At 35.9% G+C, this 288,358-nt stretch overlaps 5 protein-coding genes across 5 annotated transcripts in view; 3 read left to right on the plus strand and 2 right to left on the minus strand.

Moving 5' to 3' along the window:
- Positions 1-28,309: 28,309 nt before the first annotated feature.
- Positions 28,310-190,578, plus strand: LOC117337226. Its single transcript, XM_033898095.1, has 6 exons — positions 28,310-28,486; positions 28,627-28,659; positions 133,734-134,225; positions 153,493-153,633; positions 180,691-180,863; positions 187,127-190,578. Exons 1-6 carry the CDS (start codon positions 28,462-28,464, stop codon positions 187,766-187,768), a joined length of 1,506 nt encoding a protein of 501 aa, XP_033753986.1. The 5' UTR covers positions 28,310-28,461; the 3' UTR covers positions 187,769-190,578.
- A 1,343-nt stretch (positions 190,579-191,921) lies between these two features.
- Positions 191,922-222,175, minus strand: LOC117338343 (U3 small nucleolar RNA-associated protein 4 homolog). The gene is made up of 19 exons (XM_033899653.1): positions 222,070-222,175; positions 220,196-220,340; positions 218,308-218,362; positions 217,727-217,846; positions 217,377-217,445; positions 215,832-215,916; positions 215,315-215,483; positions 214,950-215,025; positions 214,043-214,090; positions 212,959-213,130; positions 211,238-211,317; positions 210,289-210,388; positions 209,069-209,229; positions 208,194-208,404; positions 207,707-207,813; positions 205,727-205,822; positions 204,304-204,486; positions 202,319-202,447; positions 191,922-198,142 (listed from the first exon to the last, which is right to left on the minus strand). The coding sequence occupies exons 2-19, from the start codon at positions 220,300-220,302 to the stop codon at positions 198,026-198,028; spliced, it is 2,085 nt and encodes a 694-aa protein (XP_033755544.1). The 5' UTR covers positions 220,303-220,340; positions 222,070-222,175; the 3' UTR covers positions 191,922-198,025.
- A 7,592-nt stretch (positions 222,176-229,767) lies between these two features.
- Positions 229,768-241,559, minus strand: LOC117337705 (b(0,+)-type amino acid transporter 1-like). Its single transcript, XM_033898803.1, has 13 exons — positions 241,547-241,559; positions 240,926-241,027; positions 236,984-237,226; positions 236,486-236,611; positions 235,958-236,057; positions 235,806-235,850; positions 235,232-235,355; positions 234,824-234,927; positions 234,584-234,680; positions 233,987-234,136; positions 233,355-233,541; positions 232,598-232,646; positions 229,768-231,851 (listed from the first exon to the last, which is right to left on the minus strand). The coding sequence occupies exons 1-13, from the start codon at positions 241,557-241,559 to the stop codon at positions 231,533-231,535; spliced, it is 1,659 nt and encodes a 552-aa protein (XP_033754694.1). The 3' UTR covers positions 229,768-231,532.
- A 28,880-nt stretch (positions 241,560-270,439) lies between these two features.
- On the plus strand, positions 270,440-281,248 carry LOC117338142 (probable 4-coumarate--CoA ligase 1). The gene is made up of 11 exons (XM_033899361.1): positions 270,440-270,764; positions 271,375-271,582; positions 272,606-272,712; positions 273,092-273,288; positions 273,731-273,908; positions 274,188-274,359; positions 276,496-276,596; positions 278,580-278,724; positions 279,136-279,218; positions 279,873-280,032; positions 280,897-281,248. Exons 1-11 carry the CDS (start codon positions 270,579-270,581, stop codon positions 281,040-281,042), a joined length of 1,683 nt encoding a protein of 560 aa, XP_033755252.1. The 5' UTR covers positions 270,440-270,578; the 3' UTR covers positions 281,043-281,248.
- A 6,653-nt stretch (positions 281,249-287,901) lies between these two features.
- The window catches only part of LOC117338143 (b(0,+)-type amino acid transporter 1-like), a gene marked incomplete at its 3' end in the record, with an annotated part of 16,061 nt that continues 15,604 nt past the window's right edge, over positions 287,902-288,358 (plus strand). The window contains 1 exon segment of the mRNA XM_033899362.1: positions 287,902-288,325. Within this exon segment, the coding sequence (XP_033755253.1) occupies positions 288,304-288,325 (22 nt within the window).

The following is a 288,358-nucleotide window of genomic DNA, read 5'->3' on the forward strand; positions in this document are numbered from 1 at the left end:
CTCGTTTGAACGAGAAGTTAAATAAAACATCCTAGCTTTATTATTCCGAAAGGTATACCATATTTTATCACTTTTTGGACAGAATCGAATAAACTTGTTTGAAAATAGTAATAAAAATAATCATGTCCACCATGTAGATGCCCTCCTAACTAGTAGGCCTATCGAGATTGCTTTAAATAATGTAATGTTAGGTATTCTTACGAAGCCTACACTACTACCTACATGTATCTGAAGAAGAGTAAATCGTTACCTTTTAAACAGTGTAGTCAACAAAAAATATCATGCATTCATTCGGGTTCTCAGGCAATGTAATATATAGCAGTCGTATCTCAAGCAACAACAACAAACAAACAAAAAAACAAAAAAAACAAAAAAAAAACAGGACGCTGGCATCTTTTTTCCATGGTGACCGCATTACTCAGTTTTCAACTTCCGCGGACATGCCTCAGCAGTATGACGTTATAAACAAATAGTGCCATTTATAACAACGACAATTATTTCTGGTATGTTTACAGCCCTTTGAGACAAAATCAGCATAAACAAAAACCTTGTTTCAATTCTTTGTACGCTAACTAGCCGCTTTCCACAGGCTTTATTTTAAAGTTTCCGTCCCAGGAGAAAGCGCATGGAAAGATTCCATCGCGGAAAGGGAGCACGCATATATCAACGCGTATAATTTTTCCTCGTGTCGTTTTTAACAAACCCTACAATAGCATAACGAAGGAAGCATCGCAATTCCGCCATCTTGGATCCAAGTGGTACGTTTCAGGAAACAAATCACGTGAACCGGTTCGGTTCTGCTGGTACAATGCGATCCATTTCGAGTACAGCAGATTCGTACCGGTACAACTGGTACGAACCCGATAAAGGAACGCACGTTATAATTTGACTGCAAAATCTTATAAATATAACCTTTATCAGTCTGATAAATACCCATATTTCTCTGGCAAAAATGCAATAAATACAGATATTTAACTGCTCGGTTCATGCTATTTTCCTGTAATGGGCGTTCATATCCAAATTTTCCTAATAGTATTGCTTTAATGTCATAGAAGAACTCCTTTCACGTCCGGCCACAAGAGATAAAAAAAAATGGTAATGGACGCTGAGAGTAAGGTGTGCCGAATTAAAGTCGACTGCCTGCTTTATGTCGACTTAATTCGATGAAGTTGACCCAAGAGGGTAAATACCGACGAAAAATCAGAAAAAGACCACGAGGCAATGATCGGTGGTTGTGTAGAGATTTAGAAACCCTTAAGATGAACCGTGATTAAATTAAACGTACTGTACTTGATCTCGAGCGAAGATCCAGGAAATCATTTGTTTACTGGTTTTGTGAGACAATACCGAAGTAAGGATACCACGGCTGTCATCAAAGACTTCCTTTATATAGAGCTCTGTGTCGAAGGCAGAATTGAATTCGGCAATTTGCATAGGTTCGGCAGGAAGGTACATGGGAGACATCGACCAACAGTCGCTAGATTTGTCTATCGTCAAGACCTCCCGGCTCTGAGTTACCACGTATGGTAAACACGAATAGTATCAGTTGAAGTAGAAGGACGACGGGAAAAGCTGTACCCCGTCCTCAGACGCAGAACGCAAGCTGAAAATGATGCAAAGCTGATTGGTTGGTTGGTTACTGGTTTAACGTCTCCTTCCAAGGCGTGAGCTATGTTCAGGCGACGTGAGGGGACCGGTGGTCGAGTGCCTCCGATGCCTGTGTCCCCCTCAGGTGAGTCTTGTCCTATCCATCCGGTACGTCCACACGGCCGGACATCTCCCTGGGACGGACATGGGCGCGGCTAGATGGTCCTTCTCGGTCTGGTGTCGAACTCCATATGTGCAAAGCTTGATGTTGATGTTGCTGGTTTAAAGTCTCGATTTAGGTTACAACCTCTACTCGCGACTCTAGGTTAGTAACATTAGTCCGGGTCGACTGTTAGATCTTGTCAGTTGGTGATCCCCTCCTCCTTTCTCAACGCGGGCGTGGGACCGGCTAAGGCGGAGTTATGTGCAAAGCTGACGGTAGGTTGTATGAGAAGCAGCAGGTCGCCGCTAAGAAGGATGCTGACCGATAAACAGACAAGAGCGAACGTCAGCACAGATCGGTCGAACAAATGTCTGGACCTGCGATCAACCAGCTCTCCCCGACCCCTATTGGAGGACGTCGGCAGCCGCCCGGAACTCCACGTACTCCAGCAACTCAGTTCCGTGTTTGGAACTGACGAAACCCTCGCGCAAGCTCGTCACCACCACAGACAAGAACAACAAACCACAGCAGTATCCAGAGACCGTGAGCGACCCACCACCAAGCGACATTCATGACACAGCATCTGTCAATCCTATCATAGAATATAGGTAAAGGACTAGTTCAAAAACTCAAAAATACTGACTTTCTGGAATTGTTTTACAAATATGACATTGTTTGTCTGAGTGATTGATATCGAACACTTACGAGACTAATTTACTCGGGCCTTGTTCTCATGTTTTCCCTAGATTTAATGGTAAAGAAGGTGAAATGGTAATATTTTATAAAAGTAAATTCATCATGAATATTTAACTTGCTGAAATTATTCACGACAGTATATTCTGGCTTATGCTTGATGCTACATTAGAGCCTTAGTTCCTATGCTTCGCCTAATTGCCTAAAAAAAGTACATTTCATCCTAATCGTGATTTCCACCTTTTTAAAAATCTATTCTATCAGCCGTAATAAAACAAACGGAAACATCTACGTTAGTGGCGATCTTTATGCTCGTACAGCTACAAGGTCAGACTTCATTGTAAATGATTGTCTAGACAGATCAGAAAATGGAAATATTTTACTACAATATTGATAGTTACCATAAAGCATTGGAACCATGGCAACAACGTAAACAAAGGAAGGAAACTGAACGTTGAGTAAATCTACCAGTATGCGTATTATTGATGAATGCCATTCTGGTGACAAAGGAAGACATTTTACATTTTATAGCATTAACGGTGTAAGTCTTATTGATTATTTATTTGTACATTGTGAATACATTGTATATGGACTGTCGGCCTGTAGCTGTTGGGGAATAAGCTCAATTTGTCCAAATAGGCATATCTATGCATTTCACAACAAATCAATCATCTTTTAAGAAGTTACTTTCTTCTTATCATGTAAAAATCAGAACAAACTAAGAAGACATCTCCCTTCCTATTGTATAATCCATATTGGTTCTATATAAATATGTTTAAGTTTGTTTACCTGTTTTATGTAAGGAGAGGACTTATATAGGCTCTACCTGATGTCCAATCCTATATTGATATTACATCAGTCAAATAAATATGTTGAAATTGAAAATACATTATATATATCATGTTAACGCACGTTTTCTTCTGGCGAGTTTGATACTTTATCTGATACTTCAACATTGTCTTGTACTCTTAGTTGTAGTTGCTTGAGGTATAATCGTATTGATAAACTACGTTAACCGTTCACAAATGTCGGGTGGAATAGGGAGAATACTGACATAATATCAAATAGTCTCAATACTGTAGTAGATGATTGTAACGCAATCGTGTCCTTTAAGTGAAATGCAAATGACGATTGTGAATAATATCACATAAATATGGCATATAAGGAGGTATTTCAAACATCAAAGATGTTCTTATATGACACTATAAAGAACGCTAGATATGGCAAGAACGCTGTTTTTAGTTGTGGATAAAAGATTCATATTTCTGAAAAAGGCCCCCAACTCACCAGTTTAATAATTTGTCTTAAATGTCTTAAAAGTATTATATAGGCGCAGATTTATTGATTGAAATGCATCTCTTCATGTCATATTTCTGTAATATTATTCAAAACCGTAATTTGCATTTCAAGGTCAAAGCGATAAGTGTTTGTACGTACATAAGGTAAAACTCAGTCAAACAAATGCACCTGTCGTGTGCTATAGACACTTGTGATCATAACAGCTTGGTTATTTTTCAGGTTTGATTATTTGTGTGACTTAGAATTATTCCATGCTACATCTTACCACAAAGTAGCTCTTAAGAAGAAACTGTTAGCAAATTATTGGTGATTGAAAGAAACTACATATCCAAACAAACACATTGGTATATTACATGACATTTGTTTTTGCTTTGTTTTGTTTTTGTTGCAAATTTGTATATATTTATTCGTGTTTGTAAATTCAACATTATTCTCCTGTATAGATGACCCTTCACACTAAAGAAGATGTAGACAATTACATCGCTAGTTTTTGTGACATCATGGAGTTGTTTTATCAAAAAAAGTGATTAAAATTGCGAAAGATTATTTGCCTTATAATAATTTTAAATATAAGAATAAAGCAGACAAAACAAGTCTCCCTTTAAACATATTGATTATAGAGAGGTTTTTCTGGAATACAGAAAATATAAGACTGTTGAGAAACCTACTATCCTAATAAGAAAACAATGTATAAACAAGAATTCCACAGAAGTGGATGTGTCATCTGCGCAGCAAGTTGGGTGATTATGAAGAAATAATTACATTTTTCACTTCAAGAAATAATGTTAAAAGTAAGCAAGATCAGCATCTCTCAAGTATGCTAAAAATTCAGCAATAGAGAGAAGGTACTTTCTGTAAATGAGCACCACAAGAATTTTGAGCTTGATCGGCCCAAGAGAACTAGAGATATTGCATGGAAGCAGAAGTTCTTTTTATAGTATTTTTTATAGATTGTGTCGATTTAATCGCTATTTATATGGTGGATTAAAGTTTAATCCGCATGAAATGAATTAAAATCTAAGTATGTTTTGTAACATTTGAACCATAATTACAATTTTTCAATACCGTAATTACTTGAATAGCAATATTTTAGACCTTGTGACATGCTTGAAATTTTACTAATTGTTTGTATGTAATGACAGTTACATATACATGGATATAGTTTTAAATTGCATAGATAGGAATACGAAAGAAGTTATGACAAAAAATAAGTTAAAGCTGTATACAAGATTTATTGATCATCATCGTAACTGACATAGTACACCTACCTTCGGTACATTCACAAATAATAAAACTGTATTTTAGTACAGCTTTCATCGTTACGTCAACAGCTTATGTAACCGACAAAGTACATGTTACTTTGTTTCATCTACACCTAAAACAATTGGCATTGTTATAATTTTTCATATCAACATCAACAGATGATTTAACGGACATAGTACATGTTACTTTGTTTTTGTTACATCTACAACTAATACAAATGCCATTATGATACTGGTTTTAGTAGAGCCTTCCGGAAATGACCGAGGGATGAACTATGTTGTTTCCAACAATTTCCGTCATTTATCATAAAGGATTTATGATAATAGTGCTATTTTCGAACATTTGTTTAATATCTTATTTCATAAATTGGACATTCCAACGAAGTTATTATTATGTATTTCCACTTACAAACTTTCGTAATTTTATTACACAATGTGACAATTTGTACTTTAAAAGCAAGCTATTAATTATATCTCTACCAGAGGCTACAAGTTTCTATCTTTTGACATGAATACATCTAATTCCTTTTACTCATTGTTACCGGATTAACTAACTGATCTGCCAGTATGACACCTTAGCCTCGGACAAAGGACAATTAACGTGAATATCTCACCTGTCCGACATATGACCAGCTGAGCAATTATATATAATTAACTGATACCTGTCAAGGCTGTCAATCACTTTTATAACTTTACGTTAAATACCATGTACTATATGCTGTAAAAATCAATTAGAACCTAGAGTTCGGACTGTACGGGTCGATTTTCGGATATTCCGTAAATCGCCTGCCGACTCCTAGAAAGTTTAGTGTAATAAATACTATATCTTGGACAGTATTTTAACATCTTTGGATTATATATATATAGAAAAATCGTTGTGATACATTGATCGGAATATGTAAATCAATCGGAAAATCACCGGAAATGCCAGAGTGTTTTTCCGATTATATGTAAACAATGTACGTATGTACAGGCTTGCGAGGTTTAATAACAGATGAAACAGCGCCCAGACAGACTGAATCATATATGTATTAACTTAAGATATTGAAATATACGTACAATGTATTTAAAAAGCGCGTTTGGTGCTAATCTCTCGGTACGCGGTAAAAATAGCTTGCTAAAACCATACTTGCTAAAACCTATTGTTTTAGCGATGGTTTTAGCGCTAAAATGAAGCTTCAGTTATTTGCATAGACCTTTACAGATACTTGTTTAATCACATGTACATATTTATAAAACGTTCGTGTGAACAGGTACATCTATATGTTTTTTTGTTTTTGTTTTTTACTTTCATACTTATGTCATGGATAAATAATCCTCTAATACATGACATATGGATAAATAATCCTCTAATACATGACATGGATAAATAATCCTCTAATACATGACATATGGATAAATAATCCTCTAATACATGACATATGGATAAATAATCCTCTAATACATGACATATGGATAAATAATCCTCTAATACATGACATATGGATAAATAATCATCTAATGTATGGCTTATGGATAAATAATCATCTAATGTATGGCTTATGGATAAATAATCATCTAATGTATGGCTTATGGTTAAATAATCATCTAATGTATGGCTTATGGTTAAATAATCATCTAATGTATGGCACATGGAAAAATAATTCTCCAAAGCATGTCATATGGATAAATAATCCTCTAATACATGACATATGGATAAATAATCTTATGGATAAGAAACCTATAACGTTCAGGATTGTCCCGATGAAGGGTTTAAGGAATTTGTTTTTGTGGACAATGGATAAGTGACGTGTATTGGATTTGTTGCTAAAACGTGCCATGCATTGTTTTAGCTAGATTTAATTACGTGTAGTTAAACATATATATTGCATGTGCATCGATTATGAACCTGAATTTGTAGTACTGTATATCCTAATGTTGCAACATTCATCTTACTCTTAGATCTCTTGATCTGTCTTCCTTCCTTCCATTCTTCTTTGCTTTTCTTTCTTTATAAGTTATTATAAGTATACCGTGTCGCTATCTCAATCTTTGTAATATGTATTTGTGGAGAAGGATTTTATACGTTGTTCTTGTGCCCAATCCAATTGTGTTTAAACAATAAAATACATTCAAATGAAAATGTATGAATCTGCATTTTCATAGCGTCTATATTCAACGTCGATGGGTCTAATATATTGTTCTGTTTATTATTATTTCTTTATTTCCTCCAAATTGAAGAGTTACAAAAAGAAATAAACATTGTTGTCAAAATACAAATAAAGTATCATCAATTGGTAATTGAATGAACATAAACACATTAGTTGTTTACAGAGATGAAAGGATAAGTTAATACATTATGAAATAGTTAAATAACTCCAGAAAGAAAGGTAACGTAAATAGCAAATAATACAAAATGATTATATTGAAAGGGAAGCCTGAGGTTTCCAGGGGTTGGGGAGGGTCCTACCAGCAAAGGCCTCTCAGGCTTTGACACGTATAAACCCACAAATAAAAATAAATAAACAAATAAAATAAACAGTAATTAATTAGGCACTGCTCTTGTAAGAACATTTTATGTCACACATGTATTTCAATATTAATGCTGATACAACAGCAACATTTTGACAGCAAAAATAGCGCTATGCAGTACAACGCCTACCGCGGGTTACGGAATGATTATTATCATTTACTTACTAACACAACTTTGCATGAATTATAATATTTTCTTCGTGTGTTTATTACGTTGGTATTGTTACCACTTGAAACATTTATATTAAAGGGAATATTCAGTATGACTTCTCTATGATATCCGACAGACATCGCACAAATTATTTCCCTCATAGAATTGGCCTCTTTCAAGGGGAAATTATATCGTTATTTTGTCACATTTTGTACATGATTGCGAATTAAATTCATAAATGAAAATTGTCCATGTTGGTATGACAACTTTATTTTACCTTGTGTACGCTGATGATCCAGTTCAATCGGAACCCTTCGTCATTTTCTCCGAAACCTACGTTCGCAGACGGAGGCGAGATGTTCCGATTGGATCCAGTTCTCATAGTAGAATCACCAAATGCGTTATAATTAATGCTTATTGAATTGCTTATGTTAATTGATAAATGGAACTTACACCGTACAAAACCCAAAAAAATCAGTTGTTTTGTTCTGAATGGTGGACGTATGAAATAGGATGAAGATAGTTTTATAACAAAAATAAATTTAATGCTGTGAACAAATTTAATAATCTGTGTATGCTTTTCAGCTTGAATTACAGAATTAACAAAACTCACCAACATGCTGCAGAAAAGGGAAAAATATTAAGACCGATTAATAAAATACCATAACTTGAATACAGAAACTTTATGCTCATTTTTGATACTTATATCAGAAGTGTATGCGGATTAAATTACACTCACATTTTTTAAAAGTATTTAGGTATTGGTGCCATTATTTACTATACCTTGAGTTAGGTAGATTACCATATAGAAAATTGAGAACATTGAAATATTGGACTACAATCAAAGATACAGATAATTGTATATTGAAAGCATGCTATCAACAAAGGTGGTTAGCTTGCGATGAGTGAATTGTAAATATCAAGTTAGAACTAGATAAATTAGAGTTAGGGTACATATGGAATAATGGTCTTGACAGATTGAATTGATTGAGAATAAATTCCATTGATGTGCAATATTCCCTAAAACGTTATAAATATTAATAACATCTACCAGTGTTAGCACATTATGATTTGTTTGCTTGAAAAGCTCTGGCATTCAAATAGATCATAAATACCATACAACAAACAGTTCAACGCTTATATTTACATTCCTTTTACATTTTTTATTTTTAAATGCTATAATTCATATTTAAAATTAATAATGATTTTTTGTCAGTCGTTGGAACAGCCGGAACATGGTCGCGTGCTTTTTGGCAAACAAAATAATACATGGAAAATTAAAAGAAAAAATGAATTTTGTTAATCATTTCATTATCAACGTAATGCGCAAATGGCATATTTTAATAACAAATAATGTAGACAAAATAATTAGTCGTTAAACTTAATTATGTTAACCTTTTTTCACAATAACAACAGACATGACACAGTATGATAAGTTGATATGTTGATCAGCCAATAAAGAATCGGAATCATCAAAACAAATACCCTCCAGGAAAATCAATAACGTTGGCGTGAAGAGAAACGACCTTCAAAACAAACCAATATGTTTAGGTAATTATCTAACATTATGTGCATTTAGCAACTGAATCATTTCAAACATGCTTGGGTGTCTTAAGTAAATTTGTCAAAAATGCTTATCCCTTAAATCTTTATAAATTTTGCATTTGATTTAGAAATGGAATTCATCCTCAATGTCATTCTCATTACAAAATGTACATTTCCTCTGATTTCTGTGTAAATTCATGTATCTTCCTCTTTCGATATGCAAGCCATGGGCAGATAATCCTATTTCTGTAATGTTTCTCTGATATCAAGTGTCTAGCGGTTTACTCAAATATGATTGGCAATAAGGGGATGCGATAAGATATTTGTATATATTACTCTAAGACGTTCTTTACCATAGCCAAACATTCGTGCCGAAAATATAATTCAACTTAAGCTTAGATAATTCTAGATCAGCCAAGTGACCCGTTTCCTAATTATATATATAACCAATTCCGCAATTATTTAGTGCCTGTTTTAAATTAACAATCCAGCTATGATTGTTCTCGCCTTAAGGGTCAGAAAAATCATGTTGAAATTCAAACACGAATAAATGTCTAAATATTTGCACAAGAATATTCATGTAAGATACCAAACTGTTTGTTTGGACATGTAGATTCTTACAGTCAGCAATAATTTGCTGTAGATGATATCAGTTTCTCAGATGTAACATGGAATAATTCAAGTCACACAAAAAACCAAACCTGAAAAATAGCCAAGCTGTTATGCTTACAAGTGTCTATAGCACAGGGTAGAAGCATTTGTTTGACCGGATTTGTTCCAGCGCAGCGCTCAAAACAAGGTTTATATTTGTTATAAGAGTGCACGTATGTGCCTCCCGAAAACTCTAAATGCTCCTCTTCTGAGGCGTTTACTGAAATTGAGAATGAACTAATTAACCTTCAAAATAGTAGTTATAATGTAATGTTAATTGGTAATTTCAACGCCAAACAGCACAGTGTGTAGATTACAATGTACCCGATAATAACCTAACAAATATAGTTGATTTTAGTTATAATGATGCGTTATATAATTATTTGTATGACTTTGAAATGTTGCCGGTATTTAATGTCCCATTACTAAGATGTAGCCAATGCAAATCTCGACCTAATAATTACGGGTTTAAGCTTCTCGACGTTTGTAAACATAACAATTTATATATAGCCAATGGCAGAATTGGTAAGGACAAACTTTTGGGCAAGACAACATGTGGCGGAATTAGTGTGGTTGACTATTTAATTGCTGTTAATAGGACGTTAAACAAAAACAAACAAACAAACAATATTTAATTATATCATCAGGGATATTTCCTTGTTTACATGACTTTGCAATTATTGATTTTGATGGAACCTTCTGACTAAGGTCAGGGTCAATATTTCAGGTGGGAGAACGGGAAGAAAACTGACTTTATTCATAAAGTCTCCTGCTCAACTAAATTCTATAAATGATAAACTCAATGTTTTGTCGGAAAAGGCTTCTGTAAGTAAATCTGAAGTGAATGAGGTAGTTAACAAATATCTAATCTATTTAAAACGGCAGCTACAGACATTTTTGGATAAAAAAAATCACATTGGTAAACAAAATATAAATAATGTTTCTAAAATAACTAACCGCGGTTTACAGATGAGTGTCTCACTAAAAAGCGGGCCTTCCAGGATGCGAAAAGTATATACGTACACAAGTCACAAAACTGATATCAAAAGACGAAATATGAATCAAACGGTCTGGAAGATTTTTGTATGCATAATAATGTTGATCAACTTCATTATATCGATACTCTCTTTCAAGAACGCATGGGTACATTTGTTAAACTATTTATTCTGCTTTATGCAGATGACAAACTTGTTATTTCAGAAACGGCAGAAGGTCTTCAGAAAGCTTTTCATGAATTGTGACATTTGGAAGCTTAAGGTCAATGTTAATAAAACAAAAGTTGTAATCTTTGAAAAAGGGAAAAGTAATGTACAAAATGTTCGTTTTACTCTCTTTAGTGAAGTATTAGATACCAAGGACAGTTATTCTTGTCTATGACTGCTGTTAAATTATAAAGGCAGTTTCTTTAAAGCGAGGAAAAAACTTGTGGAGCAGGCTCAAAAAGCCACATATGCATTATACAGAAAAATTAGAAATATTATATTACCAATAGACCTCCAGTTGAAATTGTTTGATGTTTTAATCTCTCCCGTACTTTTACACTCGTCAGAGATTTGGGGATGTGAAAATGTTAATTTAAATGGGAATTTGCGTGTAAAATTCTGTAAAAAAAATTAAATGCTCGTAGTTCCACAGAAAGCATAAAGGTATATGGTGAAACGGGTAGATATCCCCTAAATGTTGAAATTAAGTCTAGAATGATAATGTTCTGCTATAAATTAATTATAAGTGAAAATAAATTATCGAGTTTAATTTGATTTAAACATATTTCATATTTTATTTGTACCAATATATACAAGAGGATTGGGCACAAGTTTTCAAATTTATATGAAGCCCTTTCCCAATTATCATGATTTTTTCGGCATAGCCGTATAATATTCTTTTGGCCCCGGATATGACGCGACAGGTGGCGTTACTGATCAAGAGGAAGTATATGATTGGTCATTGTAGTGGTGAATGTAAAATGCAGGTATGCCGTTAAAAACGAAACAAAGTTAAGACTGAATGCAAGCTGAATAAGTGGATGTATCTTTTCAAATGACATATGAATAAAATTCTTCCTGATTCAAATGCAGCCTTATTGTCACCAAAAATGATTCAAACTGATATAATTTTGTTATCCGTGCAGAAACGCATTAGTTCGTTAATTTATTTCACTAGCAGATTTACATTATAACCACCAGCATTAAAACTATGCCGTTTATCTTATTTCTTGTTATGACATGACATGAGAGAGAGAGAGAGGTATTATGCCGATAGCAGAAGAATAAACTGTTCGCTGCACAAACACACTGCTGTTTCTAATGTTCGTTATAAGCTTTCTCCGTTCGTTTCTCTTGCGCTATCGGAATCGGAAGAGACTTTATAAACACATTTTTTAACTGTCAATAAATATATATGTATATTATTACACAATACTGATGAAGAAAAGAGAAAACGGGGAATTAAATCTTCTCGAGTCAAGAATGTATTTCTGAGTGATTTGGCTTATCATAAGAATTACCTCAAATTACGTTTAAAAACCATTCTGCAAGATCAATATATACAACAGTGGTGTGCTGATATTGATAAATCTTCCCATGGTAAAACATATGCAGTACTTAAACATCAGTTCCAGATTGAAAAATATTTTACTATGCTTAAGAAAAATGATAAAATAAATATTCAGAACCAGTAATATATTTCTTCCAGTAGAGACAGGGCGATGGACCGGAACCTCTCGTGAAAATATAATTGTTTCCGCTATGTTTTATTGCTTGGGGTTGGAAGCGAGTATCATTATTTATCTTTATGCCCAGATATATATGTAAGTCAAATTCGTAAAAAAATATATATATATAACGTACCTAGTTATTATACATGTAACCCATCTATTCATAAATTGAAAGGATTATTATCATTATGCAATATTAAAGTGTTATCAAATCTGTCTATGATCATCCAATTACTAGAAAGACATCTGAAAAATAATATGTGAATTTCAAACATCAATTTGTAAAATATATATAATGTATATTGTAAAAATATTTAAATGATATTTTTTAAAACATACATGTTATAATAAGTACTATTGTATGGTTAAATATACCATCCTGTATTGAACGAACTTTTATGCAGTGTATACTACAAATCTTTGTCTCAATGTATAATTATGTTTCACTATTCTGTACAAAATGTATTATGCCGTTGTAATTTGTGTTGACCTCTTGTCCCACATAACAGTGGGCCTGAGTGCTAACAAAAAATCTTGAAATCTTGAAGATTGAAATGTATCTTTCTGTCTTTCTAAATGAAGCACGGAGATCTGTTTTGCATGGAATAGATAATATACGTCTCCTTTGAAAAAAATATAAAGAAAGGTAACTTTCAGACTTTGATCTGAACACTGAGTTGGAACATTTTATCCTGTTATACGCGGATGATATTTCTCTTTTTCTTATTTATTCAAATGATAACCATGTATTCGGAATTATCTGTCAAATTATAAAAAAAGGGAAAACTTAAACTACTTGAGTGTGAGAATATTAGCCTTTAAGGTAGCCCTTTCAAATGTGAATAGAAACAATTGGAACAAAACAGAAAAAACAAAAAAAACAATAACAACAACAACAACAACAACAACAACAACTGCAAATTGAATTATTTGGGACTTTATATATACATATACTGTTATGTGAATCCACAGACTTGGTGGATCTGATTTATCGCCTTAAGAAAATGTGAAAAACAAAAACAAATAAAAAACGAGAGAAAAAACAACAAAACTTTCTGACCTTCAACTTCAATTTTGTCAAATACGACACGTTTGGGTGATGTTATTTAAAGATAACTTTTAAGCCCAATATAATGAATGCTTATAACTGACTCATGAATACATCTGTAAAACCATATTCGGTAGTAAGTAGATGTACAGATTTTGTGTTCAAACTTCACATAAATAATTTTGGGTTAGTTCATGTAAATAGGAAACAAACATACCTTAACATTTTACTATGATTTCAAACAAAATTCCTTTTTACTTGATCAGGACCCTGTTAATAGATCAATGTATAACACTTCTAAAATTAAATATTGGTCATTTTTGTTCACATGGTAACGTCATAGAAAGTGTTTTTCAAAGCGAAATTTAAATTACTGTAATCATATGTGATAATATATTGTATCCATAATTTTAAATAGTCCAAAATTGCATGTACAGGAATACGAAAAAAAGTAATGACAAAGAATAAGTTAAAGCTGTTAAAGATTTATTGATCATCACCGTAACTGACATAGTACACGGTACACGTTACTTTGGTACACCCACAACTAATAAAACTGGCATTTTAGTACAGCTTTCATCTTTAGGTCAAGAGCTAATTTAACCGACAAAACATGCATGTTACTGTCTTTCATCAACAACTAATACAGGCCCGGGTGGTGTTCGGAGTGTAAGTGAACAATGTACATGTATGTGCGTACAAGCTTGCATGGTTTTACTTACATGTAATAATTTAACAGGGCATCCAGTAGGATTAAAATCTCAAGAGTCGGTGACTCTCAGCTGTAAAAATCCTGAGAGTTAAATAAAAAAAACCTGAGAGTCAAATAAAAAACCTGAGAGTCAAATAAAAACCCTGAGAGTCAAATAAAAAACCTGAGAGTCAAATAAAAAACCTGAGAGTCAAATAAAAAACCTGAGAGTCAAATAAAAAACCTGAGAGTCAAATAAAAAACCTGAGAGTCAAATAAAAAACCTGAGAGTCAAATAAAAACCCTGAGAGTCAAATAAAAAACCTGAGAGTCAAATAAAAAATCCACAAAAACTTGACGGTCACCGATTACTCGTTAACTGATATCAAATATAAAATATGCATTTAAAAAAAAACATGAGTTCAATTGAATTTACCTTCCAATGTTTCAATATATCTAATTGATAATAACAATTAGAAACTTTAGTTATAATTCTATATTTTATTTATCCTTTATTTATTTATTCTGAAAGAGTATAATGATAATCAAAAATTTAAACTTTAGCATTTTTTGTATCCAACTTAAAAAAAAGAAATTCCTAATTTTGAACAAATACCACTTGTATTTTTCTAAAATTCTGTCTTTATGTGTTAAATTAATTAATCATGAATTTAAAATCTACTGGCCTGGCAATATATATTTATCTATTTTAATAATTTAAATACAATAATTGCATCTTCAATAAAGACCCTTGTTTTTATCAGAGACGTATATGTAGTCTCTGTTTTTATATAAAATCCATATTTATAAGTTTCGTTTAAGAAAAGAAAAAAGAAAAGAAAAAAGAAAGTTAAACATCTTGCTTTTCATTATGAAAACAAATGTTTAAAATCAAGATAGAGAGAGATAAAGATATCAATTTTTAGAATACTCATCACAATAACCATGGCCGCCGCCAACAGCATAGTGCCGATTTTTGAGAGAGATTATTTGTAGTTCTCTCCTAATACTTTTAAAATCAATTGAAATATACTGATTTGTTAGCAACTATTGCTAGTTTGAGGTTTGGATAACTTCTTTTGAAAAACCTACGTTGCAAATAACATATTTCACTTCAGGTAAAGTTGGTAGTTGGAGACTTCACCTGTAACCCAATTTGGCGACAGTCGGACTTTGTCACGGTTGACTGACTCTTGTAATTAACCCCTAGGGGTCAATTGGTGTCACTGACCATATAGCTAACATACACTTTGGTGAGTCTGTATATTGGACATATATTGGTATATTTGCTCTAAATAATTTTAGTGAATATTGTAAATTATGGAAACTTGAGTTAAAGTGTTCCCTGAACGAAAAAAGATAATAAAATATGTTATTCTTTGTAACCACCAAAGAAGAATGTCGCAAACCGCATCAAAATCGGTTGGCCGAGTGCCGAGATATCGCACATCGAAGTACGCGATTTGGAACTCTTCAGTCTATGACGTCACAGGTTGAACGGAGTGACTGTTATGGTGGCCAGTAGCATAGAGGACAGTGTGAACAGTAGCAGCACAAACATGTCTGAATACGACCTGGACATGAGATTTGAGGTTGTTGAATTTGGGGAATATTGCCGACAAGAAGTCGGAATCCAACAATATAAGTTTGAGTTTAAAAAAATAAATAAATAAATAGTGAAATTGACTCTGAAATCTGGTTAACACAGACTGGTGTAATAATCGGTCAATCACCAATAAATGTATATTAGTTATGTGTTTACCATTTCTTACTCATTACCAAAGAAAGGAACACAGCATCAACATTTTTAAATAAAATTATGTGCCATTTCATTCGCAAATTAATATTCAAATAAACCAGAGACCTATATACAATACAACAGTTCTGGATACTCTGGTTTGTGAGAAAAGACGAACACACGTACAGTAAATCCATGCGTTATATTCTATACAAGACCCGCTTCTAGCCATGAAGGACACTTAATTTAGAAAGTAATATATTATAATCATCATGATCTACAATAGACTAAATCTCTCTCCCGTATGAATACCAGTGTTGAAGTCTACAACAAACTTCTACATATACAAATTGTATCCCTTATTTTACATGCCATGGTCTCGGGGATTAAGGACGATTAAATGCTTGAGAAAGATATAATTTATATACGATCGTTGTCAGTGAAATTATATAAAAGTGATTCGCAATAATTATAATATAATTGATACTTTCTGTACAGGTATAAAGCATAGGTACTTATTAAAACCATCATTTTAGCTCCATTTTTTATGATAAAAAACATACAATTTATTTCATTGTGACTAATCATAATTAATACTAAAACTCCTAAACTCGCAATGATTTTCGTGAATGATTTTTTTTTTTCAAATTTTAGGTATTTTTTGCTATTATTTTTTTTAATTGTGTCATTATTATGAAGTGATCCAGATCCTTGTGGTTTTGCTTTCCATTCGTGTCGCAAGTCATATCTTCAATTAAAAAGGGACTTTTAACAGATGTTAAACATGTTCGGAGAATTACGAATTCTCAAGTTTGAATGGGTTAGTATACCTCTAAACAATTACCAGGTGTGAAATTACGGTCCACAAGCTCGTCACACCTGTCACTGCACCACAGGTGTCTGTGATTTCTGGTGTTCTAATCGGCACACGCCGATAATTGCTTTTGAGTTCACGCGTTTGGTTTCTGTGCATTCAAAAAAGTTCCGAAGACATGCTTTTACAGGTTGTACATAAATTGAGCTTGAATTTTATTAAGAATTGCGTTTATACTATAGGGAATACATTTTCAAGTTGTTGAAATCAAACTCCTTACAAACGAAAACAAATTCGTATCTCAAAGGTTTGTCTATAGAATAATTAACCAAAGTTACCTCATTTATATATATATATACCCCTTGATGTTGAAAATTTACTTTATGAATCTTGTCTGAGAGTTACTGATCTTTCATGGACACGTTTTATCAATTGCGGACAATTACCCAAAAATCACAAATAACGGTATCATTGCTGTTTTGGCTAATAAAAAATTCAAAATGATTAGCATTTTTTCACATCTTGTATGAATTGCATTTTAAACTTGTATTACTAGAAGTATTATAACCGAAATCAATACTGGTACATTTGTATGTAACAAACCGGCCATGCCCTCATAATAAAGGCTATATAATGTAAGTCGTTATAAACAGTCCGTTATTCAAATATCTTACATGTTACAACGACCCGTTAAATTAAAAAATAAATAAATATGCATGTTATATACGACATGTTATAATAGAAAATTAGTAAGATGTTACATGTTGTATATGGCTCGTTATGAGAGAAAATTAGTGAGATGCTACATGTTATATATGGCCCGTTTAAAAAGAAAATTATATGTCCCTGGTTTCGGTAGCACTTGTTATTAACTAATTCACAAATATAACTCAGAGAGTTTATTCTGCACTTTCATTTTTGTTGTCTTATTCGCATTAATTATAGGCACGTGTTCACGTTAGTTTCTATTTAATTCCTATATGGCGGTTTCGATCGTGTTCAACCTGTGACGTCACAGGTCAGAGGTCACCAAAACGAGGTATTCGGCTTTGGGCTTCAGGTGTGTTTTCGAGAAAAGTCGCAATTACTCGGTAATGGGTCGGCCGATTTTGATGCGGTTTTCTGCATTCTTGTTTATTAATCAATACCAATAACATATTTAAATATAATTTTTCGTTCAGGATACACTTTAATATAAAGAAAACTAAGGTGACGATCTTTAGTAAAAGAACAACTAAACGGCGACATAGCTTCACGCTTAACGATCAAATACTAGAAATTGTAGACTGCTTCACATATTTAGGTGTTACTTTTAAATCGAACGGAAACTAGACGTAAGCTTATCGAACAAGCACAAAAGTCCATATTCTCAATTTTTAGAAAAATACGAAATCAGGCAATTCCTGTTGATTTGCAACTCAAACTTTTCGATTCGCTAGTTGAACCGATTCTTTTATATGGAGCAGAAATCTGGGGATTCGAAGATCTCAAGTGTCTAGAAATAATACATCTTAAGTTTTGTAAAAGAATATTAAATGTTAGATCTAATACACCAAACTATATGATTTATGGAGAGCTGGGAAGATACCCATTAGAACTGAAAGTCAAGACAGAGACGTATATACCAGATATACAAGTCTCTGGTCAAGATAAGAAGGTTAAAATTTTGGAATCAACTTTTGACAAATGAAAATAAATTCAGCAATATATTATATAGGCTAATGTCGAGTTTGAATCGCAGCGGTCAAATGAGATTCAAGTGGTTAGATAATGTGAAACAGATTTTTAATTATACTGGATATACATATATATTTGACAATGAACTACACATGAATACAAGTTGTTATAAGTATGAAGTCAAACAACGTTTACGTGATATATTTATACAAAAATGGTTTTCAAATCTAGAAACTTATTCAAAAGGTCAGTTTTATTCACAACTAAAAAAAAAAAAAATTAACATTTGAGAGTTATTTAACAAAGCTGTCAGTTCAGAATAGAATCACTATCACAAAATTGCGTACTTCAAATATCAAATTCCCCATTGAAACTGGACGATGGCATGATATTCCAAGGGAAAATAGGATGTGTAATTTATGTTTTAGTAGTATCGGGGACGAATTCCACTATCTGTTTAAATGTCAAAATGAAGAAATCACTTGTATTAGGGAAAAACATGTACCTCACTACTTTCTCAAAAATCCAACTATGTCGAAATTAGAACGTCTGCTGAAAAATTGCAATATCCAAATTATGAACAAATTAGCACTGTTTCTAAGAAAGGTGATGCTTTTGATTTGAATGTACATAAATGTATATCTATATTTACATATGTAGTTACGTGTATTATGCACTGTATGCATGTATCCATCTTGTCATGCTTATTTCTATTGTTTGTCACACATGTCCTCATGTTACACATATTCATGTGTCTGAGTGTATCAATAAAAATCTTGAAAATCTTGAAACTTGATATCCAAATTATACGTTTGGGGGAAGTTTTCGCGATCGCAAGGAAAATGTCCCGTAACAATGGATATTGTAATAATTGTGTCTAAAATCATATTGATGATGAATTTATCTTTCTATTTACATGTCCAAGACGCTCATGCAGAGTTAAGGGAGAAGTTTATCAGCAAACATTGTTACACCGAATACCAATAATCTACGAGAATTGAATAGATTAGCGGTGTAATAATGAATTGTTAGAAGAAGAAGAAGAACGAACGAATGAAGTATATACGCTATGTTGTATTTTTTATCATGTTTGTATTTTTAAACTGATTGACCGTTAAGCCAGAGATAATAAAAAAATGTAATTAAAACAGTATACAATTAACTACCTATAGACTAGTACAACAACCCCTACCCTTTGTTGGCAAATATAGTGGCGCTCAGAGAAAATTCCCGTAATTGAATTCAATTATTCCGAAAATTTCACTTACATTACAACAGCATGTATACGCATAACAAAATGACAAATATATCCACTCTTTCTTTTGAAGTAAGAATTCCTGATTAAAAATATAGTCCTGCTATTTTTGTAATATGATAGCTATATAATTCACATAAAGAGCGTCAGATCTTTGCTAAAAACACAGTAGATTCCGGGAGATTTACCTCTAACAGGAAATATATATTTTAGATTTGAATAAAATGTCCAAATTAAAGAAACTATAATGTACACCCCGACAGTAAATATACACAGGTAAACGTGAGGCTTTTGTTCATTTTAGATTCTCTGATAATATGTACTTTTAGGTAAATTGTATCATTTGTCGTATTTATTTCGAATGTGGATGTTAAAAAATTGTATACAACATTTCAATGAAATATCTACATGGATATATTGTATACAAATGAACATATGGTCTAGTGCATAGATGTGAACTCATTGCACTACGATGATCATGTTAACTCAATACAGTGTTAACTCAATACGATGTTAGCTCACTACAGTGTTAACTCACTACAATGTTAACTCACTACAATGTTAACTCACTACAATGTTAACTCACTACAATGTTAACTCACTACAATGTTAACTCGCTATAATGTTAACTCACTATACAATGCTCACTACAGTGTTAACTCACTACGATGTTAACTCACTACAATGTTAACTCACTACAATGTTAACTCGCTATAATGTTAACTCACTACAATGCTCACTACAATGTTAACTCAATACGATGTTAACTCACTACGATGTTAACTCACTACAGTGTTAACTCACTACAATGTTAACTCACTACAATGTTAACTCACTACGATGTTAACTCACTACGATGTTAACTCACTACGATGTTAACTCACTACGATGTTAACTCACTACGATGTTAACTCACTACAATGTTAACTCACTACAGTGTTAACTCACTACAATGTTAACTCACTACAGTGTTAACTCACTACAGTGTTAACTCACTACGATGTTAACTCACTACGATGTTAACTCACTACAATGTTAACTCACTACGATGTTAGCTCACTACAGTGTTAACTCACTACAGTGTTAACTCATTACAATGCTCACTACAATGTTAAATCATTCCAGTATTAACTCACTACAGTGTTAACTCACTACAATGTTAACTCACTACAATGTTAACTCAATACAATGTTAACTCAATACAATGTTAACTCACTATGATTTTAACTCACTACTATGTTAACTCACTACGATGTTAACTCACTACGATGTTAACTCACTACGATGTTAACTCACTACGATGTTAACTCACTACGATGTTAACTCATTACAGTATTAACTTACTTACCCTGTTAACTAGCTACAATGTTAACTCACTACAGTGTTAACTCACAACAATGTTAACTCACTACGATGTTAGCTCACCACAATGTTAACTCACTACAGTGTTAACTCACTGCAATGTTAACTCGCTACAATGTTAACTCACTACGATGTTAACTCACTACAATGTTAACTCATTACAGTGTTAACTCACTACAACGTTAACTCACTACAATGCTCACTACAGTGTTAACTCACTACAATGTTAACTCACTACAGTGTTAACTCACTACAGTGTTAGCTCACTACAATGTTAACTCACTACAGTGTTAGCTCACTACAATGTTAACTCAATACAGTGTTAACTCACTACAGTGTTAGCTCACTACAATGTTAACTCACTACAATGTTAACTCACTACAGTGTTAACTCACTACAATGTTAACTCACTACAATGTTAACTCACTACAGTGTTAACTCACTACAGTGTTAACTCTCTACAATGTTAACTCACTACAATGTTAACTTACTACAATGTTAACTCACTACAATGCTCACTACAGTGTTAACTCACTACAGTGTTAGCTCACTACAATGTTAACTCACTACAATGTTAACTCACTACAGTGTTAACTCACTACAGTGTTAACTCACTACAATGTTAACTCACTACAATGTTAACTTACTACAATGTTAACTCACTACAATGCTCACTACAGTGTTAACTCACTACAGTGTTAGCTCACTACAATGTTAACTCACTACAATGTTAACTCACTACAATGTTAACTCACTACAATGTTAACTCACTACAATGTTAACTCCAGTGCACTAGACTACCAAGTAAAGTTTGCTCCCAACTTTAGCTCTGTTATTAAATCCACACAAATGTGACCGAGAGCCTAGCCATATACTTACAGTGAGACTAGAGGAAACTCATATACAATGTATATGTAATACGTGAAATAAATTCAATAAAACAATACAATGAAGATTTTTAAACAAGTTATTGTATAACTGATACAAAGATATTATTATCAAATCTAAGACCGTTTATATCATATCATGATTATATCCGTAATGATCTTGACAAAGTTTACCGCATCATGGTTGTCGTGTTTCCGGATAATGTAATGTGGCACTTAAAAGCACAAAAGAAAAAGTCATTTACCGGGAAGAATTATGATAGATCACAGCCTTTCAAATAAACATTCGGACAAATCAATGGTTAAAACTGTTGTACAAACTACCAATGGTTTCTCGTTGCCATGTAAAAGTAAAGTCATGCGCAAAAGTAAAAAAGTCATGCGTTCATGAGATGATGATCATTATAAGATATTAGTTATTTGAATCAAATATCTCCAAACGGTGTCAGGCACAATTCATGCAATTGAAAAATATCTATTTTATGTGAAAAGCAAAGCTGTGTCATGACGTAAAGCCGAGTGGTACCGAAATACGCAAAATGAATACTGCTCCACTGAAGAAAAAATGCACTTTGCTAATATATCGGGTTTGTCATAAAGGTATGTTAATAATGATATGGTATATAAGATGATTTACTGAACTGGGTATGAAAATAGTTATCGGTAGACAAAGCATTGCGTTCTTGTTAAAAAATAATATCCCCATACAGGACACACTAATGCTGGCATATCTCCATACAGGACACACTAATGCTGGCATACCCCCACACAGGACACACTAATGCTGGCATACCCCCATACAGGACACACTAATGCTGGCATACCCCCACACAGGACACACTAATGCTGGCGTACCCCCATACAGGACACACTAATGCTGGCGTACCCCCATACAGGACACACTAATGCTGGCGTACCCCCACACAGGACACACTAATGCTGGCATACCCCCACACAGGACACACTAATGCTGGCATACCCCCACACAGGACACACTAATGCTGGCGTACCCCCATACAGGACACACTAATGCTGGCATACCCCCACACAGGACACACTAATGCTGGCGTACCCCCATACAGGACACACTAATGCTGGCGTACCCCCACACAGGACACACTAATGCTGGCATACCCCCACACAGGACACACTAATGCTGGCATACCCCCACACAGGACACACTAATGCTGGCGTACCCCCATACAGGACACACTAATGCTGGCGTACCCCCATACAGGACACACTAATGCTGGCATACCCCCACACAGGACACACTAATGCTGGCGTACCCCCATACAGGACACACTAATGCTGGCAAACAAGACATTGATCAAACAGCTACGTGCATTCGGGATCATTGAATAGGTCAGTCAACACGCCCCCCGGCCCCTTAGTATCTGACAAGACAGATACAGTGTTCCGGGATGGAAGGTTTTTGTTACAAAACAGGATATCAACAAAGAATGTGAGGTCTGTTGTGTCGAATACTAATGCTGGCGTACCCCGATACAGGACACACTAATGCTGGCGTACCCCCATACAGGACACACTAATGCTGGCGTACCCCCACACAGGACACACTAATGCTGGCGTACCCCCACACAGGACACACTAATGCTGGCATACCCCCACACAGGACACACTAATGCTGGCGTACCCCCACACAGGACACACTAATGCTGGCATACCCCCACACAGGACACACTAATGCTGGCGTACCCCCACACAGGACACACTAATGCTGGCGTACCCCCACACAGGACACACTAATGCTGGCGTACCCCCACACAGGACACACTAATGCTGGCGTACCCCCACACAGGACACACTAATGCTGGCGTACCCCCACACAGGACACACTAATGCTGGCGTACCCCCACACAGGACACACTAATGCTGGCGTACCCCCATACAGGACACACTAATGCTGGCATACCCCCACACAGGACACACTAATGCTGGCATACCCCCATACAGGACACACTAATGCTGGCGTACCCCCACACATGACACACTAATGCTGGCATACCCCCACACAGGACACACTAATGCTGGCGTACCCCCACACAGGACACACTAATGCTGGCGTACCCCCACACAGGACACACTAATGCTGGCGTACCCCCACACAGGACACACTAATGCTGGCATACCCCCATACAGGACACACTAATGCTGGCGTACCCCCATACAGGACACACATACAGGACACACTAATGCTGGCGTACCCCCATACAGGACACACTAATGCTGGCGTACCCCCATACAGGACACACTAATGCTGGCATACCCCCATACAGGACACACTAATGCTGGCGTTATACAAGGAAGTGTGTTACGGCCATTTTACTTTTCAATTTATATAAATGTATCGTTCTCCGCTGACACCAAATTTTTGGCATATTTTGGTCCTCGTTTGGGAATCTAGAAACGAACCGATATATAAATATATACAGATGCTAAAAGTAAATTATATTCATTTACTTTTAGCATCTGTACACCACCTAAGATGTTTCCTAATTAATCATAATAGGCCCTCGGCGAATTACGTATCGGCCGAGGGGGATCAATTTCACAACATTACGATTTTTGTTTTGTTTATACCTACTATATTTGTGTAACTGTTCCGTGTTCTATGTCTATATGTGATCGTATGTAATTTACCCGTGTCTTGATAAAGGGGCAGATTGCCTCGAAAATTCGACAATTTACTTGTCTGTACTGTCGTTATTACTACTTGACATATATCTATTTCTAGTAATACGCATCCAACATTTGTTTGTTAGGATCCAGTACCTATATTGCTTTATACCGTCATTATTACTTACTAGACCCTATATATATACACTGTATATAATAGATAATAAATTGTTTTTATCCTTACGGACGAATTATAAAAGTAAAATAAAAAAAAAAACCTCTCCGTTAGCGCTTTCGTCGCGTCATGGCGACTCTTCAGAATGATTTTATATATATATGGGTCCCCGTGTATTTTCACTCAATTTTTGTTACCGGGAAAATATTAAATAATTTTTATATTTCGCTGATTGCCTAAGTTATGAAATTTTAGATACCCGGTATACTAATCTGACTTGATAGCTACCCACCTATCACCCAGGGACTGGAGAATTTGTTACAGTCTACTACCCACCTATCACCCAGGGACTGGAGAATTTGTTACAGTCTACATGTATTTGGACCTTCCCTAGTGTTTACCACAGGGACTTGAGAATTTAAAATTCGGTAAAAATGACACCCCCGGTATTCATATCCGTATTTTTACCGAATTTTAATCTAGACCCCCAAAACGTTTCAAAATGTGCTATACACACTAGGGAAGGTCCAAATACATGTAGACTGTAACAAATTCTCATGTCCCTGTGATACACACTAGGGGAGGTCCAAATACATGTAGACTGTAACTAATTCTCAAGTCCCTGTGGTACACACTGAAGGAGGGCCAAATACATATGGACTGTAACTAATTCTCAAGTCCCTGTGGTACATACTAGGGGAGGTCCAAATACATGTAGACTGTAACAAATTCTCAAGTCCCTGTGTTATACACACTAGTGAAGGTCCAAATACATGTAGACTGTAACAAATTCTCAAGTCCCTGTGTTATACACACTAGTGAAGGTCCAAATACATGTAGACTGTAACAAATTCTCAAGTCCCTGTGTTATACACACTAGTGAAGGTCCAAATACATGTAGACTGTAACAATTCTCAAGTCCCTGTTTCCTAACATACGCTTACTCGGGTGTCAGGTGAAGGAAACGCAAATTCTATATTTGGAAGTAAACAGACAATCACGTGACAAAATGATACTCCATAATACAATTAAAAGACAAATATCCTGATACTAACAGTCGCACAAATGAAGTATTATATCCACAGTGTACAAAATTGAGCGGGAAATTATCTGCTATTTTTGATTTGCATGTTGGCTCTTGGAAGGGGAATCTTTATCCTCGATACTATATTCTCTTTTTCTAAATGATATGGAAAGTTCACTAATTAATTCTAATTGTCATAGTTATCAATTGATACTTTTAAATTGGTTCATTCTCGTGTATGCTGATGATACTGTTTTATTCACCGAAGATGCTAATGATCTCCAAAATATGTTTGATTGTTTGCAAACTTTTCTAATAAATGGAGTTTAACTGTTTTAAAATACAGAAAAAAAGTTGTTTTTAGAAAGAGCAAGCGTTTGCTTCCCAATGAGTATTGGACATTTCAAGGTAGTTGATAATTTTTGTTATTTGGGCCTAGTCTTTAATTATAACGGAAGATTTACCATGGCACAAAAAAACAACAACAAAAAAACAAACAAACAAACATATGTAGCATGTATACTCATCACCAAGCACCAAAAATAGAATCTGTGCATCTTTTATTCCGTAAAGGATTACTAAATGTAAAGAAAACAGTCAATAGCTCCATGGTGTATTTTGAAACTTGTAGATATACACGAACACCGTAAAATAATGATCATGAAATATTGGTTAAAGTTGATTAGAACAGATAATTGTATATTAAAGTCGTGCTATGATGCTCTATTTGAGCTCAATACCAGAAAACCTAATAGTAAATTAAACTGGATCTATGAGATAAAGAATGAGTTATGTAGACATGGGTTTAACTATGTTTGGATTTCTCAAAAGGTACATAATGAAAAACAGTTTTTGAAAACATATATATGCAACGCCTGCATGATATATTTATTCAGGGATCACATAGTGTATTCGATAATTCTTCAAAATGCCAAATTTATAAATACCTTGCTGATAGCTTTGAAATTCAATATTATTTGGAAAAAAACTCCTAACTCTAAAACCAAACAAATATTAAGTAAATTTCGTATGCATGCACACTCTCTATATATTGAGTCCGGACGCTATAATGCTGTTCCGAGAAGCAAAAGAATTTGTACAGTCTGTAACAAAAATGATGTAGAAGATGAAATGCATTTTATTCTGCTATGTCCAGCTTATGCAGAGTTAAGAGTTAGGTTTATAAAACAATATTATTATAGACATCCGAGTGTTTATAAGCTTATAGAACTACTTTCATGCAAAAATGTTAAAACTTAAAGTAAATTTGGTAAATTTTTGATGCAAGCACCACAAAAGAAAATGTCTTATGAATCTGCAGTTAGTGATTATATAAAGTTCGTTCATTTAATTTAATTGTATTCAGTAATGTAAGGAATTATCCTCCGCCATCTTGAGTAGTATATTCTACGTTCAGTATGATTCTTGTATTATGTATTTGTATAACTGATATGCTGTATTGTATTTGGTGAATAAAAAACTTGAGCTTGAAACTAGAAAATTTCTGATGGTGACTGACTAGATTAGTGCAACGTCGCTGCACAGTTGTTGATTCGTTCACATTCATGTAATGTGTACAACTTTGCTGTTTACAAAATAAAATACTGTTTAAACCAACACTTAAAAAAATATGACCCCAATGGACATCATAAAAACTGGTAAACTTAATCAGAATGACATTTCCTTCTAAGACTTTCCAAATAACTGTTCGAAGATATTAGGAACAGCAATACTATCATTGAAGATTAAGTTTTCTTTGTAATTTCGGGCACGTGCAGGACATGCATATTGGTAGCGAACTCTTTGATTTTCACCCTTTTAGGTATGCATCCGTATGCTAACATGGGCTCGTCTAACGTTGTGAATTGGCCGGCTTGTATAATTAAAATGAACTGTATCTTATGCATATTCATGTCCACACAAAAAAACTTTTACCGCAACTTTTTCTTTTTCAATATCCATGAAACATACACTACCTCTAATGTAAATTGAAATGTCGGTCAGTTAACTAATACTGCCCTTCTTAATTATTTCCTGAATACGGGAAAAGTATTTGCATATATTTCGTCATTGCAGAAACATGCTTTCTGGAGAATGTGGCACGCATGACTTGTGAAGCACAACGGATACATACATAAATATGTAGACTGTGATAATGGCCGATTTACTTAATTACCAATTATAAAGACTGCACCAGGTGCACGTTTGGTTTTCGCGTACTAGTTCGTTCACTAACTGCTTTTTCTAGTGCTGTAACGCAGCAGTCACTCTATAAAGTAAGCAGATTAATAAACATGGCGAAGAAAAAACAAAACAAAAGGAACATTTATTCTTCAGATATCATACTGTAAGCTTGGGCATGCAACAGACAGATTTTTTTTGACACACAGTCGGGGAATAGTGTGCAGCTGCGCAGACGGTTTACTGCGCAATTGGCCACAAAATGATGGCGGGTGCGAGATGCCCGTGTCTGGTCCACTGCGGTACCCCCAAAACGGATTTATGATCACAAAAACAGGATCAGGAGCTCCATGCATTATCTCTGGGGTGAAGGAGCACCTCAGAATTCCTCGAAATGCTGTTTTGTTTTGGACTTTTTGGTAAGACACTATTTCTGTGCTCGACACGGAGATCTTTATTGGTTCTATTTTGCAAACTTCCGGTCTGGGTTGTGTACTTCCTGTAAATGAGAGGTCTGCTAACTAGGTAATAAACTCGTAATTTTCTTATTGTATTGCAGCTCTACTGTTATACAACACAGTCGTGGCAAATGGTGAGTACAAACATTCATTTATTTTATCTCTACCGTTCATTTCATGTCTATTGCGTATGTGTGTCATGTGTGTGTGTAAAAACATCGTCTGCTTCAAGAGGTCAAACGAGTAAGACTGACTTGCACAGTACACAGCCGTCTACCGATACTGTACTCATCCACTAGTTTACGTAATATAATGGAAGGACATGTTCATTACTTGGCACCCATTCTGTTGTCGGCCTAGACGGAATTGTCTATACTGAAATAGTAAAATTTGTAAAAAGCTAGAGGGCCTAGGTCCTATATATACGTCAGCAGTGTTAACTGCTAATGTGTAGCTTTTGGTGCAGACGACTACGTTGTAGACAGCTTGCACGTTAGACCAATGTGTGTAGTCGCAAAATTTGCAAAATTTCTAGTTAGCTAAACAAATGTTAAATATGTCAGATATTACCGAAACACTCATCACCCATTAGTCATTTTTGATCACATTTTCATAATTTGTCAAAGACTTAAAAATGACAGTTTAATTTCATAAAATGAGACAGACAGTCGACCTGTTGTGTATTGCGACTGAGACTATTGAATAGATCTGTCTGGGTAAATACCGGTAACAAATATATTAAATGTGGAGCAGGGTCATGGTAAGGCTGAGTGTACTAGGCTTGAACAATTATGACCAGGTTACTCATCTGAAAACTAATTGGTGAAGTGTAGTCTTTCATGCATGAACAGTGTATGTGTGTGTAGCATATATGCTAATGCCCTTGGCCAGCTGTCTGGTGGTCAGACAGTCTGTCATAGCCTGTCTGAGGCCTACTATACCTATACTTGATGAACAAGTGCATTACCTGCAGTCCCTGTTTTAAATTCTAAATTAATCCATGCCAAGTTTGACTAATTAAAATTAATATTTGGTTTTGTCTACATAGTCATATTGATGTAACTATATGCCACTCATGATGGCTTTTAAATGAATTTTAATCCAAAGGATATTGATTTTCAATGTTTAGTTTTTATGCTGCATCATTATTTAAATCCATATTATATTTAGTTTTATACAAAAAATATAGGTCAGACAGATTCTTTACGTCACGTCTTAGACCAATTAGACAGATAGATTCATTTTAATTCTAATCTGTTCATCCAACATTAGTTATGAACCTGCTGGTAATTTGAATTTCCTTGTTTAGTTATATTAAGTCCTTTAAAGATTTACATTGGTTGGTCGTAGTGGATATCTCCTTTAAGTGGGAGTGGTTTTTATCCCCCTGTGGTGATCTGAGTGTAGGCCCTGCCCTCCTGAGACATTAACAGAGCCAAACTTGCTCCCTGCAATGGACTGGGTATGCTCGGGAGTCCTATGGGCTACTGGGCGGTCCTCTTCATCTGGTGTCACTATGTCAGTGAGAAGTCTTGTATAGTTTAACCCATAACAGCTGTAGAGGTTATAAATATGATTTGACTTTATTCTATGTATTTAAAATAATAAAAAAAGTGTATAAGACTGACACAAAAGTCTGATGATATTTGGTAAACCTCTGGTCAGTTTGAACAAAATTAGATAAATATTGATGAACCTGTTTGAATTATACAAAATTATTCCTCAGAATATAAGACTGAGTTTGAAGTATCAGAGTCGATATCGGAAAACAATCTTGACAAAGTATAAATTTAAGGCACAAATATAGAGGTCTGTATTGATACCGGGCTTATCCAATGTAATTAAGGCCCATACGTAATAGTGACGAACAACTTAACTAGTACTTTATTAATTGATCAGATTAAACTTTCTTTATTTTGTGATATTAAAGTTATGATCGTTCTAGTGCAAAGCAGAGGCCATTGGGTAGGCCCTGAAATCAGTAGACATTTCATTTGTGACACATGAAGAGTTTTTTTTTTTTTAGACTGCCTAAGACCTAAATATATATGCATGGTTATATATTTTATTTGAATCAGAAATATTGTATATAGGCCTTTTATTTTTTGCAGTGAATGGTCCGTTTAATAAATTTAAAACAGTCTATATAACCTGTTGTATTTATGAAAGTCCTATTGTAAATATAGGACTATATGTTAGTAAAATTACGTCAGAACATCAACATATTTGCGATTAAATTTTAGTAATTTTGAAAATAAGTCCTTAATCTACCAAACTCATATGTATGTCTTAGCTTGCTCATGCCCGATGTTATAACCAATATTCATGCGGACACTGTTGATTGTGCTTGATAATTTCTATCTGTGATTCTGTGATGATAGATAAAGTAAAATATACAGTCTTGTTGAGTCACTGGCTGTATTCATTGGTAGAGCCAAACAAAATAAAATTTGTTTACTAGGCAATAATGCCATAAAGTTAAAGGTTTCAGGGAATTCACATAAGATAGGGTTGTTAAGATAACAGGAAATAAACTTGTTTTTATCCCCCCTTTTGTTAGTATATGTGCATGATCATCAAAGTATGACAACATAGTTCTTTTGCAGAGTATTGGATTTTATCTTCCTTGACACAATTTGTGTACCCTAGCTGCTTCAACTGACTGAACTACCTGATCAACAGATATATATGATATATATATATGATATTTGCACATCGAATATTTTCATGTACAAATGTTGAATTCTCGGATATTCAAGTATGAATAAACTACTATTTACTTTTTCACTTTGCTCCACCTCATTGAAACTAGTAAACTCAGATCACTGTATTTTCAGATGAAGATTTCAGATTGCTTCTGTTCTGAGAGGCGAATCACTTTTTGCTGGCAATGACAATATTTTATTCTCATAAACATATAAAGTGTAGAGAATTATATACATACAAAATTGTACAGGACATATGATATAATACATGGATACATTTGTTAAGCAAGAGATGATCTTAAATATTGTTGAGTCGTATACTTATTTGTTTAAGAATTTTCACAAGTGATTTCAATTCATCATGTGAATACATTCAATGTTTGCATTGGCGATTTAGTTTTGTACTGCCTCATGATCAGACTTAAATGCACTTACATTTTGTGAATTATGTAACATTGTTATACATGTATATAAACACAAGTGGAACAGGCATTTTTCATGCTTATAAAAAAGCCAGTATAATGCTGACAGTTTAGAAAACACTTGATCTGACAGAACAATGACACTTCCGATAGCAATTAATGATCATCAGCTTATGACCTTAATATCGCTGTTGCTGTATCTAGAATGTGACTGGATATCATTTTAGTGGTAACAGAAAACAAACCCTGAAGTTAGCAAGCACTGTTAGACAACACAAAACAGACTGGCAATATACTATATTGAGCACATGGACACATTACTATCGTAGGGGTAATCTATGACAAAGGATACAAGTTTTGAGTTGTTGGTTACTGCCAATTTTCAAATCATTGTTTCTCTACTTACTTTTATCAGAATTTACATCCGGATATGCCAGTGTAACAATAAAATCCTATATTTCACATAATTCCTCTACTAATCTGCATTTAAAATTCACATTGTTGTATTTTTTTTTGAAGCTTTGTACATCCCTGGCTATTAGACTACATTGGGAAACAGTCACAGGGGTTCAGGTTTAGATATTGAGTGTCATATGACATCTGTGAATAACCCAAAGACATACTTAAAGTCCAGCATTCATTCACGTGATAAAACCTTATTAAATTGAGATTTAAAATATTTTAGAGTGTATATAAATACTGGAGTTTTAGTTTTTTATCACTGTTGTTGTCTGGTAGGCCTCGAGTATTCAATCTTGAAAATGTTGTATTTTATATGTCAACATGATCATCATAATAATAAAAAATTGGAACTATATTTTGTGTTGCCATGGTGATAAGATTAGCTGTCTGACTGCTGTTCCACTACTGTGCACACATGTACGATCAGTAGAACAATGCTACAAACTGATGCACTTATGTCATACTGTTGCAACTGAATTTCACAATCAGACGGCAGGAATTTTGAATTGGTAAATGTTTATATAAGGATTGAATTGTCAATTATGTTGCTTGTATGGACTGATGAATTTGAAAGGAAATGAACCTAAATTGAATCACAGCATAAAGGTTCGAATCTACTAACAAGGTAATGTGATTTAGAGGATACAAGCGAACAAAGTTTTAAGATTTTGTTAATGTCCTTGTCAAAAGTTTGAAACATGAAATATGTATAAACTATATAGGGAAAAAGTAAGAAAGGAGTCCTATACTTTCATTCAAAATTCTTATTGACCGAAGTCTCTGGGCAGGTGTGTGAGCTGTAAATTGTTAATAATCTACCACAAATATAATGATTTAAGATTTGGTAGGGTATGTGAATTAAGTGGTGTCATCTTCCTTGGCCTATTTAGTAGGACACAAAATCATATTTGCTAAAATTGAAACAATTCGTCATTCAGTCTGACTAATAGTGTCTCTGGTTTGTGACCTTGAGACTGACTGTAATAGTGTCTCTGGTCTGTGACCTTGAGGTTGACTGTAATAGTGTCTGTGGTCTGTGACCTTGAGACTAACTGTAATAGTGTCTGTGGTCTGTGACCTTGAGACTAACTGTAATAGTGTCTGTCGTCTGTGACCTTGAGACTAACTGTAATAGTGTCTGTGGTCTGTGACCTTGAGACTGACTGTAATAGTGTCTCTGGTCTGTGACCTTGAGACTGACTGTAAAAGTGTCTCTGGTTTGTGACCTTGAGACTAACTGTAATAGTGTCTCTGGTCTGTGACCTTGACACTGACTATAATAGTGTCTCTGGTCTGTGACCTTGACACTGACTATAATAGTGTCTCTGGTCTGTGACCTTGACACTGACTATAATAGTGTCTCTGGTCTGTGACCTTGACACTGACTATAATAGTGTCTCTGGTCTGTGACCTTGAGACTGACTATAATAGTATCTCTGGTCTGTGACCTTGACACTGACTATATTAGTGTCTCTGGTCTGTGACCTTGAGGCTAGCATTCTGTACACAGGTCCTATTTTACCTCTGAATTCAATTTAGGATTCACAAATAATGGAGATTAAAGATCGAATTGTCTCTGTTAATGAGAGGAACATCCTAGGGAACTGCTAAGTAAGTTCTAAGGAATTCTTGATTTTGTTTGATGTAGTGAGGACCTAGTATAAATCCCAGAAGACATTGCTCCAGTGTTGGAGAGAAAGGATCAAGATGTCCTTGACGTTAATCAGTTTAGCGGAGCCATTCCTGATGGACACTCTTTAACAATATGCCACACCGGCTTTGTAGCACCACTCTCAGACTAACTTACTATCTTACATTCTTTACTTCTGGATTGTTTTCCTTATTTTATAATGTTTTTATAGCTTGTACAGTACTTTTCTTCCTTTGAGTACCAGGTAACTATATTGGTCACAAAAGCCACGACCGATAGCAGCTATGACCTTAAAATCAAGGGTGTGAAGAGACAAAATTTTATAAGGAATAGTCATTATATTGGTTTTATTTAGTTCTAAGAGACACGATTTTAACAGTAGATATTGATTATGGTTCTGAGAGACAAGATTTTAACAGTAGACATTTAGAACTGAGAGACAAGATTTAACAGTAGACATTTAGCTCTGAGAGACGAGATTTTAAACAGTAGACATTTAGCTCTGAGAGACAAGATTTTAACTGTAGACATTTAGTTCTGAGAGACAAGATTTTAACTGTAGACATTTAGTTCTGAGAGACAAGATTTTAACAGTAGACATTTAGCTCTGAGAGACAAGATTTTAACAGTAGACATTTAGTTCTGAGAGACAAGATTTTAACTGTAGACATTTAGTTCTGAGAGACAAGATTTTAACAGTAGACATTTAGCTCTGAGAGACAAGATTTTAACTGTAGACATTTAGTTCTGAAAGATAAGATTTTAAACAGTAGACATTTAGTTCTGAGAGACAAGATTTTAACAGTAGACATTTAGTTCTGAGAGACAAGATTTTAACTGTAGACATTTAGTTCTGAGAGACAAGATTTTAACAGTAGACATTTAGTTCTGAGAGATTAGATTTCAACAGTAGACATTTAGCTCTGAGAGACAAGATTTTTACAGTAGATATTATTTCCTCTGAGAGGAAGGATGATTTATAATTATTATGTCTGAAAGGCAGAACTGTTTAATAGACATCAGTTGTGTGTCTGAAAGGCTAAAGATTGTCTGTATTTGTGGAAAGTCTATCTGCTGTGAGAGCAGAGACACAAACCAGGCCTACATGCTATATCACATTGAGTGAAATATTGATTTGTTTGTAAAAGTATGAAAAATTAAGAAAGAAACATTATAAATATTAAATTTGTTTAATTTCTTTGATGAAGATATTTTTGATAGAGGATTTTTTGGCAAGGATAGATGATAATGTATTGAATTGACCTTTGTGACCAACTATAAACATGGCTGAATTTATAGTTAATCAATATGCAATGTCTGGAGTCTCTGTGTCTATTTTTAGAATCTTATTTAACCAAGTGCATTGCTGCTTCTCACTGTTAGAAATTGGTTGGTAAACTGTTTGGAATACATACATCTATAGATGTTGTTTTCTTCTATTGCAAGTTTTATAAAGTGAATTCAAGACCAAATTATTGTTCAATTCATTGTGCAAGAATGACGTGCACATGCTTTCTAAAGATTATGATACATTGTAAAACACTGTATGATACATTGTGTGATACATTGTGGTACATTGTGTGATACATTGTATGATACATTGTACGATGTATTAATTGTGATAATGAAGTACATTACATTGTGTGATACATTGTATGATACATTGTGGTACATTATAATACATTGTATGATACATTGTGTGATACATTGTATGATACATTGTGTGATACATTATAATACATTGTATGATACATTGTGTGATACATTGTGTGATACATTATAATACATTGTGTGATACATTGTGTGATACATTGTGATACATTGTGGTACATTATACTACATTGTGTGATACATTGTATGATACATTGTGATACATTGTGTGATACATTATAATACATTGTGTGATACATTATAATACATTGTATGATACATTGTGTGATACATTGTGTGATACATTGTGATACATTGTATGATACATTGTGATACATTGTGTGATACATTGTGATACATTGTATGATACATTGTGATACATTGTGTGATACATTGTGTGATACATTGTGATACATTGTGTGATACATTGTGATACATTGTGTGATACATTGTGATACATTGTATGATACATTGCATGATACATTGCATGATACATTGTGTGATACATTGTGGTACATTATAATACATTGTATGATACATTGTGATACATTGTGTGATACATAGTGTGATACATTATAATACATTGTGTGATACATTGTGTGATACATTGTGATACATTATAATACATTGTGTGATACATTGTGATACATTGTATGATACATTATTATACATTGTGTGATACATTGTGATACATATTATGATACATTATAAGACATTGTGTGATACATTGTATGATACATTGTGATACATTGTGTGATACATTGTATGATACATTGTGTGATACATTGTGTGATACATTATGATACATTGTGTGATACATTGTGATACATCGTGTGAGCCATTCTGTGATACATTGTGTGATACATTGTGTGATACATTGTATGATACATTGTGTGATACATTGTGGTACATTATAATACATTGTATGATACATTGTGATACATTGTATGACACATTGTGGTACATTATAATACATTGTATGATACATTGTGATACATTGTATGATACATTGTGATACATTGTGTGATACATTGTGATACATTGTATGACACATTGTGGTACATTATAATACATCGTATGATACATTGTGATACATTGTGGTACATTATACTACATTGTGTGATACATTGTATGATACATTGTGATACATTGTGTGATACATTATAATACATTGTGTGATACATTATAATACATTGTATGATACATTGTGTGATACTGTGTTTGATACATTGTATGATACATTGTGATACATTGTGTGATACATTGTGATACATTGTGTGATACATTATAATACATTGTATGATACATTGTGATACATTGTGGTACATTATACTACATTGTATGATACATTGTGTGATACATTGTGTGATACATTGTATGATACATTGTGATACATTGTGATACATTGTGATACATTGTATGATACATTATGATACATTGTGTGATACATTGTGATACATTGTGTGATACATTGTGATACATTGTGTGATACATTGTGATACATTGTGTGATACATTGTATGATGTATTAATTGTGATAATGAAGTACATTACATTGTATGATACATTATCTTTTACCATTTTATTTTTGCATTTATTTATAGAAGTGAGATTTCTCTCTGATAACTAGTAACCTTTATAACATGTTTTATTAGGTCACCTGAGACAAAGTCTCAAGTGACCTATTCTAATCCCCTTTTGTCCGTCGTCGTGCGTCGTGCGTCGTCCGTCGTCCGTCGTGCGTCGTCCGTCGTCCGTCGTGCGTCCGTAAACAATTTACATTTTCGACTTCTTCTCCAAAACCCCTAAACCAAATTCCATGAAGTTTGGCAGGAAGCTTCTATGGCTAAAGTTCAACCAAAATTGTAAATTATATGGTCCCCACCCCCCAGGGGCCTGAGGGGCGGGGCTAAAAAGGGTCAAATTGACTTAAACTTCAAAAATCTTCTTCTCTACTCTCAGATATGGTGGAATCAAACACTCTTCGTAGATGGAAGGGTCCTAAGGTGCTTTACCAAAATTGTAAATTTCATGACCCTGGGGTCTCACGTTTGCCCCTGGGGAGGGGGTAAACTTTACAATAGTTTATATAGGGAAATCACATTTTTGACTTTTATTTGTTTTATTTCTATTGGAATTCATTCTAATTTGGTAAACATTGTCAGCATGAGATGACAGTTTGATGGCATGCACATGTTGGCCCTGACTGACCCCCAGGGGCTGATGGGCGGGGCTAAAAAGGGCCAAATTGACTGAAATTTAAAAAATCTTCTTCTCAAGACTGAAATAAGGTGGAATCAAATACTCTTTATAGTTAGAAGGGTCTTAAGGTGCTTTACTAAAATTGTGAATTTCATGACCCTGGGGTCTCAAGTTTGCCCCTTGGGAGGGGGTAAACTTTACTATAGTTTATATAGGGAAATCACATTTTTTCCTATAATTTGTTTGAATTCTATTGGAATTCATTCTAACTTAGTTAACATTATCACCTTGTGAAGGCAGTTTGATTGTATACACATGTTTGCCCTGACTGACCCCCAGTGGCTAATGGGCGGGGTTAAAAAGGGCCAAATTGACTGAAATTTAAAAAATCTTCTTCTCAAGACGGAAATAAGGTGGAATCAAATACTCTTTATAGTTGGAAGCATCTTTAAGTGCTTTACTAAAATTTTGAATTTCATGACCCTGGGGTCTCAAGTTTGCCCCTGGGGAGGGGGTATACTTTACTATAGTTTATATAGGGAAATAACATTTTTCACTATAATATGTTTGATTTCTATTGGAATTCATTCTAGTTTGGTTAACATTATCAGCTTGGGATGACAGTTTGAGGGTATGCACATGTTGGCCCTGACTGACCCCTAGGGGCTTATGGGCGGGGCTAAAAAGGGTCAAATTGACTGGAATTTCAAAAATCTTCTTTTCAGACTGAAATAAGATAGAATCAAATACTGTTTATAGATGGAGGGATCTTAAGGTGCTTTACTAAAATTGTGAATTTCATGACCCTGGGGTCTCAAGTTTGCCCCTGGGGAGGGGTAAATTTTACTATAGTTTATATAGGGAAATCACATTTTTGACTGATTTGTTTGATTTCTATTGGAATTCATTCTAACTTGGTTAACATTTTCAGCATGGGATGAAAGTTTGATAATATGCACATGTTGGCCCTGACTGACCCCTTGGGGCTTATGAGCAGGGCCAAAAATGGTCAATTAAATTAACTGAAATATTTCAAATCTCAGGTGACCGTTAAGGCCCATGGGCCTCTTGTTAATTATCTAATATATTTCATTTGTGTGACATTTAATTCCCAAACAATATAACAGCAAACAAGGCTAAATTGAAAAACACTTACCTCAACACAGCCAATATTATATTTGCCAACGATCACCTCAACACAGCCAATATTATATTGGCCAACTGTCTTCTTGTGTTTTCTGAATTTTAAAGTTGGCTTTATATGGAAAGCGTGCTAAATTGACTGCAACTTGACAAGACATTTCCCAAAAAGGACTGTAACTCTGTTTTTGGTTGAAATTGTAAGGATTCATCTTGCAATGTATCATCATATAAAGGAATATTGACAAAAAATATGGCCATCAACAAACCATGACATTTCCCTGGTAGTCTTAGGTGCAAAGAGTCTATCTAGATCTAATATCAGGTTCTTAGTTCCAACAACATCTTAATTAAACAGTCGGTACCAACTGGACTAACAAGTCTGGTGTGTTAACTATCACCTGAGACATGACCTGAGTACATATACAGGTCAGGTTGCTTGACCTCTATTGTTTTCTGTCGGATAATTAAGGACAATAGTGATTTGTCCAGGTCAAACATGACCATTTATACCTGTGGTTTACAGCTAACAAAAATAGTTCAGGACACATAAAAAAAAATAAAATTAATTAATTAATTATTAATTAAATAAACAGGATTCTTGTTGAGTGATTTTCTTACCATTATTTCATCAGAGCCTGAACCTTTTCCATTGGGAAAACACAGTATTTTCAGCTAATGAGGAAATATTATCATCTGATCTTTGTTATGTTTGTTTTAGCTTTCAATAATAAATGGAAACCAGTTGCATTATTACATCTACTTGTGTAAACGTTACATGAAAAATATTCTGATCAACATTTGTTCATACGAACAGGCACACTTAAAATTAAACAATTTCTGATTTGTAAAATATGAACAAAATTTACTAAGGGGAATTGGTCTTTATTGGGCCCAAATGCACTGGAAAATGGTCACTGGAACCAATATCATTAATAATAAATAGGATTTTTTTACTGGATCTATAGAGATTTGGTATATAGGAACAAATATAATAATAATCGGGATATTATGATATCCATTATAGAGGGGATCTACTGTAGTGTAGAATGACCTATTTCTTTTCCTTCTTGTGTGATGTAAACTGTTAATACCACGCCTCATTATGTTGGTGTGTGAAGGATTGTCATGATAGGGTATAAATGTTTATTACTGAATTTACAACAAAAGCAATTTCTGTACCATTTTCAGGAAATTTCATTTGTTGACTGATAATTTTTCTGGCATTCCTGATGTTGAGATACTGTATGATTGCTGTTTTAAGAGCCGCCTAAAAAAAGGCATACCACTGTGTATTCCAACGTCTTATTGAGGAAAAGTTTAAAGGGTTACAACAAAATGAAAATATGGACAGTAATGTAAGGCCTTCTGGTGGTTTTATCAAAGGATAAAGTTCAGTGTGGTATTGATGTGTGTTACTCCAGTCCATGAAACAAATATCAATACCATACTGAACTTTATCCTTTGATAAACCACAAGAAAGACACTTTAATCCTTAAATGGTGTGTTTTATGGCGAAGTCTTTTACAGAAATCTGATGATGACTTTACACTGAAATTGTTCTGAAGTAAAAATCCAGGTATTGTACATTTCTAATATATATCAAATGAGATTTTTCTTATCTAATTAGTTTGGTTAAAAGCAAATTACAGACGTCTGAGAGTTGTGCACTCTTCATCAGAAATATGGAATTATTTGTCCTCTCTGATCAGCTGCTTGTCAAAATCATGCCACTGTGAAACGAAGCGAGCTGTCCACATTACTTGTGTGTAATTTTGGACAAAGCTGAGAGATTTGCTATCCTCATAATGGCAGTAATATTGAACAAAGCTGAGAGATTTGCTATCCTCATAATGGCAGTAATATTGAACAAAGCTGAGAGATATTGCTATCCTTATAATGACAGTAATATTGAACAAAGCTGAGAGATATTGCTATCCTTATAATGGACGTAATATTGAACAAAGCTGAGAGATATTGCTATCCTTATAATGGACGTAATATTGAACAAAGCTGAGAGATATTGCTATCCTTATAATGACAGTAATATTGAACAAAGCTGAGAGATATTGCTATCCTTATAATGGACGTAATATTGAACAAAGCTGAGAGATATTGCTATCCTTATAATGGACGTAATATTGAACAAAGCTGAGAGATATTGCTATCCTTATAATGGACGTAATATTGGACAAAGCTGAGAGATATTGCTATCCTCATAATGGCAGTAATATTGGACAAAGCTGAGAGATATTGTTATCCTTATAATGGCAGTAATATTGGACAAAGCTGAGAGATATTGCTGTCCTATATATGGCAGTAATATTGAACAAAGCTGAGAGATATTGCTATCCCGTGGCAGTAATATTGGACAAAGCTGAGAGATATTGCTATCCCGTGGCAGTAATATTGGACAAATCTAGAGCTGAGAGATATTACTATCCTTATAATGGACGTAATATTGGACGAAGCTGAGAGATATTGCTATTCAATGGCAGTAATATTGGACAAAGCTGAGAGATATTGCTATCCTTATAATGGACGTAATATTGGACAAAGCTGAGAGATATTGCTATCCTTATAATGGACGTAATATTGGACAAAGCTGAGAGATATTGCTATCCTTATAATGGACGTAATATTGGACAAAGCTGAGAGATGTTGCTATCCTTATAATGGCAGTAATATTGGACAAAGCTGAGAGATATTGCTATCCTTATAATGGCAGTAATATTGGATAAAGCTGAGAGATGTTGCTATCGCTATGGCAGTAATATTGGACAAGCTGAGAGATGTTGCTATCCTTATAATGGCAGTAATATTGGACAAGCTGAGAGATATGTTGTCCTGTGGCAGTAACCATTTCTGCTGAATGTGCATAGTGTATTGGAATTTTTGATAAAATAAGATTGTGATGCATGAATTTGTTGAAAAGTTATGGTAAAAGAATTGATTCTTCGGGCTATCATATCATGAAATACGACCATCTCTGCTGACATGTGGCATTTTCCTAGTTCAACAGTAACTTGAGGAGATGAAAATGTGCAATTTTTCTTGTTACACAAATGCACACTTTGACACTCTGCAGTTCTCGCTCTCCAAGTCTGGCATTCCGAATGATGGCATGACAACATGCAAGTTTTTATAATGCAGACGTTTTGCTTTAGACATAGTGAATATAAATACATATATGTAAGTAATACAATACTTTTGGCATATATTTCCTCCATGATTTGATGTATTTTGGTTTAGTCTCTGCGTAGTGAAAATGTGCATGTACAGCTATAATTATGATAGACTGTGAACATTTGAACTAAATATAAAGTAAACTTATATTTCAGACTTGAAGGATTTTTATATTTTTGAAAGTGCTTTCATTACTTTTCATTCTTATAGAATTCCCTTCTGTTGAAATTGGAAACGGCTTGTTCTTGGCCATTGTATATTTATGAGTATGTTGGTTCTACTGTGATTTTCAAAAAAATATATGAATTCGAGCATAAAGTCTCTTTGATTCAGTTATCAAAATTACAAGCCGAGCTATAAAGTCAAGGGTAAAGGTCATTAGGCCACTGGGTCATAGTTCAAGGTACGTAATTTGGGTCCAATGGGAAGCTTGGTTTGTTTGGTTTGTTTTTGTTTAACGTCCTATTAACAACCAGGGTCATTTAAGGACGTGCCAGGTTTTGGAGGTGGAGGAAAGCCGGGGTACCCGGAGAAAAACCACCGGCCTACGGTCAGTACCTAGCAACTGCCCCACGTAGGTTTCGAACTCGCAACCCAGTGGTGGAGGGCTAGTGTTAAAGTGTCGGTACACCTTAACCACTCGGCCACCGCGGCCCCATGGGAAGCATTCTGCCATAATTACCCGTACTGAAATGTCCAGGAGAATGATACAGATCCTGTGGGCCTCTTCTCTTAAAAAAAACCAAAACTAAGCATGAAAGGATCATGGAGTGGATACATCTAGATAGATTTATCCTTGGAAGATTTTTCATATTTGATTTCCACATGTTTGCTTTTCCATAAGAGAGTTTGACAAATCAATCATATATAACATTAATGCTTTTTTCTACATGTACATTTTTATATAATAGACTGTTTTCTGTCAACAGTTGTGTATATTTACATAATCTTTAGTACTATTATTATACTGTTGTATGCAAAGGTCATCTTTGTACATAATGTAGTTTTCGCCCCTCTTCCACATTTGATCAGACCAGAGAAAGGATAATAACGTGTGTACCTTGTGCTCTTTATATACCCTCATCTATTATTACTGATGTGTCTGCCAGATTGAGATCCATGGGGCTGCTGTGTTTGTTAAGGGCTCCAGTCAGAACCCTGTCTTTGTTGTTTAAGGGCGAACTAGTACACTTTCTCTTTCATTTCCACATAATATGTTGCACAGCATTCGATTTGAGCATCAGAGAGAAACTTGAAAACAGAGCAAAAATTGTGCAAAGCAGAGAGAATTAATTGATAACTCATAAAGACACGCTATAAGGTCGACACTTAAATAAGGTTTTCTGATCAGTTTTTACACTCAGCAACCGATGTACTGGTGAAACCAGTCACTTAAGTAAGGTTTTCTGATCAGGTTGCCGACTCCGCAACCGATCTACTGGTGAAACCAGTCACTTAAGTAAGGTTTTCTGATCAGGTTACCAACTCCACAACCGATCTACTGGTGAAACCAATTTCTGTTTACCATGATTGAGATGGACTGTCAACTTTCACAGCATAATGAAACATAATTTAAATCATGCCAACATTTGCATCAATTAAAAAAACATTTTCAGATCTATAGTATTGAGCAAGTCATCTGCAATTGCTTGGAAAATCTAACTTCAGTGGTTAAAAAAGGTAATTTGAAAAATGTCACTGAGGCAGTCTGTCAACATATTTTCAGCTTCTTTTAAATGAGCTTGATATTTACTAAAGGTCATTGTTTTAAGCAGTTTTCCTATATGAATGTCTACTTACATGTTCAAACTTCAAGTTTCATGACCAAGAATAGTTTAAAGTCTTCCTACAAAGCTCAATCAGTTATAGAGAAGTGATATTTTGTCTGGAGCAGGCTAGCTGTCAAAGATGGTTTAAAAGAAGTTTTTATCTTCACTCACTTTGAAGGTTAAAGTTAATATGTATAAAAAAATCAAGGATTTATATAACGAAAGAATAGGTTTAATTGTGTATGTTAACTGCTCTGATATGACACAGCCATGTTTACTGGTGTCTGATATGACACAGCCATGTTTACTGGTTTCTGATATGACACAGCCATGTTTACTGGTGTCTGATATGACACAGCCATGTTTACTGGTGTCAGATATGACACAGCCATATTTACTGGTGTCTGATATGACACAGCCATATTTACTGGTGTCTGATATGACACAGCCATGTTTACTGGTGTCAGATATGACACAGCCATGTTTACTGGTTTCTGATATGACACAGCCATATTTACTGGTGTCTGATATGACACAGCCATGTTTACTGGTGTCTGATATGACACAGCCATATTTACTGGTGTCAGATATGACACAGCCATATTTACTGGTGTCAGATATGACACAGCCATGTTTACTGGTGTCTGATATGACACAGCCATATTTACTGGTGTCTGATATGACACAGCCATATTTACTAGTGTCTGATATGACACAGCCATATTTACTGATGTCTGATATGACACAGCCATATTTACTGGTGTCTAATATGACACAGCCATATTTACTGGTGTCTGATATGACACAGCCATGTTTACTAGTTTCTGATATGACACAGCCATATTTACTAGTTTCTGATATGACACAGCCATGTTAACCGGTGTCTGATATGACACAGCCATGTTTACTGGTGTCTGATATGACACAGCCATGTTTACTGGTGTCTGATATGACACAGCCATGTTTACTGGTGTCTGATATGACACAGCCATATTTACTGGTGTCTGATATGACACAGCCATGTTTACTAGTGTCTGATATGACACAGCCATATTTACTGGTATCTGATATGACACAGCCATGTTTACTGGTGTCTGATATGACACAGCCATATTTACTGGTGTCTGATATGACACAGCCATGTTTACTGGTGTCTGATATGACCATATTTACTGGTGTCAGATATGACACAGCCATATTTACTGGTGTCTGATATGACACAGCCATATTTACTGATGTCTGATATGACACAGCCATGTTTACTGGTGTCTGATATGACACAGCCATATTTACTGGTGTTTGATATGACACAGCCATATTTACTGGTGTCTGATATGACACAGCCATGTTTACTAGTGTCTGATATGACACAGCCATATTTACTGGTGTCTGATATGACACAGCCATATTTACTGGTGTCTGATATGACACAGCCATATTTACTGGTGTCTGATATGACACAGCCATGTTTAATTGTGTCTGATATGACACAGCCATATTTACTGGTGTCTGATATGACACAGCCATATTTACTGGTGTTTGATATGACACAGCCATATTTACTGGTGTCTGATATGACACAGCCATATTTACTAGTGTCTGATATGACACAGCCATGTTTACTGGTGTCTGATATGACACAGCCATATTTACTGGTGTCTGATATGACACAGCCATGTTTAATTGTGTCTGATATGACACAGCCATGTTTACTGGTGTCTGATATGACACAGCGATATTTACTGGTGTCTGATATGACACAGCCATGTTTACTGGTGTCTGATATGACACAGCCATATTTACTGGTGTCTGATATGACACAGCCATATTTACTGGTGTCTGATATGACACAGCCATGTTTACTGGTGTCTGATATGACACAGCCATGTTTACTGGTGTCTGATATGACACAGCCATGTTTACTGGTGTCTGATATGACACAGCCATATTTACTGGTGTCTGATATGACACAGCCATATTTAATTGTGTCTGATATGACACAGCCATGTTTACTGGTGTCTGATATGACACAGCCATATTTACTGGTGTCTGATATGACAGCCATATTTACTAGTTTCTTATATGACACAGCCATATTTACTGGTGTCTGATATGACACAGCCATGTTTAATTGTGTCTGATATGACACAGCCATATTTACTGATGTCTGATATGACACAGCCATGTTTAATTGTGTCTGATATGACACAGCCATATTTACTGGTGTCTGATATGACACAGCCATGTTTACTGGTGTCTGATATGACACAGCCATGTTTACTGGTGTCTGATATGACACAGCCATATTTACTGGTGTCTGATATGACACAGCCATGTTTACTGGTGTCTGATATGACACAGCCATGTTTACTGGTGTCTGATATGACACAGCCATATTTACTGGTGTCTGATATGACACAGCCATATTTACTGGTGTCAGATATGACACAGCCATATTTACTAGTGTCAGATATGACACAGCCATATTTACTAGTGTCTGATATGACACAGCCATGTTTACTGGTGTCTGATATGACACAGCCATGTTTACTGGTGTCTGATATGACCATATTTACTGGTGTCTGATATGACAGCCATATTTACTGGTGTCTGATATGACACAGCCATATTTACTGGTGTCAGATATGACACAGCCATATTTACTAGTGTCTGATATGACACAGCCATATTTACTGGTGTCAGATATGACACAGCCATATTTACTGGTGTCTGATATGACACAGCCATATTTACTAGTTTCTTATATGACACAGCCATATTTACTGGTGTCTGATATGACACAGCCATGTTTAATTGTGTCTGATATGACACAGCCATATTTACTGATGTCTGATATGACACAGCCATGTTTAATTGTGTCTGATATGACACAGCCATATTTACTGGTGTCTGATATGACACAGCCATGTTTACTGGTGTCTGATATGACACAGCCATGTTTACTGGTGTCTGATATGACACAGCCATATTTACTGGTGTCTGATATGACACAGCCATATTTACTGGTGTCAGATATGACACAGCCATATTTACTAGTGTCAGATATGACACAGCCATATTTACTAGTGTCTGATATGATACAGCCATGTTTACTGGTGTCTGATATGACACAGCCATGTTTACTGGTGTCTGATATGACCATATTTACTGGTGTCTGATATGACAGCCATATTTACTGGTGTCTGATATGACACAGCCATATTTACTGGTGTCAGATATGACACAGCCATATTTACTAGTGTCTGATATGACACAGCCATATTTACTGGTGTCAGATATGACACAGCCATATTTACTGGTGTCTGATATGACACAGCCATGTTTAATTGTGTCTGATATGACACAGCCATATTTACTGGTGTCAGATATGACACAGCCATATTTACTAGTGTCTGATATGACAGCCATATTTACTGGTGTCTGATATGACACAGCCATGTTTACTGGTGTCTGATATGACACAGCCATATTTACTGATGTCTGATATGACACAGCCATATTTACTAGTGTCTGATATGACACAGCCATATTTACTGATGTCTGATATGACACAGCCATGTTTACTGGTGTCTGATATGACACAGCCATGTTTACTGGTGTCTGATATGACACAGCCATATTTACTGGTGTCTGATATGACACAGCCATGTTTACTGGTGTCTGATATGACACAGCCATATTTACTAGTGTCTGATATGACACAGCCATATTTACTAGTGTCTGATATGACACAGCCATATTTACTGGTGTCTGATATGACACAGCCATATTTACTGGTGTCAGATATGACACAGCCATATTTACTGGTGTCTGATATGACACAGCCATATTTACTGATGTCTGATATGACACAGCCATGTTTACTGGTGTCTGATATGACACAGCCATATTTACTGGTGTCAGATATGACACAGCCATATTTAATTATGTCTGATATGACACAGCCATGTTTACTGGTGTCTGATATGACACAGCCATATTTACTAGTATCTGATATGACACAGCCATATTTACTGGTGTCTGATATGACACAGCCATATTTACTGGTGTCTGATATGACACAGCCATATTTACTAGTATCTGATATGACACAGCCATATTTACTGGTGTCTGATATAACACAGCCATATTTACTGGTATCTGATATGACACAGCCATATTTACTGGTGTCTGATATGACACAGCCATATTTACTGGTGTCTGATATGACAGCCATATTTACTAGTGTCTGATATGACACAGCCATATTTACTGGTGTCTGATATAACACAGCCATATTTACTGGTATCTGATCTGAAACAGTTAATTGGCCTATGTAATAAGTTAGTTTCAACAATCTATTAATGCCATATAGATTGATATAGACTTAGTATATATAAAGTGTAATTATCATAATTTAGCCGAATTCTTCTGGTGCTATATATTAATATTACCACTTAGATATATATGTGTACTTACAGTATTATTTACTTAAAAGGCCTGACCGGGTTTCATAATTAATTTTAATTATGTTCTAATTCACACGTTCAAACGTACATAAATCATTTATCAATTATAATTCAACACTGTTATATAGATGATAGCTGACTGCAGCTAGCGCTTTATTGTGGTGGAATACAACAAAATAGACTGATGACCTTGCACGCTTTTGGCCGAAACGTCCTTCTTCGTCTAGCCTCGTCAAGGATTGCTAAGCACTGTCGATCATTCCAATCCAAAATACCACAAGCGCACTGTCCGGCTGCAACAGCTCCAATGACGTTATCACCTATACACCATGTATACGTCCACCCCTACCCCTAGGTAATTCACATGCTATCCGTATTTCACCATATACATCACTATGCACGCCGGCCGCCTAGCATACACAAGCACCTAAGTAACCCCAGTGAACCCGTACCATTGATAAATATAAGTATAGAGACATGTGAGAATGTTCTTCAAACTGTGATGGTGGTTATGAAAAGTGGTCTTAGCAGGTTTTAGTAGTGACATAACTTCTGATCAAAGTGTTATATGGTTTAAATGTTCATCAAACTTACCTGACAGCTAACGAGCTGCATCATTGACTCAGTGTCATCAGAGTGTTTGACACTCAGCCTCATCAGCATGTCTATATCAATATATAGCTATTAAGTGCTACTCGCTGCTTGTTCGGTCAGGATGACCTATAGCCATAGTGTTTTGTCTGTCATTTCGTAAGCTTTTAATTAACTTTCAAATCAATAATCCTCCTTAACTCCAAAGCGGATTTCAACCAAATTTGGTCTGAAACATCATGTTGAGGAGGACATCATTATATGTATAAATGAGGCTGGTTCGACACCTCTGGACAGAGGGTTTGGTCCCCAAAAGGAAAAATTGGCTGAAATTTTCCTTTAAAATGCTACTCCTCCTTAATGCCTTAATGGATTCCAAACCACACTGGTCAGATCGGTTAAATTCTGAATTCAAAAATAAAAACATCAACCATTAGTATGTATTTCAGGACTCAGATGACTCCGAAGGCCCATGAGCCTCTTGTTCCATTAAAACAACATTAATGTGTCAATAGAATTTGTTGGCTAACAATTTCATGGTCTTTTCACCTTCATTACACCAAAGCCCTAAAGGCTTAATATAAATGTTTTCAATAATAAAAACAAGTAAAACTAGTTTATACATATAGCCATCCATCGTAATACTCAATGTGGTTTTAAGTCTGAAATAATGCTACCATCAGAGATATTAAGAGTCAAAACACAATGTTCGACACATGAGGGCAATCAGATTTGACAATGGGAAATAACTCTTAAGTTAGAGTTGAGCAAGAGTTGCTTCCCATTGTCCTCCAAGTCATTACATAATTATTGGACACAAACCAGGCAGAGCAAGGGTACTTTGTATTATGTGCAGAAAATAGTTCAGAATGCTCAGAGATAAACAATGCTTTTTAAACAATGACCTGTTTTACAGGTCATTGGTTTTTTTTTTGTATATATTATTGTTTGTTTTAATGATTTTTCTGTAATCCATCTTTATTTAAAGATGTCTTTAACCATGAAATAAGAATCTAAAGATTTTAATGTCTACATAATCTTAATAAGATTTTAATGTCTACATAATCTTAATAAGATTTTAATCGATTTGACACCTGTGACCTTGAACAGGGGCCAAGGTAATTCATTTTATTATACTTCATAGTCCATTACTTAAGGATGACCTTGAATCACCTTGATCTCTACTGAAGACAAGAAGTTGACCTTTGGTGGCCATTCTTGTGCATTTTGTAAAAATGGTGAGTCTGGCCCCAAAGGAGCCTGATCATGAGGCATGGGTTCAATATGGAAATTATAGCAACTTATTCAAAATCCTTATTCTGAATGAATGAGAGGCTTTTGTCCATGTTTGGTCTGAAGCATCCTTTGGTGAAGAGGAATAAATTTTGTATAAATCTTGCGTTGGAATTAAACAACAACTCAACTGACCAGAATTCAAGGTCAAAGGCCATGTTCAAATTATGTTTTTTTTTTTGTGTGGAATTTTTTGTTAGGACATTCTGAGGCAAAGCTTGTCAGAATTTAAAAAAGTCAACTGACCAAAGGTCAAGGTCAATGGGTCAAAGGGCAAGGGCTAATTTTGTATCCTTTCGAAGTAAAAATTCAATGATGGCATTACAAAAAATTTTTTTGAACTATAATCAATGAGTCAACTGACTAAATGCCCAGGCTAAGGTTACTGAATCCATTGTTCAAAGGTCAAGGTCTAATTTTATGATTTTTCACTGATGAACATTTTGTTATGAACTTAAGAAAAGTTGGTTGGGATTAAACAAAATGTCAACTGATTTAAGATCAAAGTCACTGGGTCAAAGTTCAAGACAATTTGGGTACTAAGGTCAAGGACATATTTGATCTCTGACGATGGCCCTGGACTTGATAAAACAAATCAAACTCTTCAAATTAATGTTATACCAGAAGTGGTGGTAGAAGAAAACAAAGAGTCACATCAATGTATATTTTGCTTCCTACTTTCAGTTAATTTTGAAGTTCAAATATCAAATGTCAAACAGAACCTCACAGTGAAAAGGGCAGATGGCTTCTTGATTATTGTGTTGGATATATAGCCACACAATTGAACCCTTGCTGGCCTGTCAGTTTTCTAGTTTGCTTTCAATTTGCTGTGGAACTAGAAAGAGTGTTCAGGTATTTTTCTCAATATTGTCCATAGTCAATCGACATTACAGTTTAAAAGCCTGCCAGTTTTATAGTTTGCTTTCAATTTGTGGAATTAGAAAGAGTGTCCAGGTGTTTTTCTCAATATCATCCTTAGTCGCAATGACAGTATGAAAGAGTCTAATCTGAATCCTGGTTGCTATGATATTTTTCTGTCCAGAATTATTAGTGCCAGTGAAGTTATGGTATGGTGCATGAGAGGATTTCGGTCGTCCATTGCCCATTGCCAATCATCCCTTCATATGTCAACTTTGACCTTCTTCTGGAAAACGACAAGCAGCTGAGAACTGATATTTTACTAGCAGGTACCTAGAGCAGAGTGGCATAAATTTTCCTCAGGGGCCAAATAATTAAAAATTCATTTGCGATTCTTCTCAAGTTCTATAAGACACAGGGCTCTCATCTTTGGCCACTAGGCTGACCTACTATTGAGTGTTTTGAAATTTCCTCACATGGAGTGATATACATTTTCCTCATATAAATGACCTTGACCTATTTTCAAGATAACTGTTGTCAAATATGTTAAAAACATAAAGAATCTTCCCTAGTTACAGAAGACCCAAAATCTGTCTGCAGGTACCTACTACAGAGTGCTATGAGGTTTCCTCACATAAAAGAAAAATGGTATAAATAGGTAGTTTTAAATTTGCAGCAAAGTAATGTGGAAATATTTTGTATTTTTAATTTCCAATTCTACCATGTTTTTCAAAGACTTCCAAGCACATACATATGCATCCCATGTCCTTCTCATTTGGTGTTTATGATTATTACAGGTGTAGATTTGTTAAAATGTAATTAAATGTTTGACATATTTGTAATTTTTATTTTCAATTTTCACATATTTTGGGCTTTACTGTTCATCAAATGTGAGCTTGTTGAGTTTCCTTTTAGAACAGGTTCACAAAAATATCTTTTGTTTATGTATCACATGTATTAATTTGGCATTGAGAATGAATAGTATATATATAAGATACTGAAATTGTTGTGTAAACATTTTGTGTTAGTGAGCTTCACAGTCAGTGATTGCATTTGTTTATAGATTATTCTTGTTTATGGATACAAAATAATTAAAATGAAGATGGTTTATATTTTAAATTTTGTCTATATAAGGACATCGTACAGATGCATTATGGCCATAGGGTTTCTGTGCATGCATTCATTAGTGAACTGTTATGTATCATCAAGTGTTTTGCTTCCCTCTTGCTAGATGTGTCCATTGAAGGCTAAGTTACTAGGTCACTGTCAATCCTGTAATTTGTAAACTGCATCTGCAGAAGCTCTAGATTAAAAGTTCATGTTTTATGGGCAATGGAGAGTTCTCTCCAGCAGTACTCATTGCTATGTAGGTCAAACCTCGCTCAACTAGGTTTTCCTTTGGCTATTGACATCTCTCAAAGATATGGCAGCTAGCTAGTCTGCATGGAGTGCAGTCTATTTTAAAATTAAGGTTTAACTTGAATCCAGGACAGAGCGCCAGAGTATTTTTTTTTATCTAATTTCAGTTCCTCTTTAGTTGTGATTCTACCTCTATAGGTGTATATAGTTTGTTCCTAGCCCTGCTGTAATTGGATGTGAAACTCTTGTGACTAACAATTTATAGCAGTTCAACGCTTGCTGGTGTTATAGGAAAAAGCTTGATATATATTATATTTCAACGTGCAAATGCAGCTGTAAAGGACTTGGTTTTAAATGTTATCACAAAAAGCCATTTTACTTGTCTTCAAGGCCCTTGTGATTACCAGCAAATGTAATTTATTTCAGTTTTGTAGCAAAAAAAACAACAAAATAAATAAGATTTGTATTTCCTTTTTGTTTTTTGTGTATGTTGAATTCCAATTGTTTTAAGATCCAGTGGCTGGCTTCAGAATATATTGTGTTTCGGGGACTTTGGTACATAGTATGATGTCTAGTTTTGCATTTGACTTTTCATTTTAGGACGAACATCCAAGATGGCTGCCACAGCCTCTGATTGGCTAAAAATTAAGTGACTATTGTGGGCATTTGGCAGATTTTGTTTTGGCCCTCGGTGACAGTCATTTCTAATTATTATTATAATTTCTTATTTTTTTTTTTTAATTTTCTTCTGCTAACGGGGTTTCCAACATAATACTCCAAACCTGATAGATATTATTCTATATATTAGAATTAAATGCGCTTCTGTTGCTTTATGCCCATTACCCGATAATGAAGATGTAGTCAGATTGGCACTAAGGTGTTATAATTTTCAGACTTGGTGATCGGCAGTTAGTGAAAGCTTGAATGCCTAAATAGCTAGTTTATTCATCCATTAATTAGTGGCAGAGATGAATAGATCCATCAGTGAACAGTGAAGGTGATAGGTCAATTAATACCCAATATTCAGGAACGTTGGTTGATACACATTGTGCACACTGTTCAAACAATCACCAGCCCTTTACACCTTGAGTGCTCTTAGAGGACAAGCCATAGCTATGTCGTTCATATGTCACAGAAATCTAAATTCTAAAAAATCATCATGCCTTCTCTATGATGAAAACACACTGTCTATAGGTTGGTTTATGTGATTCCAAAATTTCAGAATACGAAGCTGAATGGTACGAACACTATTTTTCATCATGTGATCAATATGTGTTACTTCCCTTCCACTGTGGACTGTACAGCATCAATGTATGACTGAAAGGAACTCTGTAATATATTGCACTCGTCCAATCAAACAGAAAGTTTGCTCGTCGTTTCTGACATATTTTACGCATGTTTATGTTACAGGAAGAAAATAGAAAAAGTATTTGAACGACTACTGTATGCAGGGCATGCAAAACCCTCACAGCTATATGCGTTGTGTACATCACTGGTACATGCTTTTCCGTAATATGCACATGTCTCATGATCAAAGCGGAATGGTAAAAAATATCACTAAATTTACCAGTAATTATACAACTGGGGATTCCAATAATACAAACAGAATTAAGAGCCAAACACGCATTTTAAAAGCTCAGCATACATATATATATAGATTGCCATTTGTCAAAACATTCAGCAATAGCCTCTTCCCGTCGTCCGAAAACCTATGTTGAGCTGAAACTTGTTTTGAAACCAGGCTTGCATGCGGTAATAAGCTCTTGCTCCCTACCTTCGAAATCCCTTTATTTCTTTTGAAGCTTAACATTGTCAGTCAAGTACGTATATAGAAATAGTTTTCATTGGAATTAACACAATCATAATTAGCACATTAATGCTTCCAGAAAGTGAGGTCTCTGCTAAAATAATGTCTTTGAATTATGGGAAAATGTTTTAAAGTAAAACAGTTGAACAAATACAATTTATGTTACTCAGTCACAGTTTTAAGATTAATCATCAAGTTGTAACCTATTGAAAATGGCACCAATTGCTTTAGTGCAACTTAAGCATTTTCGAAAAGGAAGAAAATTTTATCAGAAGTTCCTTCCATGTAGATCTTAGAAACCTCTGTGGAAGGCTTCCAGTGTCTGTACCAGACAGGGAAATATCATTAATGGAGAAAGCTAATTATAGCTCTGCTGTATGATGAAGTTAATGTGTGTATCGAGTATCTCAGACATAATACGATAGACAAGGTTAGTGCAGACTTCTATTAATATGCCCATAATGTTCTCAGCCAGCTTACACCAACAAACACAAGCAATTTCTGTGAATATTTTGACAAATTAATTCCACCTCTCTGCAGTTACTCATTTTGTTACTCAGGATTGGAGACGTAAGAGTCTGTTCTATGTTTGGGCCAATCATTAAGGGAGCGTCTGCCGTATACCTAAACTTCTTTGTTGTCTGTTAAAATTCTACCATCTCTCGTTCATTATTCATCTGTTGGAAACAGGTCTGTGGTTGTTTCTCCAAGTTTCTTTATTTTAAATGAGTACTCATCAATTGGTATCATGGTAATTATTCTGAGACAAAGTAAAATGGGTCAACTCATCCTCAGAATTGCCTTTCTATTGTGCTATAAACAGGTCACACAAACTTGTAGATGTTGTATATGCAGATATCTAAAATTTGCAAAAACACACTTGATCTATAGTTTGTCTTTTGCAACTTTTGAAAAAAAAACTAACTCGGGTGAAACAATTAGCATTGTATCAATATCAAAATCACGATATAGAAACACAGAATATAGTCCACTTTAGTAATGCATATCTTGCAATGGGAATGTCCTTGACAACAAAATTGCGTTGAAAACGTAAACAGTCGCAACTGTTCAAACACGTTTTTACACTTATAAGTCAAGGTTTGGATGTGGTATGTGGAATGATTGATTTGATTTATATCGTGAATAAAAAAACGCTATACTGATCATGAGGAGTGACCGATCTTAAATTGACTCATACTGCTTTAGCTGATAGCTCTAGGGGTTAAATTATCTCGTTGAGGCAATAATTGACCATTGGTCAGCTAAATCACATGATTGGGAGGGGGTCACTATGGATACATAAAATACATACATAAATGTAGTATATATATATAACACAACAGTATAGGGAATTGAGTGTTGTGTACAAAAATATTTAGGAAAACCAAAATATACATTTGTGTGTATGCAGCTTTGGAAGCAACTTAATTGGCGAATGTAAAAGTTGCACAGCAAGTTAAGGTTATTCTCAGTCCCTTAAGTAGAATTCAAAGAAGAAAAAAAAGGAAAATGTCTGCAGTGTTACCAGGATTGATGAACAGGCATTGTCTGGTATTTTCGTATTTTTTTCCTCGCTTTGTCTTGCTGATTTGATTTCTACTGGTATCCTAAAAAAAGATAGCTGGCTGTATGTAAATTAATGTATGCTTCTTATTTAGAGAATTTAAATTTAGTTAGATCGTAAGGTCTGCATGTTACAATTACTGTGAAACAGTGTAGATAGGAAACAGTGCTTGTTGCTGCCGGAGCTCAATGTGTAAAGGTTTCAGACATAATAAAGAAATAATGAGAACACAAACTTGTCCATCTATCGATGTATTTGAAAATTTAATAATGCATAATAGCATTCTGCAGTCTTACTATAATTTGATTTGATACATTATGTTTCAAAACTACAAAAATATGAAACTTAATGTAATAGCAAAATCTTCTGTTTTGATATCTGATGGTTTCTTATTCTGGAAAATCAGCCTAAAAGATATGCACCTGTTTATTGTTTTGATTGCTAACAATTGCCTTAATAAGGAACGGGTAAGGCCTCCTATTAATAAACAACAAAATATATAAACAAGCTAGTTAGGTCATCTATACATACTCTAAAATGAGGAAAAACAGTACAAAATTTTCTTCAGAGTTATATTAAAAACATTTATTTTTGAAATTTGAAGAAAAAGTTGAAGTGTGATGTTTCAAGTTCAGGTATATACTTATATAGGTGTGCTGAAGTAAAATAATTGAGTAATTAAAGCTGGAGTATGTTATTTGCCGAATTGCTGTTATTTGAAACCCTTGGAGCATTAAGTTAGATATACTCTATGTCTGCATTCTTCAATCTAATACAACACAATCAGGGGAAGAGGCAATGGTGAAAGCTCTTACAACTTATATATATAATTACATAGAGTGGATCCCACTTATTATCATATTCTACTTTCATGAGAAAAATATTACGATAACCGGGATATTATATTAACAGACATATTATAATAACTGGGATATTATGATAACCAATATATTAAAAAAACGGGGATGTTATAATGCAATATATAAGTTAGAGCCCTAGTATTGGAACAAATATTCCTCCTTATACCAAATAAGTTAGAACCCCATTGGAACAAATATTCCTCCTTATACCAAATAAGTTAGAACCTTCCTTATACCAAATAAGCTAGAACCTTCTTTATACCAAATAAGTTGATGTTGGTGTTTGAAGTACTTTGACTTTCGGCAGATACAATGTATGATAAGTAATAAGCTCATGCCCGTAAAGAATTTCACTGAAACATAAACTACAAGTATAATGTCTGGAGTTTGATTAATTAAAGAACAAAGTAATATACAAATATATTGACATATTTTTATCATACTGAAAAAACATATGAAACTTAATATGGGAAAGATTTTTTAAAACCCCTTTGAGGAAATGACAGTGATTCCTGAGAAGGAAGATGAGTCTATGTGTAGCTTTATATGGTACCCTTTAGGCTTCACCACTGAGGAGTTTTATTTCATTAACAGGTCATCAATATGACATAGACTATCTACTTACTTTTCTGAAAAAATAAAATCATTTCCTAATTAGAAAGTAAGTGGACAGGCTTCGGACATCCAAGATTAATCCTAAGGGTTCCATATAAGTGTAGCGATGTGAGGACATCCACACCTGGCTATGTCCCATATGTTGGCGCGGTAATTGGTGTGGGCTTCAGCCAATGATACTGATGTGGGGTTACTGAGGTTTTTATGTGTCAGTAATTCATGAAAATGACACCGTTGGGGTTTCTCTTGTGCTGCCACCCTAATTTCAATTTGACCTTGCTCTCTTTTGTCTCTTAGTTTGTCTGTATTGTTCACCCTAAAGTTTAAAATGTAGTTAATGTTATTTTTACCCTGATTTCTTATCTGGCAGAGTTCAGTAACTTAAAATGGAGTGAAGATTTTTTTTTCACATTTTTGTCAGTGCATCCATGAAATCATTTCTCAAGGGAATTTCCTGAGAAATGATACATGTGTTTACTATGGCAACATCTTGGATGAGCTCAAGCTTCAAAACCAGCGCTCCCTTATTTACAGAGTTATTGCCCTTTATTTCACTGAAAAATAACTTTTCAGCACTCTATAAAGTTTATTTCTCAGTGGAATTTCATGAAACTTGATATACAATTTTATTATGGAAATATCTCATATGAGGTTTCATATTCTACTCTCCCTTATTTTCAGAGTTATTGCTCTTGATTAAATTCTCACAAATTTATCTTTGTCAGCACTCTCACTACACAATGTCTTTGATTATTAGTCCCCTGCCGTTTGAAAAACGGGGGGACTATAGGTTTACCCTCCGTCCGTCCGTCCGTCCGTCCGTCTGTCCATCTGTCTGTCCGTCTGTCTGTCTGTCTGTCTGTCTGTCTGTCACGCAATAGTTGTCCGGACAACTCCTCCTAAAGTACTACTTTGATCTTAACGAAACTTGGTATACATGATCAGTATAACATGTAGTTGTGCATCCCACATTTGTTTTTTTTCGAAAAACCATTTTTCAAAAAAAAATGGGAAATGAATAGGTGCACTTTTAGCTCAGGCAGGGGACTTCGTATTGCTGTTGCAATACTATCCATCCTTGTTATACTTACTGCAGCTGATACAAACCTGCATCTTGTAGTTATTGCAGGAGTAGTTAGGTGAACATTTGCAACAATCTTTGATAAAGCTATCTTTTAAATTCTGATATGATTTTAAACAAGCTGACAAACAATTTGGCCTAGATTTTAATTGATTACTTTTTTCTTTGTTATTTTGATTTGTTTTCGATTATATAATGCATGAGTTGATATTGAGACTGTGGTAAGGATGACCTAAAGGTCTGACAATACATCACTTGGCAGTGTCTAACAAGTCGACCTGCCACAAGACTTCCACCATGTGATGTAAGTGTTCTCCGAGCCTGTTGGTATTGAGCTCCCAGACACATTGCACCAGTATTGACTCGGTAGATCTGGAGAAAATGCGCCAGGAAATTAAATGAGAAAAGGAGAATACATGTTGTCCATGCAAGTGGTGAAGTTGTGTCGTTTTGAGATGTCTAGACGTTGCGTGCGTTTACTGGTCGTCTGGTCAGGCAGCAGTGCTAGCAGGGACACCGTGCAATCAATGCGACGCGCCGGCCGATCCATCAATAATTCCATGTATATATCTGCTCCTATCTAGATGTATTGGTCTGCTAGTCTGGTACTGGCATCTCACGCGCGCTGGCTAGTTCATCATCAACTCGGAGGTGTAACATACTGCCCAACAGTGTGCATGTAGGCTCAGGTTAATTTGAATATTCATTTTGATGTAAATGAGAATTGCTGATGAATAATTAGAATGTTTTGTAGATGTTTGTGATTATATTACAATACCGATATCAATCTGGTACCAGTCTGATTGATGATAGGGACTTTGACTGTCGCCACACAAGTTGATACAGTCGCATCGATCGGTCTTGCCCAAATTTGATGTGTGCAGATCGAGAACTCTGCAGGGCACTATTTTTCTTATGTTTAAGTTTTAGGTGTTCCTTCAATACATGCTTACTTAATGGCACCTGGTGCAGGGGGAAAAGTAGACATGATTCTTCATATTACTGTGTAACAGAGCTGCTATGTTTTGTTTGGCATGTATAACAATTTTCAACTCTTGATATGAGAAATAACCACTGTAGAATTGCTTAATTTGACACACTCAAATTTCAGCGCAAAACCAAATTAAAACAGATTAGCGGTATGATGGATTAGCACACCAAGCGGAATGCTTCCAGTGCAAAAAGGCGAAAATAAGATTTGATATACAGAGCAACCCGCTTATTTGCATAGCCCATTTTCCATGACAAAATATGCAAATAACCGGAGTATTCATATAGGCGGAGTTGGGTTTTGGCCCCTCTTATACACGATGTAGATCGTCAGGTAGGTACTCAAAATGGGCGCTATATGATTGTTTACGTTATTTGCATTAAAAATATATTAAAAAAAAAAAAAAACATTATTTAAAATATAAGAGTAAATGCGAAATACATGGGTTGTTATTCTTTGTAAATGTACAAATATTTGCATACACTTCATCGTTTACAACTTGTCACTCTGAGTCTGGGTCCGATATCGGTCATACACGCGTGGGTTGGCACTACGATGTACAATGTCATCGTTTCAATTAACATTCATTATCGTCTCGAGATGAGTTGTGTTCCTGCTATGAGTATATTAGTTGTTTGATCATAGATGATGAACTGCTGAAGCAATAGACTGTCTTAAATGACTGTACATGTGACATGTGTATTGTCGTTTGGGTTTGTTTTGGAAAATGGCGCACATACACAAAGAGTTGTCGTTCATTACACATATGCCCCCACAATGCTACGTGCCTAGTAAACAATCATGGCGATCGCAACCTGCCTCAGCGAGTGTTCAAGTGCACACAACACAGGTTTGGATTGATGCTATAATAAATAAACAAATCTCATCAAAAGATGAGGCATATAAATATTTTATTCAGTAATTCTTCTGCACATTGCTACTGATATGGTCTGGATAATAACTTAATGTCGATATCGATGCATCGAACGTAACCTGTAATGACGAAGTGTGAACCAATGATAAGATAACGTTGTGCATCGTGTCGAATCAATATGTAAGTTAAAACACATTTCATAAAACTTTTATTACGGGAAAATCACAAAAATCAATTAAAATTTTTCGATTTTTTGCAATTTTTATATGCATATAAGCGGGAGTCGGTGTTTTAGTCGATGCAAATACACGGGATTAAAATACAAAGATAAAGAAGAAAAAAATTGGGACCTGAGAATTTTATGCAAATAAGCGGGATATTCAAATAACCGATATGCAAATAAGTGGGCTCCTCTGTACTACACTAGGAGATTTATGTTTACACTAATAGGTATAATAACCATTTACAACAATGTCCAACAGAAAATTACCATGCATGCATTCATAACAAATCCATCAATTATTTGTTATTTAAAAAAAGGTTTAAAAATCAAAATAAAATTTTGCATTTTTGGTTTTTATCATCTTTTAGACCCTCAATTTTTTAGTGCACTAAACTAGATACACTACAGTATTATTGTGTTATGCCACATCTATAACTAAAGTATTATTTTTTATGCCACATCTATAATAAAAATGGTGGGCTATATTCAAATCACCCTATGTCCATGGTCCGTTATCATTAAAAAACGAAAGACAATGTCATTTTTAGCTCGTCTCTTCGAAGAAGAGTGAGAGCTTATGTCCTCACTCCGGCGTCGGCGTCGGCGTCGGCGTCGGTTTTCCAAATGTTACATTTTTGTTGCAAGTGTTGAAAGGCATAGTAATTTATGGTAATATGGTCCCTGTGGGGGTCAAACTATCCCCTGCCGGAGTTAAACTAAAAGATTTTTTGAAAAAAAAACAGATTTTTGAAAGTTTTTGGTGCAAGTGTTGAAAGGTATTAATACATCACTTTATAATTGTACTAGGGTGCTGATAATTGGTAATAGACTCCCTCTTGGGTTAAACTATCCCCTGCCGGAGTTAAACTAAAATATTGTTTTGGGAAAAAACCAGAATTTTCAAATTTTTGGACTTGGAATATTTCTGCGTTAAGTTTTTGGTGCAAGTGTTGAAAGGTATTAATACATCACTTTATAATTGTACTAGGGTGCTGATAATTGGCAATAGAGTCCCTCTGGGGTTAGACTATCCCCTGCCGGAGTTAAACTAAAATATTTTTTTGGGAAAAAAACAGAATTTTCAAATTTTTGGACTTAGAATATTTCTGCGTTAATTTTTTGGTGCAAGTGTTAAGAGGTTTTAATACATCACTTTATAATTGTACTAGGGTGTTGATATTTGGCAATAGAGTCCCTATGGAGTAAGACAATCCCTTCCTGGAGTAAAACTTTAAAAAAATTGGATTTTTTCTTTTTAAATCTGTGTTTTTTTATTTTTGTTTTTAAATCTTTGGACTTTGTGTTAAGTTGATATTGTGAGTGTTGAAAGGCATAGTAATACATGGTATTAGGTTCCCTGTGGGGGTTAAACTATCCCTTGCCGGAGTTAAACTGAAACATTTTTTTGGGGAAAAAACATTTTTTTTAAAAATGTTTGTGCAAATGTTGAAAGCTACTTAACACATCACTTTATGATTGTACTAGGGTGCTGATATTTGGTAAAAGAGTCCCTATGGAGTTACACTATCCCTTCTTGGGGTGAAACTGAAAATAAAACAATGTGAAAATGCTCTGAAAATGCTCACAATAGACAATTTATACCTGTCCACATTTTTCAAGGGAGACAACTCTCATTAGGATAATATTTTGTCTAAAAATTGAAGAAATATGTCCAAAAGCAATTACATTTGTATTTAATATATTCATTTAATCTACAACAGCATAGCTTGTCTCCCGAATGTTTGTCAATAAATAATTTATATATATATAAATCGGTATGGTTTTGAAAATTGCATGAATTCACAAAGCATAATCTGATCGAGTAAACAATATAAATATTATTAATGCAATTTGCAAAACCATTCCAATTAATATATTTTAATTATTTATTGACAAACATTTGCGAGACGAGCTATGCTGTTCTCCAACAGCTCTTGTTTTCTTGATACTACTTACGAGTGTGTCTAGATGTGCATTTAGAAATCCCAAGACATCATAAAGGAATAGGGAGCCCTTTTCTGTGACATCCCTAGACATCGCGAAGGATACAGGGAGCCCTTTTCTGTGATATCCCATGACAACTTAAAGGATATATATATTATAGGGAGCCCTTTTCTGTGACATCTCAAGATGTAAAGGATATAGGGAGCCCTTTTCTGTGACATCTCAAGACATCATGAAGTAAATAGGGAGCCCTTTTCTGTGACATCCCTAGACATCGCGAAGGATACAGGGAGCCCTTTTCTGTGATATCCCATGACAACATAAAGGATATATATATTATAGGGAGCCCTTTTCTGTGACATCTCAAGATTTAAAGGATATAGGGAGCCCTTTTCTGTGACATCTCAAGACATCATGAAGTAAATAGGGAGCCCTTTTCTGTGACATCTCAAGATGTAAAGGAATAGGAAGCCCTTTTCTGTGACATCTCAAGATGTAAAGGAATAGGGAGCCCCTTTCTGTGACATCTCAAGATGTAAAGGAAATAGGGAGCCCTTTTCTGTGACATCTCAAGATGTAAAGGAATAGGAAGCCCCTTTCTGTGACATCTCAAGATGTAAAGGAATAGGGAGCCCCTTTCTGTGACATCTCAAGATGTAAAGGAATAGGGAGCCCCTTTCTGTGACATCTCAAGATGTAAAGGAAATAGGGAGCCCTTTTCTGTGACATCTCAAGATGTAAAGGAATAGGGAGCCCTTTTCTGTGACATCTCAAGATGTAAAGGAATAGGAAGCCCCTTTCTGTGACATCTCAAGATGTAAAGGAAATAGGGAGCCCTTTTCTGTGACATCTCAAGATGTAAAGGAATAGGGAGCCCCTTTCTGTGACATCTCAAGATGTAAAGGAAATAGGGAGCCCTTTTCTGTGACATCTCAAGATGTAAAGGATATCGATACAGGGAGCCCTTTTCTGTGACATCTCAAGACATCATGAGTACAGGAACTAAACAAGGTTTTCCAAGCCTTTAAACATTGGAAAACCTTTAAAACTTGTACTATATGGCTTAAAAACGGAAACATCTCTAAATTTAATGACTGGATCCTGTGACAGGAATGTATTTTTGTAGAATTTACGTGAATAAATCAGCGGAATATATATATGCCGCCTTGAGATGTTTAACTTTTCCCTGAAATATATATGTCATCAAATTATTTCTCGTTGTCATTTGGTAATTAAGTAAAATTTGAAGTTACAGATGCATAGCAGCAATTGTTATAAAATTGTTTTGATAACTCTGGATTAGGGGAAGGTTTATTTTATTAGGAATTGAATGAAGACATAGAAATAGGGAGGTGGAGAAAACAGTTGAAGGGCAAGAAATGAAGACCGTTAGAAAAAAATAATCACATATTGAAGATACAGAAATGATCTTTCATCTTGACTGGAAACACCAGTATATATAGTAAAGTCATTTTTATATAATTCTTTGTGAATTGAGAATTTAAATGAAAATGCCTTTCTGAACATGGGCATTTTCAAAGAAATTGGATCTGCAGGTGTATAAAAAAGCATGTTTAAAGTGTAATGTAATTATGTTGAGATGAGTCCAGCTAGCGTCTTGGAATATATGTCTTAAGATATATAAATGTTGGTGTCTGGTGTTCTTTTTACTGCTTGTTCGTCTCAAACAGACCAGGTAGCAGTTTTTGTTGATTTGTTTTTGCAGCTGGTGAGGGAATTTTATAAAGAAACAATTGCTCTCTCTCCAGATATTGAATATTGTAAGAACATGCGAGATCTTTCAGTTCCAGGTATTTGAAACTTTTAAAAATCAAATTAAATTTTGAATGATACACCATTGTTCCCGATAGATTTGAATGTTGGAAATCAAGTCGGGGAAAGAAATATGAAACAATTAAAACACCTACATTTTTTCTTACAGGAATAAGGTATAGTCCAGACAATATTACAATGGACATACACTAATTACTGTATTTAGTGTGGGGGTTTAGTGTAGGGCAATAAGGTATAGTCCAGACAATATTACAATGGACATACACTAATTACTGTATTTAGTGTGGGGGTTTAGTGTAGGGCAATAAGGTATAGTCCAGACAATATTACAACGGACATACACTAATTACTGTATTTAGTGTGGGGGTTTAGTGTAGGGCAATACAATATTACAATGGACATACACTAATTACTGTATTTAGTGTGGGGGTTTAGTGTAGGGCAATAAGGTATATTACAATGGACATACACTAATTACTGTATTTAGTGTGGGGGTTTAGTGTAGGGCAATAAGGTATAGTCCAGACAATATTACAATGGACATACACTAATTACTGTATTTAGTGTGGGGGTTTAGTGTAGGGCAATAAGGTATAGTCCAGACAATATTACAATGGACATACACTAATTACTGTATTTAGTGTGGGGGTTTAGTGTAGGGCAATAAGGTATAGTCCAGACAATATTACAATGGACATACACTAATTACTGTATTTAGTGTGGGGGTTTAGTGTAGGGCAATAAGGTATAGTCCAGACAATATTACAATGGACATACACTAATTACTGTATTTAGTGTGGGGGTTTAGTGTAGGGCAATAAGGTATAGTCCAGACAATATTACAATGGACATACACTAATTACTGTATTTAGTGTGGGGGTTTAGTGTAGGGCAATAAGAAAGCATATAGAACATGGGGCCCAACACACTGTCTTTATATTTAAAGTGGGTTTTTTGTTGGGCATACATTGGCTAATGCTGTTGGATGAATATGATATATAGTACCATCACCTATACCTTTATACGATTGCTGACATTTCTGAGACTAGAGATTTTGTGTGACCACATTTTAACCCAGCGTATGTATAGTGCTTAAATGTATCAAAATAAAAATGAACTCAAATTTTCTGTACTATACAATGAAATATGATAATTACATGAATGTAATTTTTATTTTCACTGTTAATCCATCAAAATAAAGTACCATATATTGTAACCAACACTGTTAATGTCATATATCACTGCACTCTCACAGTTTATCAAATCATATTTACATTGCACTCAAACCTGCCTTAATGACCACCTGTCTATAATGACCCCTGACTATAGCGATTGTTTTATAAAGGTCCCAATCAGGTATTTTGAAATTGACCGATGGAGTCACTTCCCTTTGACCATGAGTTCTTTTTGATTTTCAGAACTAGCTCGGGGTTTTCCCATTGTTGTTGAAAACCATTTATGGCAGCCATTAAGAAGCCAAGCCAAGTGTTGTTTTTACAAGATGAGCTACTTAATAGCCTACCTTTTGAGGAACAGATTTATGTTATCGACCATTTAATGATAGTTCAGTTATTTCTTTACTTATGCAAGGTTGAATTAATTTATGATCACAATCGCATTGCCAAGATAAGGAAGCACTCGCTCTCACACCTGGTGAATAATGAAGGACATACAGTAGCCTAGACTGAATAGATGTGCTGAATGGTTGATTGTTGTGGTAGACAAAATAATATTTATTGAAAAATATTGTTTCAATGCAAGTTAAATACATATACAAAATTTGATTATAAACCTTATCTAAGCCTCATGCAAACTGAAAGTTTAAACCGTAATAAAATAGAAAAAAGAGAATGTGTTATTGTTCATCTTTGAAATTCATCCTTCAAATGCTATTACTCGAATCATTGCTGTTTATCTTTAAAAAGTTTACCATTCTGTTCGAAAAAAAACAAAAAAAAAACAACAAACCTTATTTAAGAATTGAAGGCCTCAGGTAACCTCAAAATTTCAACCTAAATGAAAACAAATATATAGATAGAGTTTGAAAAAATACATGTACATGTATTGATATCATTGCATTATAACTAACACATATACTGATCATGTTGTCATAAAAAATCTCAACCTGACTATGAAGTATAAAGACCATTTGGTGTCTCCCTTGAGTGGTCTTTATGGACAGGTTTCTCTCACAGGAAGCTGAAAAATACAGTTCTCTTAATGGAGATGGTCTCTTACAATATCTATTCTCTATAGAAAATGCCAATTATCAGTGTTATGAATAATATGAAAGAAATTCCAAACTCCATGTGTACAGAAAATTGTGAGAAAAAGTTATTTTGGTTTTTGTGTAGCTTGCAAAAAGGAAGGTGACATATTGGTATCACTATGTCGGTGTAGGTGTCTAAAAATAGAAAACTTGTTGATTTGTTATAACTCAAGTTCCTTTGGGCCTATCAAACTCAATTTTCATACAGTTTTTTCCTTACCACAAGTGCTTGCTTGATTGTAATTTCATTGGTCCAAAGGCCAAAGGTCAAGACACTTTCACTTTTTATAGAAAATTTGTTTCTGTGCAGTACCTCAAATTCGCTTGGGCTGATCAAACTCAAAATAAATGCAATGCTCATTTACTGAAAGTACGTACCTGCTCTGTATTGCATACTTGAGTGCTTACTTTAAACATAATATCTTTGAAGTGAAAAATGTATTTATTTCTTCATTATCACCCAACTTGCTGCGCAGGTTAGCACATCCACTTACGTGGAATTCTTGTTAGGTGTGCTTATGAAATATCAAGTGACCTTTTCTAAATGCCTTTTGTCCGTCATCGTGCATCCTCGTATTGAATAAAGTTGAAGTTGGTTACAATCATCCTGGCTCTGACTGACCCCCAGGGCTGATGGGAAGGGCCAAAAATGGTCAATTTGACAGACCAGACCAAGGTTCGATCCCGGGATCCTTCAAACTCTAGACAGAGACTACTTAATGAGCTAAATAGTCGTCGATGATCGATCCAGGCCAGTTCCGCTACACAAGGAAATAAGGTCAAACACATTAATACAAGTATTTTTGATGAGACTGACACAAAATTTTAATGAAATTTTAACACCTTGGTGTTTGTACAGTTTTAAGTGCAGAAACACATCCGTTTTAACTTGGAAAATTTATTTGAAATGGCATAACATTATTATTGGTTGTTTAGCTTTTGTGTATAGGTCATTGTCCTTATAACATGAAATCCTTTGTCGTTATGGCTGTCTGAGAAGGATCAAATGAATACAACAGGAAGGTGATTAGTATTGCCATGCCAAGCAGCAGATTAATTTCAGTTTCATCCAAGTTCTCTAAACTTTGTGACAGTTTCCAGAGGAGTAGCCTTTTATGAGAATGTGAAATGAAATAAAACAGGATTCTGATGGCTTTTCCATACCATTGCAATGAGTTTGAATATTCCATAAATGAAATTTCAAGTTTATATTTTGTTCTTGAAAGGTATGGTCTTATATGTTTTCTTGTGACAGCTGGAAGTATGCTCATGTTGGTAGTATATATATATTGGCAGTGTAGGGAAGGGTCATGATCATGTTGGTAGTATATATATTGGCAGTGTAGGGAAGGGTCATGATCATGTTGGTAATATATATATTGGCAGTGTAGGGAAGGGTCATGATCATGTTGGTAGTATATATATATTGGCAGTGTAGGGAAGGGTCATGATCATGTTGGTAATATATATATATTGGCAGTGTAGGGAAGGGTCATGATCATGTTGGTAGTATATATATATTGGCAGTGTAGGGAAGGGTCATGATCATGTTGGTAATATATATATATTGGCAGTGTAGGGAAGGGTCATGTTCATGTTGGTAATATATATATTGGCAGTGTAGGGAAGGGTCATGATCATGTTGGTAGTATATATATATTGGCAGTGTAGGGAAGGGTCATGATCATGTTGGTAATATATATATATTGGCAGTGTAGGGAAGGGTCATGATCATGTTGGTAGTATATATATATTGGCAGTGTAGGGAAGGGTCATGATCATGTCAAATTAGTAGTATTAGGGTAAAAATCCAAGCAGAGGAATTCACTAGAAGCAATCATGTTTACATCTTCATTTTGCAATGAGGAATGTAAAAAATCTGGAAAGCATTCAAATATTTGAGTTGTGGGTTGGCTGATGGGGAGGGCACGTAACAATGCTTGTACTGGTAAAGTTTACTTGATGTGTTCCTACAGTGGGCAACAAGTTTTTGCTGGTTTGTCTTGCTATATTTGATATTGTATCTAGAATTTTATACAACCACATGCAATGATGCTCCCAATGTTAACTGTTCCTGTGTGAAACATGGGTCGTGATACACCTGTAGGATATACACAAGTACCTGTAGGCATGTTTTGATTGACCTCTGTATAACAGGCACTGTTTTTGCCACTGTATCCAGTAGTAACAGGCACTATTTTTGCCACTGTATCCGGTAGTAACAAGCACTATTTTTGCCACTGTATCCAGTAGTAACAAGCACTATTTTTGCCACTGTGTCCAGTAGTAACAAGCACTATTTTTGCCACTGTATCCAGTAGTTACAGGCACCACTGTATCCATTAGTAACAAGCACTATTTTTGCCACTGTATCCAGTAGTAACAAGCACTATTTTTGCCATTGTATCCAGTAGTAACAAGCACTATTTTTGCCACTGTATCCATTAGTAACAGGCACTATTTTTGCCACTGTATCCAGTAGTAACAAGCACTATTTTTGCCACTGTATCCAGTAGTAACAAGCACTATTTTTGCCACTGTATCCAGTAGTAACAGGCACCACTGTATCCAGTAGTAACAGGCACCACTGTATCCAGTAGTAACAGGCACCACTGTATCCAGTAGTAACAAACACCACTTTATCCAGTAGTTACAGGCACCACTGTATCCAGTAGTAACAGGCACCACTGTATCTAGTAGTTACAGGCACCACTGTATCCAGTAGTAACAGGCACCACTGTATCCAGTAGTAACAGGCACCACTGTATCCAGTAGTTACAGGCACCACTGTATCCAGTAGTAACAGGCACCACTGTATCCAGTAGTAACAGGCACTATTTTTGCCACTGTATCCAGTAGTAACAGGCACTATTTTTGCCACTGTATCCAGTAGTAACAGGCACTATTTTTGCCACTGTATCCAGTAGTAACAGGCACTATTTTTGCCACTGTATCCAGTAGTAACAGGCACTATTTTTGCCACTGTATCCAGTAGTAATAAGCATGAGATGACTTAACCAAGCGGCATCACTACTTTTCAGCTTGATTTTAGGTCATCAGTCAGGCCTCAGTTTCAAAAATTCCTTAACATAAATTTAGGTAAAAATCCTAGCTGAGTAACTTTAGTTCAGTTCTGAAATGTTTTCCTATGGAACATTTAAAGTTAAGGAATTTTTGTAAGGTAATGACCTTGAATTTAACACTTGCTGTATATAGTAAAATATGGTAGTGCTCTGAGCTGAATATATTTATAGTAAGAAACACATGCATGCACATCTTAGGTTAATTGACCTAATTTCATTGATCAAGGTATGAATTTTAATATATCATGCCAGTTCTGAAATTCAAGTTAATGACTATGACCTTGTTACACAAAATGATACCCTGTATTTATGTTATTAACAGGTTTATACAGATAAAGGTAATATTACCTTTTATGAGATATGTTGTCATTTACAAATCACTGATCAACTATTACGAGACTACTATACGTGTTTATACACGTGAATATTTTAGAGCTAGCTACTACAGGAAAATGTCCAGGTAAAACACGAAATGTCCGTGTCACCAGAAATCAGACTATGATATCTACATTTAAAATAAATTTATTTAATCCCAAAATGAAAGAAACTAATTTGTAACAATCTCACAAGAATATGATGACACACCTGTAAGTCCAGGTAAGTTCGTAAGCACAGGTAAATTTGTTAGCACAGGTGAGTTAATTTTCATACTCCTATCAAATTTGATGGGAGCATTATGGCATGGTGTGCGTCCATTCATCCTGCTGGTGAGAACTTTTGTTTGTACATCAATCTCCTACAATTTTTTACCAATCTCTTTGAAACCATAAAATGTAATCGTGATATGAAGTTGTTTCTCTAAAAATAATTTTAATTAAACTAGTTTTGCAAAATTGATTCACCTTTGCTTATCTAGATTTTTTTTACCAATCTCTTTAAAACTTGGTTGTCTTTATATAATAATGATATGTTGTTGTGTTTCTCGTAATTATTTTTTTTCAAGAATTTTTGCAATAGTTTTGCCCTTTGTTAATTTCAGTATTTGATTTTCGTCAGGCGAACTCCTTTATTTTTTTAACAATCTCTTTGACACATAGTTTACATTATAATCATGATATAAAGTTGTGTGTCCCGGCCTGCCAAGAATTTTTATTCAAGTATTTTTGGAAAAGTTATTGCCCTTTGTTCATTTCTTTATTTGATTTCAGTCGTCCGGTGTCCCTCTGGTGTCAAATTCTCTATCTAAATGACTTCTCACCAAGACTCCCAAAGTCATAATATTTGGCCGATAGGTTCCCTGGATGAGGACAGACAAAGTTTGCAAAAAGAAATGACCTTGATCCATATTCAAGGTCACAGGGGTCAAATTCCTAAAAACCTTGAAATAGCTTTTTCTCACAAACCAAGACCCCCAGAGTGATGATATTGGGTTGATATTATTAGTTCCCTGGATGAAGCTGGTTAACAAAGGTTGCAAAAAAAACAAACAAAAACTTTGAATTTGAGGACATAATCCGAATGTATAGACATTGATATCATTTGATTATCAATTAGTTTGATAATTTATAGGTATTAGTTATTAGATAATTATAATTTATAGATATTAGTTATTAGATAATTTTGTTTTTTCCATGTTTTGCACATTCACTTCTACTAGTCATCACAGATCTTGGCCAGGACCAAACCATTCAAAACACACAAGGCAATCAACTATCGCTTATTTCTATGATAAATCCGGAGGAATTGAGGACAGAACACAATAATTTATTAAAGAAATGAAAAAAATAACAACAAAAAGACAATAAAGACACACCTTCGGTGAAGTATTTGTTTGTTATTATCATCTGTAACAAACAATAAATTTCCAAGGCAAGTTACTTCTTACGAATGTTATCAAAGATCAAATATCAAACCTGGAAGACAGATGAATTAATTTATGGAGAAGAAATACAGTAAATTGAATGAACAACATTGAAATGTAGCAAAAATACGTAGAACAGTAATTTACGGGAATCTAGCTGAGAATCACGATGTAGGTTATCAGGAAATGTGACGGACATTTTAACCCTCAAGAACCATTAATCTAAGAATTTAACTTAATCATAGTATGCCAATTTAGTAACCTTAGAAAATTTATTCTGCATCCTTCAGCCGAGCATCATTTTCAAAATCAATCAAATTCCTGAAAATGATAGGTTGATCATCAGTAACACATCCAGGAATGGAAAACAAACAAGAAAAGAAAAATTAATAAAAAAAACAACAACACAGCATTAATAGAAAATTAAGAAAAACAACTTAATCTTATCTGATCTTCTATTTCCTGCCATCTTATATTGATATATACTACTTGGGTTTCTCCTCTATTTCAATCTTTCATCCACAGTACCTAAGAGAGGCCTTGACACTTTGATATATCTCTTTCTACACTTATTCGTAGGTATCACGATCGTAATGGGTCCGACCTACGGTTCAAGGGGCGTATAATTGCTGGCTCAGTTATTGTTATATTTTCTCTGGAAAGTAGAACATTATGATAAACAGGATCTACTGTGTTGTGTGCAACGTTCTAAGCTCTCCATTGGTAGAGATACTGAAAAAACATTTTTTCAAGGACAAATTTCGTGTGCTTATATATATTTGCTGAAGGCTGAGTTATATGAATAAATTATACAATTTATGATTTAAGAATATAAATGTTTAAGTTACTAGGTATAATTAGCTAGAAGGTTGAGAGGTTCTTTTAGTTGTTCAACCACCAGTTTATCTTATCAAAATGGCTGTTAGGTGGCCATCTTGAATTGCGAGATTATCAAAATTTGTAATCATTGTGTCACCAGAATGTACTTTGCATTCTCACATTTTATACATCAAATTCATTGGGTCTTTTATCTTAATTTTTAAAATAAAATTTCATTACAAAGCAAATTCAACTGGAATTGTGGAGATGATATGACACGTATGATCTGCTTCATATGGTTTATGTTTAGTTGATACGGTCTATATTCTATAGAATATTATCATATTTATTGTAGAATTTTCAGAATTATATTTAAGAATTTTTTTTTTTGCAAAAATCTATTATATGGAATGACCTGACTTCCAATCAGTACAAGATGAGGAACATACATGTATAATTCTGAGCTGCTGCATGACCGATTAACAATTGAAGTAATTTTGGGCCGCATTTAATGTGAATTATCAAGCATATTTAATTCTATACAGGTAGTAAGCTGGTTAAAGATGTGAGTGAGAAAGCTGTACTAAATGTGACCTAGACCAGGCAGTCAAGCTGATTGTGCCTCTCAAGTCGGTCAATGTATGCAGGCTGTACATAGTGTATGTGTGCACTGTTGATGTGATATTTACCTCAGTTCTGCCAAAAGGTGTATAAAAATAATTCTACGCATTAGTAAAATGCACTGTCGTTTGATTCAGTTGGTCATCTGCACACTCTTGCATATATATCTAATTTTAAAACTATTTTGACATATTACTGCTAAATACCCAGGGTCATACGTACTTTATAAATATATTGATTTAAATCAGAGTACAAAACGAACAAACAATGTATGACATGTTTGTATGTTAAATAACCTATGAAATCTTACATAAGTGTAGACAATTTTTATGATCAGGAGGATTTCAAACACGTTAGGTCTGTTTGTAATGATTTATCCTAGAGTTTGATTTTAATTTTTTTTGCTTTAAACTTTAACTTAACTTATAGAATGATTTTTATTAACCTGTGATGGGAGAATGTAAGTAAATAAGAAAATATTAACAAGAAATTATTGGAAATATTTATTTTAAGGGGGAACTATTTGAAGCTTTGATACATTACTTTCTTTTCTGATTTATGCGATTGGCTGAAAATTTACATAAAAATTTGCTCAAAAATAATTTCCGTTTCCTTGTCAATGCTATCTATTTCGTTTTGTGCAGATTCTAAATATGAAAACAGTAAAAAAAACATTATCATGTTCAATGTCTGTTCCTGTCATCCAAATTATAAGATACAAGATACAACCATATAAAAGTACATTTTATGTATGATTACTCTAGACAGCGTTTGACCTATTGACAGATATAGACAGTACATATCGTGTCATCTTCTAAATATCGTACAAATTCTAACAATATGAATGATAGAATCTTATCATATACGGATACTCCCTATCAGTCAGTCACCTCTATCGGTTCCTTTTGACCCCTATATATCAGACCTATTTGGCTTGTGGCCCCTGGGCTGATAAAGTGTGTAATATAAACGTTTGATATGATAACTAGCACGTGTCAAATATCATGAAATTCAGCATGTCGGTAATAATCTACAAGAAAATCTGACATTTCATCAACCCATTCCTACAAAAAACTGAATTATATTTATTTACAACCATTGAAAAACAAGTTATACGAGCTTATTAATCAGTCTATTTGGTTGCCAACTTCTTTTATTTATATATATAAAAATCTAGGTCTTCTATTCATAAAGAAATCTTAAAATTATACATAAATATGTTACTCTCTAAGTCTGGAGTGATTTGATTTTACTCTCTAAGTCTGGAGTGATTTGATTTTAAAGTTATGAGAATTAAAGATGATAATTTGTCTAAATTTTTGAGTGAAAATTTAGAAGGGTTGGCAAGTATGCTTGTATGTGTCTAGCCTGATAGGTAGATCACATTGGTATCCCCAGGGTCTCCGATTTTCTGTAAGGAATAGGTCATGGATACCTGTCACTCATTCTGCAGTGAAATACATTTAGCTAGGTCATGCAGTGATGCATATTATACCCAGACGTGTGTTATTGACAAATATTCCCAGCATGACGCAGACAAAATATATTGCTGTACTAAGAATACTTGTTAAATAGTCCTGATTTATAACCAGACATAAATTATGTAATTTTAAGCTGTTATAAAAAAAATCAATTTCAATATCTGCAGTGTCACGCTTGCAAGTTGGTATGTGTCCCTGTATTGCTTGATTAGGCCCTGGCTGTCTGTGCGCGTGCTTCAAGTCTGCAGACACGTTGCCAAATTTAACCACAGCAAACAAACTGTTGCATGAGGGAGGGGTATATAATCACAGCTAAAACATACATGGTTTATATGTTGTATAATATCAGCGTGTAGTTTGTAGGCTATAACTATGATATGATCAACACTCAGACAGCTGGGGTGCATAGAGGTCAACTATTTAAAAATCTGAAGGGAATTATTACAGTTCTACTGGTGTTAAATACGCACTGTGACATGGTATAAGATTTTTATATGACAAAGGTGAGCTGGAGGACTGTTATAAATACTTAACCCATTGTTATATATCCTTGTCAGTACTTTAGGTCATACCAGGTAGTTTAGTACAGTTTCAAATTTATTTCTGACGCATTTAATTTTTTTTCCAGCTGGTTTATTCACCCTTTTGGATTATTATATTATTTTATTATATTTTGGCAATTTAGTTATCAGACTCGTGATTCCTTCTTAAATATACATTTTGTTCTATTTATGTGAGATGAGATCATCAGTACATGTATACTGTAACATTCTGAAGTGAGGATACATTGCATTTTCGTTTTGGACGCTTGGTGTTGGGAATCTTCAATTATAATGTGTAAATGACAAAGATGCACAGGATTGTTTTTTTCCCCCACAGAATTTTTTTTTTCACAGAAAATATTGTTTTATTCAGACAAAAATAATAAAAAAGAAAGATTGTTTTAACAGAAAATAATCATTTTCACATTTTCATAATTTTTTTGTCGTTATTATTTTTTTCCCCATTGTGGAAAACCTAATACATGTACTAACTCTATTAACTATCTTACCCATGCAAACTTGACAGCTACCCGGCCAAACAACATTGAAAACAACACTTGTGGCAACAAATTGTTGTTGTAGCTTTGTAATTATACCACCTACGTATACGAGTAGAGGAACATTATGGTTTAATTATGTACTAATCAAAATGGTCAAGCTGAAACCATGCATCATCGAAACTGTACAGTCTGTTTACCATAAGAAACCAAGTAGAGCTAGAAAGCTGGAGTTTCACATTTAATTTGCATGAGGTCTCGAACAGGTTATTTGTGCAGAGGACAAATTTGCGCATGATAAGGAAGCTAATAATGGATCAGGTTTCACTTTAAAATGGAATATTGATGTCCTGAATAAGGTCTGCAGGAAACAGATTGTGATTGAATCATATTCTTATTTTATTTGAAAAAAATTTCTAGTTTGCAATGAAATAAATAGAGGATATCAAACAGTGTATTCATTAATACCAAATATGGTTCATGAGTGGGGCTAATATTTTCATATTTTTTCATGAGTCAAATTAGAAAAAGATATTTTTTCACTTGTGAAAAATATCAGAAAAAGTGAAATTTTTCACTTGTGAAAAATATCAACTTTTATAGAATGAATAATTTTAGATATTCACTGGTAAAAATGTAATAAATACCTTTATTTATTTATTTGATGGGTTTTACGTCCGCTATTACGACCTTGCAGCCTTTCAGCTGACGAGAACAGATATGAAATTGAGTAGAATGGGTTATCATCCCTATATATATGTACAGAGGTTGTGTGGCAGGCTGGAGGCAGGTCAATGCAGACGGTAGCATTGTGAAATGAAAATTGAAATGATGAAATTATAACATACATTTACAATCAGAGATGACTTGATTAGTTAATGTATTTATTAACTTCTATAACATTATCAATGTTTCCAAGATACAAAATGTCATCTGATCGATAATCATCCCCGAATCCTGTTGTATCCTGACATGTCAAAATGGTTCACTTCTCCAAAATGAACCCTCTCTAAACTGGCCAAATATTCATGTACCCTGCATGATTAGTTTAGAGAAGTTCCATTGTGTATTGCTTCATTTCTATGGATATTTTTTCAAATAAACAAAAACAGTACTTGCATATTGCTATTTACTGTACCATATTTGACCTTATAAGATCAGCATGCTGTGCTTGTTGGGGGCCACAGTGGCCGAGTGGTTAAGGTGTCCCAACACTTTATCACTAGCCCTCCACCTCTGGGTTGCGAGTTCGAAACCGACATGGGGCAGTTGCCAGGGACTGACCGTTGGCCAGTGGTTTTTCCGGTGGTACTCCTGCTTTCCTCCACTTCCAAAACCTGGCACGTCCTTAAATGACCCTGGCTGTTAATAGGACGTTAAACAAAACAAACCAATGCTGTGCTTGCAAAAACACAAAAGGGGCATAATAAAAACTATGTACAGGGAAAAGTTTCCATGTGTAACCTGCTTCTGAAAAATATAAATTTTCCTAATTTGATGTTGTGTTAACAATCCAGGGTCTTTGGTTAAAAGACTGAAAATTATATTAAAAGGTCAGAGAGGTTAAGAACTTTTTATTTGTTTCAATTAGCACATCATCCTTTTGGGAATGTACTTATAGGGCCAAATGTGCTATTAGGCCAAATACTTTTGGAAACTTTTTGCGAGGGTATTGTTTGACAGTGTTACGACCAGGGATATATTTTATAGAAAGGAAAATAATCAGATTTCCACGATAATGCGGGGAATTTTTGGCTTATTTTTACGTAGATAATTTCCGTAACTTGTTTGCCAATTTGCGAATTACATCTTTATACGTGCACATGGTGGACTTCACAAGACAAGCTCATTTGAATAAATCTAGAACAGAATGTGAGTTATGATGATATAATAATAAACTTTGTATGTCAGCTGAAGAAAGTGGTCCTCTTCATTTGTTGGAGTACCAGGATCATTTATCTTAAGTCTTCCAAGGTCATGTGGTTCATCGTTTATTTTTTCTTAGCTGAAAAACAACAAAACTCTTGTATTAATTATGTAATCAGGTCGTTGATCTGCACTTTAAATATTGGTACTTGTGTTATAGGAACTAATTTCCATCATACTTTGAGTCGGTATTCTTTGTCAAGTTAAAATGGGTTTTTCAGCAGACATGATGAATTTTAGGCCTTTTTGCTCTAGAAGTTGTCTCCCTTACCTTAGGTCTCGCTGACTCCAGTCTGTGTTTTACATTTTCAGTTTCCCAAATTGTTCTTAAAATTACCTTTCATAGCATTGAAAAAATTTAAAAAAAAACTATAAAAAGACAATATTAATTTCTAAACATGGTCTTTTCTTCTTGAAAATATAAAACAGAACTTTGTCTCCTCTTTTTAGCATTACCCTATAACGATATTATAATTTGTCTATCAAGTGACATATATCAACCAAGTTTCATAATATTTCGAGTAATCTGAAATGAGACAGGTATTATAACAGTAAGTGTTGAATTTAAGTCAGCAGTTGTGACTTTGTCATTACAAACTTGTATGTGTGGTGAATACATTAAAACCGTTCCGATATCCATCCTGTGCAACTGTAGGGACACGTTTTGTATTAGCAGTAATATATGTGTGAATGATCTGCTTATACATCATCCTTAGACTAAAAGTCATAGCCCACGTGTATACTTGTTACCTGAATGGACTGTAATTCATACATTGATACCTCAGGCTATGCTGATGTGCACACCGCATAACAAAGCAGGAATATTCATCTGTCTGGGGTTTTTCTGTTTGTGTTTATTTTATAATTCATCAACATTTTATTCATACTGGCATTGTGAGTTGACTTAACATATTCAGTATAACATTACCACCTCTTGGGAGTGAAAAGAATAAAATGCAAATGCATTATTCAAACTGATGAATTTTTATACGGTTTTGAAATGCATATTATTGAAATGTAATCCCATTTTTCTGCTGGTATATCAGATTGTATTGCCAATTATATAGTATTTCAGGTCATAAACAAATCAACAATTCAAATGTACGAAAAAAATCTTCCGTATTAAATTTTGCTGGTATCAATTAATATGTTGAAATGTACGTTGGTGACATATTTTTTTCCTTAGCAGTGACAGGAAATGTCTGCAGTGCACTCCATCTTCTGCCAAATGTCACATGATAACACTTTTCTGTTTATACCATGTCTTCCTAAAGTTTGTCCATTAAGATTTATCGATCTACATAATGGAAATTATAATATAAATTTTGTTGATTTCTTTCATGTGATTTCACATCATTTTACTTTATTTTGGCTGTTTTCTGAATGAAAATTTCGATTCCGGTTAAAAAAGCTGGAAAAAGGAAAGCATGTCTGTGAGATCGAGCCATGTCAATATCATAGTTTTGTCTTCGAGATGCGATGTTTTATTAAGTGGAATGCAATGGATTGCTCACAGACAGTTTGCAGATGTCTGCTTAACACTCATGATTCAAATTACCTGTGGTTATGTAATTCAAAATTAAATCTTCATGTAGATTCAGCATACTAGTCTGGCTGGCCCAGGTAGCTTGTCTGTAGAAGTTGGTGATCTTGTAATTAACATATTACAATGAAAAAGCAGCAGATTGCCAAATTCTGTTTCCATGGTTAAGTGAGGGGAATGTTGTCAACATGTCTATTCTACTTTCATGCGTCAGTTATCCATGTCAACTCAAAAAAGATTTTTAGTAGGATTGAGGTGATACACTTGTAAGACAGGTTGTTTAGTAGGATTGAGGTGATACACTTGTAAGACAGGTTGTTTAGTAGGATTGAGGTGGTACACTTGTAAGACAGGTTGTTTAGTAGGATTGAGGTGGTACACTTGTAAGACAGGTTGTTTAGTAGGATTGAGGTGGTACACTTGTAAGACAGGTTGTTTAGTAGGATTGAGGTGGTACACTTGTAAGGCAGGTTGTTTAGTAGGATTGGTGGTACACTTGTAAGGCAGGTTGTTTAGTAGGATTGAGGTGGTACACTGTAAGCAGGTTGTTTAGTAGGATTGAGGTGGTACACTTGTAAGGCAGGGTGGTTGATGGTAGGATGTGAGGGGTAGGTACACATTGTAAGACAGTTTGTTGTAGAGGATTGAGGTGGTACTTGTAAGGCAGGTTGTTTAGTAGGATTGAGGTGGTACACTTGTAAGGTAGGTTGTTTAGTAGGATTGAGGTGGTACACTTGTAAGGCAGGTTGTTTAGTAGGATTGAGGTGGTACACTTGTAAGGCAGGTTGTTTAGTAGGATTGAGGTGGTACACTTGTAAGACAGGTTGTTTAGTAGGATTGAGGTGGTACACTTGTAAGACAGGTTGTTTAGTAGGATTGAGGTGGTACACTTGTAAGACAGGTTGTTTAGTAGGATTGAGGTGGTACACTTGTAAGACAGGTTGTTTAGTAGGATTGATATGGTACAGTTGTTTCAGACAGTTTTCTGTTGTATTAGAATGGTAAATTTAATACTGTATGATGGCTACACTGTACTCTTTATTGATGTAGATAGGTATGTCTATCAGATTTAAAAGCCATGCAGTTTTTGACAGGGACTGTTTATTCCGGCTGTTACTGTGATAAGTGTTGTCTGAGATGCTGCAAGCAAAAGTAATGTCATCAGACTTCAGGGAAAAAATCATAAAACTATTCCGTCTGGGTGTCACGATTCCGACTCTGTCTATAGTAGAATGTATAGTCGTGGAATGTTATAGTTATATATGCTGTCTGTTGATATTCCTGCAGCCATTGTCCAACGGCAAGCCTACAAAATCAAACGATATTATAATTTGAGGATGTCTGGTTGTATAATTTGTTAGTTCAATAAGTGTGATATCCCTGCTTGTCTACTTCGTTTTTAGATTGGGCTTTCATACACTGTAGGTTTTCCAAATTCTGATGAACCTCCCTAACACGTCTGATTTGCCTGCAAGGAAAGTGATATATTATAATAAGTCAATGTCTAGGTGCCTGATTTGTTAGCTCGGGAAGTATGATATGTTGTGTCTAACTGTCTGTTTTGTGGTCAAATTGATTTTTCATGTTTACATAATTTACAGCTCCAGATACCGTGTTGAACAGTAACTGTCTAAATAAAAGCATCAAAATAAAATAAAATTTATATAAAAATAATATGGCATGTGTCTGGTAATGTATATGTATATGTATATATATGCTATCATTTCAATAAGTGGTATTTGTTCAGTCTGAGTAAACTGTTATTTTTGTGCACACATAGTTCTAGTGTTGTTGATGCACACGTGGGCTGCAGCACAGATGCATTTATATGGCGGGTGTGGAGGGATGCAGCAGTCTGCTGTGTGTGCGATGATGCACGGTGTTTAGCCACACAGATGGAGCGGCAGACACGTTACAGTTCTATGTACATATTCTGGTACAAACGGGGGTCTGTATACCAACCTGAATGTCACCTTTTTTCTCCCCCTTCAAAATGTCTACACTTGGTATACAAAGGCCTGTCTCATACATAGGATCATGGAATCAAGCACTTGAATTCATGTAAATTAAAATTTAAGAAATGGTGTGCTGTTTTCCGATTTCGCACTGTTTAGAATAATGATATATTGTAGTGCTGAAAGTTGTGATGATGTTATGACAGATTTGAAAATAAAAAAAAAACTGTAAAAAAGTAAGACTGCAAGTGCATGAATAATGAAGTAAAATGTAGATAGTCATAGGAAATTTCCCTATTGTCTTGTGTCTCATATCTCGTGTCGTTCTGATATTCCCGTGGGTGTTGATTCCATCCTGTTTGATTAATAATACAAAAAACATCCTTGCAGACAAGTAAATAAATTTAAAAAATAAAAACTCAACAACACATCTTTTTGGTGATTTCGTTGCATCTAAACGAAAATATTACAAAATTATTTTTTATCATGTCACAAAAAATTGTTATAGCGACTTCAGAAAAACATGTTCACTGTAATGTCACAATAATAATTATATATTCTTGAGGCAAAGCGCATGCATCCTCTACTAACAAGGGAGAAAATGCTAATTAGGTGAGTTGTAATGTTATAAAGGAATGAGACCCTATAAATGTAACTATTGTAGACATGTCAACACTACAGATTGGTGTACATATCGTACATATGTCCTGTTTTACCACTTTCCCATGTTTACGACACATAAACATGGGGCCTGTCTGTTGACTGAAGTATGTATGATTTGACAAACAATTTAACAATTTAGTATAGTGTCTTAAAATAGCAACCAATCAGTTACTTAAATATATTGGGACTTAAAACTAGGCTGAATGCCAGTGGCCAGGTAACACAATTGGTTAGGTTAGGTCCATTTAGAAATCAGCCGGTCTGGGGTTCAAGTCTCAGTGGGGTTGTTGCCACCTTTGTCTCTGATGACATTTGGTGCCTGACTAAATTTACTCAATGATGGTGGTAGAAGGGTGTTGTATGTGCCTTCAGGGTCAAAGACTTTGTTGAAGGCCAAGGGCTGGGAAGAGTATAGCAGGATTGAGGCGGCTCGATTGTTTGTTTTTGTTAAACGTCCTATTAACAGCCAGAGTCATTTAAGGACATGCCAGGTTTTGGAGGTGGAGGAAATCTGGAGTACCCAGAGAAAAACCACCGGCCTACAGTCAGTACCTGGCAACTGCCCCACGTAAGTTTTGAACTCGCAACCCAGAGGTGGAGGGCTAGTGATAAAGTGTCGGGACACCTTAACCACTCAGCCACCGGCGTCCCCAAGGCAGGCTCGAAACCCGTGGTCAAGTAGCTGAATCAGCAAGAGTTATCTATCTTAAAAGAGGAACTGGGTTCAAATTTCATTCTGGTTGTTACATTTTTTGTCACATAAAAATATCAGAAAAGATCAGAATTCAAAATAAAACATGATAGGCATCATTTTGTTACCGCTAACTCTTTTACCCATAATGACACTACATGACCCATCTACCAAACCAGTAGATAATATATATCAAATAATTGGCCTTTCTGCATCCACTGAATTCGGCCACGTAATATTTTTGTATGTCTGTCAAATTTGACTAGAGTAATGGTATGGCTTTGTCCATCCCTTTGGAGTTAACTTTCATTTTTCCGGGATCCTCCATCCAACATTTTTTGACCGATCTTTAAAACTTGATATATATTATGATCGTGATATTAAATTGTCTCTGAAAAAAGAATTTCTGTTTGACTGGTCTCGCAAAAGTTTATTTCACGTCAAACTGATTTGGTTGATATTTTGTAGGCTTTATAATCAGGATATTAAGTTCAGGGTCTCCCTGAAAATAATTCCAGTAAAGCTACAGTTTTTGCAAAAGTTATTCCCCTTTGTTTATTTCAGTATTTGTTTTTTTTTGTCCGGAGTAATTGCAGTATTCGTTTTTTAGCCCACCATCATCAGATGGTGGGCTATTCAAATCGCCCTGCGTCCGTGGTCCGTCGTCCGTCCGTCCGTCCGTCCGTCCCTCCGTCCGTCCGTAAACAATTCTTGTTATCGCTAATCCTCAGAAAGTACTAAAGGGATCTTTCTCAAATTTCATATGTAGGTTCCCCTTGGTGCCTAGTTATGCATATTGTATTTTGAGACAAATCGGAAAACAACATGGCCGACAGGCAGCCATCTTGGATTTTGACAATTGAAGTTTGTTATCGCTATTTCTCAGAAAGTACTGAAGGGATCTTTCTCAAATTTCATATGAAGGTTCCCCTTGGTGCCTTGTTATGCATATTGCATTTTGAGACCAATCCGAAAACAACATGGCCGACAAGCAGCCATCTCGGATTTTGACAATTGAAGTTTGTTATCGCTATTACGGAGATAGTACTGAAAGGATCTTTCTCAAATTTCATATGTAGGTTCTCCTTGATGCTTAGTTATGCATATTGCATTTTGAGACCAATCGGAAAACAACATGGCTGACAGGCAGCCATCTTAGATTTTGACAATTGAAGTTTGTTATCGCTATTACGGAGATAGTACTGAAAGGATCTTTCTCAAATTTCATATGTAGGTTCTCCTTGGTGCCTAGTTATGCATATTGCATTTTGAGACCAATCGGAAAACAATATGGCCAACAGGCAGCCATCTTGGATATTGACAATTGAAGTTTGTTATCGCTATTTCTCAGAAAGTACTGAAGAGATCTTTCTCAAATTTCATATGTAGGCTCCCCTTGATGCCTAGTTATGCATATTGCATTTTGAGACCAATCGGGAAACAACATGGCCGACAGGCAGCCATCTTGGATTTTGACAATTGAAGTTTGTTATCGCTATTTCTCAGAAAGTACTGAAAGGATCTTTCTCAAATTTCATATGTAGGTTCCCCTCAGTGCCTAGTTATATATAGTTTTGCATATTGGGACCAGTCGGAAAACAACATGGCCGACCTACAGCCAGGGCTGTTTCTGAATTTACACAGATTAGTAAGACTTAGAGGAAGGGAAAAGTAGAGAAAAGATCAATCTGACATGGAACCTATAAAGATCATTCAATGGTGGGCGCCAAGATCCCTCTGGGATCTCTTGTTTTTTGTTGATGTTGAAGACTTTGGTACTTGTTTTCCTCAAACTGTCAGAAAATTAAATATTCACTTAGTAGTGAAAAGTGAGGTTGATAGCATTCCAGATAGCCACTTTTAAGGTTTTAATGATTTTAATACAAGATAGTATATAACACTTTATATAATTATGACATTTGATGGGCGTATATTCTTCTTATCTGCTGTACTATAGTATATAACGACCTCTTACTCCATATGTAAATTATCACTAACAGAATGAAACAATTGATCACTTTCTAATAATTCTACTTACCTCTATTGCAAACAATACATGAACAAAAAGACATTTTGGAACACTTGTTTGAAGTCAGTAAACTGATAAGCGATTTCATGTAAATATACTGACAAACAAGAAATACACGCATTGTTTTCGTAAGTTAATTGATTAATATGGCCTAATATATAGCTATAGATACAGTCCAGCCCGGAATACCATTACGTTAATATAGCCTATTAATATATAGCTATAGATACAGTCCAGCCATGAATACCATTACGTTAATATAGCCGGATATATAGCTATAGATACAGTCCAGCCCGGAATACCATTACGTTAATATAGCCTATTAATATATAGCTATAGATACAGTCCAGCCCTGAATTCTAAAATGTTTATATAGCCTAATATATAAAGCTATAGATAAAGATAGTCCAGCCCTGAATACTCTTACGTTTATATAGCCTAATATATAGCTATTTATAGATACAGTCCAGCCCGGAATACCATTACATATGTATAGCCTAATACAGAGCAACCCGCTTATTTGCATAGCCCTTTTTCCATGACAAAATATGCAAATAACCGGAGTATTCGTATAGGCGGATTTGGGTTTTGGCCCCTCTTATACACATGTAGATCGTCAGGTAGGTACTCAAAATGGGCGCTATATGATTGTTTACGTTATTTGCATTAAAAATATATTTAAGAAAAAAAAACATTATTTAAAATATAAGAGTAAATACGAAATACATGGGTTGTTATTCTTTGTAAATGTACAAATAAAATATTTGCATTTACTTCGTCGTCGCTGGGTCCGATAGCGGTCATACACGCGTGGGTTGGCATTAGGCCTACGATGTACAATGTCATCGTTTCAATTAAGATTCATTATCGTCTCGAGATGTGTTGTGTTCCTGCTATGAGTATATTAGTTGTTTGATCATAGATGATGAACTGCTGAAGCAATAGACTGTCTTAAATGACCGTGACATGTGTATTGTTGTTTGGGTCTGTTTTGGAAAATGGCGCATACACACAAAGAGTTGTCGTTCATTACACATATGCCCCCACAATGCAACGCGCCTAGTAAACAATCATGGCGATCGCAACCTGCCTCAGCGAGTGTTCAAGTGCACAGAACACAGGTTTGGATCGATGCTATAATAAATAAACAAATCTCATCAAAAGATGAGGTAAATAAATATTTTATTCAGTAATTCTTCGGCACAATGCTACTGATATGGTTTGGATAATAACTAAATGTCGACATCGATGCGCGCATCGAACATAACCTGTTTTGACGAAGTGGTAACCAATGATTAGATAATGTTGTACATCGTGTCAAATGAATATGCAAGTTCAATCACTTTTCATAAAACTTTTATTACGGGAAAATCACAAAAATACCCTAAAATCAATAATTTTTTTTTCGATTTTTTGGAATTTTTATATGCATATAAGCGGGAGTCGGTGTTTTAGTCGATGTAAATACACGGGATTAAAATACAAAGATAAAGAAGAAAAAAATCGGGACCTGAGAATTTTATGCAAATAAGCGGGATATGCAAATAAGCGATATGCAAAGAAGTGGGCTCCTCTGTATATAGCTATATGTACAGTCCAGCCCTGAATACCATTACATTTATATAGCCTAATATATAGCTATGTGTACAGTCCAGCCCTGAATACCATTACATTTATATAGCCTAATATATAGCTATATGTACAGTCCAGCCCTGAATACCATTACATTTATATAGCCTAATATATAGCTATGTGTACAGTCCAGCCCTGAATACCATTACGTTAATGTAGCCTATTAATATATAGCTATCGATACAGTCCAGCCCGGAATACCATTACGTTAATATAGCCTGATATATAGCTATATGTACAGTCCAGCCCTGAATACCATTACATTTATATAGCCTAATATATAGCTATATGTACAGTCCAGCCCTGAATACCATTACATTTATATAGCCTAATATATAGCTATATGTACAGTCCAGCCCTGAATACCATTACATTTATATAGCCTAATATATAGCTATATGTACAGTCTAGCCCTGAATACCATTACGTTAATGTAGATAAATATATAGCCTAATATATAGCTATTGATAAAAGATAATCCAGCCCGGAATACCATTACATTTATATAGCCTAATATATAGCTATAGATACAGTCCAGCCATGAATACCATTACGTTAATATAGCCTGATATATAGCTATCGATACAGTCCAGCCATGAATACCATTACGTTAATATAGCCTATTAATATATAGCTATCGATACAGTCCAGCCATGAATACCATTACGTTAATATAGCCTGATATATAGCTATCGATACATATATAGCCTAATATGTAGCTTATAATATATATAGAGCCAGCTCCAGCCCTGAACACTCTTATATTTATATAGCCTAATATATAGCTATCGATGAAGACGGCCCCTTCATACTAAGACAGTCAAGCTTGAAAGCACTATTTGTTATATATATATATATATATTTATATAGGTTGCTATAAAGATAGCCCCCCTAAACTGTATTATATATATAGCTAATGGTTATTTACCAGCGATGATCACAATCTAGAATCTAGACTTGGTCCACTCAGCTTGGCCTCAAACAATAATCTTGTAATATGCAGACATTGTAAACACCTTAGCCACTGCTACTAGTTAAAATTGATAAGGAAAAATAGACTCTATGAATACATGTATGACTGGGCTGGTTTCCCTGTCATTATTTCATATTTCCTCTGTCTGGAAAGGCAGAAAAAACTTGGCCAGACAGCATGAATCATCGTCTACTGTTCTCCCTGTACAGGAAGTGGACGGGTCCTGGTAGTGACCTGTCTCTGAACTCTGACCCAGGGTGTTTAGCAGAGATTGTCATATAGTGTGTGTGTGGCAGTGGGGAGACACGGTTTGTGTGTTAGTGGTATGAGGGAGTGCATCAGAGCCCTGGGGGATAGGGTCTACCTACAAACAGACAACAACCCGACTCTGACACACCACATACACCGCCCAGACTAAGGACTGGTGTGCATAGTGCCGTGTGTGTGTATATGTGTACCGGCTTCATTTCTCAACACATGTATACATGGACAGTGAGCTATCGCCAAGCACAAACTTTGTGTAAGTGAAGGAGCTAATCCAAAATAGCTTGATATCTGTAGACTGACATGCCTTTAGGACAGGGATGATTACGGGTTTTGTGGACTAATTCCACCAGGAGTCTCGGCCACCACCACGGTAACTTCACTTTACTCCTACCTCATCTGCATGTATACATATGTAAATGTATGTAATTACTTTTCCACTGTAGTACTCACTGCCTCTTCAGCTCGTCAGACGGTTCAAATTCATGCAACATGACTATATATTTCTTACATGTGTAAGAATCTGGCAGGAAATTTGGTTCTTTAAAGTTGTATTTGTTATGTATATATACCAGGTACATTATATGTATCATTATATATTGTATAAATATTATACACAAGTGTTAAGTGAAAGGTAGTACAGTAATCAAACTCAGAAACTGAGACTTGAAGTAAGATTGATGTCCATTTACGATTCTATGTATATACACATCCAGCTAACTATAGTATATATTGTGTTTTTATTGCTTGTTAACTTGCCCAATGTTCTGTAATGTGTCTTTTTAAACAATTAACATAGTTATTTTAAGTGTAGATGTTAGATAATAGTATAATGTGGTACAAACAATACGACAATCCTAGACTGTGTTATGGTCCTTGAGGTAAAACAAGTTTGTCTTAGCTGGCTTACAACACTTAAAAATTAAAGATTCCACAGATTACACTGAAAACATAAAAAAAAAACTCCGGATTCTTATCGGACAGAATGTTTTGGTGCTTATCAGACAGTGATTGTGTAATATACTGCGCACGCATGTTATATGGCAGTCGACATTCAAGGTGTAAGGAAGCTGTCTCTGTCAGTCCCCTGATCCCAGACAGGCGTGATGTGATCATGGATGACCTTACCGACCACAGTGATGGTGGGGGGAGTGGGGAGGACTGACCCCTTACCCTAGACCCCTCAATCCCACTGACCTGGCCCCTAACTCTGTGGTATGTCGTGGATTATGTAATCTCACTTCATGTTTTTCTTTTGCCATAACAGGAAGTGGGGTGTCTGCGATTTTAGATACTGTTACGAGCTAGCTAAGTACAACATGTACAATCGCTTGAACCTTGTACCTGCTTTTTCATCTGCAGGTTCGGTTTCTTTTCAAGGGCAGTTTTAGTTTCCAGACCGGCAATTGGTCCTCATCAGCAATGTCTGAGTGCTGCTTCAAGGTCCACCCTCTAATCCTAATGACCCCTAATTCACTGAAAACCAGACAAAACAAGATCTACTCCACAAGTGTTTCTCAATTTACTTCTAATTTCTCTTCTTAAAATGGATTTCTTTGATTTCATTTCATTTTTTAGTTCACCTGGCCCAAAGGGCCATTGAGTTTATGCCATGGCGCGACAGTCATCCGTCGTCTGTCCGTCATCCGTCAACATTTCCTTTTAATTGCTACTAGTCATAAAGCACTGAACAGATTTTGACCAAATTTGGTCAAAAACATCCATGGGGGAAGGGGAACAGATTTTACATAAAAGGTGAGAACCCCCCCCCCCCCCCCCCCTGGGGCTAGAGGGTCGGGACCCAATAGGTGAAATAGAGGTTCTCCTTTAAATGGTTACTTGTCACAAAGTACATTTAGTACAAATTTGGACAGAAACGTTTGGTCAAAACTAACCATGTGAGTGATACAGGCCCTCTAGGACCCTTGTCCTTTATTCTTTATACTTTTTCTTGTTTTGTCATTTTCTGGCATACCTACTGTACTTCTCTGAACCTTATTAACCTTTTGTTAACTTAATCACCCTCTAATTGTTCCCAGTAATTATTTAAGACTTCGTACCCAATCACTTTGATGTCCCAAAGCAACCATTGTCCATTCTAATGAGGTCATCTTTGTAACTAATCATGGAGAAAACAAATTAACTTACATCAGATATTTTATTTATTTTGGAGCTTAAAACAATATTCTGAAAAAAGTAGATACCTAGGTCAAAAGCACTCTTCACTTAGTTGATTAAAGATCAATGATGTTTACATCTAACAAAATGTATATACAATGTCACTTACCTGTAACAGGTGTATATACAATGTCACTTACCTGTACCAGGTGTATATACAATGCCACTTACCTGTAACAGATGTATATACAATGTCACCTGTAACAGATGTATATACAATGTCACTTACCTGTTACAGGTGTATATACAATGTCACTTACCTGTACCAGGTGTATATACAATGTCACTTACCTGTTACAGGTGTATATACAATGTCACTTACCTGTACCAGGTGTATATACAATGTCACTTACCTATAACAGGTATATATACAATGTCACTTACCTGTAACAAGTGTATATACAATGTCATTTACCTGATACAGGTGTATATACAATGTCACTTACCTGTAACAAGTGTATATACAATGTCATTTACCTGATACAAGTGTATATACAATGTCACTTATCTGTAACATGTGTATATACAATGTCACTTACCTGTAACAGCTGTATATACAATGTCATTTACCTGATACAGGTGTATATACAATGTCACTTACCTTTAACATGTGTATATACAATATCACTTACCTGTAACATGTGTATATACAATGTCACTTACCTGTTACAGGTGTATATACCATGTCACTTACCTGTAACAGATGTAAATACAATGTCACTTACCTGTAACAGATGTAAATACAATGTCACTTACCTGTAACATATGTATATACAATGTCACCTGTAACAAGTGTATATACAATGTCACTTACCTGTAACATGTGTATATACAATGTCACTTACCTGTAACACGTGTATATACAATGTCACTTACCTGTAACAGGTGTATGTACAATGTCACTTACCTGTAACAGGGATATATAAAATGTCACTTACCTGTAACAGATGTAAATACAATGTCACTTACCTGTAACAGATGTAAATACAATGTCACTTACCTGTAACATGTGTATATACAATGTCACCTGTAACAGATGTAAATACAATGTCACTTACCTGTAACAGATGTATATACAATGTCACTTACCTGTAACACGTGTATATACAATGTCACTTACCTATAACAGGTGTATGTACAATGTCACTTACCTGTAACAGGGATATATAAAATGTCACTTACCTGTAACACGTGTATATACAATGTCACTTACCTGTAACAGGTGTAAATACAATGTCACCTACGTGTAACAGGTGTATACAGTGTCACTTACCTGTTACAGATGTATATACATTGTCACTTACCTGTTACAGGTGTATATATACAATGTCACTTACTTGTAACAGGTGTAAATACAATGTCACTTACCTGTTACAGGTGTATATACAATGTGACTTACCTGTTACAGGTGTATATATACAATGTCACTTACTTGTAACAGGTGTAAATACAATGTCACTTACCTGTTACAGGTGTATATACAATGTCACTTACCTGTACCAGGTGTATATACAATGTCACTTACCTGTAACAGCTGTATATACAATGTCACTTACCTGTAACATGTGTATATACAATTTCATTTACCTGATACAAGTGTATATACAATGTCACTTACCTGTAACAGGTGTATATACAATGTCACTTACCTGTAACATGTGTATATTCAATGTCACTTACCTGTAACATGTGTATATACAATGTCACTTACCTGTACCAGGTGTATATACAATGTCACTTACCTGTAACAGCTGTATATACAATGTCATTTACCTGTAACATGTGTATATACAATGTCACTTACCTGTAACAGGTGTAAATACAATCTCACTCACCTGTAACAGATGATATATGATGTCACTCACCTGTAACAAGTGACATATGATGTCACTCACCTGTAACAGTTGACATATGATGTCATTCACCTGTAACAGGTGACATATGGTGTCACTCACCTGTAACAGGTGATATATGATGTCACTCACCTGTAACAAGTTGTATATGATGTCACTCACCTGTAACAATTTGTATATGATGTCACTCACCTGTAACAATTTGTATATGATGTCACTCACCTGTAACAGGTGACATATGATGTCACCCACCTGTAACAGGTGACATATGATGTCACTCACCTGTAACAGGTGGTATATGATGTCGCTCACCTGTAACAGGTGATATATGATGTCACTCACCTGTAATAGGTGGAATATGGTGTCACTCACCTGTAACAGGTGGTATATGATGTCACTCACCTGTAACAGGTGGTATATGATGTCACTCACCTGTAACAAGTGATATATGATGTCACTCACCTGTAACAGGTGACATATGATGTCACTCACCTGTAACAGGTTGTATATGATGTCACTCACCTGTAACAGGTGACATATGATGTCACTCACCTGTAATAGGTGGAATATGGTGTCACTCACCTGTAACAGGTGGTATATGATGTTGCTCACCTGTAACAGGTGACATATGATGTCACTCACCTATAATAGGTGGAATATGGTGTCACTCACCTGTAACAGGTGATATATGATGTCACTCATCTGTAACAGGTTGTATATGATGTCACTCACCTGTAACAGGTGATATATGATGTCACTCACCTGTTACAGGTTGTATATGATGTCACTCACCTGTAACAGGTGGTATATGATGTCACTCACCTGTAACAGGTGATATATGATGTCACTCACCTGTAACAGGTTGTAGATGATGTCACTCACCTGTAACAGGTGATATATGATGTCACTCACCTGTAACAGGTGACATATGATGTCGCTCACCTGTAACAGGCAATTCTCACCTAAAACACTTTATTGCAAGCAATCCGGCACTGGAATCCCTATCTGAACCATGATATATTTTAAAGACAAAATTTTGTTTATAGGTATACAGTATCAGGTTTTCATGGATATATCTAGAAGTTATCGGGTCAAAAGGATTGTGGAGTTGTATTTCTCAACAATGAGAAAATTAAGTTTATTGAACTTTGTGTCCTGTTCGTCTGTGATGCAATATATCGGTGACATGATGGATAAACACATGGTTTAATGTGTGTGATGTAGACTTCGACCACCAGCTGTGTATACTGTCTACATTGGAGACCAGACCCTAGTTATTTGTGGACAGTCTGATAGCCTCCTAGGTTAGTTGATAATGAAGTGTTCATGCAATGTGCGTTTTAGGAGATGTATGGCCTCGTCTGGTGGAACCTAGCTGTGGCCACTGTCGGGCCAGATCTCTCCAGACTGAAGCTGATAATGGTCAGACATGGTAATGGTCAGATGTGGCCAATCCATTGCAATTGGCAGGCAGACGGCCCTTTCTGGTATCAGACATGTACATCTTCTCTCCCACAAAGTGACAGACTGGTCTATCACATCAGACCTAACAGTTTGGCACTCCTTGTCAATTTTTAGCTCACCTGGTTCAAATGATTGCTGCAGTTTATTATTGGAATAGCACCATATCCATTGTCTGTCTGCTGTCTGTCTGTCATCTGTCTTTTGTCTGTCTGTCATTTGTCTGTCTGTCATCTGTATTTTTTTCTATCTTATGTCAGTCTTTTGTCTGTCTTATGTCTGTCTGTTGTCAGTCTGTCTTTTGTCTGTTTATCTGGTTTTCTGTCTTATGTTTGTCTGTCATCCATCTTTTGTCTGTCTGTTGTCCATCTGTAGTCTGTCTGTTGTCCGTCTGTCATCTGTCTTTTGTCTGTCTTATGTCAGTCTATTATTTGTCATCTGTCATTTATCAGGCTGCCATCTATCTTTTGTCTGTCTGTTGTCCGTCTGTCATATGTCTGTTGTCCGTCTGTCATCTGTCTGTTGTCCGTCTGTCATATGTCTGTTGTCCGTCTGTCATATGTCTGTTGTCCGTCTGTCATCTGTCTGTTGTCCGTCTGTCATCTGTCTGTTGTATGTCTGTCATCTATCTTTTGTCTGTCTGTCTGTCATTTGTCTGTTGCCTGCCTGCCTTTTCTCCATATATCAACCTTCAAAAATGCCTGAATAAATTTTGACAAAATCAGTTTACTAAAAAGTCTTTGTGTGAACAAGGGAAATCAACTTGTTTTATTAACAGATAATTGGTTGAATTATTCAGGTTCCCAATGCAGAGCTTATGTTGTTAACAGTTTGTCTGACGGAGTTTCACGATTTCTATATATAACAACTTTTGATTTACCAATAACTGTTAATGTTAATTGAAATGACACGAGTAACATATTGGTATGTCGGTTTGTGATCATCATTTGGACAAACTGCCAGATAACCATACAAAGCTCATTACTGATTGTTGTTTTAATTTTTCAAGATCATTAAAATCTACTGAAATCACCCTATATCAGTGGTTTAATTGTTATGGCTATTTCTCGAGAAGCATTGATGGATATTTCTCAAACTTTAAATGTATAAGGTTCCCCTTGGTTCCTTGTTGTGCCAATTCAGTTTTGAGTCTGATTAAAAAACAAAATGGCTGCCAGGAGGACATCTTTGGTTTCAACAGTTGAAGTTTGTTATCACTATTTCTGCAGAATTATTGAAAAAAGATAAATTTCTTAAACTTATGTATATATGTATATTTCCCTTGGTCCTTAGTTTTGCCGATCACATGGGGTAGCAAATGGCTGATATAAGATATATTTTTAAGAATTATTTGTGTTCATAATCAGGTCATCTTAACCAAAGGTTCGGAATTACCTATAGCTATTGTGTTTTGTCTGGCGCCATGCTCTGTGTGTAATTTTTCACCTTCAAATCACTGGTTCTCCTTAACACCAAAGAGGATTGTAACCATATTTGGTCTGATGCATCATTGGGGGAAGGCAATCATAATCTCTAAAAATGTCAAAAGGTACTTAATGATAACCTGCAGTTATTTACACATGAAACATCCCCTACATAGACAAAATAAACATCATGAACATTTTTCAAGCACTTTCTCCCTCATTTTGGATGTAGAATGAAGGAGATCTACCTCATTGAAGGTTTCAGAGGTTGACATGTACGCATAATGGCCTCTTAAAAAAGTAGTAAACAAATGAAAAAGATGAAGAACAACTCCTGAAGTCAGGTTTCCAAATGGCTTGCTCTACTTTCGTCTTCTAAAAAAATTCTGCCTTAGGCAGGCACGGCTTACATGGTGACCAAGTAGTTAGGAGTGATAATGTTAGTCATATTGTGTGGCGGTCATATTGTGACAAGTCCCAAATGGTTTCAGTGTAATTTTACAGGGACAATATACAAATAGTTGTTAAATAAATACATTCTTTAATTAGTTAATGCAAATTTCATGCATGTGAACTCTGTATAACTTGCTTACTTTATGACTTTCCTCATTCTGAAGGATAAGAATATGACGCTCGTCAACCAGGAAAAAGACATTGCTAATGTGTGTATGCACAGGTGTCAAGTGTATTGTCCATGTACTTACCTGAACAGGCAAATATGAAACAATTAGACTAGACATAATTAAGAACGCATCCTTATCCCCTAGTTATTCATTGATATTATGTCATTTTTGTGACATATGTATGTTTGTGATATATAACCAGTAGGTCTAGAGTATATGCTGTGGTAAATTACTTCTAACTTTGTTCAAATGAATGTTGGAGGTATTTAACACTTGTCAAATGTTCTTTTAAATATTCCAACAACTGTTTCTCAATGTCCTAGATACCAAGAAGCCTGTTCTTTGGCATGTTACATGCTGGAGTATAGGGCTACCCATTGGGCCTCTTGTTTTTTTTGAGGATTGATACTTCACTATGAGCGTGGTTCTTACTTCTCTATGAACTGGTTCTCTTGACACTTTTCTCTGACTGAACTTTGTTATGAACAAGCCCATATTGCCGGTTATTGGTTATGAACTTGACCTATGATTGTTTTGGAGTTAAAGTGTTGTATATCAAGTGAAGCTATAATATCTGTTTAGTTCTTTCCTGTACTAAAAAGCCACTAATTGATCGGTCACTTTTCTCTGATTGGGTTCCGCTAAGAACAATTCCTTTTTGCATGTCATTCATGATGAGCTTTGTCTCTGAACAATAGGTACTGACTTGGTTTAAGAGTTATAGCAAGTTGAGCTATAATTTTCTGTACAGTTTTTACTTGTATTGGTCAATGGAGGTTTCCTTTTGAAGTTTTATTACAAAGACACCCAAAGATGGTGATATTGATTGACTGTGTCACTACATGTTAACGAGTGTCTGGAGCCCTTCCATGTCACCGGATTGACAGTAAAGTACACAGAGAAAAGTGCTGAGGGTAACGGTACACAGTATGATCACTGCCGGAATTAAGATTCAAGAATAGAACGACTCGAAACATAGTCTCATAGGCAGTTTGTGTTTGAAAATTGTTTTAATTGTCCTTGGAATACCTGCATATTTATTGAGCCAAAAGCCCTGTGTGGGAATAAGCAAACTCGTTATTTGGCATTTCAGTTAAAATTACGAGCAAATGATATTTCCTACTGTCCTACAATAAACCTAAGTCCATATTTTATTTAATTGTGTCAAAGTGTTGGCCCCTGGTCTTATTACAAGATAGATATATAGGTATCATACACACTTCTTGGATGTGAAGCTTGGTGTAGGTACCGTTTCCATGTTGTTGGCATGTATCCATAAGCTTAGGTTTACAGTTGTTTCTAGCTTGTGGATTATTGGGAATGTGTTTCCTTGTGTCATCTCCCAATCCAAAATGAGCGAGTTTGAGTTATGACACCTTATTATTATTAGTTTAGCCTCATTTACTGCTGCACCTATGAAACTTGAAGGTTGATTTATCTGTTCTAGTTAGTGCTAGTATAGTGCTGCTATAACTTTACCTATCATTTTAATGTATACCCAGGAACCACAGGCATATATTTCAAATTTTAACTGCATAATTCAATTATTTATGTGACGTCTTTAACAGTTTTAGCAGTGCTATAGACGTACTGTATAGCTGTAATACTGGCTGAGGAAGAGAAAGCATCTGAGACAAAAACAGAATTTTAGGGATGGAGAATTATAACTAGCTCTTTCATCCACAAGTAAGTAGTGGTAAACATGTTTGTTTTCAGTACAGAAACCAGTATAGAGCCAAATATTCCATTGATGATGATGCGTCTTATTGTGGCTGATCAGGGTGATGGTATCAAAGTAGCTGGGATTGGTTAGATTGTTGTATGGAGCTGTGTGATAAATACAAGTGACTTAGTGACTGTACTCATTCTTTCTGTAATCATTCTTTCTGTACTCATTCTTTCCGTACTCATTCTTTCTGTACTCATTCTTTCTGTACTCACTCTTTCCGTACTCATTCATTCTTTCCGTACTCATTCTTTCCGTACTCATTCATTCTTTCCGTACTCATTCTTTCTGTAATCATTCTTTCTGTACTCATTCTTTCTGTACTCACTCTTTCTGTACTCATTCTTTCTGTACTCATTCTTTCCGTACTCATTCTTTATGTAATCATTCTTTCTGTACTCATTCTTTCCGTACTCATTCTTTCCGTACTCATTCTTTCTGTACTCATTCTTTCCGTACTCATTCTTTCTGTACTCATTCATTCTTTCCGTACTCATTACTCATTCTTTCTGTACTCATTCTTTCCGTACTCGTTCTTTCTGTACTCATTCTTTCCATACTCATTCTTTCTGTACTCATTCATTCTTTCCGTACTCATTACTCATTCTTTCTGTACTCATTCTTTCCGTACTCATTCTTTCTGTACTCATTCATTCTTTCCGTACTCATTACTCATTCTTTCTGTACTCATTCTTTCCGTACTCGTTCTTTCTGTACTCATTCTTTCCGTACTCATTCTTTCTGTACTCGTTCATTCTTTCCGTACTCATTACTCATTCTTTCTGTACTCATTCTTTCCATACTCATTCTTTCCGTACTCATTCTTTCCGTACTCATTCTTTCCATACTCATTCTTTCCGTACTCGTTCTTTCTGTACTCATTCTTTCCGTACTCATTCTTTCCGTACTCATTCTTTCCATACTCATTCTTTCCGTACTCATTCTTTCCGTACTCATTCTTTCCATACTCATTCTTTCCGTACTCGTTCTTTCCGTACTCATTCTTTCTGTACTCATTCTTTCCATACTCATTCATTCTTTCCATACTCATTCTTTCCGTACTCGTTCTTTCCGTACTCATTCTTTCTGTACTCATTCTTTCTGTACTCACTCTTTCCGTACTCATTCATTCTTTCCGTACTCACTCTTTCCGTACTCACTCTTTCCGTACTCATTCTTTCTGTACTCATTCTTTCCGTACTCATTCTTTCCATACTCATTCATTCTTTCTGTACTCATTCTTTCTGTACTCATTCTTTCCGTACTCATTCTTTCTGTACTCACTCTTTCCGTACTCATTCTTTCCGTACTCATTCTTTCCATACTCATTCATTCTTTCCGTACTCACTCTTTCCGTACTCACTCTTTCCGTACTCATTCTTTCCGTACTCACTCTTTCCGTACTCATTCTTTCCGTACTCATTCTTTCCATACTCATTCATTCTTTCCGTACTCATTCTTTCTGTACTCATTCTTTCCATACTCATTCATTCTTTCCATACTCATTCTTTCCGTACTCGTTCTTTCCGTACTCATTCTTTCTGTACTCATTCTTTCTGTACTCACTCTTTCCGTACTCATTCATTCTTTCCGTACTCACTCTTTCCGTACTCACTCTTTCCGTACTCATTCTTTCTGTACTCATTCTTTCCGTACTCACTCTTTCCGTACTCATTCATTCTTTCCGTACTCATTCTTTCTGTACTCATTCTTTCCGTACTCATTCTTTCTGTACTCATTCTTTCTGTACTCATTCATTCTTTCTGTACTCATTCTTTCTGTACTCATTCTTTCTGTACTCATTCTTTCCGTACTCATTCTTTCTGTACTCACTCTTTCCGTACTCATTCTTTCCGTACTCATTCTTTCCATACTCATTCATTCTTTCCGTACTCACTCTTTCCGTACTCACTCTTTCCGTACTCATTCTTTCCGTACTCACTCTTTCCGTACTCATTCTTTCCGTACTCACTCTTTCCGTACTCACTCTTTCCGTACTCATTCTTTCCGTACTCACTCTTTCCGTACTCATTCTTTCCGTACTCATTCTTTCCATACTCATTCATTCTTTCCTTACTCATTCTTTCTGTACTCATTCTTTCTGTACTCATTCTTTCCGTACTCATTCTTTCTGTACTCATTCTTTCCGTACTCATTCTTTCCGTACTCATTCTTTCTGTACTCATTCTTTCCGTACTCATTTAAATTTTGTGATAGTTACCAGAAGTGGCTGTCCTTTTGGCATGATTCCTTTCTGAGCACATGCTGTCAATGCAGCATCTTCAATAATTTAACCCTGTTTTCACAATTTCACTATTTTACTTTTTCCTTAATAACCCAGTGCTTTCACCCTGCCTCCAGTAACCCGATGTATTCACCAGGCCCCTTGTGACCCAGTGTATTCACCAGGCCCCTTGTAACCAAATGTATTCACCAGGCCCCTTGTAACCCAGTGTATTCACCAGGCCCCTTGTAACCAAATGTATTCACCAGGCCCCTTGTAACCCAGTGTATTCACCAGGCCCCTTGTAACCAAATGTATTCACCAGGCCCCTTGTAACCCAGTGTATTCACCAGGCCCCTTGTAACCAAATGTATTCACCAGGCCCCTTGTAACCCAGTGTATTCACCAGGCCCCTTGTAACCCAATGTATCCACCAGGCCCCTTGTAACCCAACTATTCACCAGGCCTCTTGTAACCCAGTGTATTCACCAGGCCCTTTGTAACCAAGTGTATTCACCAGGCCCCTTGTAACCTGATGTATTCACCAGGCCCTTTGTAACCAAATGTATTCACCAGGCCCCTTGTAACCCAGTGTATTCACCAGGCCCCTTGTAACCAAATATATTCACCAGGCCTCTTGTAACCCAGTGTATTCACCAGGCCCCCTGTAACCCGATGTATTCACCAGGCCCCTTGTAACCCAACTATTCACCAGGCCCCTTGTAACCCAACTATTCACCAGGCCCCTTGTAACCCAATGTACTCACCAGGCCCCTTGTTACCCAACTATTCACCAGGCCCCTTGTAACCCAATGTACTCACCAGGCCCCTTGTAACCCAGTGTATTCACCAGGCCCCTTGTAACCCAATGTATTCACCAGGCCCCTTGTAACCCGATGTATTCACCAGGCCCCTTGTAACCCAATGTATTCACCAGGCCCCTTGTAACCCAATGTATTCACCAGGCCCCTTGTAACCCAACTATTCACCAGGCCCCTTGTAACCCAATGTATTCACCAGGCCCCTTGTAACCCAATGTATTCACCAGGCCCCTTGTAACCCAACTATTCACCAGGCCCCTTGTAACCCAATGTATTCACCAGGCCCCTTGTAACCCAATGTACTCACCAGGCCCCTTGTAACCCAGTGTATTCACCAGGCCCCTTGTAACCCAATGTATTCACCAGGCCCCTTGTAACCAAGTGTATTCACCAGGCCCCCTGTAACCCGATGTATTCACCAGGCCCCCTGTAACCCGATGTATTCACCAGGACCTTTGTAACCAAATGTATTCACCAGGCCCTTTGTAACCAAATGTATTCACCAGGCCCCTTGTAACCCAGTGTATTAACCAGGCCCCTTGTAACCCAACTATTCACCAGGCCCCTTGTAACCCAATGTATTCACCAGGCCCCTTGTAACCCAATGAACTCACCAGGCCCCTTGTAACCCAATGTATTCACCAGGCCCCTTGTAACCCAATGTATTCACCAGGCCCCTTGTAACCCAGTGTATTCACCAGGCCCCTTGTAACCCAATGTATTCACCAGGCCCCTTGTAACCCAATGTATTCACCAGGCCCCCTGTAACCCGATGTATTCACCAGGCCCCCTGTAACCCGATGTATTCACCAGGCCCCTTGTAACCCGATGTATTCACCAGGCCCCTTGTAACCCAATGTATTCACCAGGCCCCTTGTAACCCAATGTATTCACCAGGCCCCTTGTAACCCAGTGTATTCACCAGGCCCCCTGTAACCCGATGTATTCACCAGGCCCCTTGTAACCCAGTGTATTCACCAGGCCCCTTGTAACCCGATGTATTCACCAGGCCCCTTGTAACCCGATGTATTCACCAGGCCCCTTGTAACCCGATGTATTCACCAGGCCCCTTGTAACCCAATGTATTCACCAGGCCCCTTGTAACCCAATGTACTCACCAGGCCCCTAGTAACCCAGTGTATTCACCAGGCCCCTTGTAACCCAGTGTATTCACCAGGCCCCTTGTAACCCGATGTATTCACCAGGCCCCTTGTAACCCAGTGTATTCACCAGGCCCCTTGTAACCCAGTGTATTCACCAGGCCCCTTGTAACCCGATGTATTCACCAGGCCCCTTGTAACCCAATGTATTCACCAGGCCCCTTGTAACCCGATGTACTCACCATACCCTAACAACTCTGTGCCTTTAAACTTTTCCTTACAGCCGTGTGTACACATATAACTGGTGATATATCTAATCCTAGGATTGTCTACAAGTACACAACTACCTATTTTTTAGACGACAAGGGTATAGTGCACTTCCAGTATTATCTGTCTGAACATCAAACAAAATATGTTTTTTAAGCCATTTTGGATTTTGCATTTGGTCCATATACATTGTATATATATTCTTTACAGATAAGTATCAAGTCTAGTAGTAGTATTCCAATATCATAAAGTTACACTACTGATCTCATTTCGTGTTGTGTTCAGCTTTGGTTAATTTTTGTGTTACTACTTTAATTAATGAGAGGTTAATTGCTTTAAGACTTAGAGATGAGCAAGATGTATTTTACTGGTGACAGATTTGCTGTAAGAAACACAAGGAAATATTGTGCTGAGGGAGTTACATTGCTATATTAAAAAAAAGGAGACGTTTTTAGAGATATCTGTACAAAGTGTGCTATTGAGGGATTGAAATGTTTGCTGAGATTCACCTTGAATGCACTTCTGTGGCAGCCGATAAAGTTTGCCACCCCAGAATGTCGAGACTAGACGAATATTGATTCTGCCCCTCAACATGCAGACAATAGCATTGCTTGCAGTTTTATATATCAAATTATCACAAAATTCCAATCAGTATTTTCTTGATAAATTATGCAAATATTTTTTTTCACAATATATTTTAGTTTATTGTATTGCTCATGCATTTTAATTTTATTTTCCCCCAGGATAAACGCAACATGCATGTAGGAATTTTGTTTGTAAGGTGGACAACTGAACAAACAATGCAGTGATAAAAAGCTTGTTGAATTCTTAATCTCCCATTTCCATGCAAAATTGATGAAATGTCCGTCGTGCAACATCATACATAACCGTGATATCATAGCCAACAGATCAAAGTCCATATCTGAAAGTATGATTCACAAATATTTGATGATTGTATAATGATAACAATTACCATTATACTCTTTATCATGCTTTGTCCTCGTGCCCTGTGCATAAGCTTTTCACAGTTCAAATTGCCTCTGAAGTTTTTAGTGGTGTAATTTTTTGGATTGGTCTTAAAAAACCAAGATGGCCACCATGGCCACTATCTTTAATAACACATTTTAAACTTTTTTTGTTGTTGGTGCCATTGAGCTGGAAATTGATAGAATATTAAGGAAGGGGGGCCAAGAAATTGCTCTTACTTTTTGCCTGATTAAAACTTTGACACTACAGCTATATATGGCAGCCATTTTGTACCATGGTTTTGCTGAATAACTATTTTAGTTTCACCAGTTGGATTCAACTCAAACTTGCAAGAAAATGATGTCCTGACCAAGCTTAAGTGTTGTTACTTTTTGGATAAACCTTACATCCAAGAAAGCTCTCATCTTTAAAAAAAGTCCACCGGTTGGATTCAGCTCTAACTTTTCTGAGATGTTCCTGATCCTTCTTTACATTGACCCTTTGTCAGTACCACAATACTGCCAGCAGTGCATATATTTAGTGTCTGTTAAAGTCAGATGGATGTTCAGGCCCATGGGCCTCTTGTTAATGTTTATGTACAGGAAGATATGGTGTACATAGCACAACAATAGCAGACCTTCACAGCAAATAAGGAAAGTGACAATCTGAAGATGAGGAATTTGTATATCATTGCTCTTATAGTCCTGGGACTCTACAGACCTGCTCGCCTGTCATTAGGGTTTCAATCTCCTGCATGGGGTCAAAATTGAGGACTCTCTGCTATCTGCTTGTCTGCTACTCTAAATAGATGTTCGATGTCTTCTCTGAATCAACTTCATTAATTATATCTGATTGTCCTAAAACTTCATATACTTCTGTACTCACTCTTACTATTAATAGATTTTCACCGTCCTCACTTTTCTAAATTCGTTAATTATCAGATATAATATAGTTCTATTACTTTAAACTCTTACAACTATTAACTCTCTCATGATGTAATGTAGTGTTTTCCTGAGTGACATTGTGATTAGACGGTAACCCTTACAACTATTAACTCTCTCATGATGTTAAGTAGTGTTTTCCTGAGTGACATTGTGATTAGACGGTAACTCTTACAACTATTAACTCTCTCATGATGTTAAGTAGTGTTTTCCTGAGTGACATTGTGATTAGACGGTAACTCTTACAACTATTAACTCTCTCATGATGTTAAGTAGTGTTTTCCTGAGTGACATTGTGATTAGACGGTAACTCTTACAACTATTAACTCTCTCATGATGTTAGGTAGTGTTTTCCTGAGTGACATTGTGATTAGACGGTAACTCTTACAACTATTAACTCTCTCATGATGTTAAGTAGTGTTTTCCTGAGTGACATTGTGATTAGACGGTAACTCTTACAACTATTAACTCTCTCATGATGTAATGTAGTGTTTTCCTGAGTGACATTGTGTTTAGATGGTACTTTCCGTTTTAATTATGTATTGGTCTGTGTTGAGAGCGAGGGGATTCATATCAATTGAAAGGCCTTAATTGTTTCTTATACGATGGGGCTCATAATTGGTCAGGCCTTTTTCTGGGGGCTTTTTGGGGCCGTTAATGGGCCCCATTCCCAATTGAAACTATTTCATATTTAAGCCTTATTCCCAAAATTTGCGAAAAATCTTTCCCATTTCACCAATTTCCTCCCAAATTGAGACAAAAAGGCCCTTTCCTAAACCACTGAGAAAAAGCCGTGTTGGTCTAACTGTCCGGTTGTTTTAGTTGTGTATATATGAGAGGGTCTAACTGTCCGGTTGTTTTAGTTGTGTATATATGAGAGGGTCTAACTGTCCGGTTGTTTTAGTTGTGTATATATGAGAGGGTCTAACTGTCCGGTTGTTTTAGTTGTGTATAAATGAGAGGGTCTAACTGTCCAGTTGTTTTAGTTGTGTATATATGAGGGGGTCTAACTGTCCGGTTGTTTTAGTTGTGTATATATGAGAGGGTCTAACTGTCCGGTTGTTTTAGTTGTGTATATATGAGAGGGTCTAACTGTCCAGTTGTTTTAGTTGTGTATATATGAGAGGGTCTAACTGTCCGGTTGTTTTAGTTGTGTATATATGAGAGGGTCTAACTGTCCGGTTGTTTTAGTTGTGTATATATGAGAGGGTCTAACTGTCCGGTTGTTTTAGTTGTGTATATATGAGAGGGTCTAACTGTCCGGTTGTTTTAGTTGTGTATATATGAGAGGGTCTAACTGTCCGGTTGTTTTAGTTGTGTATATATGAGAGGGTCTAACTGTCCGGTTGTTTTAGTTGTGTATATATGAGAGGGTCTAACTGTCCGGTTGTTTTAGTTGTGTATATATGAGAGGGTCTAACTGTCCGGTTGTTTTAGTTGTGTATATATGAGAGGGTAGTTTTTGTTGGAGCTGAGGTCATTGTCTTTTACTTTTGAAAAGCTGTGCCCATGTGCAAGAAACTTTCAGTAAACAAAAAAGCTCTGAGTTGTGTCAACCCTCATAATAACCAGCTGTTTATGGCACAATGAACCCAACAAACAAACAAATTGATCAATTAAATGATATAGTTATCGGTGAAGTTTTGTATTATTAAATAGTTATTTGTATGTGTTCAGTTTTAGCTGTTTATATCTGTTTTGTTAAGGTTAAACTATTGTCATGGAAATATTTGTACGTGGATCAGGACAGATATCTGTCACATCTTATCAGAACATCTTAATCACGGGATACTGCCTTCAGGGTAGTGTTAATTATTAAAAATATAATTACTGGACGAGTTTTCAATCTGATAAGCATTCTTCATCCAGGTTAACACTATGCCAGGTTAGAACCAACCTTCAGCACATATAATGAACCAGTAAAAACATTTTGTTAAAATTGACAATATGAACATTGGAGTTGTGAAAATGAATATCTGATGTTTCAGCTGTACAACTTATAAAATCAGACTTGTCTGGACTGAACAGTGCTAATTAATGTCTAGACCATGATGTGATATTCTCAGACGAGGTGCTACTAGAATAAGTAAATATGGGTGTGATCATGCAGAGATGTCAGTCGAGTAAACAACAATGGCTGTTATGATAAAACGTCAATCGGAAAACACTGTCTGATCAGCCAGTATTATCATTGATCACATATATATGTTCATTATAAAGATGGACTTTCACTTTTTGAATATATTCAATTGTATCACTATCCATAATTCCCGTAGCTTGTTTCTGATAAAAACAAAGTTGGCTGTTGCATGAAAAAAATTATTATCAATTTTGAGCAGCATATAATGAATTAAAATGGAAAAATATTTTTTGTATCTATTCATGGTGATAAAAAAAAAAAATTCCAGCATCATTTCTCAAGTTCCAGAAGACCCAGCAGGTACCTACAGAGTGGTTTACATTTTCCTCATATAAGTGACATTGACCTATTTTCAAGGTCACAGGGTTTGAATATTTCAAAAATTTTCTTTTCAAAAATGTTCTTTTCAAGTTCCACAAGATCCATATGCATAATAAAACAAATTCTTTACATCATTCTTTAGGATTGAAGGTTTTGTTCCTTATTTGGTTTGAAGCATACTTTGGATGAAGGGGAACCATTTAAAAGTATGGACCTCCAGGGGTCTTTAAGGGTTGGACCCAATAGGGGTAATATTAAAGATTCGTGAAAGTTTTTCTGTTTCAATGCAGGATTCTGTGCAAATACAGTCTGAACCCGTCAACTTGACTGAGACATTGTTAGCCAGTCTACCTGACTGAGACAGTATTAGCCAGTCTACCTGACTGAGACAGTATTAGCCAGTCTACCTGACTGAGACAGTATTAGCCAGTCTACCTGACTGAGACAGTATTAGCCAGTCTACCTGACTGAGACATTATTAGCCAGTCTGCCTGACCAAGACAGTATTAGCCAGTCTGCCTGACCGAGACAGTATTAGCCAGTCTACCTGACCGAGACAGTATTAGCCAGTCTACCTGACCGAGACAGTATTAGCCAGTCTGCCTGACCGAGACAGTATTAGCCAGTCTACCTGACCGAGACAGTATTAGCCAGTCTACCTGACCAAGACAGTATTAGCCAGTCTGCCTGACTGAGACAGTATTAGCCAGTCTGCCTGACTGAGACTTTATTAGCCAGTCTACCTAGCCAGTCTACCTGACTGAGACATTATTAGCCAGTCTACCTGACTGAGACAGTATTAGCCAGTCTGCCTGACTGAGACTTTATTAGCCAGTCTACCTGACTGAGACATTATTAGCCAGTCTACCTAGCCATTCTACCTGACTGAGACATTATTAGCCAGTCTACCTGACTGAGACATTATTAGCCAGTCTATCTGACTGAGACAGTATTAGCCAGTCTGCCTGACTGAGACATTATTAGCCAGTCTACCTGACTGAGACATTATTAGCCAGTCTGCCTGACCGAGACAGTATTAGCCAGTCTACCTGACTGAGACAGTATTAGCCAGTCTACCTGACTGAGACATTGTTAGCCAGTCTGCCTGACTGAGACATTGTTAGCCAGTCTACCTGACTGAGACAGTATTAGCCAGTCTACCTGACTGAGACAGTATTAGCCAATCTACCTGACTGAGACAGTATTAGCCAGTCTACCTGACTGAGACAGTATTAGCCAGTCTACCTGACTGAGACATTATTAGCCAGTCTGCTTGACCGAGACAGTATTAGCCAGTCTGCATGACCGAGACAGTATTAGTCAGTCTACCTGACTGAGACAGTATTAGCCAATCTACCTGACTGAGACAGTATTAGCCAGTCTACCTGACTGAGACATTGTTAGCCAGTCTACCTGACTGAGACAGTATTAGTCAGTCTACCTGACCGAGACATTATTAGCCAGTCTGCTTGACCGAGACAGTATTAGCCAGTCTGCCTGACCAAGACAGTATTAGCCAGTCTACCTGACCGAGACATTATTAGCCAGTCTACCTGACCGAGAGAGTATTAGCCAGTCTGCCTGACTGAGACATTATTAGCCAGTCTACCTGACTGTGACATTATTAGCCAGTCTACCTGACTGAAACAGTATTAGCCAATCTACCTGACTGAGACAGTATTAGCCAGTCTGCCTGACCGAGACAGTATTAGCCAGTCTACCTGACCGAGACATTATTAGCCAGTCTACCTGACCGAGAGAGTATTAGCCAGTCTGCCTGACTGAGACAGTATTAGCCAGTCTGCCTGACCGAGACAATATTAGCCAGTCTGCCTGACCGAGACAGTATTAGCCAGTCTACCTGACCGAGACATTATTAGCCAGTCTACCTGCCCGAGACATTATTAGCCAGTCTACCTGACCGAGACAGTATTAGCCAGTCTACCTGACAGAGACAGTATTATCCAGTCTACCTGACCGAGACAGTATTAGCCAGTCTACCTGACCGAGACAGTATTAGCCAGTCTGCCTGACCGAGACAGTATTAGCCAGTCTGCCTGACCGAGACAGTATTAGCCAGTCTACCTGACCGAGACAGTATTAGCCAGTCTACCTGACAGAGACAGTATTAGCCAGTCTACCTGTCTGAGACATTATTAGCCAGTCTGCCTGACCGAGACATTATTAGCCAGTCTTCCTGACCGAGACAGTATTAGCCAGTCTACCTGACTGAGACAGTATTAGCCAGTCTATCTGACTGAGTCAGTATTAGCCAGTCTACCTGACCAAGACAGTATTAGCCAGTCTGCCTGACCGAGACAGTATTAGCCAGTCTACCTGACCGAGACAGTATTAGCCAGTCTACCTTACTGAGACAGTATTAGCCAGTCTACCTGACCGAGACAGTATTAGCCAGTCTGCCTGACCGAGACAGTATTAGCCAGTCTACCTGACCGAGACATTATTAGCCAGTCTACCTGACTGAGACATCATTAGCCAGTCTACCTGACCGAGACAGTATTAGCCAGTCTACCTACAGTTGAGACTGTGTTACACCTGTCATGCTGACAACACATGAAGTGGTAGCTGTGGTCAGTGTGAAGCAGTACAATATCATGAGCTGAGCCTTGACAATCTTGTGTTTTATGGACATTATCAGTAATCTGACCTATCAGGATACTTGACCTTTAAACAGTCTAGTAGTGACCATTGCATGGCCATCTAGCCATGTCATGATGGTCCAGACATACTAGCCTTAGGGTGACTTTGGCCGTATGAATAATCAGGCTGACCCGTGTATATTACACCTGTAGCCAGACAAACTGACCACTGATGTTCTCTATCTGTAGTTGTGTGTTGACACAGCTATCAGATCGTGAAATGACGGATTTATTCTGATATATTCTGATCGTAACTGTATGTGTATGTAGCTATTTGATCATTTATACAAGGAATAACTTCTAAAACGGACCTATTCTTAAAGTTGTTTGTATAGACAAAATGTTTGATAATTTCATGTTAAAATACCGGTATATTCAAAGTGTTATCTTTAACTCAAACTGAACACTGATATTTTACAAATGAACATTTTAAACAGATTGTGGAGGGTAACATTTAGGATAGTTTACTTGTAAAGTTACGTCGTGTGGCCGTTTTTGTGAGGAAGGAGAGTTAACCTGTGTTATTGGTAAGTTCAATGTTTAAACATTGTGAGCGATGTTTGTATAATTTGATGATTGTTTACCATCACTGTACACCTGCAAATGTATTAAAATCTAAATGCATTACAAATATGTTTTTAATATCCCCGACATGTTATTTTAAAAAATGAGATTTTGATTTTATTTTCGGTAGCATGAAATCAAGACTAAAAGGATAAATTCTGTTGATTTGCCGTCTTTAAAATTGCATGATGAAAGAACAGGCATACCTGCCAGAAGGCGTACAAGATAAAATCATTGCTAGTTAACGTAATACTTAGATGTATAAGTCTAATCTAACAGAGATTTTTATGAGCATATCTATACATTTCTGTACTTTAGTGGAAGGTTTAACTGAAAATTCGGATTTTCCATGTGTGCACATTTCGCTGCCGTTCTCACTTGTTTTGTAGGGTTTAAATTGAAGTGATCTATGTTATAACACTGCTTTATAAATAATGAAATTTCCTTCAGGGCCTAGCAGACACAATGTACTTGTATCATACAGACAAATTATTCATAAACTGTGCATAATCTTAGCAGGTGTGTAGTGTCTAGAGGTATAATTGTGTCACTGACACGAGAGCATACTCAGATTTCAGAACAGGACGGGAAGATCATGCTGCAAAACTTTGTATATTTTTTTTATTTATAGTCTTTATTCTTTATTTGTATATCAAGAAATCATGTCTGTCTTGTCTGTATGTCTCTAAATCCATTGTCTATTTTCTGTCGGTTGTCTTACGTCTCGAGCTAATTCTCCTACAGATTAGCAGTTGTGCTCTACTCTGAGAAAAGGTAATAAGTTCCAAAACTTTAAAATGACATTGAATTATAAATCATGGAACTTCCTTAGTCTTTGTTGGGTTCAAAGGTCAAGGTCAGTTTTAATTTGGATGTTGATAACATAGTTATCCCGTAATAAGCCCACAGGTTATAAGCCTGTCAATGTCCAATGCAATGCAGTAAAAATGCTAAAGAGCTCATCTACTAATTTGTGTTGGCCTCCTGGGCTTATGATAGGATAAATACGATAAACCTAACATTATCAAAGTGAAAAATTAAATACGATAAACCTATCATTATCAAAGTGAAAAATTAAGATGGTGAAATCTAAAGCTTTATCGTCATTGACTAATGATGGGGCATTATTTCTAGGCTATTTAGTATGTTGCTTTAACAGACATTCTATGAAAAAAAAATTTGATATCCAATTCCGAGACCATTTTCTTTTACCAATTAAGTAACTAAACTGTTAGTTGAGAGATGTAGTTAGATTGGGCTAGTGGATAGACAACTTTAATTTCTGTATTAATGATCGGACATTCGTGGCAAAGAAATGTATAGTCTGCATCTCAAAGGTTTTTTGTCAACATGAAATATTGAGAACATGCAGCAGGCAGTTAACTATTGTTTGAAGTGAATTGAAACTGGAAGCTTTCCCTCCTAAATCTGACATCAAGACAGATAGATACATCAAAATTATTTTCAACACTATCATGTTTTCCTATGGAAACACTGTTAATTTGTGATAAATCACTATTAAATTTTGCAGGGAAGCAAATTCTGTGTAATCTGAGCATGCAAGATGAAAAAAACCTTTTGGTGTTCAAAGTGTGTATATATGTATATATCCGTATGTATAGTTTACATAGGCTTAAAATTTGGTTAATATACATATAGAAATAAAAGGGCATCCAAGAGCTCTGTGCAGACATGATTGAGATAGCTGGTTCGGAGAGCTATGTATAATTAGGGGTGAAAGGGTGTGAACCTCAAAATGGGTATATTGTTTTCCTCCCCTTTCTATATGTATACAACATGCAGCTAGGAACCAAGTGAACTATTGGGTTTAAAACCTCGGCCAAGATAAGTAGACGGTGTGTTCTCTTGCAAATTAGGGCATCTGTCTGGGCTGCCTCTGATGAGGATATTTAAAGCTGAAATCATAGCAGAGATCAATGGACATGTCTGTCTCCCAGATCTATAATCCAATGAATGGTCTACTGCTGACTGTCAGGTTTATGATGTCACAGACAGGGCATGGGGGAGAGAAAGCATCGCAAGGGCAGGATAGGGGGCTGAAAGGGGTGTAAGGGGGCATGTAGGGAAGGGGTAGAAGTAAAAGCTAATAAGGGAGAAGTCAATAGGCGATGGATGATTATTGGAGGGGTAGTGATATTAGGGTCAAGTTGGGTGAGATGGGGGGTATGAGAAAGGGGAATGGGTGGTGATAGAAGGGTCAAGTTGGGTGTGATGATTAAGGCAAGGGATGTACAGTAACTTATGAGGACAAGAGAGTAATGGTGATGTGTCCTATAAATAGCTAAAGACCAGGATCCAGAGAGATGAACTGATACAAAAGTATGGTGTCATAGACCTTGGACAGCAATAACCGATGGGGACTTAGATATTAATCTGTTAAATATATTAATGGGCAGTAGTAAGTCATTCAAATTTGGAGGTCCAGACTTCGCTGTCAACCCATATACACTTTATATATTGACCTTATAGGGTGCAAGCCTGAATTGGAGTGGTATAGTGTCCAATCTGTCGCTTGTTAATTGGTACAGATAGTGTTAGACTAAATATGTGACACGGTCAAGGATGGTATAGGTAGTGCTAGACTAAATATGTGACACGGTCTAGGATGGTATAGGTAGTGCTAGACTAAATATGTGACACGGTCAAGGATGGTATAGGTAGTGTTAGACTAAATATGTGACACGGTCAAGGATGGTATAGGTAGTGCTAGACTAAATATGTGACACGGTCAAGGATGGTATAGGTAGTGTTAGACTAAATATGTGACACGGTCAAGGATGGTATAGGTAGTGCTAGACTAAATATGTGACACGGTCTAGGATGGTATAGGTAGTGCTAGACTAAATATGTGACACGGTCTAGGATGGTATAGGTAGTGCTAGACTAAATATGTGACACGGTCTAGGGATGGTATAGGTAGTGTTAGACTAAATAGGTGACACGGTCTAGGATGGTATAGGTAGTGCTAGACTAAATATGTGACACGGTCTAGGATGGTATAGGTAGTGCTAGACTAAATATGTGACACGGTCTAGGATGGTATAGGTAGTGCTAGACTAAATATGTGACACGGTCAAGGATGGTGTCCAATCTGTTGCCTGTTAATTGGTATAGGTAGTGCTAGACTAAATATGTGACACGGTCTAGGATGGTATAGGTAGTGTTAGACTAAATATGTGACACGGTCTAGGATGGTATAGGTAGTGCTAGACTAAATAGGTGACACCGTCAAGGATGGTGTCCAATCTGTTGCCTGTTAATCGGTATAGGTAGTGCTAGACTAAATTGGCGACATGGTCTAGGATGGTACAGACTACCTATCTGTGCTAGGTGGGGAAAACTTTTCAATGCTAGACTATAGGTTTCGGATGCTGGAGACTTAGTAGGCTTACATCAGAAAATCCTGATCTCTAGAGAGTTCAAGCTTTAGACATGAGCAGATTCATTTCAATATTCCAGGTCATGGTTAGTCTGCCTTTGGACATTAGGAAGTGTATCAATATCATAGAATATTGGAGACAGGCAAATCGAGGGAATTCTCCTAGGCACCAGACAAAAATGTATTGTTAACAGTTCATGCAAACTACTTACTGGATGTTGGAACATTGTGTAGAGGTATCTATAACACCAGTCTTCATCAACAAACAGCAAAAGTAGACCCCCAGGATTTCACCTAGACAAACTAAATGCATATGATATATTCTAGGTCATGAATATAAACTGCATTTCATTAAGTTAGACCTGAATTTTTAATATTGTTACTCAATCAAACTTTGTATTAGGATGGTTTAATGTGTTGAGTTATTCCATATATAACTTACTGGTTTATAGAGATTTATATGTTGTGTCCCTATTGGGTTTGATATGCCAATAAGGTGCATTGATATAGTTCTAGTCCCCTGGTGTTACAGCTACGGATGGGGTTTCTAACCTTACAACCTGATTTATGGGTGAAGTTTACACTCCATTCTGCATGCAGACACATATATAGGTCACAAAAACTAGCGTTTAAGTGATTGGTGATTCTCAAATTTCAGACAATAATAGGATAAATTTAAGTTTTTAGCTCACCGTCATCAGATGGTGGACTAATCAAATTGCTCTTCGTCCGGCGTCTGGCTTGCGGTTCCCCACCAAATACAACTTGTCAAGCTGAAGATTGTTAACTCTATTTCATATAGAGTTCTTGATGGATTCTTCTTGGGTTTAAAATTAGAAAAAAAGATTAGTCTTAGTAGAGAGATCAAATAAAGGTCACTTAATGAATTTAAGCTGCAGTATATTTAGTACCAATATATACTGAGTTATTGCCCTTTGCTCACTGCTCATATTGTTTGGGGTACACCTTGCATACTGTGTCGATGAAAATTTCCAAATTTTGTACTCAATATGTAAAGGCAGAGACACTATTATTCAGGTCACCTGTCTCACTGTAGACAGAGTTATCTCCCATTTTTTTGGTTCTTACCTCTACATTTTGTTGCTGTACGTGTATTTAGAAACTATGACCTTGATATGAAAACTAAGTCCATTAATACTCTTTAGATTTCCCAAATTTCCTTGTTAATTCAATGCTGCATTATTTATTTGGCATTAATACAAAGGAAATATCATTTAGCAGTGCTAATTAAGGGTAGTATTGTTACCAGTGAAATAGCTACTTGTACATGGTCCCCATGCATTGTGGCTTATGTTTTGTATTCAGTTGTATTGGTAGACAAACAGGAAATGTTCCCTGGTTCTATTCTCATAATTGTGGATGTGAATTTAGCCATTATAAATCACAGTCCATTTTAGCTTAGATCGAGAACCAGGGTGAAGTTTAACTGTAGCCTCAGAATCACTGCAGCATTTCTCCAGTTCTGTTTAGTGTTTTTAGGTCACCTGGGAATAGATGTGCTCCTGTGACCTATTGCTATCCACAGTCGTTATTGTGAGTTAACATTTTGATATTTCAATTCTTAATCCTTATAGGTCTTGTGTACTATCAAGCTTTCTTCTGGTCCATAAAAGTATCGTACAAGTGTCTATTATACACAAATTTTGTCCCTGTAGTTCTCTTTAATCCCTGTATGTCTGGTTACCATAGTAATCTGTCCTGTAGTTCCTGTATGTCTGGTTACCATAGGAATCTTTTCTCTAGTCCCTGTATGTCTGGTTACCATAATAATCTGTCTTCTAGTCCCTGTATGTCTTGTTACCATAGGAATCTTTTCTCTAGTCCCTGTATGTCTGGTTACCATAGTAATCTGTCTTCTAGTCCCTGTATGTCTGGTTACCATAGTAATCTGTCCTCTAGTCCCTGTATGTCTGGTTACCATAGTAATTTATCTTGTAGACCCTGTATGTCTGGTTACCATAGTAATTTATCTTGTAGACCCTGTATGTCTCAGGCTACCATAGTAATCTGTCCTGTAGACCCTGTATGTCTGGTTACCATAATAATCTGTCTTGTAGACCCTGTATGTCTGGTTACCATAGTAATCTGTCTTGTAGACCCTGTATGTCTCAGGCTACCATAGTAATCTGTCCTGTAGACCCTGTATGTCTGGTTACCATAGTAATCTGTCCTGTAGACCCTGTATGTCTGGTTACCATAGTAATCTGTCCTGTAGACCCTGTATGTCTGGTTACCATAATAATCTGTCTTGTAGACCCTGTATGTCTGGTTACCATAATAATCTGTCTTGTAGACCCTGTATGTCTGGTTACCATAGTAATCTGTCTTGTAGACCCTGTATGTCTGGTTACCATAGTAATCTGTCCTGTAATTCCTGTATGTCTGGTTACCATAGAAATCTGTCTTGTAGACCCTGTATGTCTCAGGCTACCATAGTAATCTGTCTTGTAGACCCTGTATGTCTGGTTACCATAATAATCTGTCCTGTAGTTCCTGTATGTCTGGTTACCATAGTAATCTGTCTTGTAGACCCTGTATGTCTGGTTACCATAGTAATCTGTCCTGTAGACCCTGTATGTCTGGTTACCATAGTAATCTGTCCTGTATTTCCTGTATGTCTGGTTACCATAGTAATCTGTCTTGTAGACCCTGTATGTCTGGTTACCATAGTAATCTGTCCTGTATTTCCTGTATGTCTGGTTACCATAGTAATCTGTCTTGTAGACCCTGTATGTCTCAGGCTACCATAGTAATCTGTCCTGTAGACCCTGTATGTCTGGTTACCATAATAATCTGTCCTGTAGTTCCTGTATGTCTGGTTACCATAGTAATCTGTCTTGTAGACCCTGTATGTCTGGTTACCATAGTAATCTGTCCTGTAGACCCTGTATGTCTGGTTACCATAGTAATCTGTCCTGTATTTCCTGTATGTCTGGTTACCATAGTAATCTGTCCTGTAGACCCTGTATGTCTGGTTACCATAGTAATCTGTCCTGTAGTTCCTGTATGTCTGGTTACCATAGGAATCTTTTCTCTAGTCCCTCTGTCTGGTTACCCTAGTAATCTGTCCTCAAGTCTCTGTATGTCTGGTTACCATAGTAATCTGTCCTCAAGTCCCTGTACTTGGCTAAAATGTCCTATATTTTCTGAAAATCTGGTATCCTCAGACAAGTTTTTACACTCATTCCTGTACATATCAGGCACTCTAATTTGGTTTGTTTGTTACATGTTTAATGTCTCCCAACATGGCTGAAGGCTGTGTTCATGCGATGCAGAAGTTGGCTTTTAACCCACTCTTTGGTGACACAGTCTTCGGTCCTACTCTTCCAGTGCCAGGATATAGTTCCCTGCAATAAACTGGGGCCATTATAGATGGGAGTCCAAGCCTCTGCAGGCAGTCCTCTTTGGTTCGTTGCAACCCCAGTAGATGTCGGCTAGCTTTATGTCCCTTAAATCTACAAAGTGGTAACTGACTGTTGGGCCCTTCTGTTTTTATGTAAGGTAGGCCTGACACAAATGACCCTGGTACAATCTTCACCTGTTGCAGATAAAAAGGATTACATTCTCTTATGCTAGTGTCATAAATAGTTGTGCTAATTGGCATATGTACTTTGCCTTTTATGTAGTTTCTTGTCAGTCTCTGTGGAGAAATGAAAGGCATAACTGGGCTGACTGTCGGTTCATACCGGTCTCTCAAAACCACAAACTTTTGTACAGAAGATGACTACAATCCAGATAAGTCGAAACCTGTACTTTGTTTTGCATTATAGGTGTCATTACATAAATCAGAGTTTGATATAACAGGTGTAATGTAAGTTTATTATGGTACATATGGTTGGCTATGCTATTAAACTAGATATAGTTTTGATATTGGTAGCCAGATAGGACTGCGAGGATGCACTTTGTATATGTTCACGACAACAAAAACTAACATGGATGTCTTATTCAAACAAATTTAATTAGGGCGGGGTCTTGTTAACATTTCCTGATCTCTTATGAATTATGACTATTTGATTTTAATTTAACAGATTTTTTTAACTTCAGAAAAAATTTGCATTGAAGCTTGTTTTGGGCTATTTTGACCTAATTTGGTATGCAGCATGCTAGGCCAAGGTAATTAAGTGTTTGGGAGTTTTTTTTGACTGATTCTAAAATCTGCTGAACATTTTTAGATAGACATGTAGAGTAAGTAAAGCATTATCCTCTCATTGACACCGATCTGTAAATTGCTTTTCAATCCTTTGGGTAATATGTAATCAGTGATGGTCACCATAATCATAAGTTTGTCTACAGCAAAAACATTTCAGCTAACTGTCTTGTTCAGATGAGGTCCAACAGGGGATGATTCAGACAGTATTTATTCAGCAAGAAAACTCATTCTTGATAATAATTTAAGCCCACCCATGTCTTTATTAGTGCAGTTCTCATTGTCTTCAAATGAGCCCACCTGTATCCTAATTTCAGTTCTCATTGTATTTCAATAAGTCAACCTATATTTTAATTGCAGTTCTCATTGTATATCAATAAGTCCATCTATACGTAATTGCAGTTGTCGTTGTATTTCAATAAGCCCACCCATATCTATATTGCAGTTGTCATTGTCCTTCAATAAGTGTATCCATGTCTTTATTATGTCTCCCCTTCAAATGACGAGACATTAGAATATGAATGGTTCTTCTTCTGGTTCTTCTAATAATTTCTTGTCTAGGCCATAAATTTTAGACAGTTTAAGATATTTTGAACAAACTCACCATGCATTATGAAAACCTTATTTGCAGTGTGCTACCATTCAATCACTGAGGCCTGACCTCAAGTTCAAAGGTCAAATAAGTGCAAATATTTCCAATAATGTTTGTCAATAACTTGTAAGTCATTAAAGATATGTCTTAATGAAAGTTACTGTATACCTTATAGTCACCCACTGATCAGGTGCTGTGTCATTAGATCATTGTGACCTTGACCTCAAGGACAGTGGTCAAATAAGTGAAAACTTTTCCATAATGTGTGTCTAGGCAATAACGTTTAAACCTGTAATGATATTGTAACGGAAATTGCTTATTCCTTAATCAGCCATTGACAAAGTGCATTACTCTGTCATTGAATTGTTGCAACCTTGGTCTGTGTTCGAAGGTCAAAGCTAATTTATATGTGAATTTCATTGGCACCATAACTTCTTTTTCATTAAATATATTTTGATGAAACTTGCACTATACTTTCAGAAGTCAATGTGCAATGAACTGCCTTAAAATCACTTAATTCTGAAGGTCAAAGGTCAAAGTACAAAATTTTTTTGTAATAATTTACAATCTGGCGATAACTTTACAAACAATTTAAATATTGTTAATGACAGTTGCTGCATATCTTTATCACTCCACTGAGGAAATACAGTACTCTGTTAATGGTTCATTTTGACCATTGACCTCAAGGTCAATGGTCAATTGAGTGCAAAAAATTCAATACCTAGTAAGGTAGAAGGGAAAACATGTGTTTTTGTTCACAAAAATATTCTCTAGTTTCAGTTCACATTGTCCTGCAATAAAACCCATCCATTCTTTAATTCCGTGTGTCCCCATGCCTTATGCTGTATTTTAAAAATAATTTCATTTGTTGTGAGTGAAGCTGGCACACTGAACATATGTTCATGTGAGTCTACACACATATGCCCTATCTGTACTTAGAATAACTATACTGACAATGCAGGAGTAAGTTAAGATTCTAGGAAACCTATTTCATGCTTTATCAGATTTGTCATACAGGATTTGTGAATTACAGACTTTTTCTGACTGGAGCAAAAATACATGGATACATGGAATAGATAAAGTGTTATTTCAAATTTAAATAAAGGAGTTTCGCTCAGGCTACAGTGTAAAAAATAAATAAATTATACAAACATAATGCATATAATTTGTAAACCATGGCCATCAGAATGTTCTTTTCTGTACAAACAGCGAATAATACAAATATAGCTTCACACTTTTTCCAAAACATGTCGGATATTAACATTTAATTTTTTCATTCTTGTCGCATGACGACATGCTTTAATATTTGGCATAGTATTGATAGATGAGGGAAGAGATGTACGTTGAATGAAGGGTTTGCTTACAAGAATGATATTTTTGTTTTTGAGTTTTGCTGTTGAAGGATGGTGAGGATACGATGATGGATTATAAAGAGTCCTGTAATGATATGTACAGTGTGTCAGCAGACAGCTTGTTATAGAAATCGACAGTTCTATTTACACACACAAGCAGTTGTATAATATGTTGTTTAAAACTGAGAGAACAGTTTGGATTACAAGTAGCATGTTTGTATGCATATGTCTGCCTGGAGGGAGCTCACTGACCCAGGGTCAGAATAGAGATCTACAGACTGCATAGTCATAATGTGCGCATGTCTCAGACAAATTGCATCACCGAGCTTAAAAAACAAGATAGCTGTTGGATGCTTGCAAGCTGTCCTGAGACAAAATTATGCTGTAAGGTTTGATAATTTATTCATAGATTCAGTTTACATAGGTGGTCAGTTTGTTATGTCTACAATATTCTTGCTGCTTCGATTACGTAACAGGAGAGATTGAGGTTATAAGGAAATGCTGGAGTACAAAATCTAGTTTGTAATTGCGTTTGGTGTCCTACTTATAATATTTAGAGACTGTACTCCCTTATGTCATTGCTCGCTTGTTTGAAACTTAAAAGAATGAATTAAACTTTTAAATAGGAACCTGTATTGTAATGAATCTTAATTCTTTGTAAATGTATTCTTAAATGATTAATAAAAACCTATAAAATGCACAAATGCGTTCTGTCTTGTTGGTCAAACCAACAAACATGCATGCACATTGTAACTGCGTAATATACTTGCAAGTCGGTTTTTGGACAGCAACGAAAACTATGGCCATCTGGATGCGTATACATTTCTTTTTCTTTTCATTTTGTGTTAGCTAAATTTAAGTCGAACAACAAAAACTTAAAGAAATTTCTTCAAATTGTTTGTATATATAATCAGGCTTGAAACCTGTTTACCTGTATATATAAAGTCACCATCATAACCTTTCAATTAGTATGAAAATGTTCCTCAAAACAACATTTTGACTTTGTCTGTGAAAAAGTTTTACTAGTGTAGTGACATTTAAACTTTAAAATGAAGGCTCCCTTCATGACCTTTGCACTTGCATTGCAACCATGAGTGACCTTCAAACTTTTCTGTTGTTAGGGCTATCGCTGGCAGTACAACAGGGCCATGTGACAGCCCTTTAATCAGGGGCAGAAGCACTGGAGCTTGTATATAGGGTTTGATGGATGACTGTTGTGATACCGCTCCACGTGTTCTTCAACTTAATGTATATGTGATGTGCTTCACTTTCTAAATGAGGCAGTGAAATTACCAACGTGATTTAAACTCAACATAATCCCTGTGTATAGGGCTGTCAAAATTTGGCAGTCTGTGCTGCAGTTCTTTCCATTTTGGCAGTACAACACAGAGTGAGGAAAGAAATTGTTGAATTCTGTGTGATTAAAATTGCTACACTTTATTTAATTAGAAAGTTTGAAATGAAACACAGGCTAGAAACGCCAAGGTAAGGTTATCATATTGCAATGTTTTCTCCAAAAGTACACACAAAAAAGTAATTTTGTACTGGTGAACACTATGGCTAATTTATTTGATGCAATCTGTCCGGTTGGTAATTTGTAAGAATGTGTATGAAAGTGAAAATATAAAATTACAACTCAGAAATAACATTAATCCGGGTCTGTCTATTTTGATTTAGGAGTGAAATGTTTTCAAAGCTTAAGAGTGTTTTGAGTATGACTAATGCAGAGTTTGTTGTTGATTGTATGTATATTCATGAAGGAAAGGGTTGGGGTTCAAAATATATCTTTTCTGCTTTGTGTGATGTCATGAAGAAATCTCTGGGTACAGTTGTAATGATTGACTGGGTGTGTATATATACCTCATCGATTATTGGTGCTTCATTCCTCTGTTTGTCACCTGTTTGTCATTCAACTCAATTATTGACATGTTATAAAGTCTCCATGCTAAATTGACAAAGCATAAAGGATATGTGATGCATAACTAATTTTTCATCTTTTCTTTTGATGGTTATTATAGAAGTACATTTAAATCTGCAATAATGAATTAAATATTTTCTAGGGTGTGGATTTTGATCACTGTATTGCTATAATTGTGTTATTACCCCATCATAATAAACCTATGTTTAAAGTGTAGCACCCATATAGGTTTTAACTGTACAAAACAGCACGAATCAGTCTAATAAGGAACCTTATACCATTTTTGTTGGTTCAGTTTTCACTCCTGCTCTTAATATCAATTATACTAAGCTATATATGTCTTTTTTATAGAAACTAATTTGGGTGAAATTTTTTGTCAGCTTCTGGAGCAATGATAATTAATGATAGAGACATATGCAGAAAAGTCAGCTGTTGCCCAATGCTTGTTTTTGTTTATTGACATGCTCCATACATATATAGAGGCACTGCCACAATAGGGCAATATTTTATAATCACAATGATTTATTCACTTAAATCACTGGCTTCGGACCCCCCTCCACCCCCCCCCCCCCCCCCCCCCTTTCTGTTGTCAGTTCCTGACAAGTTAAATCTGAAGGGGGAGGAGGGCATAATGCACAAGCACTGAACTAAAGAGTATGGCGGGACAATTTGTCACACGTGTTGAGATTTCAGGGATCACCCACTTAATTGTCTAAAGACTATACCATATATCAAATGGATTTCAATGCTCCATGGATTAACGGAATGTGCCAAATGTACTTTTAGCACAAAGATATTTCCCTGACGGATTATACTTCGTCTTGCTGATCAGAATTCATTGAAAAAGTACTGAACTAAAATTATTAAAACTGAACTAAAATTATTAAAAAAAAAAAAAAAAATCCCAGCCCCTCCATGTGTGAAATTCAATGAAGTCTTCATGAATTTGTGATATATGTGAAATAAGCAAAAAGACTTAATAATAGAAATCATATGCATGTAGGTATTCTGAAACATGTTATCATCCTTGAGTAGAATCCTGGAATACCAGTGGTTCTGGTTTGAAATATTTTAGTAAGAACCATCTGTGAAGATGGAGGTGATTTTGTGTTATAATTAGTAGAGAGAGCGGCCTGCCAACCCTGTCTTACATTGGTGAGACAGTCGTTAGTATTGATGTTGGCTAGTTCATTTTCAAAAGTAGTGTGAAGGGTTCCAGATAGACAGACATTCTCTAGATACAGTACAAATGCCAAAAAAGCTTAGCATCAGAATGCAATTAAGCAAGCCCCTAAAACCTTTCCGACATTCCTTTCTCTAACATACCTGTATGTTACATTTTATATACTTGTATGAAAAATAACCTGCTTCCAATTACCAGTATATATAGCAGACCTGTCTCAAATTACCTGTCAAAACCATGCAAGTTTGTAATTTTTATATACCAGTTTCAGTTCAAAATGTAAAAAAAAAAAATAACAAAAAAAACAAAAGCCCCGAAACATTCAGCTATTTAATATAACTACACCTCTGATTACTATTTATCTGTCTACAACACACCTGTATGTTTATCTGTCTACAGCACACCTGTATGTTTATCTGTCTACAGCACACCTGTATGTTTATCTGTCTACAGCACACCTGTATGTTTATCTGTCTACAGCACACCTGTATGTTTATCTGTCTACAACACACCTGTATGTTTATCTGTCTACAACACACCTGTATGTTTATCTGTCTACAGCACACCTGTATGTTTATCTGTCTACAGCACACCTGTATGTTTATCTGTCTACAGCACACCTGTATGTTTATCTGTCTACAGCACACCTGTATGTTACATACATTAATCACCTGTCTACAGCACACCTGTATGTTACATACATTAGTCACCTGTCTACAGCACACCTGTATGTTTATCTGTCTACAGCACACCTGTATGTTTATCTGTCTACAGCACACCTGTATGTTTATCTGTCTACAACACACCTGTATGTTTATCTGTCTACAGCACACCTGTATGTTTATCTGTCTACAGCACACCTGTATGTTTATCTGTCTACAGCACACCTGTATGTTTATCTGTCTACAGCACACCTGTATGTTTATCTGTCTACAGCACACCTGTATGTAACACATAACCTAATGATAACACATCTGTATTTAACAATACTTCACTTTAACACACATGTATGTAACATTCGCCTGTCAATTACCTGTCTATTGTACACCTGTATGTAGCATACCTATCTTCAGTCTCTTGTCTACAGCATCCTGTATCAAATTAGCTATCTATATAGACACCTGTATGTAGCACACATGTAAGTAGCATACCTATCTATAAGTACTTGTAGCACACCTGTATGTATCATACCTGTCACCAGTCTATAGCACAACTGTAACATATCTTTATGAAATTGGCTGTCTAGTCTATATTTTTTCTTCTATGTTACATAACTGTATATAATTACCTGAAGCACACCTATATATAACATAATTAGTACCCATTTAGCTGCCTTCAGCACACCTGTATGTTACATACATGTCCTCTGTCACCTGTCTAAAACACACCTGTATGTTACATGCATTAGTCACCTGTCTACAACACACCTGTATGTTACATACATGTCCTCAGTTACCTGTCTATAACACACCTGTATGTTACATACAGGTCATCAGTTACCTGTCTACAACACACCTGTATGTTACATACATTAGTTACCTATCTATAACACACCTGTATGTTACATACATTAGTCACCTGTCTACAACACACCTGTATGTTACATACATTAGTCACCTGTCTATAACACACCTGTATGTTACATACATGTCCTCAGTTACCTGTCTATAACACACCTGTATGTTACATACATGTCACCTATCTATAACTCACCTGTATGTTACATACATTAGTCACCTGTCTACAACACACATGTCCTCAGTTACCTGTCTACAACACACCTGTATGTTACATACATAAGTCACCTGTCTATAACACACCTGTATGTTACATACATTAGTCACCTGTCTATAACACACCTGTATGTTACATACATTAGTTACCTGTCTATAACACACCTGTATGTTACATACATTAGTCACCTGTCTATAACACACCTGTATGTTACATACATTAGTTACCTGTCTATAACACACCTGTATGTTACATACATGTCCTCAGTTACATGTCTATAACACACCTGTATGTTACATACATTAGTTACCTGTCTATAACACACCTGTATGTTACATACATTAGTTACCTGTCTATAACACACCTGTATGTTACATAATGTCCTCAGTTACATGTCTATAACACACCTGTATGTTACATACATGTCCTCAGTCACCTGTCTATAACACACCTGTATGTTACATACATGTCACCTGTCTATAACACACCTGTATGTTACATACATATCCTCAGTTACCTGTCTATAACACCTGTATGTTACATACATTAGTTACCTGTCTATAACACACCTGTATGTTACATACATGTCCTCAGTTACCTGTCTACAACACACCTGTATGTTACATACATGTCCTCAGTTACCTGTCTACAACACACCTGTATGTTACATACAGGTCCTCAGTTACCTGTCTATATCACACCTGTAGGTTACATACATATCCTCAGTTACCTGTCTATAACACACCTGTATGTTACATGTTACATACATGTCACCTGTCTATAACACCTGTATGTTACATACATTGGTCACCTGTCTATAACACACCTGTATGTTACATTAGTCACCTGTCTATAACACACCTGTATGATACATTGGTCACCTGTCTACAACACACCTGTATGTTACATTGGTCACCTGTCTATAACACACCTGTATGTTACATTGGTCACCTGTCTATAACACACCTGTATGATACATTGGTCACCTGTCTATAACACACCTGTATGATACATTGGTCACCTGTCTATAACACACCTGTATGTTACATTGGTCACCTGTCTACAACACACCTGTATGATACATTGGTCACCTGTCTACAACACACCTGTATGTTACATACATTAGTCACCTGTCTATAACACACCTGTATGTTACATTGGTCACCTGTCTATAACACACCTGTATGATACATTGGTCACCTGTCTATAACACACCTGTATGATACATTGGTCACCTGTCTATAACACCTGTATGTTACATACATTGGTCACCTGTCTATAACACACCTGTATGTTACATACATTGGTCACCTGTCTACAACACACCTGTATGTTACATACATTGGTCACCTGTCTATAACACCTGTATGTTACATACATTGGTCACCTGTCTATAACACACCTGTATGTTACATTAGTCACCTGTCTATAACACACCTGTATGATACATTGGTCACCTGTCTATAACACACCTGTATGTTACATTGGTCACCTGTCTATAACACACCTGTATGATACATTGGTCACCTGTCTATAACACACCTGTATGATACATTGGTCACCTGTCTATAACACACCTGTATGATACATTGGTCACCTGTCTATAACACACCTGTATGATACATTGGTCACCTGTCTATAACACACCTGTATGTTACATTGGTCACCTGTCTACAACACACCTGTATGATACATTGGTCACCTGTCTTCAACACACCTGTATGTTACATTGGTCACCTGTCTACAACACACCTGTATGTTACATACATTGGTCACCTGTCTATAACACACCTGTATGTTACATACATTGGTCACCTGTCTATAACACACCTGTATGATACATTGGTCACCTGTCTATAACACACCTGTATGTTACATACATTGGTCACCTGTCTACAACACACCTGTATGTTACATACATTATTCACCTGTCTATAACACACCTGTATGTTACATACATTTGTTACCTGTCTACAACACACCTGTATGTTACATTGGTCACCTGTCTACAACACACCTGTATGTTACATTGGTCACCTGTCTACAACACCTGTATGTTACATTGGTCACCTGTCTATAACACCTGTATGTTACATAAGTGTCTTCAGTTACCTGTTTTAATGGACTGGAAACTCATCTATATTTTGACTCCTGGTACATGGTTGAAATTAAAACAATTTTGAAGTGCATATGTGTAAACCCTGATATTATGGTATGGTCAGGCATGAATAGATCTGAACCTTGACAGTTATCTGTGCATGGTTCACCAACATCAATCTTTTTTATAGACAAAAGTTATAGATCTGTATGTTTTTATTACAAGACTATTTTCAAGGTCAGTAATACCTTTGTTGCAGTGTAAAGTAATTGATGGATCACATTACCATAGCTGTGGCTTGACAGAGTCATTTGATATGGGTGTGTGGGGACTTTCATTTAAACATATTGAAAACAGGGATATGGTAGTGCAGTCTTGCACCACATCATCATGCTTGGTATTTGTTCCACAGGCGGAAGTTTTGACATCGGCACGTAGTATTACGTAATTACATCCCTAAAATTGCATTTCCTAAAAAAAAATTTGAATTGAAATTTTGACCAAGCCCATTTTCACTGGAGATGTTAGGTATAGTTATCTGAAGTGTCTGAATCCGATCCCAGTGTCGAATGATAAGGATTGGAATTATTAATATTAATAACTTGTTGTGGCATATTGCACATGCAGGACAGGTTCGCTGTGAAATGTATACAAATGTATATATATCATATAATGCCAAGCTACGTGATGAAAATGGAAAAAATTCTCTGCTTCAGTGAGTTGCTAACTGTAAGTCTGTGTTGAACACATTCAGCATGTAACTGTGTTTCTTTGTGGAAATGTTGCCGTGAAAAGTTTATGTTGAATGTTGAATTACACATGCATTAGAAATGTTCTGCTGCAGAATTTATATAAGGAGATATCAATGTAGTAGAATTTGTACTCTCTCTTTTTTTTCTGTGTTAAGCTGAAGTGAGTGAGCGAATCTGCCTTGCACTTGATACACCTATAGCGCTGTTACTGGTGTTTGTTGACAATATCCTGTTTCCTGGATGCCTTCTGTTTGCCATTTAATTTTATTTAGATAATTTAACCAATTTAAATGAGTTTTTCTTGTTGCCTGCTCAAGTTTTGGTTATGTCCATTATTTACAAATTGATTGCTGAAATTTACCTGGAAAGGCAGGTGATATCAAGTTTTGGATAGATCTACTTTCAAAATCAACACCAAGATATCAGTGCAATTACAACAGCTGCAGAAAACAATAAAACTCCCTAGTCATTTAGAAAATATCTATAAAATGGTGGTATGTAGGCCATATGTTAAAAATCCTATATTTATTGTCGGTTTGACATTTTCCTTGGCCAAGCAGTCCAGATCAACTGTGCATATATGTATAGATAGGGCTTAATGGGGCAAGTTTTATACTGATTTAGGACGGAAGGTACAAAATTTACCCTTGGACTTCTAGTAGGCTATTTAGGTTAGTTCATCTCCCAGTTTTTTGGAATGTTTGGTATTCTTCACTCGGCAGTGAGTGTGATTGAGGATTGAAAATGGCCTGTTTCTATGGTTTCCCGAGATGTGTCAAGGTTTTTAGCTCACCTGGTCCATCAATTTTCATTCAAATCACTTCTAGTCTTATATTACTAAATGAATATTGACCAAATTTGGTCAGAAGCATCCTGGAGGAAGGAAAACAATTTTTGCATAAATGGTGATGTGGGCCTACTAGGGGAAACAGAGGTAAGCCCTTGAGTTGCTACTTATCATGAAAGACTTAACAGATTTTGACTCAATTTTATGAGAAGCATCCCTGTGGTAATTGAACAAAAATTTGTATAAATGTTGACTCTGACCTCCATAGGAAGAAACGGTGGTGCCGAATAGGAGATATAGTGGTATATGTCCTTTAAATTACTACTTGTCATGAACAGCTAAATATGTTTTGACCTGATTTTGTCATCTTGTCAGCATCCTTTGGGGATGGGAACAAATTTTGTATAAATGGTGATTCTGGCCCTCTTGAGGCTCGAGGTGTCCCGGGCCAAATAATGAAAATAGAAGTAAATACTTCAAATTGCTACCTGTTGTAAATATGGACATAACGGATTAGACCAAGTTTGATCTAAAGTATCTTTTGCTGAAGAGAGCAATTTTGCATAAATGATGAGTGTGACCCCCAGGGGAGGAGCCCAAAATGGGAAATATAACAAATCTAAGATCCTTCTTCTATTAGAATGAAAGGATTTGATCTGAAGTATATCTGGGTGAAGGGGCACTAATTTTGTATAAACTGCAGTGTACATGCCCCTCAAGGGCCTGAAAGGTGGTATCCAATATGGGAAATATTACAAACTCATCAAAATGTTTCTTCTTCTGTAGGAAAGAATAACTTGGTCTGAAGCATCATTGGATGAAGGGGAACAAAGCGATTGTTTAGAGGAACATTAGGACGTATCTCCAACATGGAGTGCTTAGAAGTAAAGGGCCGTATCTCAAATTTACCCATTTTTAGATTTTACGAGCAAGATTTTCTTATAGAATTTGTACATTATATCAATTGAAATGGTCTAATTATGTTAAAATATTGTGTGATTTGAAAGAATTAGACAATTTCCATTGATATAAAGTACATATTCTATCAGAAAAGCTCAGTCGGAATTGTAATTTATCAAAATCTAAAATTTGAGATACGGCACTTTACTTCTAAGCATGCCATGTTGGAGATACGTCCTTACAGTTCCTCTAAACAATCGATTAAGTTTGAATAAAGGGCAATACAGGCTTTTTTGGCCCTTTTTTTCGGCATAGTCGTCTAATTTTCTTTTGGCCTCCGATATGACGCTACAGGTGGCGTTCTGGTCAAGATGAAGTATGTGATTGGTCATTGTAGCGGTCAATGCAAAATGCAGATATACAGTTAAAAACGAAACAAAGTTAAAGGGACCTCACGGTAAACCAATATTTATTTTGTATTTTTCGGCATAGCCGTCTAATTTTGTTTTGGCCCCGGATATGACGCAACAGGTGGCGTTCTGGTCAAGATGAAGTATGTGATTGGTCATTGTAGCGGTCAATGCAAAATGCAGATATACAGTTAAAAACGAAACAAAGTTAAATGGACCTCACGGTAAACCAATATTTATTTTGTATTTTTTATCATATTATTGGGTATATCTTTTAAAAAAATAACCTTCTGAACAATAACCATTCGAATTCGATGATGTAGGCCTATGTACATAAAAACATCAATTATCAATTATTAAAAGGTTATCAAACAATCTGAATATGCAGAAATTTTGTGTCATATACGATAAACGCATGCGCACAACAAACTAAAACACATGGAAACAAAAATGGCTTCCAATGTGAATCGACTCCGGTTAAAAACGATAACAGCTTCCGCAATGAAGAGAATAATAGGAAAATGGGTCAAACACAATCCTAGAATTTAACTTGGGAAGCAGTACAATAGACTGTAACAGTTCAAACATGGAAACAGCAGTAATACGGACGCCGCTCGTATTCTGCTTTATTGTTTGATAGTAGGTCATGACAATCTCGGTAATATTTCCACAAACTCGGTAAGATTTCCACAAACTCGATAAGATTTCCACAAACTCTGTAATAGTTCCACAAATTCGGTAATATTTATACAGTCTGTACCAGTACATCGCTACTGTCACTATACTATATGAACAATGTTTACACTTATTTACACATAAATATGTGTGCCGTAATATATACAGAACGTGCTATTTAACATTTAAACCACTGTATAATATCGTTATCCAACTAACCCAGAGGGAATATATATATCGCCTTGTAAACTATCGTGTGTTTGTGCTGCCACGATTTCAAAACAGTCACGTAATGATTTAAAAATAATTTCCGCGCTAAATTTAGAGGGGGATTCCCAACTAAATCGAGTGGTCAAGCTGGACATAGGGATTGACTGTGAACATTGGGACAGCACAGAAACATAACTGGAAAGGAACAAAATGCGTACATTCAGTGAAAATTGCAACGTTTTTACCGTGATGTCCCTTTTAAATTGAATGCAAGCTGAATAAGTGGATGCATCTATTCAAATGACACATTTGCAGTCTTATTATCACCAAAAATGATTCAAACTGCTATAATTTTGTTATCCGTGCTGAAACTGCGCATTTCTTAATTACAATGTAGTTCATTAATTTATTTCACCAGTAGTTTTACATTATAACCACCAGCATTAAAACTATGCCGTTTATCTTTTTTAAAGATATTTCTTGTTTACAAGTACTTTGATTCCTAATCAAGAATCAAAGTACATGTTGCTCTATGTACCATATTAACGTTTGTCCTGCAGGCCGATATATTTACATTTGCATGGCAATGCCACTATTAAACTAATCAGAATGTAGTATGATTTAAAGAACTGTAAATGACACTTATAGTGTGATCCTTATGACATCATAACTGTGGAAGATGTAACAAGCACTGTCAAAATGACTGTTCAATGTAAAGAATCATGCTGATGTAAGTTTAAATTGAACTAGAATCTACATCAGAAAGTAAGAGGTGAAGAAAATGTAAATGTAAGCATTGAAATGCCTTACAGTGATGTTTATCGTCGTTACAGACGACAGAACATTGCATGCAAGGAAACGTCATTGTGTGCTATATCCAGGCTGTTTTGTGCACAAATATTTCATTCATATGAATTTATGCCTCCGAGGCTAACCTCTGTCCCCTCTCTGACTTTGCTGTTATTGTGACCTTCCTGTGTCTGTCTGTCTATCCTATCTAACTTTTCTAATTACCTGTGTCTACACTTCTCTGTAATGCCTGTCTGTCATACATGATAATACATATATACCACCCTATGGCTGCTACTGTAGGTTTCTTCCTGCAGGATAAAGAGCTGTTTAGAGGACAAACATTTGTAATATAAACATCTTATTTACAACTCCATAAAGCCCCTGTCACACTTTACCGGATTGGGCCACCGGACGTGAAACGGATAACATTTTTGGATATCCGGTGATGTTCGTCAATATCCGTTTTATGTCCGTTTTATGTTCGGTTCATTCGTTTCATGTCAGGTGATGTACGGTGCGTCCGGTGGTATCCGTTGGAAAGTTTTGTGCATGCACAAAACTTGAAACGGACAGTAACGGATAAGAATATTCGTTGGCTGTCCTGTGCATGTCCGTTTTGTCCTGTATATATCCTGTCATTGTTCGTTTATATGCGGTAGGTGTACGGGGGGCATGCGTTACCCAGTCCGTTGATGGAACTTGAACGCATACGCCACGCATAAACCGGACCTTCAGCAGACACTTAACGAACACATAACGGACACATAACGGACAAACACAGGATGCTTGCAGGATTAACACCGGACACGACGAATAGACAAACGGATTGAAAACGGATAACACGCACAGAACGGATGAATACAGAATACCTACAGGATACCTACAGGGGGAGGAACTGACTACCGACAGAAACTGATTAATTATCGCAGGCATATAAAAAGGTTCTTGGAAGCTTCCAAATCAGATTCACAGACAGTTGTCAGCATGGAATGTCAGACTAAAGTTTCTGTGCAGTTTAGGGTCGCCTTGCTGCAGGCAGAAATGCATATGAACAATGTTCAGATGGACCTTCACCAGTACCTTTCCCACAGGAGAAGAAGGCACCGCAGGCAACAGCATCGACAGACTTCTTCTGTGTCTTACGCTTTTGCAGGAACGTTTTTTTTATTTTTCTACCGCGAGGCATTTTGGCGAGGCAGTAAGCACTGTAACTTTTTGACAACTGATCGCCAGAGAAATGCATATATCTTGTTTTTTTCTGCATGCGCGCGTTAATGTCCGTTAGGTGTTCGGTTTGTCCGGAATGCATCCTGTACACGTCCTGATTCACCGGTTCATGTTCTTTTGTTGTTCGTTACTCATTTGGAGACACCCGGTTGGTAGTACGGTAGCCGTACGTTACATGTTCGTTATTGGTACGTTTTATCCGTTTCATATTCGGTGCAAGTACGTCGTCAGTTTCGATTTTTCTACCGGACTGACAACTTTGCCACCGTATACCACCGGATAACAAAAATTTCTATCTGTTGATGTCCGGTACACCAATCCGGTCAAGTGTGACCGGATTGGTGTACAACAACAGTACACCTCAGCAGGATTTATTAAGAATTGGCAAATTTTATTGCTGAAATATTTCTAGCTGTTCTTATCACTTCAGGTAAATATGTACAAGTATGTGATCAGTCTTGGTTGAAACATGTATTAAACTGATATCTCACTGTAGGGATGTGTGATAACCTACTAAATTTGATATACACCTACAGTATATTGTGTTGAAGCATGCTCTTTCACAAAGAAAATAAAAAATCTTATACTACAACCCTTGGTATCAAAGTTTTCAAGGATTTCAAATAATCAAACGTGCTGTTCTTGTTGTTAGCTCACCTGGTCAGAAGGACTGACAGTTTTCAACCAAGTTTGGTCTGAGGCATACTTGGGTGAATGAGAACCAGTTTTGTTTAAACAGTTGGCCTGGCCCCTATAGGGGCCTGAGGGGCGGGGCTAAAGAAGGGAAATAAGCACCAAAATGGTTAAAATCCTTCTGTAAGTATGAAAGGATGTAGTCCATTTTTGGTCTGAAGCATCATTGGGTGAAGGGAACCAATTTTGTACAAATGGAGGGTCCGACTCCCTAGGGGCCTTAGGAGTGAGGGGAAATTAAATTCTTCAAAATCCTTCTTCAGCGAAGATATAGTGTTTTCCCATATTTACCGCCATATCCAGGTGAATGATACAGGTCCTCTAGGCCTCCTGTTTATTATAATTATATGCATAGTGGCTGAACTTTAAATTCTTTTAGCAATAACAAATTCATTAGTTGTCATAATTACTACATGTAAGAAATGCTAATTAGGTCAAGGATCTTTACTAACAGAAAATGTCATTCTCCGAGCCTGACAAAATATTTATGAACCTGATATATACTGTCATCCTGAATGCATATAACCAATCTGTAATTGTGACCTAATTTACTAACAGCCCATATCTGACCAGTTGACCCATATGTCTGGTCTGTATGTCTGGCAGGCCTGATTAGGTGACCCTGGTATTATCATTACATGTGTAGGATTTGTAGGATAATTGAAGTATACACATGGATATGCTTGTGTATCTTCATATACAGGTACACGTTGTAGGTGACATCATTTTTAGCTGTTATGGGTATATTTGAACTCGAAATTTCTCAATACTGTAGAAATCATGGCAGAAATTCTTTATTTGCTATGTAAGTATTGATGAATATATATTACCTGGATTACAAAGTTCTACTACTTCAAGGTGTTCCATTGTAATAAGCTACTGACAATCTGACTGTACATTTTTCATCCAGTTGTTACTACAATCCATCAATTTTGATAGGATATGAAAGTGGCTACATTATATTCCAATCTTTGTTGAGTTTGACAATGGTAATAGAGTATGATATTGGTAATAGAGTTTGATAATGGTAATATAGTTTGATAATGGTAATAGAGTTTGATATTGGTAGTAGAGTTTGATAATGGTAATCAAGTCTGATATTGGTAATATAGTTTGATAATGGTAATATACTTTGATAATGGTGATAGAGTTTGATAATGGTAATAGAGTTTGATAATGGTAATAGAGTTTGATAATGGTGATAGAGTTTGATAATGGTAGTAGAGTTTGATAATGGTAATAGAGTTTGATAATGGTGATAGAGTTTGATAATGGTAATATAGTATGATATTGGTAATAGAGTTTGATAATGGTAATATAGTTTGATATTGGTAATAGAGTATGATATTGGTAATAGAGTTTGATAATGGTGATAGAGTTTGATAATGGTAATATAGTTTGATATTGGTAATATAGTTTGATATTGGTAATATAGTTTGATATTGGTGATAGAGTTTGATAATGGTGATAGAGTTTGATAATGGTAATATAGTATGATATTGGTAATAGAGTTTGATATTGGTAATATAGTTTGATATTGGTGATAGAGTTTGATAATGGTAATAGAGTTTGATATTGGTAACAGAGTTTGATAATGGTAATATAGTATGATAATGGTAATAGAGTTTGATAATGGTAATAGAGTATGATAATGGTAATAGAGTTTGATGATGGTAGTAGAGTTTGATAATGGTAATAGAGTATGATAATGGTAATAGAAATTGATAATGGTGATAGAGTTTGATAATGGTAATATAGTTTGATAATGGTAATATAGTTTGATAATGGTAATAGAGTTTGATATTGGTAATATAGTTTGATAATGGTAGTAGAGTTTGATAATGGTAATAGAGTTTGATAATGGTAATATAGTTTGATAATGGTAATAGAGTTTGATAATGGTAATAGAGTTTGATAATGGTAATATAGTTTGATATTGGTAATAGAGTATGATATTGGTAATAGAGTTTGATAATGGTGATAGAGTTTGATAATGGTAATATAGTTTGATGGTAATAGAGTATGATAATGGTGATAGAGTATGATATTGGTAATAGAGTTTGATAATGGTAGTAGAGTTTGATAATGGTGATAGAGTTTGATATTGGTAATAGAGTTTGATATTGGTAACAGAGTTTGATGATGGTAGTAGAGTTTGATAATGGTGATAGAGTTTGTTAATGGTAATAGAGTATGATATTGGTAATAGAGTTTGATAATGGTAACAGAGTTTGATATTGGTAATAGAGTATGATATTGGTAATAGAGTATGATATTGGTAATAGAGTTTGATAATGGTGATAGAGTTTGATAATGGTAGTAGAGTTTGATAATGGTAATAGAGTATGATATTGGTAACAGAGTTTGATATTGGTAACAGAGTTTGATATTGGTAGTTGAGTTTGATAATGGTAGTTGAGTTTGATAATGGTAATAGAGATTGATAATGGTGATAGAGTTTGATAATGGTAATATAGTTTGATAATGGTGATAGAGTTTGATAATGGTAGTAGAGTTTGATAATGGTAATAGAGTTTGATAATGGTAGTTGAGTTTGATAATGGTAATATAGTTTGATAATGGTAGTTGAGTTTGATAATGGTAATAGAGATTGATAATGGTGATAGAGTTTGATAATGGTAATAGAGTTTGATAATGGTAATATAGTTTGATGATGGTAGTTGAGTTTGATAATGGTAAGATAAATGATTAGATATACCTATACTAATGACCTGTTTCTTCTGTTGCAGCAGTGTGTAGTTTCACCTATTCTAGGAAGGACCGGATACAGGCACTGTCATTGGAATATCAGCACAAAGGCTACGTCAAGTGTATATACACCATACAAGCACCCGTCAACACATACATAGAACTCAATTTCACCGATCTCATTGGCTTCCAGCCACATTTTGGTCCTGCAAGCTCAACGGACCCTAATTTTCATTTACCCAATTCCCAATCATCAGCATCAACGTTGTCGTCGTCCTCGTCACCGCTGACATCATCTTCATCATCATTTCCTGTGTCTGCTAAAGCAGAACATTGCTTGCCTCCCGAACTTGTTATAAGCTTATCAACTGGTCATAAAAGCCATACTAAGACTTTTAGATTTTGTAAAACAAACAATTTCAAAACGCCTCGAGTCTTTCATTTCAATGCCAACTCCCTGCAGATAGTTTATATTTGGGAGGAAAACGTTCACAGTGGATTTTCATTGGATATAGACTTTCATCAACGCAACAGTAAGTACCTTTTATGTTCATTATCTTCTATTACCATCAAAAGCAGAATTTTCCACTCTCCTTTGCCCAATATCCCCAAACTCACTGCATGTGTGTCATGTAGAACCCCCCTCCATCAGACTGTGTGATGTGTAGTACATACTCCCAGACTGTGTGTTGTGTAGTACACACTCCCAGACTGTGTGTTGTGTAGTACATACTCCCAGACTGTGTGATGTGTAGTACATACTCCCAGACTGTGTGTTGTGTAGTACACACTCCCAGACTGTGTGTTGTGTAGTACACACTCCCAGACTGTGTTGTGTAGTACATACTCCCAGACTGTGTTGTGTAGTACACACTCCCAGACTGTGTTGTGTAGTACACACTCCCAGACTGTGTTGTGTAGTACACACTCCCAGACTGTGTGTTGTGTAGTACATACTCCCAGACTGTGTGTTGTGTAGTACACACTCCCAGACTGTGTGTTGTGTAGTTCACACTCCCAGACTGTGTTGTGTAGTACACACTCCGAGACTGTGTGTTGTGTAATACACACTCCCAGATTGTGTGTTGTGTAGTACACACTCCCAGACTGTGTTGTGTAGTACACACTCCCAGACTGTGTGTTGTGTAGTACACACTCCCAGACTGTGTGTTGTGTAGTACACACTCCCAGACTGTGTTGTGTAGTACACACTCCCAGACTGTGTGTTGTGTAGTATACACTCCCAGACTGTGTTGTGTAGTACACACTCCCAGACTGTGTTGTGTAGTACACACTCCCAGACTGTGTGTTGTGTAGTACACACTCCCAGACTGTGTGTTGTGTAGTACACACTCCCAGACTGTGTTGTGTTGTACACACTCCCAGACTGTGTGTTGTGTAGTACACACTCCCAGACTATGTTGTGTAGTACATACTCCCAGACTGTGTGTTGTGTAGTACACACTCCCAGACTGTGTTGTGTAGTACACACTCCCGATTGTGTGTTGTGTAGTACAACTCCCAGACTGTGTGTTGTGTAGTACATACTCCCAGACTGTGTTTTGTAGTACACACTCCCAGATTGTGTGTTGTGTAGTACACACTCCCAGACTGTGTGTTGTGTAGTACATACTCCCATACTGTGTTGTGTAGTACACACTCCCAGATTGTAGTGTTTGTGTAGTACACACTCCCGACTGTGTGTTGTGTAGTACATACTCCCATACTGTGTTGTGTAGTACACACTCCCAGACTATGTTGTGTAGTACATACTCCCAGACTGTGTTGTGTAGTACACACTCCCAGATTGTGTGTTGTGTAGTACACACTCCCAGACTGTGTGTTGTGTAGTACACACTCCCAGACTGTGTTGTGGAGTACACACTCCCAGACTATGTGTTGTGGAGTACACACTCCCAGACTATGTGTTGTGGAGTACACACTCCCACACTGTGTGTTGTGTAGTACACACTCCCAGACTGTGTGTTGTGTAGTACACACTCCCAGACTGTGTGTTGTGTAGTACATACTCCCAGACTGTGTTGTGTAGTACATACTCCCAGACTATGTGTTGTGGAGTACACACTCCCAGACTGTGTGTTGTGTAGTATACACTCCCAGACTGAGTTGTGTAGTACACACTCCCAGACTGTGTTGTGTAGTACACACTCCCAGACTGTGTGTTGTGGAGTACACACTCCCAGACTGTGTGTTGTGTAGTACACACTCCCAGACTGTGTGTTGTGTAGTACACACTCCCAGACTATGTGTTGTGGAGTACATACTCCCAGACTGTGTGTTGTGTAGTACACACTCCCAGACTGTGTGTTGTGTAGTACACACTCCCAGACTGTGTTGTGTAGTACACACTCCCAGACTGTGTGTTGTGTAGTACACACTCCCAGACTGTGTGTTGTGCTGTGTGTTGTGTAGTACACACTCCCAGACTGTGTGTTGTGTAGTACACACTCCCAGACTGTGTGTTGTGTAGTACACACTCCCAGACTGTGTTGTGTAGTACATACTCCCAGACTATGTGTTGTGTAGTACACACTCCCAGACTATGTGTTGTGGAGTACACACTCCCAGACTATGTGTTGTGGAGTACACACTCCCACACTGTGTGTTGTGGAGTACACACTCCCAGACTGTGTGTTGTGTAGTACACACTCCCAGACTGTGTTGTGTAGTACACACTCCCAGACTGTGTGTTGTGTAGTACATACTCCCAGACTATGTGTTGTGGAGTACATACTCCCAGACTATGTGTTGTGTAGTACACACTCCCAGACTGTGTGTTGTGGAGTACATACTCCCAGACTGTGTGTTGTGGAGTACATACTCCCAGACTGTGTGTTGTGTAGTACACACTCCCAGACTGTGTGTTGTGTAGTACACACTCCCAGACTATGTGTTGTGTAGTACACACTCCCAGACTATGTGTTGTGGAGTACATACTCCCAGATTGTGTGTTGTGTAGTACACACTCCCAGACTGTGTGTTGTGTAGTACATACTCCCAGACTGTGTGTTGTGTAGTACACACTCCCAGACTATGTGTTGTGTAGTACACACTCCCAGACTATGTGTTGTGTAGTACACACTCCCAGACTGTGTGTTGTGTAGTACACACTCCCAGACTATGTGTTGTGGAGTACACACTCCCAGACTATGTGTTGTGTAGTACACACTCCCAGACTGTGTTGTGGAGTACACACTCCCAGACTATGTGTTGTGGAGTACACACTCCCAGACTGTGTGTTGTGTAGTACACACTCCCAGACTATGTGTTGTGTAGTACACACTCCCAGACTATGTGTTGTGGAGTACACACTCCCAGATTGTGTGCTGTGTCTGAACTCCATTGTGACCCATAGCCTCTCTCACTGTAGACTGTACCTTGCACAGGAAAGTATGTACAGTGTTCTGCTGTAGCTACCAAGGATTGTCTAGACATAGTAATTCCCTTAAAAACACTACAGGATCAATGTTGCCTTTGTAGAGAGAATTCTGTGAAGTTGAACAGATAGAAACAGTATTCTATTCTAGACTTGGTGATCATTTCCCCAGTGTAAATATTATTTCGCTTTCAAAAGTGTATGTAATATGAGATGTTATGAAATATGAAATCAAATAGAGAATGAAGACAGAGTCAAATGTACACGGGATCAAACAAGTTTTCACCCTCTGTAAAAACATAACATTAACTTGCAAAACATAAAATTTGGCCATAACTGTAAAGATATAGATGAATTTCATGGGGATTTACGTAAGATTTATCAATAAAGTATTGATGGCTTTTGACACTAGATACAAAAGATATTCAAATTGTACTTACTTACACTGTTACTAGAGCTGATGTTGTATGTACTTACACTGTTACTAGAGCTGATGTTGTACCTACTTACACTGTTACTAGAGCTGATGTTGTATGTAGTTACACTGTTACTAGAGCTGATGTTGTACCTACTTACACTGTTACTAGAGCTGATGTTGTATGTACTTACACTGTTACTAGATCTGATGTTGTACCTACACTTACACTGTTACTAGAGTTGATGTTGTATGTACTTACACTGTTACTAGAGTTGATGTTGTACCTACTTACACTGTAACTAGAGCTGATGTTGTACCTACTTACACTGTTACTAGATCTGATGTTGTACCTACTTACACTGTTACTAGATCTGATGTTGTACCTACTTACACTGTTACTAGAGTTGATGTTGTATGTACTTACACTGTTACTAGAGTTGATGTTGTACCTACTTACACTGTAACTAGAGCTGATGTTGTACCTACTTACACTGTTACTAGAGCTGATGTTGTATGTACTTACACTGTTACTAGAGCTGATGTTGTATGTACTTACACTGTTACTAGAGCTGATGTTGTATGTACTTACACTGTTACTAGAGTTGATGTTGTATGTACTTACACTGTTACTAGAACTGATGTTGTATGTACTTACACTGTTACTAGATCTGATGTTGTATGTACTTACACTGTTACTAGAGCTGATGTTGTATGTACTTACACTGTTACTAGATCTAGAGCTGATGTTGTATGTACTTACACTGTTACTAGAGCTGATGTTATATGTACTTACACTGTTACTAGAGCTGATGTTGTATGTAGTTACACTGTTACTAGAGCTGATGTTGTATGTACTTACACTGTTACTAGAGTTGATGTTGTACCTACTTACACTGTTACTAGATCTGATGTTGTACCTACTTACACTGTTACTAGAGTTGATGTTGTATGTACTTACACTGTTACTAGAGTTGATGTTGTACCTACTTACACTGTAACTAGAGCTGATGTTGTACCTACTTACACTGTTACTAGAGCTGATGTTGTATGTACTTACACTGTTACTAGATCTGATGTTATATGTACTTACACTGTTACTAGAGCTGATGTTGTATGTAGTTACACTGTTACTAGAGCTGATGTTGTATGTACTTACACTGTTACTAGAGCTGATGTTGTATGTACTTACACTGTTACTAGTGCTGATGTTGTACCTACTTACACTGTTACTAGAGCTGATGTTGTATGTACTTACACTGTTACTAGAGCTGATGTTGTATGTACTTACACTGTTACTAGAGCTGATGTTGTATGTACTTACACTGTTACTAGAGCTGATGTTGTATGTACTTACACTGTTACTAGAGCTGATGTTGTATTACTTACACTGTTACTAGATCTGATGTTGTATGTACTTACACTGTTACTAGAGTTGATGTTGTACCTACTTACACTGTTACTAGAGCTGATGTTGTATTACTTACACTGTTACTAGATCTGATGTTGTATGTACTTACACTGTTACTAGAGCTGATGTTGTATTACTTACACTGTTACTAGATCTGATGTTGTATGTACTTACACTGTTACTAGAGTTGATGTTGTACCTACTTACACTGTTACTAGATCTGATGTTGTACCTACTTACACTGTTACTAGAGCTGATGTTGTATGTACTTACACTGTTACTAGAGCTGATGTTGTATGTACTTACACTGTTACTAGATCTGATGTTGTATGTAGTTACACTGTTACTAGAGTTGATGTTGTACCTACTTACACTGTTACTAGAGCTGATGTTGTACCTACTTACACTGTTACTAGAGCTGATGTTGTATGTACTTACACTGTTACTAGAGTTAATGTTGTATGTACTTACACTGTTACTAGATCTGATGTTGTATGTACTTACACTGTTACTAGAGCTGATGTTGTATGTACTTACACTGTTACTAGAGCTGATGTTGTATGTACTTACACTGTTACTAGATCTAGAGCTGATGTTGTACCTACTTACATTGTTACTAGATCTGATGTTGTATGTACTTACACTGTTACTAGAGTTGATGTTGTATGTACTTACACTGTTACTAGAGCTGATGTTGTATGTAGTTACACTGTTACTAGAGTTGATGTTGTATGTACTTACACTGTTACTAGAGCTGATGTTGTATTACTTACACTGTTACTAGAGCTGATGTTGTATGTACTTACACTGTTACTAGAGCTGATGTTGTATGTACTTACACTGTTACTAGAGTTGATGTTGTATGTACTTACACTGTTACTAGAGCTGATGTTGTATGTACTTACACTGTTACTAGATCTGATGTTGTATGTACTTACACTGTTACTAGATCTAGAGCTGATGTTGTATGTACTTACACTGTTACTAGAGTTGATGTTGTATGTACTTACACTGTTACTAGAGCTGATGTTGTATGTACTTACACTGTTACTAGAGCTGATGTTGTATGTACTTACACTGTTACTAGATCTGATGTTGTATGTACTTACACTGTTACTAGAGTTGATGTTGTACCTACTTACACTGTTACTAGATCTGATGTTGTACCTACTTACACTGTTACTAGAGCTGATGTTGTATGTACTTACACTGTTACTAGAGCTGATGTTGTATGTACTTACACTGTTACTAGATCTGATGTTGTATGTAGTTACACTGTTACTAGAGTTGATGTTGTACCTACTTACACTGTTACTAGAGCTGATGTTGTACCTACTTACACTGTTACTAGAGTTAATGTTGTATGTACTTACACTGTTACTAGATCTGATGTTGTATGTACGTACCTACTTACACTGTTACTAGAGCTGATGTTGTATGTACTTACACTGTTACTAGAGCTGATGTTGTATGTACTTACACTGTTACTAGAGCTGATGTTGTATGTACTTACACTGTTACTAGAGCTGATGGTGTATGTACTTACACTGTTACTAGAGCTGATGTTGTATGTACTTACACTGTTACTAGAGCTGATGTTGTATGTACTTACACTGTTACTAGAGCTGATGTTGTATGTACTTACACTGTTACTAGAGCTGATGTTGTACTTACTTACACTGTTACTAGAGTTGATGTTGTATGTACTTACACTGTTACTAGAGTTGATGTTGTATGTACTTACACTGTTACTAGAGCTGATGTTGTACCTACTTACACTGTTACTAGAGCTGATGTTGTATGTACTTACACTGTTACTAGAGCTGATGTTGTATGTACTTACACTGTTACTAGAGTTGATGTTGTATGTACTTACACTGTTACTAGAGCTGATGTTGTATGTACTTACACTGTTACTAGAGCTGATGTTGTATGTACTTACACTGTTACTAGAGTTGATGTTGTATGTACTTACACTGTTACTAGAGCTGATGTTGTACCTACTTACACTGTTACTAGAGTTGATGTTGTATGTACTTACACTGTTACTAGAGCTGATGTTGTATGTACTTACACTGTTACTAGAGTTGATGTTGTATGTACTTACACTGTTACTAGAGCTGATGTTGTATGTACTTACACTGTTACTAGATCTGATGTTGTATGTACGTACCTACTTACACTGTTACTAGAGCTGATGTTGTATGTACTTACACTGTTACTAGATCTGATGTTGTATGTACTTACACTGTTACTAGAACTGATGTTGTATGTACTTACACTGTTACTAGAGTTGATGTTGTATGTACTTACACTGTTACTAGATCTGATGTTGTATGTACTTACACTGTTACTAGAGCTGATGTTGTATGTACTTACACTGTTACTAGATCTGATGTTGTACCTACTTACACTGTTACTAGATCTGATGTTGTATTACTTACACTGTTACTAGAGCTGATGTTGTACCTACTTACACTGTTACTAGATCTGATGTTGTATGTACTTACACTGTTACTAGATCTGATGTTGTATTACTTACACTGTTACTAGAGCTGATGTTGTATGTACTTACACTGTTACTAGAGATGATGTTGTATGTACTTACACTGTTACTAGATCTGATGTTGTATTACTTACACTGTTACTAGAGTTGATGTTGTATGTACTTACACTGTTACTAGAGTTGATGTTGTATGTAGTTACACTGTTACTAGAGCTGATGTTGTACCTACTTACACTGTTACTAGATCTAGAGCTGATGTTGTATGTACTTACACTGTTACTAGAGCTGATGTTGTACCTACTTACACTGTTACTAGAGCTGATGTTATATGTACTTACACTGTTACTAGAGCTGATGTTATATGTACTTACACTGTTACTAGAGCTGATGTTGTATGTACTTACACTGTTACTAGAGCTGATGTTGTATGTACTTACACTGTTACTAGAGCTGATGTTGTATGTACTTACACTGTTACTAGAGCTGATGTTGTATGTACTTACACTGTTACTAGAGCTGATGTTGTATGTACTTACACTGTTACTAGAGCTGATGTTGTATGTACTTACACTGTTACTAGAGCTGATGTTGTATGTACTTACACTGTTACTAGAGCTGATGTTGTACTTACTTACACTGTTACTAGAGTTGATGTTGTATGTACTTACACTGTTACTAGAGTTGATGTTGTATGTACTTACACTGTTACTAGAGCTGATGTTGTACCTACTTACACTGTTACTAGAGCTGATGTTGTATGTACTTACACTGTTACTAGAGCTGATGTTGTATGTACTTACACTGTTACTAGAGTTGATGTTGTATGTACTTACACTGTTACTAGATCTGATGTTGTATGTACGTACCTACTTACACTGTTACTAGAGTTGATGTTGTATGTACTTACACTGTTACTAGAGCTGATGTTGTATGTACTTACACTGTTACTAGAGTTGATGTTGTATGTACTTACACTGTTACTAGAGCTGATGTTGTATGTACTTACACTGTTACTAGAGTTGATGTTGTACCTACTTACACTGTTACTAGAGCTGATGTTGTATGTACTTACACTGTTACTAGAGCTGATGTTGTATGTACTTACACTGTTACTAGAGTTGATGTTGTATGTACTTACACTGTTACTAGAGTTAATGTTGTATGTACTTACACTGTTACTAGAACTGATGTTGTATGTACTTACACTGTTACTAGATCTAGAGCTGATGTTGTATGTACTTACACTGTTACTAGAGCTGATGTTGTACCTACTTACACTGTTACTAGAGCTGATGTTGTATGTAGTTACACTGTTACTAGAGTTGATGTTGTATGTACTTACACTGTTACTAGATCTGATGTTGTATTACTTACACTGTTACTAGAGCTGATGTTGTACCTACTTACACTGTTACTAGATCTAGAGCTGATGTTGTGTGTACTTACACTGTTACTAGAGCTGATGTTGTACCTACTTACACTGTTACTAGAGCTGATGTTGTACCTACTTACACAGTTACTAGAGCTGATGTTGTATTACTTACACTGTTACTAGAGCTGATGTTGTATGTACTTACACTGTTACTAGAGCTGATGTTATATGTACTTACACTGTTACTAGAGTTGATGTTGTATGTACTTACACTGTTACTAGAGCTGATGTTGTACCTACTTACACTGTTACTAGATCTGATGTTGTATGTACTTACACTGTTACTAGATCTGATGTTGTATGTACTTACACTGTTACTAGAGCTGATGTTGTATGTACTTACACTGTTACTAGAGCTGATGTTGTATGTACTTACACTGTTACTAGATCTAGAGCTGATGTTGTACCTACTTACACTGTTACTAGATCTGATGTTGTATGTACTTACACTGTTACTAGAGTTGATGTTGTACCTACTTACACTGTTACTAGAGCTGATGTTGTATGTACTTACACTGTTACTAGAGTTGATGTTGTATGTACTTACACTGTTACTAGAGTTGATGTTGTATGTACTTACACTGTTACTAGAGATGATGTTGTATGTACTTACACTGTTACTAGATCTGATGTTGTATTACTTACACTGTTACTAGAGTTGATGTTGTATGTAGTTACACTGTTACTAGAGCTGATGTTGTACCTACTTACACTGTTACTAGATCTAGAGCTGATGTTGTGTGTACTTACACTGTTACTAGAGCTGATGTTGTACCTACTTACACTGTTACTAGAGCTGATGTTGTATGTACTTACACTGTTACTAGAGCTGATGTTATATGTACTTACACTGTTACTAGAGCTGATGTTATATGTACTTACACTGTTACTAGAGTTGATGTTGTATGTACTTACACTGTTACTAGATCTGATGTTGTACCTACTTACACTGTTACTAGAGCTGATGTTGTATGTAGTTACACTGTTACTAGAGTTGATGTTGTATGTACTTACACTGTTACTAGAGCTGATGTTGTATGTACTTACACTGTTACTAGAGCTGATGTTGTATGTACTTACACTGTTACTAGATCTGATGTTGTACCTACTTACACTGTTACTAGAGATGATGTTGTATGTAGTTACACTGTTACTAGAGTTGATGTTGTATGTACTTACACTGTTACTAGAGCTGATGTTGTATGTACTTACACTGTTACTAGAGCTGATGTTGTATGTACTTACACTGTTACTAGAGCTGATGTTGTACCTACTTACACTGTTACTAGAGCTGATGTTGTACCTACTTACACTGTTACTAGAGCTGATGTTGTACCTACTTACACAGTTACTAGAGCTGATGTTGTATGTACTTACACTGTTACTAGAGCTGATGTTGTATGTACTTACACTGTTACTAGAGCTGATTTTGTATGTACTTACACTGTTACTAGAGCTGATGTTGTATGTACTTACACTGTTACTAGAGCTGATGTTGTATGTACTTACACTGTTACTAGAGCTGATGTTGTACCTACTTACACTGTTACTAGAGCTGATGTTGTATGTACTTACACTGTTACTAGAGCTGATGTTGTATCTACTTAAACTGTCAATGCTACTTGTCCTGAACAAGTGAATAGATTTTAATGAAATTTGGTCTGCATTATTAGGAGAGCTAATGTTATGATAATAATCTCAATTTTCTGGGAATAAAATACATATTTAGCAAGAGGCTAATCTTCACATGGTCCTTGTTAGTAAAGTATATTTGTTAGTTAAACGCTACATATATATCATGCACAATAAGCAGCAATGAAGTTATATTATAGTTATCTGTATTTATAAATATTACAAAATACATCAGTCTCATACATAAGTATTTTGTCAGTTAAATTGCAGGAGCCTTATACTTACTAATATAGCAAAGAAACAAAAGCTGACATAATTATATATGCAAATAAAGCTTGATATTCCTTCAATTTAATCATTGTTACATACAAAGATGTTAAGCCATATGTATGCTATGAAATTGTTTGACCTGTAAGATAATTATTGCAAACTTTGATAAATTTGTTTGAGTAGTCAGTAAGGGTAAGTAAGCTTGATTTAAGGAAAATAAAAACTAATAAAGGATTCCTCTCGATCTTGTCTTGTTTGTATAAGTACATAACGCCATAGTTTGTAGGTGCTTTATAGCTAGCAGCTTCAATCCTTGAGGAATTTTGATCAAACTTCATATATATCTCGGACAAGTTTGAATTTCAGGGATTTTGTGTCAAGGTCACTGTTATTATTGTTAAGGGGGCCAGTAGGGGACATGTTTTGCTTTAACAATACCATGGAATATGCTTGTTTATGGACGGCAGTGTATATATATGTACCTGTTGTACAAATTGTGCATTCCTAGCTCCCTGTGTTGTAGACTTCAAAAGTTTATAAATGAAGATTGTGACAATCAGATTCTCCATGTGACAAATGAAGGGAAGTAAGACAATCCATCTGTTCTATAAGTGTTTGACAATCAGACTTTGGCAGTGGCATTGTCCTTACTAAAGCTAAGTAGTAGCAGTCAGCTAGCCCAATTTCTAAAAAGGAAAAATTGTGAGATGACCAAGTTTTGTATTAAACTATAAAAGATCAAAGGCTGTAGAACTTAGAACAACAGACAGGTATAGATCAAATTTTGTAGTGAAAAACACAAAATCTTGATAGATTATAAGAATTGGTGACAAATGCTGTTGTCAACATTGTATCAATCTAATTATTACACCAACAAATGAACAAAATATTTGTACAGTGTCCTAATTAATTATGATCACTTATATTAGACCGAAAGGTACATACAAACAAATATAAAAGCTGAGCAAGATAGATTTTTTTGTCAGAAGGCAATAAATTCCACCTTACAAAGAGTTTGGTGATAGTGTAAAGATATAACTTTTGAACAGTGTATGAAAGTATATATGAAAATTCCTTAGACAATTAGTCTACAGAAAATTGAAATCTCATAGCCCAAGTCATTTTTCCATAGACCCATTTCGTAAACACATATTGTTGAAAGTAGCATACTTATGTCACGACCATAGGACCACCTTTACTTTTGAAAACTGTTTGGAGATTGATGATTATGTTATGTATGTGACATTTGGAGTTTGGCAATCTTGTAAAGTATGTGGCATTTGGAGGTTAGTGATAGGGTAAAGTATATAACTTTTGGAGACTGATGATTGTAAAGGAATGTGACTTGTGGAGTTTGGTGATAGTGTAAATGAAGTATACAACTTTTGTCAATAGTCAACAGTCTATTTTTGGTTTTTGTTCATACTTGCTTTTCATTGGAGATCTAACATGTATAAAAATATATAAATTTTATTTGAAATTCTATGTTCATTCGTTAAAGTTTATGCCTTGATGTCAAATGCTGTTTTTTTGGACTTTGACATTTTTGAGAGTCAATTTGCAGGGATGAGGAAACTTATTGGATGCCATTATGAAAATATTCTTGTATGTTAATATTTTTTTGAAAAATATAAAGTACAAAAATGTACTTTATTACACAATATAATGAGAAATAGAAAATTACCTAATGATGTTGAACTTCGTGCAATAAAATGATAAAGGTACTGGTGTGTAAATATGCTAGTCTTCTTGTTAAATTGAATATTATCTATAAAATCATTTTATATACAGGGCATAATATCTAATTTAATAGCTGTAGAGAGGTATTAGTTGGAGATGGCTGTATCAGAAAGGAGGAATCATATTACAGGAGTCGCACAGGTCTTAAAAAACCCTTAAATTGGATGAGTTTCTTGAAAAACCCTTAAATTGGATGAGTTTCTTGAAAAACCCATGAAAATGACATTTAGCCTTTAAAAACCCTTGAAAATCAATACAAGTCCAAGAATAAAACCCTTAAATTTCTGAAAATTGTGTTTTTCATCTGTGGTTTTCATATCAAATGTGTTTCTAGTTGAAAATGTGATGATTGTAATATTTATACTTTTTATCAATAGAGCAATCTTATTTTTTTGGTAAAATTCCGGATAATTTTACCTAGGTTTGGTTCACGAGTTTACTCTATCCGAACTGAGTCAGTATGGTGCTTGCATAGCTCTGGGTTCACTATTTAGCCCTTAATTGTTTTGAAAAAGTCTTGGAAAAACCATAAAAACCCTGTGTTAGAATGGTCTATATGTTGAACTGGTATATAGGTGTAAAACTGCAGGCAATGCGACCTAAATTAAAGTGAACTTGTTATTTCCTGTCCTTTTTTAACATTAAGTGTTTTAAGGGCATAAACAGGGAACATAAAAGAGACCTGCCTGAGCAACCTTCTTGCTCCTCCATCTTAATTTTTAATCCGACTGTCATGAAATTCTTTCACAACCATCAACTTGTGTACTAGTGTGCATATCAACTACCTGGAGTCAAAATGAGGTAACTTAACGTAAATAGAATTTTCCACATTATCACTCAACAATATTATTTTATAATCCAAGTGATAAGACACTTTATTCACTTATTCACAACCTTAAAATGAGGTCTTACTATAGGTAGAATTTTCAACATCTTCACTCTATTGACTTTATTAGCTTAAGCCTGGCCGAAAGTACCAAAAGTAATCATTGCCATAGTCGTGTCCTCCGTCGTTGTCGACTTTGACTTTTTCAAGAACCAAGAAGCCCAGAGACTTTTAATTGATATTGGGCCTGTAGCATGGCTACCAAGTTTGTTCAAATTAATGACTTTGACTTTTATTGAAGGTCATAGAGGTCAATATGCTAAAATGTTTTAATGACATCTACTCAGTAACTGAGATGCTGTGAGTTACCTGATATTTTGCCTGTAGCATGCTGGGTTAAAGGGCTACCAATCCTGTTCTTTGACCTACAAGGTCACAGGGGTCAATCTACAGCATTGATATTCAAATGAATTACCTTAATATATTTTTCAAGCTAATAGCCACTTCTTGGATTAATGCCAGGTGAGCAATACAGTCCCATTGGGCCTCTTATTTTAAATCTGATTGCCATAAAACTTTGTACACTTTTTCATCACCTCAAAAATAAGGTCATCATTACTACAGATAGAATTTTCAATTTTCAGCATCTCCACTCAACTGACTTCATTTTAAGCTCATCTGGCCCATTATCTGTCATCATTTCCTTTTAATTGCTACTTGTCCTAAATGGATTTTAATGAAATTTGGCCTGGGACATTTTTGGGCAAAGGAAATCCACTGTTTTATAACCGAAGGGTGTGGAGCCCCTTGGACCGGAGGGGTGGGTCCAAATAGGGGAAATTTATATAGCAAAAATTTGGAAATTCTTTTCTTTCTGAAAGTATTACAGAATTTGGTCCACAATGTTGGGAGAGGCAACTGAAACAGTATGAAAATATTTGTAATATAAATTTTATATGAGAGTATTTTGCCATGATTGCTGAAATATCCAGATGAGCAGGCCGTCTGGTACCTTATCAATCTGATTGCCAGGAAACTTTGTTCAGTTTTTCATCATCTCCAAAATGAGGTTATATACTGTTACTATTGATAGAATTTTCAACACCCTCACTCTTCAGACTAAAATATGATTGCCATGAACTTTGCACACTTTTTGTCACCTCAAAAATGAGGTCACTGCTATGAAGGTCTCCATTTATCACCTCAAAAATGAGGTCACCATTACTATAGATAGAATTTTCAATGTCTTCCACTCTACTCTACAGACTTCTTTTTTCATCAGATTGCCTTGGTAGCTGTATACACTTGTACACAATAATCACCTCATTTACAAAAAAAAAAAAAAAAAAAAAACAATTTAGAAAAAGGAGGATTGGAACTTAAAGCAGGATGAGGCAGTTATTATGTCAAATATGGTACTCCGTTCAGGAGAGTACCGTGTACTCCATAAAATCATCATTCTTTAGTACAGTATTTGATAAAAAAAATGGAGTAAAAAAAAAAGATCTTTATCAAGTTTTAACAAAAAGTATGTGAAGTCCCACTTAAGTGTGAACACTGGGCTTTAATCACAGGATTTATAGACTTAGAAAGAATTATACATTTTGTTTTTTCTCGAGTGCTTTACAAGGAGAAAATTTATTTTGCTTTTTCTGAAGTGCTGTACAGTGTGGAATGTTTGTTTAACAGAACACATACTTAATGACATCTTTTTGATATCGTCAGTAAATTATAGATTGAAAAGTGCAGCCATATATTATGATGTATAGATATTGTTCTTGTAAGAGCATGTGCTGTTTCCTATTCAATACTGAACAAACTGTGGACAGAAAAGCTTAATTTCTATATAAATTATAGATACATGTTAAATCTATGGCGTCTGTATTGATTGGAATATGTCTGAAAACCTCGGCAAGTCTATAGAGCTAGACAGGGAGGGCAGCAGCATACTGGCTGCATATGCCTGCACCAGTAGATATATATATATATATATACACACCGTATATATATATACACGGTATATAGACTCAGCAGGGTGCTCTTCCTCTTGCATGTTACAACAAAAAATGAAAAGCAATTGTCAAAAGGTTAAGAAAATTAACTGGGCCAAAATGATGGATTACATTAGTAGACTAAAATGTATGTAGCACTTTGTATAATATGGTTCCATAGCACACCTGCCTGAGTGTCTGCTAGCCAAGGTCACCAGAACAGGTATACTACTCTGTCTTAATGTGTACCAAACCAACTAGCAAATTAGCTTGCAGACATAAATTACAGTTTTACATTGGTCGTGAGTTTATTTATTAGTAAAAATATGTCACCTTTCCATTAAAAAACTTAAACCTTGACCTTATTTGAAACATAGCATTATGAGATTATAATTTTTTTCACATTCTTTAAGCCTAAAACAGTATACATTATAGATAAAAGCCCCAGGTTATCTGAGTAGCAGTTATACAGTTGGAATTATGCAACTCAGGTAATATGTATTAAAGTGACAAGGTTTTTTTTTTTAATCAGGATTTTTTTCAAGAATGATTGAAAATGGAATTTTTTTACTCATTAATTATAAGAGCAATTAAACAATTGGTATGCTTTCCAAAATTTAAGTTGATTTATAAAAATAGAGAAAGTTAGCTGCATGTATCTCTTGATTATTTGCTGAGTTTATTACAACTGAACAGTCAGGGTCATTTTGAGGTGGGATTTCTTTGTAGTAGCTGGTGGCTACCTCACTGAACATAATATATGGGAGGCCTATCACATGCCATTAAGATCATATTAGGGTTAAGTGTCTTGCTCTCCCAATACTATCATGACAATCACATGACAGTTTCCTGAGATACACGAACTTCACCAATTGAAGCTAGGATGAACAATATACCTCAAATGTCCACCTGAGTTGATCAGCCAGATGCTCACCCAAGTTATCTAAGGTTATAATCCCCCTAAATAAGTGAATGATGTTGTAATTTGGGACTGATGTCCAACGCACAAAAAAAGATACATAAATATCATAGAGAATGGCACCAAACTCCAATAACGAGAAAATTACTTAGTTCCCTGGCCCAAATGTTCGAAACTACTTTGCTTTAACAGGGAATGATCCATTTTCATCATCACTGTTGAGATACATATACAGGAGTATGTCTAATGTGAATGGTCAATTGAATGTAGACTTGTGTCCTCCGAGTTCAGAAAGGTGTGTTTTAGATGTAAGTGGTCAGTTGAATGTAGACCTGTGTCCAAGTTCAAAAAAAATATATCCGAGGTGAATGGTCAATTGAATTTAGACCTGTGTCCGAGTTCAGAAAGGTGTGTTTTAGATGTGAGTGGTCAATTGATTGTAGACTTATGTCAGTTCAGAAAGGTATATGTCCTGTGTGACTGGCCACTTGCTGATAAACTTGTGTAAGTGATCCATTGTGGAGAAACGTGTATATGCAGTGGGCGGTCAAGTGGTCTAGACTTTTGTCGGTGTGGAAAAAGACGTCCAGTGTGACCTGTCAATTACCTAGGGGATGATAGGTAACGAATTAATGGAGATAACAAGGAAAGTTTTTGTCTGTCCAAGGGGAGACAACTTTGTCTGAATAACATACATGGAAGGTTTTTGTGTGTAATGATTTGTGAGGGGCTGCTGCAGTAATTAATTTATATGGAGAAATTATCAGTCTGGCGTGATGTGTCTGTCTGCTGGTGTGATTCACTGGTCAATGACTCTCCAGTTCCAACAATTTGTGATGAAGTAATTACCAGACACATTTAGACTGTGTAGGTACATGTCAATTGATCTGTTTAATCGGTATGAAATAAAGATCTGTTAGAGTATGACCTTTTATGGTCACTAAGGACACTAAGGTTTTGAAGCATTAGGAAATAAAGAGAGATACTACGCATACACACACAAAAATCTTCCCTTTGTACACCTATAATTTCAAATTTTCAAAAATCATCTTGATCTCAGTCAGTGTCTCAATCCAAAGATCAGAAGGCTTTTAACATTATATCGGATGTATATATTTGATTTTACTTACCTAGTAAATAAACAAAGTATGGAAGAACTAAAAAAGACTCCTTAGAAATCAACAAAATATGAAAAAACCAAAAAGGCCTCAATTGTTTTATGGCAACAACAGCCCAGTGACATCAAGAAGCCAAGTCAAATGTTGTTTTTACAAGATAAGATACTCAATAATAGCTTTTTAGGAATAGGTTGATGTTTTATGATGGACCGTTCAATGGTAACTACAGGTTAATACCTTAACATGGTAACTAGGTTATATACCTTAACATGGTAACTAGGTTAAATACCATAACTTGGTAACTAGGTTAAATACCTTAACTTGGTAACTAGGTTAAATACCTTAACTTGGTAACTAGGTTAAATACCTTAACTTGGTAACTAGGTTAAATACCTTAACTTGGTAACTAGGTTAAATACCATAACTTGGTAACTAGGTTAAATACTTTAACTTGGTAACTAGGTTAAATACCATAATTTAGTAACTAGGTTAAATACCATAACTTGGTAACTAGGTTAAATACCTTAACTTTCTAACTAGGTTAAATACCTTAACTTGGTAACTAGGTTAAATACCATAACTTGGTAACTAGGTTTAATACCTTAACTTAGTAACTAGGTTTAATAGCTTAACTTGGTAACTAGGTTAAATACCTTAACTTGGTAACTAGGTTAAATACCTTAACTTGGTAACTAGGTTTAATATCTTAACTTGGTAACTAGGTTAAATACATTAACTTGATAACTAGGTTAAATACCTTAACTTGGTAACTAGGTTAAATACCATAACTTGGTAACTAGGTTAAATACCTTAACTTGGTAACTAGGTTAAATACCATAACTTGGTAACTAGGTTAAATACCTTAACATGGTAACTAGGTTAAATACATTAACTTGGTAACTAGGTTAAATACCATAACTTGGTAACTAGGTTAAATACCTTAACTTGGTAACTAGGTTAAATACCTTAACTTGGTAACTAGGTTAAATACTAGTTTTACCAAACATTATTTGGCAGTGTTATGGCCCCTTGATTAACGGAAAAAAAGTGTTTTCCATTATTTCCGTGAAATTCTCCCACAAATATTATATGAATATCATCAAACTTCATAACAGTGTCATCACCCCTTGATTTATGAAAAGCATTTTCATTAACCATTCTCAGTCAGCAAACTTAGGAACATGATTTAATGTATTAAGGCCTAAAAGCTCAGCCAAATTTGTGAAACATCTAACTTCTGTATAAGGCTTTATTTTTTTATTGAGTTTCAAGCAATGAATTATGGCTCAAGAGAATTTATCATTCTGTTGAGCTATACTGACATGTTAACTCCTAACTTCAAAAATGTTTACCTACAATATGTCAAGAAAGCAAAGGATATAAATTCCATGAATTTGCTTGTTTTTTTAGTTTTCGTTTTTTTTTCTTTTATTCTTTTCATTAAGACTATATAACCTATAGGTCTCATGTTATATAAAAAAACATAACTGAAATTTTAATCTTAATAGAAAAAAAATATTTTTTTGAAAAATACATGTAGCCTACATGTATTGATACCATCACATAATGACTTACATTATTATGTACTGACATGTAAAACCAGAGTTTGAACTATTACTAGCTAAAAAATTATTGTTTTTCTAGAAAAAAATGCTTGTTCGAACTATCTGTGTGTTTGAATAACCGAAGGTTTACTGTATATATAATTATATATCAAGTGAATTATTGCGGTTCCAAATAAGCAGGCTGGCGCAAAAATATCTACCTGTCTATAAAGACCATTTCTGGTGTCTCCCTGCAGTGGTCATTATAGGCAGGTTTGACTATTCATTTTACACTTTAGTTGGTAAGATTTGATATCTTTGGTTATATAGGCACATTAATTAGCTTAATTTCCTTTAATGTAAGACTGGTTCATCTTTAAATATTTTCTATTTCAAAGTCTCTAATTTTATTGTATTTTGTATTGTATTTTGATATTTGTAATTGATAATTTTTTTATATTGATTGAAGATGCTTGATTTTCAGTATACTGTACTTAAATAGATTTGTCATTAGATCTGTGAAGTGTTGCTCCAAAACATATTTGTTTTATAGCCTAGATTTTCATTGTGTAGTAATTTACTGATTTGATCTGTTACAGATAAATGCGTATTTTACTGTGCTGATTTGACATGTTTGACGTCGGAGAAACTCCTTTGTGACAAAGTCTACCACTGTGCAGACCGGTCCGATGAGTCCAACTGTCCAAGCCTGCCCCTTCAATCTGACGGTGCTTATCAGTGTAAGTCTCTCCTTATCTTACCCTTACTTCTGTAAGTTATCTCATTTTTATTTACTTTATTGTTTTCTTTTTATAAGCCCATCAACTTTGGCAAAAGTCTTTAGTGGTCTTTTGTCTGTCCGATGTTCGGGGCCGCGGTGGCCGAGTGGTTAAGGTGTCCCGACACTTTATCACTAGCCATCCACCTCTGGGTTGCGAGTTCGAAACCTACGTGGGGCAGTTGCCAGGTACTGACCGTAGGCCGGTGGTTTTTCTCTGGGTACTCCGGCTTTCCTCCACCTCCAAAACCTGGCACGTCCTTAAATGACCCTGGCTGTTAATAGGATGGTAAACAAACCATCAAATTTGACGAAAGTCTTATGGTCTACTGATCGTCCTTTCATTCGTCTATCCGATGTAAGCTTTTGTTAATCGAATAACAAGGTTAAATGCCTTAAGGGCTAGGTCAAGTTCAAATGGCATTTTGCCGGACGTTCATTGGCAGAGAAATGGTCCCTTGATTTACGGAAATTTTTGTTTTCTGCTGTTTCCATGCCATAACTCCATCAAATATTACCCTATTATCATCCAACTTAGTAACAAGAGTTATTGTCCCTTGATTTATGGAAAACTTTATTTGTCATTTAATAGCTCGCCTATTTGTTAATCAATATATAACTTGATGCACAACTTTTTTTTATGAATGAGGGATAAGAGTTCTACTTCAGTCCTATATGTGTCAAATTCCATCCAGGGCTTTTTCTGAGGCCTTTTTTGGGCCATTAATGGGGCCCTATTCTCAATTGAAATTATTTCATATTTAAGCCAAATTCCCAAAATTTGCAGTTTACTCCTGGAAAAAATCTTTCCCTATTCCCCAATTTTCTTCCCAAGATGATATAAAAGGTCCCCATCCCAAACCAGTGAGAAAAAAAAACTCTGCCATCTATTTATAGAGTTATGCCACCCATAATGGTTTCATGCAATCATAACACCATCCACATATGACTTAAGATGATGTTTGGATGTTAAATTCCCACAACCAGTCAACCAGAAACAAAAGCATGATGCTTTTCTTATGGTGACCATGAAATTTCTAAATGACACCCTTCTAATTAAGTGGGTGCAGGCGACACATCCACTTCTGTGGAATTCTAGTGAAGGTACATCAACCTGTTTTTGCCAGGAATATGATCAGTTGGCAGCTTACTGTAGGAGGAAGAAAGAGAGAGAGAAAGAAAAACAAAAAAAAACAATAGCACTGCAAGACAGGTGAACAGAGAAGATAACTGGGAAATATCAATAACTACAAACTCTCTGATGCCAAGGGGTTTTGAGCAGCGATAATAAGTAACACTGGAACATTGATAAAAAGAGGTTAGCAATATTGATAACAAAAAGCATGAATATAGTGATAGTCGAGTACCACTATATCTTAAACATTAATTGGTCTGAACATTGTAATCTACCCAAAAGCTTTTAAGATGTGAAGTTGTAGAAGGCAATATTTTTTTTTCCATGTCATAGAATTGCTTGGTCTGACATGTGAATAATCGGGAAGATCAGAGAATATTCTCTAGTTGTACACCTCCTAGACAATACCGAAACACATGATTTCAACATGCACTTTACCATTGAATTCGAATGTCAAAGGCTAAGATAAGGCTATTTTTCTTCATGAACAAACTGTGAAAGTGATATCCTTCATTTTACTGTTACTCAGGTACAGAGGGAGTGCTGATGTTTTTGGTAGGGCATCAGAACCTGAAACAGTTTCAAGAAATCAAAAGAATATAAGGTTAAGTGATCATTGGAAAGATATGCAGATAGTCAATTGAGGTCATTTAAAACCAATGATACCATCTGTCTTTAAGAGCTGACTAATTTCATGCAGTCTAATATAAGATCAAGGTCATTGGACCAAAAGTCAAGGTCAAATTTTGTAACTTTTCACTGATGAACAATTTGATGTGGCATTATGAAGTTGGTCTGAATTAAAAAAATAGTAATAAAATTATCTGACCAAAAATTAAGGTAACTGGGTCGAAGTTCAAGGCCATTTCAGTCAAAGACAAATTTGATCTCTGACAAAAGCCCTAAATTAGATAAAGCAAATTAAACTTTGCATATGAGTATTATACTGTTATATGGAGGTGGAAGAAAACAAGATTCACATTATAGTACATGTTGATGTATAATGTATATTTCTCTTGATTTTGAAGTCTAAATGTCAAGGTACCAGTCATTGGTGAGCTAGATAGGTACCAGGCATGGTTGAGCTAGATAGGGAAATAGAGGTAAATTCTTTAAATCTCTACTTTAAATCCTGAATGACTGAATGAATTTCGCTGAAATTTGGCCTGGAGCACTATTGGGCAAAAGAGATTGAATATAGGATAAAGGAAGGGTGTGGCTAAGTGTGGCAACATTTGATTTGAAGCGTTGTTTGGAAGTCCAGCTCTAAAATAATGGGAAAATATATACATACTTAAATATCCAGGTAAGCGATGCAGACCCTCTGGGCCTTTTGTTGTTAAGAAATAGCATACTCAGAGGAAATTTACAATTATGTTGCTTTAATGAGGTAAAGAATTGTGTGATGAATAACCTAAGTTTCTTTTTTACATTTTCTATGTGATGAATAACTGAAGGTTTTCTATAATTTACAAAGTGTATAGTTTAAGAATAGATTCTAAATCAAAAGTCTGATGTACAAAGTTGCCCTATTTGCAGCTAGAAGTAAAGTATCAACAATTGGATTATTGCAGTACTGGAGGAATATAAAAGTAAAAAAGAAACATATGTGTAGCATCGAGCTACCTATAAAACTATAGTAGCATTTGGTCTAGTACATGGAGGTGTTTCTGGTGGTATTTCTGTCTGCAGAGCTTGATACTGTGCTGAGACTGGCTGATGATGCGTCCCTAATATGTCTTATGATAATCTAGGGAAATCAGTACAGCTCTTGTGTTTTTATTGTCTTGAATTTCGTAGATAACACATATATAAAGCAGTACTGTGATTTCTGGGGGGAATTTCTAACATCCTACAAATCTAATGCAATCAGTGACAAATTTTCCTTTAACAGACGCACAAACTATATTGTCTTAAATTGTCTTGTTTTTCGTCTCAGCTTCTGAAGCGGAGACAGCTCTAAATGAGGAAAATACAGACATACTAAAGAGAAATAGATGTAAAAAGTACAGATACAGTGATGGGGATTAAAATTTATGTATACGAATTCACATTTGTCTGGAAGAGACACCTCTCCATAAACTGTTATGTTAGTCCTGATAGACCAATCAAATCATATCTGAAATAATGTTCCATAAAGCACTAGGAGTAGAATTTAGTAGCTAAACATTCAGACGGTAAAGGGGAGCATTCCGCTGATATAATAGAGCTTTTGTATTGCTTGGCATTTGGATGGAGATCGAGGGTGAGCATTCGGCTAATACAATAGAACTTTTGTATAACTTAACATGGAGATCGAAAGTGAGCATTCGGCTAATACAATAGAACTTTTGTATAACTTAACATGGAGATCGAAAGTGAGCATTCGGCTAATACAATAGAACTTTTGTATAACTTAACATGGAGATCGAAAGTGAGCTTTCCGCTGATGAAATAGAGGGTTTATATATAGCTTATCCTTTGGATGGAGATAGACTGGGAAAGTTTTCCGCTGATGAAATAGAGGGTTTAAGTAGCTTGACATTTGGAAAGAAATTGAGGATAAGCTTTCCGCTGATAGAATAGATGGATGGAGATCGAGGATGAACATTCTGCTAATAAAATAAAGCTTTTATAAGGTTACCTGAGACAAAGTAAACTTTTAAATTAAGAAAAGGGCTTAATTGAGGAAAAATACAGTGCTAAACTTTTAGACTTGGGGAGGTTCTTATTTGAGGATAAATATGGTATTAAATTTTCAGACAAGGGGTCTCGAGGGTTCTTATTTGAGGATAAATACGGTACTTAACCTTTAGACAAGGGTAGGGTTCTTATTGAGGATAAATATGGTACTAAACTTTGAGACTAGGGGAGGGTTCTTATTGAGGATAAATATGGTACTAAACTTTGAGACTAGGGGAGGGTTCTTATTGAGGATAAATACAGTACTTAACCTTTAGACTAGGGTAGGGTTCTTATTGAGGATAAATATGGTACTAAACTTTGAGACTAGGGGAGGGTTCTTATTGAGGATAAATACAGTACTTAACCTTTAGACAAGGGTAGGGTTCTTATTGAGGATAAATATGGTACTAAACTTTGAGACTAGGGGAGGGTTCTTATTGAGGATAAATATGGTACTAAACTTTGAGACTAGGGGAGGGTTCTTATTGAGGATAAATACAGTACTTAACCTTTAGACAAGGGTAGGGTTCTTATTGAGGATAAATATGGTACAAAACTTTGAGACTAGGGGAGGGTTCTTATTGAGGATAAATATGGTACTAAACTTTGAGACTAGGGGAGGGTTCTTATTGAGGATAAATACAGTACTTAACCTTTAGACAAGGGTAGGGTTCTTATTGAGGATAAATATGGTACTAAACTTTGAGACTAGGGGAGGGTTCTTATTAAGGATAAATACAGTACTTAACCTTTAGACTAGGGTAGGGTTCTTATTGAGGATAAATATGGTACTTAACCTTTAGACTAGGGGGTAAATTCTTTTTAAGGATAAATACGGTACTTAACATTTGAGGATAACAAACAAGGTTTATTGGACAAATCATGTTCGTCTTTTCATTACCAAGAATATTTCATTGATGACGTCACAATTAGTGTATTCACATATGTAATACATATACATTATTTATTACAATTGGGCAGATCCATTTCTTTTTTCTTTTCTAATTTCCAAGGCCAGCATGCAAGCATCTGTTAAAATCAAGTGGAAACCTAAAGCAGGCTCACTCTCAATATTTATTGACAAATGGGAATTTGAAACTGAAACCGCTTCTTTGAACAGCAAAACCATAAGTTGGCCAAACAGAATTATGACATTATGTTGACAAATGGGATTATGACAAAAACAAGACAGAAACAAGTTTTGCAGACATTAGAACCATAGATGTTGCGAGATGTGCATCAGTAAACTCCATGGAGAAAAGTCATATGTTTCATTTCCTCGGCACAAACTCTCAGAAGTTTTACATGATAAAGCCAGTAAAGAAATTTAATTTGCAGGAAAATAAAATTGGTTGGGATCAATGGATGTGTCATCACTTGAGCCGAGAAATCAATGACGGAGTCCTAACTGTGGTACACCGTATAAATCCATATAAGTATCAGGTTGTGTCTATAGCCTGCAGGGTGCAGTCAACACAATTTGTGCAGCAGGATATTGTGCAGAGCACAGTCAACACAATTCTGCATCACAATTTTGTGCAGGGACAGTTTGAAGACAATCCTGCATCACAATTTTGTATAGGGTACAGTCAGCACAAAATCTAATTTTTTGCAGAGCACAGATAATAATTCTGCTCTATGATACAGTGCATGTTGCAGTTAACAATATTGTCCAAAGGTTTCTATTGTCCTACCAAAAAGGGTGAAATGAGAGTGAAGTCCATAGATGATGTAATGCCTTCTAGTTGAGGACTGAATGAGTCTGCCTGATCAGAGACATTAGATATGCTGTGCTCTACCATGGTATCTTTAAGCATTGAACTGCTTTCAGTTGGAAGTTATGGGCTGATGAATGCCAACTGGACAAAGGCAAATTCATCATGAACCGTGTCATCAGCCCATAACTTCAAAATGAAAGCAGTTCAATGCCTATATTTACATTTGACAATGATTTTTAAAGACTAAATCCAGGAATTTTCCTCCGACATGAATGAACAAATTATTATCATCATAGGCGGAACAGCCTTTTCAACAGCCATCTTTCGTTATTGCCGACGTGACAATTATGACATCACTATAATAATGACGTCATAATAAAGATTTGGAAGTTATGGACTCGTAACCTTCAAGTGAGCTTGGTAAAGTTATATAGTGGGGCTGCAGTGTAAATGTTAATATATGGCAATGAGAAGTTTACCTTCATTTACTGGATGCTGTGTGGTACCACAGTATCTATGGCAATGAGAAGTTTACCTTCATTTACTGGATGCTGTGTGGTACCACGGTATCCATGGCAATGAGAAGTTTACCTTCATTTACTGGATGCTCACAGTGCTCAACCATGGTATCTATGGCAATGAGAAGTTTGGATGAACTCATCCTTACCACCATTTACTGGATGCTGTGTGGTACCACGGTATCTATGGCAATGAGAAGTTTGGATGAACTCATCCTTACCTTCATTTACTGGATGCTGTGTGGTACCATGGTATCTATGGCAATGAGAAGTTTGGATGAACTCATCCTTACCACCATTTACTGGATGCTGTGTGGTACCACGGTATCCATGGCAATGAGAAGTTTGGATGAACTCATCCTAACCTTCATTTACTGGATGCTGTGCTCTACCATGGTATCTATGGCAATGAGAAAATTGGATGAACTCATCCTTACCTTCATTTACTGGTCTAATATCACCATTATTCAAATCACCTTGCATCAATGGTCAGTCCGTACATCGGCTGTCTCTTGTCCGTCCATCCGTAAACATTCCTTATTTTTTGAAAAGTACAGGAGCCATATTCATGTGTAGATTCCACTTGGTGCCTAGTTGTGTCAGTTTAGTTTTGATTTTTGATCAGAAAAACAAAATGGCCAACAGGCAGCCATCTCTTGGATTTTGAGAATTGAAGTTTGTTATTGCTATTTCTTGAAAAGAACTAGAGGGGGGGGGGTCTCATTCTTCACATGTAGGTTCCTTTTGTTCTTGTTATCAGATTGCTAAGAGGAAAAAGAAGAAAAGAGGGGGGAAATATAGATAAGGATCAGTCTGACATAGAACCAATAAAGATCATTCAATGGTGGGCACCATGATCCCTCTGAGATCTCTTGTTGAGGATTGTTACCCTATAGATATAATCAAACAAAACTTTCCATTTCCATGTGTGTGATTGGAGGTATTTTTTGTGGTTTCTAGAATGTCCTTGATATTTGCTGAATGCAGTACATGTAACATTTTACTGAATAGGTTTGGACTTTTGGATATTTTTATGACTTTAATGTTGTCTGGAGATTTAGGTGCAAGTTAATTTCTTATTTTTATTGTATCCTCAGAGAAATTTAAAGATGTGCTTGCTCATGGATTCTGTATCAGTTTGATACCCACCCCCCCGTATGTTTGAGGTCTTGAATATTGTTTATTTTCTCCTGTATGTTTGCGGTGCATTATGACGATGGTTAGTGCCTTGTATAGAAAGTCTGTAGCACAAGCTCCTTTTCGGTTAATGATAATGATACAACTGAATGTAAATCAATCATGAAATATCCACCGATAAAGATTGGCATTACTCTGTAAATAGCCTATCCCTTTTGCTGGCTTGTATTTCTTCTTCAGAGATCTCTGATTTCTTCAACAAGTACACAGATTATTATTTACGCACAATACTATCTGAATATTGCAAACCCAATACAAACAATCACCAAAAACCTATTTATCTTGATTTGAATGAGTTTTTCATAAAGGTAATTATTTCTGCCCCTTATGTAATCTAGCACTTTGATCAGATGATCAGCATGCAACTTCAAAAGAATTTTCACGTATGCATTTCAAAGATTTCTCTTCAATTTTAATCAGAGATGGAAATGTTCCGCCGATCAGCGGATTTCCGCCAATTTGGCACCAATTTTGATCATTTTTGAGATCAATACAGAAATTAAGAAAATTTCAGAGGGGTGTTAGCCTTGATTTTTTTCCCCCGTCAGATTATTGTTTTGTCATTGTAGAAGTTTTTGTTTGTATTATAACATTTATAGACGTTTTGTAAACCACACTTGCCTCTTTGTTTGTATTATAACATTTATAGACGTTTTGTAAACCACACTTGCCTCTTTGTTTGTATTATAACATTTATAGACGTTTTGTAAACCACACTTGCCTCTTTGTTTGTATTATAACATTTATAGACGTTTTGTAAACCACACTTGCCTCTTTGTTTGTATTATAACATTTATAGACGTTTTGTAAACCACACTTGCCTCTTTGTTTGTATTATAACATTTATAGACGTTTTGTTAACCACACTTGCCTCTTTGTTTGTATTATAACATTTATAGACGTTTTGTAAACCACACTTGCCTCTTTGTTTGTATTATAACATTTATAGACGTTTTGTAAACCACACTTGCCTCTTTGTTTGTATTATAACATTTATAGACGTTTTGTAAACCACACATGCCTCTTTGTTTGTATTATAACATTTATAGACGTTTTGTAAACCACACTTGCCTCTTTGTTTGTATCCATTTCCACAAAAATATTTTGTCTGCTAGTGTATATATAGGAAAGAAAAGTAGACAAAGGGAGATAATACGTTGTGGTAAACGCTTGAATTTGTAATATTTTTTTCAAACGTATCTGACACTGAAAAATATACCTCGGGGTTGAATAAAAATGGCAAAGCTCTTTCAAAACCCCTGAATTGTGACCAGATTTAAAAAAAGCAAATGGACTTTGACTGGATTGTTTATGTAATCTATTCAGTTATATAAACATTGTTTTGCTGCATAAATGGTCTGTTTTAAAACAGGTATTACCCTTAAATAATATTGGCATAAACTCTACGCCTTCAAGGGGCTTTGCCCCCCAGACCCCCTGAAAATTGCTGTCTATGCTAATTATGGAGCGAGTAAATTATAAGGGGTCACTAAGGACCAAATAAGAGAAATATGTAACAATGTTTTTTAAAAAAAGACTATACCTTTCCAGTGACCCAGTTAGTGTTTGGCCCATTTTCGATAATTACTATACGAATGTTGGTGTAATTGGGCCAATTTTGGTAAAACCATACAATACTAAACGAATGATTGTGTATGGCCCGATTTTGGTAAAACCATACAATACTAAACGAATGATTGTGTATGGCTGATTTTGGTTAAACCATACAGTACTATACTAATGTTGTTGCATATGGCAGTCCAGTGAAAATGTTAAAATGATTTCATTGTCCAGCGATAAGCTCACCCTTACATCGAGCTACAAGTTTATGTATGAAACTCCTCGGTCTATTGCAGGATAAGAACAGCACCTGTATTAAATACTGATTCAAGATGAAGAAAACAGAAACAATTCAGATAAAATTATTTTTATGTCTTTGCATATTTGAAAAATGTGAGTATGTAAAATGAAACATTCCTTTTGGAGTTTAACATAAATTCTGATGTTGACTTGGCCTGTCATGTTGCACTGTCCTGCCTTGATTGACCCCAATACTGAATCAGATGTTGAGACCTTTGTGGTAGTCACCTTGGGAATATGTTGGGGTCAAGGCCATCTTCCTGTGAAGCTTTGTCTTAACCGTCACCCTGTCATTCCTTCACTGCCCAGTGTCACATGGATCCTGATCACATTTCACAATATTTCTGGTTTGATTTTTTTTCCCATGTAGAATTTGACCCCAAGTATCTTGTTTACATTGTAAAGCCTGACACATTGTTAAATGAATTCGGTCATTATCTTGGACAGGTGTGTGGACCCTGACCTCAGAAGAAGATTGTCTGCTATTCTGTCGTTCCTATCTTTTCCAACATTTGATTTTGAACCTAGTGTTTCAGGGCTTACAAGAATTGTTGTTCTTCTTTTTTTGTGTTTGTGTGATAGGCTGATAATATACTAAGTATATATATATGTTTGTCACTGTATGTTTAACTTGTTTCTGAATTTGACCTCCATACAGGGTTGTAGGTTGCTAATTGCCCCTTTCCTGCCCCCTGTGGCATATGTTTGTCCCCTCCTGACCCCCGCCATACATAATGTATACACACCCCATCTTTCTGTTTTGTGATGTCCTATTCTTACCTCTATGCTGTGTTCCCCCTGCCTCTTGTTTATTATCCCCTGCCCGTCCCCTATCCTCCCCCTCTCCCCTCCCCGTCCCCTCCATGTAATGTTTACTTCTCATTCTGTTGTGTATTGTTTACTCATCGTACACTGTAATTGTTGTATGCCTTTCCATGTATCTCTGTAGTGTCTCAGACTCTCACCCTTCTATTTTGATGTCTTTTCCCCTCTTGTCCCCTGTTTATCCCACCCCATCCCTCCGTTCTGTTATTTCTTGTCCCCTCTTGCCCCCTGTTTATCCCCTCCATTCTGGTGTCCCCTGTTCCTCCCCCTTCATTCTGGTGTCCCCTCTAGTCCCCTGTTCCTCCCCTCCCACCCCTCCATTCTGGTGTCCCCTCTAGTGCCCTGTTCCTTCCCCTCCATTCTGGTGTCCCCTCTAGTGCCCTGTTCCTTCCCCTCCATTCTGGTGTCCCCTCTAGTGCCCTGTTCCTTCCCCTCCATTCTGGTGTCCCCTCTAGTCCCCTGTTCCTTCCCCTCCATTCTGGTGTCCCCTCTAGTCCCCTGTTCCTCCCCCTCCATTCTGGTGTCCCCTCTAGTCTCCTGTTCCTTCCCCTCCATTCTGGTGTCCCCTCTAGTCCCCTGTTCCTTCCCCTCCATTCTGGTGTCCCCTCTAGTCCCCTGTTCCTACCCCTCCATTCTGGTGTCCCCTCTAGTCCCCTGTTCCTTCCCCTCCATTCTGGTGTCCCCTCTAGTCCCATGTTCCTACCCCTCCATTCTGGTGTCCCCTCTAGTCCCCTGTTCCTTCCCCTCCATTCTGGTGTCCCCTCTAGTCCCCTGTTCCTACCCCTCCATTCTGGTGTCCCCTCTAGTCCCCTGTTCCTTCCCCTCCATTCTGGTGTCCCCTCTAGTCCCCTGTTCCTCCCACCCCTCCATTCTGGTGTCCCCTCTAGTGCCCTGTTCCTTCCCCTCCATTCTGGTGTCCCCTCTAGTCCCCTGTTCCTCCCACCCCTCCATTCTGGTGTCCCCTCTAGTCCCCTGTTCCTTCCCCCCTCCATTCCGGTGTCCCCTCCTGCCCCTTGTTTATCCCCCTCCATTCCGGTGTCCCCTCCTGCCCCTTGTTTATCCCCCCTCCCCATTCTGTTGTGTGATAGCCAGACAATCATTACAGACATGACCATTGATTTGGTGGAGGCCTGTGAGGTCAGGGGAGTCAAGCCTACAGGTTCATGGGTAGGTCAGTAGCACAGAGCTGTTTTATGTAAAAAGCTGAATGTAGAGAGAAGGTTTGGGGATATGTGTAGCAGGGCCAACAGACAGTGTGTGTAAGTAGTTGTAGATAGTATTGTGTACATAGACCACTAAATATACACAGACAGTACACACACCGCTATATATACTGTTTAATCTATTAAACTATTACAAGTAGTCTGTGCTTGCAGTTTGTCAGGTCACAGATAGGTGATGTTTATTATAAGAAATGCTCCAATCACTAAAATAGGCCTTGTAGGAAATGTAGTTCTGATCTTTAGAGTGTAATACTGTAATAATGATATCCAGTACACTAAAGGGCTGAAGACAGCATGTATATCATCTCATCATATAAATCTTGTACAGATGGCTGCAAGGATATTTCATAGCAGTATAACAGATCTTAACACATGGTACTTATAGACAAATGTGACTGATGTATCATTCATGTGAACTTTACCTGATAAACAACATGTATGTTGAAGCTGTTATCCATTGGACTAATGCATTTTTTGAAATTATGACTATTAAAAAAGAGGTACTCGAATATTGAAGTAAATATATTGTAGTCTGGTATATACCATATCTAGTGTCTCCCCCCTACACAGGGCGGGTTGGTATATACCATATCTGGTGTCTCCCCCCTACACAGGGGGGGTTGGTACAGTATATACCATATCTAGTGTCTCCCCCTACACAGGGCGGGTTGGTACAGTATATACCATATCTAGTGTCTCCCCCCTACACAGGGCGGGTTGGTACAGTATATACCATATCTAGTGTCTCCCCCCTACACAGGGCGGGTTGGTACAGTATATACCACATCTAGTGTCTCCCCCCTACACAGGGCGGGTTGGTACAGTATATACCATATCTAGTGTCTCCCCCCTACACAGGGCGGGTTGGTACAGTATATACCATATCTAGTGTCTCCCCCCTACACAGGGCGGGTTGGTACAGTATATACAATATCTAGTGTCTCCCCCCTACACAGGGCGGGTTGGTACAGTATATACCATATCTAGTGTCTCCCCCCTACACAGGGCGGGTTGGTACAGTATATACAATATCTAGTGTCTCCCCCCTACACAGGGCGGGTTGGTACAGTATACCATATCTAGTGTCTCCCCCCTACACAGGGCGGGTTGGTACAGTATATACCATATCTAGTGTCTCCCCCCTACACAGGGCGGGTTGGTACAGTATATACCATATCTAGTGTCTCCCCCCTACACAGGGCGGGTTGGTACAGTATATACCATATCTAGTGTCTCTCCCCCCCCCCCCCCAAAACAGGGCGGGTTGGTATATATCTTCAACATTCCCGGGACCTGTTACCTGTATAGCTAACAAGTATGACATTCCCCAGACCTGTTACCTGTATACCTAACAAGTATGACATTCCCCAGACCAGTTACCTGTATACCTAACGAGTATGACATTCCCCAGACCTGTTACCTGTACCTAACGAGTATGACATTCCCCAGACCTGTTACCTGTATAGCTAACGAGTATGACATTCCCCAGACCTGTTACCTGTATACCTAACGAGTATGACATTCCCCAGACATGTTACCTGTACCTAACGAGTATGACATTCCCCAGACTGGTTACCTGTATAGCTAACGAGTATGACATTCCCCAGACCTGTTACCTGTATAGCTAACGAGTATGACATTCCCCAGACATGTTACCTGTACCTAACGAGTATGACATTCCCCAGACCTGTTACCTGTATAGCTAACGAGTATGACATTCCCCAGACATGTTACCTGTATATAACGAGTATGACATTCCCCAGACATGTTACCTGTACCTAACGAGTATGACATTCCCCAGACCTGTTACCTGTATAGCTAACGAGTATGACATTCCCCAGACCTGTTACCTGTACCTAACGAGTATGACATTCCCCAGACCTGTTACCTGTATAGCTAACGAGTATGAAATTCCCCAGACATGTTACCTGTATAGCTAACGAGTATGACATTCCCCAGACATGTTACCTGTAGCTAACAAGTATGACATTCCCCAGACCTGTTACCTGTATAGCTAACGAGTATGACATTCCCCAGACATGTTACCTGTACCTAACGAGTATGACATTCCCCAGACCTGTTACCTGTACCTAACGAGTATGACATTCCCCAGACATATTACCTGTACCTAACGAGTATGACATTCCCCAGACATGTTACCTGTACCTAACGAGTATGACATTCCCCAGACCTGTTACCTGTAGCTAACGAGTATGACATTCCCCAGACCTGTTACCTGTATAGCTAACGAGTATGACATTCCCCAGACATGTTACCTGTAGCTAACAAGTATGACATTCCCAGGACCTGTTACCTGTATAGCTAACGAGTATGACATTCCCCAGACATGTTACCTGTAGCTAACGAGTATGACATTCCCCAGACATGTTACCTGTAGCTAACAAGTATGACATTCCCCAGACATGTTACCTGTAGCTAACAAGTATGACATTCGCCAGACATGTTACCTGTAGCTAACAAGTATGACATTCGCCAGACATGTTACCTGTATAGCTAACAAGTATGACATTCCCCAGACATGTTACCTGTAGCTAACAAGTATGACATTCGCCAGACATGTTACCTGTATAGCTAACGAGTATGACATTCCCCAGACCTGTTACCTGTACCTAACGAGTATGACATTCCCCAGACATGTTACCTGTAGCTAACAAGTATGACATTCCCCAGACCTGTTACCTGTACCTAACGAGTATAACATTCCCCAGACATGTTACCTGTACCTAAGGAGTATGACATTCCCCGGACATGTTACCTGTATAGCTAACGAGTATGACATTCCCCAGACATGTTACCTGTATAGCTAACGAGTATGACATTCCCCAGACCTGTTACCTGTACCTAATGAGTATGACATTCCCCAGACATGTTACCTGTACCTAATGAGTATGACATTCCCTAGACCTGTTACCTGCACCTGGTTATACCTGATTACACCCACTGGATACTCTCTAGACGGCCTAACTATTCACCCACACAGACTGGGTATATATCTCCACCATACAGCAGTATACCTATTGAACTTGGATGTTTATCTGAGCCTCGTCAGACACAGGTGTATTTTATTTTTATCTAGGTATAATTGTTTCTGTGTATGACTACCTAAACTGGGACGGCTATGTCTAATGTATGAAGGTAAAGTGTTGATTAAAACTAGATCATCTCCTGTTTTGATGGGAATTGAAATGAAGCAATTAAATTTTGTCTGAGTGATCTTTGTGGACAGACATTATTCTTCTGGAAGAAAAAAAAATCTATTAAAAATTGTTACAGTTGCATTCACATAGGTTGCAATATCTTTTATGATTTAATGATTCTGTGAAATATATATGACATCAACCATGTCTGTTTTTAATCCATGAGGTAAGAAGATTTGATTATTCACCATAGAAGAATAGATCACATTAACTTAAACCATTGCCATGTGTGTACACATTAAAAAAAAAAAAAAACGGTGCATAATTAGAACTTGTAGACATGCTGCCTTTTGTTATATGAAGTATTAAAAAGATTTGCACTGGAAATATTGCGCAAAAATGTTGGGCAAATTAAAAAAAACAAATGTACACGGTACCTTGTTGGGTTTGTACAGTGTACTTGATGTTTAAGTTGGTCAGTCGTCGCCACAGAATGCCTCGTGTCTGGTGACTGTATTATTCAGATGGTATATCAGTAATTAGCATATTGTGTAACCACAGTGAGATCAATAGAGGCAGAGCTTCTTCACAGGAGGGAAATATGACCAGTCTATAGGTACGTCCTCCTCATTATCGCCTGCACCTAAAACACAAGCAATTAAGGTCATCTCAAGGTCAAATGTAATAATAGACACAGGGTGCAAGTGCACTTAACACTTGGGACTGAGCCTTGATAAATGTGGACATTTTATTTCTGTTTACAAATTGTTTGAGTGTCGGTGATTTCATAGTGAGTGTATAGCAATCAATCTATGTATGGAGTTTTGATTCTGATTTTTGATGATTTACAATGTTGGAGTTTAATTTAAATTTAATTTAAAAAAATGAATAAGTGTACAGGTTTATTTACAGAAGTTATTTGAATGCAGTTTTATTTGTAAATAGTAATTTTTATTTGTTTGTTTAAACTCTGCATATATTATGCATGTAAATATGTATCTCTGTTGAGTCAGGAAAATATTCTTGCAAGTTTTGACTGATGACTTCTGATCCTCTCGTGATTTAATTATAATTATTATTATTTATATAAGTATTGATAATTTCTTGTTTTGACTATAGCTTTTAACCCATTGAAGATATCTTTATGAAAATTGCAATATACTTGGATTATCTAAAGCCAATATGCGGTGCTGGCTAGGTCTCTGTGACCCAGGTCAAAGTTCAAATAAGTGCACATTTGCCCATAAATGCTCATCTGGACAATAACTTTGACACTGTTAAATTAAAAGACATCTTACTGAAAGTTACTGAATACCTTTATCATCTACTGGTGAAGTGCATTGCAACCTTGACCTCAAACAGGTCAGAGGTCAAATAAGTGCAAATTTTCCCAATGATATCTTTTCTATGTGTTAACATTTAAACCTTTAACAATATCCTTATATAAGTTGGTTTATACCAATATTTATTTATTAATAAATATATTCATCTCTTTCTATGTATACTATCACTATTATGGCATGTTGTGACATTTCATTTCTTGGTCATTTTTTTCTTAAGGTCAATTAAGGTCATATGCCATACCAATGACCAGAGGTGTTATTAAGTAACATTCTGGACATAATTCAGAAAAAAAGTACATTGGTACAGAGATTGTCCAGGTTCTAAATGTTCTCCATGCAGCCTTGGCCTACCATGTCAGTTTATAAGGGTCTAACATGAATAAGTTGCCTTATATGACACCTGAACAATTCATTAGTGTCCCTAATCATCAATTATTAATTATAATGTAAGTTTTTGTTGTGATATAACTTCTCTAGACTGTATAAAAATGCTGACTCTTCATTGGCTGGTGATCATGTAGCTGTCACATGATAATAACATGCTGGAATACTGCTACTAGCATTTATGAGAGCAAGGTTCATTTGGTTTTGATTTTCAACAAATTTTGACATTCTGATGTAATATCTATATTTGATATCAATAACTTAAATTAATTATCACATTACAATAGTTCCTGTTTGAAGTAATTGATTATGACGTTTAGCTCGGTGAAGTTCCTTAATTATTATTATGTATTCATAAACAAAAACATAAAGAGGCTTTAATGTGGCTTTTTTTAGAAAAAAACTTTCTTAAGTCAGTGTCTTCATTCAACTTCTCATTTCAAATAGATTTTGATTGGTTGAACTTTATACAAAGGTTTAGGCCAATTCAGCAAGTTTTCTAGAACCTTGTAACCTTATTAAGAAGTCGTTTCACTCAATGCATGGTTGGGAGGATATAGTCCGACAAACCGAAACATGTAATGTTTCTCCAATGTTAAGCTTGCTGTTTTACACACAAATGTTATTCTAATGTTTAAATTTTTGCTGGATATTATTTTTTATCTGTGGTTTCTTTTTGTTTTTCGAAAGTTGAGTTACTAGATATGAATCAGAGACCAAAATCGGAAATCGTAGCCCACTATATCTTACATTGGTTTTACAGATAACAAATAATTTACGACATCTGTGCACGAAATATAATGATTTTAGTTTTTATTTTCTTCTGATGCGGCAAAAGGTATCTGTCCTTGATTTTTTAAAAAAGGTTAAAAGGGAATGAATCACATGAGCTCTGCAGGCCTGGTGATTCACAGGATACTGGCCATCAGCAGAAGTACTATTGTCTAGACCACAAGCATGTACTGGGATCAAGTGTGCAATCTGCTGTCTGGGCAGGGCCATGTATCATGTACTTAACTCTCTTTCCATATCGTCTGTGCCATCACCCATACATGATTAAACCCTTATCATAATCATGGTCGGCCAGGAAGTGTTGCTTTTATAAAAATAGTTGTCACCACTGTTACCAGTCTTATATGTTCCAGTAGCCGAACTTCTTCACAAAGTCAAAGGATTGCATTATAACTATGGAATTCCTTCGTATTGGACTATATCTATGATGAACCTTCTTCCAAGTGCAAAGAAAATACGTAGTTTAATTGTTAAATATTACCAGACTTTGACCTAGTATCTGTAACATATTCATATTATAGCTGCCTACTGGAAACTTTCATTTAAATGATGTCAAGCTGATCATGAAAGACTTATGAGTTTCGTGGAACTATCTGTTGGTTTATTGTAAGTTAAGTATTGATTATGTGGATAAAAAAGCTTAAGTGAGTTGTGTTTTTACCAGCTTCAACTATACTTAGGAAAATGTGCCTTTATGGATGTTTATGGATACTACAATGTGTTATAATTGTAAGGTATTGTTAGGTTAGCATCTATCGGGAGTCGTCATACTTAAGGTCATATATCTGTATCCATTTTGGGGAAGCTTAAGGTCAAGGTCACAGACCAGTATCCATTTATGGGGAAAATTAAGGTCAAGGTCACATCTGTATCCTTTATGGGGAAACTTACGGTCAAGGTCACAGATCTGTATCCTTTATGGGGAAACTTACTGTCAAGGTCACAGATGTGTATCCTTTATGGTGAAACTTAAGGTCAAGGTCACAGATCTGTATCCTTTATGGGGAAACGTATGGTTATGGTCACAGATCTGTATCTTTTATGGGGAAACTTAAGGTCAAGGTCACTGACAGCATCAAATTTAGGTCACAGATCTGCATCCTTTTTTGGGAAGCTGAAGTTCAAGGTCACATATTTGTATCCTTTTGGGGGAAACTTAAGGTCAAGGTCACTGAGAGCATCAAATTTAGGTCACAGATCTGTAATCCTTTTTTCCGCTAGATTTAAGGTCAAGGTCACATTGTTTGGGTGTGTGGTACATAGTTTGGGTATGTGGTGTGTAATAAGGGCTTCATGGATGGAAGTACAATATATCATTGGACCAAATTAGATTGTTTTGTCTGGAAAAGTATGTATGTATCATGACCATGCCACAGTAAAAAGATATTGTTTTTATTTCTATATCTTATTGTTTATAACTATGGTGATGATATGCCACAGCAGCTGAGTCTGAATTGTGACACAAAAATGTATGTCCTCACAACCTTGTCTGCTTAACATTCAGGAATTATCAAGGTCATTGTGTTAACTTTCAGGAACTATCAAGGTCCTTGTGTAGTACCGTCTTATTTACTGTAGTTTTCTAAAATATGTTTTTATTTGTGTTACATTATTGATCTTGTGTGATGATAAAAAAGACACAGAATATAAACTCATGCAGACAATAGCGAGGTAAATTGATATTGATAAGTATACTAACAATGTGAATGCTCCTCTCTAGGCAACACATCATTTGTAAAAATTGCCATAGAATGTCTTTCTGATGGGGTGCCTTATATTGATGGACCATTTAGTAGATCTAAATATTACAAATGTAAGTAGTCCTGAGTGAAGATGATTGTGGTAGGAGTCCTACCTACTGCTGTAAATCTTATCACAAAAAAATCAGATACAGTGGACTCTGTCTAAGCTCGACTCCATTGTGACTTTGTGATTTTGCGCACCTACAGGTATTTAGAGAGCTTTGGATTGTAGAGAGTCTGCTTTACAGAAATTCAGGCTTTCCTCTCAGGGAAATATGCACACGTTGGTTCCAACCTACATAAGTGAAATGTATATTTGAATTAATTATATATGATAACGGGGCTATTACATCCTCCTCCCTCATCAATCCATAGATATAGGGCTATTACATCCTCCTCCCTCATTCATCCACAGATATAAGGGCTATTACATCCTCCTCCCTCATTCATCCACAGATATAGGACTATTACATCCTCCTCCCTCATTAATCCACAGATATATGACTATTACATCCTCCCCCTCATTAATCCACAAATAAAGGGCTGTTACATCCTCCTCCCTCATTCATCCACAGATATAGGGCTATTACATCCTCCTGCCTCATTAATCCACAAATACAGGTTATTACATCTTCCTTACTCATGAATCAACAGATGTAATACTATTATATCCTCTTCCCTCATTCATCCACAGATATAGGACTATTACATCCTCCTCCCTCATTCATCCACAGATATAGGACTATTACATCCTCCTCCCTCATTCATCCACAGATATAGGACTATTACATCCTCCTCCCTCAGTAATCCACAGTAATAGGGCTATTACATCCTTCTCCCTCATTAATCTAGAAATATATGGCTATTACATCTTCCTCCCTCAGTAATCCACAGTAATAGGGCTATTACATCCTCCTCCCTCATTCATCCACAGATATAGGACTATTACATCCTCCTCCCTCATTCATCCACAGATATAGGACTATTACATCCTCCTCCCTCATTCATCCACAGATAAAGGGCTATTACATCCTCCTCCCTCATTCATCCACAGATATAGGACTATTACATCCTCCTCCCTCATTCATCCACAGATAAAGGGCTATTGCATCCTTCTCCCTCATTAATCCACAGATATAGGGCTATTACATCCTCCTCCCTCATTAATCCACAGATATAGGGCTATTACATCCTCCTCCCTCATTCATCCACAGATATAGGGCTATTACATCCTCCTCCCTCATTAATCCACAGATATAGGACTATTACATCCTCCTCCCTCATTCATCCACAGATATAGGACTATTACATCCTCCTCCCTCATTCATCCACAGATATAGGACTATTACATCCTCCTCCCTCATTAATCCACAGATATAGGACTATTACATCCTCCTCCCTCATTAATCCACAGATATAGGGCTATTACATCCTCCTCCCTCATTAATCCACAGATATAGGGCTATTACATCCTCCTCCCTCATTCATCCACAGATATAGGGCTATTACATCCTCCTCCCTCATTAATCCACAGATATAGGACTATTACATCCTCCTCCCTCATTCATCCACAGATATAGGACTATTACATCCTCCTCCCTCATTCATCCACAGATATAGGACTATTACATCCTCCTCCCTCATTCATCCACAGATATAGGACTATTACATCCTCCTCCCTCATTCATCCACAGATATAGGGCTATTACATCCTCCTCCCTCATTAATCCACAGATATAGGACTATTACATCCTCCTCCCTCATTCATCCACAGATATAGGACTATTACATCCTCCTCCCTCATTCATCCACAGATATAGGACTATTACATCCTCCTCCCTCAATAATCCAACAACAGCTTTTCTGTGCTTAACAGAAACCAATCTTGTTCCAGTTTTCACATTTTTGTCAACTAAGATCTTTATAGATATATACATTGGATATAGATCTCATGTATAAAGTCACCAGGGTCTATTTCCCAAAATAGAAAAAAGGTAAATATTAAATGTGAGGTTTTAATAAAAATTAAAACATTTCCTAAAATGAAACTGATGGTCTATTTGATGTAGTATTTTAATCGCTGGATCATTTCCCATGGCATGAAATTGGTTGGTTCATTAAAAAGACATTTGTTTGATAATTTATGAAGGTGGCGACATTGTGTGTGTGTTCAGCCTCAAGAGAAATAGAGGATTAAAAAATATAAGGTTATTGCTGCTGAATGATGAAATGTTTAGAATGAAATTACAAAGTCTTACGGAATACTGATATAGTGAATTGTAAGGCTGATGACCCAATCTTCCTGTCCATCAATGGGCCAGTTTAAAATATTATGGATTTATTATCAGATGGTGGGCTATTCAAATTATTCAAATCGCCCTGCCTCTATGGTCCATCAGTCTTAAAAAAATTATTTTATTATTTCTGAAATTCACAAACAGTTCTTTGATACATATTAGATTTCATATGTATTGAATATTATTGAATGAAAAGATCAGTCTTATATAGAACTAATAACATTATTCAATGGTAAACACTTAAGATTCCTCTGTGATCACTTGTTTTTATTTAAAATTTGATCAGTTGTTAGAAGAGTGCATAAACACCAACAAATCAATCTTTTATCTGTTAATTAAATAACATTGGCCACCTATGTCTAAGTATGGTGAACATGCAGAGCGCTGTAGAACATAATCTGATACTTATTATAGAACATGGAATACAACTCAAGCATTTTAATAAGGTTGTTTTGTAGATATCTGACACAAATCATGTCAACACCTTTATTTTAATGCCTCATGTCATCCGTGAGACTGCATCTCTGTTGGACAGTCCATCTCCTAGTGGCCGCGGTGGCTGAGTGGTTAAGGTGTCCTGACACTTTATCACCAGCCCTCCATCTCTGGATTGTGAGTTCGAGACCTACGTGGGGACAGTTGCCAGGTACTGACCGTAGGCCGGTGGTTTTTCTCCGGGTACTCCGGCTTTCCTCCACCTCAGAAACTTAGAACATTTAAGGCATGTCCTTAAATGACCCTGGCTGTTAATAGGATGTTAAACACAAACAAGGAGTCCATCTGCAGCTACTGCAAGGTCATTCTCTGTTGTAATAACTCCAATGTCAATGTCAATCAGGTGTGTGGGAGGGTAATCCAGACATGGACAGACTCTGTTATGACTGTAGAATCTAATTGATAGACACTGTATACACACACACCCCTAGGCTTACCTTAATTGGTTTACTGGGAAAATCTCGACAAGGTATTAGTCACAGTTTAATGAATGCTGCACGCATTTTATGTGTTATGACTGCGTTCTCCATCTAAATCATTCCTAAGGTTATTTAAAATTTATTATGCTTTTGTTCAGGGTTGATCTGTATAAATGTAAGAAACTGTATTAAGGAACATGTCATTGCAGTAGGAAATTAAAATAACATTTTCCAGTCTCTCGTTTAATCTAGAAAGTGGATTATACCATGATTTGAGAAACAAAAATTAACAGGTTCCTGCCTCGGGTTTGATCAAGAAATTTGATAATACCTTGATTTGAGAAACTGAACATGTTCCAGGATGGAAAAACTTTATGTCCTGTATTTAAAAAAAACAACTACTTATTAACATATTGTCTCAGGGTTCGAGAAACTCAAGTATGTCCAAGGATTCTAGACATGGCCCAGGATAATAAAAAAAAAACAAGAAAAGAAAAACTGAATCAAACAAGTCCCATGATTTGAGAAAGGATTCATAAAACTAAATGTCCAAGGATTTGAAACTATGAAAATGTCTCACTGAGGGATAATGAACGTCTCTGAGGTTGACTGACACTAACAATACCTGACTAGTATGGTTTGGTGGTAGTAAGACTTGTCCCTCTGTGGTAACACATCCCCTGGTTTATTACACTGGAATGGTCCCCAGTGTAGGTCCCAGAGCTGCTGGATTTAACCACTTAGCCATCTAGCCAAAGAAAGCAATGCTAGCATTAACACAATCAATGCAATGTCATGAAAAAAGATGTTGATAATGGCAATTTGATTTCGAGAATTTGTCTGTGCTGTAGATTTAGGCGTTGACCCAGACTTCCAATGTGATTATCGCTGTGTGAGTTAGTGTGACATAAGTTGATACTGGTTATAGTCTCAGGGTCATATTAAAGAATCACCTACGAAGTCACCGCTCACGTTCTCACAATACTCTTGTAGAAACATGATTTTAAGATGGAAGTAGTAAGTTACACTGTAGAATCATTAAAACTGCTGTGAAGTGATATGGCAGTGCTTGGCAAAGTTAATTGTTGATTAGATGAAGATATACTGATGGTGTTTGTTTGTCTTTATAACTTTACTGACACCCACCTTCCTATTGTGGTGACATATTTCACCTAATCCTTTGTGTAATGAATACTACATTGACAAATTATTTCCCATTTACTTTCCAGAATTGTAAAATTTAAACGTTCGCGACATCTCTCATCCATCTGTCATCGTGAACTGCATGTGCGTAAACTTTTCAACATTTTTGGCATCTCCTCCAAAACTGCTGAACTGATTATGATGAAATTTTGCAGAAAGCTATAATAGCACCAGATGAACAAAGATAGTGATTTATATGGTAGAAATGGTAGAATAAAATACTCCTCATAGATGGGAGGGTCTTAGGTGGTTTACCAAAATTGTGAAGTTTGTGACACTGGGGTTTATTATAGATCATATAGGAATACTACAACAAAATATCTCTTTATGTCTTTGAGGTTTTTGTGTTTTACCATATTTTGTATTTCAAGTAAAATTGCGCAAAAATTAACTGAAAGTCAGATGACTATTAAGGCCCCTGGGCCTCTTGTTTTTCATCATGAAATCTTACCCAATTTCAAGGAAGAATGATTTGCAATGAATTTTCAAAATTGCTCTGTAACGATTCGTTTTGACATTGGCGTAGGTGCCTATGAGGTTACAATTTGATCTTGTTAGCCTGGTTTTTGAGTTTCTATACGTTTATAGGTGATGGCTGTGTCAGATTGGTTTAGAGTACTGTCAGACCTATGTATGTGTCTGCTTGTGCCAGAAACATGCAAAAAATGCAAATTGCTTGCAGCAGAATTTGTAGATAAAGGTGTCAGATGGTAATGGTACTGTAATCTGTGTAAGTTTGTACGGTAACTATATGGCACGTGGGTCAGATAAATGTAGGCACACACATGCACGTACATGTGTTTACACACAGCGTACATGTAAGCATGAACATAAATACAAAGTACACAACACATAACTTTTTGATCAAAGTCGAAAGATTCCATTTTACCAGGATGCAGGGAAAGAATATTCAATATGAAGTACCTTGATTAACTTAACTGACCAAAAGTATCGAACTGGACTTGAGAGACAAATAATATTGAACCTGTATTGAGAGACCAAGAATATTGAACCTGTATTGAGATACCAAGTATATTGAACCTTTGATTGAGAGACCAAGAATATTGAACCTGTATTGAGAGACCAAGAATATTTAACCTGTATTGAGAGACCAAGTATATTAAACCTGTATTGAGAGACCAAGTATATTAAACCTGTATTGAGAGACCAAGTATATTAAACCTGTATTGAGAGACCAAGTATATTAAACCTGTATTGAGAGACCAAGTATATTAAACCTGTATTGAGAGACCAAGTATATTAAACCTGTAATAACCAATAATATTGAACCTGTATTTTAAGATACCAAGAATATTGTAGTTGTCTTTGATTGAGACCAGAAACAAAAAAGATTTGACTTTGTTTGGAAAAACTTGGCATATACAGTAATGATGTATTGTGAGACTACAAATAATGAAATTGTCTAGAGAAAACGAAACATTGAACCTGTCTTTAGTGACAATACATAGAAATGAATCTGGCTTGAGAGACATTCAATTAGGGAAGCCATCTTGATAGACTTAGAATAACTATATTTTGAAATATGTCTCTTAGTAATGAAGGACTTGGGTTGAGAACTAGAGAAAGCTCTTGTCTTAAGGGATCTGGTTAGTGTACTGATGAAGAATTGGCTGTCAGCATTCTCTATGTAACACACTTTTCACCTTGGAGAAATATTTACCTTGAAATGCCCAGAGCTAAGACATGAATGATTATTATTTGGAAATCCCAAATTTTCTCAACCCATGATTAAAACACTGGTTGGTGTTTACAAGGAGAAGTTATTTACACATATAACCAGTCTTTTCTGGCTCCTGTCAGCACTGCGGAATCTTTTGAGAGCTTGTTCATCATAAATTATAAAAATACCTTTGATGCATGTGTTTCAACATATAAAACAAATACTTGTTAGCAAGTTAAACCATGAACACAAATGATCACTCCAAATGGATTGAACATATAAAACAAATGTATTGTTTAACAAGTTAAACCCTGAGCACTTTTAATGGATTGAATATAGTATATATTATAAACAGATAATTTAAGTTATACCATGAGCAAAAATGATCACTGTTAATGGATTGACCATATAAAACAAATACTTTTTGAACGTCTGAGAGTTTGATGTCAGTACCTGATTAAAAGAACCAATTTCAAATTATTTAACAAAACCAAAGATTGATGGTGTAATGCTAATTCTAGAATTAGCTTTCCCATTTGTATAGATCAGTTTTAGCCTCAAACAATGTAAAAATATTATCATAATCAGAATAAAAGTAGCACTTTTATTTCAGAGTATGTTTTGACAATATTAACTTTGATAAGATATTAAATAATTAATTCAGGGTTAATGAAGTTGACATTGATCTTGGATGTAGTCAGGCCTGGGTCCCATATGTCTCCATGATGTTTGAATTCCTCCATGATATTTGAATTCTTTGTTTCTACCATGGAAGGGAGACAACTCTCAGTTTTAGATTGGACTGATAACTTTCATGCACCATATCAACGACAGTTTCTATAAACAGGAAGTGCTGTACATACTTCGGCATTGATTTCTTGTCGTTCAGCATAAACACTTTAAACAAAATACTGAAGTTTGCTTGGAAAAGGTAGAAACATTTATTCAATACTGCTCTATTTCTGTTGGATTTTTGTTCTCATTGAAATATTAATTACATATTTCAACAAAATTATAAACCTGATAGAAAACAATTTTTTAATTAAGTCACAGGACACAGGAACTTTATAAAAAAAGAAAATAAGCCCATTTCACACAAAACCTAGAATTTATTTATCAGGGAATGATGGAGCCACAACAGAGTTTCAAGAACGCATACCTGTCAAGTCTCCTGCATTCCACTGGAGACTTCCACAAATTTAAATTATATGTACAAACGTCCAGACTGAAATTTGTGACCTACATCCGGGATCCCAAGTTTTAATAAAATCTCCCACTTGCATGAGAAATATTTTGATCATCATTATTAGAAGATGAGGTATTCAAATCAACAGTTATCACTATTTCTCATACATTTCTTCATGGATCTTTCAAAAATTTGATCTGTAAGTTCTCCTTGGTCCCTAGTTGTGTATGTTCTATTTAGATACGGAACAGAAAACAAGATGGCCGAGAGGCGGCCATTTTAAATTTTGATATTTGAATTTTGTTATCGCTGTTTCTCAGAAATTTCTTCAAATTTCAACTGTAGGTTCTCCTTAGTCCCTGGTTGTACATGTTCCATTTTCATGGATATTTCTTGAATTTTTCTTACAGTTGAAATTTGTTAACAACCTTAATCCTCCGAGAGTTTTGGATGAATCCTTCTTGGATTTATTATGTAGGTTCATCCTATATCTAAATGATTAAGAGGAAAAAGAGAAAACACCAGTCTTACAGAGGTCCAATAATGGTCTCTTGATGGGGGGTACAAAGATCCCTCTGAGATCTCGTTTGATAGAATGGAGGAGAGAATGGACGAGGAGATGTTATAGCAATTCAGACGATGATTTTAGATGATTTAAGAAATAAACATACATCAATTGCTTTAGATTTTAAAAATAATACACAAACAGTAAACTTTCTTTTAACTGTGATTTATATTCATTTTGAGACATAATAACAAATAATTGCCGGTGAAAAACATCTCCATTAATGAAGCTGGATATTAATGTAATATGACAAACATTCAGGATGGATGTCAGGATCAAGATTTCAGGAATTGAAAAAATAAAGAAAGAATTATGCAAAATCAAATTCTTTAAAGACATTGGGAAATTACCAAATAAACTTTTGATATTATGTTGAATGTTTAATCTATATGTTTTTTGCTATGTTCAAAGTATTACAAAATAAAATAATGAATGGAGAAAAAAAAAAAAATGGAAATCTCCAGTAAGCCAACATTTAACCCTTGAAAGGTATGAGATTGTGGTTAAATGTTGTGTCTTTTGAAAGTTCTTGATGAGTAGAGTTTGGTTCCGGGGGTGGGGCAGATGTTTTTCTGATCATTTTATAATCAAACCACTTCAAAATGTCTTTTCAGCTGTGACCACAGTAGTCGTGATTGTGCTGTTTGTGGTGTTGATGCCGGTGCTGGCCGTGTTTATATGCGTTGTGAGCCCTTGCAGATCTACGTCTCGTATGTGGCGTCGCTGGAGGACCCGAGATCGAGGTGTGGACCATCGTCAGTTACGGCCAGACTCTCAAGGATCAGAGGTATAACACATCAGTTGCCATTTCTGTTAACCCTTGTGATGAGTTGACAGGAAGGAACCTCCCCTTATATCTGTAAATAGAGTATTTACGCTTGGATACGAGATCTGTCTACAGTCAAAGGTCAAGGTCAAATTTTGCATCTTTTAATTGATGAACATTTTGTTATGACATGATGAAGCAAAAGTATTCAGAATTAGAAAAAGGAGTCATCTGACCAAAGGTCAAGGTTATCGAGTCAAGGGTCCTTGTCAGATTTGTTGCTTTTTACTGATGAACATTTTGTTATGACACTTTTAAAGCAGTTTCAGTCAGGATTAAACAAAGAGTCAACTGACCAAAGGTAAAGGTCACTCAAAAGTCAAAGTCAAATTTTGTACAATTTCATTGATAAGCATTTTATGGTGCTTTGTAGCAATGTTGGTTAGATTTCAACAAGAAGTCAACTGACTTAAAGTCAGATCACTGCACCAAGGTCAAAATTTGTATCTTTCTAGTGTTGAACATTTTGTTATGTTATTAAGAAGCAAATTTGGTCAGAACTAAACAAGGAGCCTACTGACCAAAGGCCAAGGGTCTAAAGGTTAAGGTCATTGTCAGATTTAGTATTTTTCTATGATGACCTTATTTTGTATGGCATTATGAAGCAAAAAATGGTCTGAATTAAAGTCAACTGACAAAAGATGAAGGTCACTGGATTATGGTTTGTTTGTTGGGTTTATCATCCCGTGAACAGCAAGTGTTATGTTGGGGTGGGGGCTCCTTGTAGTAGAGGGGCTACCTCACTGTATAACATAGGGATCGAGGCCTGTGTTTTATCATCCCGTGAACAGCAAGTGTTATGTTGGGGTGGGGGCTCCTTGTAGTAGAGGGGCTACCTCACTGTATAACATAGGGGATCGAGGCCTGTGTTTTACTATTTTGAAGCATAATAAAAATAAAATAAAGACACATTGGAAATAAGATTGTATAGAGAAAAATGATGGGTGTTTCACAATTTCCGTAAAAAAATGTTTTGCCTTAAACTTTTAGCTTTGATGAAACTGCTTCAAATTTTGAATCTTCAGGGGAAAAAACCAACCTTGAATGGAATTTCTTTACACTGTCACATAAATCATCACAATTTGTATGAGACATGAGATTCTGGTTTGACCTAGGCTTTTTCACCTAATTACAATATTACTGTGTGAACAGTGAACCAGGGGGAGTAACTCTTATAGCATTGGTTATAGAAAAATGATATGAAAAATGATAAAATCTAATGTAAAAATAGATTTGACATCAATTGATAATGATTTATTGGGAAACCATGACAAGTTACATTAAATTCCTTCTTTATTAATTAAGTTGACAACTAATCAGGGGCCTCTGGTTAGAGCTCCAGTCACGTAACCTCAGGTGAAGATCTGAGGTGTGTGGTTCAACACTCACTTAACCTTTGTTAGTTTGTGTTTCTCAGGAAGCTGAGAAACGGTCCGGTGTGTGTTGTTGTGGTTGTGTCATTGGGCAAGACACTTTACCCTTATTGCTCTTAATGACATGAGACAGGCCTCCCATATGTTGTTCATTGAGGTAGTCACCAACTACTACAATGGACCCACCTTTAAATCACCCTGGCTGTTCACAGGGTGATAAATCAAGCAAACAAACAAATTACAACTGATCGTGTTACTTTATGTCTGCTCTTAAATACATATCACTTATATTGTAAATGTTATTTGATAGGAAAGATGACATGTCATAGGCACTCATTTGTTGTACAGATTTCATTATGTATCATTCTAAAATCAAATATTTCACAACAAAAGTATTCATAAGTTCGTTACATGCTGTTTCGAGCCCCATTATAAGTCAAACTGATTTACAGAGCTAAGAGATATAATCTGCCTTCTCTTATTTTCAGCATTTTAATCTCATCTGGTGATCTTCTCCATGTGTTTTAGAACATTTTCTTTGAAACTTAAAAGACTTTATTATCATGGCATTTATACTGTATTTATGCTTTCCAGAGCAGAATTTCAAATTAGTCATTTTGAAAGAGTAATTGCCCTTTGAATTTATTAGACCAGCACCTGATTGCCTTGAGGCTGTGGTCTGTGGTCCGTCTGTCCATAAACAATCATTTTTATCACTTTTGACAAGGATTTATCTCAAACGTCACTGGTAGGCTCCCCTTGGTCCTTTTTTGTGTTCATTTGATTTTAATTTTGTGTCTGATCTGGAAACAAAATGGCCGACAGATGGCCATCTTGAATTTTGACAATTGAACATTGTTACAGCTATTTCTTGAGAAGGACTGGAATCTGTTTTCCTCAAACTTCATATGTGAAGTACCAAACCCTAGTTGTGCACATTTGATTTGAGTCTGATTGAGAAACAAAATGCCAATAGGCATCCTTCTCTGATTTTGGCAATTGAAGTTTGTTATCGCTATTTAAAAAGTACTGGAGGAATATTTTTCAAACTTCACATGAAGGTCCCCCTTGAGTCCCTTATGCTCATTTCATTTTGAGTCTGATGGGAAAGAAAGTGGCTTGAAAAGTACTAGAGGGATTTTTCTCAAACTTCATATAAAACTTTCCCTTTGTCCCTTGTTGTGCCAATTGGATATGGAGTCATATCTATATCATGTCTATGCAACAACATTTTTTTGCATAATTGGAATTTAACTTAATTTGACTGGAAGAATTCCTAGGTGGTGGTGATTCACAATTTTACAAATGGTGTGGCTGAGGGGAGGGACCAACAGGGAGAAATTTCACAATATTGCTATAAAAAGCTTCTTCTCTAGAACTATGCACTGTATTTCATTCATATTTTGCTGAAAGCATCCCTAGGTGGTGATAATTCAAAATTGAACAAATGATGCCCATCCACAAATGAAGTTCCCGGCTGTTAACTTTAATATTTTTTGAACAATTTACATGAAATTTGGTCAAGATGTTCAATTCACAAAAACACATAATAAGGTCAAAAGCAAGGTCAAAAGGTCAAGGCAGTTAAATGGCAAAAAGATCAAGATCAAATTTTGTATCTTTTCATTGATGAATATTTGCTGGTCTGAATTAAACAAGGAGACAACTGACCAAAGGTCAAGGTCCCTGGGTCAAAGGTAAAGGTCATTTGGGCCCAATGGGGAATATTTTGGAAAGATTTTGCCATATAATCACTAAAATATTCAGTTGAGCGATACTTGACTTCTTAGCTATCTCTTAGATTTCATATATAGGTTGCCTTTGTGGGTTTTCCATCAAGTCCCTAGATGTGCCAATTTGATTTTGAGTCTGATCCAGAAAGCAAAATAGCTGACAGTTCAAGTTTAGCATTGCTATTATTGATTCACAAGAAATCCTTCTCCAAGCTATCTCTTATATTTCCTATGAAGGTTTCCTTTTTATCAGATCAGTAAAGTAGGGAAAAGATCATACATAGAACAAATGAGTAATCATTTAATGGTCGGCACCAAGATCCAACTTCTTGGACCTCTTTGTTTTCCATAGTTTTAATCTTGTCCCAAGATTTCTTCTTTTAGTGTTAAAACCATTCTCTTGGAAACTTGTTTGACTTAATAATTATGACATGTAGCTTGATTTGACAATTACATGTGCCATATTGTTATGCAATTTGATGCATGAGTGTATGTCATTTTGAATTTGGCAATATCAGCCATAATGATTTTTCTGCCCTGCAATTTCAAAGTTCCCTTTGTCTTAGAATCAGGATAGTTCATTGTGTTGGTAATATGATGGTAATATGATTGTGACAAAACACCCTGCCTCATGAATCTACGCCATGGTAAAATAATGACAGTAGTCAGCCTGTACATGTAATACAGATGAATCACTTGTGAACAGCTACAGATACTTGGGCACATGTACTATTACCGGAATGATGTAAAATTTGTGACAAGAATTGGATTTCCAAGCTAGTTTCCTGTCATAAAGGAAATAGATCAATTTCTTAGCCTTTTGAGACCCTACCAATATGTCCTTCGATAGCCTTTAAAATCCCCCACTGAAGCCAAAATAGATTAAATTCCATACAAAATTTCACAAATTGCTGCCAGTTTGTAATGCAGAAAGACACCCATCAATGCAGCTAGGGGTATGCTGATAACATTGAACGAGCATGTTGTGATCTCGTCTTTGATCTCCCCACAGTCATACAAACAAGCACATTTCAAAGTGTGTATATATGCCTGTCATTACTGTATAGGAAATTCAATGTAATTTACAGATTTGGAAGAATGCACCATTTTGCATCCAATCATTTATTTATCTGACTTCAATATAATACAAAATTTAGATCGGTTTTAATTTTTTTCTCAATTGAATGATTCAAAATTTTGATGAGTTGACAACCCTAAGGGTCAGAATGTTCCACCGTCATGTTCCATCCATGGTTGTCCGCCATCTGTAAACATTTTCACATTTTCGACTTCTCATACATCACTGAACCAGTTTCTGTCCAAATTTTGAAGAAAACTTCCTTGGCCAAAGTTCAGCAAAATTTGGGAATTATAATTATGGTCTCCAATCCTTAGGGGCCTGAGCGTCAGGGCCAAAAATGTGTCAAATCAACAGAAATTTCATTAAAAAAATTCTCGAGATCCAGATATGGTACTGTTGAATCAAACACTCTTCATAGATAGAAGGGTTTTACCAAAATTGTAAAAATTCATCACCTTGGGGCCTAATGTTTCCCCCTGGGGAGGGATAAACTTTACTTTGGGGAAATCACATTTTTGAGCTTAGTTTGTCTAATTTTCATTGGAAATAATTCTAGTTTGGTTAGAATTATCAGTATTGGATGGTAGTTTGATGGTAGGCTCATGGACCCCTCAGGGGCTGTTGGGTGGGGCCAAAAAGGGTAAAATTGACAGAAATTTCAAAAATCTTCTTCTCAAGATCCAATTTTGTTAGAATCAAATACTCTTCATTGATAGGAAGGTCTTAAGGTGTTGGGCAAGGCCAAAGGTGGTCAAACTGACGATAGAAAGGTCTTAAGGTGTTGGGCAAGGCTAAAAGTGGTCAAATTTGACTAAATTTCAACAATGATTTCTTCTTAAGACCATGATATGTTAGAATCATACAGGTCTTGAGGTGCTTTATAATGATTGTGAAATTCATTACCCTGGGGCCTATCACATGACCTATTGCGATCACCTTTTGTCTGTTGTCGTCCAGCATCCGCCTTGTGTCGTGCATGATAAATAATTAACATTTTTGACTTCTCAATAACAAAGAGGCAAAGGGTTATGATATTGGGCCAGTTACATGCTCAGATAAAGGACTTAAAGTTTGTTCAAATCAGTGACCTTGACCTACTTTCCAGGTCACAGTTCAAATGTGTTTGAAATCTCCAAACAACTTCTTCTCAATAACAAAGAGGCCCAGAGTGATGACAATGGGCTAGAAGCATGTGCGGATGAAAGTGTACTAAAGTTGTTCAAATAAATGACCTTGATCTACTATCAAGGTCGAAGGGGTCAAATATGTTCAAATCTTTTAACAAATCCTTCTCATTAAGTAAGAAGCCCTGAGTCATGATATTGGGCCAGTGGCATGGTTGGATGAAGGGCTTAAGAAGTCGGGGCATCATGCAAATTAGATGTAGAACTCTTATCTAGCTCTTTGTGTTTTTTTAGGGGAAACAGACTTTGAAGATGCATGGTGATTTAGTTTCATCCTGACTGTATTGATTATTCAAGTACATGATTAAATCATAATTGCCCATCTCTTTAATCTTGAATTTTGTATACCAGTTTACCAATTACATATATTCCCAAGACAAAACTTACAATTGCCACTGGTGTTGATTTCACAGTTGATTACCAGGCATCTGTTGTTTTCACTCAGGTATGGCTAGTTTAAAATGTAATTTTAGGTATATTATAACCATTCTGGTCATAAAATCAATATCGTATTCAGAATTCAAAGGGATCTGTTTTGGGGAATGTATTTCTTACCATAATATTAGGAAGGCTCAAATCCGTACATGACCATTATGTTTGGTATCAAGACATGATTGATTTTGAGGATCGAGGATCAGTTTTGGGAAGTGACTCTTTATCAGGACTCATGTAAATACTACCAATTGTATTTCCTCTGTAACTATGATTTGATATGACACTGAATTAAAGAGAAGAAAAAATAAATTTTCTTTTTGAGGTATTACTTGTCTGTTAATTTGGTTTTTATTTCAGGCTGATGGAAACGAGTTTGCTCTCTATCAAGGTTGTACTAAATTATCTTTCTATTCGTCAGGTTGTATTCATCCCGCCTACCACATCATCCCCTAGTTCTACCACCACGCCAGCCCACCTGGAGCAACAAATTGCCCTGATGAGGGAACGCCACACACTGCTACAGTCGGCGCGCACAGGTATGGAGATAGGCTTGCCCCCCTCGGTACACATTTCCCAGGATGGCGAGGAGGGTTATGCCGAGAGCCAGAAACAGCTGGCTCATCACTCCAAGCAGGAGATCTATCAGCAGTGCTTCAGACCTCCGCCCAACAAAACAGTGTATGACAAGGATAGTCCCCCGCCGTACTACGCTGTGAAGGGCCTCGGCCCACCTTCCCAGGGCGTAGCCCCCGGGGCACTGGTACAAGACTCAAATGGCTGTTCCATGATGGTGCAGTGTTTCAATTTGTCAAACAACAATGAACACCACAGTGAAGGCTGCCTGCGACAGCCATATCAGTGTAGGACTAGTGGCCGTGGAAGTGGTACTCCCAATGTTGGAGGTGCTCCACCTGTGCATGTTACACATGATAGTTCAACAGACCTTGGACGGCATAGTGCGTCTGGGCTTGACCGACCGCCGGACTACAGTGCGGTGCTAGCATCTAGGACAAATGTATGTAGTAACAATAACAAATCCCCTGCGGGCGGACATGTCTGATAGCGACCATGCTGGTGACATCTAGAGGAAAAGAGGTGCGGTCAAGGTTATGGATGTAGGTCAAAGGTCATATGGATAAAGCCAGCTGTGATACAGATTTTGGGGACGTGAATTACAACATCATCTAATTAATGCTTTTACTTTGTATTGTGAGATAAAAAAAAAAACGACAAAAATACAAAAAAAAAAACAATAAAAAACCAAAAACTGATTGATTCCTCTGCGAGAGCTACACAATATTACGGTCACTGATTTGTATTGTAAACAAGTTATGTTCCTCATTTTACGAGGTAAAACATTTGTGCAGACTCCGTTTTAATCCCCACCCCCCACATTTATGGAGAATGTCTTTGTGCTCAAGGTACAAGTTGTTATAGTGATGGGTAGGCACCCTAGGTGCTGCGTATTTCCATTTTCTGTTGTACAACCTGATCGTCCGGCTACATGCACAGCGAGCGTCAAGGTGTGACGTTTATGTACAGTTGCGCTAGTGATCCTTAATAGGCACACCCAGTCTGTTAAACAGCCTTATACTTCTATATAAACATCAGTGTATGTTTGTCTGCCTGTCCATCACTGGAGGACCACGATGTCTCCCACGCTCAAGCAGCCCAGCGATCAAGATCACACGGTGTGGACTATGTGCTTGTATCTGGAGCGGCGGGAGTTCAACACTTGTGTAAGGTGTATGTACTGAATCCAGAGTCAAAGCTGGCTAAATATCATCCTCATGCTTGTGTTTTTAAGAAGAAGCTTTTTTTGTCCAATTTTACAGATATGACGGTTAACTTGTTGACTATGTAGCGTTTGAGATGTAGGTCGGTGATCACGACAGTGCCGCCCCTCACAGGTCCTGGTGCAGTATATATACAATGTATACTATGTTTTTGATTTTTGGAAAAGTTTTTTATTCATGAAACATGAATCTCTTTTTTTTCTGCCTCTTTCTTACTGTCCTGTTTTTCTGTCCTCTCTGTACACCAGATACCTATTACAGTTTGTCAATTCAAAAATATCAACCAAGGGTTCATATCTGTTATCGAGAAATGTTTGAAAAATAATGCAATATGTTTTAGAAAAAAAATTTGACTTGTGTTCCAAAAATCATAACTTGCAGCAAATTAAGATATGGAAATATGGTATGGTACTGTTTATTATGGACTAGGAATATCAGAAAAGAAGTTTTAGCATTAGAAGACCAAAATGGATAGATTATAAATACACCGGTACACCTAAGGATAAAAGCCAAATTGTTATGTACATTTTTATTAACAGTTTACTTTATGCCCGATACACTGATTTGTTGATTGGATTCTAACTTTATTTATTAGCCCGGAATTTAAAAATATCAGAATAAGAAACCTTTACACATATTACACAGAGTAGAAAATGTTCAAGGTGCAATATTGTTGACTAAATTATGAGAGCTACAGAGAGAGTGAGAGAAGAGAGAAAGAGAGGGGTACAGAGAGAGAGAGAGAGAGAGAGAGAGAGAGAGAGAGAGAGAAATCCCTCTTAATATGCAATATCTTTCTTAACTAGAAAAGGATTATCCTACACCAGTATTTATTTTCACTGATCAAATTATCAAGACGTTAGATTGACTTTGGAATTGTCCAAATGTCATTATATTGGGCTCTATAAGTGAAACCCTATAGGTATGACCTTCAACATATTCCTGGCTTAATATCACTTACTGGTTATTCAGGGCAGCAACTGATGCTGAACAAGTTTTACGTTTTACACTGAATAATTTAAAAACTGAAAATTGAAAAATGTTCTCTATAGAATTTTCTTTTCGATTATTTATGTTTCAGCTACTGTTAAGTTAATACATTGAGAGATGATTCATTGAGAAGTGGAAACCCATTTACTGAAATTATACTTTTTATCATTACAATCTTAGATCCTTCCAAGTATGGCGCTATATGTAATAGTTGATTAAATTTAGTTATTCATAAACTTTACACACAAAAAAAAAACTGCAAATAGATGAATGGGCGTTGTAGTACATCACAACCAGTGTTTGGTTTAAGCATGAAGTTTCAGTGACTAAACTCTGTCACCCAAATTCTTTGGTGACTAACTCTGTCGCCCAATTCTTCAGTGACTATAAACTCTGTCACCCAAATCCCTCAGTGACTACACTCCGTCATCCAAATTCTTTGGTGACTAATTTTAAACTCTGTCACCCAAATCCTTCGGTGACTAAACTCTGTCACCCAAATTCTTCATTGACTACACTCTGTCACCCGAATTCAACACTTGTTGTGATGCACCAGAGTCCGTTCATATTCACACCTACCAACCTAAAGAACATGTTTCATAACTACAAATGCAAATTGAGTAAAGAAATTTTTAATGATAGAAAAATTACTTCTGTACAAGTCTTTCAGTTTAAAGTGTTAATGGCTGAGTTAGAAATGTATGATAACGTTAGAATGTTGTTGTCTTATATATTATACGTGCTGGTTAATTTTACCGAGGTATACCTAGCTTAATTACCATTAGGGCATTCACACAGCTACAGTAGTTAACATTCCGAACACAGATGTACACAAAATACTGAAAAATGGCCGATTCCCCCTTTATACCAAGTAATGTTGGTCCTGTGTCTGTAAAGTCTATGTTATTAACGAGGAAAATATATACCGGGGAGTTTGTCCAGTTTTCAGGAAAACAACTCTCTAGGTGAATAAGTGAATTAAAATTACCTTATATTGTTTCATTTTCACCGTCATTATCGTAATTAAAGAGATATTGGAGTACTGATGTTTATTCTATTACACATTATATAGTTATATAATTAATTTTTCTTTGTTTTCATGGTAAATACTCAAATGTGATTGGTCGAAAAATTCTTTTCATTCTTCTATGAAAGAAATTCTGAGAATGGTGCGAAAAATGTGACGTCACAATACGACAATTGACGTTGCATATTGATTTGAGAAGAAGAATCCCATTTAAAACTAGTAAAATTGTACATAAAACATGTTTTAAATTAGAAAATCATTTTCAAAAATTAATTATAAGCGTTGATGTCAATTTTTTTTTAGTTTCATCGGGGTATGAAACAAATTTTGTTTGCAAAAATTCTGTAAGAATCCGCTACACGGATTCATACAGTTTGCAAACAAAATTTGTTTCATACCCCGATGAAACTAAAAAAAAAATGACATCAATGCTTAATTATATAGTTATATTAATTAAATATTACAGTGAATATCATAGATTCTAATGGGCTTAACAACTTAACATTGTTTTGATATGTTCTAATTCAATTAGAGTTACAAAGGTAAAATCTATTGTATTTATGACAATCAAATATATTTCTAAATCTGTTTCTCATTTGCCTGCACACAGAAAAAAAAACCAGGGCTAATTTATTTCTAAAACGCGAAATTGTTGGCTTATGGATGAAGTATACATTATGGTATAGAAAACAAAGGTTTCTTAGGGTTGAAAGGGTTAACGCACACATTCTGTCCAGAAGGTATAATAATCAAAACCCCTCCATTCCTGTTTGGACACTACTGTTCCATTAAAGTTGACCAGTCTCGAGTGTTGAACGAGGTGTGAAAAGTTATGACTGGCTCTGTATCTCATTATTTTTGTATGACATGATTTCTATTTCTACTCTGTGTACCATTTGAAACGGACTTTGAGCACCAAGAGATATATATATTAGATATTATTAAAATTGGTATGATATAAAGAAAAATTAGAAATACAGGCAAACACAAAGTTATTTATCACTCCTTAAATCTTCAACTGAACATGATACAAAACTATTGTTTTACAGAACAATATAAAAACCTACTGTTTGAAGTAAGAGGTATATAGGGCCAAGTTTATGTTGTGACACATTGTCCATTGTCTACTTTCCACTTAAAGTCTACCTGTCAAGAATAGATTGAAATATTTTGACTGAATTTAGGGGCAGAGGTATGGTTCATTGTGAAATAGAGTTAACTGTCTTCTGATTCGTTAAATTTTTTCGGACAAATTCTGCATTCCAAGAACTAGGTCACTTTTATTTAGATATGTTTTACTTATTAAAAGTAAGTATTGTTATTTGGACAAAATGATAAATCGAAGGTTGCTTTTAAAATTTCAATAAACTAACTAATAACATTTCATAATTTTTTTTTCAAATTTGGGTTGCAATGCACACATGTGCAACAGCTCCCAAGCTAAGCGAGCATGATAGTCTCAATAGGATTTTTTTTTCATGATAGGAAATACACATTGTTGAAAACTTGCTTTATTTGGATATCTAGCATTAAATTACAAACATCACTGAAAGTCTACTTAACTGTTCTCTAAGCCTTAGTGACGGGTGCAGCTTAGACATGGCATATTGGTCACATGTACTATGGAGGTTCAGAATGGGGTGATAACTGTATATGAGAGAGTGAATTATATACGGCATGAAATGGAAGCGGCTGTAAAATAATGCAAAGGTTGAACAGACGAAAACATCCATGTTAATAGATGAACAGACAAAAACATCCATGTTAATGAATGAACAGACAAAAACATCCATGTTAAATTAATGAACTGACAAAAGCATCCGTATTAATTAATGAACAGACAAAAACATCCATATTAATAAATGAACAGACAAAAGCATCCATGTTAAATTAATGAATAGACAAATTAAAAACATCCATGTTAATGAATGAACAGACAAAAACATCCATGTTAATGAATGAACAGACAAAAACATCCATGAATGAACAGATAAAAACATCCATGAATGAACAGATAAAAACATCCATGAATGAACAGACAAAAACATCCATGAATGAACAGACAAAAACATCCATGAATGAACGGACAAAACATCGATGTGAAATGAATTGAAGTATGATCGTATTTGCTGCCCCATGTAAAGTCTAGAAGTAGCTGTTGTAGAACTTACTTTAAAATCAAACGCAATAATTGTAGATGCTCCCTAACCCCGTTTTCATGTAACAACATTAAAAAAAAGGCCCATTCTTCTGAAATCTGTTAGTCCATTCATTGTTTGAATCAATTCTCACAAAGTCAGTTTTGGCCATGATCCATCTAAAAAAAAAATTGCCCCCTTTCAACAATGAACAGTTTTACAATCAAATTTGCTTGTAATGAATTCCTGGGGATTGTGGAAAATACTATTTCTCAACTCATTCAGGATTCATCTCGTATACATATAATAATTAAATCAGGTCAAGAATGATACTTTGTTGTTGCTGAAATTTTGTTGCTTTTAAATTTCAGGCTATGGAAATATTTGTTAATTGTTTAAGCCAATCTTAGATTTCCTGCTGATTTATTTAACTGCACTGCAAAGTGCAAGAATTCAGAGCTATTTTTAGAAGGCATTTTAGTGGTAGTGGTGTCTTTGCATTCACTACGCGATTACTGTATTATGGCACAAAGTCATTTTGTGAAAATTAGTTCAAACTTCTGTTCTTTATGTTCATACTCCTGTAAAACTGATAGTTGATTTTCAATATGGACAACCATCCAGTATAGATTTTTAAAAGTTGCTAAAAGTGACTTTCTTATGTTGAAACTGTATGTTACAAATTGTAATAAAGTTTCTTTTGTATGGAGAAAAAAAATGTATCTTCAGTTTAAATGAAGAACACCTATTCACGTTGTTTTACTGTACAATATAATTATATACTTGGAAAAAGGGAGACAATTCCCATATTTTTCTGATAGAAAAAAAAATGTTTAATTTATTTCTCTGTTGTATTTTTTTTTTTTTTTTTTTCCTTTTTTTTTTTTTTTTTTACTTATAGCACTGATATGTTTTTGCATTTTCATTTGAAAGTATTCATCAAGATGTTTTAAATAAAACTGACATAACTTGCTTTTTGTTAGTTGTAACTGGCTGTTTTTAGCATCAAAGTTGTCTGATAAAGATGGATGGTTGTATACAATTCTCAATGCACAGCCCGAATGTGTTTTGAAAGTGTGTACAGAATTGCTTGTTAAATTTGTTACAAGTGTTGTTATTTCATTCTAATGCCCCTATATGTTATATAAAGTGTTTTGTTTTTGTCGAGAATATGGTTTTAACTGGACACACTCGCCGTCATTAGACATTATCTTCATCTGCAGTACCTATAACTTGGTATGGAGTCATCCAAGGTTGTCGTTAGAGGGTACCACTCAACCATTCTGTAAGTTATTTTAAGGGTCGTTTGTTAGAATGTAGTTATGTGACAAAATTTCCCCTTTAACACGCTAACATCGAGTATAAACCCAACTCGAACGGATACTGGAACGGATAGCATATTCTTTACATAGCAGCTGGCTCTTATATCTTACCAAAGACAAATTAATGATAGTATTATTCAAATCGCTCTTCGTCCGGCTGTTCTCCATTTTCATACGTAGGTTCATCTTGGTCTGTAGTTGTGAATATTCCATTATGAGAAGGATATGAAAATAAGATGGCCGACAGGTGGCCGTTCAGAATTTTGACAAAAACAAGATGGCCTGAAGATTGTTATCGCTATTTCTCAGAAAGTTTCATGGATCTTTCTCAAATTTCACCTGTTGGTTCCCCTTGGTGCTGAATTGTGCAAATTCCATTTTGAGACGGATCAAAACAGGTGTGGCCATTTTGAATTCTAAAAGTACAAGTTTGTTATTGGTATTTCTTCATGGATCTTTCTCAAATTTCACTCGTAGGTTCCCCTTGGTCCCTAGTTGTGTTTGTTACATTTTGAGTTCTTCATGGATATTTCTCAAATTTCATTTAGATTCCTCTTGTATTAGTTGAAGTTTGTTAACCATATTTATCACAGAGTTCTTGATGGACCTTTCACAGATTTATTATGTAGGTCACTATTGTTTTCAAATGAAGAGGGAGAAATGAAGTAGAGAAAAGGTCAGTCTTACAGAAATCAAATAATTCAGTCTTCCGATGGTGGGCTCCAAGATCCCTCTGGGGTCTCTTGTTTAATTTCTTATTTAAAATGAAGAATTTGAAGATTAGCACATCTTATTGTGCTAAAACATTTTTTTTTCATATGTATAATTCTTATTGATGAATATTTTTGACAGGAAGTTAGATTATGAATTAACATTGTTACAGGTTTAGGCCCAGAAGATAAAGGTAATGTCTTTTGGTTTAAGTTGTTGATATTTTTAAAGAAGTGAAACATTTAACAATGATTATTGTTAAGCCTTTGTGATTCTGCACTGGTCATCACATTTGACCTTTCAAGGTCATTTGACAGTGGCGAGTCATCAACTACACAAACTGTTATGTGCCATACAATGATTTTCAGCAACACATTTTCGACTGGTTTGTTCCAAGATGGTGGACGCATGTTAGATTGGCTAACTTCATTAGTAAAAAATAACTACATCTCAAACACCGCAAAATTGTAGTTCATTCTGCCTTTTCAGAAGAATAATTGGCAAAATGTTGTGCAGCACAACTAGTATGTAATATAAGCAAACCGAAACACCAACCATTAAGATTTGAATGAAAGGCAATCTAAGCTAATATTGTTGGTCAAACTTTTAAGAGATATTTTTCTGATGGTCCCGTTCATCCCCTGATTGTTAACCTGAGATATCATTCATTTGACATGTCACCAGTCTTGTCCAGGCCAGTCATGACTTTCCATCTTGCTTTTGAACACTTTGGGTGCATATCATTTTCTCACTGCATGCTTTGTGTGTGGGAGAGAGCGGTCACAAACTTGGACAGACATTCGCTAGGTCACCAAGCGACTTGTGAGGGCAAGAGAGAGGTAATCGACTTGTATACGACACTCGCTAGGTCACCAAGCGACTTGTATACGACACTCGCTAGGTCACCAAGCGACTTGTGAGTGGGAAAGAGAGAGGTAATCGACTTGTATACGACACTCGCTAGGTCACCAAGCGACTTGTGAGGGCAAGAGAGGTAACCGACTTGTATACGACACTCGCTACGTCACCAAGCGACTTGTGAGGGCTAGAGAGGTAACCGACTTGTATACGACACTCACAAGATCACTAGACGACTTTTTGGTGGGAGAAATAGACGGGGTAACCGACACTCGCTAGGTCACCAAGCGACTTGTGAGTGGGAAAGAGAGGTAACCGAATTGTATACGACATTCGCTAGGTCACCAAGTGACTTGTGAATGAGAAAGAGAGAGGCAATCGACTTGTATATGACACTCACTTTGGTGGGAGAAATAGAGGGGGATAACCGACTTGTAAACGACACTCCCGAGGTCACTAGACAACCTGTGGGTGGAAGTGAGAAAGACGTAACCCAAGCTTGTGTACGACACTCGCTAGGTCACCAAGTGACTTGTGAGTAGGAAAGGTAGAGGTTACCGATTTGAGTACAAAACTGGCTAGGTCACTAGACTATTGGATGGGAGAGAGAAAGTGGTAACCGACTTGCATATGACACTCGCTTGGTCACTAGACAATTTGTGGGTGGGAGAGAGGTCACTAGTCTAAAATTGACACTGCTTGGGTCTCTAGAAAACAGATTTAAGTAAGTGAGAGAGATGGGTCACTGTGACTTGTATTTTACGCTCCGTCAGTGCAGACAGCTTGTAAGTAAAGAGGGTCTTTGACGTTTATGATGTATAATACTTGCTCGATCACTTAAAACAGCTTGTATGGACGTAAGAGGTCACATGGGACCTGTACATAACACTCGATAAATCACTAAAAAAATTACAATTTGAGTGGGTGAGAGGGGTCACTGTGACCTGTAAATAACACATGCTTGGTCACTTAAAGCTTGCATGTTCGTGCATATGTAAGAGATGAGAGGGAGTATACAATTCAAATTAAACAAAAAAAAAGTATTGTGCTAGTTGAGTGTGGAGCAAGTGGGGTGCTGTTTAAGAATTTGAACAGCCTGGGTGTAAGGGAATGTGTTCAGTACCCATAACAGCCTGGATGTATAGCTGTAACAATTTAGGTGTGAGGGAAATTGCCTAATTGCTGTAACAGCCTAGCTGTGAGGGAATGTGTCCAGTACCCGTAACAGCCTGGATGTATAGCTGTAACAGCCTAGGTGTGAGGGAATGTGTCTTAATAGCTGGAACAGCCTGGATGTATAGCTGAAAACAGCCTAGGTTTTAGGGAATGTGTCTGATACATGTAACCGCCTAGGTGTGAAGAAATGTGTCTGATACATGTAACAGCCTAGTTGTGAGGGAATATGTCCAATACCTGTAACAGCCTGGGTGTATAGCTGTAACTGTCTGGGTGTGAGGGAATGTGTCCAGAACCCGTAACAGCCTGGGTGTATAGCTGTAACTGTCTGGGTGTGAGGGAATGTGTCCAGAACCCGTAACAGCCTGGGTGTGAGGGAATGTGTCCAGTACTCGTAACAGCCTGGGTGTGAGGGAATATGTCCGGTACCTGTAACAGCCTGGGTGCCCAGAAGCTAGAACTGATCCAGCTGTATGTGAATGAGTGTCATCACATGATGAATGGTCTCTCCTTGTGTATCTACATATAAACTATTTTTATTTATAATTAATGGCAAGCAGAGACAGAGCCCTCTGCTGAAGATTAAAATATAAGTAACTTATTGACAGATGTTTGTTGTTTTTTTAATTCCTCCTGTGAATGACATAGTCAACTTGTCATCAGTTTAAAAGATATACATCTGAAAAGTTTTCAACTAAATTTGGTCCAATTCATGCAGGACATCTTCATTTTGTATCTTTGAAGCTTGTGGTACCCCAGAGCCAGAGGGGGATGGAGACCCACAACTCTAACTTGATCTGTAGCTACTCATACTGAAGTTACATACCCACTTTCACCAACATATCTTGAAGCATGACTGAGAAAGGTGCAGACAACTGAAAGGACGGACTGACAGATGGACGGACGGACAGACAGGTGGACGAGGAGGAAATCTAGTTCCCCTGGTTTCACTGGTAGGGGACTAATAAAAGATTGCCACCTGGTGGATCTCCAATGTGCCAACATTTGGCCTTTGACACTAGTTCAAGAATACAGCACCCGAAAATGCAATACTATGAACCCTTTTATATAGAAGACTGACAAATTCGATAATTTCAAAGTATACATTTTAATAATTTCTCCTCAAAAAAAAAAAAAAAAAAAATCACAATCTCAATGTTACAAGAAATGATGTGTAAACAGTTAGGATTGGATGAGAAGATATGAGATACAACATTTCATTGGCTGATGATGTCCAAAGAGAAATCCTAATGCACAGTAAAATGACAATGTATGTACTCCTGCTTTAAGAGTTTGATTTCATGTTCCAAATTTCTTAGTTTTGAGAGTTGATGGCAGGTTGTCGTTGATAGCAGCAGGAGGTCTTTCTACCGTTACCAGCCAGTCGTCGCCGAGGGCATCTATGTGTAGGATATACTGTAAGAGTAGACAACTCAGATTAATACACGCACCGATGTTACATGTATACAGGGTATGCTACCAGTATTACTGACAGGTACATTGTGTTGTGTATACAGGGTATACTACCAGTATTACTGACAGGTACATTGTGATTACAATCTATATGTCCATCAGTCCTTCATGGTGTCAATTTGAGTTCTTTTAATAACCTAAAATCTTCAACATAGTACAAAACCAAGGTATCCTGTCCTACTTTATTAAATACAAAACCAAGGTGTTCTGTCCTACTTTATCCAATACAAAACCAAGGTGTTCTGTCCTACTTTATCCAATACAAAACCAAGGTATCCTGTCCTACTTTATCAGGTACAAAACCAAGGTATCCTGTCCTACTTTATCAAGTACAAAACTAAGGTATCCTGTCCTACTTTATCATGTACAAAACAAAGGTATCCGGTCCTACTTTATCAGGTACAAAACCAAGGTATCCTGTCCTACTTTATCAGGTACAAAACCAAGGTATCCTGTCCTACTTTATCAAGTACAAAACCAAGGTATCCTGTCCTACTTTATCAAGTACAAAACTAAGGTACCCTGTCCTACTTTATCAGGTACAAAACCAAGGTATCCTGTCCTACTTTATCAAGTACAAAACTAAGGTATCCTGTCCTACTTTATCAAGTACAAAACCAAGGTATCCTGTCCTACTTTATCAAGTACAAAACCAAGGTATCCTGTCCTACTTTATCAAGTACAAAACTAAGGTATCCTGTCCTACTTTATCAAGTACAAAACTAAGGTATCCTGTCCTACTTTATCAAGTACAAAACTAAGGTAACCTGTCCTACTTTATCAGGTACAAAACAAAGGTATCCGGTCCTACTTTATCAGGTACAAAACCAAGGTGTTCTGTCCTACTTTATCAAGTACAACACCAAGGTATCCTGTCCTACTTTATCAAGTACAAAACTAAGGTATCCTGTCCCACTTTATCCAATACAAAACTAAGGTATCCTGTCCTACTTTATCAAGTACAAAACCAAGGTATCCTGTCCTACTTTATCAAGTACAAAACCAAGGTATCCTGTCCTACTTTATCAAGTACAAAACTAAGGTATCCTGTCCTACTTTATCAGGTACAAAACCAAGGTATCCTGTCCTACTTTATCAAGTACAAAACCAAGGTATTCTGTCCTACTTTATCAAGTACAAAACCAAGGTATCCTGTCCTACTTCATCAGATACAAAACTAAGGTATCCTGTCCTACTTTATCAAGTACAAAACTAAGGTATCCTGTCCTACTTTATCAGGTACAAAACCAAGGTATCCTGTCCTACTTTATCCAATACAAAACCAAGGTATCCTGTCCTACTTTATCAGGTACAAAACCAAGGTATCCTGTCCTACTTTATCAAATACAAAACCAAGGTATTCTGTCCTACTTTATCAAGTACAAAACCAAGGTATCCTGTCCTACTTTATCAGGTACAAAACCAAGGTATCCTGTCCTACTTTATCAAATACAAAACCAAGGTATCCTGTCCTACTTTATCAAGTACAAAACTAAGGTACCCTGTCCTACTTTATCCAATACAAAACCAAGGTATCCTGTCCTACTTTATCAAATACAAAACCAAGGTATCCTGTCCTACTTTATCAGGTACAAAACCAAGGTATCCTGTCCTACTTTATCAGGTACAAAACCAAGGTATCCTGTCCTACTTTATCAAGTACAAAACTAAGGTACCCTGTCCTACTTTATCCAATACAAAACCAAGGTATCCTGTCCTACTTTATCCAATACAAAACCAAGGTATCCTGTCCTACTTTATCAAGTACAAAACCAAGGTATTGTGTCCTACAAAACTATTTTCTCCAGAGGTATTGCACCCTTTATTTTATAGAAATACTTGTCTGAAGGTAGGGTGATTGGACTGCTCACAAATGTTGTCCTTAGCTTTACAGGTCAACATTAGTACAAAGGTGTGTACTAAAATACCAACAGTATGTTAACTTTATCAAACAAGCATGCTGGGTATTGCTAAAGTGATACATGCCCCATTTCCCCTCCCCCTAAAAATAGTGACCTTGACCCAAAAACCATGAAACTTGAACCTGATCTGTAGCTACTCATATTGAAGTTACATACTAACTTTCACCAACATACCTTAAAGCATGACTGAAACAAGAGGCCCATGGGGCCTGTATCGCTCACCTGGTTGGATTAGACCAAATGTCAAAATATTGTTCATATTCAATTTGTTTTATTTGTAAATCTCAAACAATGCTATATATGGTTATAGTGTGGGAATCCGAACTGCTTTAAAGATTAATGAAGTCCACTCTCTAAGGTCTGAATGACCTCAAGAATTGTTTTTAGAACATGCATTCATAACTTTATGACTAGTAGCAATTTAAAGGAATAACCTCTATTTCCCCTATTGGGCCCCGCCCCTTTGGCCCCTTTGGGATCAGAGTCACCATTTATGCAAAATCTGTTCCCCTTCCCCCATGGATGTTTCTGACCAAATTGGGTTTAAATCCATTCTTAACTTTATGACTAGTAGCGATTTAAAGGAATTACCTCTATTTTCCCTATTGGGCCCCGCCCCTTTGGCCCCTTTGGGGTCAGAGCCACTATTTATGCAAAATCTGTTCCCCTTCCCCCATGGATGTTTCTGACCAAATTGGGTTTAAATCCATTCTTAACTTTATGACTAGTAGCGATTTAAAGGAATTACCTCTATTTCCCCTATTGGGCCCCGCCCCTTTGGCCCCTTTGGGGTCAGAGCCACTATTTATGCAAAATCTGTTCCCCTTCCCCCAAGGATGTTTCTGACTAAATTGGGTTCAAATCCATTCATAACTTTATGACAAGTAGCGATTTAAAGGAATTACCTCTATTTCTCCTTATGGGCCCGCCCCTTTGGCCCCTTTCGGGTCAGAGTCACCATTTATGCAAAATCTGTTCCCCTTCCCCCAAGGATGTTTCTGACAAAATTGGGTTCAAATCCATTCATAACTTTATGACTAGTAGCGATTTAAAGGAATTACCTCTATTTCCCCTATTGGGCCCCACCCCTTTGGCCCCTTGGGGGTCAGACGCACCATTTATGCAAAATCTGTTCCCCTTCCCCCAAGGATGTTTCTGACTTAATTGGGTTCAAATCCATTCATAACTTTATGACTAGTAGCAATTTAAAGGAATTACCTCTATTTCCCCTATTGGGCCCCGCCCCTTTGGCCTCTTGGGGGTCAGACGCACCATTTATGCAAAATCTGTTCCCCTTCCCCCAAGGATGTTTCTGACTAAATTGGGTTCAAATCCATTCATAACTTTATGACAAGTAGCGATTTAAAGAAATTACCTCTATTTCCCCTATTGGGCCCCGCCCCTTTGGCCCCTCGGGGGTCAGAGACACCATTTATGCAAAATCTGTTCCCCTTCCCCCAGGGATGTTTCTGACTAAATTGGGTTCAAATCCATTCATAACTTTATGACAAGTAGTGATTTAAAGGAATTACCTCTATTTCCCCTATTGGGCCCCGCCCCTTTGGCCCCTCGGGGGTCAGAGACACCATTTATGCAAAATCTGTTCCCCTTCCCCCAGGGATGTTTCTGACTAAATTGGGTTCAAATCCATTCATAACTTTATGACAAGTAGTGATTTAAAGGAATTACCTCTATTTCCCCTTATGGGCCCCGCCCCTTTGGCCCCTTTGGGGTCAGAGTCACCATTTATGCAAAATATGTCCCCCTTCTGCCAAGGATGTTTCTGGCCAAATTTGGTCAAAATCCAATAAGAACTTTTAGACTAGTAGCGATTTGAAGCAAATGTTGACGGACGGACGGACGACGGACGGACGACGGACGCTGCGCCATGACATAAGCTCACCGGACCTTCGGTCCAGGTGAGCTAAAAATTGAGGAAAACTGAGTGGACAGACTGACAGAAGGGGAGGAAATCTACAGTCTCCCCAGTTTCACCAGTATGGGACTAATAAGTTAGTGCTATCCATCAAATTGACAGTATCAATTAAATTCTCTTAAACTTGCATTATCCATTAAATTATCCATTAAACTGACATTATCTACTAAATTGACATGTTCCATTTAGTTAACAGTACTCAATTCAATAGTTTGGTTCAAGAATGGAGCCAGTTTTTAAATCACCAGAAAATTCCTGTACCTTGTATTTCTTACAGATACTGAGGGGCTGGCTACTTCCATTGCCGTTCTGGTTCCCCAAACTTTTTCTGTCACCATCCTGTCTCCAAGATCCTTTCTTCAATTGTCTGATCTCTTCTGTGGGAAATGACTGCAGTGAAAAGGAGATTAGAAACAACTGATCGCTATAACAGATCCTACATCACATCCCAGAGGGATCTTTGAGCCCATCATTGAATTATCTTTATCAGTCCTATGAAAGACTTATCTTTTTTCTACTTTCCCCTTCCTTTTCCTTTTCCTCTAAATCATTTTCCTCCAAATCATTTGATAACATGCAAAACTACATAATTATGAAGTTTAAGTAAGATCTAAGAAGAACTTTCTATAATGTTAACAAATCCAAGATGGCTGCTTGTCAGCCATTTTATTTTTCTCTATCAATCTAAAAAGTGAATGTGCACAACATGGGAACAAGGGGAACCTATCTGTATATCCTTCCAGTACCTTTCAACAAGTAGCGTTAACAATCTTCAACTGTCAAAGTCTAAGATGGCCACCTGTTGGCCATTTTGTTTTCCAAATTAGACTCAAAATTGAATGGGCATAACTAGGGACCAATGTACTCCAACAATGTTAGAGGTTTTACACGGCGAGATACTTTTGACAGGCGCCGTGTAACCTCTAACTGCCCATAGCTGATTTTCCCGATGCTGACGATGAAATTTTCAAAGTTCGTTTATTGAAAAAATATAGCGTGTCAACTTACATTTAAATGATCAACAGTGTCCAATATATATTTCTTTCCATAATCCAATGATTAAATGAGAATAATTTCGTAACAAACACATATTATGAAGTTTTCTTCTTCCGAAGCGGAGCAGAGCGCAAGCAGACAATACTGCCGTTAGTGATAGTAAAAATACCACGTGATTTGCCGGTTAATACAAAAATGGATTACAACCTATGTCCTACAAGCGGAATACAAGAAAGTCCGTATCATTTCGTTCCGTTTGAAATACCGAAAACTATTTTGTATCAACCTTTAGGCAGCCATTTTTAAAAACGACTAGAAAAGTGCTACAACGACATGGGCATGTATTTTGTGTGTTATACACCGTATTATACTATATATTTGTGTCTGTGACATACATATGGAATAAATATTGCATACATGATACGTAGACATCGTTTTAATGACCTGTCAACCTCTTAAGTGTTTTTTTCAAGCATATTTAGTTCCGCCCGGATTTCGGGCGGAAACTGCATCAAAGAATTAGTGCTTCGGAAATAAGAGGTCGCAGTCGGCAAAATAATATCCGATAGAAAAAGAGCCGACCAGCGGCCTCTTATGTTATAGGAGTAGGGACCAATGGAACCTACATGTGCAGTTTGACAAACATCCCTCCAGTGCTTTTCAACAAATAGTAATAACAATCTTACATTGTCAAAATCCAAGGCTGCCTGCAGTCAGACATTTTGTTTTACGATCAGACTAAAAATTAAATGTGTGCAACAACAAATGGGAACCTACATGTGAAGTTTGAGAAATATCCCTCCTATGGGAACCTACATGTGAAGTTTGAGAAATATCCCTCCAATGGGAACCTACATGTGAAGTTTGAGAAATATCCCTCCAATGGGAACCTACATGTGAAGTTTGAGAAATATCCCTCCAATGGGAACCTACATGTGAAGTTTGAGAAATATCCCTCCAACGCTTTTGATAGTGATAAAAAACTTCCACTCTCAAAATTCAAGATGGCTGCTTGTTGCCCATTTTATTTTCCAGATCAGACTCAAAATTGAATGGGCACAACTAGGGACCAAGGGGAATCTACTGTACATGTGAAGTCTGAGAAATATCTCTTCAGTCTTAATACCACTATTCTGACCAAGGACATTTTTCTATCAGTTATATTGAAGCAAGCTGACCTATCAAATTGATCATGATTTTTAGCAGAATTTACCGACACATTGGTATAAGTGTATAAGAGTTCTACCCACCTTTGACTTGTCCAGCACATACAGTGTCTGTTCATCATGGAGGAAAATTTTGTCGGGATGTTGGGAGAGAAAAAACACATGATTGATTTTACTGTGTCGCCTTTTCCAGTGGGAAGGAAACTTGGCGGAGTTCTTTTTGCTCCAGCCAGTGTATTCTTGCTCTGCTATATCGAATTCATAAACCTGTAAGAAAAATTATGCAAATCAACAGGTTTAGAACAGATAAAATGACAAATCAATTAATATAAAAATCTTTATTTTACACTGTATAGTGAATTTTTTTTATTTCACCTGTGAAATATCGAAAATTAATCATTCTATTAAAATGATATTTTTCACAAGTGAAAAATTTCATTTTATCTGATTTTACCAATCAAAACACTGCTTACAAACAACAATTGGGAAAATTAAAAGCTGACCTGGTATATTTTGCTATAAAATTGTAATAAAAAGAATATCTAACAGTATCTTCAGTAATACCAAATATATTTCACGAGTGTGGGTAATATTTTGATATTTCTCACTTATGCTTCGCTCAAAATATTAAATAGCCCCACTCGTGAAATATATTTGATATTACTGAAGACACTGTTAGATATCCTCTATGTATTTCACTCAGATTGATGGCATGACCATTTAACTATGTGTAGGAGAAATATTCTGACCTTGACCTTCAAGTGAAGGTCACAGTGACATATGACATAAAAACACTGAACAATTTCTGTGGGTATATAGGTAATATCTCCAATTCCAGATCTCTCAAAGAGATCGGTCTGAAAGCCCAGACAAGATATCTCTAAATATTTGCACAGATTTGACCTTTGACCAAGAGGTGAAGGTCACTGTTACTGGGCAATACAAACTTACAGTGCGTGATGTTAGTTACTTCAAAGTTTTATACAGATTTGTTTATTAGTTTAACTTTTTCAGTACGAAAAAATATTTATAGAAAAAGAAATGTTCTATAATCATTGTGTTCTCAGGCAAAGATGGAGGATACTGAACAGTGTCTTACACACGAGTGAAAAATATCAAAATGTTAGCCACACAAGTGAATTATATTTGGTATTACAGAAGATATTGTTGGATATTCTGTTTAATATGTTTTATAGCAAAATCTACAGGGCCAGCTTTAAAGTTCTCCCATTGTTGTTTGTAAGCTGTGTTTTGATTGGTCAAATCAGAAAAAGTGAAAAATATAACTTTTGTAGAATAGTTAATTTTTAATATTTCACTGGTAAAAATATATTAAAATTTTGTTATTCCTTCAGTCCTCTTGAATATATGCTTTGCTATATTTTGCTATTTCTAGAGTCCCTTGAAGGATATGTGCTTTGCTATAATAGCCATGATTTAAAAGCATACAACTTTCAGTTGGTTTATACAGAGTTTATAAATATTTGTATGAATCTGGAATACGTACCATTTGGTCAGTGTAGACAGCCACCAGTGTCTCCCCAGACAGGGTGAAGGCCATCGCTGTAACCTGGCAACTGTACTGTGGCAACTGGCATACTACCTACAAAATATACAACAAATTATCACATGTTGTACACAATTTTTCGCTCACTTAACATTTTTTCTTTGTGGAAGATAACACCATTAACATACATTACAATGTAACTATGAACAGGAAATATTCCTCCTGTTTAAAACTTTTTAACTCCAGCAAAAATAGAATATTGACACAGGGTATGAACTTTATCTGTAATTCATTATGATAAAACCACATACATTTACAAGTTGTTGTGGCAATCCGTACATGAAAACAAACCCAGAAAAACAACTTCATGAAAATTTTCTATGTGTAAAGGGCGATAATTTTGGTAAAACATTATATATTGACACAAGGTTCAAACACGATTTGTAATCCATTATGATAAAGCTATATATTTATAAAATACGGTTAAAAACCGATCTAGCAAGTGGTAACAAAAGTGGTAACAAAAGAAAATCCAGGAAAATTTAAGTGTGACCGATAACTCCCGACAACGTGAAAATGTGATCTCTTAATTTCTAACAGACAAACAGATCACCCTGCAGGAAGGGCGTAAGAATTGTACCTGCTGCCCCCATTGCATGATCGTAAGAGGCAACTAAATTTGGGATCTTATAATCTTTTCTCTTTTTTTCCAGTATAAACTTTCTTCTTCCTAATGTCTCCCTTGACACTGCGTAACTTTTGGCCTGTAGATGAGCATTTGCCCCTGTGAGGAAGGCTTTGGGTTCTGTCCCCTGGCCAAGACATATCAGAGTGTCCCCTGGCCAAGACCAAGACATATCAAAGTCTATAGAAATGGTAGTTTTTACTCCTGCATAACACGCATAATTTTGGAAGCAGGACGACTGGTTCACCTATATCATCAGTATAATGTGACCTGGTGGGGTGTCCTGCTGGATGTCTTTGGCATTACGCTTCAGTGAGATAGCACTATAGTCGGCATCTGTTCAGCAATATCACAAGGAGACAAACACGAACATACCACAGCCTCCCAAAACACACATACACTACACGTATGCATTGTGGCCATAGCTGTTGAAAGGACATTACCGAATACAAACCAAATCTTAAAGATCCTAAAACTTAGCGATGTTAAGTATTGTTTACAAATATATATCTGATAAGCTTGTCTAAATAAAAAGTTCACAATTAACCTATAATTGATTAAAGGGATGTTTTCCCCTGGAAAAAAATATCCATCCTTTGTTACAAAATACCAACATCATAAACAGTACGATTTGAATGTATCTTAAAGCATGAAATCAAGCATTATGATGTATAATGTTCTTTAGCTCTATAATAAGATTAATCAGCTTGGAAATATATATATACGGTTTATTTTTACACAAACAGTATATGTAACAATGCATATGAGTGTCATTGCAACGTTTCAAGACTGACTGGTCTCTCTCTGACTGTGTGAGCGAACATCATGTTTACTTGTATGTCTATGTGACAAAATGTTTATTACATGTATATATATTTATCGCTCGATGCATATATGAGTATGTATGGTTGTCGATGACGACGACGACGACGACGACGACGACGACGACGACGACGATGATGATGATGATGCGTTGTTAGTGTGAGTGTGTTATTTATCTGTCCCTGAACTGTTTTTGAAATGATGTATAAAACTTGACAAAAATTAAAAAAATTAAAAAAAATTATTATTGTTCGAAGCTGGGACATTTCATCCATAGATGTACAGGTAAACAAGATTTTCGCTCACACAGTCAGTCAGAGCTAGATAAAGAGACCAGTCGGTCTTGAAACATTGCAATGACACTCGTACACATTGTTACATAAACTGTTTGTGTAAAGATAAACCTTGTATATATGTCCTTAAGCTCACTGACATTATTTTTATGAATTGTTTTCGTCAAACTAGGAACTTACTTGTTGTTTACTGATGTCATAAATAGTAACATTTCTCCCGCTATCGCCAATAGCAACCAGTTGATCGTTCGGACAGAGACACATCATAGTGATACTGTCATCTCGAGCTGTAAAGATAATGTCAGACACTGCTAACTTGTAGAGAAAATTTACAGTTAGATCCACAGTTTGTGAAACATGGAAAATTGTGTACATTATACATAATATAATGTATATATATAATTAGCTAGGTCATCATATGACCTTCGACCTCTGATCTTTAGCCTCCTGCATCTCAGCTTCCCTTAATACAGCCAATGTGAAAACTTTCAAAATATCAGTTTATTACTAATCTTTGTGCAAGAACTTTTATCTCAGTGACCTTGACCTCTGATCAGAAGATCACCTGGTCGTTACATTTCTGATTCAGCAACAACCTTAAGATGGGGAACAATACAAAAAGCACCCCATGATAATAAAACATTGTAGCGTGAAGGTTCGTGCTAACCTTTGGAATCACGGAAAGTATGTTCAACCTTGAGGTGGCCATCTTCTATATGTAGTACTTGGACATTCCCACATACAGTGGCTGTAACAAGTTTTTCTCCGTCGGTGGACACCACCATGTGATGGGCAGGCAGAGGTATCCGGGAATCCTCGCACGTGTCCAGCTTCAGTTTCTTTATTGACACGGTTGGATTGATCAACTCCTTGTTTTCCTAAAACAAAAGCCAAACCCAAAAATATGATTCATCAAGTAACTTGATGATATTTGGAAATGTAGGTTTCACTATTTATCGAAATACTCCAAAACAAGAGGCCCAGAGGGCCTGTATCGCCCACCTGGTTGGATTTGACCAAATGTCAAAATAATGGTCATGTCAAATTCGTTGAGAGCTTCATTTGTTGATGATGAACAATGCTATATATGGTTACCGCTTGGGGATCTCAACGGTTCCAAAAATATAACAAAGTTCCTAGGGGTGGAAAAAGACTTAGGGCCTATTTTTACAACAGTATCTTGTTTATCTCTTGAAGCCATGCAATGCTATAAATGGTTATAGGGTGGGGATTTCAAAAATACAAGGAGCAATTAAAAGGACTTAACTTTAGCAATTTCCCCTATACCGCCCACACCTCTGAACCCAGTGGAGTTAGTCACCATTTATGCAAAATCTGTTCCCCTTCCCCCACGGATGTTTCTGAGCAAATTTGGTCAAAATCTATTCAGTTCTTTATGACAAGTAGCTATTTAAAGGAAATGTTGATGGACGACAGACTAAGGACGGATGACAGACAAAGGACGCCGTACCATGACATAAACTTAAACAATAAGAAGTCAACCAACACAGTTTAGGAATTCCGGACCCCAGACTCACTTACAATGACAAGTCTGTATGCTCGTATTGAATCCTGGTCCGAGAAGGCCACCAAGTTACCATGGGAACTAATCGCAAAACAGACAATTGGTTCACTGGATTTGTTCTTTAACTGAACAAGCTTCAATGGGTTGGACTGTAGGGGTAAGATTTCACCATCGGTTTCTGGAAAAAAAATAAAAGTTAATGAAAATTAACGTCTGATAATGCTAAAATTTCACCTTCTGTTTCTGGAAAACATGGATGAAAATTAAGGTAAATTAATGTCTGATAAGGCTACGTGTTTATCACAAGTAGACACATTTACTGAGACAAGATATTGGATGGTTATATACTGTTGACTTCACTTATGAAAACTTCTTTATACCAAGGAGTTTAATTCTCCCGTCAATTCACTAGAATGAACCAAACTTATAGGTCTTCAATAAAAATTTGTCTTTTTAAAGTTGGTGAATACTTGTTGTTCATGACATTACTTTCTTTTAACTTCAAGTTAAGATATGTTTTTTAACTTCAAGTTAAGATATGTTTTTTAACTTCAAGTTAAGATATGTTTTTTAACTTCAAGTTAAGATATGTTTTTTAACTTCAAGTTAAGATATGTTTTTTAACTTCAAGTTAAGATATGTTTTTTAACTTTAAGTTAAGATATGTTTTTTAACTTCAAGTTAAGATATGTTTTTTAACTTCAAGTTAAGATATGTTGTAACATGATATAGTGGACAACAATGTATGCTTAGACAAGTGTTTCTATTTAACGAAACAATAAATTGGTAAATTAGAGAGAAGCTCATTTCAATCTCAATTCCATGATGTCAGTTTGCAAAACTGATGGAAAACAGCATGTCAATGGCCGACAATGCTTATGTAAGGTAGTAGCGGATCGACACTCACACAAAAAAATCCTCAAAATCAAATGTATTTTTGAGAAAGATTTAGTTGTTTGTTATGATGTGATCAAAACATGCACTTCATTTTTCGATCAATGACTTGATAGACAGAAAAATAAACCAATGAAAAAGTATGTAGTCTACAATTTGATTTAACTCTTTATATATATAGACATTTTAAAATTTTGGCTATTCTACCGACATCAACTTTCTGCAAGGGATTTCTAACTTTATCCTACGAGTACAATGTCCTATTGTACCTACGTGATGTTTCATTTACGTAGTCCTATTGTACCTACGTGATGTTTTATTTACGTAGTCCTATTGTACCTACGTGATGTTTTATTTGTATGTCCCAATCTCCACACCTCCAGATAGTTGGTGTACTTTAGTACGACCATCTCTGCTTGTCTGGCCACCTGTACCATTGATTGCTGAAAAATTCCAGAGAACAAGATATGTTGAGGAGAAATGTACATGTCTGCATTTGTAAAACAGTACTCCCTCAATACTACTACCACCCGCCCCTAACGCCAACTTAACACTCGACTTATCATTACCCAATACCACTAACACCGTCACATACCACCAACTTAACACTTTGAACTGTTTCCTCTCTATACAGATAATCTTACCACCCTCGCACATGTACATATACCATATGTGCTTAAAATACAATAGTTCTAAATCGCTACGTATTTCCCTCATTGTAGAGCTCTCTAATGTGAATTTCCATTTTTACTAGTACAGGTAACAGTAGCGCTTCAGTAATTTCATTTTATTTATCAGACTGATAGAGGTACAGTTTCCTAATAAAACAATGGGTGATTTCTATACATGTCATGTTTGTGTTGTACACATGTACGTCAAAGTTTTGATTTGTCATTCAGGATAGAGACTCCATTTGTCATTCAGGATAGAGACTCCATTTGTCATTCAGGATAGAGACTCCAAGGAGAAAACTCTATGTAAGATCATGGCCAGAATTACTAGCTTTGCCAGTGATAACCCAAAAACTTTATTGCATTAGAGGATTTGTTTTGTTAGAGAAAATGTACCTGCAGGTCGATACCTGACTTGATCAATGTATTTCGCCCTAAATAAAACAGTTGAATCAGAATTTTAATATATTACATTATAGCCATAATTTGTCAAATTTCAATATCATCGCCACCCGTATTATACTCCCAAAATCAATGTTGACAAAAGGTGTCGGTGGACCATGGATAAACTGAAGTTCATATAGAAATATGTTTTATGTTTAAAGTTTCGAGTCTACTCACATGTGGAATCGGAGCCAGCTTCCGCCACATTTTTTTCTTTCCGAGTTGTAATCTGTACACTACAAGGTTGGTATCCACCCCTGTCAATATAAACACCTTGTAGAAACTTGTGGACAAACAATGGAGACTTGTCGCAAAAAAGGGAGAAAAAACAGTAGATCCTGGTGCTCACCATTGAATGATCTTTATTTGTTCTACAGAGAACATGATTCAATAATTAATTTTTCTTTGTTTTCATGGTAAATACTCAAATGTGATTGGTCGAAAAATTCTTTTCATTCTTCTATAAAAGAAAAATAAATAATGGCGCGAAAAATGTGACGTCACAATACGACAATTGACGTTGCGTATTGATTTGAGAAAAAGAATCCCATATAAAATCAGTAAAATTGTACATAAAACATGTTTTAAATTAGAAAATTATTTTCAAAAATTAATTATAAAATTTTGTTTATTTTGTTTGCAAACTTCTGTAAGAATCCGCATCGCGGATTCTTACAGAAGTTTGCAAACAAAATTTGTTTCATACCCCGATGAAACTAAAAAATAATTGACATCAATGCTTAATAAAATTTAAATTGTTGCCTCCGCTAGGGATCGAACCCGGGACCTGTGTCTCTCGCTCAACCGATCAAGCTAGAGACAATCTCTCTAGCCGAGCGGTATCTTGCGGTTTGTAGTTACCAGGGTTCGTACGTATCATCTATTATCTTCTTTAATGATCTGATAACAAGGAGAATATACATATGAAATCTAAGAGAGATATTGGAGAAGAATTAGAAATAGCAATGCTGAACTTCAACAGTCAGCCATTTTGTTTTCTAGATCAGTCTCAAAATAAATTTGGCAAAACTAGGGACCAAGGGAAACCTATATTTGAAGCTTGAGACAATGGAAACCGACATTTGAAGTTTGAGACAAAGGGAACCAACATAATTAATGAGATCTAAGAGATATCTAAGTAGAACTTTCTGTGAATTAGAAATCATAATACTAAACTTCAAATGTCCGCCATTTTGTTTTCTAGATTAGACTCAAAAATCAAATGGGCACAACTAGGGACCAAAGGTAACCTACATATGAAGTTTGAGACAAGGGGAACCTACAAATGAAATCTAAGAGATATCAAAGAAGAACTTTCTCTGAATTAGAAATAGCAATACTAAACTTACAAAACTAACCATTTATTTTCAGGATGAGGCTAAAAATCAAATGAGTACAACTAGCAACCAAGATTGGCCGCCTGGCAGCCATTTGTTTTCCTAATCAGCCTCAAAACTGAAAAGGCACAACAAGGGACTAAGGGGAACCTACATGACTTGTTTAAGAAAAATTGTTCTAGTACTTCTAAAGTAGTAGTGATAACAAGGATCGTTTACAGATGGCTGACAGACCATCTGACAATAGTGGGGTAAAAACTAAAAAAAAAAAATGAATCTTCTTCTTTTTTTTTAGATTAGGAAAAAATCATATTCAATATGATAGATGATTACAATTTATAATACTTCCATAATTTTGACAATATATGCTTTAAATAAGCCAGCTAAAGCACTCCTTTTTTTTTATCTTAACGGCACTAATAAAAAAACAACAACAAAAAAACAGTTTATATAGCCCTCTTCACGTCCCTTTTGCCAACAGATTGCCAATTGAATCGTCATTATTGACGGAATTGGCCAACAATAGAGAAGAGAAGAAGAAAGCAGTAGAATGAAGCGAACCTCCCGAGACAATGTGGTCGTTGGCGAGGGCAAGACTGCGCACGTCATGGGTATGTCTGAAGTGAGCAAGGGACTTGACCCATACTTTCCAGTCGCTGTCCTTCTGTGTGGACGTGTACTCAAACTGGACGACGGTGGAGTCCACTCCAGACGACAAAACCGACGTCTCTGTCTGAAAAAAAAAATAAATATTTTATATGTAAACTTCTGTTTGGTTTGGTTTGTTTTTGCTTAACGTCCTATTAACAGCCAGGGTCATTTCAGGACGTGCCAGGTTATGGAGGTGGAGGAAAGCCGGAGTACCCGGAGAAAAACCACCGGCCTACGGTCAGTACCTGGCAACTGCCCCACGTAGGTTTCGAACTTGCAAGCCAGTAGTGGAGGGCTAGTGTTAAAGTGTCGGGACACCTTAACCACTCGGCCAACGCAGCCCCTTTATATGTAAACAGAAATTGCAAGAAATATTGGTTTGCGACAATCACACCAATGTATATCAAGCTTTTTTTATTACTGACACCAATTCTGAAGAGAGTTATATGGTAAAAGTTTATTAGGTCAAACAGACTTGATATCAATTTCTGCTGATTATGATGTTTATTAAAATCCTGAATTTTGCTTTGCCTTACATAATTTAAAACCCTATTACACCACACTTATACCCAAAATTTGTCAAAAGGTTTTAACATTTTGGGTATAACTGAAATTTGGTGTAAACAAGTTTTATTTTATGCACTGTAACCAGGTAAACAAGCATGCTGGGTTATTGCTAAAGCAATACATGTCCCCTAACGACCCCACTAAAAATAGTCACAGTGACCTTAATCTTGACCAAAAAATCCTGAAACTCTAACTTGATCTGTAGTTGCTTATAATGAAGTTGTATACCAATTTTCACCAACATAACTTGAAGCATGGTTAAGAGAAGTGTGGAAAATTGAGTGGACTGACGGACGGACGGACAGATGGGGAGGAAACCTATGAGTCCCCCCTCAGTAGAGGACTAATTATCAAAAAAATCTTCATTTAATCCAATAATCCTTAATAAGCTAAGGAACACTGATGTAACTAAGGCTAGATCACTCACCTTGTCTACACACAGACAGAAGACATCCGCCTTATGGCTGAGGAAGGACTGCAATATAAATCATTTCCAAGTGAGAACAATTTCAAATTTAGTAGCAGATATAGCACACGACAGTATAGTAAAATTTACCATACATTGAATTTAGCAAATCAATTGTACACAACATAGTGTCGACTGACTTGTCACCATATAATTAAACTCAATTGTTTCTATATATTGGTACATTTGGATAAAAGGTTTTTTTCGTATTAACCAAAAAATGTTCAGTGAACGAACTGGTAACAAATACTGACTACTGTACAATTTATTTGACATAAAACGGCATAACGGCAACTCCTTCATTGATCTATTTACGAGCTACCCTACTTCAGCATTGAACATAAAATAGTCATTGAGACTTTGATCCATTATGAATTATCAATACACATCATATAATCTGAAAGTCGTCTTATTCTGTGACTGTGGCATATTCAAATTTCAGTGCAAAACCAAATTAAAACATATTAGGGGTTACCAGTATGATGACTTAGCACACCAAAAATGGTTGCTATAGAAACAAATATAGATAAACTACAATTGGCGCAATCATAATTTAGCGGAATACTTCAAGCGCAACAAAAGACTATAATAAGATTACCGCTAAAAAAATATGTTTACAGAAGTGTAAAAGCAACCTCTCCTATTCTATTACTTTTTTACAAAAGATAACATCAATTTCAAAACACAATAGAGCAATATGAGATTACATAACAACATTAACATTCTCTGATGATACAACTAGTGATGCACCAAGTTTCAGGTGAACACTTCGAGCTGTTGTTTCTTAATCACAAAATTTTCTGAAAGTTTACATAAATTTCAATGATTTAGAGAGTTGTATAAATGTATTTGACTTGATTGACCTTACCTTAATCAAGGTGCCTTGTTCCCCATTCCAGAAAGAAGTTTTCCCACGGGAGTCTCCACTCACAATGGTCATGTCACTGAAACAAAACGAGAACATATTTGTACTTATTATTTTGGATGATTGGATTGCATGCTCCATATTTCCAACAAGAGAACTCAGTTTAATTTGCTATAATTTGTTTTATAATTCTAGTAAAAGTTATTAATCTAAATGTATATTGATCATTTCTGCAATATAAGATTCTAATTAATGTTTTAAATAAGAAATTGTGATTTCTTAATAATCGAAGAGGAACATCTGACACCTGTGACAGATGAGTCACTTCTGAGTAAAATTTTACCTGTAATTTTTAAATGATTACAAACCTTGTGATTGCCAAACACCATACAATGGTTTCCTTGTTTTTCTCCTGCCGTCCAAGAGTGAGGCGTTGGTAAGCATGGCCAGAGCGTACACTCCATAGTCGGATATTGTCAATTCCACCTGTAACTATGGTTTCTCCTGCAGAGTGCCAAGCTATACACAGTATGCGACCTAAAATGACAGAAACATGAATTTAAAAATCTGAGAGATACATCCTTATGTCACATAAATGTAGCATACATTCTTAAGTCTCCATGTCACAGTAAGGTAACATACATCCTTAAGTCTCCATGTCACAGTAAGGTAGCATACATCCTTAACTCTCCATTTCACAGTAAGGTAGCATACACCTTAAGTCTCCATGTCACAGTAAGGTAGCATACAGCCTTAAGTCTGCATGTCACAGTAAGGTAGCATACATCCTTAAGTCTCCATGTCACAGTAAGGTAGCATACAGCCTTAAGTCACCATGTCACAATAAGGTAGCATACAGCCTTAAGTTACTGATAGTATACTCACTTTCTTGTTTGTCAAAAGATCTCTTGAATTCCAGGGTGTTGTTTTCTGTGTCAAAGATTACCACACAGCCATCTTCTGTTCCCGCCTAAAAAACAAACAAATTTACAAACTTCAAAGGAAACAAACTCAACTTTAGGTCATGTATACCGAACTATATATTATTACTTAATTACTGGTAGATAATATAACATAACTACTGGTAGATAATATAACATAACTACTGGTAGATAATATAACATAACTACTGGTAGATAATATAACATAACTACTGGTAGATAATATAACATAACTACTGGTAGATAATATAACATAATTACTGGTAGATAATATAACATAACTACTGGTAGATAATATAACATAACTACTGGTAGATAATATAACATAATTACTGGTAGATAATATAACATAACTACTGGTAGATAATATAACATAACTACTGGTAGATAATATAACATAACTACTGGTAGATAATATAACATAACTACTGGTAGATAATATAACATAACTACTGGTAGATAATATAACATAACTACTGGTAGATAATATAACATAACTACTGGTAGATAATATAACATAACTACTGGTAGATAATATAACATAACTACTGGTAGATAATATAACATAACTACTGGTAGATAATATAACATAACTACTGGTAGATAATATAACATAAATAATTACTGGTAGATAAAATAACATAAATAATTACTGGTAGATAAAATAACATAAATAATTACTGGTAGATAATATAACATAAATAATTACTGGTAGATAAAATAACATAAATAATTACTGGTAGATAAAATAACATAAATAATTACTGGTAGATAAAATAACATAAATAATTACTGGTAGATAAAATAACATAAATAATTACTGGTAGATAAAATAACATAAATAATTACTGGTAGATAAAATAACATAAATAATTACTGGTAGATAAAATAACATAAATAATTACTGGTAGATAAAATAACTTTTACTGGTAGATAAAATAACATAATTAATTACTGGTAGATAATATAACCTAATTACTGGTAGATGATATAACATAATTAATTACTGGTAGATGATATAACATAATTAATTACTGGTAGATGATATAACATAATTAATTACTGGTAGATAATATAACATAGATTAAACCTCAATGTAACATTAACTGTACTTTAGACAATGCATTCTATTTTATCTATAAAAGTCAGATCTTGTTACAAGGGCATTTGACAGGGAGTTGACCTATCAGAACACTGCCCTTCACAGGGAGTTGACCTATCAGAACACTGCCCTTTACAGGGAGTTGACCAATCAGAACACTGCCCTTTACAGGGAGTTGACCAATCAGAACACTGCCCTTCACAGGGAGTTGACCTATCAGAACACTGTCCTTTACAGGGAGTTGACCAATCAGAACACTGCCCTTTACAGGTTGTTGACCAATCAGAACACTGCCCTTTACAGGGAGTTGACCATTCAGAACACTGCACTTTTGCAACAAATGCAAATAATACAACAGATAATTTCAGAAGTACAGTGTACACTTACTGCGAGGAATGTTCCTGTGGGATCCGATGTGAGACACCAGATAGGTCCAGCATTAGATGTAGCGATAGCCTGAAAAAAAAATCATCAATACAATGTACACTGTATGTGTTAAGTATATATTTCCGTTTTATATTTAAGGTTTGTGATTTTTGCGATGACCTGAAAATAATCATCAACATAATGTATTATAGAACCTCCATTTTGTGATATTTTAGGTTTGTGATCGATACTTCATTTAAGCATTCTCACTCTAATTTTCATTTAGGCATTCTCTAGACCATTTTTTCGGTAATTGGGGGGACGTTTCTTGAAGAAATTAACTGTATATATAAATTTTGTAATAAACCAACCTTAGGCTGGAGTCGCAGAAGGTCAAATTCTGTGATGTATCCGTCCAGTCCAGCTGTAAAGAGACGCTCACCCTGCCAGCAGAGAGCTTCAATAGATTTGCCTTCTACCCCTGGTATCATCTGTAACCATGAACAACATGTAATCAGCCACTACTACGGCTATCTATTATCTAACTCTTATGATGCAGATAGCAAATTCAGATCTGACAATAAAAGACTTACGAGACAGCTTCAATTCAACATTAAAACAAATAAATCTAACGTTTTGGTAGTAAGATCAAAGCATGTGTATATATTTTGTGTAATGATGCTTTTATCAGACATGAAAAAAATTAACCATATTCATGCATTCTAATTCAGATCACACTGTTGTAGTTCTAATATATCGTCCAGTAGTTAAATCTAACGTTCAAAGTTGGAATGATTACCAATTGGCTGACAGTTGTAATTTAATAAAATAATTCCGTCATAGTAAATTTGTTAGTATCATGATAAAAAATGGGTTAATATTACTGATGTTTGCAAAAATAAACCAAGAGAAAAAAATTATGTGGATGCCAGATGTTTTACATTACACATACCTTCTCCTGAAACCAATGGTCTCTAGAACTCCACAACTCCAGCGTTCCATCAGACCTGTCCAGATAGGAAGAGTGGTATAACATCATACAATGTACCACATAAATACATGGACTACGTGTTATCTGTCCAGATAGGAATAGTGGTATAACATCATACAATGTACCACATAAATACATGGACTATGTGTTATCTGTCCAGATAGGAATAGTGGTATATAACATCATACAATGTACCACATAAATACATGGACTACATGTTATCTGTCCAGATAGGAATAGTGGTATATAACATCATACAATTTACCACATAAATATATGGACTATTATATATGTTATCTGTCCGGATAGGAATAGTGGTATTACATCATACAATGTACCACATAAATACATGGACTACATTATCTGTCCAGATAGGAAAAGTGGTATTACATGTACAGTCAAACTTGTAATAGCGGACACCCTTATATAGCGGACACCTGTCCATAACGGACACTTCCAGGAATCCCCAATGAAAATCACTATATAAATATCATGTATATAGCGGACACCTTCCTAATGCGGACAGCGGGCACTTATTGTTGTCCGTAAAGTTGTTTAAAATTCCGTATAACGGACACGTGAAACCATAGCTGTGTTGATATTTGTGTGTAAAACGTTTCTAAATAACAAGCAGAGCCTTAATTACTCAATTCCCCTGGCAGCAATGCTAACTTAGGAAGCCACTTCATCAGTCACTAATTGTCCTGTTACCTGTAAGTTGCTGTAACAATGGGCAGTAATTACAAGAGAGTGACTGATCGCCATCGGCAGAGGTGTTTGTTTACTCAACCTCACCGGTGATAGCTAAGCTTAGCCATTCAACCATAGCCTAGACAACAAGAATGGTCAGGTGGTAATTAAATCATTATCAAGACCAACAAAAGAGGGACAAAGCAATAGTTATGTTTGTCATAATTGTTTTACTTACAAAATCAACCGTACGCAAATCTGACAGCACATGGTTGTCAGCCGCCATTTTCTCACACTCGGAACTCCTCGGAATATGACTACGTAACATATGAAGAACAGCTGAAGAGTTCCGAGTGTCTTTGTATACACTATACTAATTGACTGAACCAGAAAACGGTATTTATTAAATTAAATCCCTACATGGATTTCAGAAAATAGGTTTCAAATAAATGCTGAGGGATTATAATTATCAGAGGAAAATGCTCTTTCATTTATAAAGAGTTAATTTTGTAATAGAAAAGATATTTCAAGCATATTTATTTTCCAAAATATTGAGGATTAATGAAAATTGTTTTACTATGATAAGAATTATCTTTACTTTTTTTACAATGTTGAGTATTTGTCTGAATAGATATTCAGTATAGTATGATATTGGGAAGATTTTTTTAGAAACTATAGGCTTAATATAAATTATTAAAAATATCAGCTCTAATTTTTGTGTCAGATGAATGATTGAAAATTAATTAATTAGGCATTTATCTTTAATTATTTGTCTTTTATTCATTTGTTTAAATATAATAAATCAGGAGACATATAGTGTACTATGAACAGACTTTGGTTTGTTTCTTCCTTCATAAGGGACATAACTCGTTGAACCTCTATATAAAGGACACCTCTCTATAAAGGACACTTTTGCCTTGTCCCTTAGGTGTCCTTTATAGACAGGTTCGACTGTACATCATACAATGTACCACAAAAATATATGGACTATGTTATCTACAAAAATAGTTTACTAAACCTCTGAACAGGATCCAAATGAATCAGGAATATTTGTTACTAGATTTACCATATAATAGTTTGGTTGAGTAACATTGGAGTCCAAGCATATTTAGATAAACCGAGAAATTTTACAGAAGCACATTTCTGTAATTTCACTGACCTTGACACAGCAAGTTTCTCTGTAACATTGTTGTAGGCGATACAGTGGATGGCCTTGGGTTGGTACTCAAAGAATCGGATATGGTGAACTCGGAACTCTCCCATCATATACTTAATATACGGTCCGGTGTTGTCACATGTTGTACCTGTTAAAGTATATATACAAATTATGTTAAAATATACAGCATACATATTGTACATCTTACTTTCATTAGTAGGTAATAGATACATTTATACAAATTCTTCTCTAGAACATGTATTAGGGCCTATATATAGTGCAAGTCGTGTATGATAAAATTTGCCTACACATTGTTAAAACATGTATAACAGGAGAGGAAAAATGCAACAACCAGACCTGGATTCAAAAGCGAGACCTCTGAACTATAGACAGATGCTCTAACCATTTGAGCTACCTGACCCGCTGTTCAGCCCCAGTCCAGTTCTGCTCCATGTATGTCAACCTGGTAAATACTGGCCACAATGTACGTACTACTCCAAAGGCTATAGAGAGCTCTTCTCTTTAGCTCTAATGGTTGATCATAAGACTAGTAAGTCAGAGGTCCATATCATGCACCCTGTTACATTGGCACCAATGTATATATATATATATACGTAGGGACTTGGGAATTATACTCGGTGTTGTTTATGAAAGTATCCCTAGCCTGTAACCAATGAAAACTCAAGAATAAGTCCTTTCCTGGAGTGGAGGGGAATATATATGTAAGTAATTTAAATCAATGCCTCCACAGGGGATAAAACCAAGGACCTATAGCTGTCTCATCAGTATTGTAGTGTAAATCGGGGGAGTTATCTCCCTTGGTTGGAACTTATTCCGCACGTGAGTTAGTATATAATCCCGCGGGGTGTCAGAGAGCGGCCTCTTTGATCATGAACCCCGCAATGTATACATAGAGCCACTACACGTGAGTACTTGTCACCGCATTGTTTGGGTTTTGGGAAACGGGAGCATTCATTTATCTTTTAGAGAAGGCTGGTGATAAACCATACCAGTTTTCTCTACAGTATCTCATGCAGTATATTGAATGCGGCTACATGTACAGTAATCCAGGTAAATACTAGCTGCAATAAACCGCTCAGCTAGAAAGATCTTTTTTTAGCTTGATCTGTTTAGCATAAGACTACTGAGATAGAGGTCCTTGGTTTTATCCCTTGCGGAGGCAGCGATTTAAATTTAATTTATATATATATCCTGGTCTTTGTTACACTGGCAAAGCTCTTCTGACCATAAAATGCGTATAAGCTATATATTTACAATCACTCCTATACCCTTTGAACTTTAAAATCATATCCCCCAGGAATAGTCTCGCACCCCAAGTAGAGATAGTCATGTTTGAAATCTTGTTTCCTACCTGTCGAGATCTAAAATCAAATTACTTAAATCTTGAAATATGCACACAAACATGTCAAAGAAGCAATTCTCTTCAAAAGGTGTACCATTTCTATTTTTGTTTTGACTGAGGAGGTAAATATATTTGGCAAATTTGAGATAAGATTAATAAATGCTGGACGCATGCAAAATGTATGTCTCTATGTCCATATCTACAAAATTATGGCTATGAGTATGAAATTGATCATTACATAAAGTGTGTTTACTTGTAATTGTAATCATTGGTTAATTCAATTATATTATTCAGGAATATAAACAAAATACTAAATCATATTCCTGCTCATTTTTATGCCTTACAGTGGTTGTATGCCGTTGTGAAGTGACTGAACTCAGAAATGTGTGAACTTCGATTTTAACATGCTCCACCTGATTCATGCTCATTGAGTGTAATATTAATTCTAGCCAACAACTACCACAACAAGTTATAAACTGAAATACACTTAACTCACTGTGTTATGGATACTTACTTCTACGAAGGAAATTACAAAATCTCTCTAAAAGCACTAGTTTTTACAAAAACACGTTGTTTTCTTTTTCCATGTGGAAGTCGCCATATTGTAGCACCGCACAAAATAGTTCATACTAATCCAAAACCGTAAATCCCCGGAAGTGACAAATCCGGATTTCTCTTCGTCGACAACGATTTGAGTTACCAGAAAAGGCCAAAATTATGATATTCTATGAATATTTTGCAACTAAAAGGTCAAAGTCCAGAGTTATTTTTCTTCTTATTTTTTCAAGGGAATACGTCATAGTATGGGGCACCGCTTTACTAATAATAGATTTTACCATTCATTCATTATTTTATTTTATTTTATTTTACTTTATTTTTATCTAGAATTATTTTGTGATATGCGCATGGCGGTGCTTTCATGCAGATGGTTTACACCCTATACTACATGCAGTACTCCTCCCCAGAGGCCAAGGCGAATACAGAAAGAATTCACACGAGAATGGGAATACAACCTACAACCTAAACAGGGAATACTGATAATAACCGTTTAAATCATTATTATCACATTGTGTGAGGCTAATTCCTATTTTTTCTTAAAATGAGGAAAACACTTAAATATGTCCGGGACAACAAATTGTCAGCATAGGCGTTTTTTTAAGGCTATAAAAAATTTCCTCATCAAAAAAAAAAAAAAAAGGGCGGGGGGGGGGGGGGGGGGGGGGGGGCTAAATTCTCCTAATTTTCTTCTGTTTATCTCATACCATTCCCTCTTACAACACATATTTATTTTATACAATTCAGATTATCTTTTTTTATACTTAACAGATTATATTTTTAAATATGTCTCAAGTACACGTATTTGCTTTTTTTGTAGTTAGACGTACATGTAAAGCCATTTCAGGTAAACGTAGATTTCAATTGGTTCCACGAGGAAAAGGGGTATCTGAAAGCTCTTTTACACATGTCAGACAATCTAACAGCTGTATTCAGATACGTGCTGAATGTAAACTATATAGCATTGTTAGATCTCCTATCCCTTAAAATGTATTATCTAATATAAGATATGTTATCACGATAATATGCCGAAACACAATACAACGTAAAATTATAATTTAACTCATTCCATTATAACAATTATACACAACGAGATTTTTTTTTTCAAATGTGTGTGGTTTTTTTGGCACAAATTGCATGAAAAAATCTGATACTTTCACAATTAAGAAAAGTAAAATAAACGCCTATATCATCTATTGTTAAACGTACGTGTAGTGAATGAGCGAATAGTGAAAATTGGAGATAATATCTCATTTACATATTTAAATTGCTCATTTAAATATGATTTAAAATTTTGGCATAGTAACATTTAATTTTTTTTCTGGGGTCTGATCTAGCCCACCATCCTCCCTTTGGTGCAATTCCTATAAAGGACTACTTACAACCGGAAACCAGGGTGAAGTCTGATTTACATATTTGTTACTGTTAATCTTAAAATGAATTATAAAACATTAACCAAAAGAACAGGTCCGGAGTTATATATGCGCATAGAGTACAAAATTCACTATTGGAATTTTCCTCACTACATGACAGTTGGTAAGATACAGAAATGAATCAATACTTTTAAGGAAATCGTTTGCTTTCAAACGTTAGGTGAACGTTACTATACGTATGCTTAGGAATGTTATTGAATATAATGAAACACAGCTTTCTGAACGCAGATAGACACGGAAATCTAATTATCAAATGTACAGATTTTGATATTATATATGTACCCTTTGTCTGATCTTCAATGAAATTAGTAAATTGATGTATTTTTAAATCATTAGGTTTGCACACCAACGCTGTCACGAATGTTTTGCCTTATATATCAAGACTGCTAAATAGTGGGATTAACGTCTCCAAACGAGACCAAGTGTGGTTTTCCTGGCTTGCCTGGGTTGTCACATGAGCATAGTTCCCTGGTATTTAAGCTTCTGAACTCTGACCCCTATCTGAGAGAGTGTCCTAGGCTCGGCTATAACCGGAACAAGGACATTAATCCTCGTCAATCAACCCCTCTCTGAGTATAATGATAATCGTTATAATTCCAACTTTTAACTTAACTCTAGAACACATGTCGTGCTATGTTATGACCACCAGTACAGTTGAAAGATTCATTTATATTAAATTCAATTCGACTTTACTGGAACTTTTATAACTACAACTGTATTTTTATATATAAATGTATTTTACCTACACATGCCGTCATGAAAACATCACCCATTGTAGCAATGATCATCCCAAAACGTCGTGTTACGGTAACGCGACTTAAATACAATGTTGATCTCAGGTTTTTGGACTTGATTTCTTTCTTTTACAGCCCTTCCCACAGGAAAGGTATTGCTTTGCCCAATGGACTATGGTTATGTACGTATGGTTATTGAACACATATTCGGACATTATGTAAACGTGTTCCAAGCGTGCAAAATAAGGTAAAGTCAACACAAATCATCATTCTAAATGCTGTACAAGTCTCGTCGTTTCAAGAAAACAGGACAACGTAACTATTCTGACATCGTTAAATGACGGACTTAAATTGTCCAAACACTTAACTGTATATCATAATACGGTACTCATTCACCCCTCATTTCATTTCTCTGCATACACATACAAAATAACTTAGCTACGCGCATGGTATTGTCACCAAAATGATTCAACCTGATATCATTTTGTTATCTGTGCTGAAACACCTTAGTTCGTTCATTTATTTCATCAGCAGTTTTATATTATTAACACCAGCATTTAAACTATGCCGTTTATCTTTTTTAAAGATATTTCTTGTTTTTTTTTTGGTTTTTTTTGTTGTTTTTTTATCCTAAACCTTACTATTTTTTCGTACATATTGGGTGTACCTGTAGTACAGTGTACCTATATATGAACATTTTTTATGCAAAAAAAAATCAATCTTTAGATACACTACATACCCTACATATGCCACTCTAGCCATCTAGAGGAAATTCTTTACGGAAATATTGAAAAAGAGACCAAATGCAAGCGGAATATTTAAGGAAGAATTTTGTCAGATGTCTGGATGATTGTTTTATAATCTGGCAGTCAGATAAAGATATAGACCTTTTTTTCGGGAACTTAATATGTTACATCCTGATATACAATATACCATGGAGTGTAGTTCAGTGAAACTTGCATTTCTAGATATATACGTACCAATTGAAAATGGTAAAATCGTAACTGACTTATACTGTAAGACCACTGATTCACATAATTAGCTTGATTTTTTTTTTCAAATCATGCTAAGCATATCAAGCTTAATATTCCATTCAGTCTAGCTTCCCGCTTGATATCGATTGTCAGTGATGAAAACACTCGAAGTAAACGCTTTGAGAATTTAATCCATTATCTACGAAATCAACATTATCCGCATGAAATTATAGACCACGGGATAGCAAGAGCTAAGAAAGAGGGAGCAATTCAGTTACACACACAGGAGAAGCTAGGTTCCTGTAATATTATTCCTTTTGTAAGTACATACAACCCAAGCAATTATATATTTCCTATTGTTAGAGGTAGCGAGGATTTTTTGAAAAACAGCGAAAGAATGAAATCTATACTCAATAAAAAGAAAATCATAAATTGTAAACGTCAACCAAAAAATCTTAAGCGTATCTTATGTGCTTCATTTGATTCTGAAGTAAGAGAAACATCTGTCACAAAATGTATGCAAAAGCGATGTAAAACATGCGATATTATTATAGACTGTCAAAGTTATACATTCAAAAATGGTTTTCATTTCAAAATTAAAACTGATATGAATTGTACTTCAAAAATTGTTATATATGCTCTAATATGCAGTAAATGATTTTTATATTGGTCAGACTGGCATGGAATTACGAAAACGTATGACCTTACACCGCCAGCAAACAAGAACGGAACACTTGCGATATTTGACTGTTAACGAACACTGCCATGTATGTGATGATGACAATTTTTTTGTTTTGCCAATTTACCAAATGTCCAACTCTGATGTATTACAAAGAGAGAACGTATTTCATACAATTAATGAAACCAATGGTAAATTCTGAACGGGATAGCACAAAATAAATTATGTATACAATGGTTTTCTCAGTAACTTTCCGAATGACTACATGTACATGTATACATGTATATTATCTTGTACATTTTGTATGTACTGTTCAAGGTGTCATTATTAGTTATTAGCAGTTATTCTTTCCCCTATCGCACTATGTCTGGATATTCTGGTATTTTCGGATTAGGCTTGAAGCTGCTTGCCGCTGGCGCGGGGGCTATGTCCATAACAGGATAAAAAAATCGTACCTTTACCGCTGTGTCAGAAACACAAAGAAAATCTCTTTGACTACCGTTAAAAATGTCTATGTGTTTACTCTCTCAATACTCGGTATTCTAAACAAAAAACTAAAAAAACTAAAAAATACAAAAAAAAAAAAAAAAAACGATGACAATCAAAGCATCATAATTTATTTTAGTTATATGTACGTACTTACATACCCGCGTATTTTAGTTATATGTACGTACTTACATACCCGCGTATTTTAGTTATATGTACGTACTTACATACCCGCGTATTTTAGTTATATGTACGTACTTACATACCCGCGTATTTTAGTTATATGTACGTACTTACATACCCGCGTATTTTAGTTATATGTACGTACTTACATACCCGCGTATTTTAGTTATATGTACGTACTTACATACCCGTGTATTTTAGTTATATGTACGTACTTGCATACCCGCGTATTTTAGTTATATGTACGTACTTGCATACCCGTGTATTTTAGTTATATGTACGTACTTACATACCCGCGTATTTTAGTTATATGTACGTACTTACATACCCGCGTATTTTAGTTATATGTACGTACTTACATACCCGCGTATTTTAGTTATATGTACGTACTTACATACCCGTGTATTTTAGTTATATGTACGTACTTGCATACCCGCGTATTTTAGTTATATGTACGTACTTACATACCCGCGTATTTTAGTTATATGTACGTACTTACATACCCGCGTATTTTAGTTATATGTACGTACTTACATACCCGTGTATTTTAGTTATATGTACGTACTTGCGTACCCGTGTATTTTAGTTATATGTACGTACTTGCGTACCCGTGTATTTTAGTTATATGTAGGTACTTGCGTACCCGCGTATTGGAAGCTACGCCACTGATAGATGATATTTCAGCAACTGAAGTAATTGTAAACACTCTTGTTTTTATTGTCATAGGATACAGTGTGTGGTGACAACAGTAATGGTTAATACACAAAATCCGTGACAGACCCAGAAACATTTATCAATGATACAACACTGCCACGTACATATACAGAAGTGTTTCGCTACCACCGGCTCAAGAATTGTTTCGAGCTCAGGAATGTTTGAACATCTACAGTCTCTGTTTGAGGAATGCGCAGTTTTCGATGCGATGTTATGATTCAAGAATTTGATTTCAAATGTTCCATTTCCCTGATGACGTTTTGGAGAAGTCAATTTTTTCTTTACCCAACAACAGAAGGAAACCATTATCTGATAAGCATTAGATAATAACAAGGTATGTATATATACGTGTGATAAGTCTGTAAAGTAATGACGAAAAAAGACATAAAACAATATACAATATACCTTTTACGCTCGGACGCCAAGCATGACTCGCAATACTTCATTGGGGGTGTTTCTCGGTAACAAAATATTATCACGTTCGTCAAATTATCAAATAATCTTCACCTGAAAAAACTACCTTGAAACATTATTGGATATATATTACTTAGTTTAGAGACACTGAAAATAGTTGTATGCATGCACCCATCACCATTCCAGAATACGCTTCATTCGTTTGGAATAGTTGCTCTGACGAATACGGTTTTATACGATACTGCAATAGTATGTTATTGAATGATGATTTTAAAAGAGTCTGAATAGGGAATAAACAAACAAGATTGATATTGTGGAGATTTATCTCCCTTTGACTTGCAGCCAATATTTCTGCATATATTTGACATGTAAATGTCAAGTTATGAATAAAAATAATTCGTTTACAAATTGTTACATTTTTATCCATTTGAACTGCTGTTATATTGTTATCCATTGTTGTTATATTGTTATCCATTGTTGTTACATTGTTATCCATTTTAATTGTTGTTATATTGTTATCCATTGTTGTTATATTGTTATCCATTTTAATTGTTGTTACATTGTTATCCATTTTAATTGTTGTTACATTGTTATCCATTGTTGTTATATTGTTATCCATTTTAATTGTTGTTACATTGTTATCCATTTTAATTGTTGTTACATTGTTATCCATTGTTGTTATATTGTTATCCATTGTTGTTATATTGTTATCCATTGTTGTTATATTGCTATCCATTGTTGTAATATTGTTATCCATTTTAATTGTTGTTACATTGTTATCCATTTTAATTATTGTTACATTGTTATCCATTGTTGTTATATTGTTATCCATTGTTGTTATATTGCTATCCATTGTTGTAATATTGTTATCCATTGTTGTTATATTGTTATCCATTTTAATTGTTGTTACATTGTTATCCATTTTAATTGTTGTTACATTGTTATCCATTGTTGTTATATTGTTATCCATTGTTGTTATATTGTTATCCATTGTTGTAATATTGTTATCCATTGTTGTTATATTGTTATCCATTTTAATTGTTGTTATATTGTTATCCATTTTAATTGTTGTTACATTGTTATCCATTTTAAGTGTTGTTACATTGTTATCCATTTTAATTGTTGTTATATTGTTATCCATTGTTGTTATGTTGTTATCTGTTTTAATTGTTGTTATATTGTTATCCATTTTAATTGTTGTTATATTGTTATCCATTGTTGTTACATTGTTATCCATTGTTGTTATATTGTTATCCATTTTAATTGTTGTTATATTGTTATCCATTTTAATTGTGGTTATATTGAAGTATAGGTATTATTCAAAGACACAAGATAAAGACATGATTGTTCAATATTTTTTATTGATAACATATTATCAATAACATACTTAAAATATAATTATTTAAAATATAAATGCATTTTGAATAAACTGGATACATAACATAAATGACTAGTTGACTAAATTATCGAAAGAGTTACCACCCTTGCATATTTTTGTAGCTGTTGCACTACAATAGCAATGCACGGACGTTAACTTGACGAAGGAGGAATTATTGATTTTTCGGAAAAATATTCGGGTCTTGAAAAACAGAATTATTGTACAGTTGACACTATTGATGAATTTATAAATATTCTGGAAGACAATATTACTCCAAACCAAACAATATTATTCAATACTTCTGTACCTTAAGAAAAAAGACTGCCTAAATGTGCCTAATTGATAAATATTTTCTATGAATAAATAAATAAAGAATATTCGTCTTTCGTGGGTAACAATGAACATTGTAAGTTATAATTCAAGTGATATGAAAATGAGGATTATTATCTAATGGAATGAACTTTGTTCTTAACAAATATATATATAAAGTATTATTTATCCCCTTTTTTATCTAGATCAATTAACCACTAAAAAGGCCAGCGATCATTACTGGTAAGATAAAACTAATATACAGTGTATCTGGTTTTCCTGTATTTGGCCAAAATAAAAATATAGTTGGTTTAGCATAACCCGCTCGACACAGAAAAAATGCGCCTACTCAGGAAATTTTATTGTGAAAAATAAAATGACTTTTTTTTTTTTTTTTTTTTAAATTACTTGACCGTTCCGGATAATTATCTCCGGAAGTTGCTTTGCAAATTTGAAAATACATCTCGCAAACCCAAATAAGCTTTGGGTGTGTTTCTTTTCAAAATAGGTAATGATTTCCAAACAGTTTATATTCTGGTTTGTTTTTGTTTTGAAGGTTGAAAATATGTTTTCAGAACTGATTTTAAAAGAGCTCAGCACTACCTACCTACCCATATGTAAAACCCCCTGGTCAGGTTACAGCAAACCAAGATATTTTTAAAGATGACCTTTGGAGTAACTATAACAAGTCATGACCCCATCTTCGGATGTGTCTACACATCTCAACGAAAATATTTCAGACTAATACCATACAAAACAAACATAAATAAAAACATCAATTATCATGTTAGGTTTTACAACATAAAAGACAAAGAACAATGTTTTGTAAACGTTTGTCTACATTAGACAAAACCTATTCTTAGAATAAGATATGTACGACTAATGATACTATTGTTTTACTTCCCAGATAATAACTGATTACAATATACAACAAGATTTGATATACATGCAGAATATTAATCAACATTAATTGTGTAACTATTTCATAGTTAATATATAGTTGGTAACAAAATAACTAGTTTCTTGATTAAGAGGGATAATTTAGCGTTTCAGATTCATAGTGAAGTCAAATTTCATCGTTAAAATAACGTGCTACGTTTACACGACAGGGAAGTGAATCAGATAAATAATATGACGTTTCTCATACATATGGAAATGTCATTTTTATCAGATTTCATATCAATAACATAAAAATTAATTAATTAAATAACAATATAATAATACTGTAAAATCATATATTGTCGTGAGGTTAAATTTTCGTTGTTTTCTCCAAAAACGCTATTTTATTGGGGCAGGAATTCATGGATTAAGAATACGTTGATGTATGTATTTTGAAAACTTTAGTAATTCGTGGAAATTTGAAATCGTGCATCATTTGTACCTACGAAATAAGCGAAAATTAAACCTCGAAAATTAATGATTTTACAGTATTCATTTATCACAAACGACGAATTATGCAAAAGCTATCACATGTATCTTAATTTAATTTAGCACTTAAGTTGAACTGCACCACTTTTTACATTTTGCACCAAGAACATATGAATCGAACACGCAAATATCCAATTGCATTTCAGGAATTGTTATGTGTTTGTCAACTTTCAAGTTGACCTTTACGAAGAATAATAATTTTGGGCAACTGAATTTATTTTCAGATTTGCCCATATATTCTTTCCAATACATGCAGTAATAAATGGGAGAGCATTCTCCTTTGAACAGTATCTCTACATATATTCGAAGTGTCTTAATAAATTTTGATAATTATAAGCTACCTACACACGTGTAATATAAGCTATAAATATTGAGTTAGATATAATTGTAACCGTCCTACACACGTGTAATATTACCTATACATATCGACTTAAATATAACATTAGCAGCTATATTCCAACTCAAGACAAACTTTTAAAGCGTCCACGTTTGTCTATAAGGATACATTCTATTACATTTAATTTGAATAAGAAGCTTCTAATGACGAACTCCGTCGATATGCAATGATCTCGTTTCCGAAATTGTCTTGCTTTTGTTCACAACGACTGGAATTAGAGTATTATACCAGGTTAACAAAAGATCCCTCTTGAAATTTGATTTTCCTTTCTAGGTTAAGAATTCTATCGTGTGTCAAAGTTTTGTTATTTCAATAGCCTCGTCATACGTTGGTGGTCTCGAGTTGGAACTTGAAGACTGCGTCCGGAACGACAGATTAGTACGGTATGAATAGTTTGTGTTGAAAGAGACAACCGACTCACGGTCGTCCGCGGTCATAGTATCGTCCAAATCGTCTATTGTGTCGATTGTAAAAATGGACATTGTGTCTGAGAAAGGCATGTCTGAAGAAGGAGAACTTGGTTCTGGTACCACGGCACTTTCCGGAACCACGGGACTCACAGTGGCAGGTCCGTTTCGGCGTTTAGTCCGTAACCTCCGCTTGTACCGTTTGCTGTGGAAATTACAAAGGGAATTACACTATAGGAACAACTGCATTTTATATATACACACAACATTAAACTGTAATAAGTGTATGATAACTATAGGTGAATACATAATACAGAAAAAAACATGATTGTCAACATTGTATTGCCTTCTTAACGTTTTGTCTACTGACCACACAAGTAATTAAGTTGTCTTAACACACAAGTAAGTCGTCTTAACACACAATTAAGATGTAACTTACAATGTACTCGTATCAATTTTAATCAATTTACTGAAATTTTTGAAAAGAAACTGAACCATTTTTACTCAATAATTTTCTCATACCAATTGCATTTTGATAGTTAGGGAAACAATGTAGGAATGGTACGATTGTTTAAAGGGACATTCCTTCGTTTGAATAAAGTTTAGGTCGTCAAAATTAAACTCACTGGAAAATACGTATTTTTTCCAAGTAGTAAAAGGCAGTTTTACTCTCAAGATAAACTAAAGTTGTTCGGGTATGAAGTCCTGAAAATTCTTAATTCGACCCGAAATATCACTAATTACCGCAAAGACACACGGTATTTGTATATGTCTTTTTCTTGTATATTTCGGCGTTAATTTCATTACATGTAGGCACACACATAATCATCGTTCGGACATAGATTTCATCAATAGAAATTTTGCATGTTTCTGATATCTGAACCTTTAATATTGACACAGAAATGTCCTTGTGAACTGTTACGTTAATTATTTAGTGATTTTGCTACTTACATAAATGGCGAAACGTTCAGAAACAGCTGAATAAAAACGGTGAGCTTGTCTGAAAATGAAGGGAAAACAATGTATAATATCAATAACGAGGAGCTGATAACTTAATGCTAACAATGTACAAAATTAAATGTTTGCATAATTTTCTAATTGTGTCATTAATTATATTTTGATAAATTATTCGTTTTATGAGGACATTTGAATTATTTAATGCTAATTAAGTCACAATTATGAAAATGCTAACATTAAAATCTTTTTGCACTCTTAATTCCAAGGATGAAAATAAACCCTGTCATGGGCTTAGAACGGCCGGTTTCTGGAATTGATTATAAGGTTTATTGTATCGATTTCATCTATCTATCTACGTCATTAAGTTGTCTTTGGTAATAGCTAATTAAAGGCATATAATTGTACACATAAAAGAAACATGGGATGCCGACATATAAACGAAAGAAACCGTAATTCATAAAACGGGGACAAAATAGGGACACCATATAGATTAACATGAAGATCGTGGGAAAATCAAAGGTGATCACAGTCATCAACGTCACCCCTGTTTTTGTAATCACCAAAAAATTTACTTTATTTCATATACACCGGTGGTGTATCATGAATTATACCTGGTCCTTTTTTACCAGTAGTTTACTTTGTATACACCGATTGACCTACAGGTCAACCTCGTTTCCAATCGTCTTCCTGTTGGTTCTTATTCATATTGTATTGTAGGAGTTCCTGTTTATGGACCATTAAATACACTTACCTGTGAATTTTCCACCACTAATGTTTTCACTACAGTTCCAGCGAACGAATGGAAAGTAACAAAGCATGGAAAGGGCAGCCAGACACAACGAGAAAATGAACTCAGGCCGAGGTTTATTTACAATGAAGGGAGCCAAGGTCAGATAGACTGATCCCAAAGTAACAATGAAAGGAACGATGATGTTTACCTGGAAGATAAGATAATACATCTATATGTACCTGGGCGAATATGTAAAATAAAATCATCATTCAGTTTCGAGTTTCATGGTTTTTGGGGTCAAGGTCAAGGTCAAAAGTTAATATCATTAGCGGGGGCCGGTAGAAGATATGTATTGTTTTAGCAATACCCAATGTGTTTCTTTTTCGTGGGATATTATTTTCAATGCTTAGAAAAAAGCGCTAGATATCCATGGACACACTGAACAAACTTAATCCAATCAATGAATTATGGTCCATTTCAAAATTTTATGAAAACGGTATCCATTTTGCTTCAAATATTTTCTAAAAACAATCTAAAAACCCTTTATAGTATTCATAACTATTATCTATTCTGTGCTTGAATGAAGAATGGAAATACATTTCGTTTTTCTGAAGAATGGTAAGAAAACAAGGGGTGTGAACTAAAAATCTTACTTTATACGGTCTATCTAGATGCGGTTTTCGGATTCTCATGATCAGCAACCCACCGACCGCAAGTCCATGAAACAGCCAGACAGTGAACACCCAGAACCGCACCATTTGTGACACGTCCACCGCCAAGGCAATCACTACCCCACTCACCGCCTGCGTAAAAAACAGACCGAGTTACATATGATATGGGTCTTATGTCTTATGACATTACTACTTACTCGGATAATTAGATAAAAATGAAATTGTCAATGATGTCATGTGAGAAAATGTGCTAAAAAGCGAGAATGAAAAATACCCCTTTAACGGAATGAAAGAAAAAGCTTTTAATTTCTTGAAAATGATTGTTTAGAAGCTACGACCAAATAAATAATGATTGGTGAAGAGCTATGTTTCGTCATATCTCGAAAAGTCATATTTTCTATAGATATTACACCACTATATGTCACCTAAGTGTGTGGGAAATTTGCAGGCGTATCATTATGCAAAACACGACTACGTATGTGTAACAACCTCGCTGATAAAGATATCACTGCGTAGGCCGGAAGTGGTGTTCGTTTTTTATTTGTCACATCATTAGGTGATCTGAGTGTGTATACTTACGCGGAGGATGATTGCCGGAAGTGGTGATTTGGTTTTTACATGTACGTATGATAAGACATCCGGTATGTAGCCATCATGAACGGAAAACTGCGATAGTCTGTAAATAACACGTAAAGATACGCCGTCTTCAGTAAGATTAACATTGAATAGATAAAACATAATTTATCTTACAAAAGGTATTAAATTACCATAATGAAGGTTAGATATCAGAAAACTATCAGACATTAGTAAATATATTACCTTCCAGATGACAAAAATGTGTTATTTGCGTTTCCTAGAGCGACCATGGCAACACCTATAGGGATGATGAAGGCTGCCTTTCCAAGTGCTTTTCTGCCCCACAACTACAAAAAAAATCGGATCACCATAATGATTTATTTAGATAGCAAAAATAATGTAATCTATCACAGCGATGTTCACATATCAATTAACCAGGTATTTTCAATTATGGAATTAATTCAAACTTTTTAACACATCATCACGTTAACGCTTGCAGGCGTCATGAGCAAACATGGCGTTGTAGATTAGTCGAATAATTCTGAGGATCTTATGCTTTGTTTGGGATGAAGTTAGAATTGGCGTTTTGTTTTTTATCATTCTTGGAGAAAAGTTAAGCAATGAACTTGTGAGACGAGAGAGGATACTCACTACACCAAACGAATGGGCGCCAGACATTTCCTCCTCGGTAAGCACAGTGAAATATGACATCACGGTAAGTAGGTAGATGACCATTACAGTTGGTATGATAATTTTCACCAATTTTGGCAGGTTTCTGTGACAAACAAAACATATTTCGAATTTCAAGGATATTGAGTTTTCCTAGACCAGACTTCAGCCCCGCTAAGCCAGCTACATTCGTCCTAGTCTATTCAGTATTGTAAAATGCCTGAAGTTGTTTATGAAAATTGCAAATCTGTCCCTCTAAATGATTTTTGCTGGATTTTGTATAAAGGGGATCTATTTTGTATGATTTATCATATACACAGAACCATATGATAACTCGTGGTCCTGTTATATGACTACACTGGAGACCCCAACCAATCAAAGTAGCCCACTGGAAGTCCAAAATGGCCGTGAGGTCGCGTATTCCATAACACGTTCAATACGAGAATTTATACGCGACAAAAGTAATGCTGATTTAGCTGATAAATCACGCTACGTTCGCGAACGCTTAGGTGACGTGTGTATAAAATCAAAAATGTGAGGGGTTCCGGATACTCACTTCGGGGGTTTTCTGACAGCAGCCGTGACGTTCGGAACATAGGCCCTGAAAGCACACAAAGATTGACTTATCTATTGTTCCTGTCATACGATTCGCCAATATTAGGCAAACAGACAGAGGGCGTGAAGGGGTCAAGTAAAAGTCCAACCTACCAGCCACCGTACGCCCATAGGCAGTTGTACACCCCAATGATGATCTTGCTATGATCAGTTTCTGTGTTATCAAAGCCCTCCTTCAAGCCGTCTATTTCACCTGCAGAAACATTTTAAAATAAAGAATATATATAGCCAATAATGACAATAAGTTCACCGAGATAAAAATGTATGAACAGACAAGAGGAGTAATACATGGCATAGATTAAGCAATTTCGAATAATACGCTTCATAAAAAAATGTTATAAACACAAAGAGATAATAATTGTGTATTTCAAGAACGATTTCGCAGATAAGCTGTATTTTTAAAGACAATTCAATAAGAAAATCAGAATTACAAACGATTTTACCAAAAATCCATCAAAATGCATCATACAGCTTTTTCGTCGTTCAAAGACTCTTCAGTGATGCTAAGGGTTTAAAGTGTTGATAACGTATTATTATATGTTACCGGGAATCAGAGAGATAGTTTTGCTATGAAATATGTTCCATACAATGTCCATTGAAATATAAATTATATTATCATACCTGCCCCCAGTCTGTATATACCGGTCACAATGATGATACCAATCGTAACAATCTTGCCGAGATTCGCCAGGGACTGGATCTGTTGGGCCAGGCGGAGGCTGTAGGTGTTTAGGATTGCCAAGCTAACTGTTCAAAATACAAATGCATTTATAAATATATGAAAAACGAAAGTAGATATATTTAGGGGTTATTTTTAATGAATAATTACATGGGGCATTCTTTCGTTCGGCCAGCACAAACATGCAAAATTTCTATCGATGAAATCTATGTTCGATCGAGGATAATATATGAGTGTTTGTGCCTACTATTAATGAAAGTAATGCCGAAATGTACAGAAAAATGACAAAGCGTATACAAATACCGTCTGTCTTTGCAGTAATTAGTGATACTTTGGGGCGGATTAAATTTTTTTAGGACTTAATACTTGAAGAACTTCGGTTTGCCTTGCGAGTTAATGTAACGATAATAACTGTTACTATTTAGGAAACAAGTACTTACATATTATGGTTACAGTCAGCATTTGTTCTAGCAACTTTGGCGGGCCACAATTGTCGACGATGGCGTCTGCAATGTAGTGTGAAAAGGCCAGAGCGAACACAGCCGTTGTGATAGGCTCCGCCACAGCGATTCTCATCCAAGTGTAGACAAACGAAGGCAGTGGGCCAAACGCTTTGTGAATATAGCCGTACTCACATCCATCCCGCTTCACAAAGATCTGCATCTCAGCAAAACACAAAGCCGCTGTAAAGATAAAGATGACTTGATTTTACATGGCCGTGATAGAAAGTCTTAAAATGAATTGTTTTGGTTTTAGGGGAATGTGTATTCAGTTTGATTAAGCATGGTAATATAAATATGTGTTAAAGTTGAATGAGTATTCATGATATAAATATGTGTAAGTGTTGAATGTGCATTCATGATATAAATATGTGTAAATGTTGAATGTGTATTCATGATATAAATATGTGTTAATGTTGAATGTGTATTCATGATATAAATATTTGTTAATGTTGAATGTGTATTCATGATATAAATATGTGTTAATGTTGAATGTGTATTCATGATATAAATATTTGTTAATGTTGAATGGTATTCATGAAATAAATATTTGTTAATGTTGAATGAGTATTCATGATATAAATATTTGTTAATGTTGAATGTGTATTCATGATATAAATATTTGTTAATGTTGAATGAGTATTCATGATATAAATATTTGTTAATGTTGAATGTGTATTCATGATATAAATATGTGGTAATGTTGAATGAGTATTCATGATATAAATATGTGTTAATACTGATACACATATGGTTCACATCAGAAGGTCATAAATTTTTCAAAATATTGGAAAGACACAAAATGGACTTCATTAAACATTATGTTGGTCTAAACATGTTATTCTGAACATGCTTACAATATTCACAGACAAAAATGACCTTTTTGTTTTGTGTGTTTCTATTGACAGCATTCACTATCTTTTTAACCACAAAATCTACATAATCGATATTGTCATTTATAAAACTATTTACCCTGACATTTCACTGTCACCAAGACCAAAAAAGAATTATCTACAGATGAAAAAAGTAAGAACTTGACACGGTTAGCCATAATCCCGTGTTTTTACCTTTTCACTAACGTTCCTGCCCGACATTGGAATTACTCCCAGCACGAAATGTGTAAGTCTACTGTACAGTGGATGCCATCACGTCAAATTAATATGTTTATCCAAGGTGTTGTCTTATCTTATTTGGAAGCATATTTGATTAAGAGATAGAAAACTACTAAACTTTGTAAGAGATAAGATCTCGTGAGGTCACATGCTAAGTTTTAAAGTAAATAGTACAGTGGTAGTGTATTGTTTGTATAAAAGTTTATTAAAAAACATACTAGTACAACATTTTATTCTGGATTGTCTATGTTATGAGCTTTACATAAATACCTAATTTGTAATTTTATTAAGTATTAAAGTAAAATGAAAAGATATCTTCTCTGATTTAATTATGTGTCTTATGATATACACAATAACGTAGACGACCCAGGAAAAATATTAGATTATTAAACATTTTCACGAGAGCAAACGTGAGCGTAAATACGCAGTAACCCATCTCTAACAGAAAAAAATCCTTTTCTTAGACCACATTGCTATTTTATAGTAAAGTTGATTGCTTTGAGGTTTAAAGTTTAAATACGAAAGGTCATATGAAAACGCGAACTTTGGGAGACATAAGGTGAAGATACTTTAAATTATAAAATGTATATGACGTCATTGTATACCTGACGTCATAGTTCCCAAACGTCAATATATTTTGATCTATTCTATCAAGATGGACATCACTTAGCTGTGCAATTTTGTGTCTGAAGATGGCCAAGAGGCTGAAAATCTAAAATGAGATATGCTTTTTATTGTGATATTAAATGATATGGATTCCATATTAGTGACAACCTAATGCGATGGAATCCACTCAAACAGACGACAGTCTTAATATCTATTTGGTTATTTAGACACATTTCTGAAAAACACTGTAATGAGGAAACTGGCAAGATGTTGTGAGCTATTCGTTCACCATCTTGTAGAGGAAGACAAAAACAAATGAGCGAATATTTTTCATTAAGTATGAAAAATCTTCAAATATCAGTATACCGTTGTATGTACCTCGCTAATTCCATAAGAACTTCTGAAAGATACTTATCCAAAAATCAGTCGTCTAAAGGTTTAAGGTTTCATTTCAAAAGGTCCAAAGGAAGAATATTGTTTATAATTGCGTAGCTTTACATATTTAAATTATATTTGCGATGTTTTTTTCTGCAATTAATTAAATCAAATTTGAAACTTTACGAAACATTTGTTGTGATTTGCACATCAAGATATGGAACACGTCTTGTAATTAATAAGAAAAATATACATATTAAAAATACATCAAAGTAGTATGATTTTGAATTGCTATATATACTACTTAATATAGTTTATGAGGTGTGGCATGAACTATTAACTATTCTGCTTTCTTATGAAAGACATTGTTACAACAAGTAAACACATAATAAGATATACTTGCATGTTAACACAACAAACAGTAAACGTACGTATTTTGGCGAATGTCAAAATTCAAACAGATAAGTGCAATAGTGGAAAAAGTGAGATCCATCTCATGACATCCAAGACTGTTGTTACGTATTCAAAGAAAAACACTTAAAATATTGCTGCAAGTTTTCGTTGTCATAATTGAAACTAATCAAGTATTTATAATCGTTCTAAAACGCTTAGTTTGGAATCGATAAAACATGTTATTTATAAATATTCACCTTGACATTTTATTGTCACCAAGACCAGAAAGATTTATCTACAGATGAAAAAAGTAAGAGCTTGACACGGTTAGCCATAATCCCGAGTTTTTACCTTTTCAATAACGTTCCTGCCCGACATTGGAATTACTCCCCACACGAAATGTGTAAGTCTACTGTACAGTGGATGTCATCATGTCAAATAAATATGTTTATTGAAGGTGTTGTCTAACCTTATATGGAAACATATTGGTTTTTAAGACAGACATCTACTCAAATTTTAAGTACATGTTTATGAAGTATTCTTAGATTACCTTATCAATAATCGGAAATAATGTTGTAAGGTAATTTTCATCTGGCTCTGTAAATGGTGTATTCGTGTAGAATTTTTATCGTAGAACTTCAAAGTAAAACACCAAATTATGTCACTTCAGCAAAATGTTATTACCAAACAAATATTTGTTCGAATGATGCGTACTGTCTACTGGCACATTAAGAGATGCAAAACGCAAATAAAAATAGGCATAAAAGACAAGAAGGACAAGACTCACAAGAGTTCAAACGATAATTTAGATTTTTTTCCCCAGCAAAGTTAGATTTTTTGTCGGAGGGGTAGGGGGTGGGGGTTGATGTTCTTTACTATAAACCTGTTGTTTTAAAACAACCTACAACCCATATCGTGATTACCTACCCATGATGGGGTATACACCACCAGAGCCCATATCGTGACTACCTACCCATGGTGGTAAATATTCCACACAGAGCCCATATCGTGACTACCTACCCATAGTAGTAAATATTCCACACAGAGCCCATATCGTGACTACCTACCCATAGTAGTAAATATTCCACACAGAGCCCATATCGTGACTACCTACCCATAGTAGTAAATTTTCCACACAGAGCCCATATCGTGACTACCTACCCATAGTAGTAAATATTCCACACAGAGCCCATATCGTGACTACCTACCCATAGTAGTAAATATTCCACACAGAGCCCATATCGTGACTACCTACCCATAGTAGTAAATATTCCACACAGAGCCCATATCGTGACTACCTACCCATAGTAGTAAATATTCCACACAGAGCCCATATCGTGACTACCTACCCATAGTAGTAAATATTCCACACAGAGCCCATATCGTGACTACCTACCCATAGTAGTAAATATTCCACACAGAGCCCATATCAGCAAGTTTAGACCTACTGAGCCCGCTGCCAGTGTCACACCTTTAGGTGACGTGAAGATCCCTGGACCTACAGATAGATAAGACATCAAGCATCAAAATACATTTAGTCATGCGCATACAGATAATTTAAAGTACCTGAAAAAAATGATAATACAGAAACACCTTTTTTTCAAAATATAAAAATATGTATGTTAAATAAAATTATATATAATATAAAAATATGGTTTAAGATATATTATTGATCTGGTATATCATTTCCTATATATGTTTATATAGTACAGAAATAAAAACATGACTAGTTAACATATTAAAACATTCATTATCATTATTATCCATATTGACAATACATCCATGTCTACCTTTAACTTGATCACATATCATCACATATCTTATATACAGTACGGCAAATATTAGGTGTATATCGTTTGATATGTACATTTCTAAGGGTGAATAATGCCATATATTACGGATATACTTATATACATATAGGTTGTAATGAATCATATCATGTTGGGATTGTATCGAGTTCTTGTGACGTCGAGGAAGTCCGTTACTAAGAAAAATGAATTTCTTATTACGTTTGTACTAGACCACTTCATGTTGGAGAGGTATAGTTGGATGCGGAATACTACGTTAATTCATAAAGAAAAAATCATTGTATATTTGATCGAATTGTTATTCTTATCTAGCGTTTAATGCCGTCAATGGGTTTATAAAAACGAGATAAGCTATTCACGAACTATCCCTTTATAAGTTGGTTGTATCGCTTGTAGTATCTAACACACTTTATCATCAAAATACTTGGAAGACAACCTTGACTCATTGTCTGAAACCCATGCAAAGATCGCGGGTCACATGATAACAATAACAAACAGAATCACGTGATCAAATGTAAACATTCTCTGCCAAAAAGATACTGAAATATCAAAGACTACGAACACAAAAAAGCACTGTTTAATTGGGTTTCTTATTTATAATCAATTTTGACTAAAACGTAATTTGTATAATTCATAAATTATCACAACGAGTATGCATTGTATCTAAATGTGTTTTATTTCTAACGAAGCGAAATTATGCTGAAATGAAATCAAGAAAAAGGTATTGTGTATATAACATCACCCTCCTTAAGCTTGACCTTCCCCTTTTATCCATTAAATTTGAAGTTAACAAATAATTAATTGCATCCCAAAGAAACTCAATGATAGTCCGTTTTTATATTTGTTTTGTGTTTGGGACGCTGTTATTTATGTGGGGTTTGTTTTATTTGAAAGTAATGTAATATATATTTCTATATCGTGGATGTCATCTTAAGCATTTTTGTGACAAGCATAGCAAAATACGTTGTCCGTGGTGTATCATCTTAAAATAAATCAAGAACTATTTATCCTCGCCGTGACGTCATCTTACCTATGACAGTCTGCATTATGAGCGAGCCGCCAAAGAGTATGCCGACCTCTTTCGATCGGCTGCTCTTCTTCTTTGGTTGCTTGTTCTCCTCCCGGTAAACACCACGTGACTGTGTCGTCACCCATACTGATACGTCATACAGGTCCGTCTGACCGGAAGTGTGTTTCCCGTGCCCGCTGTTGTTGAAACGCTTCCTCGCTTGAACAGATAAGCGAAAAGTAACCAAACGAAAATATTTATTGCGTTGATGTCTCACAGGGAATGAAATATGTAGATAAATACATTTATCATTTAGATAAAAGTAAATATGTAAATACATGTATATCATGTTCATAGAACAATGAAATATCAAACAATGTTTTGTAAGACTCTCTGGAATTATCAGCGTTTCGAATCCCGTATTTAGAATCCGATTGATGTACCCACTTACATCCCCAAAAAACAACTTATTTACGATGCAGTTATATTTTACACCATAAGTTAGCCAACACCGGTCTCATTTTTGTTTATTTTACTTTTTTTCTCTAAAATCTTTAATCACCATTAAAACATAAATAAAATTCGACTACAATTTTTATAATGCAATGGTATCATATTTAATGCATATTTCATTATCGTGAAATGTTCGACTTTAAATTTCAATGGGATAGTCTTGGCGACGAGCAGTGGAAGACTAACGTGTTTGTCAGGCACAAACATTGATAGTGAGATAAGAGAAGGAAACGTGTTTTATGAATGAACTCTAACCTGGGAAACTAACGTGACTTGTTACCTATTGTTTAAGTTATAATTATTCACAAAAGAGGTTAATTCGTATGTCTATATGTAAAAAGATGCGCAATTTGTAGCACTGCACAGTTTCAAAACATCATACTAATATCTATAGGTATAACTCATTCAAATAACTAGTCAAAAATTACTATCGTTACATGGAAATAAAAATTATACGGGAAAAGTGATTATCCGTTATGAAAATTCCTTTCCAGAATTTTAAAGTGATTATTTGAAGTAATAATGTTACTTACAAAGTATAAATAAATAGGTGAATAAAAATGAATATAAATTCAACAAATTAATGAAAATAAATAAATAAAACATGTGCCAATATATAGTTTGTAAAGTTATTCAATTGTGCCATTGGATTGGTTTTCAGACTCATACATAACATCTTGAGCATGAGGAAGTGAGCCACCTCATGTTCCCTTTATCATTTTAGGTAGCCTTCCATATCGCGATTTTTTTCACTGGTAGCACGTGGTTTTGGGGATTTTCCATCACGCCCTCACTTAAGTACGTCCGGTTTACGTTTCTCACAAACAAAACAATTATTTGCGTAAGCCCACTTGGAATTTATCATCAAAATATTCAAATCAAGCATAGCTATCGACTTTTTACTTTAGATAAGCTTAATCGAAATTATGTTGTCCTTTAAGAAATAATTTTTGTTTTATTCTTCTTCAACACATTGGGTTAGGCAAAGTTTGATCTTTTTCTACAACCCATTATCAAAAATATTTTCTTTCACACTAGAAAATAGAGCGCCTGACTAAAGGTCGTGATGGAAATGTATCACTGATTGCTGATAAGATTAAACTTTAAAATGTTGTCATTTGTATTAAAATTATGTCCCTAGCAATTTCCGGATTTTATGAAAGACACCATGACATGTGCCACATGTGGTGGCGGCAACTTTTATTCCTGAAAACACGATTTATTTTTCGTATCCGTTTATCTAACTTTTTATTAATACGAAGATTTAACGCCAGGTTAAGTTTTGTATAGCCATACGAAGACTTCGTTCCCTTTTCGACAAAAGTGATTCAAAAGATCACACGACCTAGTTTGCTATCTTATGCATAAACAACATAAAGAATATGTCCAATAGCTGGGACAAGCATTTCGTGTGTATAAATGTTTGATCACAAGTATCAGAAATATTTACAATAACACTTTCAATCTGGTTTGCACGACCGCTAGGGATTAACTCATTTGTCATATACATTAACTATCAACTATTTCCACATTTTTACCGCATATAGTGTCAAACGACTCTTTCATCATATCAAATACATTTTTATGATAATCCATAGAGTACTGACATTTAAATGGAACCGTTTATTTATTCTTAATAATAACACGACGAAACTGAGCAAATTATGGACATAAAGAAGCAAAGCTTGCATGAATACAATAGAAAAACTACAATGAAACTAAGAAACTAATGTTGTCTGAAAGTTAACGTGTCTTCTGTCGCAGCAACGGCGCCCACTATATAAACCGAAGTCAAATTCAGTTAATGCTCTCAATATAGGTACTGGGGCAGTAAAAAACGAAACTAGCAAACATCCTAACCAGCGAATAGGTCGAAGTTTATATTGCGAAAAAGAATAAGAATGTTTCGAAATGAGATTATGATAGTGACTTTATATCTTTTATTTTCCTAATCTTACAACTTACGATTACAATACACAGTCAGACCATGAGTGAAGCTGCAGTTTATCATTTTGTTGAGAGACAGCATTTTAAGTAGTCGCTACGATCAAATGTCGCTCTTATTTTACCTCTCAAAATTCTAAGCAGCAGTATTGTGTAAAGACAAGCTCAATATCAAGCAAGCATTAAGATAAGTACATAAACACTGTACATGCATATAAGCTAAAGCAAACTATGATACAATCGTCATCATCACTAATTGTGATCACTACAGGACGATACCAAATTAACCATCAATTCTGATAAATAACAATCATTATTTTTGGTAGGCGTTCTGAATCAGAGTGTTCGAAAACTTGATTTTGATAAATTTTGCCTAAAAAAACTAATAAAAAAAAGTTTTTATCAAATATATATATAGATTTTAATAAAACTAAATAGATTAAATAATAGAATATATATTAAGTTTTGTACTATTGCATCATCTTACCTTTTTCAGAAAAAAATATGATGCTTTTTCATTTGTCAACTGTCAATAAACATTGACGGACAACACATCAAGCCTTGAGATAATCTCAATTCCTTGAAAGTTTAATTGTTGATCATTTTTAATTATCGAAATAGACAAAGGATGAATAGTTCCTTTGTTGTAACAATTAATTACGTATCCCCTATTATCCTAATCAACACATTATAATTAAACATGACAGACTTACCTGCATATCTGCTCATAGCTGTCGTCTCAGTCGGATAATCGTAATAATACTGAATCCACACCTGAGAGAAGTACTAGGTCTAGCCCGACTCTGTTATCGCGAGCCGGGGGCCGATCTGTTTATCTTTATCTCAAGTCATCGGGACATTTTCGCCAAACTAAGACAACACTTAGCCGAATTTAGTAACGAATCAAGTCTGATGATTTTAGAATTGAGATGAAAACATGTGTAAGAAAGTTTCTGATTTATCTGATCTGTCGCTGATAATCTGTCTAGAAATCACTGAACGACTGATGTCGACCTATGCTAATTGGTTTCTGAGGTGAATTCCCTATCTCTTCTGTAATATCAACATTTATGTTATCTCGTAAGTCCAAGGTAAGGAAATATGAAGATACCGTGATTAGATAAGAGTATTCTGTATATTGTTTACATTGAGCACCTATATACAATACGATACATTATTAAGCCGAAAAAACTAAATATCTAAATTGGTAATTATAAACATAAAAATGATAATAATAATGATCTTTATTTATATTTGATAAATTGTTGAGCTTAAAAGCTCGTCTTACACATGGTTAAAATAAGTATAGAATAAACAATATTTACAGCAAATAAAGGAATAATACTATAACATTAAACAAGGCACATATGATGTAAACACATAATTTTGTCACTTTTATTAAATAATATTATTAAATATTAAAGGTAAAACCACAGCAGGATTAAAGATTACTCTCTTTGTTCCTTTCTTAAAAGGTAAATGCTTTGTACAGTTTCTCACATCAATTAAAGATTCCATGTCCTTTTTCTCTTGATAAACCATTATTTCATCTTATACATGTGTCTATTTTACTCTTCTTCATCTTTAATAGTTCACTAAATATATATAAAAGGTAAAAAAAAAAAAAAACAATGGTTAGACCACGTTCTTAAAATGAGAGCGATGGTGATGACAACGGAACCACCAGAAATACGAACAGACTCCGAACATGTCTGACTTTATTTCGCACAATGAAACACACCATCTTGCGAAACCCTTTGGTATAAGTTTTTTTCCAGTTTGCAATCGAAACGTAATCTTTACTATACAACTCAGACCCCATCGCGTAGTATCCATTGGTGTCTAGGTAGTCTACAACAATTGTAATAGATATAATGTTAATTGTTGATACAATGCTGTGACATTACTTATATTAAGTTTAAAAACCTGAATAACCTACATGGCAACTTTATAGAATAGGACATCCATGATGTCTAAATCAATGTCAACGGATTCTTTAGGTTCATTCTAATCTACGTCTTGTTTAGCTACTACAACGCCATTTACATCCTTCACATTTCGCCATATTCTGTATCAATTCAAACAGAGTGTGGGTACCCATGCTGATAAGACGTTACAAATAACAGCCAAACTAGGAATCGCTTTCTTTACCAAGTATGGTACAGCTCTGTCAGTGTATGGTACAGCTCTGTCAGTGTATGGTACAGCTCTGTCAGTGTATGGTACAGCTCTGTCAGTGCTTTGTTAAACATCAACTCATATAATCATATATATAGAAACCACAATGAAACCTTCGGCAAACGTGGGCCGAAGGCGGATACTAGCGTGACTGCATCATGTTCAACACTAGAACGCTATGCGACCAACGGCAGAGATATTTTGAATTCCCCCGCACGTGAAAGTATATCGAAGAGTTCAAAGACGATTCGTCCCTAAATACTGCTAGTGGACGACATTGCATTCATATAAAAAATGTTGCATTATCGTTTCTACAGTGATTGATTAAATATTGTATACAAAGTCTGAAAAACTTTAGAAAAATATGTGTTAGATCATTAGAATTATAGAGAGTGGTGTGAAAAAACTACTACAAATATTTATCAAGACTGAAAATATAAGAAATACGAATGCCGAAGTGTCCCTACAGGACGCTACGGGAAACAGACGATTCGGGCCAACTCGGACCAAGATGCTGTTGCATGATGGCGGGAGGCGACTAAATGTGAGTCTCAAAGAGCAACAATGAATAGATGCCCCAAAAAGTACAGCAATTATGAAAATTTTAACAAATTGAATAATAAACTACATGAATAGTCAAATGTAATGGTCAGATGGAGAGTACATCCAGAAGACGTCTTTAACGTTCGTTCATACCCCGAGGGTAGCAGGTTTGGAGATTGGTAATCCAGTATCTTTCTCTGGAACGACGTTTCGTTTCATTCCAGGTAGGACAGTGATCAATGGCGACCACCTGCATATCCTTCCAACTGTGACTAGGTAAATTGAAATGCCTTGCCACAGGAAAGTCTGGTCTGTTTTGCTTGCTGGAGCAACGGTGATTGTTGATTCTGATGTTGAGCTTTGTGCTGGTTTCTCCAACATACTGCATTTACTGCATTATATACATAAAGGGGCCAAATAAGTCTTCAAAGATTTTGGTTTATCGCCGTCCATGTTGTCATTCCTTTAATTTGGTGACTAGTCTGTAGTATTGCTGGTTGTATTCGGGCTATTGTCTCTTTTGTCTGTTCATCCTGTTGTTGGTGAAATAAGTTATTTTCAGCTCTACCGTATATTTTTTTAGATCTTTTTTCGAACATATATTAATTTATTCTATTGCATTGTAAGAAAATGCAAACGCACAATTTATTGAATGTATCTGTAGGAATATTTAGACAGTTTAAACATATGTTTCAATATTTTAAGCGAAATACAATTGGACCATCTTCTTACGAAATTGGATAACCAACGACAAGGGATTCATAACCGTTTGTGTCAATAATACGATAAATTCGGGATGATGAAGAAATCGCTCATTGTGTCAATATTGACATCTCCAGTTTGATGATATTGTGTAAACAGTTTATTGATAACGTCAGGTAGGACAATACTCTGTGTGGGTACTAATAGGTAAGTAATATGTTGATGAGTATACTATTTAGTGGGGAATCTCAATTATTTGCGATTGTTTGTATTTATCTCAACAGATATGAATCAACCTTCGTCATTCATGAGGAACATGTAAGGAATGCGTCGTTGTACGTCATTAAACCAAATTGATAGAATGTTCGGTACATACCATTTACATACCACTATAAATTAGTTTGATAGAACAATCCTTTTATGATTTTATGGAATGTATTGCTCTATCAATGTGAACGAGGACTTGAAACGAGAATAAAGAACTGCGAAGAGCAATTTTACAGACTGATTAAATTCGTTATCTATAAAAACGACAGGTCTTTTAATTCTTCCATTTCAATTAGCCCAGCCTGCTTATAACTGCACTTTATATAAACCTGCAACTGGATGATAAATTAATACATAAAAATAATCGTATTGAAACAAGAAAATAGCCAAGGACGCGTTCCGGATGAGTAAGCGTCTTGGTTCACGTCATCCATCTTGTACATCTGTAAATCAGGGTCAAATTCTCGGAAAGTCAAGTCCTCCAGACGAGAAGAAGAGAAACGATAAATAAATGTCACTTTACTATCAGTTACCGAGACTGTGGGTGAAGGACCAAATCCAGGTATGTCGCTGACAGAAACATGTATTCGACCGATATTCGGTAAAAATAGGCCAGACATTAACCATGTAATTACAAAACAAACACGACACTACGCCCCCGTTACTGGTGACTTCTAAAATTATAGGTGAAAACTGTTTATTTTAGAATCAGCTTATCTATGTTTTTAGCTACACACACTACTTATTTACTTTCCTGGCCACTAGTATTGACACAACAGCAAAAGATGACAGAGAAATAGAAACCGAAATTCCGGAAATACTCATTCGATGCTAATAAGCCTGACCTCTCTATCTGACCTCGTGTAGCATTTCGGGGTGACGGTCAGGTCAAGTCGCTGTAACACAAAATGGACAAATTGCTCAAAGCAAACTTAAACAGAAACTTCTCGATATGGTCCCGCGTTACATGTTTATAGAAATTATTATCAATGACACAAACAGTTAAACTGTTTTATTTTGATTTGTATATTATTTTTCTTCACTAATGCATATTATGTAGTTATACATGTTGTTACATGGCATGGCTTCCCATAAAAAATTAGGGCGCCGCGGTGACCGAGTGGTTAAGGTATCCCGACACTTTATCACTAGCCCTCCAACTCTGGGTTGCGAGTTCGAAACCTACGTGGGGACAGTTGCCAGGTACTGACTGTAGGCCGGTGGTTTTTTCTCCAGGTACTCCGGCTTTCCTCCACCTCCAAAACCTGGCACGTCCTTAAATGACCCTGATTGGTAACAGCCCCACGTAGGTTTCGAACTCGCAACCCAGAGGTGGAGGGCTAGTGATAAAGTGTCGGGACACCTTAACCACTCGGTCACCGTGGCCCCTTTCTGTTATAACAGTACTTAGGTAAAGATGATAAACCTTTGCTATAATTCTGACTTTTACATTAATGCCTGGTAGAATTTACAATAAACACACAAGATATTAGCATGTTTCAAATAAATTGAGATTCAGATACAATAGAACAAAATTGAATCTGAGTACACCATACAGCTGTTTCGTACTTCTGTGCCTCATTTGTGATGCTAATGACGAAATGTTGATGATATCATGCGACTAAAACCAAAACCAAACTCAAAATATCTGTCAAAATCTTGATATATTGACCGATATTATGAACCCAGATTTTGCATGCATGTGCTCCATACCTTCGATTGCATTTCGACTGTTTTGCTGAATATTTATCTTTCACGAGGCCTCTCTACGTCAGTTAGAAATGACCTTCTACAATGTTTGTTTATTGCAACTGCAAAACGTAATCGATCACGTGACCTCTTGGAAACTTGACACGTGACCCATTGCACTATAGTCGATCTTGACCTTTGCCTATGACGTAACGAGATAAAGATTGTTGGTTGTGGAAAAGGTATACAATATATTGAAGTCAACATTTATGGGGTATGAACGCTCATAAAATGTTATCTCCAGAGAAAAAGATTTCCAATCGAACGTTAAATCTGCATTTGACTACAGTTTGTAAGAATTACACTATCCCCCTCCTCCCCACCCCCACCCCCTCTCCCCCTCCCCCTCCCCCTCCCCCCTCCGTAAGCACTGATATATATATGCTTATGAGGCCAGTCGCATGTTGGCCTGTGACACCAGGAAAACGACATATATAACATGGTGAAATATCAAGGGGAGATAACTCATCTTTATATGATCAAAAGAAAAAAGTACTATAAAGTGCTATATTATATGGATTTCATCGTAAGGTAATGTTTGTATTCTTCCACAGCTTAATATTTATGATAATCTATCACTGCAGAAGATAATATAAGATTTCAATCATAACACAAAAGGTTATTTTTCAATGTTCTAATTTCCATAGTTGAAATGCTGAAATGAAAATTAATAATTATTTTTCATCAAAAGTAAGATCTCCCCGTAACCACTTAACATTTACAGTGAATTGTGACATTTTTTTCCATTTTTATTGTGAAATAATCGGGGTTTTTTTATGGAGGGTGTTTTATTTGTTTGTTTGTTTTGTTTGTTTGTGTTTTTTAAATTAAGGTAGGTCAAACTTAAAACAAGCCTGCTTGTGATCACCATGCTTTCAAGGGGTTTTAACGACGTCATAATCATGTTTCCCGCGCTTATTAATCCGCTGAGCCTTTTTTTCACTGCGTATACGCTAATTTATTCGCAGTCAGAGTTTACTAAGCTGAAGAAGAGGAAGATGTCAATATTTAGTATCAAATTATATTAAGGAAGCCTACATGTGGATGCCAAATGAGTGTATGTACTTAACAGAATAAAACATATTGTCGGAGACACCCAGCAGGACACCACACCCGGTCACATTATACTGACACCCAGCGGGACACCACACCCGGTCACATTATACTGACACCCACCAGGACACCACACCCGGTCACATTATACTGACACCCACCAGGACACCACACCCGGTCACATTATACTGACACCCACCAGGACACCACACCCGGTCACATTATACTGACACCCACCAGGACACCACACCCGGTCACATTATACTGACACCCAGCGGGACACCACACCCGGTCACATTATACTGACACCCACCAGGACACCACACCCGGTCACATTATACTGACACCCACCAGGACACCACACCCGGTCACATTATACTGACACCCACCAGGACACCACACCCGGTCACATTATACTGACACCCACCAGGACACCACACCCGGTCACATTATACTGACACCCACCAGGACACCACACCCGGTCACATTATACTGACACCCACCAGGACACCACACCCGGTCACATTATACTGACACCCACCAGGACACCACACCCGGTCACATTATACTGACACCCACCAGGACACCACACCCGGTCACATTATACTGACACCCACCAGGACACCACACCCGGTCACATTATACTGACACCCACCAGGACATCACACCCGGTCACATTATACTGACACCAAGCAGGACACCACACCCGGTCACATTATACTGACACCCACCAGGACACCACACCCGGTCACATTATACTGACACCCACCAGGACACCACACCCGGTCACATTATACTGACACCAAGCAGGACACCACACCCGGTCACATTATACTGACACCCACCAGGACACCACACCCGGTCACATTATACTGACACCCACCAGGACACCACACCCGGTCACATTATACTGACACCCAACAGGACGCCCCACCCGGTCACATTATACTGATATCCAACAGGACGCCCCACCCGGTCACATTATACTGATATCCAACAGGACGCCCCACCCGGTCACATTATACTGATACCCAACAGGACGCCCCACCCGGTCACATTATACTGATACCCAGCAGGACGCCCCACCCGGCTACATTATGCTGACACCAAGCAGGACACCACACCCGGTCACATTATACCGACACCAGCAGGTCATCACGCCCGGTCACATTATACTGACACCCAGCATGACACCACACCAAGTCAAATCCAATCTAATTAAAATTAGACTTGTAATTTCCGTTCCTCTACGATACACTGCAATACAATATCTAACGATGCCCCGTAGGAGTTCATCTCAGCATGACCTTTGAGCTCAGCCAATCAGCGCGTCGCCTAAGAAATTTTCGGTGTGATTTCATTCTTCGGAAGTATAAATACTTACGTAACGTTCCCGATATGTTAGATCTTGTATTGCAGTGTATCGTAGAGGAACGGAAATTACAAGTCTCATTTTAATTAGATTTAGTCACATCATACTGACACCCAGCAGGACACCTCCACCCGGCTACCATACAGTGACATCCAGCAGGACACCCCACTCGGACACATTATACTGACAATGGGTAAACCAGTCGTCTTTACCCTAAAATGCTGAGTGGTAAACAGATTTTAGAGACTCTTGTATGTCTCATCCAGGGGACAGAGCACAAAGCCTACCTCAAAGATATAACTCTCAACTAAAGACCAAAAATGAGACAGTGTTGACGGGACATTAGGGAGAGGAAAATTGTCTTGAAAGAAAAGATAATATCACAAATTGTGTCGCCTCTTATGAATGTGGACCAATGTCTGCAGGACTATTTTTACAGACAAATAATTACAAAACGTTGCCAAAATAACTAGTTGCATTTATTTGACGTTTGCATAATTACGAACTTTGTTAAAGAATACATACGTATTTATTATTGTTACAGTTGATTTTATTTATAGTGCTAATTCTGTTCTTTCGAGTTTATTTAAAGATTGGTGAAGCATTGACTCGTTATTTCTAATCATGTGTAGCGTCAATTACAAATGTCACACTATTACTTCGACTGGCATACAAAGGACACACAGGAGAATTATGCATTAAAATATAAATTGTTTGATAGATGCGAATCATGAATACAAAACTGCGTCATATACTGTAAATGCGTTTATTTCAGCGCATTACCAAGTTTTCCCAAGATTAGCGCAGTTATGAATTAGCGAATCCGCTATTACAGAAATGGTTAATTGAAAGTGCAATGAGCGCAAGCATAATTAAGCGCATTGACTCCAACGCAAAAGGTGTTAAAATAACATTACTTCCATGCACCACAGGGGCATGTCTAGTTTTATATTAAAAAAAATAGTCAGAAATACCTATACATGTATTTATATTGACAATACATATGGGCATTTCTGACTATTTGTTTTTTAATATAAAACTAGACATGCCCCTGTGCATGCACGTTACAAAAGCTGTCCTTCCAAGATTTGTAAGTGATACTGGGGGCCTCAGTATCAAGGGGAAACATTGGGAAAATCAAAATCGGCCAAACAGAAATGTTGAAAACAGAAAAGAACAATTTATTCAGTTTGGTAAATGTTGGATAAAATATAGCTAAAGAACATGAAATTCGTGAGTTTATCATTACGATCTTGATACTGTTCCTCAACATCAAGTTGTAAATTAATGATACTCAAACAAAGGCTAAATGAGAACGCAATCATCAAGACAATACGCCACATATGCCTTATAAGGATACCTCAGTCGTGAAATCTGTGACGTACATCTGCCGTTTTCTTGAGATTAACTGTATCATTATCTCGTTTAGCTATTTACATAAGATTACGTAGACATCTAACCTGTTGGTTTATACAACTCGGTAGTATTTGCTTACGGTTATCAAAGGGCATAATTCGGATGATTCTACCCGCTGTGACGATGATAACACAGATATCATACACGCGGATATGTTGCTGATAAGGAAAGAAGGATAATTTAGATAGATTGAATACTTGACTCTTGAAGCTTGGTGGGGGGTACGATGAGTTGTTGATACAGTAGTATCATCAATTTCTTGTGTAGTCTTGTTGATTTCTTGTGTTTTTGTCATACATATGAAAGACACTTCATACCACGTAATATACACGGCCAAAGTCCAAACTCAACGACGATAAAGAGTCTTAAGAGACACCAAACTAAAAGGAACTGGCTGTCATTTTAAACAAGAGTTTCCTGTGATAGACAGATGAGGTGGTCATGATTTTCTATATCATTTCCGTTTCAACAGGACACACAACGGCCGACATTATTTGTATCCGTAACCCAAAATGGTTTTTATAATGACTGTACAATTGATTATGGTAACAGTTCAATGTTTAGATATTGTAACCGTAAATTATCACGAAGCATCGGCAAATTTAGAAAACAACGTGATTTGATGAAAAAACGTTTGAGGATACAATATGAATCATGAGACAAACTATCATAGCGTTTGATGTTATCCTGTTCAATATCTGATACATCAGCCAATCAATAGTCCCGTTACATAAAATCCTGGCCAATACACTGATTAATCATCCAATCAATATACCCGTTACATGTTATCCTGCCCAATTCACTGATAAACCATCCAATCTATAGTCCCGTTATGTTCGAAATATGTAAATAGAAAAGATTTTGTTAAAATTGATGCAATATTTCATCTATGAAAATTAATTTAATTTACAATATTGCCATATTTGGTTTTCTATGACAAAAATCACGTTGACCTTGAACTTGACCTTCACGTCCGTTTGGTTACGTCTGGCTGATAAGAATACGTAAACAGGGCTATCCGTTACAATGCTCTCTGTTTGATACCAGCTACTATCCGCATCCTGTTGTAATCCTGAAGTGGTCTGAGTAAACATAATACGGATCATAGTCATTAGTTGTTATATATTAAAATCTTTTAGACAATTAAACACATTTTCGGTCAGAAATATAACTTATTTATATGTGGAATGATGCAAAATTATCAACTTAATTAATTATCAATTAATTAATTAATTGGGTTTTTCGTCCGCTATTACGGCCCTGTGGTCCTTCAGCTGACGATCAACTTAATATTTCATCACTGCTTATATAACATCACTTAATATAATCTTATTTTTGACTAATCAGAACAGTGCTTCTGATTCACCGCATTGAAATATGTCGATTTTTCTGTTTGCATCCAAATGTTTTGTTGAACTTTTGCGCAATGCATTATACTTTTTTTTTTTTACATAAACTCTCATTTGACAACAGTTATGCAAACAGCCTTACCCCGTATAACAGAATATACCGATACCAGTTGTTTTTTCACTCGTGCTTCTCCACTCTGTTTTCGACTCGTCCTTTTTTAAATTGGACAAAACGAATATGAAATATCGATATATCTGATATATGTGTGCGGATAACCTTAACACCACCAGAGTAAAGTACATCTACCTGCAATGGATGAACTTCGTTCGCGTCTATTTTGTCAATTGGGCACAGGTATGATTACAAATTCTGTAACAAACATACATAGATCCAAATATAATCACAAAACTTATTAATAATGCATAAAAACATAGTTATATATAATATATAAATATATAGAGGATATCTAACAGTGTCTTCAGTAATACCAAATATATTTCACGAGTGGGGCTAATATTTTGATATTTTTCACGAGTGCTCAGCACGAGTGAAAAATATCAAAATATTAGCCACACGAGTGAAATATATTTGGTATTACTGAAGACACTGTTAGATATTCTGTTTATTACATTTTTTATCAACGAAAACCCCACCCCGTATGCTAACTAGGACTACAGCGATAATTTGTAAACAAAAACAGTAGTTTCCCCTGTCCAGGTGCTGACATATATGTCAGTCTTTCTGATTGGTCAATTATTTTGGTATTTTCTAATCTTGAATTTGATTGGTCAAATCAGCAAAAGTGATATTTTTCACTAGTGAAAAATATGATATTCTTCACTATTGAAAAATATCGCTTTTATAAAATGAATAATTTTTGATATTTCACTGGTAAAAATGTAATAAATATTGTTCTTACAACAAGGGTCTCAATCAGAGAAAGGGTAAGGCTTAGTCACACTTAACATGACTCTCAATCCTATATACTCTTGTCGGTGGTCGGATGGCACAGCGGTAACACTCTTGCCTTTCATCTTGGCGACTTAACATGGGTTTTCCACGGTACTCCGATTTCCCTCGCGCGCTTCCATCATATAAGTTAATACAACTTCTTTCGCAATTGTTGTAAAATAAATAAAATTTACATTTATATACTCTAAACATCACAGCGACAGGTGTCCCCAAACATCACAGCGACAGGTGTCCCCAAACATCGACAGGTGTCCCCAAACATCACAGCGACAGGTGTCCCCAAACATCACAGCGACAGGTGTCCCCAAACATCACAGCGACAGGTGTCCCCAAACATCACAGCGACAGGTGTCCCCAAACATCACAGCGACAGGTGTCCCCAAACATCTCAGCGACAGGTGTCCCCAAACATCACAGCGACAGGTGTCCCCAAACATCACAGCGACAGGTGTCCCCAAACATCTCAGTAGCCTTGGTTCCAACACAGCTAGAGGCCCTGACAAAACTGGAAGTATGTCCAAAATGAGCAATCGCCAATGATTAAGGGTCTCAATAGCAAATTCAGTGATATTTTACAAGCCCATAAATCACTACTTTGGTGCAATTTAACAGAAGTAATTTGATCAAGTGTTAGTAAATGCCCAGGCTAACTATAGACAATGCTTTTGACATGCAACTTGCTAAGCTGTAAAATTCAACGAAACATACGAAAAATGTATGTTTCCGTGGTTCACAATTAGCTCTAAAATTAAGCCCAAATCCATGATTGAAATAATCTAACTGAAAAGTGTCAATTTACCGCCATTTTTGCTTTAAATAATGACCGCTGCCTACGAATGTATAATGTAAACAAGGCGGCCAAAGGGATTATTTTTTACAATAATATTTGATCATCCGGTATGCATTTTATGCGAAGAAAGTCGTATCAGTTAAATTTTGTTTTTGAAACGAAAATAATATGAAAATATAAAATTAGAACGGCAAAAGTGCGACGACCGTCTGGCATCAGTCACCAATAAAAATGCACAGTCCTCGACCACTTGGAGGGAAAACGCAAAAAATCGTCATGTGTGCGAATTTAGGTAATGTGCAAAAATTACGAACCGTTGCTCTATATGTATAAAACAACATCACTATACAAGGTCAGAGGTGGTTACATTGTCAGCACTCTACTTCTATTTGGCGAATGCGTCTGAACCCGGATTGGACCTAAATCTATATGATTTTGCCCACGATTATCGAAGTTAAGTTTAAATTACTGTGTTTCGTAATTATGTCGGGGATGATAACAATTTTAAGAACACGGGGGAAAAAAGGGGCCCCGCATGGCTCAAGAAAGTAACTTTAACCGCTTCTTCAAAAGAACGATCAGAAACTAGAAAAGTCGGCTATCAAACATCCGTTTATCCCTATCGTTAAACTTTAACGACTTGTATGGCATACCCAAAGGGAGACTACTCGAGTTTCTAATGTTATATATTATGAACTGTTTGGAATTGAAATATGGTGTTTAAATATTTTGTAGTAACAGGTATTGATGAATAATTTGTTGAAAGAATAAATATTCCGATATTAGTTGTCATTATTCACAACAATTTAGTTTGGTTTTATGTTCGTTCCTTTTTTTACTTTGTTCTAAACTTATTTTATAAAATACGCGGTTTACAGAAGATATATTTATTAATGTTAAACTCGAATAAAAGCATTTAAACAATTCAATACGCTGCATGAAGGCCAAATTAACGTAAATTACTTCAATAAAGAATATTTTGTGAGCGATGTATTTTCATCATGTTTTGCGCTTCGGGATGATCGCTAGAATTAATCTTAATTAACTTAATGTACAACATGTGTCAAAACAAAATTAATTCTGTCTTTGGGATAGATATTTAATTTCAAATAGGTTTCAGAAAAAAAATTGTGTTGAGAATTGTGTCATTTTAGGTTAAACATTTTGCAATTTTAAAGCTATTTTAAGTTGTTACCATGATATTCACAGTTCTAAAGCTGTTGGAAAAATAAGTATACTTATTCTTCAGAGCTGTATTACAATTACTGGACGCCCCCCCCCCCCCCCCCCCCCCCCCCCTTCGAAAATCCTTAATCCTGAATCCGCGCCTGCATTTGCCATATTGTCAGAATTTGGCATTTTTACTGTACATTGCTACCTAATATGCAGACTGTATACATGTTTTAAGTGAAAGTATGACGCCGTGAGCTAGTCTATGACGGTAATATTTCGAAAATTATTCTTCCCTGAAACAAATTGGTATATAGTACTACTTCTGCGATTGGACTATATATTATCTTTGGAAATTGTCGATAGGACGGGAAACAATTAAATTAAGATTATGTATATTTTTAGCATTTACACAAAGGAAATGACAGCAGTGAAGACTACGCCCTATGTCAATCTGCCTCAGAGGTTATGGATAATCCTGCTCAACTTATTCCAATCCATTCCCCCATCACCGGTTTACCAATTCTTTACCGAATCGGTATTAAACGATTCTGCATAGCTTACAACGTATAAAGAGGATATCCAACAGTGTCTTCAGTATATTTCACAAGTGTGACTAATATTTTGATATTTTTCACGAGTGCGTATCACGAGTGAAAAATATAAAAAAAAAATAGCCACGCGAGTGAAATATATTTGGTATTACTGAAGACACTGTTCGATTTTCTGTTTATTACATTTAATAGCAAAATATAACGAGGCACCTCAATCTCCCAGAGAATTCATTGCGGTCCTCTATGGCGTGTCAAACATTGCAATATTCAATAATTGTAAATATATATGCAACAATATATATGTATAGAGTAGATGCAAAAAAAAAATGTTTATGTGCAATAATGATAAATATATATGCAATAAAAATATTTATATGCAATGATTTTAATAATATATGTGCAATAAAAAATATGTATGCAGTAAAAAATATTTATATGCAATAAAATATATGTATGTGCAATATTTATATTTATGTTAGATAATTACAAATATATATTCAATAAAAATGTATATGCAATTGTAACAGGTGATTTGAAACACGACGAAAACTCAAATCGACGGTTCACCATTTATTAAGTAGGTACAATGTAAAAATACTGTATATATTACGCAGTGGTATATATCTGTATTGGTTCGTAATGGACTTTGCTCTCTCAGGACTACATTTTCAAAATATTTTCCAATAATATCCCATCCCTCTTGAATAAATTGTTGTACATGTACACCGCTCCCCTAGCTGGCCTGGGATCAAAACTGACCCAATCTATCCTTACATTATAATAAATTGTCTAAAAAGCATGTCTTTTTCCCGCTCTAGATGGTATCCAATAAAAAGAACTGGTCAAGTTCAGTCTACAGGTCAATCTAGGTTCAAAGGTCTAAATCTATATTTAAATCCATGTATATACCTACCCAGTAAAACTACACACAGGTAAAACACTGTTTACGCTGTCCATTAGCCCCAGGGTATTTTACCTGGCTGCTAATATAACACAGGTATGTTTATAATACATGTACCTTTATTAGGGGTCTTCCCCGAACACCAACTCTGGTTAGGGTGGGGTGTTTACATAGGGGTTAAGGTGTGTTGATAGGGAGTTATAGTCTGTTACAGAAATATCCTCAGTGTAAGAACACAGGTAAATCAGAACCCAGGTAAATCAACTCACCTAGGTGATCAGAAAATCATTTTGCTATTAGCTGCTAATCAAATATTTTTTTGTATAGAGGATCCAAACTGTTTCAGAAATAGTGTATAAAACTGAAACACACTTTGGAAAATCATCATATTTTGCTTTGATATTTGAAATATCAACATCTTGGCATACATATGTACTATGCTATTTATCTTTTTTAAAGATATTTCTTGTTTATATTTGTTATTATATAACAAAATGTAGATCAGTAACTGCAGAACTATTGTAATATTCAGGTTTCTGTAATAGAAATATTTTTTTTGTTTATCATACAAGGAATGGCGAATGCACAGGTCAACGTTAACTTCATCATCAATAGATATTGTCATTATTAATAGTTAACATCTAAAATTAGTGCTTTGAATTTGGAAAACAATTTCTTATTTTATTGATTTTTTATTTGTATATTTATTTATTTTTTATTTTTTATTCATTTTATGTATATTTTTCTATATAATATTGTCATTTCATTATTACTATTAAACTTTTCTATAATAATAATAATAAATTAGTTTATTAAAGTGTCACGCATTGATCAACATAAAATACATTATACAATAAAATATACATAGTACAATGATCAACACCCAGCCAGTATGGTTGACTTATGAGACACTTAAAACAGTAAAAAAAAAAAATTATCACATATGTTATAATAAAAGTGTATCACCTAAAAGTCAATATATATATAGCTTAATGTACACAGACTACGGTATAGTATGGTCAAGAAAAATATGTACATATATAAAAGTATCACAAAACTGAGGCTGAACTATTGTACGAATACATGAATGAGTGAAATTTCAATTATGACCCCTACAACTGTTGAAAGTTCAAATGTTCAAATTTCAGTAAGTGGAAGTAACGAGATCACGCATATTTAATTAACTCAATTATTACCGTATTTATTCTAGAACACATATGCTTATTTAAAGTTATTATTAAGTTATATATCCTTGACAATATCAAGAGAGGATATGAGCGAAAGTGATGAGGCAACCCAAACCTACAATCGCTCACTATCTACCCTACATATATTCAAATAATCAATAAAATACTTTTCGCCTATTGAAGAAGGATGAAATGTTACTTGCTACAGTTGGCTGGAGATCATCGTTTAACATAATACTTATGAATTTATTTTTATTGTTCATATCATGAAAACCGTCAATATGCTGAGCACATTTGAGAAAAAGAGTGTGTCTTAAATCAGAGAAAAGTTCACATTCTACTAAGAAGTGTTCCTCGTCTTCAATTTTTTGCAGAGTACAAAATTTACATTGTCTATCTGCCAGGGGTATGGGCGGCCTGGCGTACCGACCTGTCTCAACGGCCAATGGTAGCGATCCCGCGCGAAAAAGAGCTAAGTTACGTCTATGGATTCTGGGTATGTCAAGTCTGACGTACCGCTCAGTTTTAACATCGTTTTTAAAAGTTCTGTATGTACGAAGTTTGTTACCGTTAGCATTGTTCCTATCGTCATATAGGGCATTATACCATTCAAGCTTGTCGTTATTGGCTAGGTTGGTAGACAAATGTCTCATGACGTAATTCGTAGATAATTCGACGTCGGATACCAGATTGTTCGGATCAATGGCGTTACATAGACGTTGTACTGTGCTAAACCAACCTTTCCTTTGATTTGTTGTCCACATGAGAATTTTATTTGACAAACGATTTCTTCGAAGACGGCGAATTTTACATAAAAGTTTCACACAAGCTACGTTTTGTTTATAAACAGAAGACTTCCACCCCATATCGCCTCTTGTGGCTATATTTGATGTGTACTTTCCAACCCCTAAGAAAAACCGACAAGCCTTATTTTGTACTGTGTTGATCATTGAGAACTGTTTTGTTCCCCATATAGCACTGCCGTACAATAAAATAGGTTCAACAACGGAGTTATATAATCGCGTAAAAACATCATACGTCATTCCACCACAGGCGATGAATTTACCGATAAGTGCTCCTAGGGCTCGACTCGCCGACTTAGACAATTCAGACACCGCTTTATGCATTTTCAAATGCTCATCAAGCCAAATTCCTAGGTATTTGTAGGAGTCAGTGATTCCAATATCAACTAGTCCACATTTGAATTGCACATCAGTTTGGGGTATCGAGGGGTTTCTGTAGTGAACAACTTTTGTTTTTGTTGGGTTAACTGATAACTTCCAATCGTTACACCAATCGGAGACAATATCAAGTAGAGTTTGTAGCTTGGTCGGGTCCGGGGCGATGATGGCAATGTCATCGGCGTACAGTAATAACGACAGCATGACGTCATCCAGCTGGATACCGCACTGAGCCGCGTTTATTTTGTCTGCTAGGTCGTTAATATACAATGAAAACATACTTGGTGATAAATTACATCCTTGTTTTACTCCGGATTCTACGCTGAACCAAGGGGTGAAGTTTCTATTTACTTTAACTGAACACTTAATATCACGATAAAGAGACTGTAAGGCTGATAAAAATCTACCATTTATGCCATAGCGGTGTAATTTGTACCACAGTAGGTTTCTGTTCACATTGTCAAACGCTTTGCGCATGTCTATATAACATACGTAGGTAGACTGCTTGCTGATTTTTCGGGTGTTGATGACAGAGTAAAGTGAGAATATATGATCCTCACAGCTGCGGCCTTTTCTGAATCCATTTTGCTCGTCACAAAGCACGTTGTTCAATTCCAGCCATTTGTTGAGACGTGTGTTAAGGATGTTACAATAAATTTTGCACGGTACCGATATTAAGGAAATCCCTCTATAATTCAATGGTACACGCCTGTCGTCAGAGTCAGGTTTGTATATAGGATTGATAATGGCGCTATTCCATTCAGAAGGAACACAGCCCAGGTCGAAACAGCCTACACAAATTCTATGGAGTAGATCTATCGCAGTTTCGTTTTTTAAAACTTCTGCAGTGAGGTCGTCTATACCCGCAGCCTTGTGTAGTTTCGCCGAATCTACTGCCTTTTTTACTTCGGCTTTAGTTATCGCAAGATTTAACGTTGACGCATCTGGTACGTTGCCGTCGTTTTGTACGTCGTCAGTCGGGATGGCGTTGTTATTGGTGGCACTATTAGAGAACAAGTTTTCAAAGTCGTTTTTCCACTTATTTAAAACCGCATTTTCATCATTATGGACGTTACCGTCGTCGTCTATAATTTCACACGGAATATCATTTTTTCTATTGTTTGCTATACCAATATGGCCTATTGACTTCCAGAAATCTCTAGGAGTATCTCCAACAAGTTGATCGTGGAGTTTTTGTCGTTCATCACGTTGATGTTGACGCTTGTGTTGTCTGTTCAATTTATCAAACGATTTACGCTGAACACAGTAAGCTTCTTTCAGTAGTCGTTTCGTGTTTACATGACCATGAAATTGTAACCAAGTTTTTTCTTTAGATTTGACTTTTGCCCATTCTTCACTCAAATTATCATTCCAATATGGCTTATATTTAGACTTCACATTAGGTCGATGGTTTTTAAACACAGGAAGTTTACGTTTCATTTCGTCTTTCACTAAGACTGTAAAAGCACAGTATGCGTCTTGAATGTTTTTATCTATGTTAACAGCGTGCTCAATTCGTTGGATTGTTTCATTGATTTCCGCATGGACATCGTCGCTAGTCAGAAAGTCACCCGGGACTTTGTGTGTATTATAACGAGTGCGCGCATCTCCCGTGTCAGGTGGGCGTTCATGTGGAACGGCAGCTGATAGGTCAATTGGTAAGGTACATAACAATAGCGAGTGATCGGGGGTGCTTGAGGGGAAAACGTTTGTATCACTTATTAATTGCGACATCCTGATAACCTCAAAATTAGAGATTTTGTCGAGTTGTTCATATGGGACACAGATGTAGTCTACAACCGATTTACCTAGCGGCGAAATACATGTCCAATCACGATCATCAAACCTTCCATTTAGAATACAGAAGTTAATATCTGTTAAAAAACGGATAAATAGGTCTCCATGATGATTTTCCGTTTCATCAATGATAGAACGTGGCTTCACAGAGTCTATACCTTCAATGTAATCCGTAAGGCTACCAAATCGGGCGTTGAAATCGCCCACGATAAATATCTGACCCTTGTTTTGGTTACAATAAACTTGTTGTAAAAGATTGTCAAAAAAAATCGTTCCATCGGTTGGGTTTGTCGAGTTTATTGGGGGTAAGTAACATACTGCGATACAAATGGAATGGCTAGTAGATTTGTTTAATAACTGAATCCACAGAATATCATCAACACTGTCGTCTAGTTTAGTAACTGTAAAGTGTTTTAAAAGGTCATCCTTCACTAAAACGCCAACACCGCCTGAGCCTCGGACGGCTCGTCTATTTATAGTTGACCTGTTATTACCAATCCATTTATAACCAGGTATAGTTATTACATCATTATTTCTCAAAAACGTTTCACACAGGGCTAATATATCACAGTCAATATGTTTCAGAACTTCATGTCGAAAAAGTGAATTGTCATTAGATTTGAGGGACCATCCTCGACAGTTCCATACGCCAAGCCGCACGTTTCCCTATTGACTATAGTTGACCGGGGCTCTGTTGGGGACGAGGCGACTTCCCACGAACTTGAAATTATTTTCTTTTCCAATTTCTTTTAGGACGGTTCTGACGGTTGCCTGTAAATTTCGTGTTTCCCGGGGAATATCATTATCCACATACACCTTTTTGTAATTTTCCTTGGTTTTCAGTTTTCTTTTTGCCTTTAGAATTTGATGTTTTTTGTCAACGTCACTTATTTCCGCAACTATGACACCTGGATATCTGTTTTTACTTTCCTTCCGGCTCACGGATTTCAACTCAATATCATTGATTTCTAGACCATCCCTGAATAGAGTTTGGACCTTGTTCAAAGTAACACTGTTATCTCCCCTTTCGTTTTCGTCAAAGGGGAGATTGCGAATCACAATATTGTTTTTGATTGACGGTTCCACCTGGGGGTGTTTACTGGCAATTTCGTTACAGTTTTTTTCCAAGGTGGACATTTCAGATCTTAACTTTGTAATTTCACTACTGACGTCATGTTTTATATCGTTCACTTTTTCGTCCAATTTCACATCGATAATTTCGGCGATTTTCCCCGACAGTTTATTAGTGAGATTTTTTTCCAAAGTGGACTCTAGATTTAACATTCGGTTTTCAAACTGTTCAGACACATTTTGAACTTCAGATCTCAACTGAGTAATATTTTCTGCCATGATAGTCACAACTTGGTACAGGGAGAGAAAATCTACGTTTTGACCTTGAACTTGGTTTCCTCCATTTTGACAAGTGTTCACTTTCATTTTCTTTTGTTTTTCGGCATCACATACTGATAAATGTCTCTTTCTGTTTGTAGAATTACAGATTGGGGCCCCGGGTACAGAGAAAACGTTACTTACAGTTTTTGAAGAGCTAGCATTCATATCACCTTGTACCTGCCGAGGTCGCCCATGTCCAGCCACCATGACACCCTGCACGAAATTCTCCGCTCCCTGTACCGACATCGGGTCTTCACTCTGAATATCCATTGACAGTTCCATTCATTCACTGATTTGTTAAAAAGTTCGATACTAAAACACCAGGCACAACAATTTTAAAATATAAACTATAAAACACAGTAAAAACACTGAAAATTTGCACAAAAACCTGAGCACGATTTGCAGTATGTCCTGTCAGTTTGGTCACGCATGCGCGTGATAGTGATTTGAATTTAGAAAACTATATCTGATTCATATACCTGAGCTGACTCTATTTTTTTTACCTGAGTTGGTATTTCATATTGAAACAGACTATAACCAAACTTCAAAGACCTTCCTATAGAAACACCTTCCTTTGTCTTTACCAGAGTTGGTGTTCGGGGAATGAGCCCTTTATTAAAATACATTACAAATTTGAACACATAAATATAACATTACACATTAATTACAACATTTCCTAAAACATATAATAATGATTTAAAATACAAATATTACACTACTACACAATGAAAAATATTTTTGTGCAATAAAATATATCTTTGTTCGAAAAAAATTATTTGTGCAATTAAATTTTATATTTTTGCGATAATTTGCATTGTGGGATAGCATTTGTGACCTCATCTGAGGTTGATGTAACGGCGTGTTTGATTGGATGAGTAAATCATCCTCGAGCAGTCATAGCTGGGAAGTTGCGGCGATGAAACGTAAGTCAAAGGGGTTTGTAATAAAAAATCATCTCGTCAGGGATACATGATGTATACGTCATTTGGAGCTACACTCAGCAAGTTACACTGTGGTGTGTTATGGAAATCTGAAAAGCATCAAGCTAATATTTTCACTTCTACCGGGACATATAATACTGTATGTTTATTGTAGTGTCTACAAAGATCATGAGCCAGTCCCTGGCCATATAAAATAATGATTACTTCCTTAGCGGAAACCGGATGCATAAATGTATTGTCCATGCGCAGTGTAGAGAATACAGAACACGTGGTCGAGTGCAATGGCTGCGTTGTATAATTACATCTGACTCGTAGAAGCAGAGAACGACCCAACGTATTATCCGTAGAGAAGGACAATTCTACACTTATAATACATCATTGTGTGAAGTTAAAATGCTGAAAAATGACCGCGCTATTGTCTGAAAACGCTCCCTGAACTATGATTCATGATACACACGTGAATCAAACGTCGCCTCAATCGTAAAAATCAAATACTTCGTAACTCGGTCAATTTTCAAATATCAAATTGAAATTATGAATACATGTGTATTATAGTCATATGAACAACATAGTACGAACATATATGCCGACGCATACTTTTTTCATTAGTTTTAATGATTTTATCTTCGGACGCCGGCGGACGCTTGTAAGTGTGACCTGCATGTGCAACTCCACCTACCCGTCACTAGAAACACCGAAAGCACGTTGCCCTGTATCATATGGCGCGGGAAGGATGTCATAATTAAATATTTTTGCCTAGGCAAAAATAATTTTGTTTCGATTATTGTCTAGGCAATAATAATTTTGTTTTGATTTCTGCCTAGGCAAAAATAATTTTGTATGGCAAAAATATTTAATTATGACATCCTTCCCGCGCCATAGTGTCACACCCATTTTGACCAACATGTCAAGACAACTTGTAAGAATGAATATTAAGCATAATCATGTAATTACAATCCTAAAACTAACAATAACTAATTTGCATACCACGATACAATTGGAACTCTTTTTTAGGAGGTGCAAATAGGGTTCTTGGCTTTGAACGGCATTGTTGTTTTTATTTGTTGATCAATTTTCATCGTCTTTTTGTTATTCATTCTTAGTTTATTTAAGTCAAGAATAACACATATAATACACAAATTGAGTGTCTCTTTTTGTTTTAAAAGGACAAATACATTACCTACCGTGATACAATGAGATACTAGGCTACTCACTGCACAGTAGGCCTAACATTTTTACCTCCTTCTGAAGAGGCTAACTGGGAAGTTGCGTATTTTTACGTTCGTATTCAATAACTGCCGAACGCCTCAAAGTAATGGTTAAAATGTCACTGTAAATCAGAATAAAAAATATCTCGAATTCATACTGTACACACGCAACACCTTCTTGGCAGTAATGTGCACATGGCGAGTGACATGACATGCATATAGCTATTTTTTTTTTATCCCACCGATATGCTTTTGATACAGTATGTCGACCATGTAGAAGTTGACTGATCATGATAATCAAACTACTGACCTACGTTTAAGACACTGCATACGACAATGTCATTTCTGACTCTGATACAACTCCCTCAGATGAGGTCACAGATGCTATCCCACAATGCAAATTATCGCACATCAATTTTATTGCACAACTCTATATTTTTTCGAACAAATATATATTTTATTGCACATAAGTATTTTGAATTGCATACATATTTGTAATTATAGATATTGCACATAAAACATTTTATTGCACATAAATACATTTTATTGCACATAAATACATTTTATTGCACATAAATATTTTTATTGCATAAATAAATATATTATTGCACATATATTTATAATTATTGAATATTGTATCGTTTGATACGCCGTAGTGAACAGTATGAGTACATTTTGTAGCTGGACCATTATACATTTGTGGCAGGATAACATTGTTCCTGCTCAATTTTTGCCTTCCTCCCTGCCTTATGTTTTTTAAGAAAAAAGGGGGAAATTGAAATTATCAAATTATTTCTCCTTTAATACATAAAACATTACCTTTGAATGAATATTATAACCAGAGAAGAATCAACCCAGATTTCCTATCTTAAGTTCAGTGTGTATGATTGTCATTAATGATTACTTCAGTACAGTATGCACCAAGATAACATATAACTTACCCTGGACTTTAGCAAGACTACTTTCATTTATGTACTGTATGGACTGGAATACTGGTTAAACTATAATGACAATACTGTTCCTTGTAAAAATGTAGTTTCAAAGACCTTAAGATGCATTCAACACTTGAATATAGATGGTATACCTCTGTGATTTTAAACGGACCGCTACTTCTGAGTTAAACTTTACATTATTTATATATTTTTAATGTTATCTTATATGCGTACGCATATGAAGAAGAAATTAGTTACAAAAAAACAAAGGAAAAAAAATCATGCTGAAGCAATAATGAACGGTTTCTTATTCGTGACTGGAAAATAAATGTTTTATGCTGTAGAAATGATGATCGCCTATATTTGATCTCTTGACACTGTATCCGTATAAATATAGATTCCCGAATTTCCCCTTCGTTCGATGTGCGTCTGGTTTGTGGATGATTTCGATAGTAAACCCCGAGGTGTCCCGAGAATATTAGTAAGAAAGGTATCAAAATAGCCCGCCAATGATATTGCTGCTAGAGCTCATGCATTTCGTCGAAATGATAGTATAGCTATACGATGGATGTAAAAATGAACGAAACAAGTGGAAGAAATAGTGGAACACTTATAGCCTTGATAAAAAAACATGTATCTTGATTCATAGTCCAGCCTATTCTGAAACAGGGCATGCGATTGATCAGCACGTGAACCTCCACAAATAATTTTCTATCTGCGCATCGCGATTGGAAACGGTCTGGCTTGACAACTTCTTAGGAATGTCGAGCCTACAGTTTACCTCAGTAAGGCAATTTATTCTGAAGCTACACCGATGATCAAAAGTTTGAGACGACCTGTCATTGGCTATTCTGCACCATCAGGAAGTTAACGGGGTGTAAATCTTTCCGAAATAAAAAAAAAACAAAACAAAAAACAACAAGAACAAAAACAAAAGACACCCCCCCCCCCCCCCCCCCCCCCCCAAAAAAAAAACAAACAACAACAACAACAACAAAACAACAAAACACAAAAAACTGCACGACGGGTTTACGTTCAAACTATATTCGACTACAGGTACAATATTAAACTTAATTTATTTTACAAGAATTTGGATACAAGTTTTATCCCATTACTACGCTTGTTCTACAACTGATACGGCGCGTGATAAGCTCCGTAACAATGTGTTATTGTTTTTTTTACACACCACGCTGTGCAATCACTTACAAAGCCTCTGATTGGTTGTTTCTTACCCACCCGACAAATCTGATTGGCTAACCTCAAGAATTTGAACACTGGCTACTTTCACCATCGCTCATTATTTTTGTTGTCACCTGTAAATGAAAACATCAAATGACCACGTTTTCCCAATTCCCCGGCGGTTAACATTGTGACATCGCAATGATTATGACAAAACAGCGACATGGACGTTCTACCACGGACTTGGACTGATAGATCAGAGGTTTTGCAGAAAGAAATAAAAACCCAGTACTGTCGCAGCGGAACGTTAAAAAACAATGAGTTCAGTTTCGCGAGGATTGTCAATAGTTTCCGAAATGTACATGTATGTAAGAAATAAACTTTTCAAACTACAGAAAGCAGCGATCGCCTGTGTTTTGACAGTATCGATGACGTCATCACCCCTATTGTAATAATTGTTGGAGTACCCTGGAGCATCATTTCAGCAGCCAATCAAAAACGAGCACGAATCTCAGTGCCACTGCCATCGGCTTATATCCATATAAAGCTGGAGCTTGTGTACGAGCCAGAAACCGGGCGCCAGTCAACTTGGGTAGGTGCCTACCGACCGACCAAAGGTACATCTGGAATATCCGTGGGAACCTCGTGCGTTCCACGCGCGTTGCGCCGCCATTTTGTGTAACACCACAGGTGTGGAAACGTCTATTATATTCCATTATTCTGTAGAACATGACATTCTCGATAAAATTCATCTGTGGCGTTATCCGAGATACATTATGTAATGATAAGGCCGTAGTCTGGCCCTTACCATAATTAGTGTTAGGGCTTATCTCTACTAAAACTATGGTCTGAATGTCACAGCAACTTAGCCCTTCACTGAGCCATACCACTAACATGGAGGACACGCGTTACTTTGAATTTGATGTATAAATAATGACAAAATGGCAGTAAATATGGTGTCGTGTGTGTGGAGATCTTTAACAACCTTTCGTGTTCTCGGTGTTTCTGTTTTGAAGAGCAATTCCAGACTATTTCACCAGTCGCCTTATACAGTGACTATTCCGGATTGTTCCGTGTCGGAATACCTACTGCAGGGATTTACCAAATATGGAAATTATACTGCTCTTGTAAGTAATTTCCTCTTTATATGACAGGATCATATGAAAAATCTCACAGTAAATGATAAATAAGTATTATACCATAAGTAATACTTTGACTAATGCCTTTGTATTTAAATATGACATATTTTTAGGTAGCATAATTAACTGAAATGTGTGCATCGCTCGAGTTTAATATTCACCAAATGTATGCATAGTTGTATTTCATTTTCTGTTTAAATGAGTTTACTATTGTAAATGTATTTTCTTGTCGGTTTTTTATTTCTTAGATTTTATGCTTTCTCCGACATGAAAGCCCTAAATCATTCCATAATTCTATTGAAATTTACTTGTCAGAATTAATTTTATGTAAAGAAAAAAATCTTAATATTTAAAAAAAAAAAAAAAAAAAGGATAAAATAGACAAAGTTTACAATATCTGAGAATAAATTAGCCACAAAATCGTTTTAACGAAACTATCAAATGAAAATTAGGGACTGCGGAAGTGTTCTCGCTTAAAGCCGTATTCGGATCGCAAAAACATGCTAAAAAGATCATCTGAATTATTGAAATACATATCAGACAGTTTTTGCTTTTGATTCAATCATTCATTCAATACATGTGATATATGTTACCACAGATAGATGGGAAAACCGGAAATAAAACAACATTTGATGACCTTGAAGGTCAGATAGCTAGAACCACGGCTGGATTCCAAAGTATCGGACTGACCAAATCGGAAGTAGTATGTTTGTTTGGCAGCAACGCCGTAGAATTTGTCCATACCTTATGTGGCGTAACGTCTGCAGGGGGAGTATTGACCATTGCCAACTCCCAACTCACGTCTGGTAGGTCAACTGTTAAATATACAACGGTCTTAATTGAGACCGACACGCAAAATAAACGAATATGTTGATAGCTTATAAAACTACAGCTGTGAAACGACACTGGATTTCCGTTCGGTTTAGAGGATTCCGATTAGTTATTCGGATGGTCTCGTACATTTACATTACGCATGTTGTTATGCTCAGTTTCCGTTAGGCATCATACTATTCGGGCTATAATAACCTCTAGATTTTACCACTGTATATTAAGGAAAACCCTCTATCTTAGTTATTGTAACCCTCGTGACGAGTCAGTGAAGTGATATAGGAATGGGCTCGTACGTACATATGTACCTAAAACACAGATGTGATGTCATCTATTATTATCCGCGTACGATATCCAACATAAATCATATACATCATCTTTTGCCGTTCAAAAAAATACCCGTATTTGTCAAATAAGTACAGTCTTCTGGTAAGAAAATTGAGGCCACTGCTACTATAATTAGATTCCCGATGCCCTTACTCTACCAATATCATTTATTTTCTTAAAGTCCTTTTTGGCAAATTTAGAGGTCAATCTCTTGGGGTCAAAATTGAGGACAATGTTACTATAATTAGATTCCCGATGCCCTTACTCTGCCAACATCATTAATTTTCTCATAGTCCTTTAGGGAAAATTTAGGGGTCAATATCTTTGGGTCAAAATTGAGGACACTGTTAGCTGCTAGTCTGCTTCTATATTTAGATGTTCGAAGTCCTTATTCTACCAACTTCATAAATTATATATGATTGTCATAAAACTTCATACACTTACTCAAAACTGTGATCTCTGGAATCAATTTGCATCTAAATCTCCTGGAATCCAAATTGAGGTCAACTATAAATAGATTTCAATCGTCATCGCTCTGCCAACATAATTTTTGTTGCATATTGGTCGATGTTGAATAGCGAGGGGATTTGTATCGCTTGAGATGATTTTCCATAAAATTCCGTAAACAAAAACAACACGTAGCGTTAATAAGTCGTTAAAGTCTCGTGTTCCAGTGGAATTGTCACACCAGCTCCTGGAAACCGGCACCCGATATATCGTCACTACACCCGACTGTGCTCCACGGGCCAGGGGCGCCGCTACAATCTGCCCTAACATCCGGGTAACTACCTTCATTTGTTGATAATAGTACATATCAAAACATGAAATGAATTCCGATGATTGATTTCTTACACTACACGACTATTTTGTGATGGTGAATCAACTAGCTCTGAAACTTAAGTTATGATATCGTCGTTTTCAGTCAAGCAAAACGATGAGAAATTACAAAATGTTATTAAAAAGAAAAAAAAAATGTTAGTTTAGAAAAAAAATCTCCCTATAAATGGCACAAATGGCACATGTAATACGACTTATGTTGCTGTGTGTTTGGTGTAAAATACACTGGTTTATGTATTTTCCTCCAACTCATCAGAATGACACACCTTTTTTATTGAATTTTTATCTGAAATACTGTACCATCAAATATTATTACCTTTCAGGACATAATAGTGATAGGCGAAGCCGAGGGTTGTCGCTCTTTCTCCTCGATTCAGACAGTAGGCGAACAGGTGAAAAGCGTGGCTGTCGACCCCAGAGAAGATATAGCGCTGATGCCCTACTCCAGTGGGACTACGGGTCTCCCCAAGGGAGTTCAGCTTACCCATCACAACCTCGTATCACAGCTGTCACAGCTAAGGTGATGCATTTTTCATGTTCACAAATATTTAATTTTACTTTTAAGGGGCATTAGTTGGTCAAAATTAAACTTATTGGAAAATATGTATTTTTTCCAAGTATTAAAGTTATTATCTTTACACTAATACAGCAATTGTACTCGCTAGATAAACCAAAGTTCTTCGAGTATTAAGATCTGGAAATTCTTAATTCGACCCGAAGTATCACTTATTACCGCAAAGGCAACGATATTTGTATACGATACGCCCTTTTCCTGCACATTTCGGTGTTTATTTCATTACTTGTAGGCACAAACACTCATATAATCATCGTTCTGACATAGATTTCATAAATAGAAATTGTGCACGTTTCTGATGTCCGAACGAAGGAATGCCCCTTTGACATGGATCATAAGGATTGTTATATTTACTGCTGAAAATATCACATGTTACTTTCTTTACCAGGCACAAAACCATACTTCCGTTCGTTGCCGGAAGTGACGTATCTATAAATCCGTTACCAATGGTACACATAGCAGGGATGATGATAGGGTTGTTAAACCCTCTATCGCAAGGCGCATGCGTTGTGACCCTACCGAGATTCGAACCCGAGCCATATTTATCAGCTATAGAGACTTACAGGGTATGAGAACGAAATCAAAAGTTTCAGAAAATTGCTGTCTTACTGATCGATGTTAAATAATCTGTTTTGCTTCTCTGTTCCATTTAAAAAAAAAAAATAAATAAATAAAAAATAACAAGAACAAAAAACAAAAACAAACTTAAAAAAAAGAAAATAAATAAAAATCCATTGGTATGCGCTAAATATATAATTATTTAAACTATAACATAGTTCAGAGTAATGTTTTGTTATAAAATTACGTATATATAATAATAAAGACGCATTTTCTTGATGTTGTAGGGAACATTTTCCTTGATAGCTCCTCCTCTGGTGACTTTTTTTGCCAAGCACCCCCTGGTGGACAAGTATGACCTGTCAAGTCTGCAATCTCCCTACTCAGGAGCGGCCACCCTGTCACGTGCTCTGACAGAACAAATGGCAGAGAGACTAAACATTACCAGCATCAGGCAGGGTGAATTTCTTAGAAATGTTGACGATTCTTTGATGTTATATAATCAGGGGAGGTAATTCTAGATTTAAATGTTTACATTAAGGTGAATCGCGGCACAATCTTAAATAATGAAATCAGTACGATGTTTTTTCCATTTCATTTGCCAATTTAAACTTTTCTAGAAAAGGCATGATTGCTCGTGCCTTATTTTGGTATATTTCACAAATATGTTTCTTAGATTTTCACACATAAAAGGTTGATGGGAGTGGGAGCTGTTCTATAAATAGCCATAAGCTTCAACAGGTTTGCAAACATATTATATGCATAGCACATGAGGGCTGATGGTGTACCTCATTACTTGCCCAATGTATCCATGTATGAATACCTACATTGTTGTACATTGTTGTAATTTGTATATTCCGATGACCTATCATTGTTTAAGTGTCCCCTATGCGCTGCTTGACACAAAGGGATGCATTATTGTTTTAAGAGTTTTTTTTATTCATTTGATATGTTTGAATGGTAGAAAATTGGTAAAGCAACATCAATTAATCAAGGTATGCATGCATTTTTTTTACGAAAAACGACAAATGACGCATAAAAGTTCCAATTTCTCTTCGTCAGGTGCGTTCGTAATCACCAAATACATACTACATTCATAAAATGTGTCTATGGAGCTTATCTTGATTAATTAAATCAAATACCTAATATGATTCATTGCATTCAACCTGTATTAGGACTACAGTTAAAACTACTGCATTGCTCACACGACTTGTAATGTTGTAGCCATTGTGCTGTGTCATATCCGTCTGGAGTAAAACGCACATAATCTAGCATGATATCATACTTCGATATTAAATGCTTACAAAATCCATCTTTTCGAACTTTGCGTTTAATGTTTACTGATGAACGCAGAACGCAAGTTAAGCACTTGATGTTGAATAAACCAGCTTTTTGTCCGTCTAGAAGACCTACGGTTTGAATACGAGGCCGCGTCACAGCTACTTTTAATATCCTGCTGCGTAATGTTCATAATAACGAGAACAAATCCGTGCCGTACTGTACAAATTATTAGAATCAATTTAATGACTGCCATATCGAATTAGCCTAGAAAATAACGCATGTGATTTCAGTATCCGTTCGAGTTAAATTCAAACAAAAATGTTCATTTGATGGAACAACTTTTGTTTATTCGATAAATTGGCGGGACTTCCCGACATTATGTACCGGCTGTTTCAAGAGCATATTTGAGCCAAAAGATATTATTCAATCTAGACTCTTGAATTGAGCAGACATTCTGCAGACTTCCTGAGAAGGTCGGGTAGATTCGACTAGCTGCCGTTTCTTACTCCCCCTCCCTTTTTCCTCTCCTTTTCTTAATCTTATTAGTTCATAAACTTGCTTCAAAAGTGTCCTATCTATCCGTACTTTATATATAGTGTAAGGACAACAATGGATCAATTGAATCCATCTAAAAATGTAGGTTGTATTTCTGGTCCTTCCGGATCCAAACGGCACTTGAGAAACGTAGTTAACTGGAAGAGCGGACGGAACCAGGAGAAAGCCACTTACGCACGGGATGTGATGAACATTTGAAACAGCTGAAAGATTGGAAAGTGAATAGTGTAACAAGTGTCGTCTGTGTCGGGAAGGATCGGAAACACAATCTCAGTTCATTAATTTTACTTGTTGCAAGCTATACAAAACTATTGTCACCCCCCCCCCCCCCCCCCCCCCCTCTCTCTCTCCTCCTGCCTGTCTCTCATTCTCTCTCTCTTTTTCCATCCCTAATAAAATATAACCTTTTTTTTTATTTTTTAAGGAAGACAATTCATAAATCATCTTTTGTTTATCATATTGTTGAATATTTGTACATATCATCATGTGACCACTGTATATTATCATATGTCATTTATGCGGGAAAGGTCATCAATAAGTTGGCAAAACTTACCGACCAATCCCTTTGTCATTTTATGTCAATAAAATATGTTTAAACTAAGCAGACATTAAATTGATAAAATCAAAAGTATGGACAGTCAATTTAATGACTAAAGTGTCTTTCTGGTTATCAAATGATCAATTCCAGTATGGTATAGAAGTATGCTTCATGGACCTCGAAACACTCTTAATCCTTAAATAATCTGTGTTATGTTACAGGGTATGGTATGTCTGAAACAACTGGGGCTACACACACGGATCCCATAGATGGCTGGAAGTATGGCTCAATAGGAAAGCCAGTCCCGAACACACAGTGCAAGGTATTCTTCTACAAACTTAGCCCTTACATTGTACAAACTAATGTAAAGTACTGCTCCCGAGAAAAACCCAACATTATTCAAGTTTAAACTATTTTCACTAGAGAAAAATCTCATCCTCAGCATTGTATTGCTCAGCAGTCGCACGCATCCCCAACATAAAGTAATGTTCGGTAGAAAAACTCGTCCCCAACATTGTACATATATAAAGTATATAGACATCTTGGAGTCACTTTCAATTCAAATGCAAATTGGTCTGATCATATTGATGAAGTTTATAAATCAGTAATGAAAAAAAATAAATGTCTTGAGGAAAATTCAGTATATGCTAAAGCGTGATGATCTATCAAGAATTTATAAGTCATTTATATTACCTGTCCTGGAATATGCGTGTGAGGTTTGGGGACGGTTGCTCTCTGGTAGATTCAGAAAAGTTAGAGCGAGCTCAGCGCGAAGCAGCGAGAATTATAACTGGTTTAACTTCTTATGCGAAAAATTAATCTTTATACATTGAATATTATATATTATATATTAATTTGACTCCAAGCTATCTATCAAATTTATTACCCCCCTCAGTAGGTGATAACTATCCATATGATTTAAGAAATAAGGAAAACTTCAGGATTCCAAATTATCGACTTTCTACATTAAGTAACTGGAACTCTTTAGATGATGTTATCAAATCACTACCTCTATCATCTTTTAAATTAGCTCTCTCCCAAAATGTTCCCAAAACTCAGCCCTGCTTCTATAGTTATAGGGAAAGAAAATTAAGCATCATACATGCTAGGCTAAGACACCGTTGTAGCTCCCTTAAAGATGATCTCTTCTATGTAAATCTAGTTCAAGACTCACAATGTGCATATTGTGGGCATTTTTGTGAAAATGCATACCATTTCCTTTTCGAGTGTCAATACTTTTCCACTGCCCGTTCAGATATATACAAATTAATCTGTTGTTACTTTTTGGTAACGAAGACTTGGCTTTGGATGTAAATAATGATATGTTCGAACATGTGCAGGCTTTCATCAAATCCAGCAAGATATTTTAAACATGCAAGTTGTGTCTATCTTTATATCACTATTTTATATCACTACTTTATATCACTACTTTATATCACTATTTGCATAATTATGTAAAATTGACTAATTAAACTTCGACTTTGTAAATGTCTACGTCATCAATTGTGTAAAATGTTTTGTTGATAGGAGATGGCTTCATAAGTTGTCATAACTTGTGCCTAATCCTTTGTGCCTATTTTGGACAATAAATATATCTAAAGTCAAAGTCATAAAGTATTGCTCGGTAGAAAAACTCGTCCGCAACATTGTATAAATAATATTAAGTATTCGCTCCTTAGAAAAAATCGCGTCCCCAACATTGCACATATTGGGTTAAGTATTCAGACACACTACATCCTAAACTCAAGCTATACCATACGGGGTTAGTCCGAAGATAGTTGACGCTGTGATTAACAATAATATATGTTGTGATATATGCCATGTATCTTATTCATTGTATGTACCTGGGTATTATATACACTAAGACTTAAGTGTACCAATGTATTTTCACATATTTCATTTTTTGAACGTTTTTTTCGTTTAATACCAATTTTTACTCGCCATTTGTACTTGGTCCTTATCACCTTTACCGCGTTGATGGGTATGTATGAGGGGCTTACCTAGCGGAAATCCTGACTGGTCTTATTTTCATGATAATAGTTTTGTTCAATCTGACTGGTCTTATTTTCATGATTATAATTTTGTCCAATCTGACTTGTCTTATTTGCATGATTATAATTTTGTCCAACCTGACTGGTCTTATTTGCATGATTATAATGTTTTCCAATCTGAATTGTCTTATTTTCATGATTATAATTTTGTCCAGAATCTCCATATAAATACATATTGTGTTCCTACTATGCCCTCAATTTTATTTTGTCAACATCCCTGTATTTGTTTATGTAATGAAAAGTTATTTCGTCAGATTGTATGTCTGGAGACTGGTGACTCCCTGGGAGCTGGTGAGATGGGAGAGATCATGTGTAAGGGGCCACAGGTTATGAAGGGCTACCTTAATAACATGACTGCCACCAACGAAACTATAACAGAAGACTGCTGGATAAAAACAGGTTGCCAAGCTTTCATTCAGACAACTTTCGTCAATTGTTCATTAAAATGTATTATGACCACTCTATAACAGTAACATGTTGCGTCACACATTTCATAGTAATATTAATAAAACAGTAAAACATCCTTATTCAATTATTGATTTATTTATCGTACTTTAAAATTTCCCAGTGTAAAAAGGTACTGACACTTTTGGGGGAAAATACAAGAAACAAATGACTCAAATAGATTAAAAAAAACAATAGTAAAAAAAAAAAAAAGAATAAAATAAAAATAAAAACAAACAAAAACAAAAAAACAAACAAAAAACAACAAAAATACAAAGAATACTGAAAATTGCTCACTGTTTAATCAATGTCTGAATCTTATACGTCTTGCTTTGTTAATACCTGTTGATGAATTTAATTAATCAGGTGATATCGGGTACTTCGACAGTGATGGCCACTACTTTGTGGTTGACAGGCTGAAAGATATCATTAAATACAAAGGCTACCAGGTACGAGATAATATAATTGCGTTTGTCTCCCCTTACATGACACGTGTTTAAATCATTCCTTTTAAGCGTTCGTATCTAAGAGTTACCTTATCCCCTATGAAGATTTGTTTTTAAATTATAAAACAAAAACAAAGAAGCATACTTGTGTTCTGAATGCTTCTTTTTGTCGGTTTGTTATAAGGGTACATCTTCACTTCAACTATTTCTATCATTCCATTATGTAAAAAAGTTACTTAAATATAGCTAAAACGCCACAGGTAAATTTGTAAAACGGATTACTATGCAGCTCTTTAAGCCAATAAAAAACAAAGTAACAAATGTCGTGATCATGATATGTGATGAGAATGCAATTTTTGCTAATAAAAATACATGCTTCAAGCAAGGATTGAATTATTACTAAATAAGTCTGATATTCAGAAGGACGGGTGTGAACGAAACACACATCTTATGGGTGGTCAGTTGGCACCTGTCCGACCACGTGCCACAGATTCCTTTCACAGCAAGACCTCTCGCGCGCTTTCATCGGGTTCAACAAGAGTAATTGATCATAGATGAGAATAGTTTCACCTGTTTAGGTTTCATAAATACATTGACAAAGGCGATGACCATTAAGTTATACATCATTGATGAAAATAAACCATTCGTGTTTGCCAGATCTCCCCGACATACCTGGAATCCATTCTGACGTCACATCCGGCGGTAATGGAGGCAGCAATCGTTGGTATACCATGTGATGAAATGGGAGAGGTACCTCGGGCGTATGTGGTTAAAAAGTCATCTGTTTCGGCTGAAGAACTGATCAAACTTGTCAATGGTATGGTATGATATTTAAATCATCATCATAATCATCATCATCGTCGTCGTCGTCATCGTCGTCTCGTCGTCGTCGTCATTGGATTGGTTTTATGCTAAGAGTAATATTTTATTGCACTATGGCATCTGATCGTGAGCAGGTTTGACGTAATGAATTGGAAAAAAAGGAAGATAGGTAGATATTTGCCGTTATGTCCTTCTGTGGTTCGGAAATCGGGTTGAAAGCCACGTATGTTTGACTAACATCGCCATTTTGGCTTTCCCTTCCAATTATGCGGCGATACCGGTTCAATTTGACAAACGATAGTACCATTTTCAAAAAAAATATGGAATGGTCGAGTGTATAGCTTTACACTATTCTTATAGTAAAATCTTTTCCATGTTTTAGTTATTTACTGTGTTAGCAGACTTTCTACGGTTCCGTTCTAAAACAATGCACTAAATGAAATGGTCTGACCACATAACTGGAAGAGAAAAATAACACGGCTTGTTGTTTTCCCACCACAGACGATCATAATATCACAGTAATGTAGGTCTGATGGGCTCTGTTTTGTATGTTAAACGACACCACAAACGTGAAATCTGTGTTTTTTCCCTTGATAATTAGATTTCCATTAGCGACCGAGTTCATATTTCACTTGACAGGCAAATATCTACCTAGCCAAATCTACCTTCTTTTCCGAATTCATTATCCCGTAACTTGCTCAATAGCTGACCCATTTCTTTATAACCCTTATTTGGTTTTCTCTATCAAAACGTTATTATTATAATATATATATATGGACATTGGGTTGGGGTTTCTGGTGAAGTCTTTGTGGTGGCTCGGTGAAGTTAAATTACAAAAAGCGTTCCATTTTACTTTCAGATCAGGTGTCGCCTTTCAAAAGGCTACGTGGAGGGCTTGAATTCGTAAAGGAAATTCCAAAGTTGCCTAGTGGTAAAACTTTACGACGAAAAATGAAAGAAGACACATGGAAGTTGGAAAGAGACACACAAAAGATAAACATGTAAAGACAATTAAAACAATGGATAAAGGCATGATACGGCTCATCACTATGACAACACAAAGCAAACAAATGTTTGATTAAAGTGAAGAAATGATAAATGTCAGACTGGAATAGGGATATCTCTAGCCAGATCATCCAAGCATGACTATGTAACATCTTTTATTGTAATAATACATTGTATATAAAGCATCAATATATTTTTTCTTGTTATATCAGCAATCTATATTTCTGGATTTTTCTACCAATCTATAAACTTGTACTGGTTCGCTCGTTGTCTGTTGAATGTGGCCGGGTGGTGTGTCCAGCTGGATGTCTTTAGTAGTATGCTTCAGTGAAGTAGCACTTTAATGTCACAGACAAACGCAAACATAACGCGGTTTCCAAAAATACGCACACATATATAAACTACACATCTTGCACCCCGGGGTTGTCGTCCTTAATGACCATAGCTGTTGATAGGGCGTTTAACAATACAAACCTAACCTATTTAGCATTACAAACTCAGGAACGCGAAACGACACAATATGCCAATTGTATGAGGTTTACTTCCCTTCTTCAGTCATTCCACAAGCTAGTGATATTTAAATAGTCGGAGTTATCTTCCCTACATGATACATTGATTGGCATAGTTATAAACATAAGCTGAAATGTTTCAAGGCATCAAGGTATCAAAAACATTGTCACTAAAATGAGGTGCTCGCTCTACCGACTTCATTAATGCTTATTCACATTCATCATTTCTTGTACGAGTTTACTTTTCAACCAACTGTGATCAAATTGGTGCCACTTTTACTATAAATAGATTTTTGAAGTACATACTCAAAACTTCATTAATAACCTTATTGTCATGATCAGACTTCAAACTCTTAGTCACAACTATGATCTCATTTAGCAGTGTTTTCCTGAGCAACATTGTGATTAGACAATTCGTATTGTGCGAGATGCCTTTTTTCTTGTAAAACAACTGTTGTATTCAATCCCCGAGGTTTATCGTAACTTGTGTGTCTCGTTTTAATTCATTTGAACACTTTTTGCCCCTATCATCATTGACAAGTCCTAGAAGGACGAAAATGTAAGATGCCGTAACACCACTGACAAGTCCTAAAAGGACGAAACAACTGTACGACGTAGTTAAATTCATTTTGGCTATGCGTTCGATTTGAAAGTTGTTAATAACTTATGTGTCATTGATAAATCCTTTGTTATATTATGTACGTATTATTGAAATATGATATGGTTACACGATAAGAAATACGCCGGGACTGAGAAAACATTAAACAAACACTACTTCTACATTCAGGAAGGGTCTTATAAGTGAGGATTTGCTAGTCACGTGGCAGGTGTATTCGATGACGGCATTTCATTCTCAATTTACAAGGTCTCATCCACGTTCGATATGTTTACTCATATTTTGGCCTCTTTCTTCACTACGACATTTTGTTATGGAAATCTACTTAAGGGTCATCTAGATTGCAAGTCTAGTGATATCTCATAATTTACAAGCCTATAAATCATGAGTCATGACTGTGGTGCAATTTAACAGAAACAATTGGTAGTATGCATCATGGCTAACCATGGGCCTTGCTGTCTAAATAGCAGAACCATTGATATTAGTGATCTAATGCACAAGCCTATAAATCACTTCTATGTAGCAATGGAAAGGAAGTAACTTGATCAATTGTTAGTATGTACCGTGGCTAACCATGGTCTTGCTTTTGACATGTAATTTAAGCTCTTTGAAAATTTCAACAAAACATGTGAAAAATGTATGTTTCAAGTCAACACAATTCGCTCATTTGCATCACATATATTGTTTAAAATAATCATGATGTTTTGTACAAAAGTTTCTATAGCACACAATAGGAGCATTGGTTTGACCGAATTTGACTTTATATTAACATAAACACTTCTATTTTGACCAAGAAGAATGTTTATTGGAAAAAACTTTCAACCGCTAAGTTGGAAGTGAAAGATGCAAATTTCTGAATAAGGCCCAAAAATACAAAGTTGAACCATTTGTCTTGAAAACAACATTCTACTACGTCAGATGTCTTAATAGTACTAAATAGGGCGTTTTAATTGATTGAAATGCCATCCTTTATGCCATATGAGTGTGATATTATTCACAGCCGCCATTTGCATTTCAAAGTCAAAATAAAATAAGTGTTTATAATTACATAAAGTCAAATCGGGTGAAACACTTGCTCCTATTCTGTGCTATACACACTTATTTCTTTAGTGTTGATTATTTGTGTGACTTAGAATCATTCCCTGTTACACCTTACCTCAAAGTATCTCAATAGAATGAAGAGTTAGTATCCGCAGCAAATTATTGGTGATTTTGACAAACTATAAGTCCAGACAAACATCTTGGTATCTTATATGACTAGTTTTGTGCAAATTTTTGGGTATATATTCTCTTTTGAAATTAAACATGATTCCTGATGATAATGACCCTAAAAAATCGTTTAAAGTCCAATACTGATAAAACATCGACCGTTCAAATGTGTTGTTTTAAGACGACTAAATCAAAACAAAGGATGTGAAACGCATGGAATAATATCATCTGTTGATTTTGCCAGCTTAATCAGAAGAACTAGGAGATCTTCTTGTTTTTCACTCATACCACAGATTATCTTCTCAGGTGCTACCGATGTTCGTCCCGCCCGTCCCGTCGCGTCTAGTCCGATGCTAATCTCAGGAATCCTTACTAAACTTTGCATACATAATAATTATATAAGTATGATGTCGTTTTAAGCACTTTACTCGTTTTCACGGATCAGGCATTCAAGTTGGTATCCACAACCTCTGATTGGCTGAAATCATCTACAGGAAGTAACATCTGTTCTATTTGATGGATATCAATGAAACATGATGGGAGGGATAATAACATATTATTTTAAATGAAAACAAATGCTTAATTACGATTCAGGATGGCCGTCAAATGAAGGTTTTTGATTAGTCAAAATTTAGATAATGTCCAATTTAATGAAAATTTGCATGTACATGTGGTTTTGGTTAAACTAAGACAATAGCAGTGTGAATTTAATAAAAAAAAAAAAAGGCTGCCATTTATTACCCTCTTATTGATTAATATCCTTGTACTTGCTTTGACTGTTTCGGTATAATGTCAATATTATTTGTGGCCTTATCGTTTGTCGAGGTTTAATCCTTTAATCGAGGTTTAATACATTTAGACAATTCAGTATTCTGCCGTTCTTTTAAAGATACTTACATATTGTTGCAAAATAATATGGTCATTTTTTTTCACACCTTAGTGACTATAAACTTGTCTGAGAAATGACAATGTTGCTATGGCGATATCGCCTTACTGCTGTGCTAGATTGCGTGTGACCTACTTTTCTCTATTTGACATAATCAACATCACGTTTTTAAAAGGTGGTTAAAAACCACTACATCATGCATTTGGTACCCCTGTGCTATTTTATGTTTTTTATCTAGCCCTTTCTTATCGTTCGGAGTACGAGTGTTATCGGGCAGGTTGAAAATGGACGAGCGTAATAAAAAAACAAGTTAAAAGATAAGGTGTTTTTTGTGACATGTCAAAGAAATAAACGGCGTAATTCACACTCAAATACCATTTATCACAGCTATCATTCGATCTTAAAAGTCATACAGTACATGTTGTTAACGCCATAAGGAAGTTTTCAACAATTTCATGTAAGCGTTTTATTTGTTTGTTATTTTTCAAAGTTTTTAAAAACAATAACAGGTAATGATCTGTTCCAATATTACTTTGATTAAAAAGGTCAAACATGTCAAAACTATAAAACGACAATTTTACTCTTGTGTCAATTATGTGCATCAATTTACGAATAACACATTCTTTGGTTAGAAACACTGAAGTGTTTTGACTTTTTGCTATTACAACATCAATACAACACCAGAGTATGCCTAAACAAGGACAAAATATACCACATCGTCATCACATAAGGACAAAATATACCACATCGTCATCACAAGGACAAAATATACCACAACGTCAACACACAATGACAAAATATACCACAGCGAAAACACACAAGGTCAAACTATACCACATCGTCATTACACAAGGACAAAATATACCACAACACACAATGACAAGATATACCACAGCATTAACACGCAAGGACAAAATATACCACAGCATCAACACACAAGGACAAAATATACCACATCGTCATCACACAAGGACAAAATAAACCACAGCGTCAACACACAAGACAAAATATACCACAACGATAACACGCAAGGACAAAATATACCACAGCATTAACACGCAAGGACAAAATATACCACAGTGTTAGCACACAAGGACAAAATATACCACAGCGTCAACGCACAAGGAATAACATACCACAGCGTCAACACACAATAACAAAATATAACACATCGTCAACACACAAGGACAAAATATACCACAGCGTCAACACACAAGGACAAAATATACCACATCGTCATCACACAAGGACAAAATATACCACATCGTCATTACACAAGGACAAAATATACCACAGCGTCAACACACAATGACAAAATATACCACAGCGTTAACACACAAGGACAAACTATACCACATCGTCATTACACAAGGACAAAATATACCACAGCGTCAACACACAATGACAAAATATACCACATCGTCATCACACAAGGACATAATATACCACATCGTCATTACACAAGGACAAAATATACAACAACGTCAACACACAATGACAAAATATACCAAAGCGTTAACACACAAGTACAAAATATACCACGGCGTCAACGCACAATGACAAAATATACCACAGCGTTAACACACAAGTACAAAAAATACCACAGCGTCAACACACAATGACAAAATATACCACAGCGTTAACACACAAGTACAAAATATACCACGGCGTCAACGCACAATGACAAAATATACCACAGCGTTAACACACAAGTACAAAATATACCACAGCGTCAACGCACAATGACAAAATATACCACAGCGTCAACACACAAGGACAAAATATACCACAGCGTCAACACACAATAACAAAAAATAGCACAGCGTCAACGCACAAGGACAAAATATACCACAGCGTTGTCACACAAGGACAAAATATACCACAGCGTCAACACACAAGGACAAACATACAACACCGTCAACACACAATAACAAAATATACTTCATTGTCAACACACAAGGACAAAATATACCACAGCGTTGTCACACAATAACAAAATATACCACAGCGTTGTCACACAATAACAAAATATACCACAGCGTTAACACGCAAGGACAAAATATACCACAGCGTTATCACACAAGGACAAAATATACCACAGCGTTGTCACACAAGGACAAAACATACCACAACGTTAACACACAAGGACAAAATATACCACAGTAGTATGTTGGTAGTAAGGTGACATTTTGTTATATCTAAAAGAATACCGAAAAAAGCATCCGTAGTAATTTGGTATAAAAACATGAATTAACTATCAAGAGTTGTCATCATATTATATAATATTCTAGAACTAAACAACCTAAATCAGTATATCAAGAATACGAATACAGTTCTATAGAATTCCTAATTATCCATTCAATACAGATTCATATTCATATTGTTGTTTATTCTTATTATAAACTATACCTTATAGAAGGGAAAACAATGGGAAGTTATTTAAAGAACTGGAGGAATTTGAACCCGAGACTCCTGTGTTTAAAGTCAGGAATTTACCAAATGAGCCACGTAAAATTGCTCCATCAGCTGAGCAGAGAGAACATTAAAATCATGCACATGCAACACCGACCTGTTCCTTCTACCATGTTTCGCTAATGTTTTCCGTGTCTTCGCATATTTTGTTTATATATAGGATAAACATGTAAAGTGATTGACTATCACGTTTTGTTCACTGTCCGATAAATCATTATAATTTTGAGGTATGTCCTTACGTGAAAGGAGGTGACTGACACAAGTCGATTGTTTAAAGGAACTTGGACGGCCTAGAAGTACAAAGTCATAACTCAGGTTTTGAGGTTTTGAGAAAAATGGAGTTGAAGATTTGACGTGTTCAAAACACTGTAAGCAATATAATAAAACAGGTGACTGGTTGAAAGCAACTGTTTTAACTGATTTAAAAGAATTAGACCATTTCAATTGATATCGAGAACAGATTCTTTAAGAAAAGCTCACTCAGGATTGTGATTTATTAAAATCCAAAAATTGACAAACCTGAGATGCGGCCATCTACTTCTCAGCAACCCGTGTTGGTTCCTCTAAACAATTGAATTGTTCCAAATCTTACCTCGAAGTTGATATTTTTTAAATGGTGGTAAGTTACCTAATAGTTCATCAAACAATGATACATTGTTTACATAATTTAATACGTAGGGAATACTGAGTCGTAAGCAATAATTAATAACAGAACTCCATTATCCTGCTATTTAGTCCATCTATATGTATATAATGAGAATTTCAACTTTGCAGCAGAATTTAAATTTGTCATACAGGGTAAAACAAAACCTCGAGAGCTCAAAGTCCACCAGCAGGTCACTAAAACTTTTCATTTAAAGGACTCAGCAAAATTTTGGTATGGGTTAGATCTTTTGTACCCTATGTGACACTTAAATAGAGCAAACTACACCTATTTAACCTTTTTATTGCTGATAGTGTGCCCATATCAGGTCGATTGGATATAGACAACTTGTGTTGATTGGACTTTATCAAGCCATCACCAGGTGTACATGTATGTGTGTTGTAAACATATGGAAATAATTCGCATTATTATAATTTGCATACTGGGGCTTGTGACATTATAAGAGACCTCCATGATTAGCACACGCTAATGACTTGATTGATATAACGTCTCACAGTTGACAGGCATATAAATGCATTACTGTCCACATCAGAATTATTCACCAGATTGGATATAAAGATGAGCGGTGATAGTACAGACTGAGAAGATCACATGCTATTATAAACAGTGGTGTCTCTACGTACATGAACCGCTACAGGTAAATGTGCCTTACAAATGGAACCATCCAAAATTCCGATGTAACCACATTCTCGCGTGTGCCGAAAAGACAACATTTGTCACATTTGACCCAGTTCGAGCTTGTTAAACCTGATTGGATTGTCCCCGACAGGACGACAATTTCGTCTCGATAGCTATAACCAGATGGGTCGCTTTCTTGTGCAATATTTATCTGTGTTCAGTTTTTAGGGATTTTCAGTTCTCATAGGATATTGCACCTTAAACGGAATATATATCAAGACCTCGAGATGGATAATCCTGTGTTTAAAGGTAAGTTTGATATAAAATGGCGATGATGTTCCG

This window comes from Pecten maximus, chromosome 11 (assembly GCF_902652985.1).
Source record: "Pecten maximus chromosome 11, xPecMax1.1, whole genome shotgun sequence".
Classification (NCBI taxonomy): Eukaryota; Metazoa; Mollusca; class Bivalvia; order Pectinida; family Pectinidae; genus Pecten; species Pecten maximus.

Coding starts and splice junctions, on each gene's coding strand:
- LOC117338142 (XM_033899361.1), top strand. CDS start 270,579: ATGGCAGTAAATATGGTGTCGTGTGTGTGGAGATCTTTAACAACCTTT. Junction 270,765..271,374: donor ATGGAAATTATACTGCTCTT/GTAAGTAATTTC, acceptor ATGTTACCACAG/ATAGATGGGAAAACCGGAAA. Junction 278,725..279,135: donor AGACTGCTGGATAAAAACAG/GTTGCCAAGCTT, acceptor TTAATTAATCAG/GTGATATCGGGTACTTCGAC.
- LOC117337226 (XM_033898095.1), top strand. CDS start 28,462: ATGCTGTTTTGTTTTGGACTTTTTG. Junction 134,226..153,492: donor AGACTTTCATCAACGCAACA/GTAAGTACCTTT, acceptor GATCTGTTACAG/ATAAATGCGTATTTTACTGT. Junction 153,634..180,690: donor ATCTGACGGTGCTTATCAGT/GTAAGTCTCTCC, acceptor ATGTCTTTTCAG/CTGTGACCACAGTAGTCGTG.
- LOC117337705 (XM_033898803.1), bottom strand. Junction 237,227..240,925: donor TGGAATATTTACTACTATGG/GTAGGTAGTCAC, acceptor TTATCTTTACAG/CGGCTTTGTGTTTTGCTGAG. Junction 235,356..235,805: donor GCTGTCAGAAAACCCCCGAA/GTGAGTATCCGG, acceptor TGTTTGTCACAG/AAACCTGCCAAAATTGGTGA.
- LOC117338343 (XM_033899653.1), bottom strand. CDS start 220,302: ATGATGGGAGAGTTCCGAGTTCACCATATCCGATTCTTTGAGTACCAA. Junction 218,363..220,195: donor GAGAAACTTGCTGTGTCAAG/GTCAGTGAAATT, acceptor CTATCTGGACAG/GTCTGATGGAACGCTGGAGT. Junction 215,026..215,314: donor TGGTGTTTGGCAATCACAAG/GTTTGTAATCAT, acceptor GTTTTGTTTCAG/TGACATGACCATTGTGAGTG.